This window comes from Phascolarctos cinereus, unplaced genomic scaffold (genome assembly GCF_003287225.1).
Source record: "Phascolarctos cinereus isolate Bilbo 61053 unplaced genomic scaffold, phaCin_HiC Scaffold_726;HRSCAF=1367, whole genome shotgun sequence".
Lineage (NCBI taxonomy): Eukaryota > Metazoa > Chordata > Mammalia > Diprotodontia > Phascolarctidae > Phascolarctos > Phascolarctos cinereus.
Genome location: NW_027556098.1, coordinates 381589868 through 381878225, shown reverse-complemented (window position 1 = coordinate 381878225; position 288358 = coordinate 381589868). Strand labels below are relative to the sequence as shown.

The 288358-nt window shown below is 45.0% G+C and overlaps 4 protein-coding genes and 1 long non-coding RNA gene across 6 annotated transcripts in view; 2 read left to right on the top strand and 3 right to left on the bottom strand.

The window, feature by feature from the left end:
• Window positions 1–65484: 65484 nt before the first annotated feature.
• On the bottom strand, window positions 65485–214028 carry UBR4 (ubiquitin protein ligase E3 component n-recognin 4). Its single transcript, XM_078145648.1, is given in 107 exon segments — window positions 65485–65880; window positions 73036–73198; window positions 74273–74363; window positions 79985–80209; window positions 82422–82616; window positions 83922–84047; window positions 86515–86657; window positions 87519–87632; window positions 89215–89433; window positions 92208–92307; window positions 92852–93025; window positions 93305–93495; window positions 94558–94677; window positions 95645–95752; window positions 97850–97977; window positions 99413–99500; window positions 101982–102062; window positions 102638–102835; window positions 105319–105440; window positions 106101–106274; window positions 106514–106595; window positions 107376–107517; window positions 107823–107932; window positions 108995–109152; window positions 109935–110064; window positions 112679–112806; window positions 112955–113039; window positions 113640–113730; window positions 115215–115558; window positions 117334–117462; window positions 117596–117721; window positions 121040–121178; window positions 121692–121931; window positions 123594–123787; window positions 124240–124327; window positions 125112–125197; window positions 125873–126017; window positions 128226–128394; window positions 129499–129762; window positions 130058–130136; window positions 131511–131738; window positions 133595–133744; window positions 135204–135413; window positions 136373–136489; window positions 136874–136981; window positions 138503–138599; window positions 139133–139307; window positions 140622–140759; window positions 142410–142514; window positions 142968–143145; window positions 143248–143378; window positions 143817–143928; window positions 144876–144997; window positions 145503–145643; window positions 148018–148192; window positions 148591–148725; window positions 149123–149186; window positions 151119–151335; window positions 152758–152974; window positions 154117–154280; window positions 155204–155405; window positions 155617–155788; window positions 156573–156730; window positions 157313–157540; window positions 158201–158353; window positions 159200–159358; window positions 161749–161931; window positions 162415–162585; window positions 163055–163285; window positions 164651–164798; window positions 164888–164958; window positions 165502–165693; window positions 167104–167167; window positions 168327–168515; window positions 168956–169154; window positions 169416–169516; window positions 169774–169875; window positions 170621–170830; window positions 171754–171911; window positions 173012–173109; window positions 175378–175502; window positions 177220–177449; window positions 177540–177662; window positions 177818–178000; window positions 178970–179098; window positions 179514–179593; window positions 180616–180748; window positions 184186–184468; window positions 186261–186430; window positions 190747–190832; window positions 190944–191103; window positions 192368–192466; window positions 192468–192556; window positions 193494–193611; window positions 194172–194309; window positions 194428–194527; window positions 199854–200044; window positions 200139–200198; window positions 200544–200668; window positions 202768–202892; window positions 203033–203174; window positions 203313–203415; window positions 203775–203914; window positions 204026–204155; window positions 204391–204494; window positions 205497–205594; window positions 213664–214028. Coding segments are annotated over 107 exon segments (15741 nt in total). The 5' UTR covers window positions 214014–214028; the 3' UTR covers window positions 65485–65815.
• Window positions 214029–214229: 201 nt separating this feature from the next.
• Window positions 214230–218782, top strand: LOC144454214 (uncharacterized). The gene is made up of 2 exons (XR_013482535.1): window positions 214230–214405; window positions 216869–218782. It is a non-coding gene; the product is annotated as an uncharacterized LOC144454214 (long non-coding RNA).
• An 11964-nt stretch (window positions 218783–230746) lies between these two features.
• EMC1 (ER membrane protein complex subunit 1) lies at window positions 230747–266057 on the bottom strand. 2 transcript variants are annotated; one of them, XM_020973109.2, is made up of 23 exons: window positions 265874–266056; window positions 256016–256140; window positions 255359–255424; window positions 255044–255137; window positions 253895–254023; window positions 253179–253305; window positions 251732–251881; window positions 251265–251432; window positions 250645–250716; window positions 249757–249816; window positions 249008–249130; window positions 248254–248350; window positions 247530–247652; window positions 246137–246336; window positions 245582–245731; window positions 244003–244164; window positions 243186–243305; window positions 239346–239483; window positions 238095–238268; window positions 237390–237600; window positions 235155–235239; window positions 232747–232876; window positions 230747–232599 (listed from the first exon to the last, which is right to left on the bottom strand). In XM_020973109.2, the coding sequence occupies exons 1-23, from the start codon at window positions 266011–266013 to the stop codon at window positions 232420–232422; spliced, it is 3024 nt and encodes a 1007-aa protein (XP_020828768.1). In that variant the 5' UTR covers window positions 266014–266056; the 3' UTR covers window positions 230747–232419. The 2 variants fall into 2 exon arrangements, with proteins under 2 accessions (XP_020828768.1, XP_078001773.1); XM_078145647.1 differs by lacking the exons at window positions 230747–232599; window positions 232747–232876 and adding an exon at window positions 234514–234715 and having other exon boundaries at window positions 265874–266057.
• Window positions 266058–266146: 89 nt separating this feature from the next.
• Window positions 266147–274528, top strand: MRTO4 (MRT4 homolog, ribosome maturation factor). Its single transcript, XM_020973110.2, has 8 exons — window positions 266147–266274; window positions 267492–267550; window positions 268645–268748; window positions 270881–270962; window positions 272184–272251; window positions 273500–273651; window positions 273994–274070; window positions 274181–274528. The coding sequence occupies exons 1-8, from the start codon at window positions 266247–266249 to the stop codon at window positions 274340–274342; spliced, it is 732 nt and encodes a 243-aa protein (XP_020828769.1). The 5' UTR covers window positions 266147–266246; the 3' UTR covers window positions 274343–274528.
• Window positions 274529–278162: 3634 nt separating this feature from the next.
• The window catches only part of LOC110198710 (aflatoxin B1 aldehyde reductase member 4-like), a 10702-nt gene continuing 506 nt past the window's right edge, over window positions 278163–288358 (bottom strand). The window contains exons 2-7 of the mRNA XM_020973132.2: window positions 283845–284032; window positions 283039–283143; window positions 282533–282629; window positions 281996–282095; window positions 280786–280915; window positions 278163–278591 (exon numbers count right to left, since the gene is read on the bottom strand). Of these exons, the coding sequence (XP_020828791.1) occupies window positions 278430–278591; window positions 280786–280915; window positions 281996–282095; window positions 282533–282629; window positions 283039–283143; window positions 283845–284032 (782 nt within the window). The 3' untranslated portion in view covers window positions 278163–278429. The remainder of the gene's footprint in view (window positions 278592–280785; window positions 280916–281995; window positions 282096–282532; window positions 282630–283038; window positions 283144–283844; window positions 284033–288358) is intronic.

Sequence of the window (288358 nt, the reverse complement as noted above, 5' to 3'; positions counted from 1 at the left end):
GGTTGGAGTTGGGAGGGATTTCGGAAAATAGAATGTTAGAACTAGAAGAAAACTGAGAACATAAAATGTGTTCTAAACCAGGAAGGCCTTTAGAACATTGAATGTTAGTGCTGGAAGGGACCTTGGAAAGGGACTTTAGAGTATAGAATGTCAGAGCTGAAAGCGTTTTTAGAACAGAATACTTGAGCTGAAAGGGACCTTAGGACATAGAATGTCTGAACCAGCAGACATTTAAGAATACAGAATATCAAAATTGGAAGGCACATTAGAACATAGATATTCAAGCTGGAAAGGACTCTAGAACACAGAATGTCAAAGCTGCAAAGGACCTTAAGGCATAGAGTGTTAGAGCATAGTATATTTAAGCTGAGGATTTTAGAACATACAATGTCAGAACTAGGCAGGCCCTAAAACATAGAATTTACTAACTGAGAGAGATCTTAGAATTATCTGGTCCAGAGAAAGAACCAAGGAGTCTGCATGCAGATCAAAGCATATTATTTTCGCTTTTTTGTTGTTGTTTTTTGTTTTTGGTGGCTTTTCCCTTTTGTTCTGTTTCTTCTTTCACAACATGACTAATATGGAAATATGTTTACATGATTGCATATATATTACCTGTATTAGGTTGCTTGCCTTCTTGGGAAGAGCAGATGGAAGGGAGGGAGGGAGAAAAAAATTTGAAACTAAAAATCTTATAAAAAATGAATGTTGAAAACTATCTTTACATGTAATTAAAAAAATAATACTTATCAAAAAAAAGAAAGAAAGAAATCATCTGGTACAAGTCTGTCACTTTACACAATAGAAAACTGAGGTCTAGGGAGGGAAAGGGATTTTGCCAAGAACTAACACTGAATTAGTGTATCGGCAAAGGCAGAATTTGAATCTGTCTCAACTTCAGTCATTACTGTTGATCATCATGGAATTTCTCCCCCTAGGAAGGCATTTCTAAAAGTCAAGGCTGACCCATACTCCTTTTCTCTACACTCTCTAATTCGCTCAGTTCATTCGAAACCCTACATGGTATCAGATGGACTAAAGCCCACAGGAAGTAATAAATGACATATCAGCAGTCATAAAAAACCATTATTAGATTATTAGGAATTTTGGGGAGATGATTTATTGTATTTAATACTAAACATAAAACCAAGTAATCTCACTTTATGAGTGTTTACATTTGAGTTAATGATTGTTAGAGCATAAAGTATCTACCAGGCTCAGGTAGAGACGATGATAGAGGCAGTCTGGCCCCATGCGTGCAATGACTGGGGCTGCCTCTGTGCGAGCATGAGCAAGTCACTCAAACCTCTAGACCTCAGTTTTCACACCTGTCAAATGGGGATAATGATCAATTAATCAACCAACAAGCCAGGTACTGTACTAGGTGCGAGGGATAACAACTTCAAAGACTGAAGCCAATCTTCATCTTCAGGAGCAATGGTCTGTGTAGTAGGATTTCCCCTCCTGGCTCTCCTTCTGATTCTGACTGGACTCCACCATCATGTCTCAGCACTCTCTCACTCCAGAACTTCCTTCAGGACAGGGGAACTCCTCAACCTAGAATATGCACCTTTGCCAGAAGTCTTCTCACCCTGAAACATCCCTCCGCCATGTCAGCCCCCTTCTCCCATTGGTGAGTTCCTGGGTGGTAGCTTTGGGCCTCCATTTTGGGGAGCAGCCCAAGACAATATTCATTCCCTTCTGGCTTTGCTTCTCACTTTGCGGGCTTCAACACCAAGCCCCTAAGCATCCCCCCTTCTCCACATGCACACTCATCAGCTCCCTTTTCATGGTGTCTTCCCACATTAGAATGTAAGCTCCTTGAGGGCAGGACCCAATATTTAGCATCAGACCTAGCATACAGTAAGAGCTTAATAAACTCTTGTGTGAGTGTCTAGCTACTTCCCAGGACTGTTATAAGGCTCAAATGAGATAACATATGAGAAGTATTTCGCAAACTTTAACATACACGTAAATATCAACTATTATTACCTAAGCATCATATGGCAGTGGATAGGACACCAGGCCTGAAGTCAGGAAGACCTGAGTTCAAATCTAGCTAGCTGTGTGACTCTGGGCAAGTCATTTAACCTTGTTTGCTTCAGTTTCCTCATCTATAAAATGTGCTGGAGAAGGAAATGGTAAACCACTCCAGTATCTTTGCCAAGAAAACCCCAAATAAGACCATGAAGCGTCAGACATGACTGAAATAAGTAACAACAAGAATGAGAACAAAAAACTATACTAGCTAAGCCGGAGAATCATAGAATCACCAAATTTCAGATCAGAAAGGACCTCAGAGGTCATCAGGCCAACTCAAGCCCCAAAGGAATCGCCAGTATAATATGCCCAACAGTCTTGCAAGCTCTTCTTTGTGATGAATGATTAATACTGATTGGAACAAAGTAGGAGTCTAGTTAATCATCCATCATAGCTTGAAGACCTCTAAGAAAGGGAGCCTGTCATCCCTTAAGACAGGCCATTCTTTGTTTGGGCAGTATTTCCTGATATCAAGCCTAAATCTGCCTCACAGAATGCTGGCCCAACAGATGGAATTCTCAGCCATGGCCTTACTTGTAGCAGGGGAAAAAAAGACCAGATTTTAAATCAGGAGAATTGGGGTGGGGGGAGGGGAGAGATGGGGAGAAAATTTGGAACTCAAAATCTTGTGGAAGTGAACATTGAAAACTAAAAATAAATTAATTAATAAAAAAAAATAAAACAAAATCAGGAGAAACCTTTAGTTCAAATCCTTCTTTGGTATTTCCCAGTTCTAGGAGCCCAAAGCATCTTGGTGCAGAGGAAGGAGCTGCTGAGCCCTAAGTGCCTCTTATTACCAATAGAATCTTGGGCAAATCACCTCAGCTGTGTGGGCCTCAGTTTCCTTATCTGTAAAAGGAGGAGGGTTGAACCAGATGGCCTCTTGAGAACCCTTCCAGCTCCTAATCCCATGGCCAATCCTAGCTCTGATATTTATTAACTGTGTGTTATCTTGGACAAGTCACTTCATCTACATGGGCCTCAGTTTCCTTACATGTAAAATAAGCTGGTTAGACTGGATGACCTCTAAGGCCCCTTCCATTTCTAAATCTGGGGTCCTTTAAGTCACCTGATCCCATTTAAGTCTCAGTTTACCTGTCTGTAAAATGTGGTACTTACTTCACATAGCTGTCGAGAGGTTCCAGTGAAATGGCATACGGGAAATTCTCTGCAGACCTCAAGGGGCTATAGAAACGCCAGTTGTTATTCTGTGACTCTTCAAGAGAGGGGTCTTACCTTTTGGGTTGGAGGACATGTACACACAAGGGATCTCCACAGAGTCAAAGCTCTGGAGTTGGAAGGAGATTCAAGGGCCATTTAGAACTTAATATTCTGCAAGGTCTTTCCACATTTCTTGGAAGTCAGTATGACTTAGTGGCTGGAGTGAGCCAGTCGCAGAGAAAGGAAAACCTGGGTTCCAAGTCTCACCTCTGACACATGCTGACTGTGTGACCCTACACAACCTACTGGCCCTCTCTGTGCCTGAGGCAGCTCTCTCAGATTAGAAGTTCCAAGACTAGGTGCAGAGGCTTGGCAGAGGGAGTCCCCATACTGGGAGTTCCCTCCAATGATAAAAATTGCAGATCCAGCCCCAAACCAAAAACATAATGCCCTTGTAGAATTCCATGTCACTGAGGCTCGACTATTTAAACTACCACCCCATGACAGGATGCTTAGGTTGTTTCCAGGGTTTTTTGCAGTTACAAATTATGCCACTTTAAGTATCTTTGATCAGAAAGCTCTTTTCTTTATTTATTTTAACACTTTCAGATCATTAGAGCCTCAAAACAGTGCCCCTCCTCTCCTGATGGCTGAGACAGTCTTGAGGCAGCGTCTTATTAATAATAACTGTCACTTATAGAGGGCTTGAAAATGTGTAAAGTGCTTTATGTCTCACTTGAGACTCCCAGCCTGTGGGATAGGTGCTGGAGGGATTATTGTCCCCGTTTTACAAATGAGGAACCTCAGGCTCAAAGGGATTAAATGATTTGTCCTGCCTGTGTTCACACAGCTAGCAAGTCTTAGGGGCAAGATTGAAATACTTATCTTCCTAATTCCAAGTCTAGCAAGCTAGTCGTTCAGTCATGTTCCCCAGCACTGTTTGACTGTTCCCAGTCACTGAGTCCCAAAGAACAGCCAAAAGCCAGAAGTGTGGGAGGGAAGGGGCCATTGAATTACCATCGACTAGGACAGCTACATAAAACAGTGACAATAGCAACTCACATGTATCTGGTGTTTTGTAGTCTTTAAAGTTCTTCCCTCCCAACAGCCCTGTTCCATTGGTTGTGGGAGAGTTAATGTCCCCATTTTACAGATGGGGAAAATGAGACAGAGAGATAAAGGAAAATGGGCCTTCCCAAACTGGCTGGAGCCTACCTTTCCATACTCAGGACATATTACTTTTCTTATTGGTCTCCCACACGTGAAATTTCATCTCTGTCTCCGTTCCTTTGCCCAGGCTGTGCCCCTCCTTGGAATGCACTCTTTCTCTACTTCGGAAAATTCCTAGCATCTTGCAAAGCCCAGCTCAAACAGACACATCAGGCCTCTCCTATTCCATGCCCCTCCCTCCCACCTACTAATGCCTTCCCATTCTCCACCCGAAGCTGTCCTGTGTTAATTTTGTGTATATTTTGTACTTACTGTTTCTTCAAAAGGATGGAAGTATCTTGAGGGCAGGGAGTGTTGTCTTTGCATACCTTGCTCCTAGCAGAGTGCTTGGCACAGCTTAGGCACTTAATAAATGCTGATTTGTTTGTCATTTTTTAAACAAAAGTTTGTTGATAGATTGTCCAAAGGTTCCCCAAATGGACCTTAAACTGAAGCCTGGTGACCCCAGTTACAGTGTTCTTCCTACTACCCCGTCACTAATACATATTTTTACCTTAATACATCCTCTTCTGTGTCTCTGCAACTCAGGTCTTGGAGAAGGTCAGTCACAAGACTGCTTCATTGTAATCTGTGAAAAATAAAGACATGTCCCTTGGGAAGGTTTATATCTACACAGCATCTAATCTAACCCATGGGGGCCATTTCCAGTCGTCTTGATTTGTATCTTGCCACGGGACCCAGACGGCTCTGGAAGAGAACTGAGGCTGGTGACCTTGCCCAGCCCTCCCTCACTGTAATCCGATTCACTTGCAAGTCAGGACGTCACCTTCCTGATGCCATGACCCACAACGAACAACAGCAAGTTGTGTCCACTGCCATTGTCATGACCAAAGGCTCAGGAAAGTGGCAGGATGGGCCAGAAGGGACAGTGGGACCCAGGTAAAAACAGCTCACATTGCTGTTTTACTATTTAATTTTTATTTTATTTTCTTCTCAGTTACATGTAAACAAAAAAATTTAACATTCATTTTTTAAAATTCTGAGTTCCAAATTCTCTCTTCCTCCATCCCCTCCCCCCTCCTCGAGAAGGCAAGCAATTTGATATAGATTATACATGTGCAGTCATGCAAAACATTTCCATATTACCCAAGTTGCAAAAGAAAACACAGACCAAAAAAAAAAAACCCAAGAATAACAAAGTATAAAAAGTATGCTTCAATCTTCATTAAGGTTCCATCAGCTCTTTCTCTGGAGGTGGATAGCATTTTTCATCATGAGTCCTTTGGAATTGTCTTGAATCAATTTATTTCTGAGAATAGCTAAATCATACACAGTTGATCATCTTACAATATAGCTGTTACCGTGTCCAGTGCTCTCCTGGTTCTGCTCATTTCACTTTGCTTCAGTTCATGGAAGTCTTTCCAGGTTTTTCTAAAAGCATTCTGCTCCTCATTTCTTATAGCACAATAGTGTGCCACAAATAGTTCAGCCATTCCTCACTTGATGGGCATCACCTCTGTTTCCAATTCTTTGCCACCACAGAAAGAACTGCTATAAATATTTTTGTACATACAGGTCCTTTTTTTTGTTTCTTTGGGATACAGACCTAGCAGTGCTATTGCTGGGTCAAAGGATATGCAGTTTTATAGCCATAGTTCCAGATTGCCCTCCAGAATGGTCGGGCTAGTTCACAATTCTACCGACAATGCATTAGTGTCCCAATTTTCCCATATGCCCTCCAACATTTGTCATTTTCCTTTTCCATCATTTTAGCCAATCTGATAGGTGTGAGGTGGTACCTCAGAGTTATTTTCATTTGCATTCCTCTAATCAATAGTGACTTAGAGCATTTTTTCGCGTGACTATTGACAGCTTTGATTTCTTTGAAAACTGCCTGTTCATATCCTTTGACCATTTATCAATTGGGGAATGACATATTCTTATCAATTTGACTCAGTTCTCTATATATTTGAGAAACAAGGCTGTCAGCAGCAGCTCACCTTTCTTACAGTCATTACAATTTACAAAATACTCTCTTCCAACAACCCCATGAAGTAAGCTGATATAAGATCAAGTGAAATAATTCATGTCTAATGCTTTGCAAGCCTTAAATCTCTGTAGAAATACCAGCAATCATTTCAGAGGCAGGACACCTTGTAGATAAAGAGCTGGCCTTGAAGTTGGAAAGACCTGAATTCAAATTCTGATTCTGTTATTTACTGGCTGTGTGTCAAGGGTATCTTGGTGTCCCTGGCTAAGACTAGACAGGTATGGACCAGTTGTCAATGACATCAGTTTGTAGAAGGGATTTCCACACCAGTCTCTATACTTAGGAAATCATGGGTCTAAACAACAATAGAAAATTATTTCGAGAATTATTCATCTCATTTTACAGATGAAGAAAGAAGCCAACTAATTAACTTGTCCATGGTCACCTAGAGAGTAATCATCAGAGCTGGGATTTGATCCTGAATCCAGCTGTCTCTGTTCTCTGTCTCCATGACCAGGTTAATGAAAATGCTGGATTTTTTTTCTTGCCCCTCCTGACATTTTGTCTTCAAGCAAGAAGACTGAAGGGATCTTCTGCTCATTCATTTATTCCATAAATATTTATTAAGCGTCTGTACAACCCATCACTGTGCTAAGCAGCGGGGATACAAAAAGAGGGAAAAACAGTGCCTGTCCTCAAGGAGCTTACAATCTAAAGTAAGCTTATCATTGCTACCTACCATGTGTCTTCTTCCCCTCTGCTTTGTTGGCAAAGCAAGGAAAGCCGAGACCGGTGTGATCTCTGACAAAGACCTCTCTGAGAGAACTGGGAAGAAATCAGAAGGTATTGTCAAAGATACAGCTGCTGACCTTGTGACATGAATTCATCTGCACAAATTCCTTTGGGTTGTCTGCCCTATACCTCAGGCACCTCGTCAGCACAGCCCAATCCATAAGAATTTCCAAGAGGACACAGACAGTACCAGAGGAACCTAACATAGACACAGGGGTACAAATAGCCCCGAGGCAGAGGGGGTGATCAATGCCCTCCTCAGAGCTATTACAGCCTTCCTGCCCCCCACCCCAGATCAGCTGCCCCTGCTTTCTTATCTCTGCTAATGAGACACAGGGGTACAACATGGAGACCTATTTCCTAAAGCTGGGATTGTGGTCACAAAAGACAAGGCAACTAGGACCTCCCAGTTATAAAAAAAATGGCACATGGAGTCACATTGGAATTAGAAGGCAAGGTGATTTGATGCTAGACCACCAAAGCACTCTGTGGATTCAAGGGTCTTCTAATCCCCCCTTCCCCTTCCCCTTCCCCCACCCATCTAAGGACAAAATTAGTTTTAGGACATAACTAAGCTTGCCCTTCTATAAAGGAGATTGGGACCCAGCCATCTCATACACCAACATGGTAGAATGACGGAGAACTGCCAAGTTAGGCCAAATCCCAGGATGGCTTCCCCACAGGACCATCACTAAGAGTGCTTTAGACTGAAGATCCGCTGCCAGGGAGGTCCAGCAACACCTCCTTGGTGATTGTCATTGGCCTCCCTCCTCCAACACAGAGCAGGCTTTGAGCCTTCCTTCCCTAGAATGACCGCATAAAGAACCATTGTTTTATGTGTCAGAGACCTCTCTCATTCTTTTGTGGCATCACTCTACATCGAAAACTACTGGGGAAGACTAGGACAGGTATGTTTTGATATCTTTTAGTGTTCATTTTAGCATTTAGCCAAAAGATAAAGCCTGCACCTGTGATTTGTTGGTATAGAGAATTCCTGGGCTAGGAAATTCCCTACCATTGCATTCCCTCTCTTCGCTGCCCGGGTTGCTTAAGGCCCAAGGGTAACACAGCCATTCACCAGTGATTATATCACACTGTCTCAAGGTACCAAACTATGGTCAAAACCAACTCCTGGGAGATCATTATGGAGCTAACAAGCAAAACTCTGAGGGAGCTAAATCTGGGACCTTATTCTATCTGGTTTAGTCAAGTAGGCCAGACGTGTCAAGGTAATGCTGGTTGATCTACAGAAGTCACAACATCAAAAGAAGGTGAGCTTGGATCTGTGGTTTCAAAGCTGGATGGGTTACGGATTAGTGGACAGAAGAAAGGAGAAAATGTGGGAACTTTTGTCATGTATGTGAAACCATGGAGCCCAGAAATATGTAGGGTATATGTTACTGGCCTGTCAGGATGACAAAATGGAGACAGCTCCAGGCTTGGATATGAGGGAGACTTAGGTTCTAGGTCTGATATTCTCTGTTCTGAGATCCTCACAGATCTGGCATTATATGTTCCAAGGTCCCTTCCAGATCTGGCATTCTGTGTTCTAAAGCCCCTCCCAACTCTGGCATTCTGGGTTCTAAGTGCCATCCTAGCTCTGATATTTTCTGTTCTAACATCTCTTTCAGATCTGACATTCTCTGTTCTAAGGACCCTCCCAAGTCTAACATTCTCTGTTCTAAGGGCCCTCCCAGCTCTGACCTTCTGTGTTCTAAGGGCCCTCCCAGCCCTGACACCCCTGTGTTCCAAGGTCTCTTCCAGATCTGATATTCTGAGTTCCAAGCACTCTTCCAACTCTTCTATTCGATGTTTCTATGATGAGATGAACTTGTCTGGTCTCAAACGGGAATGTCATCCCCTTCTGCCCCCGCACCTTAGCTCAACCATCAGGTCCAGGCCTTCACCAACTTCTTGGCTGCAGTTTCCTCAGCTATAACATGAAAACTGATCATCAGAATGATGACTAAGAGTTGAAAAATTGCGTTGAAAGTTAGATGTAGTGACTAAGAGGAAGGAAAGGGGTGTCCCTCTGTCCCTCCCCAGCCTGGCATGCTTACAGTTGTTTTTCAATTGTCCCTGCAAATGTTTGATAAAGCTGGAAGAACATAGGTGTGGATGAACAGAAGATGTTTCCAGAAAGCTGGGTGAGCACAGCATTGCAGCAATTTCCTCCCTGCTCCCAGGGACTCCTTCGCATAATCACTTCCACACTAACCGAGTGTCTGGCGCCAGATTAGTTTTATCTATGTATGCATCTGGCCATGTTCTCCTGCTCAAAGATCTTCTCCTGCTCCCTATTGCCTACCAAGTAATGTAGAAATTCCCTTGCTTGGCATTCAAGGCCCTTCAGAACCTGGAGCCATCCTACTATTTAACAGCCTTATCTTATTGATGTAAGATGAGATCCTCTGTACATGCTTAAGGCTCCATCCAAGATGGAGGGCTTTGCCACCAGGATATGCATGCACCCATGGCTGCCTAGAAATTGTTGTCTGGAAGACACTTCCTCCCTCTTCCCCTGTTGAATTTTCATTGGCTCTTTAAAGCCCAGCTGTAATACCTTCTGCTCCAGGAAGCTCCCTCCTCCCCAGATCTCCTGGCTAGATCATGACCTTTGCCTTCAGACAACGTCCTACACTTTCTTTTGTGCCTCTATAAAGACCAGATCATGTCATATGAATCCTCAATCTCTATGTTTGTATTTGATGCCTTCACCAGATTGGGAACTCCACAAGGGTAGGGATCATGTCTTAATTTAATTTTGTATTTCTCCCAATGCCTAGCACAGGTCTAATTGAATGAATAAATTTTACAGATAAGGAAACTGATGTAACCTGCCCAGGGTCCCACAGGGAGTCACTGAGTTTCCCAAAGCACAGTATTATACTGTCTCCATAACACCCAACACCACTGGCCCAGCCCTGAGAGTGCTCAAAAGGAAATCGAATTGGGACTCAACCCTGGCACTCTGCCTGGGACCACCTGTCCCTGGGGGCCCAGCCTAGCCACTAGAGAGGAGCCAGCATGCTGGTGAGAACATGGCAGGCTGAGCAAGCACTCGCTTGCCTGAGAACAGAGCCAAGAGGGTGAGCTCACCCCTGATTCAGCCTCCCAAGCACGCTAGGTGGAGCACAAGGGGGTGGGGTCTCTGCCCAGGGAGAGGTGGTGCCTAAGACAGTTTTAACAGGCAAGGTGCGTGCTGCAGGCTCAAAAGCCAGGTGTGTGAGTCAGTTAAAGAGGTGACGCCTTTCCCTTAAAAGGGGAACAGCTTAGCTCTTTCCATGGTCCCCTGCCCATCACATCATCCATAATAATAATAATAATAATAATAATAAAAAAAGCAAATCTAAGAGTTGGCACTATATTTTAACTGAGGTAATTCTCCATGATCTTTTAGAAATAGAGGATGATAATAACCACAAACAATCCAAATGAACGGGAGGTCCAGGTGCGTGAGGGCAGGACAGCAATGGGACCTACAGAACATGAGGCCTGGCCTCTGAGGTAGGACCACACCAGGGTGGCTTTCCCACTCTGCGAGCTCAACTCCGTGTCTGCCCTCTCCCCCCCAAACAATCTGTCCTTGAGCAGGAATTTGGGGGCCTCATGGGCCTCTACGAGATCCCAGCTTCCCTCACCAGGATGATAGGAGAAAACTCTTTCTTGAAGAAAGGAGCTCCGGGGGCCACTAGGCGGCAAAGCGGATAGAGCACCAGCCTTGGAGTCAGGAGGACCGGAGTTCAAATCTGGCCTCAGACACATAAAACTTACTAGCTGTGTGACCCTGGGCAAGTCACTGAACCCCAACTGCCTCACCAAAAGAAAAAAACAAAAAGAAAAGAAAGGAGCTCTACCAGGTGCTGGTACCTGTCCAGAGAGGGCCTTGGAACATAGATAGTCAGAGCTGGACAGGGTGCATAGAACACAGAACATCAAAGCTGGGAGGACCCTTAGAACATAGAATGTCAGAACTGGGAGGGCCCTTAGAACCCAGAATGTCAGAGCTGGGAGGACCCTTAGAACATAGAACATCAAAGCTGGGAGGGCCCTTAGAACATAGAACATCAAAGCTGGGAGGGCCCTTAGAACATAGAACATCAAAGCTGGGAGGGCCCTTAGAACACAGAACATCAAAGCTGGGAGGGCCCTTAGAACCCAGAATGTCAGAGCTGGGAGGACCCTTAGAACATAGAACATCAAAGCTGGGAGGGCCCTTAGAACCCAGAATGTCAGAGCTGGGAGGACCCTTAGAACATAGAACATCAAAGCTGGGAGGGCCCTTAGAACATAGAACATCAAAGCTGGGAGGATCCTTAGAACACAGAATGTCAAACCAGGAAGGGATCTTAGGACAGAAATTATTAGAGTTGGAAAGGACCTTTTAACACAGAATCTCAGAACTGGGAGGACCCTTAGAATGTGGACTGTCAGAGCTGAAAGCATTTATTCCTCTTTGTTGGTGTTGTTTCATTGTACTCAGCACTGCATCTGGCACATAATTGGTACTTAATTCAACTGAAGTTGAATGGCTGTACTATTCCTGGCACCTAACCCAGGGCCTGAGACATTGTAGACACAATCTATTGTTGTTGGGTTGAATTGAACTGAACGGAGGCTGGTTCCTTCCTTTAAAAGGCATTTTTCCTCAGTGTGCTGTTGCTGCCCTTCCCCTCACCCTGTTCCCAAACCCTTCGCTTGTCCTAGAAGGCAGAACAAAGAGTCTCTATTCCCGTCGCAGAGCAGAGAGCACAGAGTTTGGAGTTAGAAGACCTGAGTTGGAATCCTGGCTCCTTAACAAATTCCTTGTACCCTACAGCCATGCATTCCCTTCTTTGTTTTTTCCCTCTTTTTAAAAGTTGGATTGGAAATAGGCTTGGGCCTCCCCTTCTTTCTGGATCTCTTTGGCTCTAGGTCTCTGTAACCTACTGAGCATGTTAACATGGCACCAGATGGAGAGGATGGCCTCTAAGGTCCTTTCTAGCTCTAATATGTACGATCATCCCAACAATGGTCAGATCTCCACCCTACCCCCAGAGCTGCTGCCCTAGCAGACAGCCCTCCTTGAGGTCAAAGAGGCCTTCTGGGACCCAATGGACTCCAAGAATCTGAATGAGCCAGTCTGCTCCAGATCTGGGGTATGGGGGCAGGTCTGGGGCCCAAACACCTGGCACTGGGCAATGGGCCAGGCATGGCTCTATTAGTAACCTAGTGATGTGATTAAGGTCCCTAATGACTCCCAGCTGCCACACGCGGCCAAGCAGCAGCAACTTACAGGGGTGGGAACCTGCGGCCTCGAGGCCACGTGTGGCCCTCTAGGTCCTCAAGTGCAGCCCTTTGACTGAATCCAAACTTTGCTGCCTCGATTACTAGGATCAAAACTTCAAAAGCCTTCAGCTTTCAGCTGGAAAGCTGATCCTCTAAGGAGCAGCTTGACATCGGTCCAACAGAGAAACCATGCAGGAGATGAGAGAAACATGGGTCCAATGGGAATGAGCAATGGTTCTGGGGTCAGAGGTCGTGGGCAAATCACTCCACTTCCCTAGGTCTCAGTTTCCTTATCTGTAAAATGGGGCTGGATTAGATCCAGTTCTAGAGTTTATTCTAGAGCTATGACCTAGAGCTATAAGTAGATACAGAGCAAAGAAAGCAGGAAAGAGCAGACTCGGTGACCATGAAAATGTAAAGGAATACTGGAGCAGCTAGGTTGCACAGTAGATAGAGCTCTGGCCTTGGAGTCAGGAGAACCTGAGTCAACTTGATACTTAGCTAGCTGTGTGACCCGGGGCAAGTCACTTAATCCTGATTGTCTCACCAAAAAGAAAAAAAACCATAAAGGAAAAAATTAAAAAAAAAAACCTTAATCAGAATTCTGAGTCAGAGGTTCTTAACCTTTTTGGTGACCTGAACCCCTTTGGCAGAAGCCTAGTGAAACCGATGGACCCTTTTTTTCAGAAAAAAAATGTTTTTAAATGCATAACCTAAAATACATAGAATTGCCAACAACAGGGCATCCCAAAAGTCCTAGTACAGTTTTAAGGTCCCAGTTTAAAAGCTACTTGAACTTAAAACTGCACTAAGACCTTTGGGATAGTCTGTCACTGGCTTCCTTGGCAATCCTATGCATTTTAGCTTATGCATTCAGCTGCTAGGACTTAAAATAGCTCAAGGACTTTTGTGATGCCGTCCACATCAAAATCAAAATATTGAAATATTTTTATTAAAATATTAAAATAAAAGGTTATGTTCTCCAGGTTAAGCACTCCTGCTTCAGATTTCATTAACAGGCAATCTTGATCTCTGAGGACTGATGATAAATCCTATTTCCCTCATCTTAGTAAAGAGGTAAAAGGTTATAGGGGCAGAATGCTCAATGGACGACCACACCCAGTGGATGTGACCATTCGTTCTGCTCGACTGTTTCTGTTCCACTCGTGGATTCTATGGAGATGGACATTGAGAAGTCTTTAGAATTATATTAAAAATGCAAAAGGCAGCAATAATTTTTCTAAAAGACAAATAACCCAGGATATAGAGCATATCTAAAAAGATGGCCAAGCTTGGATTTCCCTGATCTCTTGTTCCGTTCCCCTCCAACTTCCCATTCTGTTCTGCATTTAATACACTGGCCTTGTAATTTTTTTGTATTATAGGTCTTTGGGTTCTTACCTACTCCTCCACTAAATTATAAGCTTCATGAGGGTAGGGACAGTCTTAGTGAAACTATGTATTGCCTAGAGACAGCTGGGATTGATAGAACACTACATCTGGAGTTAGGAAGACCAGTGTTCAACTCTGGTCTCAGTTGCTTATTAGCTATGTTACCCTGAGCAGGTCACTTCATGTCTCCCTCAGTTTCCCCATATGTAAAATGTGGATAATAACAGCACCTACCTCCCAGGGTTGTTGTAAGGATCAAATGAGATAATATCTGTAAGGTGCTTATATAGTGCCTGGCATATAGTAGGTGCCTAATAAATGCTCGGGGCAGCTAGATGGTGCAATGGATAGAGTGCCCAGCCTGAAGTCAGGAAGACTCATCTTCTTCAGTTCGAGTCTGGCTTCAGACACTTACTAGCTGAGTGACCCTGGGCAAGTCACTTAACCCTGTTTGCCTCTGTTTCTTAATCTGTAAAATGAGCTGGAGAAGGAAACGGCAAACCACTCCAGGAACTCTGCCAAGAAAACCTAAATGGGGCCATAAAAAGTTGGACATGACTGAAACAACAACAATAATAAATGCTTTTTTCCTTTCCTCAGCACCTTAGCTTATGTTTTCTACTGTTGACTTCGTTTCTAAAATCCCTGGGTGACCCTAGGCAAATCACTTCACCTTTGAGCCCAAGCTTTCTCTTCTGTGGAACAGGGATAATAATATGCTAGCTACCTCCCAGTGGGGTTTTGAGGTTGAAATGAGATAATGTACATTTATATGGGCTTTGTAAATTATAAAGCTAGCATAAGTGGGAGGTCATTTAAAAAGAAAACTCTCATGAAAGAGATGAATAAGATTCCATCAGTATCAATCACAGTGGAAGGAGTCCTCCCTGAGGTGCGGAGGTAACCCGGAACTCTTGAAGGCAATGCCTGGGGAGTACCAGCTCCAGCATGACCTACCCAGCCTGCAAAGAGGCCCAGTTAGGGTCTGGATGCCCATCACAGACGGCTGAGCCACTCTCTGGTGAATACTTTGGCTGTGGCACAGCCCCCAAGATAAAGAAAAGACAAGAGGGGAGCCTGTGTTTAGGGGGGGCGGATGAGATTGGGGAGAGTGGAAGGGATTTCTAAAGGGGAGATCTAGGAAGCCCTGCTGACCAATTTCTCTTTCTTCACGGTTTAGTACAGGACCAGCCTTGGATATTAAGACTATATTAAGAATAGCAGACATTTGATAGGATTGTAAAGCAAATTGCTTCACATATATCATCTCATTTGAACAACCCTGTGAGGCCACTATTACAGGTGTCATTAGCTCATTTTACTGATGAGGAAACTGAGGCACAGAGTAGTTGACTTGCCAATGGTCACACAGCAAGGAAATGCCAGAGGCCGGATTTGAACCCAGGGCTTCCTAATTCCAAAACAGGAGTCTCTCTTCTATATGACTCCAAACCAATACCGAGGAAAACTGAAATCTACAGAAAATCCCTGAGTCTTATGTTAGCTAGGTGGCAGGCAGGTGTCCTGGATGGAGTTCTAGAGGCAGGAGGCCTAGGTTCAAATCTGGACTCAGATACTGCCTGAGTGATCACGGGCAGGCCAGGCCTTGGTGGAAAATAGATCAGATTTGGAGTCAGAGGAGCTAAGAGTAAATTGCAGTTCTGACATTCATTTTCTGAGCCTGGGAGAATCACTTCAACTACCTGAGCCTCAGTTTCCCCATCAGTAAAATGAGGGAGGGGATCAGACCAGATGACCTCCAAGCTCCCTTTCATCTTTAAATCTATGATTTTAAGTGATTTAATTCTCAAGACTCAGTCTCTTCATCTGTAAAATGGGAACAACGATACTTCCATTTGTCTTCTGGACTTGTTTGGTAACAACTAGTTACCGGCAGCCACCATCATTTGACAGCAGGTATAAAGCACCCACTAAGTGCCAGAACTGGGCCCTTTTCACACCTGGTAGTGAGATGTCATCATTTCACACCACCCAGACTTTCAGCAGAGATGTCACCAAGCACTTACATTGGCCTGTTTGCGTTTTCCTCCTTCTCTCTAACCTGTCTAAGGGCCGAAGCCTCACTAGACATATTTTCGCCCTGGACAAAAACATCTGGGAGTAGGGATGGGGTGGGGCTGGCAGAGGAGGGCAGCAGCTGCAGAGGACAGGTTGAGCTTGGGGCAGTCACCCTGGGAGAGGGTGTGGTCTGACCCTCGCCCCTGTGCAGAGGTGGTAGATGTGCCGCAGAAACAGGACTTTTAGGGGAGTGGGGATGGCAGTTGACCCAGGGTTGGGGTGTCTCGTTGGTAAAAGACCACCGAGCAACATATGGAGACAGTCTCAGGGAGAAAGCTGAACTCCCTCCCCAAAATGTCAGCAGACCTAAATCCCTGCTCCCCCTTCTGCTCCAGCTGCAGCCAAGGGCTGACGAAATTAATAACAAGAAGTGACCAGGAGTCAGGCATCTTAATGAAGAAACCTGGGGAAAGAAAACAGCCTGGATAATCCACTAACAGGAACAACCACCATCTCTCAGGCTTGGCTGTATCTGTGACACTGCTAATGAAATCAACCAATATAGTGGAGACAGCACTGGACTGGGAGTCAGAATGACCTCAGTTCCAATCCTGCCTCAGGAACTCACAAGCTTCGTGATGCTGGGCAAGTCACTTACCCTCTACGCCTCAGTTTCCTCATCTGCAAAATGGGGGTGATAATAGCACCTACCTCTCAACTGCTGGCAGCATGGCCACACATACCACATATATCAAAGAGGCCAGAATTGTTGATAAATATGGAACTCATTATCATGCATTCTTTAGAAAAACAGTGAAGAAAATTGAAATTAGCTACTACTCCCAGTATGCTTTCACTTTCTGCGGCCAGACCAAAATGAACAGACCAACCCAGGGGTCCAGTACTATGGATCCTGTATGACAGCAGCAGCTGGTGGTCCGTGAACCTTCATCACCATCTCTGCAGGACAAGTCAAACCTGCTTGCCACCGGAAGGCTGAAGTCTAAGACCAAGAGGACCGTCCCTTATCCAACAGCTGGAGCCCACAACCCAATGATAAATGGGCTGATTCGTGGAATAAAGTAACACCTGTGTTACAGAGTGTTTGAGAGGACCCAGGGAGATCATAGAGGTAAGGGACTTTGGGGTGGGAGACTTTTTACTGATATCTTTTGTTTTTATGTAACCTAAATTTCTCTCAGCTTTACTCCCCAACCCAACATCCCGTATAACAAAAAAAAAAAATTTTAAAGTTAAAAAAAAAAAAGAAGGAAGTAAAGAAGCGAAGCTGATCAACACAAGGGAAAAGTCTGAAAATGTGTAAAGTTCTTTGTAAACCTTAAAGTGCTCTGGAAACCGTGAGCTCCTTGGAGCAGGGACTGGCTTTTGCCTTTCTGGGTACACTCAGCTCTTCGATCATATCTAGAACACTGTTGTTGTTCAATTGGTTCAGTTATGTCCAAGTGCTCTTGACCCAATCTGAGGTTTTCATGGCAAAGATCCTGCAGTGGTTTGCCATTTCCTTCTCCAGCCCATTTTACAGAAGAGGAAACTGAGGCAAACAGGGTAAAGTGACTCACCCAGGGTCACACAGATAGCCTCTGAAGCTGGATTTGGACTTGGGTTTTCTGACATCGGGCCTGGTGTTCTATCCACTGTACCACCCAGATGCCCCACCTAGGACGCAGAATGGCTTAATAAATGTTCATTAACTAACTTTCTGACTGAGAGATGTTCCTTTTCTCTCTGTGTGCCTCAGTTTTCTCAGCCGCAAAACAGGGAGACTGATCTCAGTCCCTGCTCCTACCTCTTCTACCCTATGGGGATATTGAAAGAAGGAGTAAGATAGAGTAGAATATTTTACCTTTCTTTAGCACTTTAAAGTTTCCAAAGCACTTTCCTCAAAACACCCCTGTGAGATTGGTAGGACAAGGATTATTATACCCATTTTACAGATGAGTGAAACTGAGTTTCAGAGACAGGAAGCGATTGCCCATAGAGATCATTCTGAGAGTTTCTGAGGAGCAAACAGATCCATGTTCTCAATGGGGATATTTTTCATGGATTTGTCCACCCAGCAACTTCCTTTTACTCCTTCGCCTCCATTAGAGTGGGAGCCAGGATCTCTAAGAAATGGCTCCCTGGGACCATTAGAAACGTTCACTGAATGCCCCAGTGCTTAGCATAGTACCTGGCACATAGCAGGTGCTCAATCTATGTTAGTTAATTGACTGACTGACTGACTGACTGACCAGGCTGGGCAAAACGTTGAGAAGTTAGAGAAAAGGAGAGAGCTACCTATTTCATGAAGGAGGAAAAGACATGGAAAAACATTCTAGAGAATTAGGGAATTTAAATGCAAATGAATATAATACAAAATGAATATGTAAGTTTAATGTATACTCTTTTTCTGTTTTATTATATATGTGTGTGTAGAAATATTAATTTTATTTGGTGGGGGTTTTTTGGGTGGGTTTTTTTTTTTGTTTTTTGCCTTTTGGAGAGGCAATCAGGGTTAAGTGACTTGCCCAGGGTCACACAGCTAGTAAACGTCATGTGTCTGAGGCCAAATTTGAATTTAGGTCCTCCTGACTCCAAGGCCAGAGCTCTATCCACTGCACCACCTAGCTGCCACGTATTTAGTGTTTGTTAAGTTCAGAATTTTTTTAAAAATTGCAAACCCATCAAAACAAATGTCAGTCCTGAGCTGATGTGGAGTAAAAGGAGGCATCCATGGTGTAGTAGAAAGCACCCCAGGTTTACTCTAGAGCCCCATTTCTACTTCTGTAATCAACTTGCTGAGTGATCCTGGAAAAGTCTCTTTGTCTCTATTGGCCTCAGTTTCCCCATCTGCAAAAGCAGAGCATAGCATGAGATGGCTTCCAATGTCCCTCCCATTTTTGGTATTCTATATTCCAAGGTCCCTCCCTGCTCTGAAGTCTGTGTTCTATGTTCTAGATCCAGTACTTTACCTTCTAAGGCCCCGGTAGCTCTGTCACTATGTGAAGTTACTATCAGACCCAGGATGAGTCTATTGAAAGGCTCTAATTAGGATGGCTACCCCAATGCTCCAAAGGCTCTCCCCCCATGATTCTGCTGTGCCACGGCCATGGTGCTCCCAAGCCTGTGCTTCCTGATCTGTGTGCTGTGATGAGGTACTTGGTATCTGGCCTCACTTTTACAAGGCAGACAGAAGAGCCAGGATCTGCGGAGATGTGTGGAGCCCTCTCTGCATCATTAGGAGACTCTCTGAGGGGGTGTAGGGATGGCTTTGGGAGAAAGACTTTTGCCAGATGGGGATGGGCAGGGAGGGATGAGTCTGGCAGAATCCACATGTTGATATCTGCTCCTTTCACTGTAAGTGCCTGACTCCCCCATCAGACTAGGAACTCCCTAAGGACAGGAGCTGTATCTTCCCCATCAAAGCGGAAGCTGCCCAAAGCCCAAGACTACGTCTCCTTCATCAGAATGGGAGCTCCCTAAGGACAGGGTCTGAGCATCTTCTTGTCGTCCCACCTGTCTTACTGTTGGACCCCGAAGACTTTGGAGGAGAGAGGGAGGCTGATGACTGTGCAGCTCTGCCTCCCTCATATTCAACTCAAGAGCAAGTAAAGACATCCTGCTTATGATGTCACTGATCCTCTTTGGAAGGACGAATAGCGACAAATTCCTGCCAAGCTGAGTCCAGGCTCCCTCTGCCAGCTCCATCAACGACATTCCGTCCGTGGTCTTGACAGATAGACTCGAGGCAAGCCAGGTGTAACACCTCCCAACAGGGGCAGCCATGTTCATGGCTCACATCACTGACAGAGGAAGATAGAGTGGAGGCAGGAAGGGGGCACCTCCTAGAATACCTTCCTACCTGTTTACTTGATGCCTGAAACCCCCCTAACAGAGGATGTCCCCAAAGAGAATGGACTGCCCCAGGATGGAGGAGTTTCCCTTTCACCAGAAGTCTTTAAGCAATATCTGGACAATCCCTTCAGACTCCTAGCACCTCGGAGCTAGCAGGGACCTGAGAAACCTTCTATTTGAATAAGGATCTTCTCTACCCTTCAACAAGTAGCATCATTTAGAGAGCAGGGAACCCTTAACTTTTTTTTTGAGGCAATCAGGGTTAAGTGACTTGCGTAGGGTCACACAGCTAGTAAGTATCTGAGGTCAGATTTGAACTCATGTCCTCCTGACTCCAGGGTCAGTGCTCTATCCACATTGCCACCTAGCTGCCCTGCAGGGAACCCATCACATCAGGAGACACCCATTTTAGTTTTGGACAGCTATAATGTTTGGGAAATCCTTCCTTACATCAAGCCTCAGTGGTCTTCCCTGCAACTTGTCATCACCCCAACCTCACCATTGCCCCTAGCTCTGCCCTCTTGGGCCAAGCTGAACAGGTCTGATTGCTCTTCTCCCCGGCAAGCCCTCCAGCATTTGAACACATCTATCCTGTCCCCCCTGAGTCTTCTCTTCTCCAGACTAATAATAATAATAATAATAATAATAATAATGATGATGATGATGATGATGATGATGATAGCTAACATGACCTACTATGTGCTAGGCACTGCGCTAAACACTTTGCAAGTTTTATTGCATTTGATCTTCACAACAACCCTAGTAGGCAGGTGCTATTATTATCCCCATTTTACAGATGAAAAAAAAACTGAGGCAAGCAGAGGTTAAGTGACTAGCCCAGAGTCACGCAGCTAGCAATTGTCTTCTACCCTTCTCATATGGCACAGCTTTGAGGCTTTTCACTGTTCTTGTCATCTTCCTCTGGCTAATCTCCAGGTTTTCAGTGCCCCTCCTAAACTACGACACCCAGATCTGAAGATAATACTTTAGCTGTGTCCTCAATGGGGCAAAAGACAGCAAAACGATTACCTCCTTATTCTAGGATTCTTGGCTTCTACTAATGCAGATTGAACCAGCTTTCTAGCCTGCCAGATAGCGTTAATTGGCTTATAGTTGAGCTGGCCATCCGTTCAAGCCCCCGGGTAGAGATGGCTGATAACAGAGCCCGTCTGGAGAGCAGATATTTCAGGGAGGAGGGGGAGAGAACACGAGCCCACTGGGAGCCTGCCCAGGAAAGGGCATCCAGAAGCAGAGAAGACAAAGTTCACCTGCTTTGCAACCATGCCCAAGCCTAGCCTCTGAGTGGGCATCTGTGCCCGAGGGTAGCCTGGGAACAGCTGGGAAAGGGAGAGCTTATCTGACCCCCACACAGACTTCTCTTCCAAGTTCACCCACTTTCCTTTATGTCTGCCAGGATTTTGTTTTTTTGTTTAGCATGGTTGTGAGTCAGAGCACCAGAATCTTTCCTCACGGCTCATCATTCAGCACCTGAGGGATTGAGACAGTTGATAGAAAATTTGTTAGAAGAGTGGGGGAAGAAGGAAAAGGAGTGCTTGGGGCCAATCTGCCAGGCTCAGTCATGCACGGGGTTGGGGTAGGCTCGGCTCTGCAAATGGTATTTAGCTATGGAACATCTGCTGAGTGGCTGGGCTCACCTCTGCACCGGTGTTCCTGAGTTTTTGGAAGCACCTAATCCAACTCAACTCAACACATGTTAAAAATAAATAGGTTTTTAGGGCCTTAGGTAACACCTCAAACATCTGGAAATCTCAAGGAATATATCATTCTGGACAGGTGAGTTTCTTAAACAGCTGAAGGTTTATCCTATCACACAATAAAGTTTTATAAATCATATTATCTACTTCCGTGCTTTAAATATATAAAACGTTTTGCAAACCCTAAAAAGCACTACGTAAATGTTAGCTGTGTTCATAAATAAAATGTCTCTTGTATGTATATATATATATATATATGGTTTTTATCAATAGATTTTAGTTTTATATACCCTAGATTTACCCTGGTCCCTCCCAAAGAGCAACCCTGTATAACAAAGAATCTTCGAAGAAAATGTTTTAAAAAGGAAGAAAAAAAATCAGAAAACTGATCTAAAAAAAAAAATCTGAGTTCTCATTATCTGTGTTAGTGTTTTCCTTATATATAAAACTTTGAGGGAAGATAATTAGAGCCAGCATTTACATAGTGCTTTAAAGTTTGTAAAGTGCTTTACAAATATCTCACTTTATCCTCATGACAACCCTAGGAGGTAAGTGCTATTATTACCCCCCATTTTATAGATGAGTAAACTGAGGCAGATAGTAGCTAAGCGATTTGCCTAGGGTCAAGTTGTCAGTGTCTGAGGCAGGATTTACTACCAGTTAGGTAAAGATTGTCTAGTTTAAACTTTGAATTTTGTTCAACTCCCAGCAGCGTGTTACTGTATATGTTTTAGCTGTTTTCTGACCTTGACCTCCATCTCCCATGACTGAACATTGATACATCATCCTGGAACATACTCCTGTCTCATCTTCACCTCTCAGAATCCTTATCTTCCTCAAAGGCTCAGCAAGGCTGCCACCTCCCTCATGAAGTCTTCCTTGATCTCTACCCCTCCCCACACATGCTCTCTCTTTCCATTTTTCTTATTTATATATTTGGGTACATGTCATATCCCTTCAGCAGAATGTAAGCTCCTTGAGGACAGGCATTGCTTCAACGGTTTTTTTTATATATGTGTATCCCCTAGTACCTAGCACAGTGCCCTGATTTCAATTCATAGTTGAACCACCAAGACCAACACCAATTAAATTGAAGGTGTTGGTGACTCAATGAATTCTCCATCTCAAGGTATTTCCATCTTTTAAAAGTTGAAATAGCAAGATAAGTCAAAGCAGGAGTTCATCCAGAAGAGGGTAACCTAGAGAATGGGGGCACTGTAAACTATCATATAAGGGTCAGTTGGAAGAACTAGGGATGTTTAACCTGGAGCAGAGAAGGCTTGGGACAGGTCAGCTAATCAATAAATGAAGCATTTATGAAGCATCTATTACTAAGCCATGCTTCACTTCATTCCCAATCTACCATCCGCCATAGCCTCCCACTGGCCTCCATGGACCCAATATGGGTATGTTTCCAACCACCTCCCCTCCAGATGCTTAACTATGAACCATGACCAAATCAGTTCCAACATTGTCCTTGGATGGGGTGCATCAATCTACTCCTCTGTGATCCCATTACCATCTGCAGCTTTCTAGATCAGTGTCCTTCTCTGGCCACCATTGCCCTTGTTTCCCCATTAGAACGGTAAACTCCTTGTTAGCAGAATCTTGCTTTTAGTATTTATATCCCTGACCCTTAGCACAGTACTAGGCGTACAGTAAGCACCTAATAAACGCTTTTTCAATTACTCATTTATCAACAATGTGCCAAGACCTGTGCTAGATTCGAAAGCTACTAAGACAAAGTTAAAACAGTCCCTGCCCTCCAGGAGAGGCATGGATTTTCTCGTACTGACAAATAACGTGCAAATAGGCTATTCAGTTCCCTGGCCGGCCCTCTATCATTCAATCGATAACGGGCTAGGCACTGTGCTCGGCCACTAAGGAAACGAATACCTAAGTGAAATAGTACCTGCCCTCAATGAGGACACGGCGGTGAAAGGGCACTTGTGCGAGACGGAGAGCAGCCTGGTTCTGCTCGGCCCCAGAGCGCAGAAGGACTAGCCGCGGGGAGACGGCAGAAAGGCGGCTGTCTGGCGCTGCGGACAGAACGTTTCCTAACTCAGCCATCCCAAAGCGAAAGGGGCTTCCTTCACGTGTCAGTGCCGGAGAGTTTTAATTGGAGGCTGGGTGATTGGAAGTCGGACTTGTCACGGACATTATAGAGGGCATTTATTCAGGGACTTAATTAACCGAGATGGCCTCAGAGGTCTCCATACCCCCTCTCTCTGTCTCTCTCTGTCTCTGTCTCTGTCTTTGTGTCTTTCTCTGTCTCTTTGTGTCTCTCTCTGCCTTTCTCTTTCTCTTTTTCTGTCTGTCTCTGTCTCTTTCTCTCCCTTTCTCTATGTCTTTCTGCCTGTCTCTCTTTCTCTCTCTTTCTGTCTCTCTTTTTCTCATTCTCTTTCTCTATCTCTCTCTTTCTGTCTTTCTCTGTGTCTGTCTGTCTCTCTCTGTGTCTCTCTGTTGCTCTCTTTACTCTGTGTTACTCTCTCTTTTTCTATCTCTGTCACACTCTCTCTCCCTTTCTCTATCTCTTTCTCTGCCACTCTCTTTTTCTGTCTCTTTCTGTCTCTCTGTCTCTATTTCTGTCTCTTTTTTGTCTCTCTTTCTCTTTCTCTCTCTGTCACCCTCTCTTTCTCTATTTCTGTCTGTCCCTCTTTTTCTGTCTCTCTTTTTCTCGGTCTCTCTTTTTGTCTCTCTGTTGCTCTCTTTCTCTGTGTCACTCTTTTTCTGTCTCTCTCTGTGTGTAATTCTGTAAAAGATCTAATAGTAGAATTGGGGGAGAGATTGGAAATCAGGGGAGACATTTTAAAGATGGTGAGTTACTTAGATGGACCTCAGAACCCCACACAGAGGTTACTGACCCATTTTCCAACCCACAAGGTCAGCCCTCAGTACAAAGGCAAGGAAAAAGTAATAGAAAGAACAATAGATTTGGGATAGAAGAATCTGGGTTTTTTTGCTTTTTCTTTTCCCAGCATCTGTATAGAGTGAGTTAATGTTCGCAAAGCACATTTGATCCTCACAATAACCCTATGAGGGGGGGTGCTATTATCTCCATTTTGCAGACGAGGAGACTTAACGGAGGTTAAATGACTTGCCTAGGGTCACATACCTAGGAAGAATCTGAGGCTGGAAGTGAATTCAAGACTTCCTGACTCCAGATCCAGCATGCTATCCATTTGCTAACTTACTCCCTATAAGACCTTGGTCAAGTCACTTCCTTTCTCTGGGCTTAGTTTCATCATGTGTGAAATGAAATGCTTGGACTACATGGTGTCTAAGGTCCCTTCCAGCTGTAACTCCTCTGAGGCTAGGATTCTAAGCCTGGAACAGCTTCCCTGCTGTTGAGAGAGGACTTGGTAGAAGTGACATTTGGCCAGTTTAGCCTGACTCTTAAAACTCAGAGCAGGGATGCCTGGCTTAGTCCCAGCTCAGGAGACATGTGCCGTCCCAGCTGTATCCATGACGCTTGGGTCTCAAAGTTGCTTCTCACTAGTAGCTTGAAGGGTGATGCTGGTGCAGAAAGTTTTACTTGTGGCCTGGGACGAGATCACCCAGCTGTGGAAGCCTCTGAGCGTGGATGGGTCGGTGTCTGTGGATAGTGGGATGCTGAGTAATCTGGACTGGGTACAGAATCACATACCTAGAGCTGGAAGGGACCTTAGAGGTCACTTTACTCAGCCTCTTCATTTTACAGAGGGGTAAACTGAGGCCCAAGGAAATGAAATAACTTGTCCATAGTCATACAGTCAATAAGTAATAGGAATGCAGGCAAGCAGCGAGCATTTATGGAGCACTTACTATGTGCCAGGCAAGGTGCTAAGCACTGGAGATACAACCACAGAGAAAAAGACTAGTCCCTCCTCGTAGGGAGCTTACAATCAAATAGAGGGGGAAGGTGTCTTGTCTAAGGGCATGGTGGCAAAGTCCATAGAGTCAGAAGCATAGCCAGGAAGGGAATGAAGCATGGTCATTCTGGGCCAGTGCCCAAAATGGAAGCCCCAGAAGTGAATTCACCAATGGGAGAAGAGAACTGGCATGAGAATTGGCATGACAGGGGTCAGAGGGCATCTGTCATGGTGTCATGTTGAAATCTCTAGTGTCAGAAGCACAGCGGGAGGAGAAAAGAGTCAGGATTTGAACCCAGGCCATATGATTTCACAGAAATCTAGATGCAACATGCCTACCAGCTGTGACGCTCTTCCCCCTGCTTCTCAGCTGTGATAAGCAGCAGAGTGTAGCAGAGAGACCACTGAGTTGGTTCAAAGGCCAACTAAATCACTTACTAACTACATGGCCTTAGGTAAGTCATTTCCCCAAATTTGGGTCTCAGTTACTTCACCATAAAATTAGGGGATTCTCCAGATGATCTGTCAGGCTCCTTCCAGCTTTAAATCCAATAAGAATCCGTTTCTATGAGATCACAGAATTTTGGAGTTGGAAGAGAGCTCAGCTTTCATCTAGTCCAGCCCATAAACCAAAGAGAATCTCCACTATAACATACCCAATAGGGGCCATCCAGGCTCTGCCTGAAGACTACCAAGGAAGGGGAGGAGATCACCTCCCAAGGCAGCCTGTCCCGCTCAGGGACAGCCCTCCACGTGAGGAAGGCTCTCTTGATGTCAAGCCTAAAGGAGCCCCTCTACACCTCCCCCCTTCTCCCACTGCTCCGGGTTCTGCCTCTGGGGCCAGGGAGAACAAAACTAATTCCTCTTCCATGTGTCAGCCCTTCAAGTAGTTGAAGACAGTTTTCAAATTCCTCCTACATTTCCTCTTCTCCAGGCTCAACCAATCCTCATGTGGCATGGCCCTTGGCCCGTCTAGTTGCCCATCTCTGGATATACTCCAGCTTATCAATATCCTTCCTAACATGTGGTGCCCAGAACTAAACACAGTACTCTAGATGTGTCCTGACCAGGGTAGAACCCAGAGTACAGTCAGGTGACACAGTGGAGAGAGCGTTGGACTTGGAGTCAGGAAGGCCTGAGTTCAAATCCTGCCTTGGTCACTTACTAGCTGTGTGATCCTGGGCAAGTCACTGAACCTGTTTGCCTCAGTTTCCTCATCTGCAAAATGAGCTGGAGAAGGAAATGGCAGACCACTCCAGCGTGTCTGCCAAGAAAACCCCAAATGGGCTCATGAAGAATCAGACACAACTAGAACAACAACCTAGCCTACCCAGATCTTTTTGGATGCTGGCTCTGACAACCAGGATGTTAGCTGTACCTGCTAGTGGTGTGGTGTTGCCCGCAACCAGATTGTACACCGAACGGAGAGGCATGAAATAACTTATGACATGGGCCAGGCGGAGTAGAATTACTGACTCCGTTTATTCATCTGAGGGCACAGAATATATAGGGAAGATCTAGCCTAATTTCAAAGAGTCCTCCCCGTGAGATACTGCCCAGAACATCTGCTGAGGATGTAACAATCATGAATTTCCTCCTTATCAGGGTTCCTAGATTGGGCGGTAGATTCCAAGGTTTTCCCAGGCGCCTTGGCGCCGCCTGCATAGAGGAGTAAATACGTAAATCTAAGGTTCAAAGAGAGAGAAGGGATATCTCAGAAACCTCTTTATCAGGAAGGAATTTGGGGAGCCGTACCACTTAATCCTTGAGCCCTTTGGGGTGAAAGCCTGAGCAGAGGTCAAACTCTGCCTTGGATCTTAAACCCTTATCAGACTCTTAAGATCGGCCCTCAACAGTGTGGTAGTACAGATTTGATAAAGTGTGTCATTGATGCCCTTATCCAAGGCACTGATAAAAGCATTAAACAGTACAGGGCCACACTCAGATCCCAGAGGCACTCCAATGGGTACCTCGTGCCAAGTGAACATCAAACCTGAAGTCTGGTCATTCAACCAGTTCCAAATCCATCTTACCTTACTGTTGTCTAGCCCACATCTCGCCGCCTTTTCTCTGAGAAAAGCTAAAATCTAGGTAAGCTATATCTACAGCTGACCCGCCAGTTTCATAAACCCAGAAACAAGGTTAGTCTGGCATAATCCCTTCTTGTTGAGCCATGTCAGCTCTTGGCGATCACTGCTTCCTTTTCTAAATATTCACTAGCCATCCCTTTAATAGTATATCTAGAATCTTTCCAGGAATTAAAGTCAAGCTCACTCATTTGAGGACTCTTATTATCTTTCTCTCTGGGTCACTCCCCCAGCTTGCATTTGAACTCACAGGTTCAGTTCCCAAAGAGCAGTTGTCACTCTCATGTTCTAGGATACCTGTGGGTCTGCATTCTTAGAGCTAGAGCTAATGAGATTCCTCAAGTTTACTTCTGGTTAATAGTCATCCAGTAGACATCATTGGGCTATAGAAAAGACATTTACAGTGATGCAATGGATAGAGCACCAGCTCTGGGATCAGGAGGACTTGAGTTCAAATCCAGCCTCAGACACATAACACTCACTAGCAGTGTGAATCTGGGCAAGTCATTTCACCCCAAATGCCTCACCAAAAAAAAAAAAAGGCATTCACTAAGATGGTGTAGTAAAAACAGTACTTACAAAACATTTCCCCTGTGAATCTGTGGCACACTCTCCCACAAGTTGGATCGGGCATGAAGAGAGTACATTGCTAATGAGGTCCACATATAAGAAATACATGTGACCAAGACAACTCATGCTTCTGGTTCTATCGTGTTTCAATATTCTTTCCTCATAAGAGTTCTCCTCATAGCTCAATTCTCAGTTGCCAGGGCTAGTTCTCTCTTGAAGTCACAACTGACTCACTTCTCTGCTGCCAGGAGTGACACTCCTTGAAGCTGCTATCTTTCTTCAAGAGATTGCCTCATCATGGTAGAAGGACAGGGTGTGAGTCTGCTCCTTCCTGGATACATCTACACTGCTTCTCAAATATCCTCAAATTAACTCTTGAATGTCTGAATGAGGGGTGAAATATTGGGACATTCACCCTTCCCTTGCCATGTAGAATCTCTCCTGCTCTCCACCATTTCAAATATCACTGCGAGCGAATCTTCAACCACATCTTCCACTTCTTTCCATACATGAGGCTTATCTGGGCCAGGGGACACAAAGCCGTCAAGGGCGCTGGGTGGTCTCTCTTTTTTTTTCTTTCTTTCTTTCTTTCTTTTTTTTTTTACAAGGCAATGGGGTTAAGTGACTTGCCCAGGGTCATATAGCTAGTAAGTGCCAAGTGTCTGCGGCTGGATTTGAACTCAGATCCTCCTGACTCCAGGGCTGGTGCTCTATCCACGGTGCCACCTAGCTGCCCCAGTGGTCTCTTACTAGATCATTATCTTTGACCTAAAAAAATATATATAATAATTGAGTAGATGATGGGACATCCTTATCCCATCCACACCTACGCCATGGTCCCAGCCTTTCTTTGCTCCTGCACTTGTCCCCACTATAACTTTAAAAGCCCTCCTGGTGGTTCTTGCTTTCCTCACCAGCCTCAGTTCAGTCTGAGCACCCCTGCCACTATTCTTACAGGACTGTGCCGCACTTTTGTGGTCATCCTCTGCTACCCACCCTTTTTTCCATCTTCTGTCCATATCTTTTTTCTTTTTTTTTTTTTTAGGCAATTGGGGTTAAGTGACTTGCCCAGGGTCACACAGCTAGGAAATGTCAAGTGTTTGGTCTGAGGCAGGATTTGAACTCAGGTCCTCCTGACTTCAGGGCCAGTGCTCTATCCACTGCGCCACCTAGCTGCCCCTCATATCTTTTTTTATAACCCAAATTGGCTGATGGACTGTGTACATCCCAGGAGGCCTCTTCACACAACTGCTATTTTTTCCTTCTCATTAGAATTTTTTCTCCTTCAGCAGGTCAGCAGGCCTAGTGTATGGGAAAGAAAAGAGGGGTTTGAACTGGTTTACAGAAGAAGTTCCCCACCTGTGAGAGCTGGAATTATTGTAAACTGTGTGTGGGGGGGGGTGTCTTCAAATCCCTATGTACATCAGGCTTTATTATTTTTATCTTTCTTTAATGCCAACAAAAAATACAGCATAAGTCAGTATCACAATCAAATGTTACTTCTGTAGACTGAATAAATTACATGCCTTATAGATAATACGCTTTTCCCAATGTTTATAGATGTCATTGTATGAAGTAAAACATAAGCTCATTTAAAAGCGAAAAAAATAAAAAAGAATTTTTTCTCTTTGCATCTTCAGATCTGGATTCAAGCCCCAGCTCTGCCACTGACTTGTTTATGACCTCGGGAAAGTGAGTTTCCTTCCTTTGACTCAGAGTCCTACTCTATAAAATTAATGCAATGGAAAAGATGATTTTTAAGGTCCCCTAAAGATGGAACATTCTGTCTTCAAAGGTCCTTCTCAGCTCTGACATTCTATGTTCTAAGGGACCTTCCCATATCTGATGTTTTGTGTTCTAAGGGCCCTCCCAGTTCTGACATTCTGTGTTCTAAAGGCCCTCCCAGCTCTGCCATCCTGTGTTCTAAGGCCCCTCCCAGCTCTGCCATCCTGTGTTCTAAGGGCCCTCCCAGCTCTGACATCCTGTGTTCTAAGGCCCCTCTCAGCTCTGACATCCTGTGTTCTAAAGGCCCTCCCAGCTCTGCCATCCTGTGTTCTAAGGGCCCTCCCAGCTCTGCCATCCTGTGTTCTAAAGGCCCTCCCAGCTCTGCCATCCTGTGTTCTAAAGGCCCTCCCAGCTCTGCCATCCTGTGTTCTAAGGGCCCTCCCAGCTCTGACATCCTGTGTTCTAAGGCCCCTCCCAGCTCTGACATCCTGTGTTCTAAGGCCCCTCTCAGCTCTGACATCCTGCGTTCTAAAGGCCCTCCCAGCTCTGACATCCTGCGTTCTAAGGGCCCTCCCAGCTCTGACATCCTGCGTTCTAAGGGCCCTCCCAGCTCTGACATCCTGCGTTCTAAGGGCCCTCCCAGCTCTGACATCCTGCGTTCTAAGGCCCTCCCAGCTCTGACATCCTGCGTTCTAAAGGCCCTCCCAGCTCTGACATCCTGTGTTCTAAGGGCCCTCCCAGCTCTGACATCCTGTGTTCTAAGGGCCCTCCCAGCTCTGACATCCTGTGTTCTAAGGGCCCTCCCAGCTCTGACATCCTGTGTTCTAAGGGCCCTCCCAGCTCTGACATCCTGTGTTCTAAGGGCCCTCCCAGCTCTGACATCCTGTGTTCTAAGGGCCCCAATGGCTCTGAGATTCCATGGTTCTAGTTTTCCCAGTATTCCTCCGTTGACTGAATTTCTGACTCCATGACAATGGATAAGACACACCATGACTGTATTTAATGCAGTGAAGTCCCATCAACCCTCCCCACTCTGACTACTACAAAAACAACCCAAAGCCTCTTACGAGGGACTTTAACACACGGAGACAGAGTATATTATTATTATGATGTCCCAGAGACCTTGGATGTAGAGCTGGCCTACATTCCAGGGAAGGCAGGTGGCATAGGAAAGGATCTGCACCCAGGCATTTGAATGTCCTCCTCTACATTTTCCTCAGTACTAAACCATAAGCCAGGGATGAGGAAGCTGCAGCGGAGGCCACATGTGGCCTTCTAGGTCCTCAAGCGCAGCCCTTTAACTGAAGCCAAGCCACACTCGAGGACCTAGAGGGCTACATGTGCCCTTGAGGCTTCAGGTTCCCCACACCTGCCATAAGCTCTGTGAGTCTGTGTCTCATCTAGACTCTATATCCTCTGACCTTGAGCACAGTGTTTTGCACACAGTAGGAACTCGATGAATCAAACTGAACCGAGCAAATGAAATATTTTAAATGACAGGCTTCTAAATTAATTTCGCTCCCCTAGCCGACAACCACACACTTACCAAAGGAGGCAGATGCACCATGTCCGGGAAGTGCTTTCTAAACTACGTAGCTTTAGACCTGCGAAGGGCTGTGATTATGTGACAACCATCACAGCTCTGAAATGTTATTATTATGAACCGATGACCTCTGCCCAAACCTAAGCCCGGTCCAAGCCCCGCAGGTCAGCAGCTGAGCACATTAGTGATGAGCACATTCCCTAAGCAAACCACAAGGCCAGAGTGCGTTAAAGGGAAGGCAGAAGCCTTCATTACCCGAGAGCCAGGATGCTGTAATGATTAACTCAGACATTGTTCTCAGAGAAGTTGCTAATTGTCCTGGTAGAACCCCAGGCCACATACCTATGGAATGAGCCTTGCCCTGCTCCCAAAACATTCCTGCCCCCACAGCTCAGCAGCCCCTGGCTCTTCCCACCTCCAAGATAAAGCCCCAGCCCTGGATGTTCCTTGGGAGTAGGGATTGGTTCATTCTTTCAGCCCTTAGCAGATGTCTGGCATGCGGGAGGAGTTTCATAAATACTCGTTGATTGATGGGAATCAGTACAAAGTCCAAACAAGGCCAGCCCACCATGGGCAGAGTGCTCTGGGCTGGAGCAGCTGTCATGGAAAAAAGGCCTGGGCAGGTAATGACCTTCCCTTAACTGACATCATCTGTTACTGACATTAACCATTCTCCATAAGGCCCCGTTCCAAGCTGGGGGTTCTTAGCTTTTTGTGTGTCATGGACCCCTGTGGGGGAAGTCTGGTGAAACCTAGGAACCTGTTCTCAGAATACTATTTTTAAATGAATGAAATAAATAGGATTACCAAGGAAATCTACCACATTGAAATAAAGATGTATATTTTTTTCCCATCCAAGTTCACAGACCCCCTGATATCTATCCAAAGACCTCCTTATAGACCAATTAGAGCATCTAGTCCATTTTATAGATGAGAGGACTGAGGTTTAAAAAGGAAAATGAATTATCCTTGGAATACCTGCTTCATGAGTTTGTTGTGATAAGTATTGTGTAAACCTTAGTGGGTCATAGGTATGCCATGGAAAATTAGATTCAGAGAAAGGGATTTGAAAACACCAGGATGAGTGGAACTGAGGAAAGGAAGAATTGGGGGGAGGAAGCCAGCATATTTACTCCCATCTGCGATGATGCAGAGGAGAAGGGAGGGAGAATTCCAGAAAACCACTGAATTTCATTCAGTCAGAAGAGCCGTCCGCTGGTCCAAATGGCAGCTGGACAAGACTCTTCTCTACAATCCACTTACAAGGACTCAGCTAGTTCCCACATGAAAGTCTGCAGTGAGGAGCATCTCCTCTGACTCCTCATTCCAATTTGCCACAATTCTTGAGTTATTGAAGTTAGGAAGCTTTGAGAAAGGTTGTAGAGTGCTGGCCTTTGGATAAGGAAGAGCTGGGTTTGAATCTTGACTTTGACATTTACTACCCAAATGACCTTGGCCAAGTCACTTTCCTAGACCTCAGTTTCCTCATCTGTAAAGTGAGGGGGGTCAGATTAGTCTCCTTAAGGTCTTTCACAGTTCTAGAGCTGGATTCTAGGGCCCAAATTGAATCATACTAACTAAGGGGCTCAAGAAAAGCTTCCTATTCCACTGAATAAATCAGCCCTCAAGGGCGGTGTTAGTGAAATCCTTGTGCCCTCCTAGGGGAGACAGGAGGCCCTATCCCTGCCCCAAGTGGTAAATCATCTAGCTCAGAAGTACTACATCACAGCAGCAACACACCTCTCCTACCCTGCTCTTCCTAAAAGCTTGGGCCACCCTTCTTCTTCTAACCTATGGCCAGTGAAAAGTGAGGACCAATGCTTCTGTCCCCCACTCTTATTTTTATGTATTTATTTCTTATTTATTTATTTATTTTTGGTGAGGCCACTGGGGTTAAGTGACTTGCCCAGAGTCACACAGCTAAGTGAGTATAATGTGTCTCAGGCTGGATCTGAATTCAGGTCCTCCTGACTTCAGGGCCAGTGCTCTATCCACTGTGCCACCTAGCTGCCCTGTCTCCCACTCTTATCCCCAGGTAACTTCTCTTCCTCTCCCCTCCCCAAAGAAATGCATATTTTAAAAACAAAAATCCAAATGAGAGTCATGGCAGTTTAGAGCTGAAAGGACTCTTTGAATGGCAGAATTGGAAAGGGTCTTGGAACATGGGCTGTCAGAGCCGGGGGGGGGGGGCTTTGGAGAACAATCAGTCCGTCTTCTCATTTTGTAGATGGAGAAAATGAGCTCTTTAGGGGCAGCTAGGTGATGCAGTAGATACAGCATCAGCCCTGGAGTCAGGAGGACCTGAGTTCAAATTTGACCTCAAACACTTGACACTAGCTGTGTGACCCTGGGCAAGTCACTTAACCCCGTTGCCTAGCCAAAAAGCAGAAAAAACAAAAAGAAAAAAATGAGCTCTTTAAAGGGGAGGCGATTTGCCCAAGGTCACAATATAGCCAGGACTTGAACCCAGAGCCCTTTCTAGGACTCCAGGCTGCTTTCAGCTGAGTAGGTCATCTCTAATTCTCTGCTGGGGAACTCCAAGGACTCCATCCCCATCAAATCCCCCAAGTCAGCAGAAGCCTTCACCACCCAAGCTCTGCCTGTCAGGGCGGCTCTTTCTCAACCTTAACACTCGTTTCGGGGCAGAGGCATCTCTAGGTGGAGAAGCTGACCCGCCCTGGCTCCGCAGCCGACAGCCCTGGGCCAGTCGGGCACCCTCATTACCATCACCACGTGGGAGGCCACAGCCACCAGATCCTTTGTGAGAACTTTCTGGAGCTGGGGTTACTTTAGGGCAATGGAGAGGACAGTCACCGAAGTGTTGGTAATGTAGAGGCCGGGATGAAGAGGAGCTGAGTCAGGGCAGAGTGGAGCTGGACACAAACGGTTTTTATCTTCCTCTTCCTATCCTCCCTTCTCTGCTTGGAGGCAGGGGAGACCAGAGGGGTCCCCTTCAGGAGAAATCATAAGCTCAGAGAGTAGCACGGGGAAACGATTCACTCTAAGCAAACTGGAAAGATTCATGATCGAGTGGAAAGAGTACTGGGTATGGAATCTGGGAATCTGGGTTCAAATCCTGCTTGTGGTGAGACCCTGGGAGAAATAATTTAACTCCTCAAAACCTCAGGTTTTTTATCTGTAAAATGGGGATAATGAGATCTTGGATTCAGAGCTGAAAGGGACTTCAGAGGTGATCTCCTCACAGTATTACAGGATCATACTTCTAGAGCTAGAAGGAACCTCAAAGGTTATTTAGCCCATTTTACAGATGAGGAAGCTGAGGCCCAGAGAGAGAAGTGATATCTTTGAATTACCTGACTTAAAGGGTTGTTGTAATTAGCGTTTTGTAAACTTTAACAGGTCACTGAAATTTGCCATTTCCTGGGATATCTGTTAATCTGTCCACCCCCCTATCTCCCACTCCCACCCCCCAAAAAAGTGTAGGTTCCCTCTCTATACTTTCAGGGAGTACCCACCTGGTACAGAAAAAAATAATTAAAATTAATTCGTATCATATTTAATTATTTATCTGTGTACATGCTAAATCCATCCAGTAGAATGTAACCTCCCTGAGGGCAGGGATTGTTTCTGTCTTTCTATCCCCAGAGCCTGGCACATAGTAGGTGCCTAACAAATGCTTGATGACTTGAATGAAAGACCACAGAGATTGAACAGAGCCAGCTCAGCAACGAAGACCCCGCAGATCCCTTCCAGCTCTGTGAGATCTTTCCTACAGAGACCATCAAACAGGACCCACCAGCAAGGCCACTGCCAGTCTTGGTAAGGGGCTCCCTGTACACAAAATGCCTTCTGTTGGTTGCTGGAGGGGCTCAAATGGGAGAGGGGATTCGATGGAAACAACACTGGATGGCAAGACAGTGGACAAATTGAATAACTCTGCCCCTATAACTTTCCTACCTAGGTGGTCTTGGGCAAGGTCCCCTCTTTGGGACTCAGTTTCCTCATTTGTAAAAGCAAAGAGTTGGATTAGATGAGTTACTTTCTTCTTTTTTTTTTAAGGCAATTGGGGTTAAGTGACTTGCCCAGGGTCACACAGCTAGTAAGTGTCAAGTGTTTGGTCTGAGGCTGGATTTGAACTCAGGTTCTCCTGACTTCAGGGCCAGTGCTCTATCCACTGCGCCACCTAGCTGCCCCTAGATGAGTTACTTTCCAGTCTTCTTATTCTATATTCTACCATTCTGCATTCTCAGGTCCCTTCCATCTCTGACATTCTGTGTTCCAAGGTCCCTTCTAGCTAGTATTCTAAGCTCTAAGACCTCTTCCAACTCTGACATTCTATGTTCTAAGATCCCTTCCAGCTCTGACATTCTATGTTCTAAGCTCCCTTCCAACTAGTATTCTAAGTTCTAAGACCTCTTCCAACTCTGACATTCTATGTTCTGAACCCTATTCCAGCTCTGATATTTTCTGTTCCAATTCCCCTCCCATTTCTGACATTTCAGCATTCCATGCTCTACATTCCTTTCTAGCTGTGACATTCTATGTTCTAAGCTCACTTCTAGTTTTTACATTCTCTGTTCTCATCTCTACTCTCACCTCTCATCTCTGACATTATAGGTTCTAAGAGTCTTCCTGGCTATGACTCCATAATTCTATGACATCTCATGCAGACTCAGTGCTGATTTAATCTCCTTTCCTCCTTCACCCCAGTACCCAGGATCCCTCTACAAAACCAGATGAAGGCAATCATACCTTGTCAATTCTCTGAAAGCAGATACATCATGGGCTGCTCTCATGCCAGAGCCTCTCCTAGAATTGGGGACCAGACTGGGACCCTCTATTTCAGAGGAAAAAGATGGAGGCACCCAGCAGCAGGAAACTTTCACTCCTGTTCCAAGTCCCTCCCAGATCTAAAGGTCTACAACTTTAGGATTTGCCTTGGGGAAACCAAGCCAGGGATCTCAGCCTTTACCATCAGGGAAACCCTTGGAATGGGGACCTCCTGTCTGGGGCTCTTGGGGTCTTCTGCCAGGAGGCCAGGTCCTGGGCCAGAGTGTCCTGGGCCTCAGGCCATTGGCATACTCCTATTCTGACACAGTGTCCTTCAGCTGCATGTCCCTCCTGGAAAGCTCACCCTGGGAAGGGATGAAGTCAGTGGGGTAGGGAGAGGGGGTCTCAGGGATGCCCCCTTCTGACCCTGGGGAAAAAAAAGCTTAGAGAAAATATGTGTCAGAGGCTTATGTAACCCTCCTCACCTGAGCCTCTACCTTTCCAGTCTCTAGAGCAAGTGAGGACGCTGCTATGCTCTAAGTCAGCAGTTTGGTATGGCAGAAGTTAGGGGACTTGAGTCCAAATTTCTGGCTTGGCAGCTTACTGCCTGGGAGACACTGAGCAACTCATTTCCCCATCTCTGGGCCTTAATTTCCCCATCTGAAAAATGAGATTATTGAACTAGATGAGGCCTCTTCTGTCTCTAAGGCCCTTGACAAGCCCATGACAAATCAGTCTGAAGCGTTGCCCCCCCTCCCCCCCACCACACACACACTCCTCCAGACTTCCCAGGTAGAAGGCCAAACAGGCTACGCAGGCCGGTTCTGCCCCATGGAGACGGACCTGGGATGCACTGGGAACGTGTGTGTTGTTCCCAGCTGCCCCTGCATTCTTCAGGTGCTCATATCACCCTGTCTTTGTTGGGAGTTCTCAGAACCCCACCAAGGCAGAAGGAGCAGGAGGACGAGGAGGAAGAGGAAGAGAAGGAGAAGGGGAGGAAGGGGAAAGGAGGAGGTGAGGAACAAAAGGGGGAGAAGAGGAGGGGGAGAAGGAAGAGGAAGAGAGGAGAAGGAAGAGAGGGAGAAGGGGAGGAAGGGGGAGGAAGAGAGGAGCAGGAAGAGAGGGAGAAGGGGAGGAAGGGGAGAGGAGGAGGGAGAGAGGAGGGGGAGGTGAGCAGGAGGGGAGAGGAGAAGGTGGAGAAGGAAGAGGAAGGGGAGAATCAGCGACAATCAGCATCAGCAAGTCAGGGCTCGAGGACGTGGTATGAGACAGGAGATCATCCGCTGAGCCTCTGCCATGGAGGAGGAGGAGGCTGAGGAGGAGGAGAAGCAAAAACAGTTTTACAAGGCTGAGTAATAGGGAAACGGAGCACATTGAGATGTCACCCACAGGAGACAGCTATATCTGACACTGAGCTAGTCTGTTCCCAACCCTGGGAAATCATAGCTGGAGGCCAGAGGAGGAGGCGGGACCCAAGGTGAGGGGCGTCGCTCAGCTAACAGATTCACCTAGGGGGCGAGAGGGCTGGCTAGGGTACTCGTCATCCGACAGCTTCCACCAGCAAAGCTATAAGGAGGCATGTGGTAAAAGAGGGTCCGGGTTTGGAGTCTGTGTTCAAATCCTGACTCTGCTACTTACTGCCTGGGTGACCTTGGGCAAGTCACCTAATTCTTCTAGTCCTTATTTTCCTCATCTGCAAAAATGAAGAGGTGAGGCCAGGCGGCCTCTGAAGCCTACTGGACATCAAGGCCTATGAGCCTGTGATATTAGATCCTCCCTGGAGTACCTCCCAGGCCAAAGTCCCAGAGTCTTGGGAATCCCTCTGACCACACAAACCAGGGTCCACAGCAGCGAGCTCGGGGCCGCCATTCATATTCCTCAGCTTTGTCCATTTCACTTGAACCGCTTTGTTTATAATAGTAACAATAACTCTGCATAGGGACTACACGGTCAAATCCCAGCTCTGCCCTTGATATCTTTGTGACCTTGGGCAAGTCACTTCCCCTTGGTTTCCTAATCTATGAACAAAGGGTGCTGGTGGGGTGAGGTATCATGCTGTGGAATCATAATGACAAAACTTGTCCTCAAAGAAGATGACTTCCTGCCTTCTTTGCAGAGGTGGGGGGACTGCGGGTGTGGAAAACTGGTGTAGTGGGGTTTCTTCTGGTTCAAAATCAATGTTTCTATGAAGGATTCAAAATCTTAACACTTGAAACAAATTCTTCAGGAGTGGGGTGGGAAGGAGGAGAGGTGGTAGTGTTGGTACAGAGGACAGAACAAGGGCTAAGAGAGGAGAGAGAGAGGGGAGAGAGAAAGAGACAGAGGAGAGAGGAGAGAAAGAGAAAGAGAGAGAGAGGAGAGAGGAGAGAGAGAGAGAGAGAGAGAGAGAAGAGAGAGAGAGAGGAGAGAGAGAGAGGAGAGGAGAGAGAGAGAGAGAGAGAGAGAGAGAGAGAAAGGGAGAAAGAGGAGAGAGGAGGGGGGAAGAGAAAGAGAGACAGAGGAGAGAGGGGAGAAAGAAAGAGAGACAGAGGAGAGAGGAGAGAGAGAGAGGTGAGAGAGAAAGAGAGACAGAGGAGAGAGGAGAGAGAGGGGAGAGAGAAAGAGACAGAGGAGAGAGATAGGGGAAAGAGAAAGAGACAGAGGAGAAAGAGAGGGGAGAGAGACAGAAGAGAGAGAGGAGAGAAAGAGAAAGAGACAGAGGAGAGAGGGGAGAGAGAAAGAGAGAGAGAGGAGAGAGGAGAGAGAGGGGGAGAGAAAGAGAGAGAGAGAGAGAGAGAGAGAGAGAGAGAGAGAGAGGAGAGAGAGAGAGAGAGAGAGAGAGAAAGGGAGAAAGACAGAGGAGAGAGGAGGGGGGAGAGAAAGAGAGACAGAGGAGAGAGGGGAGAAAGAAAGAGAGACAGAGGAGAGAGGAGAGAGAGAGAGGTGAGAGAGAAAGAGAGACAGAGGAGAGAGGGGAGAGAGAAAGAGAGACAGGAGAGAGAGGGGAGAGGAGAGAGAGAAAGAGAGAGAGGAGAGAGGAGAGGGGGTGAGAGAAAGAGAGACAGAGGAGAGAGGGGAGAGAGAAAGAGAGACAGAGGAGAGGGAGGGGAAAGAGAAAGAGAGAGAGGAGAGAGGAGAGAGAGGGGAGAGGAGAGAGAGAAAGAGAGAGAGGAGAGAGGAGAGAGAGGGGGAGAGAGAAATAGAGGAGACAGAGAGGGGAGAAAGAAAGAGAGACAGAGGAGAGAGGAGAGAAAGAGAGACAGAGGAGAGAGAGGGGGGAGAGAGAGAGAGACAGGAGAGAGAGGGGAGAGAGAAAGAGAGGGGAAAGAGGGGGGAGAGAAAGAGAGACAGAGGAGAGAGGAGAGAGATATATAGAGAAAAAGGGAGAGAGAGGACTGACAGAGAAGAGAGAGACAGGAGAGAGAGAAAGGAAGAAGAGAGAGACAGAGACAGAGAGTCAGAGAGACACAGAGAGAGGAGAAGAGGAAGAGAAGAGAAGAGAAAAGGACAGAAACTGAGACAGAAGAGAAGAGGAGAGAGGGAGAGAGAAAAGAGAGAAAGAGAGGAGAAAGGGGGGAGAGAAAAGAGAGAAAGAGAGAAGAAAGGGTGGAGAGAAAACAGAGAGATAGAGAGAGGAAGAGGGGGGAAAGAGAGAGAGAAGGGAAGGGAAGGGAAGGGGAGGGGAGGGGAGGGTAAGGGAGGGGAGGGGAGGGAAGGGAGGGGAGGGGGAAAGAGAGGAGACAGAGAGACAGAAGGGGGTACAGAAAAGAGAGAGACAGAGAGAGATCCATCTGTGAGTGACCCACATGGGATCTGGTGGGAAAGGTGCTGCCTCAGTGTTGGGACCCTGGGGGTGGCAGCAGCTGGGGGTAGTTGGCAGGTGGGTGAAGTAATTTCAAGACAAGATGAAATAACAATGGTCACCAGAGGGAGGAAGCAAACATAGCACCCTTGTCCCTTTGGAGGGGGTGAGACCACCCACCCCCTGCCTCTCACTACCCTTGGAGCAAACTCCTGGTAACCCTAGATTAGTCACCACTCAATCTGCCAGGGAGAAACATTATCAGGGTCCATATGGCGCAAAGATGAGCAAAGACAGCCCAGGCCAACAGAAAGATGCTCGAATTAGGGAAATAAAGGATTCAGATTCGGACTCAGTCAGTTACTGTCTGTGCGATGGGACGGATCCAGTGTCCTTTGCAAAATGAAGCAGATCAAATGCGTCAAACTCAAATCGAGATGGAGACCACTAAGCTGTGCATAAGGGCCCCTGCAGGTGCATAATGACATAGAAACGTTATCTGTGTCTTACTGTATTTTTATTTATTTTGTTAAGTTTTTCCCCAATTACATGTAAGTATTGTTCTGGAGCACTGTGGGTGGTGTTTGACACCTCTGAAGCAGACAAATTGGAGGATCTATAGGTTTCTCCCCATTCTAACATTCTGTGTTCTAAGGGCCCTCCCAGCTCTGACATCCTCTGTTCTAAGGCCGTCCCTGCTCTGACATCCTGTGTTCCAAGGGCCCTCCCAGCTCTTACATCCTCTGTTCTAAGGCCATCCCTGCTCTGACATCCTGTGTTCCAAGGGCCCTCCCAGCTCTGACATCCTCTGTTCTAAGGCCGTCCCTGCTCTGACATCCTCTGTTCTAAGGCCGTCCCTGCTCTGACATCCTCTGTTCTAAGGCCGTCCCTGCTCTGACATCCTGTGTTCTAAGGGCCCTCCCAGCTCTGACATCCTCTGTTCTAAGGCCGTCCCTGCTCTGACATCCTGTGTTCTAAGGGCCCTCCCAGCTCTGACATCCTCTGTTCTAAGGCCGTCCCTGCTCTGACATCCTGTGTTCTAAGGGCCCTCCCAGCTCTGACATCCTGTGTTCTAAGGGCCCTCCCAGCTCTGACATCCTCTGTTCTAAGGCCATCCCTGCTCTGACATCCTGTGTTCTAAGGGCCCTCCCAGCTCTGACATCCTCTGTTCTAAGGCCATCCCTGCTCTGACATCCTCTGTTCTAAGGCCCTCCCAGCTCTGACATCCTGTGTTCTAAGGGCCCTCCCAGCTCTGACATCCTCTGTTCTAAGGCCGTCCCTGCTCTGACATCCTCTGTTCTAAGGCCGTCCCTGCTCTGACATCCTGTGTTCTAAGGGCCCTCCCAGCTCTGACATCCTCTGTTCTAAGGCCGTCCCTGCTCTGACATCCTCTGTTCTAAGGCCGTCCCTGCTCTGACAGCCTGTGTTCTAAGGGCCCTCCCAGCTCTGACAATCTGTTCTAGGATTCTGTGTTCTAAGACCCGCTCCAGGAGGTAGTGTAGCTGCTTTTGGAGCTTGAGCTGCATGCGATCCCTCCTCTTTAACATTCTCTGATCTCTAAGGCTGCTTCTAGCTCTAACGCTATGATGTTATGCATCTGGAAAGGGAGACAGTGCCTTCCCTTAATCTGCTAGTCAGTTAATATGGAACATCCACTGTGTAAATGCCACTTAGCTCTCTAGTAAGCCCTGGGGCAGGGGGAGGCTCCCACCGGGCCGGGAGGGGCAGACTGGCCAGAGAGCAAGTGGGAGGGAGCAGTAGTGGCCTGGGCCCCTGGCCATCCCGTCCCATGGCCTGGGAACACGCCCAGCCTGCCGTGTGGAGCTGGGAAAGGACATCAGGAAAGAGGACCCAGGGCAGACACAGGCACAGCCTCCTGGGCCCGAGGAGGAAGAGCTGAAAATGATCGTGGAGATGGGCTCATCTGGCCTGCTCATATTGCAGAGCAGGGGACTGAGATCAAGACGTGGGAAATACCTTGTCCACGGCCACACGGCCAATAAGTGACAGAAACAGAAGTGAAACCTGGGGCTTTTGAATGGAGAGTCAGATTTTAGTATTCTCTTTAAAAACCAAAGATGATAGGGGCAGCTAGGTGGTACAGTGGATAGAGCAGTGGCCCTGGAGTCAGAAGGACCTGAGTTCACATCCAGCCTCAGACACTTGACATTTAACTAGCTGTGTGACCCTGGGCTAGTCACAGCCCCATTGTCTAGCCAAAAACAAAAAAAAAAACCCAAAAAACAAACAAAAAAAATAAGGCCATTCCATGCTTCCATCTCTGAAAACCCAAAGGGCCCTCACTGGGATTAAGGACTCCTGGGTTTCCAGTTCACCCCTCCCCAGCTGCAACCTTTTGCAATCCTGCTCCATTCCAGAAAACTCTCCCTGGAGGTGCTCAAGACTGGACCTAGCGTCCCTCTGAGGAGCTGTGGATGGGTCCCCTCTCACTCACAAAGAGTTCACAGACAGGCAAGGAAAAGATCTTGCACACTTTTCATAGTGGCAAAGAACTTGAAATAAAACAGATGGCCATGATAAGGGAATGGCTAACCAAGTTTTAGGGTATTATAAATGAATGGAATAGCACTGCAGCATAAGAAACAATGGATGCGAAGAAGCCAGAGGAGCCTGGGTCACACGCAGGCCTACGGGATGAGCCGTCGAGGTCAACGCCTTCATTTTCACAGATGAGGAAACTGAGGCAGCTAAGGAGTGCCTGAGGTGGGATTTGAACACAGGTGTTCCTAGCCCCAGGTCTAGTCCTCTTGTCTGCTCTATCCTGGCTCTCGTGGGAAGACACAGGAATTGATGCCAAATAAATAGAGTCAGGAAAACAATCTGTACCCAACAACTGCCAGGATATAAATAGAAAGAGTAACAACAACCAATCAATCCAAATGGAAACTTAACAAACTTAGAATGACCAAGCCTGGCCCCAAAGAGGAGAGAAGAGAAAACATTCCCTCCACCCTGGGTTCTCGGAAGAGGTGGGGGACTATGGGTGTGGAACAGGGCATGTTACAACAGGCTTTTTCATACATTCAGTTAGCTCTGCTGAAGAGCAAAACTCTTTTTTGCGCTTTGTGATAGGGGACGGCTCTCTAGGAAGGGACTGGGAAATAAGTGCGTTGTTCTTCAGTCATTTTCCAGTTGTGTCTGACTCTCAGTGACCCCATGTGGGGTTTTACTGGCAGAGATACTGGAGCACTTTGCCATTTTCTTCTCCGGCTCATTTGACAGATGAGGAAACTGAGGCAAACAGGGTGAAGTGACTTGCCCAGGGTCACACAACTAGTAAGTGTCTGAGGAAAGATTTGATCACAGGTCTTCCTGACTCCAGATCCGGCCTCTACTGCACCACCTAGCTGTTCCCATAGAATTAAATCCTGTTCATCCTTTCCCAGTCTCTCTTCTACCCCACCAACTCAGAAGTTACCTTAGATCTCTAAGAAGTATGTTGACTACCCCGTGTTGTGCCCTATGCCTCCATGTAGTTGTTTATCGATCTAAGGCGTGCCTGACAAAGAGAACTTGCTTTCTGCGTCATTACCTAGTGGAGGCCCATCTCCAGTTGTCCTGATCTGCGACTTGCCACTGGACCCAGATGGCTCAGGAGGAGAAAGTGAGGCTGGTGACCTGGCACAGCCCTGCCTCGCTTAAATCCGATTCATGAGCAAGTCATGGCATCACCTGCCTGATGTCACGGTCCTCTTCAACAACAGCTTAGTTGTAGGTGATGTAAAAGCAAAATGCGTCAATTACATCAATCAAATGAAAACACCGTTTGTAAAGCACTTAGCACGGTGCCTGCCTGCCACATAGGGAGAGGTACAGAAATATCAGCTATGACAATGCTAGCTATTCACCACATTTTTTTTTTTAAAGAAAGGTCCTGCCTTGGCCACCAGAACAATCAGTAGCAGCAGCCCGGGTAAGGCATTGCAACATTAGTCAAAATGTTAGAGCAAGCGAAGGGCTCCAGGGGAAATAACCACGATGCAATCCAAGCAGAAGGACTGCCAGACTGCAGTGGGCAGGGAGGGGACACGCCCGCCTCTCTGGGCTTTCTGCCTTCCTCCTTCCACCTTCTCCTCCTCCATCACTGCAGGGCGACCCGGTGGGGGGGCTCAGTCAGTCAGTCAGTCAGTCAGTCGGGGGGAGTCATTCTTGGAGAGCCTCATTACTACAGGTGAGGTGCAGAGCTAAGAGGAATGGAACCATAGAGGAGCTTAAAGTCTAACAAGCTGTTAGGTTCCTTGTAAACTCCTTGAGGGCAGGGGAAGTGTGTTATCTAAACTTGGTGGTCTATGCCCAGGAGATGCCTAATTAATCTCTGTTGTACAGATCTGATGACAAGAACTCCTGCTTACATCAGTAAGACTAGGTTTGCATCCAAAGTAAGTCAGATGAGCAGAATTATGCCCATTTTACAGATGAAGAAACTGAGTCTCAGAGAAGGTCTCATCTTACACAGTCAGTGAGCATCTTGGCTCTCCAGATCAGGAGTCCATCACTCTTTCCACTTTTGGCTCCTTCCCCCTTCTTGTGCAGTCATTCAAGCTTTACAAAGTCTCACTTGGGGCCGTAAGTGACATTAGAGACTGCTGTTGAGTCCAACAGGGTGCTGGAGCTCAGAGGGGTGAAGGGATTTGTTCAAAGTCACACAGGTAGTAGGTGACAATGGTGGAATTTGAACCCAGGTCCTCCGACTTGGAATCCGGTGTTCTTTCCACTGCACCAGGAAACTGAAGCAAAAAGACAAGAAGTGCTTTTCCCATGGTCACACAGATAATGTTAGGGACCGACCTTTTTCTGACTCAGAAGGCAGTGCTCTCTCATTATAGAAGGCTGACTGTTAGGAGACAGCATTCCAATCAGACTGAGAAGAGTCTGGAGTGGTCCAGAGAGCCCTGTGCTGGAAGTCAGGTGACCTAGCTTTAGGGCATTGACAAGGCACTTTTTAAAGGAAGATGGGATGGGGACAGCTAGATGGTGAAGTGGATAGAGCTTCGGCCTTGGAGGCAGGAGGACCTGAGTTCAAATCCAGCTTCAGACACTTGACACTAGCTGTGTGACCTTGGGCAAGCCACTTAATCCCCGATTGCCTCACCAAAAGGAAAAATAAACAAATAAATAAAAGGAAGATGGGATCAGAGGAAATAAGGACTAAAGTGGGGAGGAAGGGGGGGAATGTAGCAAATCACGTGACCAAGAGAGCCAAGAGAGACAGTAACAAGAATGAATGAATGAATGAATGAATGAATGACAAAGCATTTATTATTGCTTGCTATGTGCCAGGCCAGTACTGAGAGTACAAAAACAAAGATGGTCCCTGACCTCAAGGAGCTTACATTCTAATGGGAAGACAATACATCAAAGGGAATGTTGGCCTGGGAAGGGCATTTCTAGGGATGGTGAAGGGAACCATCCATCAGTGTGTGTGACAATATTATTGGGATTCTAGTTCCCAAGCTGGAAGGGCTGGTGGGGGAGGGGAGGGGAGGGGCAGCCGATGAGGTGTTCCAGGAGCCAGCAGAGCTGATATAATGGGACACTCACCAGTTGAGACTTCAGGCCCTTGGAGTGACATCAAGTCACTTTAGAACCATTGAGGAAGCAGGTGACCTGCCCAAGGAGCATTTCATTTTCCACCACTCCTCTTTGTGGTTATGTGAATGGGAAGCAGCATCTCTGAGCCTTGACTCACCCAGAAATAACATCAGGTCGCCTTCCACCTACCCTTCTAGGGGAGGATGGAGAGATGGCAGAGGATAGTGGAAACAGCGTTTAACTCGGAAGCCAGAGGACTTAGGTTCAAATTTCAGCCTCACAACTTATAGTATGACCGTGGGCAAGTCATTTTCCCTCTCTAGATCTCAGTTTTCCCCATCTGTAAAATGAGAGGGTTGGATTCCATGGTTTAGCTGTAGATCCTCTGACATTTCCAGCTGAACTATTTGGGGAGCCTCTGATGTTAGTTAAGGGACAAAAGGATGAAGAGAGATGCATCACACCTGAAATCTTAACCCAGGGACTAAGCTGAGAATGAGGATGGACTCTATGCCTAACCTAGGTGGGACCCACCAAGATGGCTCCCACTGAAGCCACCTCCTGTGCCACCCTCCTAGACACAGCCATCCGGGGGGCCGTCTCCCCTGGTTCTTGCCACCCCACCCTCCTGGCAGAGCTCACAGCCCTCTTTGTCCGTCTTGGGCCCTTCCAGGAATTTATTACCCTCTTTGTTGTGGCTTGAGGGAATCTCTTCCTTTGCACTTTCCACGGCTGGTGATGCTATTCCAGCAGCCCTCCTGTTAGATCTGCCTCTCCTTTGTTTATTCCAAAAGGCTTGTGTAGTCCATTGTGCCAGGGCCATTTTATTGTGTTTCTTAGTCTGTTTTGTTTCATCTTCCTTGTAGCATTCCTCACAAATCTGCTTTGGAGGTGGGGAGAGTGGCATCTCTAAGTGCTGGGAAACAAGAGGGCAGTGTGAAAAAAGCAGGGGATTTAGAGTCAGAGGAAAGGAATTGACTCCCAGCCCTATGTGGCCTTGGGTAGATCCCTTTCCATCTCTGGAACTCAGTTTCATTTGCAAAATACTTGCCTTGAAAGTTTCTCCCAGGCCTGACATCCGGTGTTCTAAGGGCCCTCCCAGCTCTGACATCCTGTGTTCTAAGGGCCCTCCCAGCTCTGCCATCCTGTGTTCTAAGGGCCCTCCCAGCTCTGACATCCTGTGTTCTAAGGCACCTCCCAGTTTGGACATTCCATGTTCATGGTTCCTTCTGACATTCTGTGATTCTATCATCCTAACTAGTATCCTTTGTGAACTCCCACTCTGACTTTCTTTCCGAAAGTTCCTTCAGTACATCTTACTCATCTTATTATTTATAACCATATCTTGTCTCCCCATTAGATGATGTGCTCCCAAATAGCAGGTACTATATTGTAGTTGTCTGTCTCCGCCATAGTAGATAGAGACAGAGACAGAGGGAAGAAGGGGGGAGGGGGAGAAACAGAGACATAGAGAGAGGAGGGGGAAAGGGTGTGAGAGAGAGGAAGGGAGAGAGAGAGAGAAAGAGAGAGAGAGGGAAGAAGAAGAAGAAGAAGAAGAAGAAGAAGAAGAAGAAGAAGAAGAAGAAGAAGAAGAGGAAGAGGAGGAGGAGGAGGAGGAGGAGGAGGAGGAGGAGAGAGAGAGAGAGAGAGCACAAAAAGAAAGACATGTCTGCCCTCAAGGAGCTTATTTTCTAGTCAGAGGAGACAACCCATAAAAGGAAGCTAAGGGCAGGGGAAGGGGGCAGGGAACCTGATAAGGCACCGGCTCGGGATAAGTGGCGAAGGCAGTTTGGGGAGTCACAGCTGCTTTGGATTTGCAGAGAGCATGATGGCTGTCATAGGTGCTTCCTCAAATGGACCAGCTACCAGTCTGCCATGAGGGTGGATGTAGACACAGCTGGCCTCAGACCTTCGCCTTCTTGCCCTAGTTCTCAGGTTCCCTGTGGCTCCCCTCTGAAACACTTTCTGCTTTTCAACTCAGACTGATTTCTCATGATTTCACTCTCAAGCTGCCAACGTTCAGGTATAAGGCTTACAAAAGACCATTGGCTCAGCACTGATTTGGAAATGACGAAGTCGCCCACAGCCTTTGGCCAAGACCACAGCTTGGGGTCACTTTCCTAGAGGGTGGAGTCCCAGACTCTGTCAGGGCTCCAGGGTTCTGTTCTCAGCTCTAGAGTCAATAATTTCAGGTTGAGCAACTTTAATTAATTTCTTCTCTGTCAGAAAAATTGGGAGACTGTTCTGGGTCAGATGTCCAAGGGGTTTTGTGTTAATCATGTCTGTTGGTCCCAGCTGAACTAGGAATCTGGTCACTAGAGTCCCATTCTTTTTGCCTTGTCCCAGGGTTCTGTTGCTGCCCAGCCTCCTTCATTTCCCTAGACTCCCACTCCTGGCTCCTCTACCCTAACTAAGCTGCCTTTCCCTCACAGGTCCCTATGGCCTCCACCTGTCTCTGGGTCTTCTCCCACACTGCACCCGGTGCTTGCATTGCCATAGCCTCCCTGCCTTCACTGAATTGCCTCTCACCCACCAACTCTGCTCACACCCTTCCAAAGGAATTGGAAGCCAGGGGGAAGGAAGTTTCCTCCTGGCTACTCCAACCTGCACCCCATGCTCTGGTTTCTCACCCAGTCAATTCATCTTCATTTTCCATTCTTCCTTCTCCATTTCCAAGAAATATCTACATCTAGAGTTTGCCTTTCCCTTCAAGGTTGTGGCAGGTTGGGGTGGCAGGGCTCTCTTCTGAGAGGGTGGGAAGCAAGAGGGACCCAACCCCTGGGAGCTGTATAGACTTAGCCGACTGGAAGAGCTTGCCTGGTTTTGTGCCAGGAAATTTTGGCCATTCATGGAGTCACAGGATTATATATTGTCAGAGCTGGAAGGAACCTTAGAATAGAGAATGTCAGAGCTGGGAAGAACTTAGAACAGAAGATGTCAGAACTGGGAAGAACTTAGAACAGAGAATGTCAGAACTGGAAAGAACCTTAGAACAGAGAATGTCAGAGCTGGAGACCTTAGGACAGAGAATGTCAGAGCTGGAAAGAACCTTACAACAGAGAATGTCAGAGCTGGGAGGAAACATTAAAACAGAGAATGTCAGAACTGGAAAGAACCTTAGAACAGAGAATGTCAGAGCTGGAAAGAACCTTAGAACAGAGAATGTCAGAACTGGAAAGAACCTTAGAACAGAGAATGTCAGAGCCGGAAAGAACCTTAGAACAGAGAATGTCAGAGCTGGAAGAGACCTTAGAACAGAGAATGTCAGAGCTGGAAGGAAACATTAGAACATAAAATGTCAGAACTGGAAAGAACAGAGGATGTCAGAGCTGGAAAAGGCCTTAGAATGGAGAATGTCAGAGCTGGGAGGGACCAGAGCATAGAATGGCTAGATCTAGAAAGTAACCTAGAACACAAAACATCAGAGGCAAAGGGGACCTTAGAACAAAGAATGTTAGAGCTTGACGGATCAATAGAAAGAATGCTGGATTTTGAGGCAGAAGATCCGGGCTCCCTAACTCTGTCATTTACTGTGTTTGTGACTCAGGGCAGATTCCTTCCCCTCTCTGAGCCTCGACTGTAAAATCCAAGGGTTGGACCAGATGACCCCTAACCTCCTCTTGCTCTGAATCTTTGATCTAATGATGATTTTGTAGTCTCAACTCTTCATTTTACAGGTGAAGGACGTGGAGCCCAGAGAGAGGCAATGACCTGCCCAAAGCCACTAATTAATATTGGAAATGGGCTTCTAACACTAGAACCACTCCTTGGCCCCACCTGCCTCTTCTTGTCCATTGAGGCACCTCAATGTTTCCTGAGAGGATGTACCAGAGTGTCTAGCCACATGCCCACCCGCTTACCTCACCTTCCCCATCAGAGAGGCTGGGGTTGGTGGCTCTAACCTCAGACAGTAGATGTTCTGCACAGCCCGGGGTCTCCGGTTCCACAAATATAATCCACCTATCCTTCCTTGTTGGCTGTTCTTGTACCACAGCCTCTCAGGGCAAGAGAAGGCCTGTGACCAGTGGGGAAGATGAGGGCCACTGTCCCCAGATTTCCTGCCTGCCGGAGAGAAAGAGCAGAGGCTGTGTTGTGTCCTGGGGGAATCTGCCCTGGTGAGACTCATCTAACTTGTTTGTAAAAACCGCTCTAACTGGGGAGAGGGGCAGCATGACTTGGAGCTAGGCCACCCCAGATACCGCCTGGAGTACCAGGGAGAATCCATCCACTGAGGCCTGCTATGGACCCCATCTGTGGCCACCTGTCACTGCCACTTGTATTCTCTTCCTGGTGCCCTGCTCCTAAGAGGCTTTCAGTCGGTTATTCAACAAGCATTTATTAGCTTTGAAAGACTTTAGAACTTCGATCGATGTAATGACCAGCTTCAGCTCCAGAGGAGCTATAATGAAGTCTGTTCCCCACCTCTTAACAGAGACAGTGGCCCCCGTGTGCAAAATGAGACATGCATTTTTGGAAACGGTCAGCCCTTGGATTGATTGTGCATATTTGTTACAAGGGTTTTCAGTGTCCTTTTTTCTTTTTTTAATGGGGTGGGGAGAGTTGGGAAGAGGAGAAAACAGATTTTGTTATTTGAAGAAAATTACATTTAAAAAAACAACAACAACCAGTATGAATTAGGTTTATGAATTACTATGTGCCAGGTACTAGGGAATCCAAAGAAAGGCAAAACTCAACTCATGGAAGGCTCATTCTAATGAGAGAAACAAACATGAAAATAACTAGGTTCAGAAAAGATATTCACAGAGGGAAGGGGAAGGGATTAACAGTTGGGGTGGGAGGGTAATGGAAAAGGCCTCCTACAGAAGGTGGGATTTGAGTTTAGTCTTGAAGGGAGCCATCAAATTAAGAGGCAGAGATGAGGAGAAAAGGCGTTCTGAGCTGGGAGACAGTTGCCGAAAAAGCAGACAGACAAGAGGTAGAGTGTCGTGTGTAAGCAGCCACAAATAGGCCAGTGGGACTGGTTCAAAGATTGTGTGAGAAGGGCAATGGGGCAGGAAGAAGCCAGGTTGTGAAGTCAAGGACTTTATATTTGATCTGGAGGTGAGAAACCCTCATTGGAGCTTACGGAATGGGAGGCAGAGAGGGGAGGGTACAAACTTTAGGGAAAACACTTTGGCAGCTTCATGGAGAATGGATTTGAGTGGCAAGAGATGGAAGGTAGGGAGGCCAGCCAGAAGGCTATTGCAATAATCCAAGTAAAGGGTGACAAGAGCCTAGATTAGGGTGGTAGTTGTGTGTGTGTGAATGGAGAGAATCAGGTGTAGACACGAGATGTTAAGTGGATGCAAATGATAAAATTTGGCCACAAATAAGACATGTGGCATAAGTGAAGATAAGAAATCAAGGATGACACTAAGATGGTGAGCCCGGGTGATTGGGACAATGGCGATGCCCTCAGTAGCGACGGGGGAGTTTAGAGGAAAAGCGTATTTAGGGAGAAAGAGAATGAGTTCTGATTTGGGCATGATGAGTTTGAAATGTCTACAGAACATCTGGTTGGAGATATTTAAAAGGCAGGTAGTGATACGGGACTGTCGGAGAGAGATTAGGGCTAGTCATTCAGACCTGAGGAGCATCTGCTTAGAGATAAGAGGTGAACTCAGGGGAGTTGATGAGATGACCATGGAGAAGAGTATAGAGCGAAAAGAGAAGAGCGCCCAGAACAGAGCCTTGGGGGACACCCGTTGGCAGTGGGCATGACACGAATGAAAGGATTCTAACAAGGAGTGAAACCAAGAAAGAGCAGAGTCAGGAAAACCCAGAGAAGAAGCTACAAGAGACGATGCTCAGGAGAGGCAAGGGCGGCAGAGGGGTCCAGAAGGGTGAGGACTGAGATTACGCCGTGCCGTTCGGCCATTAAGAGATCTTTGGTGACCTTGGGGAGAGTGGTCTCCAATGAAGGATGAGTTCGCTATCCAGGCTGTTATTGGGGTTAGAAGTGAGTGGGAGGAGAGGAGGGGGAGGCATCTAATATAGACAGCTTCCTCAAGAAGACAAGAATTATCAGACAATAGCTAGTAGGGTTGGTAAAATTCAAGCCAGGATTTTTTTTGTTCTGTTTTGTTTTAAGGATGGAGGAGACAAGGGCTTGTTTGTAGGCAGTATGGAAAAAACCAAAAGATGGAAAGATTAAAGATTAGAAAAAGAGTGGGAATGATAGTGGGAGCAATCTGCTGGTGAAATCAGGAGGGGATTGTACCAAGGGCGTGTATAGATTCTGCTGCTCATTGCTTCAGTGTGCTAGGACCATCATAACCAATCATTGAGGAAGAAGGCATTGCGGGGCAGGAGGAGAAGCACTGGACTTGGAGTCAGAAGAACAGAGTTCAAATCTTGGCTCAAATACTGAACTAGTTGTGGACAATTTACTTCTGCTTGGTGAGCCTCAGCAGGATTAGAACCCGGGGCCTTTGACTCCAGGTCCCAGTTTTCTTTCCACTACCCCAAGATACCTCACAGGGTTATTAGGAGAGATGCACTCTAAAAAAAACCTTAGAGTGCGATAGACATGGGAACTATTCTGTAAGAGCCACACAACTCCCAACTGAGTAGGGTTAACTTCAGACAGGCTGAACGCCTTCACCAGTGGGCCCGGCAGAGATGGAAGGCAGGAGCCCCAATCCACTGGCTGCTTCCTGGGCAGGGGGGCCCTCAATATAGAGTGCCATTGTCTCGCTGCAGACCATTTCTCCCGGCCAGCCGAGGATGTGACCCTCTCCTCATCAATGCTCACAGATTCCTGCCAGAGCAGTGGGGCCCCAGCCCTGGGGCCTCAGCACCGGGAGAGGTCCCTTGAGACTGGCCCATGGCCCGGGGCCTGGGCCCCAGCACGTGTTCCCCGAGAACAAAAGCCAGCTCCTAATTGTGCTGTTTGTGTTGGCACTCGCACTGTGTGGTTTTTGTAATTTTTCATTAGTGCCTGGAGCTTTTTCCCAGGTCCTTTCATCTCATCAGGTTTTATTTTGGGCTGTAACTGCTTGCAAAGAACCCTAAGCAGAGTGTCCTCTGGGATGGCACACCCAGGGTGACGCTAGGCTGGGGCTGGCATGCCTTGGTGGGGTCTGGCCAGACTTCAGCCAGGGAAGAAAGGCTCCTGTAGCTGAGAGCCAGGGGCACAGTCCAACAGAGCTAGAGCTGAGAGTGGGCAAGGGGAGAGATCTAGGAACAGAAAGTGTTAGAGCTGGGAGGCCCTTAGAACCCAGGATGTCAGAGCTGGGAGGGCCCTTAGGACCCAGAATATCAGAGCTGGCAGGGCCTTAGAGAATGTCAGAGCTGGGAGGGCCCTTAGAACACAGGATGTCAGAGCTGGCAGGGCCCTTAGCACCCAGGATGTCAGAGCTGGGAGGGGCCTTAAAATAGAAAATGTCAGGACTAAAGCGAACCATCTAGTCTGATATCCCCTTTCACAAAGAAGGAAACTGAGGCTCAGAAAAGTTAAATTATTTCCTCTGGATCTTAAAGAGAAAAAAATAGCTAGCATTTAACTTTAAGGTTTGCAGTGTTTTACATATATTCTCTCATTTTATCCTCACGTCAACCTTGGGGGGTAGATACTATCATTATCCCAAATTACAGATGAAGAAACTGAGCTTGTGTCTTGTCCAGGGCCAAATAGCTTGCAAGTGTCTGGGGAAGGATTTGAACAAAAGCTTTCCAACTTGAGGTCTAGCACTCTACCCATTATGAGATGTTTCTTCCCACCCCAGGCATAGGTCTTACATTGGATAGGACTTAGAAAAGAAGAAAGGGCAGCTAGGTGGCACAGCGAATAGAGCTCTGGCCTTGGAGTCAGGAGGCCCTAAGTTCAAATCCAGCCTCAGACATCTAACACTTACTAGCTGTGTGACCCTGGGCAAGTCACTTAACCCCAATTGCCTAAGCAAAAAAAAAAAAAAAAGAAAGAAAGAAAAGCAGAAAGATTGTTAAAGAGAGGAAGGAAGGGAATAAGCATTTATGTAGCACCTACTGTGTGCCAGGCACTGTGCTAATTGTTTTACAAACATTACATCATTTGATAAAGAGCATTAAACTCAAAATTCCAGAAGTCTCAGGAAATCATGCAGTAGTAGAATATTCTGGGGAGCTCAGGTTCTCCCCCAAATCCCATCATCTCTCAATACCCCAGAAGGCTGCAGCAAACAGGCTGACACCCTTTACTTCCTCAGACCAGAGAGATATTCATGGAGAAAATCTTCATCTGACAACCCACAACTTCACAGCAGATGGGAGTCAAAAAGCCGTCAATGACACAAAGAAGAAGATGGGGAGAAGTATAGTTCATTTTCTGTGACTTTTTCCATTCTAAGGCCTCTCCCAGCTCTGCATCCTGTGTTCTAAGACCCTCCCAGCTGTGACATTCTGTGTTCTTTAAGGGCCCTCCCAGCTCTGACATCCTATATTCAAAAGACCCTACATTTTCTATTGTAAGGCCCCTCCCAGCTCTGACATCCTGTGTTCTAAGGCCTTCCCAGCTCTGACATCCTGTGTTATATGGCACCTCCCAGCTCTTACATCCTATGTTCTAGGGCACCTCCCAGATCTAACACCTTGTGTTCTAAGGCCCCTCCCAGCTCTGACATCCTGTGTTCTAAGGCCTTCCCAGCTCTGACACCCTGTGTTCTAAGGCCCTCCCAGCTCTGACTTTCTGTGTTCTAAGGCACCTCCCAGCTCTGACATCCTACATTCTAGGGCACCTCCCAGATCTAACACCCTGTGTTCTAAGGGTCCTCCCAGCTCTGACATTCTGGGTTCTAAGTGAGGAAAAAGCTAGTGCCACTGAACTGAGTTGACTCCTTTGAGATGCTAGATTTGCAGCTCAACTAGGCCAGTGACAGTAATTTGGGGACAATCTGAATGGCTTCAGGTGGGATCACAACAACAACACTTCCAAAGGTCTGGGAATTCAACAGCGGGTCTGATTTCTGTCTACCCATACACATATTGCAAACCATCCATGCTTTTAGTGGACCATTTCACAAGTGGCTTTGATGATAAATCTTTTAGCTAGACTGGAATATAGTAGGCACTTAACAAATGCTTATTGGATGAAGGGAAGAAACATTTATGTAGCACCTACTATGTATCAGGCATTATGCTAAGAGGTTTACAAATATTATCTCATTTAATCCTCACAGCAACCCTTCAAAATAGGTGTTATTACCATCTTCGTTTTACAGGTGAGTAAAACAAAGCAAACAGAGGTGAAGTGACTTGCCCAGAGTTTTAGGGCTGGATTTTAACTCAGATCTTGTCTTCAGGCCTAGTGCTCTATCCACTGGGCCACTGGCTGCCTCAGCCTATTGATTAATTGTTGAGTGATTGATTGACAGCAAAGACTAAATGACTGCTTGTCAGGTTTCTTTCAGAGGGAATTTCTGTTCAGATAGAGGTTTGTACTAAATGGCTCCTCAAATCCCTTCCAACTCTGCAATTCTAGGTTCCATAACATCTCACGTTTCCCATTTCTTAAGGGTTTATAAAGCACTTTCCTCCCCAAAGTCCCATGAGGTCAGTCCTGCAAGTACCATGTCATTATCTCCATCTAAGAGCTGACACTGAGAGACTGGAGGGGATTCTCGAAGTGAGTGTTGGTTTCGGAATTCAAAGCTAGATGGGAGCTCAAATACACGTTCTCCAGCCACGTGGCTGGGGGCTCACATAAAAATCAACAATCCCCACCTTGAGGGCTGCTTCCGAGAGGATGCAGGCATGTCTTCCTCTGCCAAGTTTGCTCTGAGCTCTCCAAGAGGCAGGCACCCAAATGAGATCAAGCCAAAAGACGTGTTGGTGCATTGGCCCCCATTTCTGCAACACCTGCTCCCGTGAGCTCATCTCCGCCCTGGGCAGTCGCATGGCCTGCAATGAGATCTGGCAGAGTGGGTGCTGGCAGTCTGAGGGATGGACCAGAGGGCTCCAAAAGCTATAACAAGCACAACTGAGTCCTCAGCCTGGAGGAAGAAGGGGAGAGAGGAGAGCTAGTCTGTGGACAGGGTACCTTCATTAGTACTGGAATCCTCAAATAGGAAGAATTTTAGTTACATTAGCTCATTTCACATATGGAACATAGAATGTCCCAGCTGGGAGGGCCCTTAGAACACAGGATGTCAGAGCTGGAAAGGACTTTAGAACCCAGAATGTCAGAGCTGGGAAGGACTGTAGAACCCAGAATTTCAGAGCTGAGTGGGGGGAGATGTCCAACACAAAATGGCAGAGCTGCGGAGTGGAGGGACGTCAGGTATCCCGTGGCCCAACCCTTCCACAAACGAACACAGCGATAGCACACATTTTGTCCCTTACCTCTCCCCATCAGACACAAGGTCTCTGGAAGAAAAGTTCCTTTCCTGATTTTTCTCCTTGCTCCTCCAAACCCTTGCTTAGATGATCTGACTGCCCTTTCTGTCCCATCCCAGGTGGCTTCCTACACCCCTTTTCCCAGCCTTATCAGCTGCTCCATCTCCCTTTGCCCAGCCAAGCCTGGATCTGCCAGCTGCCTCTCTCAACATCTTGCCTGGTTTCCTTCCTCCCCTCAGGGCTCTGGGCTGCCAGACTGGGCCAGGGCTCTGGCAATCCACTTTTCCACCTGTCTCGGCCCTGAGTAGCTGTCAGGCACTCCCAGCCTTCCATCTTCCGCTTCACTGCTTGGTGCTATCACCTCCCAGGTCGGAAGAGCCTGGCCTGGGAATCAGCAAACTTCAGTTTCAGTTTCATGTCACTAGCTCACTCTGGGAGCCTAGGAAAGTCACCTCATCTTCTTACGCCCCAAACCCTGGTTCTTTCCTTTGTGAATTATGGTGGGCTAAACTCAATGATCCCTATGGCCTCTTTGAGCTCTGAAATTTCATTTTCAAAGGCGCCTCCTAGTTCTGACATTCTATGTTCTAAGGTCCCTCCCAGCCCTGACATCCTGTATTCTAAGGGCCCTCCCAGCTCTGACATTCTGTGTTCTTTTTTTGGGTTTTTTTTTTTTTTAGGCAATTGGGGTTAAGTGACTTGCCCAAAGTCACACAGCTACTAAGTGTCAAGTGTTTGGTCTGAGGCCGGATTTGAACTCAGGTCCTCCTGACTTCAGGCCAGTGCTCTATCCACTGGGCCACCTAGCTGCCCCTGACATTCTGTGTTCTAAGGGCCTTCCCAGCTCTGACATTCTGGGTTCTAAAGGCCCTCCCACCTCTGACATTCTGGGTTCTAAGGGCCCTCCCACCTCTGACACTGTATGTTCTAAGATCCTTCCAGTTCTGACATCCCATGTTCTAAGGCTTTTTACAGCTCTGACCTTCCATGTGCTAAGGGACCTTCCGGCTATGACACTCTTTGTGCTAAGAGTACTTCCAGTTTTAAAATTATGTGACAATTTCTTATATTTCCTCCAGCTTTGTAACACTTAAAGCCCTATATATTAGACTTGATATTACTTTACTGCTCATCACGGCTTTTCTGTCCACATCGCCATCTGATCCCCCATTTTATGGGGATCTAGGCACTGGGTGACAAGCCAGGATATAGAATCTAAATCACAGCCTTGGTCTCTTCCCCTGATTCCACCAGGATAACACATTGAACCTGGGATGGCCCAAGTGGCACTGCCTGCCCCTCCTCACAGCCAGCCCTATCACTCTCAGACCTAAGCTGCTGAACAGACCCAGCACACGAGGGCTGCTGCACAGCTAGGCAGCGTTCCTGGACGCAACCAGACGTGAAGATAAAACCCAACAGCTTACACTGGGCCCGAGTAAGCCTGACGAACCCCAGAGGCTGCCCAACATCCTCCACCTCTCACTTCCAAAGCATAGTGGGCTATACTACCTTCCTAAGCAACCAGGAAACAGTAGAGACGCAAGGAGGCTTGGTCCCTCGAGGAGGAGGGAAAGACCTCTGCTAGAGGGAGGGTGAAAATCATCTCCTCCTCCTGGAAGGAGAGTGTTAGCTCCTACTCTCTGGTTTTACTGCTCAGCTCGGACATTATGGGCTTAAAAACTGCAATTGCAGTTGCCACCAAATCTGGAACTAGAGCTAATTCTCTTTCACTGGGGCTGTCTGTTGGGGAAGAAGGAACCCAGGCTGGTACGGGACTTGGAGTTACAAGAGATGGCTTAGTTCTAACAGTGACCTTGGATTAGCGTCTGAAAATCAATCCCAGTTCCAACATTCTATGGTCCGCAAAGTCCAACATTAGCTGTGGGACCAAGGTCAATTCACACAGCCCTGTCTGAGCCTCAGTTTCTCCACTTGTACAAAGAAGACAATCCCCACCCTCCTCTGAGGGTGGTTATGAGAAAGCAGTCTGGTAAATTTAGGTAAGTGGAATTGTAGCTGCTACAATATTTAAGGAGGCAGCCTAGGGCAATGGAAAGAACCTCAGGGCTAGGCTCTTCTCCAGCTGTTTTTGGATTCCCTACCCCACCTCCCATCCTTCTAGAAAACACCATTTTAATAACAAACAGCTCTGAGAATCTGGGCTCTATCACTGCCCACCTGTGTGACCTTAGACAAGTTGTCTCATCTTTCCAAATCTCAGTTTCCCCATCTGTAAAGTGGAAATAAAAAGGCCTACTTCTTAAGTTTCTTGTGAGGGAAATGTTTTGTAAAGTATAAGGTACAAGTTCCTAGGACTTCGATCCAGGAGGGACCTCAGAGATGCTTGATTCCAACCCTCCTCATTTAAAAAAATATATTTTCCTCTTTCCTCCTAGAACATATCATTTAAAAAATAAATTTGTATTGCTATCTTTTGTTCTTACATCTCAATTATTTCCTCTCCCCGCTCCCTCCAGGGAGCCAACCCTTTGTTAAACAAAAAGAGGAAAAACACAGCTCAGTAAAACTAACCTACACACAGGGAAAAAAAAAAACTAACAGTAACAATAGCTAAGATTTATACATAGCACTTCCTGTGTGCCAGGCACTGTGCTAAGGGCAGTACCATTAGTATTTCATTTAATCCTTCCAATCATCCTGGGAGGTAGGTGCTATTATTACCTCCATTTTACAGATGGAGAAACGGAGGCTGAGGAAGGTTATGGGCATTTGCCCAGAGTTATACAGTTAGGAAGTGTTTTGAGGAATGACTTGAATTCAGGCCTCCCCAACTTCAGGTCCAACATTTTATCCACCAGGACAGTTTTCCACACCCACAGTCCCTCACTTATACAAAGAAGGCTAGAAATTGCCTTCTCAAATCTCCTCTTTGGGGTCAAATGTGGTCATCATAATTTCATAAGACTCAGTCTCAATTATTTTCTAATGCTACCCTAACCCCTTCATTTTCCAGATGAGGAAACTGAGGCATAAAGAAGTTAGGGGACATGCCCAAAGACACACAGTAGTAAAGAGCAGAAAAAGAATTTGAACCTAGGTCCTTTGATTCTGCCCCCCACCCCTGTCGGCTTTAGAAAAAGTGCTGCTCACACCAGTTCCTCCTGCTCCAGCCTGTGGGGAAGGCCCATAACACCCATCTCGCTCACAACCTGTCTCAAACTTGCTGGGCCACCACGTCAGCAGTTTGGCTGGTGTCTTGGGAAGCACCCCTGCTCATTGGCCATGAGCAGGACCTGACGATGAGAACATCAGGCTCTGCAGGCTTGGTTTTGGGCCAGAATGTCTCCAAGCCCTCTCTTGGTCCCCACCTTGAGCACATGACAAGCTTTAGGGCCTCCAGGTCTGCTGGCCAAAAGAGCTTCTCCTAAACCACAGAAGGTGCCTGCATTGGAGGAGGGCCGAGGAGCAAGCCTGAGACAGGGCTACTGTGGGGTGTTGACCCTGGCAGATCTACCCAGTTTCATGGAACCCAAACACATGAAACACTTCCAGAGCATGACTTAGTCTCCCAAGACCTTGTGTAACAGCAATAACCACTACTGAACCCAAACAAGCTCTGGGTCTGGCATCTAAAGACCTGGGCTGGAATCCTAGGCCCTATCGCTAACGTGCTCCGTGATTTCTGGTAAATCAGTGAATCTAGCTGTTTGCATGTTGTCTCCCCCACTAGACTGTGAGCTCCCTGAGTGCAGGGCTCTTCTGATTAGCCAGTCAACTAACATTTATTAAGCACCTACTATACACATGCCAGGCACTGGGCTAAGCTCTGGAGAAACAAACAAAAAAAAGGCAAAACTAGTCCATGACTTCAGCTAGATATGGACTGGGAACCATGATCACAAGGAAGGGACTCATGTGAAGAGGAATAAAGAAGTCTCATGGAGAAAGTGGGATTTTAGCTGGGACAGCTAGCTCAAAATCCAATGATGGTATGACCTTGGAACAGATACCATTGTCAGAATCCAAAAGACAAAGGGGTGACCACCGAGGGCCTCTGCCAAGTGCACTTCACTACCTGAAGTGTAGTGAAAAGCCAGGACATCTGGGTTCCAATTCTGCCTCTCGTGTTGACCCGTTTGACCTTGAGTTTACTACCCCTTTCTGGCCTTCCGTTAAAATGAGGGGACTGGACTAGAATTACTCCATTCTTGGAATTCAATGGAGTGGAAGGGCCCTCCTTCCATATGGTTGTGGGACTTAGAGCATCCCAGAATTTAGAGCTGATGAAGGGACCTTAAAAAACAGATGGTTTTCTAAATCTGACCCCCTATTTTTCAAGAGAAGAGCCCAAAAGGAGGAAGGCCAAAAAGGACAGACCCTAGGTAGAATGGTAATGAGAGAAAGAAATCCAGTCAATCTTGGGAAATGCTTGGACCAGGATTTCAGTGGGCATGCTCCTCTTTCCATCCCCACCCTACCCAAACCACACACACACCTAGCATGTGGTCATACCCACACCTGGGATCTCCAAACAAACTACCTTTGTTTTCTTCTCCTCTGTTCTCATGAGAACTGCATGCACCCACGTGGCTGCTCCTTCAGGGCAGCAATGTTTTCTCCCATGAAGTAACATGAAGAGCTGGCTGAAAGCCCCTAGAGGTACCCAGAGGTTTTGGGGAGACAGGTCTAAAACACTTGTCCCTGCCCGGGGACAATTCCTTCAACCGTAAAATGGGGATGATAATAATAGCACCTACCTCTCCCAGGATTGTTGGGAGAATCAAATGAAAGGACATTTGTAAAGCACTGTAGCATATTGCCTGACACACAGTAGGTGCTTAATAAATGCTTCTTTCTGAGTGTTTTGGGTGAAAGGATTCTACTTCTGATGTTCTATATTCTATAGTTCTTTGTAGTTTTAACCTTTATTCTAAGGTTCCTCTTGGCTATAACATACTTCCTCCCTGCCCCCCAAGTCCCATCTGGTTCTGACATTCTATGTTCTAAGAGCCCTCCCAGGAGGTCTGACATTCTGTGTTCTAAGAGCCCTCCCAGGAAGTCTGACATTCTATGTTCTAAGGGCCCTCCCAGCTCTGACGTTCCAGGTTCTAAGGGCCTTCCCAGGTCTGACATTCCAGGTTCTAAGGGCCCCTCCCAGGTCTGACATTCCAGGTTCTAAGGGCTCTTCATCTCTGACATTCTAAATTCAGGAGCCTTTCAAAACCTAACATTCTATGACCAGTCAGTCAGTTAATAAGCATGCATTTATTAAGAGACCACTGTGTGCCATGCACTGTGCTAAGTTCTGATGATACAAAGAAAAACAAAAAACAATGTTCTTGTCCACAAGGAGCTCACATTGTAATGAGGGCGGAAAACATGGAAAAAACAATGCACATACAAGACATCCAGCATAAAGGGAGGTAATCTCAGAAGGCACTGGCTAGGACTCTGAGGAAGCCAGAGGTAAGAGGTAGAGAGAGGTGAGGAGGGCGTGCATTCCAAAGTCGGGGATGGCTGGGGAAAATGCCCAGTCAGGACATGCATCGCGATGCGCGAGGAACGTCACACAAGGCTAGATCACAGATTGTGCGGAGGCCAACTTGTGAAGGGCTTTAAATGCCAAGTGGAGGAGTTTATATTTGACCTTGGGACACCAACCAACATACCCCTGTCAGCTTACATTTGTCCAGAGAAAATAACCCAGGCTGCCAGCGAAGGAATGAGCAGGGAGAGGCTGTCTGGTTTCCCTCTTGTCAGCCTTCTCCTTTTATGAGCCTACTTTGGGGTTCCACCTGTTTCTGAGTTCACGGGGAATTTTGACATGGCAAGGGGCTGTTTTCTGGGCAGGAAGAGTTGGAGTGAGGAAGGCAGGATTTTATCAGCTCTTGAGTCTACCTTAAGCCTTCTCAGGCTGGGGAGCCTTGAAGATGGGGCCTCAATGGGTGAACACGGAGGCGTTTGAAAAATCTTCAGTGTCTTCTCCCCATCTTTGCTGAGCCTCTCTTTAGAATATTTGCCAAAATCGTGACTCAAGCCCCAGAGCAGCAGCTCTCATATCTGAATCTGCCTTTTATTCCACTGCAACTTTTTTTTTTTGAGAGGCAACTGGGATTAAGTGACAGCTAGTGAGTGTCATGTGTCTGAGGCTGGATTTGAACTCAGGTCCTCCTGACTCCAGGGTCGGTGCTCCAACCACTGCACCACCTAGTTGCCCCCCTCACCGCCTTTTTTTCTTTACTTTTTTTGGTAAGGCGATCACAGTTAAGTGACTTACCCAGTGTCACACAGCTAGTTAAGTGTCAAGTGGCTGAGGCTGGATTTGAACTAGGGTCCAACTTTCTTACTATAGGATCTCACTGCTGCCAACCTGGACTACTGCAATAGCTTAGGGAGGAGTGTTCCTTGCCTCCATCCTTTGTAAAACTGTTCCCTTATGTGATTTTGGCTGTCTGCCAATTACTACCTGTGTGACTTTGGACAAGTTAAGTGACTCCCCCCCCCGCCGGATCCTATGTCATACCAAAAAACCTTCAGCGGCACTTTTTTCTCCTCAGTCCATCTCCAAACTCTTTTCCTGGCATTTCAGGTTCTGAGGTCCTATGCTATCCCTTTTCTTTTTTTAAGCTTTACTGATGCTTTTTGTTTCCCTTGAAAACCACTGTCAATTGCTATCAACTCCCTCCTTGCTTCCTGCAACAGTACCCTCCCTCATCTAACAAATAAATATAGAGTCAAGCAAAATACATCAGCGAGGATCCACTGACCGGCTCTGAGAAGGAACGCTTCCTTCCTCGGCCTCAGTTCACCACCTCCCTTCCGAGGCAAGCTTCACTGGACTGTGTGCTTGGTCACTGACTACACTGGCCGAAGTTCTCAAGCCTTTCAATGCTGCTTTCCTTCGCATCACTGCAGTAGTCACACAAATAGTTTCCTGGTTCTGCACACCTCACTCTGTGCATCAGGTCATACACATCTAAGTTTCTCTGAATTTTTCCTATCCATTCATGGTACAATAAATATGCCATTATATTCATGTGCCACAGTGCAGAGCTGTTCCTCCATAGAGGCACCTGCTTCTGTCTTGAGTTCTTTGCTACTATGAAAAGTGCTGTTCTAAAATATTTTTGTAGCTCTCAACACAATGTGCAGTATTTATTATATAGGCTTTCTCGAAATGGACATTTATGGTATATTTTGAATCTTCTCACATTCTGCTGAGCACATGGCAAATGTTTTTTTTTCCTTTTCTTATTTTGTATTATTTTAGTTTTAGTATTTAAGTCTTTTTCCCTATTTTGTATTGAAGTTTAAAATAAAAAAATTATTTTTTGCATTCATGAGACAGTTTTCCACCTGCAACCTCCTTGGAGTACTTGACTCGTAGTGGAATTGCTGGTTCAGAGTTTAGTACTTTAGGACAAAGGTACAGTGAGAGTGACTTTTGAGATAGAATTCCAAATTGTTTTCCAGAACTGTTGGACCAACTCACGGTTCCACCAAGTATATATTAGCATCTTTTGCTTATCTCTCCTGTCTGATGCGTGTGAGGTGAAACCAGTTAATTTCATTTGCATTTCTCTTATCAGTGACGTAGAAAATTGCTGATAAGATTGTCCATTCATTTCCTCTGACCACTTACCTGCCCATGAATGGTGTATTAACTGCCTATATATCTTGGATGTCAGACCTTTAAAAGAATTTGTTACAACATTTTCCCCAAATACCATCTTCTCTTCTAATAACAGCTCCCCTAATTTTGTGCATGCAAAAGCTTTCCCATTTTGTGCAATCAAAATTGTCCATTTCCTTTTCTATGATCACTTCTGTCCCTGAAAGAATTCTGTTTCACCAGAGTAAGGTACTCGCCTCCCTTTCTAACTTTATCTCTTCTTACTCCCCTCTTTCAACCTGATTTTCTATCGAAATCAACTTAGTTTCCAACATGCCTGACGCTTTCTGACCTCTGCCTTCTTTTACTGCTCCCTATGGCCAGGAGATCATTCCTCCCTCTGTTCATCCACAGATCTATCCCCTAATGCCCAACTGAAATGCCATCTCCTCTGAGAAGTCTTCTTTATGGCCTTTCTGCTTTGATATCATATCCATACCACTCTAATGTACTTATTACATTATACCATGTATTACCATGCTCTTCTTAAGACCTTTTAAGATAAGAGATTTAGAGGTAAGACCTGAGAGCTCATCTGAGTACGTTTCCTATTTCCTCATTAGACTGTAAGCTTTATAGGGGACAGGGAACACATCACATAAACACTGAATCTCCCCCCCAAAGTAGGCACTGAGACTCCCAGCTCCTAGGTCCTCTGTCCCTCCATGACTCCCCTACATTTAATGGCTTAGGAGAGGGGAAAAGGAGGGTATGGGTGCTGCTATCAGCATTCTAACCACCACTCTCCTGGACTTTGGACCTTCCCATGATGTCACTATTACGGGAAGGAACAGAAGGGCCTTGGGTACATGGTTTTAGATTTTCAAAAGTTGGGAGGGAGAGCTTGACGATTTCCCCAAAAGAATGTGTCAGAGAAAACACGAGTATTTACTGTTTTTCCTGTGGGGTTTCTTTCCCCTTGGGACAAGAGTAACTTTCTTTCCCTCAAAAATCGGTAGTGTTGTTTCCCTCTTTCCTCAGCCTACTTTATATCCCTCAAAAGGATGAAGGCTCCCTAAGGCAAGGACTAGCTCTGTCTTTGTGTCTTCAGTGGGCAGCACAATATTCTTGCACATAACATGCGCTTAATAAATGTGCGCTGTTTGCAGAACCGAACCGAAAAAGCTGAATGAGTCACATGTGGGCCTTCTGTTCGGCCACTGAGAAATACTCAATGATTCCATGGTAGAAGGAGGGTCAAAGACAAACTCCCTACGAACACTCCTGCTCCTAGTTTGCGACTATAAGAAATGCTGAACTAGTCACCCTATCCAAGGAGGTATCCAGGTGAAGTCACATAACTGGGCCTTTGGAAATTCAAGTTAAGAATTTTTAATGACTACTTGCAAAGGCCATCTTTTTTTTCCACAAATATATTGCCTTGGTAAAGGAAAAATCAGCTATGGAAGACAAAAACAGGAGATAAATCAATAAAAGAAATTACACTGGGGGAAGAGGCGGGAAGGGAAGAAATATTAATTCAGAGAACCAAGGAGATCACTGGGGCCTAGGGAGATGCCAGGGTGAGAAGGGAAACAACACTCTGATCTTTATTCCCTCAGTGGAAGCCCACGTAGGCTCTAGTTAAGTCCAGGCAGCTTGGAATGAACCACTGGACCTTCTCTCTCTATGGAAGCACAGCTACCCCTTCCCCCTCCCTTAGAGGAACAAGGCTTTTGTTCATATTCCCAGTACCAAGCATATAGCCTCCCTTAATAAATGCTAATGAGCTGAATATCTCTCCTCGGAGAACAGCTACAGAAAAAATCCAGGATGCCAGTAAACCTGCAAACAGCAAACTGGCTAAGCAGCACTGAGGCAGTGGCCAGAGGGTTCAGATGCATGCGGTTCACTGAGGTCAGCACAAAACCTTGGACTGTGGGATCACACCAAAGTCCCAGACACTTCCCACTGACTGTCAGTGGTTTCTCAGCCACCAAACCAGCTAGCCTAGTCATCTTCCAGATAAGAACTCAGAAGCCAGACACTCTATTTTTATAGCCCTTTTTTTCCTCCCTATCAGAGAATATTAAGCATTATGTGTTCTTGTGATCCAGACTGTAAAAGCTGAGTTACTAAGAGAAAAGGTGTGGGCTTTGGCTTCAGGAGGATAGTAATGCTGCTCCAGCCAAGACACGTTGACATCCTCCCATCCTGTTCCACCAAGGGGCTCCAAAACAAGCGATCCTGATTCCTCCACTGGTCTCTGCTGAACTTCTGAAACCGCTGGGTTTGCTCAAGGAAAAGAAGTTTGTCACCAGCGAAACTGACAGGCGTAAGCACCAACCAAAATGTCCTTTTCAATGGGTATTTATTCATTCACTTATTTCTCAAGATGTGCACACTCAAGTATCGTTTGGCCAGGACAACTCATGGCCCCTTGGTATGTACAGGGTCCTCCAATCGCTTGGGGTATGTACATATAACTTCATAGCTAATGCACCACACACAAGATAAAACAGGAAAGTCTAAACCCCCCAAGCTGCTCCCACACAAACCGAGGGGGAGGGGAACGCTAACGGCAGCGCCCCTCGGAAAGAAACCAAAGCACGAGGAGAGGAGAAACACAGGGGCGGAAGGCAGGCTGGGGTCCATCACGGCCGGTCACTCTCTCGGGCTGGGTGGTCAGGGGATTGAGTTCAAAAGGTCCTTCAGGAAGTTGTCAGCGAAGTTGATTTCTGAGAGAAGTCCTGGAAAACAGCACAGGAGAGTTTGTCAGGATCAGAGGAGCCCAGGAGGCCCTGCTGAGCCACAGCCCGGAGCAGGTGGGGGCTGTCCCTGGTTTCGGCCTGCCTACCCTCCCCTACCCCAGGGCCCTGTCTGTGAGGGAAGCCCTGAGGCTTACCGCCAAAAGCAGCCTGGAAACAGGGCTCAGATGGGAGGGGGCCGAGGCAGTGCCAGCCCATGCTTTTGGTTGTTGTTGTTGCTGTTTTTGCTTTTCAGTGAGGCAATCAAGGTTAAGTGACTTACCCAGGGTCACACAGCTAGTAAGTGTCATGTGTCTGAGGCCGGATCTGAACTCAGGTCCTCCTGACTCCAAGGCCAGAGCTCTATCTACTGCGCCAACTAGCTGCCCCCCATGCTGCTTTTAAGCCCAGGGAGAGGAAGTGACTTACCCACAGTCACACAGCTAAGAAGTCACCAAGCCAGGATTCAAACCGAGGCTGCCTGACTCCAGCACTTTGTGACAACGCCGACATCGGAGCTGATGGTCAGCTACAAGCCCCTCTCAAAGCACTTCTGTGAGGACAATCCTAAGCCTGCAGGAGGCCACTCTTACCGTCTGGCTCTGGCTCTCCTGGTTAGGGAGCCAGAGGCAGGAGGCCATGACTAACCAAATAGAGATGCTCATTCTGAGGCCTCCCCACTGCCAACCAAAGCCCTCGTGCTCTTGCTCCTTCACCTCTCCAGCTTTCTTTCACGCCCCCTCCCCTACTCCGGACAAAGGGGCCTGCTCCCCATTCCTGGAATAAGCCTGTGGGCTGCCCCCTCCTTCCCAGCTCCAATGTTTGCAAACATCCTCATCACCCATGTCCACCTGACAAAATCCTATGCGTGCTTCAAAACCCAACTGAAGAAGCCTTCCCTAATGTCCCCTGGGAGAGGTGACCTCGCCCTTCCTCTGAGGCCCCAAAGTAATCTGAATTGTACCTCTTTGGTGACAGTGACACTATTCTGTCTTGTTTTGTAATTATCTGCCTTGCTATCCTCCCAGTCTCTGGGCTGTGACAGGCTCCGTAAGGGCAGTGCCCCTGCTGTCATCATCTTTGCACACCGTCTGCGTTAAGCACAGGACCCCTGCACACAGCAGATGTTCAATAAATATTTATTAGAGGACAGGTCAACATGGTCTCATTTATGCATAAGGATATCAGGGAGAAGTGATAGAAATAATTTCTATTTGAATTTGAAAAAAAATTTTTAAACTTACATTTGAAAATAGGTGTGTCTGTGTGTTCTGGGAATTCATAACAGCTCAGGAAAAATAATGAAGTTATAGCATAAAGTCCTGGCTTAGAAGGCGCCTGAAAGTCAATCAGCCGCCCCAACTTGCCCCTGGGTTCGTTCAGCTCCTTTCTCCTCCCTGTACCATGCTGAGATAAACAACTCTGCCTCTCAAACCGATGCCAAGTGCCAGCCTGAGCGCAGTCCTCTTAGCCTTTCCCTCCGTAAGCCCTAACCTGAAGCCAGCTCTGCCTCAGTTTCATTTTCTGTGAAGGGCAGGAAAGGAGGTTAAGGGTCTGAAGACTTTGTAAAGGCCCTCCCTCCTCTGCTAGGAGCTCATGCTGGCTTGCAAACTTCCTTGCCACAGACGGTGAGATGGTGATGTTGTTAACAGAAGAGAAGTCATGCCCCAGGAAGGGATGAAGAAATAAGAAGTCCAAATGGCAATGACTAGATGCCCCATGTAGATGGAAGGGGGATGACTGAGCTCAAGCAGAAACAAAAGGTATAAAATGATACATAGCTCCCCATCAGATCAGACCCAAGCATAGTCAAATAGGAAGCTAAAGGACATCTTCTATAATCCCTTTGGTGAAAGAAAGGGGGCCCATAATTAATGATGATGATGATGATGATGATAACTTATTTTTTCAGTGACCAAGTGATCTAAATTGTCCTACCTCTATGTCCTCTGGAACCAGAGGGCAAGTTTCTGGATTGAATAATTTTGAAAATTATTATTATTTCTACAGCACAAGCTTTACAATGCATTCCTCACACTAACCCTCCCTGCACTTCGACAGTACAAGTACTGTCAAACAACCACTGTTTTTCATTTAGGGTTAGGAGACTTGTAGGGTAGGTCACCTTGTGCTCTACTGCTCTTTGGAACACGTCATTCCATTCTTCGCTGCATTTTCTGGTGGGTTAGAATAGTTTTGTGTTATTAGGATTTACTTTCCCTTACATCTGAAGGTCTTTCTCCTGGCCACTTGCAAAATCTGTTGTTTTTCAATGGAATTATTAAATTTAAGCACTATGTATCTGGGAGTTTACAGCCTTGGGGTTTTTTTTCCTCCTTCTAGAGGTAATCTATGGATTCTTTCAATTGGTGCTAAGTTTTCTATGTTCAGAAGTTCCAGGCAGTTTTATTGTATTATTTCTCTTGCAATGGGGTGTTCAGGTTTTCTGATTTGTTGTATTCTGCTGGGAGACCTATAATTCTTGTCTCTATGCATCCTGTCTTACATGGAAAGTATACTTTCTTTAATGTTATTGCTTTATGCTTCTCTTCTTCCAGACTGTCCTTTACTTCCTTTACTGCCTCTGGCAGAGAGAGTGAGGCCGGTGACTTTGCACAGCTCTGCCTCACTTAAATCTAGTTCACTTGCAAATCCAGACATCACCCTCCTGATGTCACAGAACAAAGGATGAATAGCAACAATACTTTTATGCAGTTGCATTCCCAATCAGTTATCTTCTCTTCTGTTTCTTTGGGGAGACTTGCCACTGAAGGACTCAAGTTTTTAATCTTGCCAATTATTCCTGCTGTGCAGGCCCCAAATTATTCTCTCTCAGTTCTTATTCTCTTTTAAAACCATTCAGAAACAGCATGCTGTGGTACCATTTCTCCTCAAAGTCTGCAGGGTCCTCTCCCTCGTCACACATTGAGTCATTTTCCTTTGTTTTGCAGTGTTCATCCACAGATGCCTGAACTCCTCTTGTGCTAAATATGGAGACCCTTATTTCCTTAGGCTGTTCATGTCTTCCCTGTCGGTTTATCTGCTTGTGCTCAAGGTCCTTGAATGTTCTTCCTCCTGTCTTTAGTAATGTCCATCTTTTCCTTATTTTCCCCCTGTTGCTCACTTTCTGACTTCGTCCTCGCTGATGACAGTTTCCCTGGGAGCTGGACCTCAAAGCTCTCAGCCTCCTTCCATGCTGGACAACTCACAGTTCACCAGCCCAGGTTCTATCTCAAGTAACTTCTGGGGGGGAGGGGTGGAACCGGTCCCACCTGGAAGCCGGATTCTTTCCTTCGGGGTTAGTGGACTGCTGTAAGTTTCTCCTTTCCCCTGCCACTGCTCCCCCTGTTCCTCAGTTCTCTGGACCACTGGTCACCAAGTGCCGCCTGGCCCCTGTCACACGTCAGCAGATTCCTGCAGGACAGGGTCTGGACCTCTGAGCTGAGCTCTACTGCAAGGCCATGGAGTGGCTCTGGGCAGTTCTGTTGCTGGAGTATGGTGAATGGTGGGAGAGCAGGGAAGGAGCGAGTACTTGTTAGGGGTTAGTTCATGGAGTTTTAACCTTGTATGGAATCCTGGCTTCCTATACTAGAGAGACAGCTGAAACTACTGTATCTCTGGCACATAGTTTCTGTTTTGAAGAGGTCTGAGAGACTGTGAAGACCCAAGAATACGTCGCCTGGAAGTCTGTACGAGTACTGTCATTCATATCTTATTTTTAAGGCAACTGAGGCTCAGCAAAGTGATGGACTGGCTCTGAAGTGCTGGAGTTGGGACCTAGCACAGGCTTCTACACTCTGAGGCCAGAGCTTTTTTTTTTGCTGCCTAGAAAACAACAGGAAGGGTGTTCATGAGGCTCACCTAGCTCTACAAAGAAATCCTCGATGGATCACAACAGATGCTTAGTCCCAGGCTGGCCTCTAAGAAGTCCTGGGCCACTTCTGCGTTCTCCTGGTCACTTGGTATATTCTAGCGTGCTCAAGTTTGCTGCCAACAGTATCTGTACAGTGGGTGAAGGCAGCCCAGGAGTCAGGAGGTCTATGGGCTAGTCCAGGCTCACGGGGACAGCCTCCTGGGAAGTCAGCCACCCAATATGGTCTTCGCTCCTCTGCAGAAATGTGCTCTGCTTTTTCTTGTGCTTTGATCTTTATAGTGTATTTTAAAAAGCAACTTCTTGCCCACAGCACTGGGGTGGAAGTCAGAAGATTTGGGACTTGGGCTGAAGTCTTGCTTCTGTGCTAACTGGAGAAGTCCCTTAATCTCTGTGGGCTTATGCTTCCTCATCTATAAAATGGGAATAATACTTAGAATATTTGACTTGCAAGATTGTAAGAATCAAATGAACTAATCTATGTGAACTGACTTTGTAAACCACAAAGTACCATAAAAACCTCTATTACAAACATGTGTAACTTGTGTGACTACAAACTTGTGTGATGCTGAGCAAATCCGTCAACCTCTCAGGGACTCGGTTTCCTCAACTGCATGAGGGAGTTAGACACGGTGATCTTTATAGTCCCAGCCCCAACTTAATGGGTCATGCTGCACAGCAGCAAAACCACTGGATTTCAAGCTAGAGGCCTTGTGTTCAAACCCTGTGTCTGCTAAATCCTGCCTGGGTGATTTCCGGCAAGCTGCTGAAGGTTTCTGGACCTCTGGCTCAGACTAGAAGACCTCTTTCCATTTCTTTCTGGCTCTAACTCTGTGATCCCAATTACAAGAGCAACTCACATTTCTAGAGTGCTTTAAAACTGAAAAAGAGTTCTGTTTTGTTTTTTAAATCCCATAAGGAAACCCAAGAATTATTATTCCCATTTTGTAGAGAAAGACTACAAAATCCACACAGGGGAAATGACTTGCCCAGGGCCACACGGATCCATGCCTTTGGACTGCAGGCCCCCAGCTCTGTGCACTACACAATACTTCTACTCACTTCCTTAGCATCACTTTCTCTGTGCTCTATGAATCTTACAAAAGCCTTTGCACAAAAACGATGACATTTTGACCTGAATTAATAGAGTGACTTCAGGCAAATGTCCTCTCTGGGCCCCAATTTCTCCATCTATAAAAAATGAAAGAGATTGAACCCGACGATGCCCAGGGTCTCTTTTGGCTTCACCAGTCTCTCTGTCTGGAATTCACCACAGACCCAAGAGCCCGGACTCGGGTGATACATTTATCAGCCACGAGGCACGGAGAACAGAAGCAGCAGCACTTCAATTCTGACGTATGGTAACGTCCACTCTCCGTTCTGCATTCTCTTGCCCAGCAGAATGTAAAAAGCTTTCTGCCTTAGTAGCTCCTGCCCTGCCAAGTGAGAAGCCTGTGGGGAATGCAGCAGCATCTGGTTTCCAGAATGAGTCTTATCACTTACCAGAAACTATGGACAAGTTCTACATCTTTCTAAGCCCCAGTTTCCTCAGCTGTATAATGGGAATAATCCTGCTCTTTCTCTACTTGCACCAGAAGGGAGCTGTCAAGACGGAAGATCATCTGTAGGAGAGTGCTTTGTGGGGGCAGCTAGGTGGTGCAGTGGATAGAGTACCAGCCCTGAAGTCAGGAGGACCTGAGTTCAAATTCGACCTCAGACCAAACACTTGACACTAGCTGTCTGACCCTGAGCAAGTCACTTAACCTCAATTGCCTTTAAAAAAAATTAAGAAAAAAAAAGAGAGAGAGTGCTTTGTAACCTTGAAAGGCCCCTACAAAGAGGAATTTTCCTAGGGCTCAGATGCTAAGCAAAGAGATAGAGTTCATCACCTGTACCTTCCCCACTAAGTGGAGCTCCTGCCACAAGACAGGAGAGACACAGGGGCTCTTAGCTCCTGGGAGAGTAAATGAAGCAGGAGGAGGGGACTGCTTAGCGCCAGAGAGCAGCTTCCATTCATATGCTAATTTTCAGGCCCTCACAAAAGCAGGATTGGGCCCAGAAGGGGGATGGCATCTCCACAAATCTTCCAGAGTCTGCCAGGGAGAGCTGGTGACAGCAGGAACCCAGAGAACTCCTCCCTATGCCTCCTTAAACAAGTGTCTTTGAATGTCTGACTCCCAGTTCTGGCCTGGTGATTTGAAGGCTTAGGTGATGACCTTTAAAGCAGAATTTGCATTAAGCATTCTGCAACAGAGGTTATAATTGCTCCCCCTAAACCTGATCTTCCTTCTAATCTCACTACTTCTGCCTGTGACACCCTGCATCTTTGACTCTTCCCTCTTCCTCACCTTTCGTTCATCTATAAAGAGCGCACGCACACACACATGCTCCTAGTAATTCCACTGTGATAACATCACTGATGGCCATTCTGTTCCCATGGTCACCACTCCAGTACAGGGTCTCATTACTACCCACCTGAATTCATGTAGTGGCTTCCTAACAGATCTTCCCACCTCCTCCAATTCTATTCTCCACTGCCTGTCAGATTCATATTATGTAGGAAGACCTGGGTTCAAATCCCACCTCTAACAATTACTTCCTATGTGACCCTGGGCAGTTCAATTAACCTGTGAGCCTCAGACAACTTCCTATGCTACATCTACTATGTGACTGAACAAATCACAGACCCAACGTATTTATAGATTCCTCAGCACAGAACTGATCAGGTTATTCCTTTCTCTGCTCCAAAATATTTAATGGTCCCTTAATATCTTCTGAGTACAATTCAAACTTCTTGGCCTGACACTCTGGGGTCCCTTTATCTCTCCAGCCTCAACACATACTAATCTTCTGCTGGAGCCTAACAGGATTATTCTTCATCCCCTTAACATGACTGGGCTCCTGCCCCTTTGTTCTCCACCTGGAGTACCCTCCCTTTCCCTCTCTACCTACTGAATTTCTACCCATCCTTTAAGGCCTAATGTGTACGCCACCTCCTCCAGGAAGCTTCCCCAATCTCCTGTAGGTAAGACCTTTCCCTTTGCATCTCACAAGCACTTTGTTCTGGACCTCTTGAATGTACATACAATATAATGCTGTGTACTAGAGTTTGTATCTTATATCAGTTCCACGAGGGCAGGCAACCATGGCTTACCTCAACTTTACACTGCCCTGATCCTAAGTACACAGAAGGGGCCAAAAGCAACAGCAGCACTACTAGTAGCAATACCTTAGTTTGCTGAGGGATTTATAAATGAATGAATAAAAGGGAAAAGAGTGACACTGACCAGCCACATCCACAAACTCTGAGAATGTTTCCACAGGCATGAACTCCTCCTGGAACGTCTTCAGGGCCTTATCTGCAGCTTCGTAGATGGGCATGTCATTGTGGCGGATAAACTCAGCTAGAGAGCAGGACCAGCCTCCCTCTGTGTTACTGGTAGGCACCTTCTGCAAGAACCAGCAAGAGACAGGGTCAGGACAAATATTACTCAAGGTCAATTTGGTTTTTCCTTGAGACAATCCAGTTATTTCAGTCTCTTGGAAAAATACACCACCTGCTATAAACATCAAAGTTCTAGCTGGAGGACCTTTCATGGCTTCCAAGAACAACAAAACCCCAATTCATTCTGCTCCTAATAACCCGTTATTAGACACTGTCTCACCTTAGCCAGTATTCCTCACCTAGCTGAGGGGAGGGGGAGAGAAGGGAGGTGGGACTGGCAGGCAAGCCATTACAAGTGCCTAAACCTCTCTCCTCTAGCTTATTTCATTCCTGCACTTCCAAAAGAAGGCCCCAAATGAACTGCTTCAGTCAGCCTGGGAAAACAAAGTACTCAGAAATTCGGCAGAGAGGTGGGCCATGGTCTGAACTGACCTGATCTTATAGAGCTCACAGCTGGAAGGGCAGCAGGAGCTAAAAGATCTGGGTTCCAGTTTTCCCTCTCTCTAACTGTGTGATATAGAAAAATCACTCAGACTTTCTAGGCCACTGTAAAATTATGACAGCCTTGCCTACACTGACCATCTACCTCCCTGGGCTATTTATCGTAAGGAAGCACTAAGTGTGAATTATTACTCATCATATAATTTTAACACTAAAAGAGACTTTTGAAGTCATTTTGCAGATAGTAAACCGAGGAAATCAGTTGCCTAAAGTTACATAGCTATGACATGGTGTCCTCATCCTATGTGTTTTGAGGGAGCTTATGCTCTGACTAGAAATACAAAACCTCCAAGTGTGAAAATGGCTTAAGAATCCTCATCAGCATCACGTAGAACAAGTGATGTTAAAGGAGTGAAGGCTTCTTCAAGAAGCTGAGTTGGGAGCAAGGAGAGGGGACATTCTTCAAAAAGAAATGAAGGGGGGGATTCTTCCCCTGCTTAAGTCACCTTGGGTTCTTGGAAACAGCAGGGGAGGAGGAGCAAGAGGGAGGGAAGCCAGCAATGCTCAGGGAAGTCGCCTGGCTCACCAAAGGCTGCCACGTGCTTGTACCCAAGTGGAGCCGCAGGCAGCTTTCTTACCTTAAACATGTTGTAAATGAGATCGACTAGGGCCCAAAAGAGAAGTGCAGAACGATAGACTGAGTAGTCTTTCACCGACTTATCTGTCAGTCTGTGAGGAGACAGGAAAGTCAGCTGTCAGCAACATTAGAAATGCCTGAGAACGGACCATCCCACATGGCTCATAGACCCAATGTGGCTCACGTCAGACTTTAAGAGGGAAAATGTTTAGCTGAATGAGCTAACATTCCCAAAGTTGGAGTGAGTGGGCTGTGTGTGATCTGAATACGAGTGGCCTGCCAGATATCACTGAAAAAAGACAGTATCAGAAAAGGAGGCGAGCCAGTCTTAGCCTGGTATTGTGCTGGGACCCACAAAATGGAAAAACTCCTATAACAAGGTTTTGATCACAACAGGTAGACCGTTGTGGACAATCCATGGGAGATCATGGTCAAGAACCTCCCAGGAAAGGAACCAGGGGAAGAGCTAAGACTTGCACCAACGGAAGGAACCACCGTATTAATGAAATGACACATCCGCTGTACTGAAGCAGAACTCCACAGCTAGTATGTCTTACTTAACAAACTGAAATTTCTGATTGTGGTCAAATACTGGGCAATATTTTGGTTCGTATGTCTCTAAGAGTATGTTTCCTTACATGAAACAACTTACAATGAAAGAGGTAAACCTGGAGTTCAGCCTGTTAAATAGTAATATTCTCAATGACTTTATCAAAAACTAGCACTTTTTTTTTTTTGGTTTTGGCAATGGGGTTAAGTGACTTGCCTAGGGTCACACAGCTAGTAAGTGTCAAGTGTCTGAAGACAGATTTGAACTCAGATCCTCCTGACATCAGGGCCAGTGCTCCATCTACTGTGCCACCTAGCTGCCCCAAAAACTAGCACTTTTACATGAAAAGAAGCAATTAAACTGGGTTTGGTAAACGGACTGCATCTATATTATTATTATTAGGGGGTGATCGGTGATTTTATCAGCATCTTCGAACTCCTTCAGTGAAAACTACCTCCACTGATGAACATTAGCATCTGGGTTTCTGTAATTTAGAGTCTAAGAGATCTGCCTGAGGGCAACAAGATGTTAAAGGATTCACCCAAAGTCACAAAGCTAGTATTAGTAGAAGCAGAGCTTCAAGTCAGGTCTTCCTTGATTCCAAGGCCAGCCCTCTCTCCAGATTATGCCCCAGTGGCTCTCCTTGTATCACTATATTGTGCTAAAAATGTGGGGGTTTTTTTCAGCTTTAAATTTTTTCTGATATACTCTAACACATCAGTAACTTCACAACGATTTCCCTACCAAAAAAAAAAATACTACCTGATACAGCAAAAATCTATATTTTTGAGTGACTATGTCACTGCTGTCATCAATTAAAAATTAATGCAACCCATACACATTTGGATTTCTCATACGAACAACAATTAAACATAATAATATAAATGAAATACCTCTTCTCTAGAAGCACATACTGGGGTTTTTTTGGGTTTGATTTTAATGAAGAATTGGTTGGGTTTCTGAGCCCTCTTTATTTTTTTTTAATAATGAATTAATTTACTTTTATTTTTTCAACATTCACTTCCACAAGATTCTGAGTTTCAAATTTCTCCCTCTCAGAAACACGTTTTTATGAACTATCACTTGGCATAATGGAAATAGCAAGAAGCGCCTGCATTGCCTGGCCCCACAGATCTGCTTGAAGCTAAGGCTCTGCTTGGCCATCATTCTCAAACAATGGAGAAAACAGCAAAGAACCTCAAAAAACCTGGTTTTAGATGCCAGTCCGTCCCTCACTCACCAATGTGACCCTGGGCAAGTGTGTTCCCCTCTCTAGGCCCTGATTTCCTTGTTGGCAAAATGAGGTGGTCTGATTAGATGATAATAAACTCAGAGCTACAAGGCAGCCAGGGGCACCCTAGTGCACCCATCCTGTTTTATAGATGAAGAAACTGTGATGCCAAGAGGCCAAGGTGATTCACATCACTTCATCCCTTCCCAGTTTGAACCCATTCCCCTTCCCCTACTTTTCTGGAGGGCAAAGAGAGTGGGGATGACAGGGTTAGGGTGAAGGCAGTTTTAACAGTGAGCCAGGAGAGCCAAACAAATAGAATTCACCAAATACATACCGTGTCAAAAACAGAACGGACAAACTGCACTGACAGATGGCAAGACAGGGCGCACTGGCACCACCCTAACACCTTTGAAATCCTGGGATAATCCCAGGGCTCTTTACCACACCCCTTGGTCTCCAAGTAGCTTCATCCTCAGCTAATCCAGTGATTCAGTTCAGTCTCCTCCTTGGGAAACAAGGACTCGGCTTCTGAGAATCCCTGTGACCTTCTCTGAAAAGATGCTAGTTCTAGGAAAGATCACAGTGGGATAGCTAAGAAGGGAAATCTCACCAGGCCAGAACCCAAAGTCCTGGCTCTACAGCCACAAAAGCATCTGTGCTGGGCTCCAGTGGAGCATGTCAGGCTCCTAGTTTGGAGGCAATCTTAACAGCTGAAACAATACAAAAGCACTTCTTCGGGCATCAAGGCCATGCCCTCAGGGTATGGGAGGGGGCACTAAATGCCATCTAATGTTCTTCCAACCTTAAGAGGCTTCTTGGATCCTTTAGGCATCCTACAATTCTGAAATTCTATGATTACTAAAGATGACATTCTAGTTCCAAAGAAATCCAAGTTTATGGTTAAGTTTTCCTCAATTAATTTCTAAATAAGGTAGGAATGAGTCAACAGAAAAACTGAAGCACATTTAGCTGCAGCAGGATCGTAAACTCCTTGCTTCTTCTAATGCCACCAATTACCTACTGAGCACTCGTTCCCTTTTCTTTCTCACAGTGGGAAGCCTTTCCTGCTGCTTTCTAAGGCTAAACTCATTGAGAAGCAGGTGCCTTGTATGATAATGATTATCTATTTTGGCAACTCTCTGTATGTTTCACTTGCTATGATGTGTGGCTAGCCACAGACATCTGCAAAGTCTCTGAAATTTTATAGATGAGAATGTATACATTTAGACAATAAGGCGAAGAGAAAGGAATGAGAATTTCTATAGCATCTGGTATGTGCCAGGCACTGTACTAAGCAGCTAAGGGGAAAGAGAGAGGCAGAAATATAAGAACGTGCCAGGTCCCATCACTAATAAGTTTTTGGGAAGGAGTTTATTTCCAAATAACCCTTGCACAAATGTTAGTAGTCAATAACAGACTTCTATTTCTACTTCTGTGCATCCAAAGCTCTCTCTCTCTCTCCATTTATGGTGGAGGGACCTAGGACAAAGGCACCAACCACAAGGATGAGTCTCCCCACCCCACCTCTAGCAGGGGTCTCTGTTACCCATACAGACCCAGTCTCTGCCAGTGAGAATTCTGCCCATTTCTCCCAGACCACCTACAGCCTTGTGTTGTTCCCTTTGGCTGCCTTGCTTTAGTAAGCAGAAAGCTTGGGTGGCTCTATCCGACTTAATTATTTAAAGCCAATTAGTAAAGGTGACTAAATTGCTACAGAGAGATGGCAACTCAGAGTGTGGCGAATGCAGGATTTCCTAATTGGGCTGCAACCAAATCATCTCTTCTCTAACTGGTTTGGATGGTAATGGACTCCGGCTCCTTAATTGAATTCAAACAGGCCCTTGTGGGCTAAGATCACATGCTTGCTCTCCAGAGCCAGAACCAAATAAACAATCACCACATTTTCCGTTAATGTAAGTGGAGTTTTATCAGTAGCCCAGTATCCTTAACTTAACCTTATTCCGGGTTTCAGGAAGCAAATTAACTATTAATAATTTGGGTCTTAGCCTCTTGGGAAACACTGGGAAAGTGGGAGAGGCCCAGTATCCTAAGATCACAGAGTGCTCTATCTGGAAGAGAGCATAGAGTGTTACAGCTTCTTTACTTGGAGTTCATTCTTCCCAAAGAGTATTTCTGGGAGAACTTTTCATTAGGTCCAAATCATGGAAACTTGACAGCAACTGGTCTGTTTCTGCCTGCAATATTCCTTGAGGGGATAGAATGCTTACCAGAAAGAGCCCTGAAATGGGGGCTCAGAGCCCTGAAATTGAGCCCTGGCTCTGTCACCCTGTGTGACCTGCGCTAAGGTACTTTAACTCTCTGACCTCAGTTTCTTAATCTGTAAACTGAGAAGATTGGTCCAAATGGTCTCTAAGGTCAAGTTATTTTGAGGGTGAGGGTGAGGGTGAGGAGACGGCAGAGTACGTGGAGTGAACGATGGCTTTTTGACAAGGACAGGACAGAGTCAGGAGAAAAAAAGATGGTGACAGAATTTAGGGATCTCACTAGCTCTCACTGGTTCAATTATCACCCTCATTCAGATGATTCCCAGACCTATCAATCTAGCCCTAGTCTCTCTCCTGAGCTACAAATTCATGTCACCAACTCCCTTCACATCTGGTAAGCCCCTCAAACTCAGCTTCTTCATGCTAGACCTCATTACTGTCCTGCTAAAAAGAACCATTCTTCCCAGGCACCCGGGTTTGGAGCCATGGTGTCATCCTGGACTCCTCTCTCCCGATCACCAGATTCAGTTATGTTACTAAATCTTGTTTCTACTTTCACGACTCAGCCTCACTCCCACAGCTGCCATACTAGTTCAGGCCTTTATCACCTCTCAGTAGCCTCCTGATTGGTCTCCCTGCCTCAAGTCTCTCTCCACTGCAATCCTTCCTGTACTCAATGCCAAAGTGATTTTCTTTAACAGTAGGTCTGACCATATTACTTCCCCCCCCCCCAGTTAACTCTGGTGGTTCCTTCACATTACCTCCAAGATCACAGGTAAAGTCCTCGTTTGGCATTTGAAGCTTTTTACAACCTGGCCCCTTCCCACCTAATCCTACATTGGCCTCTGCTCCACATACTCTAGATTCTGCCATATTGGGCTCCATGTCTTGTTCCAATCTCTATGCCTCTGCATGAATTCCTTACGCCTGGAATGCTCTTCCCTCCCAACATCCAACTCTTAGGACTCCCTGGTTTCTCCTCCTCCAGCAGGCCTTTCTGGTTCCCTCTAGCTACTAGGGCTTTTCCATCTACTCTGTATCTATATCCTAAGTTCTGATTTATACAAGTTGCCTCCTCTCCCCTACATTAGTACATAAGATCACTGAAAAACTATTTTCACTTTTTGTGTTGTTTTTTTAAAAATCCCCAGAACTTAGCACAATGCCTAGTATGTAATAAGCACTTAACAAATGCATGCTAATTGAATGGCCTAACAGAGCAAAGTAATTCTACCCCAGGATGCTGAATTTACTGCTCGTTTTTAAATCAGAAAAGGACATCCTAAGTTCCTTCCATTCTGAACTCTTCCTGTTTTATGCATCAAGGTGAATTGAGTTCCCTGCCCTTCCCCCCTTGTACCTCTCTTGTGACACCTACCTACTCTGCTGGCTGGAATATTAGGACCTTCAAATAACAAGTGACTTTTTAGTCACTTAAAAACAACAACATGGGAAGAAATGAACTGGGACCGTCAGGGGTAAAAGCTAACTGTCAGGCACGGACATTAGCTTCAATGTGAATGAATTTGGCTGACGGGACAAGAAAGGGTTAACATCAGTTACTGAGTCAAATAAACATTCCTTCACTTAAGACATACATGTTGCTAAGCAACTCTTAAATACAGGGAGAATACACTAGTCAAGACCACAGGGCAGCCACTTCATAAAGGAACAAAGAAGAAAAGCAAGGTTGGGACTACTGACCTGCTGGCTCCCCCTGGCGCCACTGCTCGGGCCTGGGAGATCACCAAGAGCCTCCGCAGGATCTCCACTCGGATGGCTCTCCATCTCTCGGGGGGGAAAATGTGAAGGGCCAGAACAGTGTAGTAGTGGGGCCCATCCACCTCGAAGGCACTCTCTACCCACTTTTCCTTGGGCTGCTCTAAAAAGCTCTGCAAGTTCTTCTCTTCTCGGGAAGTTGCCCTGGTTCTGTAATACAAAGAATGCCCCCCAACATACGTGAAACCAGGGCTCGACCAAAGCTTCCTTCTTTTCCCGCTGAGCCCCTCTTTGAGGTTTTCCCAGATTAGCAGACACTGTGTCCCCAACCCTGCCCGCCAGTCCTCCATGTCTTTACATGACTTACACCCAAAGCTTAGGCTCCATTTGTATCTTTACAGTGAAGTGTTTTCTTTTCTCTTTATGTCAACACAAGGCCTTCTCTATCCTCTGCATCCAACACTGCTCCCCCCTCCCTACTCTGCCCTCCTACAACAGCATCTTGGAATCAGGTGTGCAGATGGCAGGCAGCCTTAAACGGAGCCTGACAAAGTGGTCGGGGGAGAACTGGAGGAGGAAGTGCAAGAAAAACATTGTTTCCTTCCCCTAGTTTCCAGACAATAGCCAAGGTTATAGAATGTGCGAGTTGGAAGGGCCCTGAGAACAGTATGTCAGAATGTCAGAGCTGAACAAAACTCTTAACACAGATGTGTCAGTGCTGAAGGAGGGCTTGGAACCAAGAATTCTAGAAGTAAAAAGGGGAATTTTTAGAGATCCTTTAGTCCATACTCCTCATTTTCCACAAGGAGAAATGCCTGTGGGGCCCCAGGCTGTGCTTCTGTAGGCTGGTTTCACTGTACAGCTCAGTATGGAATCAAGAGCTCTGTTTCCCTGGAATGAAGGATGCTCCCTAGCCCTCATACTTTGAGGACCTTGCTGATAACCCACCATCCAGGCATGGCTTTACATCGAGTTATCCAGACCCTCAGGTGTGCCCCGCTGCCATCAAGGGCACAAGTTTAAGAAATATCTGGATGGGGCTGTGATCTAGTGCCATGGAAGAGTTTTTCCTCAGTATAAATCTAACTGGCCAAAGGTAGTAAGTGTGGCAGATGAGAGAGCAGGCCACAGAGACAGGCAGAACCTTAGCAGGTTCAGAAGGGCTCCTGCTGACACATACTGACTGATCGTGTCACCCTGGGCCAGAGGTGGCAAACACAAGTGCAGCAGGAGCCAGGACCAGATTAAGATGTAATTGGGAAACATTTAACAAAATAAATAAAAACACAACAGAGTACAAACAGCTGTTAATTTGTGGTTCTCTATGTCAATATGCTACCAGCAGGATCCATCTCTACTTGACTGACCACCTGCTCTAGGCGCTAGCCTCCCCTCTAAGCCTCAGGGCACAGAAGGTGGCAGATGGACGGTCCTCACCAGGAGTTTAATCACATCTCTGGCCTCCAATGGGATTAAATCCAAAGTCACCTAGACCCTGACTGAGCCCCGGTCCTTAAATCCACCTGGGTGAGTGCCATGAACATTGAATCCTTTCACAATTACGTTCCCTTTCTGAGCCTCAGTGTTTCTCCTTAGGTAATGCATGGGTCCCAAGTGGGTCCCCAAGTACAGAATGAAGACATGGAAGTGCACTGATGCCTGTGCTGACACTGCTTTGTAGCAGACTAAATAATTTAGCAAGTGACGATACATTCAAAGAATGGGTGACAACACCAGACTTTTCTCTTACAAAGAAATGGGAGGGAGAACTCCAGTGTGAGACAGAACTGAAAAAAGCAAGAGAAGACTGTCTTCACATTAACTGACCTTGGGGGCCTGGCCAAGTCTTCAGACACACTGTCACTCCTGGCAGATGTGGGGTGGGACAGGCAGGGAGGTGGTCACTGTCCCTGTGATTTGTCTTTTCTGCTCTCCTAAGTGCTTCCTGCAGCACTTTGAGATGTCAACCTATCTGCTCTATAATCCAGGTCTGCATGAACAAAGCTGTCTCTTCTCCTGGCTGCCTTCCCATTCAGATGACATTTCCAGGTGATCTCTAGCTGTGTCCCCCACTCCCCCAGCATCGACAGACACACATACAGCCCAAACACATCTGGGAGGGAGATGAAGGCAACAGCCTCAGGTATTTCTCTTGAACGGGCCCTCACTCTGGCCACTGGTAGCCATTTTCTACTATGCCCTGGGCTGACGACCCAGCTCAAGAATGCTGCACCTGGAAGCCCACAGAGAAAGCAAGGACAGCATCTGGAGCGCCAATCCCCCCCTTTCCCTAGCAGAGGCAGTCACATCTCAGAGGTGGTTGGCCTCCCCGTAGCATCAACTCTGGAAACAAGCATGTGGAACAAAGAAAACTGGGGGGAGAGAAGGATTGCGGCTGGGCGGACTAGAAGGGAATACTGACGTGTTCAGGACATAAAGCACGGTGTGAATGATGTACGGGATCAGGTGTATGTTGCTCTCTCTGCCGCCACCTCCTGTATCTACGCTGAATGACTGCTCCATGGCAAAACGGAGGAAGAGTAACTTGATGTCATGAACATTAAGTTGATAAGTGGGCTCTCGCTGTCCTGTGCACTCCTGGAGGTATGTGTTATGTCTGGAGAAAGCAAAAAGAAAGATCAGGAGAAGAAACGGAAACGTTAACTCCTTATTTAAAATGTTACCTTCCCCTTCTCTGCAAATCCATTTCCAATAGAACACTCCTTTCCTACCACCTCCTACTGGGCTTACAGGCCACAAAAGTGATTCCAATGGATCAGATCAGTAACAGATTTGCAGGTGAAAGGGGGGCTAGAAAGCACACAAAGGCATATGAAATTTTCACCTTTCTGCTATGGATCTTAATGTAACAAAAATCAGTATATAGATATATAGATATAGATATAGATATATAGATAGATAAGATAGAAAAAATAGCTATGTCAGAGGAAATGAGCTATTTGGGGCCAATTTCTTGAAGGATAAATTTCTACAGGACACATCTGTTCTCTCATCTGGAAATAAAGCCTGTAAAATGAGGATTTTGGATTTGACCACAACCTAGGTCCCTTCCAGATACCATCCTATCACCACATAAAAGGAAATAGGTCACACTCCTCTTTCTGTTGTTCTACCCAAGGAGTCTTCCAGAGTCCTCATCATCTCCCAAATTCCTATCCCAACACTGTTTACTAGTGTCTTCATAATAGGAATTCCCACTTCCTCCCTCTGTCTTGTGAAATAAAGCTGGAGATCCACTTCAGAGGCTCTCACCCCAAGAGGCTAAAGCCTTAAAAGAGGCCAAATCATAAAAATAACAGCAATAGCTGGTTTATATAATCATGCTCTAAGGCAGCACAACCCACAGTTTAAGAAGCACTGAAAGGGTTGGGTCTCAAGTGGAAAACATTGAAGAAGCCCTGCCTAAGGCCTGTTAAAGTGCTTTACAAACATTATTCCACAACACCATGTCATCCACATCATCCACCTGCACTTTACTGAACTGTGATGCTGGTAACGCTGCACAACTGGGCTCTGGGAACCTCTCTGGGAACCAGTATCTAGATGTCCCTCCAGGGCAGAGGTGGGCAAGGGGATGTTAAATACCACACAACAAGAACTAAGCCCGCTTAAAACTACACAGGCTCAGTTCTCTGTGTGGGGCCACATCAAGTCGTGACGTTGGTGACACCAAGCTCATGACCACATGTGGCCTTCAGCAAAGCAGACAGCTTCTGACCAAGCAGCCAAAGGGATCTAGTCTGCTCCTGACACAAGCGATAAGTAATGGCGCTTGGGGCTTGGCATAACTAAACTATGAACTTTTATAACACAAGTTTGGACTAAAAAAAGACAACTGCTCCTAGCTGATACCATCCTTGACACCAGGAATTCCATATCAGATGATGACCTCAAGACTCACCTTGCCAAGCAAGTGGCGAAAGCTGACTCTGGGACATGGGGTCCCCAGACCGGGAGGAGTCCATTGCACTTAGTGTTGGCGTTCTGAAGGGCCGCACTCTCCCATTCTTCTCGTCCTCGGGCCAATCTATGGAAATAAGAGAGGACAAGAGAATGCTGGGACTCACCCCACCAGATCCTTGTGAAAGACAGGGCTCCAGCTGAGGCAGGTTTCACGCTGCATCTCAAATTGGTCAGCCCCCTAGGGAGTGGGAAATATCCTCCCTAGCGGCTGTGATGGCCCTCCATACAGATCCATTTTTCAGCCATACTACTACAGCATACAAGTGTCAAGGCCTGGCTCCCCTGCAACAGCTCATGGGTCAGTGTCACTGCTACAGACTGACAGCAGAGGAATGACCAACGGAGCAGAACAAACTGCCACCCTAGATCAACTGATCCTAAGTCACAGCACGTGGGGCAGGGGGAGGCAGAGGCAGGAGACCCCAGTTTTTGGAGTTCTGGCTCTTCCCCTTGTTAGCAAGCTTGCCTGCTGGACAGACAGTTTACTTCTCTGAACCTTATTTTCCTCCTCTGTAAAATGAATACGGTGATCCTTGCACCATCTACTTCTCGCTACGGTTGTGAAGACAGTGTTTTGTAGAGCACAAATCACTACATGAACAGTTATGCAGACTTCGAAAGGATGTCTTGCTCTGCATTAGCTAGCAGCCTCCCCACAAAAGGAGCAAGCGACCCTGGCTCCCTCCCAGCTAGGCAACATGGGGTAGGTCTGCAGCCAGCGGATCTCTAACACCTTCTCACTTCCTCTCCTAGAACCACCTAGAACCTCCTAGAACCCTTGCTTTCCTTCAAAGCTCAGCTCAAGGGACAGCTAGGCGGTGGGTGCAGTGAATAGAGCACCGGCCCTGATGTCAGGAGGACCTGTGTTGAAATCCAGCCTCAGACACATTACACTTACTAGCTGTGTGACCCTGGGCAAGTCACTTAACCCCACTGCCTAGCCAAAAAACAAAAACAAACAAAAAAACCCCAAAGCTCAGCTCAAGTATTACCTTTTCCAAGAAGCCTTTCCCTACTGTTCCCTACCCCCAGCTACTAGTACTGCCCTATCCCTCCAAATTATCTTGTATTTGTTTTGAATATATTTATACATGTACATGTTATTTCCTCTAATAAAGTGTGAACTCCTCGAGGGCAGGAACTAGTTAATGTTTCTATCCCACCAAGGCTGAGTACAGTGCCCAGCACAAGATCCTCTATAAATGCTTGTTAACCAACTGGTATTTCCAGGACCCTAAGCAAGTTACTTGACCATTCTTGGCTTCAAATTCCTCCACCTGAAAAAGAAAGGCCTGGACCAGAGGATGCTGGTAGGCTCTTTCAGCTCCAAGTCCTAAGATTCAGCATGTCCTAAGTGCCTGAGGCGGGTTACCTCCTCTTCATTCTCTCAGCTAGATTAAGGCATCTCCTTTTTTCAAATATCTGTGGTAATGCTCAGAGCTGACTGCCAAGAGTTGCTTCTTTGACCAGGATTATGCATAGAGCTGAAGATAATTTGCAAATGTAGCAAAACATGAAGAGAACAGTTTTATTGGATATGCATTTACTAAATCGGTTCCTTTGAGGAGGGAGTAGGGTTTGTCTGCCTTCTCCCACCTGGAGAATGGAACACCCCTACCTTTGTGCTTGAGTTCCTGATCTTGGTGACCCTGGGTAACAACATGGAGAGAGGTGGTGCTCAGCAAAATACCTGGCTCAAAGATCAGGAAAAGAAAGCTTAGGGAAGCAAACTTGTATGCGATGGACTTATGGAACTTGGGCCTTTTTGAATCCAAGACCAATGAGTGCCCCTTTTAATGAGTAACAGACATATTTTGGTTCACTATAAGGAAAAAATGTCCTAATAACTGCAGTTCTTTAAAACTTGGCGCCTTGGGAAGCTGCAGATTCCCTCCACTAAAGGTCTTTAAGCAGAGAGAGGATGGCTACTTGTTAGGAGCGTTGTGGAGGGATTTCCTACTCAGGTGTGGGTTAGATTACATGTAGATTACATGGGAAAGATTACTCCCAGTCAGCAAAGCTGGTTTCAAATCCCAGCTGCGATATTTACCAGATGTTTTTGACCCTGTTTTCTCCTCTGTAAAATTAAGACAATACTAATCATACCACCATTCTCACAGGTTTGTTGTGAAGGAAGTGCTTTTTAGACCTTCAAAGAGCTAAAGTAACGTCAATGATGATGATGAGAGCCGTTGCAGTGCAGTGCCGGAATAGAAAGCGCACTCGCTGCTCTAAGAGGTCAAAAGTCCATCACATCCAAGTTTACTTCCCTGGACTTCCTTTCCCTCATCCATAAAAAGAGGATAAAAATATTCAATACCCTTTACTTCACAGGCTTAATGTGATGAGAGCCCTTGGTAAACTTCATAGCGCTGCAGAAATGCGAGTTGTGATTGTATGTCCAGAGCCTCCCAAACCCTGCCCTGCTGCTTCTGGAGGTATTCCATGGGTCCAACCTCTTGCCCTGGCCCCCCCCCTTTTCCAGAAGAGACAGGTGAGGTGGAAGGCTAAGGAAGCCCAACCCAGCCTACCTGACAGCAGCCAAGTGGCAGTCGTAGTGGACGATGTTGAAGTGGGACACGGTGCTATAGCCCTGCTGCTTCCGGGGCTTATTCTCCAGCTCTTCCAGTGCCACCCGCTTAGTGAAGGTGTAAATGCCCAACACCTTTGCAGGCTGTAAAGGCAAAAGCACCTTAGCAGGGAGAAAGAAGTGCTAAAATAATCTATCCCAAGTCAGGGTTGCAAAGGGCAGTGAGGAACAGGAGCCAGCATTTGAGGTTCCTCTGATAGGAGAAGGGGCCTTGTTTAGACAGAGAACTGGACACTGGTCTCTCCTGAGCACAAAGCATACAATGGGGGAGGCAGCACAGAACTGAATGGACACCCACAGGATGTCTATACTCAGGGAGAGGTCCTCCATAAACCAGAGCTGTCAAGGGAAATTTTCACTCTATCTGTTGGAAAACCAACTGAAAATGCCCTCTCAGAATGATTTGCCCTCGAAAGCCATACGGACAATTCTGAAAGAGACTGCAATACGGAGGGCGAAGAGGCACAACAGCTTTCATCCCAGGGTGCTTGCCCTTAAGTGGGCTATGTTCCTCATAGAAAACCAAAGGCAGACAGGCACAGGCCCCTTTTTAAGCCTCTCAGTCAGGCGAGTCCCCACTCTACTAGAGACAAAGAAAGGTAAAGGCCAGTGTTAAGTGAATTAAAAAAACGTGGAAAGGAGAGATTCTGATCATCCTCCTAGGTCACCCTTAGATAGTAACATCAGTTTCCTTCAGGTCATTAACTAGAGGGACCAAATATAGAGTCAACCTACACGTCCTGAAACTGTGTAAGCATGAGGCAAAGTAACTCTTCAGAAGGGATAGCTTTCAGCAACTGGCAGCTCCAAGCTGACGCCAAGGCCATTTCCCCAGATAAGCTGAAACCAGTACGTCTTGTTGAATATACCCAAGCTGCCTTTTGGAGCCACTGTCCAACCAGCCCCTCCTATGCCCGGTGGTCTCCATGACCTTCGGGGCCATACCTGGAACTTGTAGCCCTCCCTGCAGATGCAGCAGGTGAGGCCTGGCTCTTCAATCAGCTCCTCCATCTGCTTCAGCAGGGCCGTCTTAGTCACAACTTGACCCTTCTCATTTGTCTGCAGAAAGAATTTCAATCAGGACTGAGAAAGTCAAAGGGAGTTTCCACCCAGCCTGACAAAACAAAAGAATGGGGATGACCTCTGGCTGTTCCAGATTGCTGGTGGCATTACCTGCAATCTCCAACAGGGTAAAACGGACATGGTGCAAAGAGCCCCTGAGTGTGAAGCCTCGCTCTGCCACTTACAATTTGTGTGATCCAAGGCAAGTGACCTCACACTTTTCTAGGCCTCAGTTTCCTCCTTTGTGACAAGAAGAGAGTATTTGCACTAACTCCCACATAAGTGTGTTATAGAGCTCAAACGAGCTAATGTTTGTAAAGTGCTTTGTCAACCCTAAAGAGTTAGACAGAGATGAGCAGGGAATAGAAATCTGACCTGTGATTTCACCGGACTGGGGAAATACACAGTGAAAAAACATTCCTCCAGTGCAGGCTGGCACCTTCTCCACATCTTACCCTCCTGTCCTATAGAATTGCCTGGGTTACTCTCTGAAAGAGCAGGTAAGTGACTTCCCCCAGCGTCACTCAGGACACACGCTGGATAAATGTATGAGCAATGAGAGTGATGGAACCACAGTTTAAAGCATAGGCCTCCCCTGGTATTCTACCTCTTCAGACAGAAGTCCCACAGGCAAGTAGAACACAAACCGTAGCCAACAAAACACTCCCTTCCCCATACCAGGAGCTGCTATTTGCCTCCCTACCTAAGCATGGAGAATGGAGGAAGTATCTACCAGGATCCCTGGCCTCAGGCCCACCCCTGCCCTGCACCTGGAATGAGCTCAGGCTCCGGCTAACTCAGGGGAGACAGCCTGCCTGGCCCATTAGCAACATGACGAACAAGGAAAGAAGGGGCCAGTGGAAAGAGACCTGGATTTGGAGTCAAGAGACCTGGGCTGTTTTGAAGAAAATCCCATAAAGTCTCATAGCAATGCTCTAAGAGGCAGTGGAGTATACTGCAAAGAGCACTGGTCTCAAGTCCTAAGACTCTGACACTTATTAGCTCCATGACTTTGGGCAAGTCCCTCACTTTCCTCATCTACAAGAGAGAGAGCAACACACCACCCACTTTTCAGGGCTGCTATCGGGAGAAAGCTTTGATGCCCTGAGACTCTTTCCAAATCTGAGTGTCTGTAATTCTCTGTTGCTCAATGAAGTATTGGGAGGGAGTATCCAGCAAGGCAGTAGCACCAGGCATAGGAGACAGAACACTGGCTTTAGATCCAGAGCCCCAAGTTTGCCTTCCAGCTCGCACACAAGTTTGGCCATGGCATACCCGACCCTTAGATTCCTCATCTGTAAAATGGGAATCACACTTGCCCTATCTCAGAGTTGATGTATAAGCAAGGGGATGGTGATAATAGATACTTGGATTTGTTTTAAGGTTTTCGATACACTCTACACACTCCTCCCAATACCCCTGGGGTAGAGGTATGATTATCATCTGTTTTTCAGATGTGGACACCAAGATCATCTAGCTCGAGGTCACACGGCAGGCCTTGAGGCCAGAGTTCCTTGCCCAACTACACACTGCATCAACACAGAGTGGATTGTGGTGAGGGCCAGCGTGGCAGCATTACCGTCATGCCCAGGGTCCCCAAGGCCTTCTGTCTCATGGCCATGGCCATGCGCTTCTTCTCGGCCCGCGTCTCCTTTCGGGCTGCATCGATCTTCTTGTTCACCTCGGGGTGCTCTCGAAGCGCCTCCAACAAGTTCTCGGCCAGGGTCCCGATTCCCTCATCACTAGACACCTGCTCCAATTTGTGCAGGTTTGTAATGGAGTCTGTACCAATTAGCACCTGCCACAAGGTCAGAGTGAGACGTACCTCTGGTTACAATGAGAAGACTTTTTATACAAACTACAAAGACTTTGAGCACCAAAGGAATGGCTCTGATTTACAGTTAACACACCCAGGACTGCCACTCTGAATTCTTTCTGGAAGTAGGTAAAAACAATGGAACCAAATTCCTATCCTGGTTCTGCTCCCTACTACCTCTGGGGCCTTGGAAAGGTCACCTTCCACAATGGGTCTCAGTTGCCTCAACCAGAAAATAGGGGAACTGGACTAGATCATCTCTAAGGTCCCAGTGTGGCCCTAAATCCTACGCTCGGGATCAGACCCTTTGGCTCTCTCGTTAGAAGGACACAAAAATATCAGGAGACAGGAGTATCCACAAAAGATCAGCAAACCAGAAAACAGGACCAACTGAGGAAAAATTTTTGCATTAGGATGACATAAGCTGAAGAAGAAAAGACTGATCTCACTAGTCATGTGAAAAAAATTTCCCAATCACTAATAATTAGAAAAATACAAATTAAAACAACTCTGAGGTTCCGCTACACATCCATCAGATTGGTGAAGCTGACAAAAAAGGAAAATGACAAACGCTGTAGACGGTGTGGGAAAACTAGCAGATTACTGCACTCTTGGTAGAGATGTGAATTGGTAGAACCATTTTGGAAAATAATTTGTAACGATGCCCTGAAGTCACTACACTGTGCATCTCTCTGACCTAATGATACCACTACCAGGCTTATCCCCAAAGAGACCAAAGAAAGAGGAAGAGGACCTATATGTACAAAAATATTTATAACAGCCCTTTTTGTGGTGGCAAAAACCTGGAAACCAAGGGGGTACCCATCAACCGGGGAATGGCTGAACAAACTACTACGGCATATCGATGGAATGGAATCCTCTTGTGTTGTAAGAAATGACACCCCAGTGAATGCAGAGTGAAGAAAGCAAAACCAGGAGAGCAACATTCTGAAGACAACAACAACAACGACATTCGAAGAGATTTGGGAATTCTGAGCAACGCAATGACCAGCCACAACGCCAAAGAAATGATGATGAACAACGCTGCCTCTTAACAGAAAGACGATGGACTAAATACGCAGAATAAAACCCATCTTTTTGAATACGGTCAACGTGGGAATTTGTTCTGTATAACTGTACATGTTTGTTATACGCGTTCTGTTATTTTCCTTTTTTTCCCCCACTCTTTTTTTTCTCAATATATGTGGAGAGGGAGGAAGATGGGAGGAAAATGTTTTTTAAAAGAGGAAAAAGCTGAATGATCAGATTAAAAAACTGAATATATAAAACAGCATTTCCCATGGACAATAAAGTACTTTTTGGTTTCAAATATATCGATTGAATATATCATTGCTGGTCCTGGGAGTCTAGGAAGATGTAACTCTTAGGTTAAAAAAAAAGTATGTGTGAGGAAAGAGCAGGAAGAAATTTTTGAAACAAACACATTTTGTTATGAAAGTAGACTATGCCACATCTACTTTCATAACAAAATGTGTGCCCATATTAGGGATTTTTAATACATGACTAGGAAAACTACTATTAGCAATGACATGTTATCATGAAAGCCCTTTTCAAAGCATTAAATAATCAAAAAGCATTTATTAAGTGCTTATTACGTGCCAGGCATTTTATTAGGTGCTGAGATCAGGCTGGTAAACGTGGATGTAAAGGCTTAGATAAAACAGCACATTCCAGTAGCTTGTGCTTTAGACTAGGAATCACATTTCACTTCTAACCTCTGCTAAGACACCACGTTTTTCTTGAGTAAGATGCTTAAGTTTATTATGTCTCGATTTCACCATTTACAAAACAAGGATTTTAAGCAGCACAAAAACGCATAAGGATAAATAAAATGGTCCTTGTGAAAAATACTTGGAACTCTTTGGAGGTGAGATGCTAGATAAACCAAAGTTAATACTATAATTCTCTTCACTGAAGGTGAACAAAAGGAAACGGGCTTAAACCATACTAACGGTGATCTGGGTTATACATAATGAAGAATTCTGCCGCTGTAAGCAATCGACTACAGCTGCTTACCAGGATGGGTCTCCAAAATGGACTGTGGGGCTGTTCTCACCAAAGAACCCTGTTCTACAGATCCAGACCTGGACTGGTTTAAGTACAGACCCATCTGGAGGCAGAGGGATGGACCAAGTGGTTCTGAAATCAGCCACCTGCCTGAGGCCAGTCATAATTGGCGCTGAGCTGTGGACAGCTGGAAAATACTAGCAGCAAAAGGATCTGGGTGTCAGGTAGCAAACGGGAAGGCAAGGGGCTCATTCTAAACAAAGCCTTCAGGCTGACCAAGAGGACAAAAAGGTGAACAGGCTCGAGAACACTGGCCATCAGGCGGTCTCCACGCTCAGGGCTGCAGAAAGAAGTGATGGTCACTCATTGCTCTTGTCGGTTCCACCCAGAGAGACCAATCAGAAGCTACTTATCTCACTTTTAAGATTATCAAGATCTCCAGGGACATGGGCTGCCCGAAGAGCTCAAGGCACTTTGTAAACTGTATCTCAGGGCTCCTTTGAAACAGAGGAAAATCTGGCTGACCTCTGCAGCCCCCTTTCTGACCTGGAAATCTTACATTCCTCCTCACAGTGGTGATGTACAAATCACAGCAAGCTATATCTTGAAACCTGAGGAAAGTAAAAGACTTGCTCCGTGTTCCTCAGGGGTTCAGCCGCAGGGCTGAGAAGGCCAGCTCCGGGGCTCCTTCTCTTTCTGGTACAAAAGGCAGAGCGCTGGCTCCTCACCTGGGTGGAAGGGTGCTGAATGGCTAGTCCACGAAGAAGTCTTAAGATGAAGGGGAGGGCTGGGCGAGACAAAAACTTCTTCCAGATGTCAGCGTCCAAACTGCAAGACAAAAGGAGGTCCTCAGCAGCAGTTCAGAAAACCTAACGAATCCCCCAGATTCAGGAGTGTGCCCTCCCTCAATGGGCTCTGGGCTGCCCTGAGGAGCTACACAGTCACTGTCCTGTCAGGCTGAGGAGGCCATGGCTACAGAAAAACTCCCATGAGGCAACACAGGTAAAGTGCTCTGCCAAGCCTACAGTGCGGCATCAGTGTCACCTCTCATTCCTGCCGCTCTTATTCTTCCCTCTCCCCATAAGAACGCTGGCAGCTTTACTTCAACTGGGATCATTTCCGGAGGACAGAGGTCAGAGGTCCTAAGCCTGAGCAGGCAGACCTCCACTTTCAGATAAGTGGGGGATTCTCTACAGAGGTAGGGGACTATGGGCTGGCCGCGCTGAGCTCCTTTTTTATTTCTTATTCCCTGTTACAGGGAATGGCTCACTGGGTGAAGGAAGGGGATGGCACGTCAGAAAGGAAAGTGATGTACAAACAAAAGACACCAAGGGATGAAGGGGAGAAGGCCGCTGGGCGGGGCGGCCCTTACTTCTTGGCACTCGGGATGTGCTTCTTCATGTAGTCCAGGGCATTCTGCGTGATTCCCTTCTGCAGGATCAGGTCTTTCAGCTGGTGCCCGTTGCTGTTATTTTTGATGCCAGCTGCTATTTTGCAGAAACAGTCCAGGAAGACTTTGTCATCACCAGTGTGATCCTCGTCATACCTAAGAAGGCAGAGAAAAGTAACAAACCTTTAAAGATCTGCCAAGAGTCTGAAGCCTCAGAATCATCCATGTTGGAGCTGGAAGAACCCTTGGGGATCAGCCAACCCAACCCTGCCATTGTACCGAGAGGGTATGGAAGAGAAGAAGCTTGCCGACAGTCCCCAGGGGTCAGCTGCAGGGCCAAGCCCCCAGCTAGACAGTGTGCACCACCCCTGGACGGCCAGCTCAGGGATCCCAGGCACGATCTCCCCTCCACTACACAAGGTCAGAGCAGCGTACTTGTCAAAATTGCAGTATGGCTTGAATCGGTCCACCAGGATCTGCATTTTCTCCATCTCTCCAAAGGACAAATATGGGATAATTCTCAACAAGCCCTGAAGGACACTGGGATTAGAGCGCACAAAAGTGCTATTGATCTGGTCCAGCAACATCACCAGCTGGTCCTTGTCACCTGTCAGGAGAAGGTTGCCCTGAAACGATAATCAAGAGGGGGTAGAAAAAAAGATACAACAGTCAATGGTGCAGGACATATATTTTTAACCCATTCTTCCCAGGAAGCCAGACCTTGCCCAGTCCCACCAGAGCTTGACTGGCCCCTAGAAGTAGTAACCCTTAACACCCCATTTCAGTGAAAATATCCTGCAGGAGGCCCACCAATTAAAGGAATCCTAAACTCTCAGAGCTGGAAGGGTCTTTAGAAGTCCTCAAGTCTCATCTATACCTGAATAGAAATCCCCCTAGGACACCCTCAGCCTTTACTTAAAAACTTCTTGTGGGGGCAGCTAGGTGGCGCAGTGGATAGAGTACCAGCCCTGAAGTCAGGAGGACCTGAGTTCAAATCCGGCCTCAGACCAAACACTTGACACTTACTACCTGTGTGACCCTGGGCAAGTCACTTAACTTCAATTGCCTAAAATTTAAAAACAAAAAACTTCTTGTGACAAGGAGCTCAGAACTTGAGTACGTTCCACACCTGGACGGCAGGACCGAGCAAAGTCTGGCTTCCTGGGAAGAATGGGTTAACGTTTATAAAAGAACACTGGGATCGACCTGAGGTGACACTTCTAAATTCTCCAATATTTTCAAGGGTCTGGATGCATCGCTCTAACCTGAGTCAAGGGAAATGGGGAATCCCTGAGGATTAACTCTGGGGACAGAGCCGCAGACCAAGCTGACAAAACTTCATGGAGACAAAGGAGAAAGCTAGTCACTGTTGAGCAAAGTGACAATATTGGCGGTATGGGTGCCCCTAAAACCAAGGGATTCAGGGCTGACCTGAACCAGTTCAACAATACGCAGTAAGGCAGCGGTGACAAGGTCAGATACATCCCTGGGGGCAGCACGATGACTTAGAAGATCATAATCTACGTTGTAATATATTTTTATTTATTTTGTTAAACATTTCTCAATGACTTTTTGATCTGGTTCAGACTGCACTTTCTGTAAAAGCCCTGCCAAGTCACTACAAAGTGAAACACCACAAGTGTTCAAACAACACTTGTGCGCTGAGCAGGGCTTCCCCCAGCTCTCACCTTGTCCTCACTCAGGGGCTCAGCATTAGACTCGTCCAGAATGATCTCCATGATACTGAGCACCTGCTCCGCCACAGCTGCCCCTCCACTCTCCTTGCTTTCCTGCTCAGCCACCAAGGCCTGGGGAAGGAAGATTCCATTGTTTGAGGGATAAAACCAGAGGCTCTTTAGCCCACCATGCTAACAGACCCAACCTCTCCTTGCTGCCCTTCAATAGGCCCATTCACAGAATCTCAAAGTTGGAAGGGATCACAAAAGTCATCTAATACAAATGGTACCAAAATAAAATTTCCCTTCATAACATCCTTGACAAATAGCTAGTCTGCCCCTCAAGCCCTCTAATGAGAGGGACCCCACTGCTTCCCTGAGGCAGTCCATTCCATGTTTGGACAGCTCTAATTGTTAGCACAGCTCTAATCTTACACTGAGACTAAATATGCTTCTCTGCAACTTTCAATCTAGTTCTGCCCTTTGGGGCCAAGTGGAACAAATCTAATCCCTCTTCCATACAACACTCCTTCAAATATTTGAAAACAGCAACTGCCGCTCTCTCCTGCTAAAAGTTCTCCTCCTCGGGTCCATTCACAGGGCTCTTAAGGCACAGGATGGGGTGAGGAGGGGGAAGAAATAAAGCAGGATTGGGGGAGGTGAGTTGGCTTCGCAGACCCTTTCTTAAGCATTAGGAAAGAATGCAAAACCACATTGCTGGTGATTATGTTTCCAGAAGTTAAAGCCAGCTTAAGGTTTAGGCTACATAGCTGGCCACCGTCTCATCTTGTCTCTGTGTAAATTCAGGAAGAGGATACTGTGGCACTTGGTGCCACAGGCAGGAGAAAGTCCTCTTTCTTCAATCTGAAGAGATAACACAAAATAGCTAGCAGACGGACTGCATTCTTCTAAGGGGCTGCTTCAGAGACGGGGCAAATGACCTGAGTCACAAAGTCAACCTAACAAATCAATTTAGGCTCTATCTTGCCAGTCTCCCCAGAGAACTGAGGAGCTAGCAGAGAGGGAATTCCAAGGTCTCTCTCCCCCACCCGAGGCTTCAAAGGCTTTTTGTACATAATTCCCAGTCCAGTCACTTTACCAAGTTAAGAGTGCCCAGCATGACATTCAAAGTGTTCATCTCAAGCTTGACTAGCTGCTGCCGATTCACTTTCACCTTCACACAGTAACTGAACAGTTTAAGCAGTACCTGCCAAGAAAAATCAGGTATAAAAATCATCTGAAAACAGAGAGAGCCTAGGAAATGGTGAGTTGGTAAGCTGTAGGAGGCTGAACTGGTCTTAGAAAGAAGTAGTGCCAAGTCATGCTCAAAATAACTATAAAATCCATCAAATATGTGAAGTCAATTTACCAAAGCATACTCAATGCCTGTAAAGATACGATTACAAAATGTTTCTTAAATATAAAAAAAAGCAATAAAAGGAGTTAATCCGATGCTCATGGATGGGCCTTGCCAACAAAACAAAAATGACAATTCTAACAAAATTAATCTATAGATTTAGTGATGTACTAATCACACTACCAAGTAGATACTTTACAAAGCTAGAAAAAATAATCACAAAATTCATTTGGAGGAACAAAAGATCTAAAATAATAAGGAAATGCTGAAAAAAAGTATGAACAAAATGGGGAAATTTCAAACTGTATTATAAGGTAGAAATCATCAGCTTTATTTTTGCTAAAAAATAGAAAAGTAGGTCAATGATAAAGGTCGGACAAAGAAAAACAGAAATAACAGAACTCAATAATTCAGGGTTCAATAAATTAAAAAACAAAATTAGCTAGGAAAAAACTCCCTATTTGATAAAAAATGACAGGAAAACTAGAAAGCAGTCCAATCAAAATTAGGTTTAAACTAACAAATTACACCACATACTACAATAAATTAAAATACACAATCTGAATATTAAAGACCACAACATTTAAAAAAAATTAGGAAAAAAAGAGATCATGTATCTTTCATAGCTTTGGCTAAGGGATGAATTCTTAACCAAATAAAGGACAGAGGTGATTACGAAAAATAAAATGGATATGACATGAAATACATGAACAAAATTAATGCAACTAAGATAAGAACAAAAAGCAATGAACCGGGGGGGAAAAAATCTCCAATATGACCTGATATCCAAGATATATAGGCAATTAAAAGAAATATATATGACCAAAAACCATTCCCTAATAGATATAGTAAAAATATAGCAAAAAATAATTTTCAAAAGAATTGCAAACTATTAATAACCATATGAAAGAACATGTCAAATCACTTAATAAGAAAAACGCAAATCAAACAAATCCGAGGTTTCACTTCACATCTAGCAAATTGAGAAATGTGGATGGAAAAACAAAATTTATTTTAATAAATAATAAAATTTTACTCAAGTTAAAAAAGCACACAGAAAAAAAGTAGATGCTTAATCGCAGCCCCAAAGCTGGATCAAAGTGGCCACACACCATCAGTTAGTTCTCTCCCTCTTATCGAGATACTCTCTAAGGTGTGGGAGTGGGGAGGCAGAAGGAGGAGGAGATATAGTAGGATGACTGGAAAACCAAGCCAGGTTATAGTTCTGCTAAAGGGTTGGCTTCTCCATGGATCAGGGGCATCTCCTCTATGCCAGCAGCCAACTGCAAGGGAACCTAACCAGGTTGTGGCTGCTTTGAAAAATGCCTTTCTCCATGTCAACAGGCAAGTGGAAATGCTGATAAAACTCATGTTGTGTGCTGTTCCCTAAATTACAGGAGGAGAAGCAAAGGGATCCAAAGGGGCCTTGGTAATCATCATGTGACCTGGGGCAAACCTCTCTGTATATGTTACTTGTTCTCATATCTCCACAGGGTGCAAAAGAGGGAGAAAGTGTGTGCGAGGCTCTTGTAAATCCTCAAAATCCAGTAAAACAAATGCTAATGGAATGGCTGGATAAATGGTTTAACTATAATCCTAGAGGAGAACAATGAAAAGGCTATATTCTAACAGTCCTAGAAACCAGCTTAAGTACAATTACCAGTTGGAGTAAAAACAAGTTAATAGTTACTCCACTGCAGTGACCAAGAGAAGAGTCATCATGCTGGTGCCTTAGCACTATATAATTTTCCTTATGCTTAAAGGTATGAGTGAAACAAGGTGGAAAATGTTTTGGGAAACTGTATGGGTCCAAAGTCTTCTTCCTTAGCTCTCCTTCGCAGAGAGGGATTAATGACATTATGCCGCCCTCTGGAGCTAAGCTGAATTACTGTCACACGCCACTTTTTTGAGTCAAAAGGATACCTCAGCTCTTATTCACTCACTCACCGTCAGAAGATGTCGGCCCTGTTTGAAGTCCTTGATCCCAGCTAGCCTGTTGAGCATGCAATCCAAGCCCCCACATTGGGCCATCACACCAGCCATCTTATATACCTCTTCCTCATCTTCTTCTTCATCTAAAAAGAAGGGACCCATGTCGTGGTGAAGAGGAGACACATCTTAACAAGGCTTAAAGATATTTTCATTATCTACAACCCTTCCTCCTAAGAAACAGCAAATTACTCAAAGGGGGCCTAGAAGGGATATTATAGTCAGCTGTTATGTTTCACACCATCTCCCCCCAAGGAGAAATTAAGGCCAGAGCTAATCAGAGTGAAGCTTTTTGACTCTAATCTGTCTATGTTAGTCCTCTGCTCAAAAACCTTTTGTGGCTCCCCACTACAAATAAAAGAAAAATTCAGCTTGGCATAGGAGGCTTCCCACAATCTAGCTGTAACCTGATTTTCAAGGCTTCTATTTCAAACTACTCTCCTTCATGCTCCGAAATCAAACTGGACTACTAGCTGTTTCATTATTTCATCCTATCTTCTCCCACCACTCTGCATCTGTGTAGACTGCCCTGATGTACTCTCTCCTTGTTATCGAAGGCTGAAATTCTTCTCCTTCCAGGGTTATTTCAAGGTCTTCTTCCACAAAGCCTCCCTCTACTTCCTCCAGTTGAAAGTGAGCCCTCTCTAACCCTCAAATTTCCTAGCAGTTTGGTGGAATAGAGGAGAGGATATTGGGCCTGGAGTCAAGAAGACTTGTTCAAATCCTACCTCAGGCCCTTACTAGCTATGTGACCCTGGGAAAGTCATTTAACCTGTTTGCCTCAGTTTCCTCATCTGTACCTTGAAGGGTTGTTGTAAGAATCCAATGAGATGATGTTCGCTCCTTCCCTGCACATTTTACCTGGCTCTTCTTATCTGGCTCTATCATATTCTATGATGAATCAAACTAATTTCTATTCCTGGTGCATTCCTCTCCCCTCTCCTCAATTAGACTGAAAGCTCCTTGAGGGCAAGGACAGTGTCATTCTTCACCTTTGTATTACCATTGCCTAGCACAGGGCCTTACACACAGTAAACTGTACTAAATGCACCTTGAATTGATGAGAACACAGGCATCATTAATCAGCCAACAAGCAACAACTTCTTAAGTACCTACTAGTGATAGGCACTGTGCTCAACAAAGAGGATACACAGAAAGACAAAAGACAGCCTCTACCCTTAAGGAGCTCCCACCTACTGGGTGAGACCACAAGCAAACAGCTGCGTACAAACACTGCTTCTTTCCATTAGCAAACAAAAATGGATGACAGCTCGGTCCCTGGCTACGCTAGTAAAAGCATTCCACAGAGAGCTATATCTCATCACCTCTCTAATAATTATGAGAAGGAGACTGACTAAAATTACAATGCAAGCTTCTCCTGAGTTACAGAGAAAGTGACCCCTGAAGATTTTTGGAAAAATTCACTAGCGCAGAAGGAATGCACTGTGAACAAGTGGAGACCCTGTTCTTTGGCTGCAAACTCCAGATCACTTGGAATGGCATTTCCTGAGACAATGATACCTGTGGTGGAATCCAGGGACTCAATGAATTCCTCAGTGGCATCACCCAACAAGCCCCGCATTCGGTAGATGATCCTCATGGGTTCTCCCTGAGTAGAGAAAGCGGAAAAACTTCATTCATTTCCATGACAGGTTCACTTAGACACCCTGATCTCATTCTCAACGGTGAGTCCTATTGGGTTTTAAGATCTAGACTTTAGGGGCAGGATGGAGGATCATGCCTGCCTTGAGGAAAGCCCTTCCATTTTGTTGTGACACTGAGTTAAGAGTCAAATAAAGGATACCACAATCCTCAGTAAGCAGACTCGAGAGTCTGAATCGCCACAAAATGTAAGCTCCTCTGACACAATCATGTCGTCTGGTCAGTATATAGGCAGAGATATAAGTATACCCCACATAATATTACCCTGTCATTAATATAGTATGGCACAAACTCAAGACCAGTGGAGAGACCACAATACCCTATGAGAGAGAGAGAGAGAGAGAGAGAGAGAGAGAGAGAGAGAAAGAGAGAGGTTGGATGGTTAGTGATAAACCAAGCTACTGCTTAAGCCCAAATGATATTATTTTGTGTACACATAAAACATTAATTTTATAGAACAGTACATTTAAATAAGTGAAAATCCATTGTATAGCTTCTTCAAGGAACCAATGAATGTTAGGTGGAAAGTAGCATGTTCGACATAGTGGATAAAATGTTGGATTTGAAGCCAAGAAGATCTAGGATCAAATCCTCATCTTTGACACATATTATAATGTGGTCATAGGCAACTCTCTTAACCTCTCTAAGCCTCAGTTTTCTCATCTATAAAATGGAGAAAATAATACCTGTAGTACCTAACAGAATTGTTGGGAAGCTGAAACAAGAATACACAGACACACACAGACACGCAAACATACGTGTGTGTGTGTATGCACATATATGTATGAATAGGTATATATATGTGTATTATATCTTTGTGTATGGGTGTGTATGTATACACCTCTGTAAACTTTAAGGTTCTATGTAAATGGCAGTTACTATTAGTATCTCATGTACACACAAACATATGTATATATAGGTATATGTGTGTGCATATGCCTACAGCAAAATTGAGTTTTTCAGTTTCCCCTCTTACAACGAAATACCACGTCAATGATCAGTCTTAAGAGAGCAGCTGTTTCATGTAAGAAGTGATCTAGAAGTTCCCTGAAAATTCAACTCACTCACCCATTCATTTCTTCCAGAGAGAGGGCAGACCCCTGAAGCTAAAGTAAGAACTACCCAAGGAAGCAAATAAGAGGAGAGGCTAATTAGAAGAAAGAGCTTTTTAATTAAAGACAAGCCTTTGTAAGTAATCACAGACAAGAAAAGAAAACGACAAATCCATCTGTTGCCTAAGGAAGGAACGGGAGGCTCTAACCACAGTCTCGAGAGGGAAGGGTTTAACTCTTTAGCCCCTCTCCTGCCTGGGATTTGCAATGAAGTATCAGCCTCAAACTTTCAAAAAGTCACAGGACTTTTTGAGGCAGCTTTAGGAATGAGGAGCTGAGAAAGAGAGAACCTGTTAGAAAGCCCCATGAAGCCTAATGTGGACCAAGCATTGCTTCATTCACATCAAGCCCAAAGGAACCCTCAGAAAAGCTGCTCAAAGGCCTGCTATAGCTCAGCAACAAACACTATAGGAAACCAAGAAAAATAACCCATCAGCACCAAAAGCCGAAGGAAACAAGGGGAACATGAGCAGGCCTGAGGCACTGGTTGTGAATCTGCAGAACGGCAAGAGGACTCGAAACCACGGTCCAGAAACACGGCTAACAAAGGCAAGGCAGAGGAAAGCTGCTCCTTGATGGCGAGGTTCTACAATTCTGGTCCTTCCCATCTCAGCCAGGCATGCAAAACTGAGGGCAAGGCCCACGGCTGTGCCTGGGGGAAGGGGAAGGGGGTGGGGGTGGGGGGGGCGGTGAAGATGCTGCCAAAGAAGGAACAGAGTGGAGAGAGAGAAAAGTGGGAAGGAAGATGAGATCAAAGAAAGGGATGGAGAGAAGGGGACAGACTAAGGACAGAAAGGAGATATTCCCATGTTGCTGCCAGCAAAAGACCAGAATTAAAGGGACCCCAAAGAAGACGCAGGACACTGCTCCCCTTCCCTCACACCAATGCAGCAAGTGCCTGCTTGGGATCTTGTAAAACGGGGGTGCCACTGCCTGACACAGCACAGTGTTCCAGGGATTATAGATCAGTTGCTGTCCCAGAAAGTGCTAAGGATTAATTTCTGCAAAAAGGATTCAATCTGAAGAGGAGGGAGGCAGAAAAGTGTGCACAGTCACAGGGCTCACTCTTGCAGACAGCACAGGCCAGTCTTCCAAATCCTCACGGCTGCTACGCTAGAGAAGGCTTGTGCCTCACGTCCCCAGTAAAGTCCTCTAATCTCCTGAGGCTCTTATACCTCTTACTAGTCTGCAGCTAATTTCCTCAAAAGTAGGACAAGACGACTGGTTTCCATCCCACCAATCCCAAACTGGAGAACTGCAACTCTGTAAGTGCTGATGCAAGCCCCACAGCACTGAGTAAGAAAGCAAGAACATACCTCATTTGTGGGGCACCAGACCTTTTTGTAAACCTCTGCCACAGGAAGATCCAAGCTGATAATTTTATTGTTCACCAGGAGCTGAAAGGAAAAGTAAATGGCCTGTTACTCCTAATGATTTCCAAGTAAGTCACAAACAGATAAGACATCACACCATGGAGATGAGACCCTGAACAGGAAAGCACACAGGCTGTCTCTGCTAAGGGCACAAGGTTTCACACTTCTGACCCTAAATGAACTTAGAGATCAACAAGTGGGATAAGCTAGTCTACTTCCTCTCCAGTCCTTCCACCATCTTTATCCTTTAAGCAACGTGATTACATTCAGGCCAGAGAGGTCTTCTTCACATCAGAGGCATCCAATCCATGGAGACTGGAGAGAACGCTCAGAGTAGTGTTTCTCAAACACTAGTCTGAAACAAATTTCTACTTGCATGTAAACCTTTTTCTTACTTTTTACAAGCTGCAAAACTTTATAACTGCATCCTCTCTCTCCTGGCCCAATCGGCTGCATGAAATGGTCCACAGACGAGGTCTGAGACATTTTACCACTTGACAGTAGAGTTCAGGTTGGGAAACACCAATATAAAGCAGTTAAACGGTTAAAATTTCCAGAAGCGGGGAGCCCTGCCCGGATTCCCCCTCCCACGCATTTACCTCCATTCCACTATCATCTTCCAGCAGGGCCACCAGATCACAGTCCTGGCAGATCTTGTTCTTGATGTCCCTCATGAGAGGCCCAATGCCCGGCTCATTGCTGCTGTAAGGGTTGCCAGGCATGCGACCCTGTAAGAAATCTTCCTGCTGGGGATCCTTCTCCAGAGTAACAAAGAACTCGGTTACTTCGTTCTCTTCCTAAAGAACAAAGATGATGATGGAGTCAGGGAAGACTAGAAGTCATCACACCTAAGTGTGCTAGCAAGCTGCCTCGGTGTCTGGACTGCTGGGGGTTGGGGTGGGGGGGCGGGGAGGCCTGACACAAGGAACACCCTTACTGAACTGAAGACCCAGGGCTACAGCAAAACTCTTGGAGGTGGATAAAGAGACCTGCCACGTCCATCTGAAAGTAACCAACTAACAAGGTTTTAGCAGCTGCAGATCTATGCCTCAGGTGAAAAGGGCCAACCAGGGTTAGGAGCAGAGGAGCCACAAGAAGGTAACAGCAACCCCACCTACGTGATGGGAATGGGGCTACGGCAGAAAGCTAGAGCAGATCATCCTGAGAATCCCCCACATTCTTTCTTCATGCACCGTCCAACAACCTTCTAGGCTAGAAAATCCCTAAATTCCAGAAGGACTTGTCTATGTTAAATATTAAAATTCCCCCTGTGCCTAGTAAAACACACCTAACACCCAATGCCCCTTCCTTCAGAGAAGTACTGTTGATGCTAAAATAAGGTTCTTCATTATTCTTGACCGATAGGAGGAGACCCTTGGCTCACATAGAGACCTCGGCTCCTTTGCTCTTCCCCTGATGTCTATGAAGATTCCGCTATCTTCCCCATTCCCACGCCTCCATCCTTCATGCTAGCACCCTCTCAAGCCAACACCCTCTGTCTCTTCTCCCTGTCACAGCTGAACTGTTCTAACAAGCCGTCTAGACACATCGCCTCTACTTCACTTCCCAATCATTTTTGTCTCTGCTGGCTAGCTTCCAAGCCCACCACTCAACGAAAACAGCTCTCTCCAAGGTCACCAATGGTGTCTTCACTGCTAAGTCCAATGGCCTTTTCTCAGTCCTCACCCTTCTCAACTCTCTGCAGCATCTGACATCAGTGACACTTCCTTCTGGATGCTCTCTGCACTGTTCTGCTATGGTTCACCTCTTGTCTCATCCACTAAGAGCGGGTGTGCTCCAGGGCTCTGTTTTGGGCTGGGCTCTCTTCTCTTAACTCTCTACACTCTCTCTTCCTGATCTCATTAGATCCCACCGGTCCAACTACCATGTCTCTGGAGATGACTCCTAAATTTACACAGCCAGCCCCTCATCTCACTCAAGAGTCCCATATCTCCAGATGTCTGCTAAATCCCCCACCCCCATGCTCCATATGCTTCTATCTCAAACACAAATTCTAAACAAAGCTCATTAGCTCTTCCCTAAGCCTAAATCTTTTCAGCTAGTTGTCCTCTTTCAGTTATGGTTTTCACCATTCTTCCAGAACCTCAGCCCACAACCCTGATGTCACTCTCCCCTTCTCACTCTCACTAATCCCCAATAACCTGTCAGCTGCCAAGTTCTCCAATCCTACCTCCGTAACATCTGTATCTGTGCCCTCCTCTCCACTCACACCACAAGCACCCTAATTCAGGTATTCATCACCTATCACCTAAAATACTACAACAGCTTCCAAATTATTCCAGCTGTATCCAGTTGAGATCTCCCCTTCTTAGCCCTCCCCACCGCTTCCAAACAGATGTTCCTAAAGTAGAGGTCTGACCATGCCACTGCCCTGCTCAGGAAGCTTCAGAGGCTCCCCATCGCCTGTAGGATCTAACACAAACTCCTCTGTTTGGCATTTACAACTTATCACAACCTGGCTCTGGCTGACCTGTTGAGGGCAGAAGTATGTAGGACCCCCTCATGCTCTGTACTTTAGCCACATTCAGTTGCCCACCATTTCCCACACATGCAGCTTCATTTCCCCACCCCCCAGTTCCACCTCCAGTGGAGACCCTGGTTTCCTTCAGACTCCGTTCACATGCCACCTGCCCCAAGAGACCCTTCTGGAGTCCTTTAGTTGCTGGTAACCCCTAGATGATTTTGCACTTGGTGCATATTCTGCATTTACTCCCCTAGGTCTATGCTCTTTTTCCCAAAATAATGCTTTCTGAGAAGAACAGGCACTGTTTTGTTTCAGTTTTTGTACCCCTAGAGCCTAGCACAGGGCCTGGAGCCCAGGAAGTGCATATTGAACTGATGTACCCCAGTTTGGGGGAAAATGTAACACAAAAGTGAAGAAGAAAAAGGAGAAATATGGAGACTCCTTCATACAGACCACTCCAGATCAGTACTGCTTTCAGAACCTATTGGGTGGAGGGATACTAGGATTGACTAATATATCTGTAATTAATACCAGGCATTTTCTTTGGGGGGTGGGGGAGGGAAGTAATGCATGGAGCTTCACATTATAGCAAATTTGTTCACATTAAAACTAACAGAAGAATGGATTTATTACCATTTTATGTCACGGGATGCTAAATGATAACTAAATGAAGATTCTTGGGCAGTCACAAGGTCATCTCTCAGCCCCCTATCTCCCCCACACCAACTCCAACCTCTCCTCCCTTGCTGCTAAAGTGCCCTGCATGAGGCCTCCAATGAGCAGTCGCTCACTTACAGGATAGATGATACTGCAGAGCCTCTCAAAGATGAAGACAGGAGTCCGATAGTCATCCAGATTGTACCGCTTGGCTGTTTCGATGCACACTGCCATGAAGGCCTTTGTTTCTGATTCTGTGCCTGCCAGAATCAAAAGGACCAGTCAGTTTGGAAGGAGCTTCCCTTAGAGTCTTCCTGTAACACCCCAAGCCACCAAATCAAAAGAAATTAATCTGAGAAGCGGCCTAACTTGACACTAACAGCACAGGCTGCAAGGTTACTAGACCACATGAGGATAAGATTTTGGGTACCAGCAAAATGAGAAGCTTCAAATGGAAGGATTCAGCTGATGAGGTCTCAAACACAAGACCCCAACGCTGACCGATGGAATGCGAGAAAAATCTAATCTGGGCTTGAAAATTTACAACTTCAAGAGTTGGTACTGTGCCCAAAAAGGAATTTCTCTCTTTGAACTTTGGGAAACTGAGGACACATTCTCCTTGATCCCACCAGGTTGATGATGGCCTAACCTCTCAGACCAATATTTGGTTTTCTGCCTCTTAATGACCACCTAACGTGTATGATGGCTACCTATGGCAATGCCCTATGCCCCAATCAGGCTGCAAACTCCTTCATGTCTAATATATACCTGGCTTCCCTTTCAGTGCTCCCTTCACACAGTGCCCTAGATGTGCAAACGCTGGCTATTCATAGTCGCCTCCATCTCTGTGGAACTCGGGGATATCCTGAGCCAACAAAGTGGGAAAGTGGCTGAGGCTCCAGGCCTCAGGGTAGCTCTACCTGTGGTCATGTCCTCCAGCATCTCCAGCAGCATGTCCTGGGTCTCATCAATTAGCTTGGTCCTCTGCACTACCAGCTTACGCAGACACAGGTAGCCATTTAACACAGTGCCCACCAGGCGGCTTTTGAAGTGCCGCTTAATGGACTCCACTTCAACAAAAGAGGAGAGGAGACCTGGAGGGACACAGGAGACAGCTTGTAGGAACCCTGGCAGACAAACAAACTCAACATTTCAAAGGCAGTATCAAAGAGCAACTTAAGACCTTAAACCTGTTCTTGTTACAGAGGATAAGGTAAGAAACAGGGAGCCAGCACCCGAATTCACAGAGATTGAGGTACTTTGGCTCCAAATACATGTTTCTATTTCAATAGCAAAGGACGCCCCATTAGAAGAGCTGTGCAGTTAATTATACCTGTGAGGCTTTTGAGAGCATATCCCTGCTGTAAGTCAGTGCTCAACGTAGCCTCCTCCAGGGCCAGCAAACGGGCTATTTCCTAGAAAGGACAATAGGCATGGTCCGTGTAACATCGTAACAAATGTCACCACCATCCCCCTTCCCTGAGATCTATAGTGTCAACTCAGGACACTTACATCAACACCTATGCCTCAGCTTTTACTGATCCAAGATGGTTAACCTCTTCATTTCACTACCCCTGAAAGGTCCCTTCCAGAACCTAGGGACAGTTAATAGACCTTGGAAGCCAATGTTCTGAGAGGCTAGTACAACTGTGATGTAGGGTCCTGAGATTCTCCTAGCTTTCTGAGAGAAAAGGAAAACCCCAGGACAAATTACAAATCCAAGCTTGAGACAGTGGAACCACATCTGAAGCCATCGGTAAAGGAGGCCTGGGTGACAAGCACTTTAGTGAGGGAGGGCCCTCTCTTGCACAGAGCATGAAGCTTCTGTCATTCACATCACAGCCATTTGTGAGCCTCAGAAGAGTTGCCTCAGGGATAGTAAGACCAGAACCTCCCCACCCCCACCACCAGAAGACCAACAAAGCCAGGAACAGGAGAGTATCTAAATGGTCAGGGGAAGTCTCAGGTGTCTTAATGCACAAGGCTACGTACTACCTTTTTCCTCTAGAAGAAACGTCATCTCCTGAACCTTGTGTGATACCTAAGGAATGTCAGTGTCAAAGCTCAATAGATCTGGAAGAAATCTTAATATCATTTTGTCTAACCCCTTGAATTTTACCGATGAAGAAACTGAGTCCCAGAGAGGCAAATTAATTAGTCTGAAAATGAGAAGAATTAAAGGAGATGTGAAATACCTTGGTGATGAGGTTGCCAACATAGGGCAGGACTCCCCGAGCTGCCAGGTAGACCTTCCAGTGTGCAGGTTTGATGAGCTTCTGGTAGAGTGCCAAGTACTCAGCTGCACACTCCCCAGCAATACTCAGCTCGTCCAGGTAACTGGTACAGGGACACAAAGAAATTGTAACTGGGCAATTGAAATAGGCCCAAACGTGTAGGCAGAAATGAGAATAAGCAGCCAATACCCAAGCGCAACAAACCATTTGCACTAATATTCTAAAGCACAAAAGAACCCAGCAGGGCCAGAATTTAGGTAGCACAAAAACAAGGTGCACTTCATCCCACCTTGGCCTATACAGGACTCTCAGGAATTCCTTGGGAGCCCCGATGCCCTCCAAGGCAAAGAAGATGGAAAGCCAGAGAAGCATGGGCTCTCAGAGCCCCTCCCCAGCCCTCCACGGTACCTGGTGAGGAGGTCAAGGACCTGCTGTTTACGGCTGGGAATGGTTGCCAGAGCCTCCACGATGGTGCAGGCTGCCTGACGGGCTGCTTGGGTCGCTGGAGTGAACAGCACCTGAAAGAGCATAAGGGAGGCAGGAAGTCACTAGCTGTATCTGGCTGTAGTTCCCCCCCTCCTGAGCTCCAGGCTGTTCCACTTCCCCACGATGAACTCTGCCAACTACTCCAACTACTCCACCCCACGGAGATATCCTTGGGGAAGGGTAAGTCTGAAATTCACACAGGAGCCTCGAAATCCAAAAGAAAAGGAAAGGAAGCATAAGGGAGTGACTGAACCCAGAAGCAGCAGGCTACATGTGCTTCTTGCCTGGTAGAGTCAAGTGGCCTTTTTACTAGGATCTTTGTTAATTAGTTTGCAAGACAATAAGTAAGATGCCTGAATCTTAATACAGATTATTTTAAAGGTAGCTTCCTTAGAATGCTCTTAAGAGAACCTTTGTTTTAGAAGGAACAATTAGCTTTCTGCTGAAGTCTTCATTTAACAGAACTCTCCTCACAGTATGGGGTATTTGGCTCTAATGTGTTATTTGTACGCTTCTTTGAAATACTGTGGAGGGAAGGAACTGAGGAAGAAAGAGGAGAAAGAAGAGAGGGATGCAGAAGGGAAGAGATTAGAGAGAAAGGAGCAAGACGGGGAGGAGCGTAAGAGTAGAGGGAGGACAAAGGGACAGAGAAGGGAGGCAGGAGAGTAGAGAGAGGCTGAGAGGTAGAAGAGAGGCACAAGGGGTGGAGAAGGACAGAAGGATGGAAGAATGGTAAAGGAGAACAGGAGAAGGAGGGAGTATGCTTTGGGTTCTGAAGTTCAGCCATATGAGTAGGGGAGGTGAAGTCAGCAGAGAACAGAGACTACCAAGGTTGGTAAGTGGGCAAGAGAGAGGAAGGAAAGAGAGATCCTGCTCTGACCAGGCTGACCACCATCTAGTTAACTGCAACATTCAACCCTACTGGATCCTGATCAGAAAGGCATGGGCAGGCAAAGACACAGGAAAAAGAGTAAAAGTGGCAGGAGTGGGAAGGGGCAGAGGACATCTCTAAGAAGTCTAATGCTGGCTCGGCCCCTCTCTGCATCCCAGGGCTCTGGCTAAGTGGTATCATCACAGGAAAGATGCTCCTTCACCTGCCGAAGCCAGTTGTTGTGACCCAATTTGAGATCCAATGGGGAGGTCCTCTTCCCCCGACGGCTCATGTACTGCTTCCACCTCCACACATACTTCTCCATCAAGTAGAGCTGCCGAAGCTCCAACCTAGTGGAGGATTTCCCATTGGAATCCATACCTGGAATGTGGAAGGAAGAATGAGGAAAACAAGGCAGTTGGAACAAAAGGGGTGGAGGTAAGTATAACCACAAGTCGATCAGTTTTGTGGGTTAGGTCTTCCTCAATTAGACTGGGAGCTCCTTAAAGGCAGGCACTGTTTTCATCTTTCTTTGTACCCCTAGCATTTAACTTACATAGTAAGCATTTAATAAATGTTTGCTAACTCAATGGTTAAATGCCTTCTAGATCTTAAAGCATCATACAAACACGAAATGCCACTGGATTCAGGCTCTGCCATGGTTGCCAACGTCTTTTTTCTTTTAAAATTTTTTTTAAAAATGTATTGTTATTTTGACTTTATCAATAAATACCAATGTTCTGATAGAGCACTGGCCCTGGAGTCAGGAGGACCTGAGTTCAAATCCAGTCTCAGACCAGACACTTAACATTGACACTTACTAGCTGTGTGACCCTAGGCAAGTCATTTAACCCCAAATGCTTCGCCAAAAAAGAAAAAGAAAAAATTTAAAAAAAAAAAAGAAAACCAATATTCCAACATACAAGGAAGAACAAAAAAGAGACTGAATTAAACACTGTGACCTTCTGTTACATATAGTTTGCTTTTCAAAATCACATGTTAACATGGGAGGAATAAAATCACTATTTGCATCCCCTTCCTTCTGTGTCTTTATGTTTTATAAATAGTCTTTTCTATTTTTTTCCAATTTAAATTTTTTTTTAATTTCCAAGCATTTTTTCCCCTTCTTCCCACCCCTAAGCTTTGTAAAGAGAAAGGCGCACCTCTAGTGGGAAGGCATTTCTTCCAGGCCTCATAGGATGCTTTCGGGTCTCGCTTGAGCCACAGCTGAGCCTGAGCATGGATCTCATTGCAGTATGGCTTAACTGTGGTGAGAGCTTCAACAGGAACGTCCTAGGGGAGAGGGAGACAAGATGAGAGCTTTCCAACAAACCCGCGACTCTCAAGGGAAGAAGGGACACAGCAGTCATACTTGTGTTGATGAGTTCCCCTGATAATCCTCCTTAGCATCAACAGTTCTAAAATTAATTTAGGGTTCCTGCTCATCACGGCATAGTGTAAGATGCTGTTTACTTACTAGAACAGCTACAACTGGTTCTTGAAAGGAAACCATGGAAATACTCAAGCATAGCCATAGCACCTTCTGGTCTTGATCATAAATTTTCCCTTTGATTTTATGTGTAAGGAGATTCCGCTTCTTGGAGCTCATTCTCCCCTACTTGCCTAACTCTGAATATAAACTTCTTCACTGAACAAGTCTTCAACTAGATACTGGGTCCAGTTCAGGGAGTGAATTTTTCCCCTTGCATTGTCTCAAGTCCTGAAGCTTAGAAATGTCACATACAGAGGCCTAAGATGGCCACTCTTAATCCTGACCCACCTACTCCTTCTGTTTATTTCCAAACCCTGACTTCATCTGGAAGAGAGTGGCGGGGCTTTCATGTAATTTAAGCAAGCTATCCTAGAGAATTAGATCCCTCCCAGGAGGTTTTCAAGCAAAGTCAGTCCGTGAGTTGTCAACAAGCATTTGGTAAGCATCTACTATGTGCCAAGCACTGTGCTAAAGATACAAAAAAAAGGCAAAAATAATCCCTGCCCTCAAGGAGCTCCCAGTCTAATGGGGAGACAACACACAAACAACTACGTATTATACAAAATAGAAACAGAATAATAACCAGCATTTCAATAGTGCTTTAAGATTCCATTAATCCACAACAATCCTGGGAGATAGGTGCTATCGTGACCCCCATTTTACAAAAGAAGAAACCGAGGCAGGCAGGAGTCTTCCTGAGTCCAGGCCCAGCACTCTATCTACTGCACCACCTTGCTGCCTTCATTGTGAGTATTCTCAGAGGGAAGGTACTAGCATTAAGAGAGACTGAGAAGGATTTCTTGCACAAGATGGGATTTTGGCAGAGGTAGAGATGAGGAGGAAGAGCATTCAAAATGACGGACAATGAAAACGTCTCTGGAGTGGCAAAGAAGGTGTCAGTTAGGTGATATAGAGGATTAAGCACTCTGCCTGGACTCAGGAAGACCTGAGTTCAAATTATGAGTTGTGTGACCTTGGGCAAGTTACTTAACCTCCTGCCTCAGTTTCCTCATCTGTAAAATGGGGGTGGTAACAGCACCTACCTCCCAAGGTTGTTGTGAGGATCAAACGAGACAGTATTTGTAAAGGCCTTAGCACAGTGCCTGGCACATAGCAGACATTATGGAAATGCTTACTTACTGGAAAGGCTGGAAGACGCCCCTCTCTGAAGGGTTTTAAGAGCCACAGAGGAGTCTGTATTTGTTGCTAAAAACAACAGGGAACCACTGGAGTTTATTGAGTAGTGGGAGTGACACGGTCAGACCTGTACGTCAGGAAAATCCCTTAGGTGTCTGATGGACTGGAGTGGGGAGAGACGGGAGCCCAGAAGGCTACTACAACAGTCTAGACATGAGGTGAGGGAGGTCTGCACCAGGCTGGCGGCAGTGTCAGAGGAGACAAGAGCAGTGCAAAGGGGAAATCAACAGGCCTCGGCAAAAACTGGATGTGGGGGGTGAGAGCGAAGAGTCCAGGATGACTCCTAGGATGTGAACCTGAGGGAGCAGGAGAATGGTGTAGTCCTCTACAGTAACAGGGAAGGTAGGAGGGGTGGGGTATTCAGGGGGAAAGATGATGACTTCTGTTCTGGACATGCTGAGTGTAAGATGTCTACTGGACATTCAGCTCCAGACGTCTCAAAGACAGCTGGAGATGTGGGACTGGAGGTCAGCACAGTGTCAGGGGCAGGACAGGTGGAGCTGAGCACTGTTAAGGGAAGTCTTCAGGGCAGCTTTCAGCCTTGGAGGTACCTTCTAACCCTGAGAATCTTATGATAAAAATATTCAACCTGCCAGTCCTGTGATGGTTCTAAGCTCCTCCCTTTCCCTCTGAATCCTCTCCTCAGTTGTCCTTCCACATTAATTTGCTTAAGCCTATCTCATCTGCACTTGCCCTCAAAACCCCCAGAATCATCCTACTACCTTCCTAAATGGCCCCAGCCCCCAGAGGTCTGTGTCACTTCAGCTTTAATGACATGTCCAACCAAGAAAGAATGAAAGACCAAGTCAGGTCTGTGAGGCACTTCCTACAGATGGCTCCACTGATCTGTTCCATGCCTAATCTGAGGTGTTTCGGTTTCAGAAAACAGAGAGCTTTTGAACTTTAATGAACTTCAAGAACTGATACCCACCAGACAAGCTCTGGTTAGTCAAAAGTCTGTGCCACAAAAAGCCCCAGTGGGCAAAGTGGGGGAAAGAAACCCACCTAAGGGGAACTCTTGGGCAAAAGGCACATGAAAACCCCTGAGTTGCTGGTCCTACAGCTAGATTGTAAACACTCCCTTTCTCCATGGGAGACACAGCAAGACAGTGAGAGGCGGCAGGCCTGTTTTGGCTCTTGGGAAACCCCAAGGAGCGGCAGCTACTGGCACCTGGCACCTCGGGATAGCTCTGGATCCACCGAGAACTCATGAAATACCTTGTTTTTCTTGCTGGTTGGAGCAGGGGGTTTGATCAGCTTCTGTAGGATCCGGAGGCACATGAGGGTAATGTTCTCCACGACAACAGGCGTTTTGATGTTTACGGCCATGAGGAAAAGACTGAGAGCTGGCATGGAGGAGGCAGAGACCCTGAGTCACTACCACTGCCCAGGGAGTGCTCCACGTCCTAGCAGATCTGGCTTCTCTGGAGCCTCTGCCCTGCAAACCCCTGTCCCTGAAGTACCCATTCCCAATCCCCAACTTCCTGGACTCACCACAGCGCAAGCGAAGTTCCCAGCAGCTATCCTCCTTCGAGATGGAGTCCGTCAGTAAGAGCATTTCATATTGAAGGCTGCTTGCCTGCCAGATCAAGGGGAAGAGAAAGGTCCAGATGGGTCAGGAGTCTGCCTGTGACCTTTCATCTCTGACACAGAAATCACTGAAAGAGATGTGGCCACAGGCACCTCCAGGCTTTAATGCTCACAACTCACAACTTCTGTGGCTAAGCTGGGGTGGGTCAGCCTAAAGGAATATCTCTGAGTTATAACAATGATGACCACTCACACTTACAAAAGCGCTTTCCTCATCACAACCCTAGCAAAGAAAGGTAAATGGCTCACCCATGGTCACACAGCTGGTGAAATGTCACTGTCAGGATTTGAAAGTGTCCTGACTCCAAGACCTGTGTTCTTTCATTACCCTATGCTTCATTTCACAGCAGAGATACCAAGAGCAACATAAAAGAGGACGATGGCTACACAGCCACTGGCCGAGGCGCTGATGTGCCACTGATCAGTACCAAGATTGGCCTTGCCATGGCAATGGCAAGGTTGGGAATTAACTGGAGCAAGAGGGCTCCTTTGCTCCTCAAAAACCACAATGAAACTGGTGGAGTGGGATGGAAAAATGGGTGACACCTGGGGGGACAGAGGAGCGATGAGGAGAGGTAGGTTCTCTCACCAGATCAGGGTTGGCCCAATGGCCTTTCAGAGCCGCTGAGACCTTGCCAATGATCAGGTCGTTCATTTGCTGAGTTGCTTCTGGATTATCCCTAAGAACAGCAAGAAGCAGACAGTTATTAGACTGCTGGCTGTGATTCTTCCTGTTTAGGGGCAGCCCAGGTACAATGGGCTTAACTTCCCTAACTAGAGAGGCTTCTATCTCTACCTGGAGGCTTCCCAGAACTTTGGTGACTGACGTAACAAGATACTACGAGAAAGAAGCTAGGATGGCATTCTCCTGGACACGGCTCCCCCTCCTTCGAGAGAACAGCAGCACCAGCACCAACATGGCTGCACGCTCACAGTGCACACCCATACTTAACACCTCAGCTTCCCACGAACACTGCACCCTCCCTTCGCCTGGCCTCTCTCTGCCTTTCTGGGGCAAAGCAGAAAGAAGTCTCTCAGTTCAACCACTATTTCCTCTTCAAATCTCTTCTCAGGACTCACCTTGACAACAACTCCATCTGACAAGCATGCTTAACAACCTACTAGGTATTGTTGGTGTTTCATTTTCAAGAGGACCAATGACATCACAGATGATGTCTTGACTTGCAGGTGAATCGGATTTAAGTCATCAGCCTTGCTCTCTCTTCCCGAGTCACTGATGTTCAGTGACAAGACAAAAGTCAGGACAACTAGCCATGGCCTGGGTAGCAGTGAACGACCTTGCCATCTTTGAGGTCTGACTGAGCTCTGATCGCTCCACAGCACCTGCTTCTGCCACCTTCGTAGCCACTGGAACAAACTGTTCTCATCCACCAATTATATTGGGAGAAGTCTTCACATGCTTGTTGGGGCAGACACCCCCCTGACTCACTAACAGGTCTGAGGTCTGCTGGTTACCCTCAACCTCGTTTAGCCCATCTGCTGAGATGGTTCTAGTGGAGTATGGCCACTGCACATGCTATAACTTCCTGGAGCCACAGGTGAGAGTTGGGTGGATCGTGTGGACACCCAAGGCGGATGAGCAGCCTTGAAAAGGGCTCAGTAGCCCTCCCACCAGAGGTGCCAGTCCCCCTGAACGCCCACACACTCCACCTAGTAGGCACAAGACACTGGGGATACCTAGTTCCTAGTTCTACCAAACTACTGCTCAAAGTTGGCAAATCGAGAAGAATGAGAAGCTCCCAAAGGTCACTTAACCATTCTTTCCTAAGTACTTCATCCACTTGTCAATCTCTATGATAAATCTATTTGCCAGTCAAGTTCAACTCAAACTTCATTTTCTCTTCAAAGTCTTTCCTGATTCCCAGTGTCTCCCCTGCTTGCCCCAAACTTAACAAGTGCTTTGCTTTATACCTTTCTGTGTTTTATGCCTTTGTCCCATAGTAGTATACATAATAGTTCTCTGTTTTCTCTTACTAATCTGTGAGCTCCATAACAGCAGAGACTACATGCAATCCAAACCTGAACTCCGGATCATAGCCCCCTGGTAATGTTCTGCATTAAACAGCCATTTTGTGTTTCCTGCACAGCAAGCATGACTGTCTCTAAAGCAGACCCAGCAGAAAAAGGATAAGCTAGGTTATACCTGGTGAGGAGACACATGAGTTGGCGGACTTCCTCCCGCATGGAGGCAGCTCCCCGGCGCAGATTGTAATCAAAGAGCTCCCGGATGAGGCCCTGTGAGACGAGGATATGGCGCAAGGCCGGGTTCGTGGCCAGGGCCCGGAGCAGCGTGATGCAGTGTTCAGTGACTGCAGAGGCGCATCCATAACACTTGGTGGAGGAGGTGTGGCCACAGCCTAGGACCGATAAGGCTCGGTACTGGCTGGCAGTGAACGTCGGCTGCACTGTCGTCCTCGATGACTTGGTAGCTGCCTCCCTCTGTTGCAAATCATACTCTAGGAGCTCCTTCCGTGAAGCAAAGACTTTCTGGGGTCAGGAGGAGAGTGAAGAAAGGAAGAGTCAATTACTGTAACGCCAGAGAGGAACTGACCTCAAAATCTAAACTGAGAAAGCTTTTTCTAGCCAGGCCTCCTATTTCCGGGACTTCAGTCCTTGGATCTAATAACTCAGAGCACCTTTAAGGTGCTGGAAAAACCTTACTGTTAATATATTTGTGACAGTCCAGAAAACCTTCTAGTTTCCACGGGAGGAGGGGCGGAAAATCACCCTGAGTGTGACAGGCTACTTCTGCTCTAGGCATAACTCCTCCCCTGCCTGGCAGGTGCGTCCTAAGAAGGGGAGCAAACAAACTTTTTCCTTGAAAGGATTAGCTAACTTTTGAAAAATGTTTCCATCCCTTCCCAGTGTCTCCCTAATATTATTGTGCTGTTTATTATAACTCTGCATTGGTGCTGGGAATGGCCTCTTAATTCTGCCTCCCTAGTGAAGAGCCTTCCCATGCAGCTAGATAGAGTTGTCCTAAGCTGTCTCAAGACACGGAGTGTTCGGGGTAAATAACAGCAGTTTGAAAAAATGTGATTGGGGGCAGAGGGAGAGGAGGAAGGGTGTATGTGCAGGAGTCTAGCATTTCTAGCAACAAGCTGTCTGCTCCAGGCACACCCCGTCCTGTGTGGCACTGCTTCCCTTTTCTGGAATTTCTTATTCCTGCAGCTTTTCATGCTAGATGCTTCCTAGCTGGCCTCACTAACTGGTGCCTTGCTGCCTGGGGCATCAGAGGTGGAAAACCAATCAGACATGCTTGGTTGGAGGGTCCTCCCCTCCCCATAACACATCTGGCCCTTGGCCACATTGGGAAGCAGCCAAGTTCTGAGGGACAAGTTCCCAGGGATACTCACACTAAACTGGGGGAAGAAGGAGAGCCTGCATGATGCAAGACACAAACAGGATGGATCAAAAACTGGACTTGAATCCAGGTGGTCCTGGATCTCAGGCCATCTCTTTATCCACTGGTCTATGCTACTTCTCTGTCAATTTGGATAACTTAAAATTCATCCATGTCTTCTAAATTACCAGTTCTGTTGGCACAGATCGATTTTATAAACAGAAAAGCTAAGGTGCTGGGACAAAAGCAGAGATGACAAAGGTGGCACGAGCTGAACTCTTGGTGGCCTCACTCAGGGCCCACCCTTATGAATGTCTACACAGTGAGATTTACAAGACTCTAGGCAAATACTGTTCCGATGCGTGAACGATGAGTGGCTCCATCCAGCTGAGGGAGTGGGCACTGACAAGTCAAGAGCTCTGAAAGGATGCCAATCTCTGTGCTCAAACATCTGATCTCTGTGACCCTCCCCCATTACACTTATTTCTAAGGATTATCAATTAGAGCTGGAAGGGACCTCAGCTGTATTTGGTTTCATTCTCTCATTTTCTCTTTTAATTTTTTTTCATTTTTAAGTATAAAGAAACTGAGGCCCAGGGAGGAGAGACCTGCTCATGGTGTCGTCTGGGGACAGACCAGGACTGGCCTTGGGAGCCACTAAAGCCCCTTGACACTCTCCAGTCAGGATTTGAACCTCAGTCCTCCAACTCCACAGGAAGCATCCTGCCCCATGGGGGCTACCGACCTTCCTCAATGTGCTCACTCCACTCCCTGGCAGAGACTCCCCCGACCAAAGCTAGAGGGTAAAGGTCATCTCACAGGAGAGCAAGTACTCAGGACCTAAGGCAATACCAGGGTTTGGGCTCACGAACAAGGGCTGCTGGGATGCTTAACTACCATCACTGTTAGGTTTTCATACCTGGATGATCTTGGAGAGTTCGTCAAAAGAGTTCTTACAGTCCCCACAATACTCTTGAGCCAATTGCAGGATGTAGCGATTTACACTGGCTGACGTGGAGCTGATCCCCCCAGCACTACCTGAATCATCCTAGAACCCAGAAAGGGAAGTTAGTCAGCAGCATTCTCCCCCAAGCCAATGTACAATCTGGGAGCTCTTAGCATATGAGTCAACCCTCTCCACTTCCCTCCCTATAACGCCCCTGAACTTAGCGGGGCATTACCTGGGGCTTTTCAGGTGCTGCCTCATTCACTTTGCAAAGCAGATTTTCCAGCTGCGGCCTGTGTCCCATTAGCTGGTGATACACTCGGTCAGCTTTATCCAGGAGGGTGTTGATGTTGGTCACAGCCTAGGGATGAGAGGAGACAAGAGACTGGCTTAGAACTAGTCTAACTTTTCCACACAAACTCACAGGATGGCATCAAACCTATCAATGGTCATCCAGCCTTTACTTAAAGCTCTCTAGTGATGACAGGAACCCTATCACCTCCTAAATCAGCCCACTCTTGGAAAGCTCTAATTGGGAGGAAGCTTTTCCTTACATCAAGTTTAATTCTGCCTTTTAGGCAACTTCCACCTAATGCTCCTAAGCTTTGTCCCCTAGGCCCAGGCAGAACAAATCTAATCCCTCTTCCATAGCACAGCTTTTCCAACACACTTGCAGACAACTATCATTTCCCCTCTAAGGCTTATCTTCTACAGACTAAATATCCCTCATTTCTTCAACTAAGCCTCATGTGGCCATAACTAGAGGCACTATGCCATCCTGGGTGCCAGCCTCTGGACACTCTCCAACTAATTAGCATTCTTCCTAAAATGGTGCCCAGAAATGAGCACCCTACGACATATCTTATCTGACCAGATAGAGCATACATAATGGGACCACCCTCTCTCTTGGCCTTTGAATGAAACCTGAAATGGTACTTGCTTTCTTGGCTTCCACAGCCATGGCAGCTAGAAAAGGTTTTTAGGCCATTAACCCACTTACCCATCCTGTGTAACACTTTACATTTATCTCTATTAAACTCCAACTTATTAAAGTTGACTCAATGTCCTTGGTATGTCAAGACCCAAAACCCTGAATTCTTGCTTTGTCCTAGAGTATTTTAGCTCTCCTTCTCAGTTCTGTGTCATCTGTCAATCTGATAAGTGTGCCACGAAAGTCTTCTTCCAGAGACACGAATAAACACTCAACAGTCCAGGGTCAAGCACAAACTAGGGGCCTCCAGGGGAATCCTCCACACAAGACTGCTTCAAACTATGAATAAATTAAGGGTTGGTCATCCAAGCAGTTCTAAATCCACCAACGGTACTGTCCCTCCATCTTTTCCATTAAAATAACATGAGAAACTTTATCAGATGTTTCACTAAAATCCAGATAAGCTACGTGTAAAGCATTTTCCAGGTTTATCAGTCTGATCAGTCCTGTCAATCAACCAATAAACATTAAGCGCCTATAATGTGCCAGATACTGTGCTATGTGCAGGGGCTACAGACAGGCAAAAGAAAAGTCCCTGACCTTAAGGAGCTCACAATCCAACGGGTGATACAAGAAGCAAATAAATATGTACAAGCAATGGATAACTAGGATGTAATTAACAGAAGACACTAGAATTAAGAGGGATCGGGAAATCCCTATAAAAGACAGCGTTTTAGCTGGCACTTAGAAGGAAGCCAGGAGACAGGGATGAGGAAGAAGAGCATTCCTAGCATGAAGGGCAGCCAGAGGAAATGTCCAAATGTCCAGAGTCAAAAGAGATGGTCTTGTTCATGGAACAGCAAGGCGGACAGTCAAAAAATGAAACAAAATTCCTCTGGATGACCCATTCTTAACAATGTCCTCAAAAAGTTTCTTTTTTCCTCCTCAATGTAACTGGGAGTTGTTTTGTGTCTTCCGAATTGTATTCTTAAGTGCTCATCCATCTTGGGCTGACTAACCCTATAAACTGTAGGCCACAACAACAGGTCTACCCATCTTTACTCTCAACCCTCTGAAATTTGCTTCTCTACCATTTAAGGTACATGACAGATCATAGCCAGATTCTCTTTTCTTCTGTAATCCAAGTTCTAAGACAGAGCGGTAATTTTCTCCCAGGGTCCCCATCTTTACCACACCAATACGCAGTTCTTTGGTGAGAATCAGATCCAAGACAGAATTTTTTCATCTATTGGTTCCTCCATTTTTAAGGTCTTTAGGGCCTTGCCTTCTGACTCACTTTTCTTTTCAATTACCACGAACTAAATCCTTTATGTGTTTTCTCCTCCAATTAGAGTGTAATTTTCTTGAGAGCAAGAGGCTGTATCTCCAGCACTTAGCAAAATGTTGGCACATGGCAAACGCTTAATAAATGTTTTTCTATTCCAATCATTAAAGCAACTCAAGAAATTATTAGCCACTCTATTTTTGAAAGAGAGTTCCAACAGATGTCTAGATGATTGAAATTACTAATATATCCTGCCTCTAAGTCAGGCTTATTTATAATCTATTTTCAGTTTGTTTGCTAGTTTTTGTTTTTCTTTCAACTCATCTATTTCCCTTCTGTCCATGTGGTCTATAGCATCCTCCAATGACGATACTGCTTCTGCTGATCTACTCAAATGTTCTCTACCAGGTTTCCTCGCTCTGGGTCTTGCATCTACCTCTTCATGTGAATATCCTTTCATTACATACACCGTTACTCTCACCCCTCTTTCACTGTACCTTGGTGCTTTCAAATAAGGAATAGACCTTTTTCCAGTGCCTCACTTTAGTCATAGGTCTCATCTCACTGTGCATTGGTGATATTTCTGAGGTCAAATTTGCCTCTTTGCAATAGTATGTCTAGTTCATCTTTGTTGCTACCTACATTTTTTGCATTTCTATATAGACCTGAGGTCATGGATTTAATTACTGGTTCCTTTCATGCATTTTTTCCCCCCGATGAACTTCTATCTATCTCCACTGTTAACCTTCCCACATCACAGTTATTCTCTGTGGTACCTAAGTTGGTGGATATATCTAGACATTATTCTCCTGCCCCTTTCTTTTCAGTTAAGAGTCCTTTTGATTAGATTTACAAGACTCCTGGCAAATGTAGTCTTACCTACCCTAATCAAGTGCACTTTATGCATGGCCAAGAGCCTGTCATTCCTATATTATAATCTGTGATCCAGAAATCACAGATCAGGAAACCCCATTTTCCACTGTCATATTCTTAGTTCACTTCCTTGAAATGTCATCTCCAAACTACTCTAGTATGTTTCTCTATTCTCTGCTGCCTTAACTTCATTTCCTTCCGGCCTTGGGTTCACATAACTTGCAAAATCCAATCACACGTTCTTTATGATTGCAACCAAAGTTGGGAAGGCCAAGAATTTTGTACTTCCCACATAGCAGAAGGGTACCCCTACTGAAAATGCATGGCCAAATATCGTTTTTGAATTTTCAAACCTCAGGTTATCTTCTATATGAGATGTACCTCTTGTGTTACTGAAAGCCACCCTTAACAATTCCTAATCAAACTAGATGGATCATTATTCTGACTTGTTTCAATCCATAAAATTTAAAACCTTGATAGTCTTTCCCCCCCTCTCCCCTTCTCACAAAGCTAATTATCCTTTACCCCAACAGCTGCCCCTAAAGTAAGGTGACACGGCACTACTGCTCTCGGTCTGGGACTATCCTCACCTTCTTTCGATCTTCTTCATTCTCAATGGGATCCACAGCACAGCAGGGCTTGGCATAAAGCATGAAGTCAAAGCGAGCATATTTACAGAAGCCACAGGCATTGCATAAGAAGGGATCCTTTTCATCATAGTTGATGGACCTAGAAAGCCAAGGCACGTATTAGATAAAAGGGGCAGCAGATGTTTGAAGGATAATCTCCAGGTCAGGGATCACGTCAGATCTCCTTACATATCCTTAAATTTGACTAAGATGGAGCATACCAGAGGTGTCAATCACACAGCCCACATCTGCTGCCCAAACCAGATTAAAATGTAATTGGGAAACATTTAACAAAATAAATGTGCAATAAACCTTAGCTAATGTTAACATGAGGTTTTCTAAATCAATAAGCAGCCTGCAGGGATACTTATTCGTGGTTTGGTGGTCCTCACTTCTGAGTTTGATACCACCGAGGCACACCACTCTGGTCTTCTGCTGGACCCACTCTGAGTTCCCATAATCCCACTAACTGACAACAACTTGAAATCTGAAGGCAGGCGTTAAGGAAAAAGTTCAAATCACTGGATATACCCAGACTCCACACTGTCCCATGGACCCTTCCTACACACACACACTTACTCTGTTTCTCTCTCTCTCTCTCTCTCTCACTCACCTGCATTTATGACACTGGTAGACATTCTCTCCACAGTTGCCACAGACCCCAGGGTTAGCAGGAACAGAGGCACTGCATCGTGGGCATTGCAAGGTCTCTGTGGAAGCCTGGTAGTTTTCATAGAAGTCTGCAAACTCAATCATCAGATTAGAGGCCACGATGGGCAATGGCAGGTCAATCTTCACCTCTGTCTGCCCTGGGGTCAACTGTACCTTCTTGGCTTTGTGCCAACGAGCTGGCCTAGGGAACAGGAGCTCTGGTTAAAGGTCTGCAGCAGAGAAAACGAGGCCTCTCACCTCTACTGCTATCAAGAGACAAGGGGAAAACACTCACAAGCACTGAGGTAATTATTCCAAGATAAGTAATTAAAGGGGGAGGGTTAGTAGACAGTTGATTCATTCATTTTACTAACAGCTTTACCCTAGAGAAAAAGGTGAGACAGGAAAGGGGTATGCGTGTATAACAGACTTTGTACTTATTTACAAGGCTACTTTCCAAGAAACTCAACAGGAATGTGACACTTGATCACTCACAGATACTAAAGAAATACAACACCTCAAAGTAAGTGATGCTGAAACTGAAAACCTCAAGAGGTGTATCTAATACAACGGATGGGACCAGATGACCCCATGAGGTTCCATGATACCAAGAAGATAATTGCTCCCCCAACTGACTATTTCTCTCAGCCCCCATTAGGACACTCACTTTGGAGGGCCATAGCTAAACTGCTTTAGGGAAGCTAAGAAATATGGCCTGGAATCTAGGCCAAGTGCCAAGAATAGCATCAAAAATAAACACAATTAAACAAAAAAAAACCCTCCACCACCCCCACATGCCCACCCCATTCCCCAACAGAGCAGAAAATTACACCAGCTATCTTAAGCAATAGCTTCAAAAAACTGTGAATTTCTGCCCTTGGGCCACCAGTGTTGCCTTTTGGTATTGGAGTCCAAGGAAAATTCTCCGAGCCTAGCTCCCAAGAACATCCTTCTGAGACACTGTGACTCACCCTCTCTTCCCCTCCTGCCCATCATTGTCAGCAGCTCCACATGCAGGGTGGCAGCACATCCCTTTATAAAGTCAACGCTTTCCACATGAGCAGGCTCAGGTAGGAATGAGGAACTCTGTCACTAGATACCAAAATTCTCTCAAACCAATCTGCGCTCTTTGTGAGGCTTTTCAAGTTAGCTCACGCCCCAGGCCATGCTCACTGTTAACAATGTGGGACCTTCTTGGGCTCTGGGCCTAAGCCACAGCTTGATACCTCACCCAAAAAAGATCCAATTCCATAAAATCCACAACTCCTGCCTCTCTTCACAATTCTTTCATTTGTGCTCCTCCTGACTCAACTCATACTGCCCTGAATCTAACCTCAAATAAATGCAGGAATGCCCAAAGCTGTGTTACATGACATGAGATAGAGCAGGAAAAGTTTAGGCAGAAATTGAAGAGATCTATAGTGGCCAAAATTTGGGAGAAGACCTCCTGTTGGTGTACAAAAGAACTACAATGTTAAAATGACAGCAGAATGCTCCATGAAGTCTACAAAGTGGTCATTCCTCTTGCCAACCTGTTCTACAAACCATATTTTCATATTTACCATTAAAAGACAAAAAGTCAAGAGAAAACGAGAGGAATCTACTGATACGTCTTCCAAGGGACAGGAATTTGTAAAAGGCTGGCACTTGACAAACCACAATGGGAGGACTGCTTCTTTCAAGAACTGAGCATGCCATCCATGTCCCTCTAGCTCTCATTCCCTGGCCAAAACAGCTGGAAATCTCAAAAAAAGTATGTGTGTTGGGGCGGGGGAAGACCCCTGGAATCAAAGCCAGAACCTTTAAGTGGGCGTCCTAGACCTACCACATCCCCCAGCCTCTTCCCAAACCTGAAAATTCATACTTATTTTTCAGCTCCACGATGGCCTGCACTGTTCGGTTGTTGTAATACAGATTAATGGTTCGCACCATCTTGGTGCGCTTCAGGTCACCAATCTTCACTGTCACTTTGCTGATGGTATGGCTGCCAATGAGCTTCACTACCTGCTGAGTGGTGGTGTAACGGGTATCCACTTTGATGGAGGAGAGCTTGATATACTAAAAACAGAGAATGTGAGGCAATTAGGACAATAACGAGTGACCCAGTTTTCTTCTAAAGCTATTCCCAAACAGTCCATGAATATGTCAGATTACAAATTCATTAAAGGTATTGTAGAGTAGTGAAACAAACACTAGACTTGAAGATAGGAGACTTGAGCTCTAATCTAGGCTTTTACTGGCTGTGTAAATTTGGGTAAATCATTTCACATCTACACCTCAGTTTCCTTATTTGCAAATGGGGATATTTGCATCACCCACCCCATAAAGCTGTTTTATCTATCATGAACCATTAGCATTGCAGAAACAGAAGTTATGAACTGTGTTCTGCAGTCTGGGTATCTATTCCTTCCATTTTCTTATCAGAATTGGAATAATAACCTATTCCACAGTTACCACTTTCTAAGAGCACAACAAACATAGGGTCCTCCATGGTGGAGCCCATCACTTACACAGAATGGCACTTCCGGGTTGTTACACACCAAGCAGGGATCACTCTCTAGGTAATAACCATCGAACTCCACCAAACCGGAGAGAGTGCTAGGAAAGAAACCAGGCCAGACGTGAGGAAATCTTCATCTCTAGGATCACTGAGCTTCTCATAGGAATTATTAAAAATGTCTTGAATCAATAGCCCTGCTCACAGCCCTGTGTTATTGAGGGCACAAAGGAAAATGAGAAGTTCCTTCTCATAGGAAGAAACTTCCAATCTAATTCAGAAGATAGTGCCTCTCCATAGAAAAGAAGCACTATTACAGGATACATCTTCTGGAATGCAAACCCAACTGCTTTCACTTTTCTAGGCACAAGGCACTAATGCTATTTTATACAAAATCTGACTCTACAGTGATGATGCAATAACTGTCATTAACTTCTAAATTACTTTCTTCACAGTGATCCAAAACTATTCTAAGTTCTGAGGTTCTTCTAGCTACATTAGATTTCACATGAGATTTGGTGATAAATCAAACCCACCCTTCCTTAAAGACATGGCTAGTTCCAAAATTTCAAGAGATAACTCTCGATCTCTCTTTCCTTGGGAATCTTCCAGGTTTAATAAAGAAAATGACAGAGGCCTATTCAAAGCCCAAATGATGATCATGACACACCTTTCCTCACTGTTATTAACATAAATATATACTCATCTCATTTATTACTGTGTTGTCTGAAATCTCCCTAAGATTAAGGGCCTCTAACCCTTTGTCTAAGCTCTGCCCACCAACTATTTCACCCCCTACTATCTGGTGGAAACTTCAAGTACACTTTCAGATAAACTGGTGCCTTACTTGGCTCTCCCAAGTGGTAGGAAGCAAGACAAACTTACTTGTAGATGTTGGAGTTTGGATGATTGGTAAGAATATGGTTTTGGGTTCGGAGAATTTCTACAGCCTTCTGTGAATATTCTTTCAACTGAAACACAAGAAATGATCCTAGTATACAAACTACAGTCTAAATGGAAGAAAACTCTTCTGTTTTTCCCACTCAGAGCTGGCCTGCTAGTAATTCTAAGGTATTTCAGGCCTGAAGCTAGGGGAACTAAGGGAAGTAGGGCTAATCCCTAGTTATTTCACTTGTTACAATTCCTCCTGGTCTTAATGACAAGTTCAGCTTGACAGCTTCCTAAGCATTCTAGTCTCTGCTCTGGGAATTATCCCTGGTTCCTGCAGAAAAGCTGGGCAACAATGAGTCAACTATCTAACCAGTGGGGAAACATTTATAAGTGTCCAAGCGTACATTTTTGAAAACAAGTTACAAACTAGCTCCACTTACTCTATGTCAAGTAACCTTAATGTAACTTATCTGCCACTCCTATTTCATATACCTACGCTTAAAAGTCTAAGATTGGGTCTGTCTGTCATGTACAGCCTCTACACAAAAAATGCTGGGAGTATTTAATACTATATTAATATATACTATAATAATATAAAAATGATCAAATGTATTACAGTGATCTTCAATATGGGCTTCCTTCCTAGGACTTGGGATATAATGCCCTTAGCAAAAGAGTAAAACAACGCCCCACCCTGGGTAGAAGAGAAATGAAGCAGAGTTTTGTCTTCTTGAGGTATAAAGTCATGATGTTACCTTTTTCTCAGTCTGTGGAGTTTTCAATGAGAAGTATCCCAGCAGGTCTACAAACTGGGCAGCCTTGCGGCCATAGGCTGGGAGCTCTGGCCAGATGGACCACATCAAGTCCAGTAGGAGTTCCTGTTGTGATTTGTTGGAGTTTCTGTGGACAAATGACAACTCAGGTTACTGAGCTAAAGGAAGCTCCAGGTTTTACCTACCCAGGTGTTTCAAAAACAACCAATTCCACTAACTTTTACTAAGTGCCTACTTTGTACAAGACACAATGCTAAGTATAGGGGACACACACATAAAACTCTATACAGTCCCTGCACGTAAGGAACGTATATTCTACAAGAGGGGATACAACACACACAAGAAGCAGACAAATTATTTACAATTTCAGGAGGAAAAAGAGACACAGCAAACACCCCACGAGAATGTGACTACTTTAAGCTCAGCTGATTATGGACGGCTTCAAGAAAGACAAGACATATGAGCTGAACCTTGAAACAGCATGACAAAGCAGAATGTGCTAGACTTAGAGTCGGATAGAACTGGGTTCAAATCACATCTTGTACCTTACTAGGCTGTGTGTCACTAGGCAAGTCATTTAACCTCTCATAGCCTCAGTTTCCTTAACTTTAAAATCAGGAAAATAACAGCACATACCTCAGAGTTGTTAAGATGCTGAAACGAGATAATGAATCTAACATATTTTGCAATGGTAACAAGAAATTGAAACCCAAGGAATATCACTTGGATTCCTGGTAAGATCTTTAAACATTCTATATCTAAGGGATAGTTTATCAGCACTTAGAGAGTGATCACTAAGACAGTGTGGAGTCAGTAAGAACAGATCAGGGGGCAGCTAGGTGGTGCAGTAGATAGAGTACCAGCCCTGCAGTCAGGAGGACCTGAGTTCAAATCCAGCCTCAGACACATAATACTCACTAGCTGTGTGACCCTGGGCAAGTCATTTAACTCCAAAAGCCTCCAAAAAAAAAAAAAACAGATCAGAACCTCACTTCTTTATTGCATGGGCTTACTAGTCTAGTAAATCAGGGGAATACTGGAGTGTACCTGGATTTCAGCAAAACATTTTATTAAATTTCTCATGATAGGCTAGGAGAAAAAAATGGAGAAATATGGACTTTATGATAGCAATCACACGTTACTCAATTAATGACAAATGATTAATGGAACATATTCAATCTTTGAAAGGACGTCTCTAGCAGAGTGCTGCTGGGCTAGGTCCTTATCCCTACTTTGTTCAGCACTTTTTATCAATGATGACAGATGACATACTTAACAAATGTTTGCACATCCAAAAATGGGAGGGATTAGCCAATACGTTGTGATCTCAAAAGGCTGGTAGAAGCCCCATTTAATAATATGCAACAGAGGGACAGCTAGGTGGCGCAGTGGACAGATTCAGGAAGACCTGAGTTCAAATCTGACCACAGACACATAACACTTACTAGCTGTGTGACCCTGGGCAAGTCACTTAACCCCACTGCCTAGCCCAAAAAAAAAATGCAACAGAATAGCGATAAATGCAAAAGCCCATGCTTGAGTTCAGAAAACTAACTAAGAAGTAATAGATGGGAGAGATGTGGCCAGACATGGCAAAACACCCACAGGACAGTTTAGTCTGATTCAGCAGATGATGGGGCAACCCAAAAAGCCAATGTGATCTTAAGCTGAAGATCAGAGATAGAGAATCCAGAATGAGGGGAGATATAAATGTTCCTTTATTCTGGCCTGGTCAGAATGCATTTGGAATACTGTGTTTTATTCCGAATACATTTTAGGAAGGACGTTAACAAGCTGACATCCAGAAGAGGACCACCAAGATGGTGCGTGACAGCCATTCATAAATATCTTAAGGACTGGTTTTTGAGCTAGAAAAGAGATTACTACACTCTTGCCCAATCCCTTCATTTGACTGATAAGGAAACCAAGACTAGACAGGAGAAGGGATTACCCAAGTTCCCACAATGGCGGGCCAGGCAGGCGAACTCAAGTCTTCTGACTCCTTCTACTACACCCAATTAGAATTTTTTTGCTCGGCTTCAGAGAAGAGAACTACAACCAGGATACACAAGTAAGAGAGAGGCAGATTTGGGCCCATAAAGGAACAACCTTCCTAATGATCAATGCTGCCCAAGCCTGTTCTACCAGGCTAGAAGCTTTCAAGCAAAGCCTCAATGACCAATAGCTGGGTATACTGTAGAAAAGACTCTCGATCAGGTAAAGTGATGGATGACCACTGAGGATCTGTCCAGCTCTGAGATATTATGATCTTCCTCAAACAGTCCAGGTAAATAGGACCGAGCTAGAAACAGCAGAGCCCTGTCATGGCCCCCACCTGTATATGTGCAGTGCCAGGCAATGGGCTTGCCAGCGCACAGAAGAGGAGTTCGATTCTAGTAGGAAGCAGCGAAGAAATTGTATCAAGGTCTCCTTGTCAGCAAATTTGTTCAGTTGGTTCACCAAGGCTGTGCACAGCTGGTCTTCTTGACTGCCCGAGCACTCACCTGCAAAGTGAGGTAAAACATGAAGGGTTAGGAACCTTCTTGAGACCTGAGGTTTCTATTTTGTTCCTGCCTTGATATGGCTAAACAAGCATCTATAATTCAAAAACTTGCCTGAAAAAAAAGAGCTTAAGATGTTTGCTAGAGAATGGTGCTAGGATGAAGTCATAGAACAATATGCTGAAAAGAGCAGGCATCACCTCCCTGTTCCATGATTACACTGTACATACCAAATGAAATGGTTCATCCTCCTCTCAGAGTTCAGGCTCCAACAACACCAGGACAGATGGATGTGAAAACACAAACATCTGAACAAGTACATAAACAGTAGCACAGGCTTTACAGCTGAAAGGGACCTCAGAGAATATTGAGTTCAAACCCTTTATTTTATGAATAGGAAATGGAGGTCCAGGGATGCAAAGGGATTTGCTCAAGGTTACCCCAACAGTAAGTAGCAGAGCTAAGATGTGAACTCCAACCTCTCCTGACACCAGATCCGAAACTCTCTCCACTACAGCATGTTAAACATGCTAACCCTGTAGCCTGCAGTGGCCAGGTGCACAGTACAGGGCCTGAATGACGTGGGAGTCCTCAGGGCATGTGTTTGCAAAGACTGGATCCACACATCTCTAGTGCTCCCAAGGCGGCACAAAGCCATGTAACCGTGAAGGAGGAAAGGACAGCAGAAATCAGGGAGGACAAACCACTCACTTGACACAAGGCACACAAGTCAAGTAGGCTATCCAAAGTCACACACTGAGTTAGTGAAGGCTAAGTCTCCTGGCCTCTGAGCAAGGGCAACATCTCCAACACCCTCACCCTTATCATTGGTCTTGAGCCTCCATGAGTCACTGGAAAGCAGCTCAAAACCAGGCTTTGAGTCTTGCTGATGGGGAGAAGTAGGGCATAGCAAGTGATGCAATTTAACATGTGGCCCTTAAACATGAGAAATAATGCCATATTAAGGACCTCAACCCGATGCCAAAAAGCACTGAAGTATTTAGGGTGCTACAAACCAGAATTCAAAGTCCAAAGAGTAGGCAGTGGCCAAGACCCTGAAGACAAACAAATGAACGAGGCTTCTGACCTATGGAAGGTGGCTCTTACCCTCCTTCTCTTTCTCCTTTTCTTCCTTTTTGCTCTTTTTGGTGGATGACTTGCTCTGGGTTGTCATTTGCCCAGAACCAGAAGGCACAGGTGCTGAGGAGGAGGAGGAGGAGGAAGAGCCAGAGGCAGCACTTGAGGATCCGGATGAAGAAGCCACAGTGAGTACTTTGCTGCCACACAAAGCACAGGAAAGCAGCTGCAACAGCACCGGAGACACTCCCTCATCCACTAGGAAACTAACTTGGAGGAGGAAATACAGGACCGCTGCAAAAAGAGATGAGAGGAAAGAAAATCAACAAAATTAAACCTCCATCAGATCTACCCGGCCTGAGACTGCAAAGTAGTAAGAACTATAATGACTTCATCATTAGCCAAGATTGACCTCAATGTCTAATTTAACCATAATTCATTTCCAAGTTTCCTCTACTATACACTGCTACCAGGAAATCGTTTTCACTGAAAAAACTGTTGAGAAATACTATATGAAGTGATATGGACCAAAATTCTCTCTAGTTTGTGGAGATGATGATGGCAGGCCAGGAGAAGTGGGGCAACTTACAGTCATCTTTAATACAGAATTTCTGCCAGTTGATGGTGCGCTGGGTGGCAATCTCTGCACAAGCTTTGAGGTGCTCCATCTGAAAGAAGAACCAATCCCCAGAGATGAGTGACCTAAGGGAGCAGCTCAGAACACAAGCAGGCAAGGTCACTGCCCTGAGTGCAAAGATCCCAATCCTGTGCTCTAGCACCAACAGGCATGATGCCTTACACAGGCAATAATGCCTAAAGTGCCTGTCTGCTGGAGCTGACTTCTGTAGGATGTGATGCTTCTCATTCTCCAGGCTACACAAGCACCCTCAAGTTTCAGGGAACTGTCCCTTTCTCAACAAGGAAGCAGTCAGGCCAAGTCACCTCTCGAGGTAAAGGAAGAGGGAGGAAAAAAACTCCAAAATAAGATATCAGTCTATGCTTGTCTTGGGGCCAAGGATAGCAGCCAAGGAGCTCAGAGAATCCTCTGGAAATCATTAGCGACAGAGGCTTTCTATCCAGCTGTTCACATGGGATATACTCAAGTCCATTTTCCTAAGTCCAAAGAGTTTCTTTGGTCATTAAGTTACGTGTATCCCACTCCCATCTTAACTGTTCTTAAATAAAGGACTGGGGACACCCAGTTCCCATAGATATGGGACTAAGGTTTGTATTACAGATTATATAATAGAAATGCTCAAGCTGGGGCAGCTAGGTGGTGCAGTGGATACAGCACTAACCCTGGAATAAGGAGGACCTGAGTTCAAATCCGGACTCAGACACATAATACTTTCTAGCTGGGTGACCCTGGGCAAGTCACTTGACCCCACTGCCTAGCCCAAAAAAAGAAATGCTCAAGTTACCAAAACTCCAAACATAATTGTCCAACATATGGGAAAAGCTCCTTCCAGACTGTGAAGCCATCAGTTTAGACTGCAGCCTACTAAGGTGCTGGCCTTGCAATCAAGAGAACACAGCTCTTTGGAGAGCCAGGTGGTGCAGTGCATAGAGCACTGGCCCTGGAGTCCAGAGGACCTGAGTTCAAATCCGGCCTCAGACACATAACACTCACTCTGTGTCACTCTGGGCAAGTCACTTAACCCCAACTGCCTCACCAAAGTTAAAAAAAAAAAAAGAGAAAGAGAGAGAGACGGAGAGAACACAGTTCCAATCCTGGCTCTGACCCTTTCTGAGTATGTGACCATGGGCAGGTTTCCTTTATCCCTTGGATTTCCTAAGCTCTAAGATGAAGAAATTACTAGAGTTCTTTCCCTTCAAGTGCTATGAAGACACACCTTGTGCTGGTCGTTTGGGTGGGTGTTATTCATGTAGTAGAATCTGAGGATCGACTCCTACCTTAGCCAGCCCTAGTCACATGATGCTCCCAATGCTTAACCACTTGTCTCCAGTCCAGGCCTGACGACCGTGAGGCTGTGTCCCATTGCACCCCTACCTCCCACCCCTACGGGAGCTGCCCTTTGTACCAGGCTGATGAGTGTGTCATATTGCAGGGCTGAGCCCGAGCTGGCTGTGACCACACTCGCTCGAAGGAAGATTCCCTGCTCCTCCAGCAGCTTTTTGATGCCGCGCACGTGGGAATCCAGGGTATGCAAGTCCCGAAGCTGGCGGTACTTCTCCTTTGAGCCACAGATGAACAGCAAAAGTTTGCGGACTTGGCGACGTACAAATGGTGTCTGCTGGATCATCAGGTACTTGGGAAAGCAATAAATGAACATAAACATTCTGGGGCTGAGTCCACAGTCCCTGGGGCACTTACAAGCAGAAACTGTATTCTCCTCTCCACTAGCTTTTTGTTGGCACTCATTCACACAGGCCTGGCCTATGTGAATAATATGTGAATAATAGGTCTTTCTGGCTTCCTCTCCAATCCACTGTGTTTACTACCCTCTTCTACTCAAAATTCTTCCCCTAATGCCTATTACTACTTGAGCACCACTCAAACTTCTTTACTTGGCATATAAGGTACTCCAAAACCTTGCCCTACATTTCTGGTCTCTTCTCACATTATTTCTCTTTATGTGCTCTCACAACTTCAGCCAAACTGTCTATCCCTCTGCCTTAAATCATGTACTGCCTGCATACGTCCACGCCTTTTTGGACATTATTCTCCATGTCTGTATTGGATTGACCAAAATCTTGCCAAATATTTTACCTATTAAGCTCCTCAGACAGGCTGGAGAGCTAGTTCACAAGACCTGCGTTCAAGTACTGACATTTCTAGTTATGGCAAGTCACTTGGCCTCTCATTATTCTAGGCAACTCTTCTTCTCCAGAGAGAAGGTGCCAACCTGCACAGTAGAGGGAGTTTTCTCACATGAGAGTTCCCTCTATCAATAAAATCAAAGATCCCATCCCTATTCCACTCAGCTCCTACAGACACATTTAAACCAACTTCGAGCACCACCTCTCCCAGGGATCCTTCTCCAGCCATCCCTTAAGGTCATCAGCTTCTTCCTCCTATCTCCCTCAGCACATATCTTACTTACCTTTCAATGAAACTGTCAATGACACTGTGTATTACAGCTGTCAATGTTCCTATCATTCATGAAAAATGCTACCTCCCCCAGGGTTGAGCCAACAACAGGTAAATGTTGCCTGATTTTTTTTACCAGCTCACAAAAAGTAAGGAGGTCCTAGAAACTCGTGGGATCACTGCTCTGCTCTTTATCAAGCTCACCTCAGTGGCAGAGGACTGAAACACAGCATGGAAAGAAGGAAACCAGGTGAATGAAAAAGCAATCACAGTATCGCTCCTCTTCCATGATGAGCTTAGGACTTAGAAGCTAGGGTCAGCCTCTACAAACTCAAAAGGAAGTCAGAAGGAAAATGCCAGGATCTCTTCTCTAGCAAAAAAAAGCCAACCAGGTTGTGAAGGCATGGCTATTAAATGGGACACAATCACTAGAAGCTAGGTAGCAACTCTCCTTTCCTCCCATTAATTTGCGCCTATCACAGCTAAATATGGGGGAAGTTGATATACAAGGACTAGGAATTAAAGAAGATGGCTTCTGCTGAACAGTAATCTTGAACACAGCTCTTACCACCTACAAGGTCAGAGACTTGGAGGACGCTTTATCCTCAATAGGGAGCGGCAGGCTCCACCACATCCCTGAATGAAACAATCAGATGCCGCCTCCTATAACGACCACTTCATGATGCCCCTAATAAGGGACCTATTTGTCCTCAGATTTCTCCTGGAGATCTCTCTGGCTTTCCTTTGCCCCTATTACACTGCATCACACTTCTTTGTGTTTATGTCTGTCCTATGCCTCTGCACATTAAGTATAAGCTCCCTGTGTACTAGAACGTTGTAAATGTTCCCCACAGCACCTACCATATCATAGAGGGGCTTAGGGCTTGTTGAATTAACAAATTTTTATTGTATGGGGCCAATCCTTCCAAACACCTGAGTTCAAATCCAGCCTCAGGCCAAACACTTGACACTTAACTAGCTGTGTGACCCTGGGCAAGTCACTTAACCCCAACTGCCTAAAAGCAAAAAAAACCAAAAATAAAAATAAAAAGCAAAAACCAAACTATTACTTACCTCTGACAGGAAGTAAAACCATGAATGGTCAAATACAGGAGGTGGAATACGAGAATTGGTGTCTGCAATCTTTTTGATTTGGTATGGCAGCCGTAGCACCATCTCTGTCAGAAGCTGTGTGTAGGCTTCAAACACGTCCGCTGCATGGCCCTGGGCACATAGCATTTGTGGGGGAATGAATGAAAAAGCATTTATGAAGTGCATGAGCAGTGCACTGTGCAAAATGCCGGGGATATAAAGAGAAAGGCTCTGCCTGGTCACAGTACTGATCTATCCCATGGTGGAACATTCTATAGTCAGTTTCAAGGGAGAGAGACTTCCAAAGGTGGGAACGAGCCAACTAACTCAGCTCCCACACCCAGCAGAAGGAAGCAGGTGCTTCTGGCTCGAAGAACTATGACATTTCATACTGCTGCTTATGACATGAGGTACGATGTATGTGTATAGAGACCAAAATTCAAAACCACTAATGAGAAGGTGGTTGCCAAGAATTTAAAACTAGAGAACATCTCCCTGGAATAGCCTCCCTGGTTCTCAAGCACCCTGCCCCACCTGCTGCCTTTCCCATGGCAGGAAAAGCAACCTTTGCCTTAGTATAGCTCAGGGAATCACAATCAAACTAAGTGCACGTGATCACTGCCCTCACATGCAAGACTCCTGAGCACACATCACATGAGATATGACAAAATCAGACAACTGTCCCAGAGACAGGAGAGTAGTGAGAGGAACATGGAAGCTGGGCAGCACAGCGGACAGGGTGCTGGACCTGGAGTCAAAAGACCCAAGTTCAAATCCAGCCTCAGCATGACCCTGGGCAAATCACTTCACTTCTGTTTGCCTCAGCTTCCTCATCTGTAAAATGGGGGCAATAAAAGCACCTACCTCCCAAAGTTGTTGGGAGGGTCAAATGAGCTAATATTTGTAAAGCTTTGTAAATCTTAAAGTGCTCCTTAAATACTAGCTAATTGCTGTTGTCATTCTCTGTTCAAGTGCACAGTTAGGCCACTCTGGGAAAAGAGAGTTTGGGCCACACAGGCTGTCAAGGCCTGCCTAGAAGGAATCTAGGGATATTACATTTCATCACTGGTATTCCACTTAAAGATCATTAACAGGACCAGAGCAAGCAGCAAAGGTCAATGCTCGTCTAAACAATTCTACATTGTGTGCACCTTCCACACAGCTGGAAGCATGAGAATCACAACTGAAACACTGACTCTGTGGCTATAAAGGGCTCTTCTCCCTAAAGAGTTTTAAGTGACCTTACAAAGAGCATTGGATTTGGAGTCAGAAGACTTGTGTTTAAATCCCAGCTCTGCTGTGACTACCTGTGTGATCTTTCTTTCTCTGGGCCTCATTCCTCATCTGTAAAATGAGAGAAGTGTACGAAATAATCTTCTGGAGGTACTTTTCACTCCAAAATCCTAAGAACATTCTTTCTCTGACCACCAATATGTCTACAAGCGAGATGAAATGCTCTTCTTTTCACAGGTGAGGACACACAGGCCTGCAGTAGAGGAAGGAGCTGCTCTAGGTCGATGTGCTCAGGAATGAAGGCTGGGCAGATGAACAGAGATGAGAGGAGATGGGGTGGGGGGGAAGTGTCCTTTACCTTCACATACTGACGGAGGAAGAATGGGCTCATGTCAGGTGGGGAGGAGGTGGTGTGGGGTTTCAGCAGCTGGCTGGCAGCCACAGGTTCCTCATCATTCTGCTGGCTCTTCCAGTAGTCCAGCAGAGACTTGAGCACGTGCAGGCAGTAATCCACAGCCCCAGAGCTCAGCAGCGCTGCTGCCGTGGCACTGGAGATGAGGGATGACGACTGAAGGGAAAGCAGAGAAGGGTTACACATACCCTGGGAGGCTACCTGTGAAGCAAGGAGGGGACCAGCATCTGCTGAGCTACGGGGCAAAAGGGGTCAAGGGCAATGGCAAAAAGGGGCAGGGGTTTCCCCAATAGCACAGACGTTTTTCAGAACTCTTCTGATTAACCGTGTGATGAAGAAATATCTTTTCTTTAAGTTTGAACTTTCCTACACACATATGCCACAAGCCAGGGGGTTGTGGACTACACAGTTCAGGACTCTTTCTCCACTGAGGTAGGTGGGCTCTTCTTCTTCCCACGGAACTAGGGAGAGGTATCCCTTTCAAGAGAGGAGTGAGCAGGCCCCAGTGCCCCACTGCTCAATAGCCCCACCTTTCCCAGGGGGTCCTGCAACTGGAACAGCTTCTGGAGAAGGCTAAGATGAGAAGCTCAAATGAATGACAAGAGGGAAAGAAAAAGCTACTGTAAATAAAACCATTAGGAGAGTCTTGCAAATCCTAACAAACCCCACAGCTCATAAGCTCATTAAAATTGGACGCAGTTCAGCCTCAATTTCTAACCTCTCAGCTTTGTGTTAATCTCCTTTCCACTATACACACACACACACACACACACACACACACACACACACACACACAGAGCCTACACACGTGACTTTGTCTCTGCTCTACTGCTGAACTTATAACAACAAACAGCAAGAGAATCTGCTTAGCCGTTACAGACTGGGCAAAATAGTCCTTTGCTTCCTCAAAATGGACCTGCCAATACCCTTTAACCTTTCTGGAAGGGTTCCTTAAGAAAGATGAAGCCCTCACCTCTCTTCATACAGAGGTAAGGGCTGAAAGGACCAAGAGCCAGAAGCTGGTGCTTCTGAAATATTTTCCTGATGACTACTCCAGGCAATGACACGTGTCAGCCCATCCAGCCTATGCTCAAGCAGCCCAAGGCCAAGCTTACCTCACAGATGGAGGACTTCGACCCTGACTTGGTCCTGGACATGAAGACACTCAACAACCTCATCACCACCAGGTGGACCTCATTCAGGGCACAGCGTTCATTCTTCCTAGAAACATCCTGCAAGGAGAATACCACCAGTTGCATGGGAAAACCCTGAAATCTAGCATTAAACTCCTAAGGTGAGACTACGCTAAGCACATCCCAACTAAAGGGTCTCGGGTGTCGATGACTCAGGGTAGAACATGCCCCATGTGTTAATGGGAAACACAGCATCTAGATACAGCAGTAGAGCTCAAGATAGCTAAGACGCCACATGAAATGAGTAATGCACTGAGGAATTCAATGAGCAGGCCCTACAGGAACTGCTCTGACATAAGAAATGACAGGATGAAGTAGGATGAAGTAGAATCTCTGTCAATCCTTCAGTCCCAAGACAGAGGCCCGAGGAACAGAGAGATTCCAGTTGCCCTCCAGACTGTCTGGCTGACTCTCAGGATTCACCTTCTTGTCCATGCCCAATTCTGCAATAAGCTGAGACAGCAAGTTGTCCAGAGCACCCTTATCCTTCTCGTCTTCTCCATCTAGGTCGGTTGTGAGCATCAGAATGACCTAGAAAGCAGCAAAGTGCCAAAGGATAAAACCTGGGTTCTCACAGAATAAAGGCTCTGAATACAGGGTATGTCAAAGGGCAAGGTTAGTCCTAATTTTCCTAATTTTCTCTACTGATAAGAACTACATTTCATTGATCCACACAGCTCCCCTACAAAATGGGCTGGGACGGGGGAGTAGGGATTATTACCCCCATTTGATACAGATGAGTAAGTCGAGGGGCTGAGGCTTCAGCTCTGAGAGAGGAGACCAAGGGAATTAATCTCCCAGCAGGAACAGAGCACAATTAGAACTATCAGGCCATAATGGAATAAGAGGCTACGTGGCATAATGGAAAGAATGCTGGACTTGGAATCAGGAAAGATCTGGGTTGGAATCCCACCCCTGACACTTACTAGCTATGTAACCATGGGCAAGTCACTTAACACCTCTGAGCCTCAGTTTCCTCATCTGTAAAAAGGGGGATAATAATACCCATAGTACCTACTTCACAGGATCAAATGAGGATCAAATGAGATAATAGTTATAAAGTACTTCGTAAACCTTAAAGCACTATAAACTGTCACCTCTTAAGATCATCACCATCATCATTATTATTATGTTATGGAGAGAAGATCACCATACAAAGGGTCAATCAATCAATCAATCAATTAATCAAGAAACATTTATTAAGTGTCTAATATGCCAAGGACTGTGCTAGGTGCTAGGGATACAAAGACAAAAACCAAACAGTCCTTGTCCTCCAGCAGCTTACAATCCACTGGGGGAGATGGGTGCATAAGGCTGTAAAGTACATACATATAAACACTAAGTAATTTTGGGAAGTAAGGCACCAAGAGCAGGGGTAGGGTAGAAGTAAGTGACCAGGGAAGGCATGTGTCAAACAGTGGTATCACACTCAAATAGAAACATATGCCTGAGGCTGCACATTGAGTCTGACACCCAACTGGAAGGTGATGCTTGAGCTGAGCCCTGAAAAAAAGCACCGGGTTCTAAAAGGCGGCAGTGAGGAGGGACAGCATTCCAGCGACTGCCAGTATGGAGAGGAAACAAATAGGGCCAAGTGTGAGGAGCAGGAGATTGCAGAATGTGTAGAGGGGAGTAATGCGCAAGAAGGATGGGGGAATTCTAGAGAGCCACTGGAGTTTATTAAGTACAGGGATGGCGTGCTCAGACCTGTTCTTCAGACAGGACACCTCTACTACAGATGAGAAGAAAGGGGCTGGGGTACGAACTAGGGCTCTGGCCATAAGATAAGAGCCTGATCTTCTTCAACCCTCTTTTGCTAACCACTCATATGACCCTAGGTAATTTATTTCACTTTTCTGGGTGGTAGTTTCCTCACGTATTATAAATGAGGGAGTTAATCTAGACAATCTCTATAATCCTCTCCAGTTCCAATATTCTATAATCCTGACGCCAAGCTAGATCCAGGGATCATGTAGCAAGAGAAAGGAAAGGTGCGTGATTGTGGCCTACCCACACACAGTGTAATCAGCTCCAGGATGACCTGACAGGTACCTGCATATATGGGATGGCCCGGACACCACCTACATTGCGCAGCTGGGGCAAGGTCTGCAGTAGCCTCTCCAACAGCATCAGGCGGACCATGTGCAGTCTTTAAAAAAAAAATCAGACATGGGATATTCATCACAACCTAGAAAACAGAGGTCTCTCCTTCTGAATTAAGGGCAAACAAAAGACCACTGATCAAGAAAGATCCTGGTGGATTCCATTCAGGATGGCCAAATGAAGACCCAAAAAGCCCAGAGGCTTTCTCAGGTCAAAAGAATCATTACTGTCATGGCTGACCACAGTAAGGACGAGGCAAAGCAGGCCAGCCTAAGTATTCAGTACTTAATACCAATTTATGGATAGTGACAAGGCAAGAAAAACTTGAGTGAAGAAACACAGACTTTTTGACAACTACAGTGGGATTATTAAGACAAATGTGAAACTAAAGACACACCCATGCTTTCCATTAGGTGCAAACTTAGCTGGAGGTAGGGAAATAAAATACCTTTTGAAATCAGTTTTCTAAGCTTGTTATGTTAAGAGTGCCAAAGTAAAATCCAGCCCTCCTCTTTTAGCCCCAGTCCTCACCTGCCCAGGTAAGAAGCATTTTTCCAATTGTACCTTCTAGGTCCTGACCTGTTACTGGTGTTGATGTCTCCTTCAGCTTCCCCTTCTCCCTCTCCCTCCGAGCCATCTCCTTCCTGCTGGCCTGTGGTGGTGCTGATGGCTCCAGTACTGGAGCTGACACTGCCCGGCCCGGCTGGGTGCCCCTCTGCTGTGGTGTCACCATAGGCACTGCTCCGTCCTGACACTGAAGAAAAGAATCAGAAAACACCATCAGCCCCAAAGATAAGCAACACTTTCTCCCTTCTCCACCCTCTTCCCCAAGGGGCCAGCCAGGATTATGGGTAGAGTCTGTGGCCTTCCAATGATTTTTCTTCATGTGAAACTGAATAGCCTCCTGAGAGCTGGAGCTTGTGAGCCTGGCTTCATCTGGGCTCTATTGAGAAGGCACAGAGGAATTACAATGTGCATCCCTGGACAGACCTCCACTGGAGTACTGGACAATCCTAGCCAAAGTCTCTGACCTAAGGTCTGCCAGCACACCCCAGAGGAAATTTATACTGGTGAGAGATCCTGGAAATAAACTAGAGCTGACCTGAAGTTTTTCACACAGAATTTTTTTATCACAGGCTCTCACCCCTATTCAACCTAATACAATCAACCTAACTGCCTATCAAGCTTAGTGCTAGACACCAAATGAAGAATGACACAGTCTCTGCCCTCAAGGAGTTTACAATCTAACAGAGGGGTTGGGATGGGCAGAGAATAAAACCTACACACAAATAGTATGTGCTACAAGATAACCTGAGATTAAAGGAGAGCTCCAGAGAAAATGCTTTAAGAGAATTTTTTGAAGGCAGGCTCACTTTCAGCTGCTTTGAGATCAGACACCCCCTCTCCCACCCCTCACAGTCCTTTAACAAACTGCTATACATTTTGGGAATGCAACCTGATTTTAATAAGCTAGGGAAGGAACTCAAACACAGAAAAAGGCTCCAAAGCCAAATGTAAAAAAAATTTTTTTTAGATTAACCACTACTTGGGATTATTTGAACCCCAATGGTTCCCCTCCACTAGCCCTGATAATCAAACAAGAGTTATGTATCTTTCTCAGTATTTATCCGTTTAGGCTCAAGACACCAATCCAAGCTTAAACCTCTAGATTCAAACTTGGTCCCAAAGAAGAGATCTGGGAAGCTACCTCCCCTGGCTTCTGCAAAGAGGTAGGGACCATGAAACATCAACCTTTTTTTAATACATCAGTTAGATTTGTTGGACTTCTTTTTTCTTCCTCTTTTAAAATTCTTTATTATAAGGAATGGCTCTGGGTTAGGGGGTGAAGACAGGGATACAGTGGGAAATGTAGGGGATGTAAAAAGATATAAGTAAAAATTTATTAAGAAAAAAAGCCTATGGCTTCAAATGCATCTCAACAAAGAGCATAAACCACTTGAGTTAAGCTCCGTCTACTTGCTGCAATCTAGGCCTAGCATCCAGGTGGTAATTTCTGCCTTTGTCTCTACCCTCTCCACAGGGAGGTCAGGCTCTCATGAGACATTACCACTGTGCTCTCCAGCCACTGAGTCCACGGCGCTCCCTCCACTCTCAGAGCCCACACTACCGCCATGATCGGCAGGAGAAGTCCGAAGGGTGGAGCCATCAGTTGCGGCTGTGCTGCCTTCGTCATCTGATGCTGGAGCTAAGAGAGTAACAAGAGCTGTTACAGGTAAAAACACTGCTTTGGTGCGACAGCATCAAACCACACAGTGCAAGGAACACAATGCAGTTCACATCCTGTTGTCCAAGAGATGGCTTTGCTGGTTAATCTCCAAGAGGAACGAACATCATACACAGCTCACTGCTACTTAGACAGAAGTAAAAACCCAGCCCAGGTATTTCCTTAGCCACTACATTATGCTACAAGTTGAGTATGACCGACATTCAACAAATTTTTCCCAAATAAAATACACCATGGTCATTAGTGTCTGGGTGTTCCTGACACCCAGCGACTGGTCATGATCATCCAAAGCAAGGGACTCTAAATTATAAAGGGCATTTATCTCTATTTTAATCTCTCAAAGATGCCTCCCTTATGAAAAGCCCATAATGTTTACTCATCAACCATACATCACAAGCTTTCACAAACCAGCCCATTTCTCTCTCTCTTTTTTAAAAAATCATATGGCATGGGGAGAGTTCAGTGAGAAGTTTCAGAATTTCTAATTAGCCTTATCAGATGATAATAATGAAGCAAGGAAATTCCCCAAAGACAGCCACAGCATCCAGGATCAGGGCTCAACTGAGACAGGAGGAAAATGCTGGATGCAACACACCAAGAAGGACCAGCCAGGAAAGCCACACAGAGCACGGTTCAGTAAGCCACAGTGCACCAAAGACAACATCCATCTCAAACTCTACCCCCCTGGGGGCAGTCATCCAACAAGCCTAAGAGAAGCTACGTGATGGTAGTTGTGGGGGAAAGAGGAAAGAGCAGGTTGGATTGGCTTCTTCTTTGCTCATCTTCTCAAGGTAAGATTTCCGAAAGAAAAGAGACAGAAAACAGGGAGCCACGGTGTAAAAATATATTGGAGTTAACTCCCAGCCTATGAAAGGACTGGGTTTTCACTAAGCCCACTATTCAGGGTCTCTAGTGCAAACCCTTTTTCCTCTCACTGGCCTCAATTTGGGTCTAATTCTTCACCCATTTATACCCTCACAAGGACACAAGTGAGGGAAGTGGAAAACTGATGAAATTCACGCTGGTCAAACATTTCTTTTTACCAGGCCTGGTAAAAGTTTTGTTGCAAAGAAGTTGAACTTAAGACTACAATGAGGTTTAGGGATTATCTGTGAATTTTCAAGTCCATGCTATCCCTCAGTCTGAGCCCAAAGGTAACTGAGAGTTGGTCAAACTGATCCAAAAGTCACACGGATTTCACCTGAAGCACACTCTCGCTTCTTGCCACTTCAGTTTTACCTAAAATTGGTGAGGAAAAAATGAAAGATGGGGTCTGTATCTCTGGCTCCAAATGCTACAAAGCCCTCCAATGGAGACCATATGGCTCCACAGAGGCCAGACTTCGCCAGCCACCGGGCCTTCTCTAGGCCGTCCCTTGTGGCACCAGGTGGAGTCAGACTGCAGCAGGGAAGGGACAGAGAAGACAGACATGCGCTGCTGCCAAGCAGTATTTATCAAGACGCCTCTGACACACATGGCCTCCAGCCAAAGCCGAAGCCGTGAGCCCGAGACGGCCTGTCAAAGCAGCTGCCCATCACACTTGCGCAGCGCAGGCAGGGAGGCCTCAGGGTCCTGGGGCCCTGAGCCTCGCTCCTTGCCGCGGACAGTTACCTGATGCTGTGGTGTCAGAAAGGGTTCCTGCGTCCAGGGAGGAAGAGCTGGGTGCCTGGCCGGACAGTCCCAGGCTCTGCAGGCCCAGGGCACTGCTGCTGCTGCCTGGGAAACAAGTGGAGAGTGAGCATCACACCCCCTCCAACCCCTTAACCACAACACTGCTCAGGCCACCTGCTGTTCCTGAGAGCCTCTAACACCAGTGCGTGGCTCCTTCCTGGCCAGCAGGAGGTCTTTAAACAGCCACTGCCGGCTCCCCACCAGGCTTGGGTGATGGGTGATGGTGGGAAGCATCCATCTGTTCAAACAAGGACACAGGCCAGAGAAGCCAAACTGATTCGGAAAGAAATAACCAAAGAGATAAGCCTGAGAAAAACTTAAGATGAAATCCACTGAAGGCGACCCCTCTGTCACTCTCCACCTGTGTCTCCGAGCAGCGGTTACCCAGATCAACCTCATCTCCCAAATCTGGGCATAGGCTAATAAGTCAAATGAAAATCATTCACTACCAAAGGCCATTCCTGCAGGGCCACAGCAATTGCCAGGAAAGCCTTCTACCTTGCTGGTCCTGTTGCAGGCTCAAGGCAATGGCCAGCTCCACCATAGTCTCATCATCTGCATCAGGTGGGATGTCCAGCATGGGAGGGAAACCCTCTGCACCAGCCAGGAGAGCCTCCAGGGGGGAAGGGTTGCCATTGTTGACATTCTCAGCTGTCTCCAGCACCATGGACTCAGACTGTAGGGAGAAAGCCTGCTAAGTGCCCGTGCTGAACACCTCAGGGAAGTGAAAGCGCTGCTTCCCAGACCCGTGCTCTCTTCCCCAAAGGCTAAGACTCACCACCATCTCAAAGTCTCCATGGTCCACCTCGTTCTGCTCTTGGCTCTCCTGGCGGATGTGTCCACTCTCTGGAATCCCTGAGGACTGCATCTTCTCATCAGCATCATCATCATCATCATCATCCTTGTCTCCTGGGGTAGACAAATCTAGGTCACCGCAAGGCTCCTGGCTTCTCCCTTCCTCCAGCTATAGCAGGTTACATCATGGACTATTAACACCCTCTGGACAGCAGCAATCCAGCACTAGGAGCCTCAAAGCATTGGACCTTATTTGGAACTCTGAGTTCTACACCTAACCAGTGTAGCCTGAGATGAAGATGGTAGGCATTTCCCATCTAATCCGAGGTAACTTTGGGCAAAACAGCAAACAGAACATCACTAAGCTCTAGTTTGTCTTTCAGGGAAATGAATCTCAGTCTATGGTCAGAAGACCAGAAGTAGAGTAATAACAGTACACCTGAAGACAGAAGCTTAACTTTAAACCCCAGAGAGGAGACTGATCATCCACTTGGACAGCCCTTGAGCACATAAGAGCACCACATGCCAAATGGACAGCCAGCCCTGCATTACCCATGGGCGTGTTGCTCCGAGGGGAGGAGGGCAGCGTCACATGTCTCCGCTTGTTCCTGGGCCTTAACACTCGGATCAGAGCCTGTTTACAGGAGAAGCTCACAGCAGGATCCTGAAATATAAATAATCACATCTGGGTTTCAAGGTACTCATCAAAACTCTTTCTGCCTAACCTTGAGACCAGCCTTTCAAGCCTGACCCCTAACATAATATATGTCCACTACAGTAACAGATGGATTAGTCATCCATATAAAACACCAGCCTGTTAGCCGATATGTAGAAAGGCAAGGTATTTCCTGTGATTTTTTGAATCAAACATAAAAAAATGAATTGCTTCTCAGCGATGACTTTAATTCTATGCTATAATAACTGGTGCTTCTAACTCTTATATTTTCTTAAAGTGACGGCATTTGGAAATAAAACACAAGCCTTACAGAAGTACATTCAGTTGCTATTCAAAATGTTGACTCGGGGCAGCTAGGTGGCACAATGGTTAGAGCACCAACCCTGAAATCAGGAGGACCTGAGTTCAAATCTGGCCTCAGACACAACACTCACTATCTGTGTGACTCTGGGCAAGTCACTTAACCCCAAATGCCACACACACACACACACACACACACACACGGTTGACTCCCATTCTCTCCATTTCAAAGATCATACACTTAACAGCTAGAAAAGGCTACAGGGACCAAGTTCAATTCACTCATTTTACAGATGAAGAAGCTGAGGCTCAGAGAAGTTAAATGGCTTGACTAATGTAAAAAAGAGTTAATAAAAGAGCCAAAAGAAATAAGCTAATAAGAGCTAGAATTCAAACCAAGGTCCTGACTCCAAATCCAGTGCTCAGCCCTCCACACCATACTACCTCATTAGTCACTTTCCCAAGAATCCAGTGGGTACAAAAATATGACAGGAAACAAGTTCTGGCAGCAAGAGGCCTCCCCAAATGTTCCCAATCTGACAGACATTTTTTTTTTAAAGATTCTCTATTCAGATACTCAGCATCATCCCCTGTGAGATTGGTACAGGACAGTCAGAAAGTATATTGCTACATACGGGGCATAGAAGCATCTGCATATAGATCTTGGAGGCTGTGTTGATACAGTCTAGTTCACAAGCACAGTAGCCATGGATGATGTCCACCAATGCATTGACAGTGGCTTCAACATGAGTCAAACCTAAAAACAGGAAAAATAATTAGAAAATGCAAGACTGTGTAAGATTGAAAGAAAACTCTCGCCATTTAGAATGGCTAAATTCCTGTTTCTTGGCTAGAAGGTTATTCTCAGAGAAAAGGCAGATGAAGCAAGCACTGAAGACAATGAGATTGTGGGTCATTATCACAGCAAGCACCTAAAATATCATCTCTCTTCTCCCCCGCCCTTCTCTCTTTAATGATCCTCAAAGGACAAAGCACTAAACATTTCACGGACTCACAATGCTACACTCACCAAAACAAAGTCAGTGGGTAGTGGCTGCTTTGCCTGGGTATCTCGGCACCTATCCCTGACCATTCCTACCCCCTAGGAGCTCTTTTCCTGCCTCTCAGCCCAATTCCTGTTACACAGTAAATGCTTAATAAACTCGTTCTGATTGTTGACTGACCATTCTCTGAAAACAAAAACCAAAACAAATAAAAAAAAAAACCAGACAAAACAGCATGCCGCTATTTCAATGACATACCTGGTAAGCAGGCAGGTGCCAAAAAGGCATTCTTTGGTTTAGATGCATGCAGTTTCCAGAAATGGTTGATGAGCTGGGTGATGAAAGTACAGCCATCCCCTTCTGTATGTTTCTGGGGCTCTTTCCCCTCATCCACTCCTTCTAAGCAGCAAAAAGAAAATTATTAATGGTGCTAAGTTGGGGGGAAATTTAATTTTCATTAAGGTTAACTCAAGCCATGGATGTCTGCCTGTGTAGAGAGTTTCAAGGAAGGCCCCAGTCAAAAGGAGAGCTGTCTCAAGACACTAATAGGAATATACAAGGAAACAAACAAGACTAGGGAAGGCACATTCGAGAACAATTTTATCACTGGCATTAAAGAAATGGGAGAGGTCTGGGGCCTTTCCACTTTGCCATCTGTGTCTGAGTTTTTCTAGAACAAATCCCAGGGCTACAAATAGTGAGGAAAAGGGATGAAAAGATGATGGATAAAGGAATAATTTGAACAAGGGATGACTTTAAAGAAATCAACAAATAACCTTTTGAGGGTAACTTAAGAGCACTGGCATGGGGGATCTACAGGACTAAGAGTTAGCGAGTCAGAACCAAAACTGGACACTAAATTTATGAAATGACAGCTGAAGAGCACAAAGACAAACATTACTTTAAGGGCCCTAACACAATCAGAACCTAAGGGTGGCTTGGAGTTATACCCCAAAGGTTAAGAGACTTGAACTCTAGAGGGTAAGGGAAGTGATATCTCACAAACCATAGGTTCTGTCCAGAAATCACATTATTTCTGATACTACTGATGCCAAACACAAGAGACAATCAGAAGGGATTCTGTGGAATACATATGTTATAGAAGTGGCCCCTACAGCAGTATCCACAAGATAAAAATACTGGAAAGTGGACAGCTCCACAGAACAGACTTCAATTCTTCTCAAAGTGCCTGATAATGGCCTAGTCAACCAAAAACCAGTGGGAATACTGAAAGGATGAATAGGCAAAGAGGAAGTCATTGAATCAAGGACCTGCAAGTGGTATTCAACGAAGGATTATCACCTTCTCTGGAACTTCTGAGTGCTTCTTAAAGGAAGATTCTAGTCATTTCAAATGGACAGACAGAAAGATAAATAAGTTCCTCTTACGTAGTCTACAATAGAGGATATGGAGCATGCTTGCAAAAGGCAATAATACAAAATACAAAATAGCAAAGGAATGAATAAGTATAAAGTGCTCCGAGAGTCAAATGGAAGGAGAAATCCATTCTAGCTGAGTAAGATAACAACAACAACAACAACTAACATTGAAATAACACTTATTATGTTGCTAGGTACTGGCTAAGAGCTCTTTACAAATATTATCACATTTGATCCTCACAACAGCCTGGGAGGTGGGTGCTATTATTATCTTCATTTTACAGATAACTAAGGGCAAAGAGAGGTTAAGTGACTTGCCCAGGGTCACACACAACTAGTGTCTGAAGCCTGAACTGAACTTAGGTCTCCTTGGCCTCCAGGCCGTGTCACTGGGCTGCCCCAAGATCAGACTGCCTCCAGAGTACTGTGCTCAGTTCTGCAAACTCTATTTTAAGGAAGATACTAGTCATCTGGAAAGCAGTGATAGACAGACAGCAGACCACTGAGATGGTGAAGGGATTCCAGATGATGCCAAACGGGGATCAAGTGAAGGCACTGGAGGTGCCTAGCTTAGATATGAAAAGACTTAAAGGTGACAGCAAGCTTCAAGTACTCCGAAAAACTGTTCTATGGAGTAAGGACTCAACCCGTCCTGCTTAGTTCCAGATAGCAGAACGAGGAGCAATAGGTGAACATTTTCAAAGAGGTAAACTGAGGTTTGATATAAGACAAAACTTCCCAACCATTAACCCTATCTGAAAGAAGAAAAGTCTACCTTGGGAACCAGTGAGCTCCCCCTCACTAGAGGCCTTCAAGGTCAGCCTCAGGTCTTCTACGATGGCATCATAATTAGGCATTCCTGGATGACTAAGGTGCTAAAAAGTGGAGACCAAGGGAAGACGGTGGTGATGGGAAAAGGAGGATTTCATCCCAGGCAGGAGCAGAAGAGAGAAAAGGCAGGATGAGGCTGGGGAATGCCAAGCAGCACTGCTTATGAGGGCTGTAGAACAAAGGAAGAGGAGTATGAAACAAGGCGCAAAGGCAGGCATAAAGGCTCGCATGCCAAACTAAGGAGTCTGTACCACCTGGTCCACCAGGAGTAGACCCTGAAGGTCTTGAAGCAGGAGTGATATTATCAGTAGAGCACAATAAGATGATCACTTTCCAGCAGAACGTATGATAGATTAGAGAGGGCTGACACTGCAATCAAGGAGAACAGGTAGACAGCTCCTGCAAGATACTCAGCCATCATCCTTTCTTCCAGGAATAAGGAGACACCAAGATATTCTGAATCACTCCCTCATTTCTCCTGTCCTGCTTGTTTCAGTGTTTTCACAGGACAGTCAGGAGGACGAGTGGTTTAGGAAGGCGCAGCCACCCAAGGTTCCATTCACCTGCTTCCACTGGGGACACCTTGGACTCGGTGAAATGGACCAGGTTGTTGGGGCGCATGATGGCAATAGAGCGAGCGGTGATCACGAGCCGCTGGAACACCTCCGGGTCCAGCTCCTTCCCGTCTCTGCTGGAGGAGTTGAGGCACTGCACGGCTTTACTCAACAAGGCCTGGTCCTGTTAAAACAGCAGGCTCACACGGGACTGGCCAAAAAAGCAAGGGACTGGGGCTGGAGCCTATGAGAGGACTGGGGAGGTCGCAGCAACGAGGCCACCCTCCATCCTTAAAGGGGCAGGTAGCAGGCAAACTGCTGCAGGGAGCAAAATGGGAGCAGGTGTCACAAGTGAAAAGCCATTGAGGATTACAGCTTCTCCAGCAGAGTATGATCTCTGCTCCCCAGGTTTACACCTGCAGCAGAGAACTCATCTTCCCCTCTGTCTTGTTAACTATGGTTTCTGCTCACCAAATTCTACTCTATCAGAGGCTCAGTCATCTCTCAAGAGAAAGAGTTAGCAAAGATGAATGTCAGGGGCATTTGGGCTCTTAGGCCCTGAGCGGCCTCTTGGGTGATTACCTTGTGGTTGTGATAGGCTGAGCGGCTGGTGTGAAGGCTGGCAAGGAGGCTCTTTGTCTGCTGCTGGACACTGGATGGTGCTGGCATAGACAGCAGCATGGTAGCCAGCTCCTGAGCTGCAGCCTTGCTCTTTTCCTGGTCCCAGAGAGGAGGACACAGAAAGGGAGGGCAGAGGAATTAGTATCAATGCATATCCAAAGAGCCTGCTCCTGTTCTCCCTCCCTCCCTTCCTTCTCTCACCACCTCAGGAGGCCCATCACTCACAGGACTCAGCCACAGCAGGGCCTCAAGCCCTAGACTAGTCCATGCCCCCCTGGAGGCCTCAAGCGGCTGGGCCTGGCTGTCGCAAGGCCACAGCACAGCCAGGGCTATCATGCAAGGGTGCAGAGGCATCCCCAGGGATGCTCCCCCATGACCAACTCCAAGGGCCTGTGCCAAACAGAGGCCAAGCTCTTCAAACAGGAGACCAGAAAGGCCCGAAGATCCACACGCCTTGTCAGAAAGCTCCCATGGCTTTGAAGAAGTCACTTGCCTTCTCACTGACAGGGCCCACAGCAAAGCAGCTTTCAAGGGCTTCTAAAGAACTCCCCACTAGCCTGGAGGGAAGAGAGAAAAGCAGCTTGAGTCAAGCAGCCCGCCTCCCCCTTGTGCTTTGGCCTGGGCAGACTACAGTTGTGGGTAGCTCGGGGACAGCTGGTGAATGCCAAGGACAGAATCAGAGCGTGATTAAGACCGGCTACAGGTACCATGCATATCGTTTCTTTGTGTCACAGGCCAGAGTGAAACCTGGCTCCCCCTCACACATCAACCTAGGGCCCTGCTCATAATCTGCAGCTCAAAGACAGGGCTTTTCTCTCTCAAAGAGGATAAAACTGTTTCTTCTGCTGCCTGTGGCAAGGATCACTGAATTGGCTTAACAACATGGATACACCAGAGCCCAGGGCACAGGGGTACAGAGATGAAGGAATGATGGGGTGCCCCCAAGGAAAGACTATTCTTGAATACTTCTTGAAGTGAGCAAAAGTTACACAGTGACCATAGTCCTTTTAGGTGTCCCCAACACCTTCAGCAAAGGCCACACAAGCATTTCCTGGGAACCCTGAGTGTAGAAGCTATTCACAGAAAAGGAGAGAAGAAACTGGGTTATCATGGGCATGGCACTGCCAACACCCCAGTGATGGCATACCTAAGGTGCCAATCAGATGCTGTGCAGCTGCCCATCAGACACTCAAGGAAAGAGGTAGATAAGCAATACTGTTACCAAAGCTTAAGATTCCCCCAAAGAAACATACTGCCAACACTCTCGAGCCTTCTGCCCCAACTCTCACAAGTGTTTTATAATGAAAAAAACCAGTATCTTGACATATGAAGCTCTGGCACAGAAAGAGAGAGAGAGAGAGAAGTGTGGAAGGGGGTAGTATGAGAGAAAAGGGCAAAAAGAGCTAGAGAAATGGAGCAAAGAACAAGGAAAGGAAGGAGAAAGGAGTCAAGAAACAACTGTGATCAAGTAAGCTCTCTGACTGCTTATCTGTGATCAAGCAGATAAAACATTCTTCTTCCCTTGGCCATAACACGTGGTAAAGAAAGGTCAGAAAGGAAAAGGTAGGAAAGAGCAAGCTACGAGTCAGTCTGCAAAGCAGGCAACAATGACACCAAATGAACGCCTGAACTGCTCAGGCCAACCCGTCGCAACAGGGGGAGAGGCCTGCAGCCATGCAAGAAGCAGAAAGCAAAGAAGCAGAACAGCCCCTGTCAACAGAAGCGGGGCCAATGCCAAGCCACATCACTGCTCATGGTGCTCTCAGACACACATTCACTCGTGCAGAGGAAAGGAGGGCATACTAACCGATCCAGCTTGGTTAGGGACTCAGTTTCAGAACTTGGGGGGAAGCAAAGAAAAAAAGGAAAGAAAATATGTGAAGCTCAGAGAAAAGTGGAAACCATAAATCAACATGGGGAAGGGGAGGGCAGGGAGAAGATGCTGTCAAGCCAAGCTCTTCTCGGCTCTTATGAGATAAGAAAATCACTATTTCGCATTGTAAGATACCCGGCCAAGCCTCCTTGCACAAAGCCAAGCACAAGGCATGTTTTGGGAGACCAGTAAGGCTGCTCCCACAAAAGTGGCTATTGCAGAAAGAGACCAGAGGATGGTAAGACCAGAAAGTCCAGGAGGACCTGCCAGCAGCATCTGCAAGACTGGCTCCCCAAATGGCAAGCTGGCCTGAGACTTAACTTTCTGTTCTATGCCGCTGATCCAAATGGGTTAAGAAAGGAAGGAGTCAGGAAAGCTCAGAGGGAACTGAGCTCAAGGGTATCATCACGAGAAGGGAAAGGAGCCTTAGGGGTAGACTGGGCTCCAGGGGTATCTTCAATTCCACCAGGGAGACACTGGACATTGAAAATGAAGGGCAGACACTGAGTTCTGGATAGACGTTTTAAAGCACACTCTGAAGATATACAGGAGCATGGAGTGGGGAGGAGAAAGGGAGGAGACCCAGTTATGTCAAAATTAAACCTAAGGTTGGTACCTCTCCAGGACAGTCCCGCTGGAGGCAGCAGGGGCCGCTGTGTCACTCTCTCCAGTGCCGTTGCCCTGGTTCACGTTGGGGGGGCAGATATTACTGACAGAGGCAGAAGGGAAATCCTCTGGGGGTTCATCAGGCCAGCCAAACTGCTCCTTAGTCTTGCCATAAATCTTCACAGCGTCTATCATAGTGACTCCTGCTGGATCCACTGAGGCCCCAACTGCAAACCAAAGAGAGAATTTAGAAGGCAGACTCCCCATGGGATTGACCCTTTACCCTTCAAAAGCAAACACTGGACCAGTCTACAAAGAAGCAAATCAAAGCGCCCTTAGGTTTATTCTTATGCTTCTTTTGCTCACCATGCCAGCTTCTGCTCCTAAAACCTCCAGGACTTTCCAGTCGGCCACAAACATTCTTGGCTTCAGTAACAAAACAAGAAGCCAAATCCCCTCCTTGGTCCTGGGATCTCAAACAGACATGCCCAGACTTGGTCACACTGCGAGGTCACCACCCCATACAACAGGACCACGTGCAGCCAGTCCTACGCACACCAACCATCTCCAAGAGTGCTTCCCTAGCTCAATCACAATACCGACCATTTGCTATTAGGCACGGCTGAATCTCCTGAAAGCGACATAACAGCCAGACAAGTAAAAGAGGAAGGCACAGCTGAGCCCGTCTCTACTACATGATCAAGTGACCTAGCACTGAAAGGCAAAAGCTCTCACCAGTGAGTGAACACAGGACCCACTAAGTCTCAACTAGAAAAAGGAAGAACCCAGGTCTCCAGCCTCGGAACTCTATCTGTTTAGATTGCTGGGCTCCGCCTGAGAGACATAAGCAAAGACATAAGCATACAAGTGACTACGTACAAAAGAGATCTCGCTGCACTATCCACCTTCTCTTCTCTCATCTACACTTTTCAAGTGTATCCTTTTCTCTCTGTTATAATAAGATGGCGAGTTCCCAGGGAAGGGTTATCACCATTTGCTTTTATATAGTGCCTACTATGCGCCTGGTACTGTGCTGAGCCCTTTTTACAAACATTATCTCGTATGATCCCCCAAGTCTTCTAAGGAAGGTGCTATTATTATCCCCATTTTACAAGTGAGGAAACTAAGGCAAAGACAGATTAAGTAACTTGCCTAGGGTCACACAACTAGTAATAGAGCTTGGATTCAAATCCAGATCTTCCTGATTGCAGGCCCAGCACTCTGTTCACTGCCCCACCAGTACAATGCTGCCACATAGAGCCAACAACACAGATTATGACCTCCTAAGAGTGCTGACCCATTCCTAAGATACACCAAGCTATTGCTCAAACCATGGTACACTTCGTTTTCCAAAAGAGACCGCCACAATGTTTCGCGTATACAAGACAGTCAATAAATAGCTCATTTGACCCCTTTCTCCTCCTTTCCCAGGTACCATCTGCCAAGGGGGAGAATGGCCCTAAATGCTGCTGTTCCACTGCCTAACAAAGCATTCCAAGTCTATCAGGGGTCAAATGCGTCTCTTGCAGTTCACGCCAAGGTACCGTGCTCTCTTTATGCTCATCCCAAAACTGATCATGCTCAAGACAAGAGCCTAGAGAGGCACATGGCCGCTCTTGAGAGGCCAGCGGAAAGGGCCCGTGACTCACTGAAGATGCTCAGCTTCTTGTCGGCCTGCAGAGCTTCTTCTCTGGTGAACGGGAAGTCAAACCAGCGCGAGCGGGTCAGGCTGAGCTGCGTGGTCCGGCCAAAGATCTCGATGTACGACGGGGCCCGTTCCACGGCCTGGGTCCCCATCTGTAGGCGCATGCCTGTCATCACCATTGTGCTGTTGTTGTTATTCACTTCGATGGTGAAGCCTCCAGGCTGTGAGAAAGGAGGCAAGCAGACACGCAGCGCTTTACCGCAGCCAGCTGGGAGGGGAGGGCGAGGCACAGAGACAACATGGAGCGACAGAAGGACCTGCTCTGGTGGCTTCATGAAAGACATGGACACGAGAAGGTACAGGCGGGCTACCAGACGGGGAGCCACCAACTATCTAACAGCTGAATCAGCAACTGAATGGGCCATCTCACATGCTACTCTCTAGCATCCTCATCTGTAAAATGGGAATAATAATTTCCTCCTTGCTTCTGAGGCTCAAGAGACCAAGACATAGGATGAGTGGTCAGCTGACACACCATATACTCCTCAATTTCAGACTTCCCAACCTTCAGTCCAAGCCCAACCAAAATTAGCTAGTGTTTCCTAATCTCCCCTACCTGCTCCCCCACCACTAGACACAACTCTCTTGACGATGTTAGAAACAGGCCTGTGGAAAGGGCATTCTCCTGCCTATGTGACACATGGACACTAGAGTAGAAGAGGTTAACACATCTGCTTCATGTGCTTATCCAAAAGTTTAAAAAGTCCACTTTTTTAAAGCCATTTATTTATAGTAAAGGATAATCACAGCTGCTAACTACATTTTTGCTCTCTGAAAAGAAATCAATTTTCTAAACAAATGAATGCCATGGTACCTCTCAGAAAGAGCCTAGCTCAGGAAGCACTTATATGAACTGATGCCGAGTGAAGTAAGCAGAACCAGAAAAACATCATACACAGTAACAGCCACATAGTACTAGGACTAACTTTGATAGACTCAAAACTCCTCAGCAATGCAAGGATCTAAGACAATTCTAAAAGTCTCATGAAGAAAAATGCTATCCACATCCAGAGAAAGAACTACGGAGTCTAAATGCAGATGGAACCACACTATTTGATATCTCTTTTTTTGTTTATTTCTTCTTTCTCATGGTTCCTCCCATTTGTTCTAATTCTTCTTTATAACATGACTAATGTGAAAATATGTTTAATAAGAATGTATATGTAGAGCCTATACCAGATTGCACTCCATCTTGGGGGGGGGAATTTAAAACACAAAAGCATATGGAAGTGAATGTTGAAAACTAAAAATTAATTAATTAATTTTTAAAAAGAGGAGCAGCCTGGCTCAGTCCAGTGCTCACCTTGGTGTTGGCCACATACATGCCTGTGGAGTTAAGTCGGTGTTTTATCTGCTGTGCATTGTAAACCTGTAAGAGGTCATTGCCCCCAAACTCCACGTCTGTCAGCTGCTGGTTGTGCTCGAAGAAGTCAATGGGGAAGGTGACCTGGCTAGAAGTTCGAGTAGCTGCGTGTAGGGAGCAAATAGAGATGTCAGAAAGCCCCAATCCCCGTCACCTACACTAAGTCTGTTAATGTCTACAAGACTCCTGTCTAAAACCATATTCAGAAACCTCTGCTTTCTCTGTACCCAAGTAGCCCCTTAAAGGCTGAGCTCAGCAGCTCACAGAGGAGCTCAGGCAGAACAGAAACAGCAGATCCCATTTCTGCAGCACGTTTCTCACCACGGTTCTGAGAGTCAGGGGGCATAAGGGTTATTATCCTCCTTTGACACAGGACTCAAAGAAGTGAAGGGACTTGGTTCAGGTCCCAGGTGAGTGTCAGGGCAAGGACACAAAGCCAAGTGGGACTCCCAAGTCCCATGTTCTTGCTACTACCCCAAGATGTATCAGTGAAGATACGTCACTGTCCTTCTTTTCCCTGTCAACAATCAATTCTAGGATTAGCCCTCTCATTGGTAAGAGAAGCTCTCTGTCAGCCCATTTATCATTAATACTGTCTCCTCGAAGTATGAGTTACATCAAACCATCCAATAAATATGAATTGCCAGAACGAGCCCAGCACCAGTCTTTGAGGAACTCTCTGCTCCGATTCAAACACTCTAGCCTTAAAGTACCATCGTCCCTAAGGAATGGAGCATCGTTTCAGAGACATGGGCTGATAAGGCCTCGGCTGTTTGCTGGAAAATCAACCCACCTTGCCGCCTCCTTTCTGTTCATTTAAGCCAGTTCTCCTCTGAATACAAGGAAATCCATGTTTCCCAAGGATAAAAACCTGAAGAGCCTCCCCCAAACCCAATTCAGAGCTAAAGCAAACATGTATTTGGCTACAGATTAAGCTGCTGTCCTGTTGCTAACAGGTGGCTGTTATATCCAAATACATCTCGAATAGTTTAAAAAGGGACTGGGCGGGTGGGGTTTGGGGCCTTACTAATGGCCGCTGCCTTGCGCTTTCGGACGGGTTTCATGATGCTGATGACACTGCTGGGCTGCAGAGAAGGCTGGAGCCAGTAGGATGTATTTTCCACATTGGCCATGTAAATGCGTAGGCTGCCATCCTCACACAACAGAATCATGGTTGTCCTCTGCTGCTCATTGCAGGCTGTGTGCCGGATAGCAACCATGTCCTGGATCTGGGAAGGAATAAAGAAGGACAATTATCAGCCACCACAGCAATTAAAAAGGGCTTCAAAACTAAGAAATCATGGCATAGTGCAGTTCCCTCTTCCTCAAAGAAAGAGGTCTAGAAGAAAAATGACCAAAATTCTTTTTCAGGCCTTCTACATAAGGCTAGAGAATTGATCTGCAGATACAGCAGAAAAGACAGAAGGAACTAATACTAACCTTCGCCTTAGCTGGCAAAGTCTTGATCTCCTGGATGAGAAAAGTATCTGGTTTCACCATAATCACCAGTGGCACACCTGTAGTTTGCTGGACACAACACACCAGACCAGGGTGGTTCATCACCTCAGACCACTGGCAAAGGGCGGGGGAAGTTTTACTGCCACCATTAGTACTGCAACAAATAAAGACAGGCCCACAATAATTTAGGTGGCAATCATTAAACACTAATTCTATACTTAAGCCAAAGAATGAAGAAGTCACTCTCTCTTCAACAGACTACATGGACTAATACTGAATAAAGATGGTGTATGAAAGGAAGAAAGGGACACATGCCTGACCAACCAGATCAGCTAACTCAACTCTGGTCATTCATCACTGGAGGGATTGATACTGTACACATCTAGGCCATCTTTATGACCCAATTCTATTCTGGACTAAATACCTATTTTCCTTTAGCCCCAAAAATACCCCCTGGAGACTAGGGCATGTATTCATATCAAAATTAAGGCCAATTGATACCACTGCTTAGCAATCAAATTCAAAGGGTCTGAATGACAATACGTAGCTCTCCGTGTTCAGAACTCTGACGGACAGATAAGAGTGTGAAACTGCCTCCGTGTTCCATGTTCACCACCTTGTCTAATGCTCCAACTTTATATATAGCAAAGTGTATTTCCTGGCATGGACAGCTGAGTGTTTGCTCTCTTGATTTTATTTGAAAGTGGGTGATCAACAGAAACACAAATGAGAGGGAACTATAAAGCAACTTTTCCAAAGGCTCCAAACCTTTACTTCAGCCTTTGAAAAAAAATCCGATGACTACTTTCTCACAAAATCCTATTATCCAGAGACTCAGCTTTAGTTTCCAGATGAAACAGGACAAACAACTTCTTTTGCTTATAGCCAATAACAGAAAGGGAATGTTCATGCCCATGAGCTATAAAGCTGGCTCCTACCTCTTAATGTTGATGGGGAAGAGCCGCAGTACCTCCAAAGTGCACCTGCTGATGGTGGCTGCAAAGGATTTTCCTTGACAGTAGCTGAAGAAGAGCATCTGCAGTACGTGGGAGTAGTACACAGACACGCCTCCTCCTGCGACCTGGCTATTGCTGTCCTGCCGGGACACAGACCCAACATTTGTATTGAGCAAAGCACCAGCAGAGCTGTAACAGTCAGGCAAGGCTTTGATGCTCCTGCTTGTCAGCAGCTCTATCAGACTCTTGTGCCAGGGCCAGGCTATGTCATACCAGCCTCCTTGACAGCTCCATGGACTACTGCAGAGGGAATATCTCCAGGGGAAAATTTATAACCCAAACCTTGGGAACTGAGGACAATGGATCATTAGGGTCAATCAGTTTCATCCTTCAGGACATGAATATGTATTTAAGATCATGGGGAATAATACTTCAGGTGAGAAAAAGAAAAAACATTCTTTCCCCATCTCATGGATAAACTGCTGGAGAGGCTGCATGGCAGAGGTGAAAGCATTTTTAAGAGTCAGAGGCCCTGGGGCCAAATACTGGCTCTGTTCCTTGCTCCCTGGGTAACAGAATACATCAATTTACCACTTTTGACCTCAGTTTCCTCAGCTATAAAATGGGATTTTAGACTAAAGGATCTCTAAGGGTCTCTTCCAATCCTAAATCCTACAATCCTAAATAATTGAGGTCAGAGAAAAGAGAAAAGTCACTCTAACCTTCAGATCTTCATGATTGACTTCCAACACATTTGTGACATAGAAAGGCCCATGCTGGGCACTGCTGGCCTCCTCCATGAGCTGAGTGTAGATGTAGCCAGCTGAGGACATTATAACAATAATGTTCTTGCCCTCTTCATTGAAGAGAAAAGCAACGTCTCTGATCTTTGAGCTTGGCAAGAGAAAGTAGAAGGTTGGGCTCAAGGCATCAACAGAGAGGTCGTATATCTGTACGGTAGAAAAAGAAAAGACTAAACAAGAAGCCAACTCTTGGGACTCTCTGGCAGAACCTCACCTGATTAATTAGTGGCTAAACCAACCAAGACTGCCAGGCTGAGTTGGGGACTGGTAGACAAAGGATTAGAATGAGTTTTAACTTGGACTTCTTATGCTTGGCAAAAGCAAAATGAGCCACTGAAATCTGTTAGTCCCTAATGGATCTGAGGCAACGCTCTTTCAAAAACTAAAAACTGAGACAAAAGATGGCCTAATTCACCATCACAAAAATATCAATCTGGGAAGAGAAGACCCTCAAAGCTTCTGACCAGAACAGAAAACAATTACTATTTACACTCATTCTAGGCCATCAAAACCTAATCAATGAGTCACAGAGGCTGGTCATCTTGACCTATGTCTTGCCACTGGACTTCGATGACTCTGGAGAAGAGAGTGAGGCTGACAACTTTGAGCAGCTCTGCCTCACTCAAAAACAATTCACATGCCAAGTCAAACCATAACCTGCATGATGTCACTGGTCCTCTTGCAGAATAAAGAATAACAACAACAACAGGTCACCCCCGCTGAGCTTTCTGAAGCACACTGTTGGCTAGCAGAGGCTCCCAATCACCACAGGGTCACTGTACCAACAATAAGAGAAAGAGAGAGTACCTTGACAAAGTCTGCGGTAACGATGGCCAGCTCTGTCTGTGAGCCAGGTAACCACACAGCTTTGATGATAAAGTTTCCTGTTGCCAACTGAGGATGCAGCACCAAGTGGTCAGAAACGGAGCCTGAGCTACTGAAAGTCAGCACGTGGCAGTCCTGGCACCCAGCATGGGGACAAAGAAGACAAAGCATGGTCTGACTTATTCCTGCTCATGTCTCAGAAATCCCCCTTTCTTCTTGGCCTCTCAATCGACTGCCATGCCTGGAAACAGACTTCCTCTCGGCTGTGAAATGTCTTTACCTAGTCATGTAATCTTCTCCCCCATCCTCAATACTTCCCACCAGGACTTTCTAGGCCCATTCTTAGCATACCAACATCCTCATCCCTTCTGCCCTTTCAAGATATAGTGCAATGTCCACCCTCCCCACTGACCTCTGTCCCCCCGGCCCCAGGGTCAAAAATGGCCATTCTCTCCTTGGACCTTGCATATCACTTCACTTGATCATTTATGTGCTTCTCATGATCTCTTCTGTATGATAACCATTTGTTTATCAATTGTCTCCCCTGACCAGGTTTAAGTTGTAAAAAGACAAAAATGATTATTTATCTGTCTCTGTCCCTAGGGCACTGTACACAGTAGTCACTCAAAAAAGGTTCACTGAATTTGTTGAAAGGAATCCTTTAAAGACAACTACTTAAAGTGTCATCAAGAAGTTTTCAAACTCCTTGCAAGAAGTAGCCAGGTAAAGGACTTTAGAAAAATACAATCTGCTGACTAATTTTACCTAAAATCAAAATATATCAACAGCCATAAAATAAAAGGAAAAAAGAGGCCATAGAGGCATTTATTTCTCTTCAACTCAGTACAATTATTAAGCACCATTATGACCATCACTGAGAAGAATAGAAAAGAGCGGGTCCCTGCCCTCATCTAATACGGGAAAAACATCAAACTCTCTACAAAATTCCAATGGCCTCCCAAATTGACTCTATACTCTTACCTTCAGTCCACACACAGCAAGGTAGTCTTCCTTACAAGGATTTCCAGTGAGACTTAACACAGTGAAGGGGACTGGTGCCGATGCCAGGCGGGTGAGCGTCAGCTTCCTTTTACTAGAATCTGCTTGTTTGAGGAGCGCAGAGAGTTGCAGAACAGTAATCTGTAAAGGAACATGGCCAACATATATTCCGAGCTCTGATACCATCAGAAGACACAGAACCTTCAGAAAGGTCATGATTTCCTCCTTGTCTCTTGTGACGAGGACCCTCTGCTACAGTTTTATTTGGCAGCTAAGCAAGAAATACCTTCCTAATATTATAAGGAGTCAAGATGGCAAAGTAGCAGGAAGAAGTAGAGAGCAGCTTACCTATCCCCTCAAAAAATTCCTTCAAACAGAGCTAGAAAATGCACCAGACTGAATCCTGATGGGGAAATCTAAGAAAAGGTCACAGTAACTTATTTTTCTGGCCCAGGGAAAGGAGAATTAGATTTCCTGAAATTAGAATTCCTGAAAGAAATGAAATAAGAATTTTTAACAGTTTAAAAATGTCTGTCACTGAAATGAGATTTCTAGAGGTGAAAAAATTGGAAAAGAAATGAGAATTGTGGAAGAAAGAATTGGGAAGGGAATTAACAGCTTGACACAAGAGATATAACACTTTGCCCAAGCAAGAAACTTTCTGAAAATTAAAATAGACCAAATAGAAGCCAATGACTCCATAGGACAAGAAATATTAAAACATAGTCAAAAGAATGAAAAAACAGAAGAAAATCTAATATATCTCATCACAAAAACAAATAACCTGGAAAAAGGATCAAGAGGAAAAAAAATGAAGAATCATCATGCCCAAAAAAAGAGCCTAGACAGCATATTTCAAGAAATCTTAAAAGAAAACTTCAATCTCTTAGAGCCAGAGGGCAAAGTAAAAATACAATCCACCAATTACCTCCTGAAAAAACCTCAAAATAAAAATTCTCAGGAACATTACAGCCAAAATCCAGAACTTACAGGTTAAAGAAAAAATACTGCAAACAGCCAGAAAGAAAGAATTCAAGGACTGAGGAGCCACAGTTAGGATCACCTATGATTTAGCAGTCTTCACTATAAAAGAGCTGAGAGCTAGGAAAACTATATTCCAGAAGAAAAAGGAAAAAGGCTTACAACAAAAGAAAAACTTACTGAGTAAAACTGGAGTGGGGGAGGGAATGGGCTGTTGATGAAATAGTGGACTTTTAAGTATTCCTGATGAAAAGACCAGAGCTGTGTAGAAACTATGAAATTCAAACATAAGAGTGAAGAGAAACATAAAGGTACACAGGAATAATGATAAAAGAGCTAAACAAGGATGAACTACTTACATTCAAATATGGGGAGATGGTATTGTTTATCAGCAACTAGGTCAAGGAGGGAGTCTAATTAGACAAAAGGCCTGCTAGTGGTTCTATTATGTCTTAATGATCTTAAAAGAAGAATGTAAAGAAAGGGGAAAATGACTACATAGAGGGGTAAAGGGAAGAGGAATACACTGGAGATAAAAGGGAAGCAGAAGAAGGAAAGGAAGGTGAGGAAAATTCTCTCACCTAATCAAGGTGCACAATTAGACAGCTAAATAAACAGGGTGGGGTGAGGAAGCAGAGTTGGATACAAAAATACATTTCACTCAACAAGGAAAGAGTAAGGAAAGGGGAGGAAGAGAGGGAATTAGAAGAAGGGCAGATCAAGGGGGCATTAGTCCGAAGCAAAACAAACTAATGAAGGATGTATGAAAATATTTATAGCAGCTTTTCTTGTGGTGGCAAAAAATGAGAATCTGAGGGGATGCCCATAAACTGTGGAATGGCTAAACAAGTTATGGCATGTGAATGTGATAGAAATGATAGAGATGGTTTCAGAAAAACCTGAGGAGACCTGGATAAATGGATGTAGAGTGAATCACACAGAAAGAGCCAGGTGAACAATTTTTACAATGAAAACAATACAGTAAAGACAAACGACTCTGAAAGACTTTAACAACTTTGATCAGTGTGTTATCATCAAACACGATTCCACACGGCTAATGATGAATCATGCTACCCATGCCCTAAGAGAAAAGCGAAGGACTGAGTATATAGAATGAGAGAGTGAGAGTGAGAGAGAGAGAGAGAGAGAGAGAGAGAGAGAGAGATCTATCTCATTCACTTGGTGTACCGTGTGTGTGTGTGTGTGTGTGTGTGTGTGTGTGTGTGTGTGTGAGAGAGAGAGAGAGAGAGACAGAGAGAGAGAGAGAGAGAGAGAGAGAGAGAGAGAGAGAGACAGAGAGAGAGAGAAAAGGGAGAGAGGGAGGGAGACAGGGAGACAGACAGACAACAATTTGTTTTGCTTGATTATATATATTTGTTGGTACAAATATGTTAAATGTTTTGGTTTTTGCTTTTCTTTTGCTTTCAAAGGAGGGGAGGGGAGTAGAAGCATTGGGACAAGAGGGAGAGAAGGTGAATTTTTGTTCGTTGAAAAAAATAAAATATAAATAAAAAATACTAGGGAGTGAATAAGGGAGCTGGAGGATCTACCTTGCCCTTTTCATGGCTGACAGCTAAATGTTGGCGTCGTCCATGGGGTGAAGACAGCACACACATTGCCACACGTCTCAGCACGTGGGCACTAATGAGCTGGCGAATGGTCTGGCCCTGGTCTCCACTGTAGTTCATCCGCACGTTTTCAAAGGCACCTTCCTGGGAGCCTAAGGTAGGGACCTATACAAAGGGAAGAAACACAAATACCCAGTGATAATGTAACCAAGTGATAATGTCCCAGTACTACACCTATCTTTTTAAAAATAAGAGTAATGTATAACCTACAACAAGTTGCTTACTGTCTCAGGGAGGAGGTAGGTGAGGGAGGGAGACAGAAAATTCAGAACTCAAAAATTTTTTTTAAATCAATGCTAAAAATTGTCTTTACACGTAATTGGGGGAAAAATAAAATATTTTAAAAAAAAAACAAACAAGTGTACTCAGGCACAATTTATGTGATTTATGTACCATAGGAGGTAAAAAGTATTCAAGGACTAGAAGAGGTATACAGTAAGATGGCAGACTGTTTATGGCTATATACTTATCCTAAGAAGGTGGAGACTACATCCTAAGTGCATTGTGTGTAGCACTGGGCATAACCTGGTTGACAGTAAGTTCACTGGTCCCCGCACTGCCTGGTTCCATGAGCTCACTGGCACTCACCATCAGCTGGTCTGTCATCTCTACCATCTTGTCCAAGGTATGTAACTCATTGAGTGCCTGCTGGGCCCGGCTGCTGCTGCCCATAGCTGAAGCCTGCTGGAAGTTGATCTGAATGGCCTCCATGAGGAAGCTGAGCATGTCTAACACCAAGGGAGCGAAGGAGAAGTTCGCCTGAGGGAAAAAACAAATGAAGAAATGAAAGTGCACAAAGATAATGTATTATATCTGTGGTATCTTTAAGAGGAGATGCCACTACAATACACTTCTCCTCATTCCTGGCCCAACATACTAGCCACTGGAACAACCTCCCGAGGCTTCATTTGATTGTATAAAAACTCAAGACTTCCAATCTCACCTCTCTTTTCATGGAAACAGCTGCCAAACTTAGCGTGCTGCTGACTCAGTTAACTGTTCCAGTGTCCCTCCCCCCTGTTTATGCTATCAGGCAGCACAAGTGCTGAGGTGATAACTTCTAATGGTTAATTACAGCTGCTTCCATCACACATAAGCAGAAACTGAGGTGAAAATTCTGTGACTGCAGGTGATTGAAAGCACCTATGGATGACCAAAGTCCAGAGACCCTCTTCCCCTTGCCTCATCTCATCCCTGATCCTGGGTGCGAGCCATCTGAGAAACCCACCTGGGTCTGAAGCTCCTCTCGGCAACCTTCCACACTCCGGCATAAACTGCTCTTCTTGGGCTTCTCTTCATCAGCAACTTTGCCATCATTGATAGTGACCTTGGCTTTGTCTGCTGGGGATGTGCTGCTGGCATGGCGCACCACACTCTCAGAAACCCGGGGCTCACTCTGAAATGCTGACTCCTTCATTGTGGAGCTCATGCCACTGCTAGGCGTCCTCTTCACCAGAGCCTGAGAAAAACCAATCCAAATTCAGAGAGCCCTAACCCTAACCACAGGACCTCGAGTCTATACCACCTGAGACCCTGGGGCGGCTAATCATGGGAATGAGTTACAGAATCTCACACCTCAAATTCATCCCTGAACGGGAATCCTCCTCTACAATATACCCCCAAAGTGGCCCAAAGACCACCAGAAGACAAAAATGAACAGCCTCTTAAGTCAGCCCGGTCCACTTTTAGAGACCTCTAACTGTGAAGTTCTTCCTTACATTAAATCACAATTTGTCTCTCTGAATTTCCCTCTGAAGTCAAGCAGAACAAGCTAATCCCCTCTTTCATGTGCTAGTACTTCAGATACAGGAAAACTAACATCCCTGCTAAGTCTTCTCTGCTCCTGCCTACTTCCTTCAAACAATCCTCACAAGACACAACTGAGGAGCTTCCCCATTCTGACTCCATTCTCCAGCCATTAAATGGCCTCCCAAAATGAGGTGCCCAGAAATGAACACAACATTCCAGGTGTGATCTGAGCACAGCCTAGTGGAAGCTCCTGCATCCTAGACATGACGTCATCTCTCATAGCAGGTGAAAGTCGTATTAGCTTTTCTTGGCTGTCATGCACTATGGATTCATACTGACCTTGCCATTCACTAAAAACCCCATATCTTTTTCGGAACAACTGCTATTAGCCATGCCTCCACTGTCATGTGACTTGGGAGGTTAACTGTACAATATATTCTATTAGGTCCAATGTTTTATCTAGCCTGTTGAGATCTGTAAGCCTGATTCTCTTGTACAGTGTGTATCCTAGCTTTACATCATCTACTAATTTTGGTCATGATGGCCTAAACGCTGTCCTCCCAATTATTCACTTATCATGTCCTAAGTTTTAGGATAATGCCTCACGAACCCCATTCCTCAATATCTCCCTATCATCACTGTCAGAGAGTGGGCCTGAAAAACTAGATCTGGAGGTAGCCTAGGAGAAAGGACAAGAGATGATGTACCCTGCCCATGGCCTATGGCAGCAGCACAAGATAGACTCTAAGAGTCATCATATGTCAGTGCCAAAGAAGATCTTGGGTTCAGATGTCATCTCAGAGGTCATCGTGCCTAACGTCCTCATTTTGCATAAGATACTAAGAATCTAAGAGGGAGAAGTGACTTTCAAAGGGTCACACAACAAGGTAGGAGACAAAGCTAACTTAAGAATACAAAATGCTCGCAAGCCAATCCAATTCTGCCTATGACCACTGCACTGGATGTCACCAGGAAAGCAAATGGACTAGAACCTTATGTGTCCTGGTACTTTTCTCCCAGTCTATCCTAATTGTCAAGTCACTTAAGAGCACGACAAGTATTCTGGACCTCTTACCAAACAGCTACCATCTTCCTTGGCTCCACAGTCACAGAAGAAGGACCCATACTTGGCATAGGAAATCTCATGATCCTTGTGGCAGACCTTAGCACACACTGTGCACACGCCAACCCCATCCACCATCTTGCAGGTGTGACAGTGGTACCTATGGAGATCAAAAATCCCCAAATGAGTAAAAAAGCCCAGCAGGCAAGAAAGAGAAACTCCTAATCTCATGGGAAAGTGCACACTTACCAATGCTGGTTCATGAATTCTTTCTGTGTGATAGTAAATGTACATAACTTGTTGCAAAGAGAATCTTCATCCTCCAAAGTAAAGAAAATTCATTTAGCCACACACACACACACACCCCTCCCTACTTCCCCACTCCTCCATCCATCTGGAAATCTTCTGGTCAGATGGTAAATGATCAGAGGAAACCCAAAGCAGCAAGAGTTGACAGACTGAAAACAAAACTTACTGCAAGTATCAGTAAAGGCCTTATCTGTTTTGTGGTCAAGATAACAATTAAACTTGTATTTCCTATACAAAGGTTTCACACAACCTCTGACCCAAATTCTATTAAAGTTCATTTGATACATAAAAAGGTCTCTCCCAATTGAACAATACGTCCTTCCAGAAGGATAGGTTTTCATAACTCCCTCTTCAAGCTGCTGAAAATCAAGAGCCTTTGAGTGTGAGCAGTTATGGGAAACAGTTTTGCCTGATGCCTCAGCAGCTGCTGAGCTTGGAGAAGACAATATTTTTAAGGCTGGGTTCTATCAGCATAGATGAAAAACCTAAATGGAAGCTGTCCTTTCAACAAGTGGCCCTCAAACTTAAGGTGGGCTGCGTTAGAGGAGACTTACTGAGTCCTCGGCCTGAGAGTCTTCTTCTTCTACCGCCAGTTCCTCTACCCAGTCTGAGTCGACCTCAATGGCCCGCTCCTCTCCATCCACTGAGAGATGACTCGGGCCCTGACCGCTGCCCTGGCTCAAGGCATTGGTGACATCAGCCAGGTAAGATACAATATGGCAGGTACATTCCAAAATAGTCACATGCTATAAAAGAAGACCACGATTCCTCAGAAATTACACTTCCCAACCATTTCGTGTTATGTAAAATCAAGTACTGCGCATTTTTCCCAATGAAAAAAGTTCTTTTTCATTCACATCATCTACATTTATATGGCTCTCGGTATGTTTTTCCCTCATTAGTCTGCACACCTTTGTACGATGAGTGTGGGACCTTTTTTACACCTTCTGAGTTGTTCTCTCTTGATTAGTTTGGTCTCTTTTTCCTTCATTCTGTCTCATTTTTGTTCCCAACCCTCCTCTTGGCAGTTTGGGAACTTTCACTTAGTCCTTTATCCTCCAATGCCAGCAGTCCTCACTTAACAATAACTAACAATAATAACTGCAGCTAGCATTTAGGTAGTACTCTAAGGTTTGCAAAGCTCTTTACAGGATATATCTGAATTTGATCCTCACAACAACCCTGTCAAGTAGGTGCTAGTATTATCCTCATTTTGCAGATGAGGAAACTGAGGATGAGAGAGATGAAGTGACTTGCTCAGGGTCACACAGCAAACAAACAAGTGACTATATTAGGCAGGATCTGAATTGAGACTTCTTGACTCCAAGTGCCGCCCTCTGGCCGCCGCACCACCTAGTGGCTGCAATTAAACATGATAAAGGCTCAGACCACTACGTCAGGAGAAAACAGGGAGCAGTTGGAGAGATCATGAGTTAGCTTAGTGGCAAATTCCTCATACCTCTTTTTCAAATACAACAGCCTGACCTCTAGCCCTCAGAAACCCAAGTCACTTTATTCTATCCTCTATGACCTTTCCATGCTAAGAGGACAAAGACTGCCAAGAAGAAAACTGGCACCTAAGAAGGGTCCCATGGCAAGCAGAAGGGGTCACCATGTGCTCTCAGCCAACCACCCAGGGCTCTTCCATTCCACAGGGGATGAAATGTCACCTGGATGCAGGAATTACAGATCCTAGCAGAGTGACTTGTGTGCCTAAAGCCCCCTGGGAGGCTTGGCAGAGAAACATTTGGAAGTCCAGAAGTCCAGAAGTCCACCGTGCACTCAGAGTGTGCATTGATTAGGGGGTGTCTGATGGAAGCAGGAAGGACAGTTTTCTGTACCATGATAATACATTTTTTTAACCAGCAGCCACATGATATTTTAGGGAGGGCTCTACTGAAAGCCTGTTTTTCAGAGTATTTGCAGCCTCCTATCACTTCCTGACACCTTGAAAAGGCCTAAAGGCATGCAGTTAACAATTACACACTTCTTCCCATAGGATAACCAGGGACAGAGAGCAGGGCTGAGAAGCAATGACTGACTTCCTGGAGAACTGAAGACAAGAATCAATCAACACCTCCCAGGGTGAACAGATCCTCCCCAACTGTTTTACTTGTCACCCTCCCAATCTAATAATTGCTCCCCAATTTTCTTACCTTCCCATGCATTACATTAGCATTCATTTTTTCAACTACATTCTTCTGAGACAAGTATTTCTTACTGTTGAGGAAAGGAAATACAGAAACACTGAGGTGTCCAGGGAGAGGAAACATCTTCCTGACTCCACCAGGTCTTCAATTCCCAGCCCAGTTGGTAAATACAGAAATCCAAATTAATTCTTAATAGAAAAAGACTGAACGGAATGGACTAACAGAGTGAACGACAGGTTGAGAGTTAAATCACATAGGCCTTTATCACTAACCCTTCCCATCAATTTGTCCCATACCTCAGTCTTCTCATCAGCAAAATAACGATAATATATAGTCTAAGAAAGCTGTGAGGATTGTGTACCAAGCTCAAGACTACTTTAATGTCATGAATCAATGACACTGAATCATCACACGGAAAATGCCACAGCACGTTACATTTTCTTCTTTACTCAAACCCATTCTCTCACATCTATCCCCCTTTTCTCTTTAACCCCTCTGCAACAAACCTAGCATAAGCTCACTTTACTACTAACCTGGACAACATCCTCCCCTCAGGAATTCCCCCAGCACTCTATATAATACATTCAATACTTCCCTCAGCCACTGTCAGACTAACCTTCCTAACAGACTGGATCATGTCGCTCAATAGATCAAATACCTTCAGTGTTTTACCTACTTTTGCCTACAGAACAAAATAAAACTCCTTTACCCAACATTCCAAACCCTATACAATCTGGTGCTGCCCTACTTGTCCCCCCAACACACATGCACACACACAACATACATCACACACACACACATTTTCTGTTCTAGTGAAACTGAACTCTCCTCAGTCCTGGCTCCCCTCCCAAAACATATCTTTGTTCTTTTGTCTTCATGATTTACTTGTACACTTCCTTACACCTGGAAGATACACTTTGTATGTTTAACCCCTATGTGTCTTTTAAAGCCCAACTCAAACTTTCTCAGCTAAATGTTCCCTGATACGCCAACAGGCAATGACCCACCAATCCCTAAGCCATCCCTCTCTGAGAACTTTGTTCTGGCTTCATGAAGAGAAGGAGCCCAGCCCACCCAGACTCTTCTCTCCCCCAGCACAACAGGTGCCTGGTAGAGTCTGCTCAAGCTGAATGAGCTCCGAATGAAGGGCAGCGGCAGCATGGTTTCACCTTCACCAAGGCCCAGCTCCAGACCTCATTGCTCACTTGCTTCATTTCCTTTTCACTTACCATCTGCTCAACCAGTCCACAGCAGCACCATGAAGCTGGAGGTGGCCGGCACCTTGGCCCGCACTGGCCAGTGTCGCCATCACGACCATGAGCTCAGGAAAGCCAGCGCCATCCCCATTGGCCAGCATTTCTGTCGCCATAGGGATCAGGGTGCTCAGCAGCACAGTGCAAACGCCTTCCCCAACTTGGCTACAGGGGAGAGAAAACAGTGAAGCAATGAGATGCCAATGGGAATCAGGACCCCAGCTGGCTGAGGTGCAGGACACACTGGAGGCAAACAGAGCCCAGGCCGTGGGCATTATTTGAGCATGTAGCAGGAGCTCAGTCTGCCCATCAGTCACCCTCAGTTTTAAAAAACTCATGCTCTATAACCCTGACTCGACAAAATCACAGCACAGCCATGCACACAGTCCTCATTAGATCAGGCTCCTCTGGGAGCTGTACCCTGGATGAAGTTCAGGAGCTGTGCTGGGGCTCATGGTTGGGGAGAGAGGACAAGAGGAGGGAATGGGAGGATATCTCAAAGGATGGAACTGATAGCAGAGGGGGCAACAGATAGGCTTAGTGCCATGCACATCCTCCTGGAGTTTTCTAAGGTCACTGAAGCACATCGGTTCAAGACGTTCTACCTGTTCTCCCGAACAATGTATGTGGTCAGTAGCTGCAGCAGCTGCCGGTTCTCTTGCACCACCTCCAGCTGGTCGGACTCTTTAGGGGGTGATGTGGTCATGCGGGTAAGCCAGGCCTGCAGCCGCACAGGCTCCACACAAGCCAGCTGGGCGAGGGAGCCACACAGATGTAGCAGGCTGGGATTAGGGCTCTTCTCAGCTGAGGAAAGAGCAAAGGGCTGCAGTCAACACAACAGGGGCCAGAAAAGAGTGAGAAGAAAGGTGGGAGGGAAGAAATGTGGGGGAGGGAAAGGGGAGGCCATTTTAATTGAGTGTTCTGTCTCCCTCCAAAAATTCTCCCGGAAAGATTCTCCCCACTTGTTCACATTTTCATGCTGCTGTGACACTCTGGCAGAAGGTGGCCCAGTATTAGCCAGACATCAAAGTTCCCATAAGGAGATTATTAAAAGCTGTCACTCACTCAGCTGGAAGAGTTTGGTGAAGAATTTCAGAACTCGGTTACAGAATTTAGCAGAGAGGTTCTCATTGGCTGTGGCCATCATGATCTGGACAAGTTCTCCACTGGGAGACGGAAGGGAGAGAAAAACGGAAGAATCGCATTAAGCCCCACAAAAGGCATCCATTTCCATTTCCTCACCATCACTTGTTTTTCCAGTGGAACCATTCATCTTCAGAGCATGACTGGTTCAGGACATGAAGCCCTCCCTCCCTCTCTCCCTTAGAGAGGAGATAAAAGTAGTCTTGTTCCTCAAGCACACAGGCCCCTGATCAGATCTCCCAGAAGGCAACACCCCATGAAGGATGCCAAAAGATCTCACCTCTCTGAGAAAAACTCCTCCATAGCCTTGCGAGCCTGGCTACTTTCCAACTGCTTCTCCAGATGCTGGAGACACTCTTCCAAGATGGACTCATCTAGTCCGCTGAGGATCAAAAAGGAGAAAATGATTGTGTGAACAGTCAGGTGCATTCTAATGGCTTTCTGAGCATTCATAATGCTCACACAGGAATGAAACATGAAAATGTCAAAAACAGTGAGAGCAGTGGCCAAGAGTCAACAGAGACAGTAAAGTTATCAACCATTTCTAAATAAAGGTTCTTTGATCTGACTTTCCTATCCTCTATGCCCCCTGAGTTAATGAATAGAATCACTAAATTTCAATTGTTTGCCAAGATGTGATTCAGTGATATAAGTAATACAAGCTATGAGTTCTAACCTTGTCTCTGGCTTGGATACACTTGAGTGACAGGAGACAAATCCCATTTGCTTAGCTAATAATTCTGAGCTCCTCAAAAGGAAAAAGGCAGAATGCCCAAGAAAAAATATAGATTTTGGTGAACAAACCTGGTCCCTTCACTATTGAGATGATGGGTACAAGGCCTAGATACTCATTTCCCTAATAGAACATTGTCATAAGTAGACAAAAACACACTACACAGTTCTTTGGGAAGACGTAATATGACACAGGAACCTATCACAAATCCTGGCAGGATTCAAATGTTGACCCTACCCTTTTCTGTCATCCAGCATTTTGGATGAAGACAGAGCAAGGGTCCAAGAATCAGGAAAAAAAAAGTTGCTATGTCTATCTGCAAGAATCCCATTACCTTACCTAACATCAATTACAAAGGAGCTGGCAGAAGCTAACAGCACTAAATCAGACTCACCTATTAGGGTCTGCATGATTGGCCAAAATGTTGTAACACCCCGTGATAAGCTTCTCATAGACTCGAGCCAAAAACTCATCTGACTCCGCCGGGCCCAGAATCCTTTCCAGGGAGTTGCTGCTCATCTCAGCCACACTCTCAGTGCTCGTCTCCAAGAGGAGGGGCAGCAGTGTACCGATCACCTGGGGAGGGTTTAACTCATCGGACCAACTTCAGGGAAGAAAAAGGAACCAGGTCAGTTACTGGATACTTCTGAGACCCTGCTAGGAAAAGCACAACTCGAGCATTTCTAAAGGGAAACACTTACTGATCTTTACCGAAAAGACGAATATTCTGTACAACAGATGTAAACCAAGGGAAAAGATATCTCAAAACCAACAAAGTAATTGCTCTGCCTCCAAAAAGGCAGGCTTTGGACAAAAATATAACCTCAGCATTTTGGCTGACATTTCTTCTCCAGGGAACATGGCCCTAATTTTATGTGGACTGTTCACAAAAGCACCAAACAATCCCTATATCAGTCTGCTCCACTACAGTGGAAAACTGGAGCCCCTCCTGGTATTTATGAACAACCTTTCAAACTATAGCTGCCCATATCTATCTGATGTTGCTATTTAAATACTGTACCTCCTTCCAGAGGTCACATGTAGGAAGAGAGGTGGGAGCTGCCTCTACCTTAGCATCCTCAGAGCTCACACTGATGGAGCCCTCACAGCTTACAAATCACCTTCCTCAAATTCTTCCTTGAGGTCGGCAGTGCAAGTATTATTGCCCCATTCTAACAGAGGAGAAAACCAAGGCACAGAAATGTCAAGTTATTTGTCCAAAGGGTCTTAACTAGTTCAGTGATAGATCTGAATCTTAAAACCTCGTCCTTGGGACTTTAAGCCTTCCCTCTATACTCTCACTTCTGTATAATTTAAAACCAGAAATATGACTCAAAGTGAAAAGATTCATTCCAAGGGCCAAATGTACAGGGTTCTTCTACTAGACAAGAATACAAGCAAGGTCTATTAATACCAACACCCAATTGCTTCCCTCACATATTTTCTCTAGATATAGATAGTTTTCTCAGCTAAAGAGCTAAAGAAAAAGCACAGAAGACTTTGAATTTAATTATACAAAGTACTCACACAATAAGATCACCAGTCAGCCTGACCAGAGAAAGAAGCGTGTGCTTCAAGGAAGCAGCCAAGGGCAGACTCTGGCTGCAGAGGGTCCCTAGGTGGGCAGCCTGCACAGCACTGATGTAACTCTCTGCTGGGATTGTGTCATTGGCAAAAGCATTACGCTATGAGGAAGCAGAACACAAATATCATATAAGGCATAAGGACCACACAGTCTACATATGATCAAATTTTCTCACTGAAGAAAGATGACAATAGAAGAAGCCATCAGGGCTTACAGACTAATGATTATATTTTAGCAATGTGGGAATGAAGGAATAGCCATACACTAAAAACATGATAAGCAACCAACCAATGTCTAGGTGACTAACTCCTGCCCTGCCCACCTCAGTGGTCAAAACCAGAAGTGAACACATTCATGTGTTCTGAAAAGCATTCAGCCAAGGGAGCTGTGTCACAGCAAGACCAGATGATGGAGCCATCTCACTAGGCAGTGGGCTGCCTTGGATGAAGGTCTGGGGTCCCCGGGTGGACTGGATGACCACTTGTGGGGGAAACATTAACAAAGGCACTCTTATTCAGGATTCAATCCTGCTATCCACTACAGTCAGGGAATGGAGGTTATTGCCTCAGGATGAAAAACCACATATAATGTGTATGAGTGATCAACCTTTCTCAAAGAACTTAATCCTTACACGATTCAGAAGGAGCTCTAGGATCTGGAAATCTGTCAAGATTATCATAATGAACATAATTAACCTTAGAATCACACAACCATGGGATATGAAAGCTAAAATGGGCCTAAGAAATCATCTAGTCCAATTTAAAAATGAGGAAACTAAAGCACAGCTGGTGGCAAAGCCAGGTCTAGAACTCTTGGTCAGTGAAAGACCAGGTTGTGTTCCAGATGTGGACATAACTTACAAACTGCTAGTCAACAGGATAGTAGGTAACAGACTTTACCATCCTTTTTTTTTCTGATGGAGTTAAGAAAACTTAGGGTCAGAAACTGCCCCATAGTGTAACAAAGAGAGAGCCTGATCCTGACTTCTCTTCTATCTGCTCCAGGGCACATGTGAGCTTTCAGAACAGAGGCATCACCTCTTGGGCACTATAATGCATGGATCCTGGCATCTCATATGACTACTGCGTGTAAGGATCTTCTTGGAATCTGTCTGGTGGCCAAAGAAAGGGAAAAGAACATAGACACTGCATGGAGTATTCATATAATTGTTGTTCCAAGAAGCACTATAAACCTGCTTACCCAGGATCCAATATTGGGAAACTCATTTGTGTGAATATTGTTCCATGACTCACACAGGGCCTGCACAGATGATGGTAAGTTCTGAACAAGTGTAGAACCTGCAGGCAAGAGAAAAGAACAGAAACCATCACAAGAGAGAAGGGAAAATTCAAAGGCCCTATTGTTTTCAAATTTCAGCCCAAATGCAGAGGGAAAAGCTTTTCATTAGTATTACCATAATATCTGAAAGAAAATAAGAGGTACAAGACAAAAAGTGAAAATCTCTCTTTCTATCTGACTGAAATTATAACAAATACCTCTACCACCAAGCTCTACTGCCAAATAAACAGGCATTTTGGAATAATGGCTAGCAAATGAATTTTAGAATCAGGAAGACCTGGGTTTGACTTCCCTCCCTGAAATCTACTGGCTACGGGACCCTTGAAAAGTCACAGACTCTCGCAGTACTCCAGACACATTTAGACTATCTACCTAAGTTGTTTTAAAAAAAAGGGGGGGGGTGGACGGGAGGGGAGGCACCTGTTTCCCTTTGGCAGAGGGAATTCCTTTACTGAGAATCCTTCACATCAATGAAATCATAGGTACAGACCAAAGAGTAATGATGATGATGATGATGGTAACAACAATAACACAGCTGGCATTTATACAGCACCTGCTATGTGACAGACACCTTTACAAATATTCTCTCATTTTGTCCTCACAACAAACCTGGCAGGTGGGTGCTGTTACTACCCTCGTTTTACAGATGAGGAAACTGAGGTAACCACTACAGTTTATTGAGTAGAGTAGGATGTGTGACGTGGTTATACCTGCAATTTAGTTCTTTTTGTTTTGTTTTGTTTTTGTTTTTTTAGGCAATTGGGGTTAAGTGACTTGCCCAGGGTCACACAGCTAGTAAGTGTCAAGTGTTTGGTCTGAGGCTGGATTTGAACTCAGGTACTCCTGACTTCAGGGCTGGTGCTCTATCCACTGCGCCACCTAGCTGCCCCTATACCTGCAATTTAGGAAGATGACTTTAACAGCTGAATGGAAGAAAGACTGTAGTGGGGAGAGACTTGAGACAAGCAGAACCCCCAGCAGACACGAGGTGATGAGGGCTTGCACCATTTAATAAACTCTAGGAGCTCCCTGTCACCTCCAAGTTCAAACATAAAATCTTCTGCCTGGTGTTCAAAGTATTTCATAACTTTCCCTTTCCACACACCTTTACAGACTTCTTACACCCTCGATCCCGTAACACCTTGCTACTCCACAAACTAGACACTCCACTTCCAAACTTTGGACATTGTCCCTGGCTGTCCCCATGCCTGTAATGCATCTCTCTCATCTCTGTCACCTGGCTTCCTTTAAGCCAACAAGAATCCCACCTTGTACAGGAAGCCTTTCCCAACCCATCTGAATTCTAGTGCCTTCCCGCATCCTGTACACAAATTGTCTATACATAGTTGTTTGCATGGGCCCCCCCCCCACTAGACAATGAGCTCCTCAAGAGCAGGGATTGTCTTTTGTCTTCCTCTGTACCCCAATAGCACAGTGCCTGGCATATAGTAGGCACTTAATATGTTTATTATTGACTGACCTTAACAACTATAATTTAAGGAATAAAATAAATAACCACATAACCCACCCTAAGAATTTGGAGAAAAATTATTTGAGGGAATCAAAGAAGGCTCTATAGAGAAAGAATCATTTAATTTGGATTAAAAGGACCAGGCACACCAAACGACACAAAAATGTGCTTGGTTCTTCTAGGTATTCTTAAATTCTGGTCCTTCTAGTTTAAAGGAGGAGAAAAATATCAATGAGTAGAAACGGAGAAGATCATATTTGTCATGGAGAAAGAAGGACGGACCAGAGAAGGTGGTATCTCACCTGGACTTTGAAAGAGAAGTAGAGTATGCCAACAGACAGAGACTTGGACAGGGGAAAAGAGAGAGGGAAGGACTGGGGTGGGCCACAGGACATAAGACCAAGGAGGATTTGGGTTGGAATACAAAGTATATTAAGGGGTGTAGCATGAAATAAATAAAAATGAAAGGGTAGGCAAAAGAGAGACTGCAGAGCTCTCAATGTCTCCTGAGTTCATTACAGTTTAGCAGTTTCTATTTTATTAGGTGGCCGCTGGAGTGCCACTGACAATGTCTGGGCAGGTGGTTCACTTAACCAAAGTTGTATACTGGCAGCAGTATGAAGGATGGATCAGATGAGGAGAAATGAGAAGCAAAGAGCATAATCAGGAGGCTGCCGCCCAAGGCCACACAGAAGATAATGGCCTACAGAGGTGTGGGCACCAACAATGGAAAGGCTCCTCTGCCTTGAGTCTCCTCTTCAGAAACCCAACCCTTCAGTTGGCTGCCGCCCCTTACCCAAGGTATTGGACTTGCACCGGCTCGAGCCTATCGCCAGGACAGCAGAATAACCTCCCAGTTTCTCTTCAGAAGGCTTATTCTCAGTGGAACCCTCTTCAGAGAGGCTTTGCAGCAAATAAGACCTGTGGAAAGAACGTGGGGAAATGGAATCAAGACAAAAAATATACTGACTGGGAGTCCATTCTCAACTTAGCCAAGGAAATCTTTAAGATACTGGGAAGAAGCTAAGTCTCTAGGTATCTCAGGCACAAGGATAAGGAATAAGACTGCAGCAGAGCAGACCAACAAGACTTTCACTTCAAAATTCTGATGGCAACCTGATGCTACTGAAATGAAATATAACTATTATGCTGGTCTGTTCTTCTGTAGTCATTACTAACACAGGGCAAAACACTGCTGACTCTCCCAATGGAGAAAGATCCAACAGTCTGGAAGACTTGAAACAACTCAAGGGCCATATTTTGTCCACGGCCCTACTAGCTAGCAATGCTGAGATAAGCAGCCTAAAGCCCCATAAACCCCTTAATCATAAGATCTTTTAAAATTTTTAAGTATTATTTTCATTTGTTTCAATAACTAAATATTTTGACCATAGGATACCCACATGTAGTCATTTTTACTACTGTTAATGGTTCTTTTAGCATAGAAAATCTGCAAAGGGAACTGAATTCTAGATCTTTCAAAATACTCTCAGATCTTTGAAAGCCTCCTTTTCAGGCTGCTTGGTAATCTTTCCTCTCAAGGCTCAGCTCATGTGATACCTCCTCCATCAAGATTTCCCTATTTTCCTGAAGAAAGTGATATCTCACCTCCCCCAATTTTTAATGGCACTTGTTCTAGACCAGGGTTCCTGACCTGTGCCTCTCAGACCCAGGGAGGGCCACAGAGTCATGATCAAGGGGAATATAATACGTGTGCTCCAAGCACTGGCATTTAGTCATTATGTGTTTTCTCAATCAACAGATACTAACAGTACAACTACTATCATGTGGGGCATCTGTGAAATATTTGGCCGGTAAAAAAGGATCTTCATAAATCTTTTGGACACAGACATTGTAAAAATTTGTTATGAGATTCTGTTGTTTTTCAATGAGAGAGAGATAGGAGGGAGAGATGGATTTTGTCCATTGAAAAAAAAATATTTTTTTTTAAAAAGGGGTCTTCATATTACAACAAACTAAGAACTACGGGTCTAGCTGTCTCCACTACCCGTATCCTTCCCATTCTGCCTTGCATCATTCCTGCAGTGTGTAAGCCTGCCTTTCCTCATCATTTGATTCTAAGTTCCTGAAGGCTGGGACTGAAGCCAATCTTTTACCTTTGTATGCCCAGCTGCTAGCACTTGCTTTGCATGTAATAATGTTCAATAAATGGCTGCTGAAAGTGGTCAATATTTGGACAGTGAGGAGGACTCTCCCAATTACTGAATAAACTTAATGCATTTGGAAAAACTGCTCCAGTTGTCTCTGTACCCCACCCCCACCCTACCACTAACTAAGCCAAAAGAAATATCTAGATTCTACCTAGAACAGAACCTTCTCACCTTCAAAGAGTATTCCTCACCTATTAGCAAAAAACAAAGCATGTGTAGCCTCCCCATGTAGAACAAGAAGGAAATGCTGCACCAAAGGAAAAAAATTCCCCAAAAGTGATGAAAAAGGAGCCCCTCCCCAATGAACTTTGAGTCATCAGGGCTGCAAAGAGTGAACAGGTGTACTGTACACAGCATTAGAACTATAAAGTTCAAGAAAAGAACCTGTACCTTCTAGGAAAACCTGGAATTCCCTGGGAAAAATGTCCTTACCCCACCCCCCCATTTCTCTAAGCAATATACTACACCTAGTGAATGATGCGTAGGTATCAATCAGCTGTAATGTAGCAGGCAGCAGGTTCTTAGTTATTTCTGAGGACTTATGAGGGTCAGTCTCAGCCGCCAACTTGGAAAAATGCTCATCCAGAGAGACCTGGACCTTGGAAATGGCTGCATCAAGGGTATAGATGGATTGCAGGCTGGGAATCTCATGTAACTGCAAGATGGTGGTACAGTCGATGCCACAGAATGACGAGATCTTAAAAATACCAGATATCATTAGTCACAGGCCCTAAGAAGAAGGCCCCACTGGCTATAACAGCACCACTTTAGACAAAGACTAGCCTACCTGTCGAGCAAAGTACTCCTCTGCTATTTCCACATCATATTTCACAGAGCTGCACTTGCTGGAGGCCAGCTCTATGAGAGAACTAGCATGGTCAGCTTTCATGCCCTGCTGGACAAGGTGGTCCTGTTTGTGGAACAGGGAAAGAATCTGATTTCAGAACACTCTTGAGCTCATGATCTAGGCTGGGCCTGTAGCCATCTTCCTCCTCAATCACCTACAGAGCCGCTCAGCTCAAAGCAACATCCCTCAATGCTACACTGTATGTGACACTACCATACCTTTATCCAACTGACATAAGAGCCAATCCGGAGGCGCGAAGACCAGCGCAAAGTATGCAGGATGTCACACTCACTCATCTCAGGCGTGTTCATAGCCAACTGGTTCATATATTTCTTTGACGGTGGCAAAATCCCCAGGATCCTCCAGAGTATCAAGAAATAATATTGGAGGGCACATGCCTCCTGAAGGAGGCAAGAGTAATGAGTCAGAGAGGTGGCATTTGGCCTAATTCACTTCCAGTATCTACGTAAAAGTAGTATCCTAATACGAAAATCAAAACTGTCACTTCATCAAGTCCCTGTATTCAACTGATTTTTACTTCCCCTCAGCTGTAAGACTTCCAACCTGGAAGCTTTAGGCCAGTGGTGTCAAGCTCAAATACAACCAGGGGCCACTAAGCTTACCTAAGGACCCCTGTGGCTACATACTGACTTAGAAAACCACATATTAACGTCGTAAATGTTCTACTGTATTTTCATTTATTTGGTTAAATACTTCCCACCTATATTTTTATCTTGTTCAGGTCACACCTGAGGTGTGCTGAGGGCTGTGTATGACCCCTCTGCTGAAAGGGAAAACCCCTGGCACAATACACCCAATAAAAGAGCAGGAACTACATTTTACACATGCAAATCCTGCCCATAAGATAATGAAGTCAATACTTCCATGTGAAGATAGACCCAAACCATTTACATCTATACAAAGCTGGAAAAGCAGGAGTCAGGCTGGACAGTCCAGCTAACAGTGCCTGGCAGCCTCCCAGGCAGGACTACCCTCTTTCATCAGCATGACACTGATGGGGAGGCTAGGCAACCCTCTACAAGGTCAATGAGCATAAGACCACCGAGGCGCCTCTACTACCAGGTGTCAGCCCACAGTGCCTAGGCTGCTGTTTACTCCCAAATGCTCATTTCACAAAAACACTAATAAAAGCACATCAATGTAATCTATCCAAACATAAAAAATAATTCTGACACTTGTTTATGACATGAAATTAAGAATTAGACTTACTCACCAACCGATATTAAACTAACTAGTGAAACCCCAGACCTTAGTAGGAAGGATTCTGTTTGGAACACTGACCTCCAGTAATGCAGTCTTGTCCCAGCCCTCCCTCAGAACAGAGCAGCCTGATGTTCTCGAGCTCTTACCAGTGCTGTCACATTCTTGTTCTCCTTCCTCCTGGTGGTGTCAAACTGAGAGCCAGCAGCTAGCAAAGAAGTCAGTGCGCTATACAGCTCATCGTATTTCACTGCTCTGGAGAAGAGGACCTCACAGATCTAACGCCAGAACACAAGGACAAGATGATTTCCACATGCCTCTGCCAACATCCTTTCCTAAATCTTGCCACATCTCCCCTCAGCGCTGACAAAATGTCCCACCAATAAAGCCATCAGATTCACCGGCTGTCGCTCCCAAGTACCACTCAGAAGCAACTGTAGTTCACCATGCCTGTTAACATGAACAATCTCAACAGTACCCAAAAGCCTCCTTTCACAGTCGCCAGGCAGAACCTGTCTCCAAGCTAAAAGTGGTCTCATAAGACTAGAAGTGGTCACTCTGGTACAAAGCCCACATCCCCAGTTCAAAACCTTCAGTCAGTCATTCTCTTTCCATCTGATACCTCTGTCAGGGGGAAGAATGCAAAGGCCCCCTCTCACATGATATAAAATAAAGGCTTAGGATTCCTGATACCATATTGTCAAGACGATTTAAGTCATCTTCTGAGGCTTCTGGTGACAGGACACAATAAAATCTGGGCTGTGGGGCAGCATCTGGAAGATAACATGTGTTCAACATATGATTAGAGGAGAGGTGTATTCTCTTCTGACTCAAAGGTGCCATATAAAAATCAGCAACTTGGAAGTAACCCACAGTGATGTGCCCTCATTGATATTAAATAGAACCACAACCTCACAGGCCTAAAAGAGTCCAACAAAAGTCTCAAAAAGATCAATGTAAGAGGATGTAATCTGAGTAAACAAACTAAAGACTCTGGGAATGTGGACTTGGAGCTCATGTTTCTATGAACTCTCTCACCTCTCTGGAAGCCCACGACAACACCCGCAGACAGCAAGGACACACCGGATGCCTGACACAGCATTTTGTTTTGCACTGCTCTAATGCATATATCATCTAATGGCTTATATTTCCATGTTTATGTGTCTAGCCCCATAAAACATAGAAAGCTCCGAAACGATAGGAACTACGTCTTATCTCAACCGTATATCTTGCCCAGTGCCTCACACAGCTTTCTCTCTCCCTACAGAGGTGTTTAATAAATGTCTGCTAAATCCTCACTCAGGAACATCAAAGGCCTTGCGGACAAGTGGGAACTTCACAGTTCCGATCCAAGACTCAGAAAGAAATTCTGAGCCATATCCAAACTTAGAACAAAGAAGTTAAATTCTAGCAGTCAGGCAACCCCACATCTCTATACATCTGCACTGGGGCCAAGTGAGAGCCTGCACAAGCACTACCCTGGCCCTGGAGTCTCTCCAGGAAATGGAAGCTATGGGGGGCAGCCGCAACTCTGCACACACCACTGGATTCCCCAGTAGGGAGCCGTGGGTTTGACAAATCTGAAAATCTTGTCAAATAGAATCAACCCACTCTTTCTTAGAAAGATGCTGGTCATTACCCAAATCACCAACATTTCTTTTAGTTATTTTGATTCCACCCTTCTCACTCAATAAATGCTTATTTGTTTGTTTCTTTCCTTCCTTCCTTCTCTACTTCTGCCAGTGAGGTGTGCTGAAGAAGCCAGAGGGGCTTTATAAAGTTCTTCTCTTCTGACCTGATGAACAATGCTTGGTCCAGTTTTCTTCCACTTCTCTGAAGCCATGATACAAGGGCGCAGTGGCCCTGCGGCCGCTTTCCTGAGATCCAGTTACCCAGCCAAAAGGAGGACTAAGAAGGTTATATTGCACCTGTACAAGACATATGAGGATTCAGTTTAAAGGGGAAATACATTATCACCAATTCTGCTGCAATCCTTCAAAGATGCTGGTAGCTTGAAAAAAGTCAAAAATAAAATAATAATCACCTGAACCCCAATGAAAAAGATGAGAATGAGAGAGTAACAGTTACAGTCAGGCTTTCCATAATGCTTTAAAATTAACAAAGCACTTTAATACAGGATCATATCTGAGCAGCAAAACAGACCTGTCAATATGTCAGCTAGGTATCACTATCCCTACACAGGAAGAACAAGGGGCAGAGAGATACTAAAAGACTCACCTAGGTTACACAACTAGGGTGCCAAACACCAGGACATCTCACCTACAAACACAGCAATCTCACCACTATGACTCCCTGTTTCTCTTTACAATGACAGCAGATGCCCCCAAAGGGTGATCAGGTCCACATGTGGGGAATAAAGAGCCAAGTACTACAAGGAATTGTGCAGCTGCAGGAGTTCACTAACTCTCAGCAGGGCCCTCACATGGTTGTATGATAAGAACTGCTAACTTAAATCATTCTGCAGAGGCTTACTTAACTTGCAGTATGAGTGAGTAGGCAGGAAGCAAAAAGAATCCTCCTTAAACTCAAGAGTCACTATAATGTAGTGCTGGACCTAGAATCTGAAAAAACTGGGCTCAAAATCTGCCCTCTGGGAGTTACTAGCTATGTGACCCCTGCCAAGTTACTTAACTTCCCCATCCCAGCCTCCACAGTTATAAAACAAGGATAGTAACTAACAGCTGTAGTATCTGTCTGAAAAGGTTAAGAGGCCCAGAGGAAATAATGAACAAAAAGGGCCTTGCAAACTTGAAGGCACTATATTAATGTAAGTTTTCATTTTTGTTACTATTTGACTCTATAATGGTTACAGAATTTCTTTTTCTGGACATTATTATTGTTATTTTATTATTATCAGCATTAATATAATGCTTTTAACGATTCAATTTAACAAGCATTTATTAAACACCTACTATATTCAAAGTACTGTGACAGGTGCAAGAGCTATAAAGACAAAAATAAAAAACTTCTGCCTTTAAGGACCTTCAATTATTTATTCAAATGGATCTGTGATCTCTTGATATGGAAGTTCCCTCCAAAGACATACACAGTAATCATCCATGTCTGCTCATTCAAAGCAGCTCTTATCCATGTCCTCCCATGAGTCAGTGGGGACAGGGGACAGTGAGGCCCACCATCCACCATGATCCCGTGATGGTGGCCTTCCTCATCTTCTCAAGACATCAAGAGGCTACAATGTGGACCTCTCAGATAAGCCCCTTGTTATCCTTCACCCCCATGGCGTGGGCGAAATGGTAAACACTATTTACTTTACAAATAAAAGTCAACATAAGATGATTTTGAGGAGGGACAGAGCCCTAACTATCAGGACATCGGCCAAGTTTCCTCTCTCCAAGAGATGGCACCTGGGCTGAGCCTGGAAAGAAGTTAAGAATTCTAAAAGACAAAAACATGCAGAGGGCACATACTCCAGGAAAGGAGGGGAGCCTGTGAAAATGTTCAGAAAGGAAATGGAATGCAGAGTTTAGAAAGCAGCAGGTAGGCCAGTTTGGCTGGCCTACAATACGTGTAGAAGGGAGAATGTGAAATAAGTCTGGCAAGACTTGTTGGGGCCAGACACCCCCCAAGATTACCGAGCACAGGAGTGAAAAAGTCAGACTCATGCTTTAGATTGACCAATCTGGCAGTTATGTGGAGGACAGATCAAAAGCAGGGAGGCCAATTAGAAGGCTATTAAAATAGTACAGGCAAGCAGTGATAAGAACCCAGACAATAGTGAAAGCTATGTGAATGGAGAAAAGAGGACAGATGGGAGATACATCGTAGAGAAAGGACTGACAACACTTGGCCACTTATTTGTTGCATATAGGGAGTGAAGGGAAAGGGAACAGTTGAGGGTAATTCCAAAACTGCCAAGCTGGGAGACTGGGAGAATCGTGTTACCCTCAACAGAAACTAGAAAGTTTGTAGACTGAGGGAAAAAGAAGACAATTTTCACTTTAGACATACTAATTTTGAGATGGCGATGAGACATAAATTAAAATGCCCAGCTGGTGGTATGGGACTTGAGTTCTAAAAACAAAAGAGTTGGATAATTTTATGTGGGAATCCTCTATGTGTGAGAGCTAAGCAAATGCAGAGCAAGAGGAAAGCGACCCAGGACAGAAGCTGGAAGGATGCGTGGATTTGGGGAAGCAAGCTTCACAAACAATGAGCCAGCAATGGAAACTGAACAGGAACAGTCAGGCAGGAATGAAGAAAGCCAAGAGAAAAGAGGGTCATAAAATGTGAACAAGGACAGAGTGTCCATGGTGTCAAAGGCTGCAGAGAGGTCAAGAAAGATGACAAGCAAGAAAAGACTATCAGGTTTGGCAACTGAGAGATCCCAGGTAACTTCAGAAACAGCAGTCTCACTTAGTGATGAGCGTGGGAGACACTGCTGAGGATTCAAAAGGGAGTGAAAGGGAAAGAACTGGAGGCAATGACTACAGGTAACTTTTTCCAGGTTTGTGAAAGAAAAAAAAAAGGGAACACAAGCTCACAGTTTGAGTGGCTGGGACACCAAATGAAGTTTAAGGATAGGGAAGAGCTACAGATATGTCTGTAGATGCCAGGAAAGATAAGGAGAGGCTGAAGATGAGAGAAAAGGGATGACGGAAGATGTAAGCTCCCAAAGGAGAACAGGGATGGAATCCAGAGCCCAAGGGGCTGTCCTGGACAAAGTGAAAGGCCACATCTTCATCAGAGACTAAAACAAAAAGAGACTAGGTGATGATGTGGAGAAGTTCTGTTACAAAGAAGAGGGGATGAGGCAGGTAGGTGGCACAGTGGATAGAGCACTGGCCTTGGAGTCAGGAGGACCTGAGTTCAAATCTGGCTTCAGATACATAACACTCACTAGCTCTGTGACTCTGGACAAGTCACTTAACCCCAACTGCCTCATCAAAAAAAAAAAAAGAAGAAGAAGAAGAAGAGAAGAGACTTCATTATGGATGGCCTCAGTCTTCTCTGTAAAGTATGAAGCAAGGTCCCTGGCTAAGAAGGCACAGGCAGGGCAGTGGAATATGAGGTGAAGCAGAGGGAAGAGAAATACTGCTTTAAAATTAGCAAAGTGAGATATGAGTGTGTGTATAAAATATTTATAAAATCTAATCTGATCCTCACAACTTTCTTATCTTCTTTTTATAGATGAGGAAAGTGAGATTCACTAACATTAGGTAGCTTGCTAGTAAGAATCAGAGGCAGGATTTGAGCCCAGGTCTCTCCTGACAATGTTCCCATGATACCATCCTGCCTTTCACTATAAATAGGGTAGATTTTATTTAGGTCAATCACAACTTATTGGAAGACAAGAAATGTAAGGAATGAGCATTTGGGGCCATACCTGTTCAAAAAGGTACATAGGTACTTTAGAATACTGATGAAGCAGATAATCAAAGACCAGGAGAAGGCGTGCCAGGAGCAGCGGCACTGAATGCAGCTGAGAATCCAAGCTAGCTGTCAGCTCCAGGATGGTCTGGATGCAAAGGGCCAATATGGAGCGACGACCTTTCTCTGAGAAGTTGTGGAAAAGGAGGAGGAGAAGTTGCAGATGCTCCACATTCAGGTCTTCCGTATCATTGGGAAGCACCCCTTGCAGGGCATTCTGTTTCAGTGTGGCCACAAACCTGCCAGAAAAAAAGAAAGGGGCTCTCATTCTGGTAAGATCAACAAACATCCCTGGGGTTAAAGTGTTAATAAACCCAGAAGCAATTAAATTTCTTAAATCCAGTAATCAAGTTAGAGAGCCCAGAGGGGGGAGGCGGGAAGGCATGAATGGATAGGAAACAGAAACTAAATCTTTCCCTGAAAATACAAATGTCAGAGTTAGCAGCCAAAGCCAGTTCCCAGAGTCCTATGATGAGGCAGCCAGTCCAGCCTCCTTATCAGTAGAAATGAGAGAGGAGGCAGACAAAGAAGGACTGTACTATAAAAAAACAGCAGCCCAAAAGCATAATGATAACTGGGCTACGCAAACAGGATGGAAGCCACTGCTTCTTCCCGTGGTGAGTCTGTCATCTGGTCCTAGTCTCACCAGCAGAGATTATGCTGCAGATTAAAATCATAACATAATATGAAAAGTTCTGAATAACTCAGCATCCTGTGTGTGCACCAAGTAAAGGAGGAAATTTCACCCTTGAGCAAACTTGGGAAAAGAGCTTTAATGCAAAAAGCAATGAATGTAGCCAGCATTCTGTTCACTCCCTTTGGCTATTAGGAAAGAGATTTGTGTTTTAATAAGGGCTTTTCTCCCCTCATTTTTGCCTGATCCTGCTGGGATCAGTCACATGAGTTTATGATTTCACAAATCCAGCATTACAGCTATTTGATCCTAGAGAGGAGAATAAAAAGGCAAAGCCTTTTAGGAACACAAACAGCTTTGAAGATTCATAAACATGTAAACAAAAAATGGCAAAAACCAGATCCATCTAAAGAGGATTTAATAGGTGACCAATTAATCTGAGTTTTCCCCCCAAGCGCAAAGAAAACCTTTAAAATTTGGCCAAAAGACTGCAAGTTCTTTAAATGGTTTCAAGTAGAATGCCTAGGAACATAACTTGAAAACAGGGTTGCTTTTCTGCTTCCATCTTTTTTTATTTTTTCTTAATGGGCTGGGTTAAAAAAATCACTTCTAGTAGAGTTATATTTAGTTTAGAATTTATATCCTAAATGCCTAATGTTCTAAAGAAAGATTCCTTTGGGGATCTTACCAGTCTATTTTGTAAGCACCCCATCTTCCCGAATCACACACACTGCATCTTCACCCATCGTCTGAGGTTATATAATCAATAACTCCAAAGCTCAAACCTCGAGAGCCATGGAAATCATGGTCATATATACACAAAAACATATGGTCACAAAGAACTGAAAACAAAGTGGGTGCCCATCTACTGTGGAATAGCTAAACAATTAGTGGTACAGGAATGTAATGGAATAATACTCCATGGTAAGAAACAAAGCATATGAAGAATTCCAGGGAATTCGAGAGATCCTGTACAAACTGCTGCAGAGTAAAGTGAAAAGAATAAAAAGAACATTCTACACAATACCCACAAAGACGTAAAGGAAAACAACAATGAAAGACTTCAGAAGCCTAATCAGCCCAGTAATTAAGTATAACTTTAATTACTAGTGATGCATGCTTCTCCTCTTAGTGTACCTGTGGCAAACTAAAGATATGAAACAAAATATCCACTGTCAGAAATGGCTAATGGATCATTTGTTTTCTTTAGTTGTATCTCTTTGTGATTAGGAAAGGTTCTCTTGGGTGGAGTCGGAGGGGATCACTAAGAAGTGACAGTAATGCTTAAAAAAAAAAAGATCAAGAAAACATTTACTTCACTTTTTTAAAAAGCCATTGTCAAGTGAGTCACAAGTTGGAAATTTTTCAATGAGAGATTTCTCTGCGACTTCTCTTACCTCTCCCAAACTTGAAGACATTCGGGAACATCAGGGTCTCCTTGAGCACTGGCTCTGTGCTGCCAGAGGAGCAGGAGGCGTGAAAGCACCGATAAGCTCTGAGGATGGATGTACAAAGGCCACGGGCCATCAGAAAAGGGAGCAATTCCCAGCTGTTGCAACAGAGTATTCTGTTATGAAAGAGACAAGAAATTATCAGGAAGGAGATAAAACTGCGTCCCACTTACACTTCACTGATGCTAGGGGTCAAATCAATGAACTGGGATTATTATAATACATAAACAGAAGAATGGGAAATATAAAATCATACTTAGAATACTAAAGACCGAAAGGAGCTTAGAGAACATCCCCTCATTTTTCAGATTACAAAACAATTCCAAAAAGAGGAAATGATTTGTCCAAGGTTAAAGAGGTGATTAGCAAGTAGCAAAGAAAAAAACAGAAGTCAAGTCTCCTGACTCACAACTTTGTGCACTTTGCTCTACACCCAGCTGCCCCTGTGACACACCGCTTCAACGGAGGTACAGTGTGCCATTTAGGGGAGCTCAAGGACTAGCATAAGAAAAATCAGAAGAGGACTTGTAGAAAGAGAGTTTCTAAAGAGGTAGCACAGGAAGAGTTGATGCTTCCAGGAAGAAAGATACTAATTGCTTGTCAGAAAACTGAGCAGTCTTTAACTTCATAATTAACATCAAAAGAAATGACAGAAAGAAACAAGCACACTAAGAATTCTGGCACAGAAATACAAGATGTAGAAGATTAGGAATCAATGTCAGTGAAACCTCAGCTAAAGGTTCTAAGCAATGGTTTTATCTTTAATTCCAGCAAGATTTGCTCCAGCTCAGTTACATAAACTATAATGTATCACCTCTACCATTGATGGTGACTGGGATGCCTGTAGAGTGGCAGGCACAAACCATGGTTACTAGCTCAGGGTATAGAATGACAATCTAGGGTAGGAGTGTGCCAAGTGTGTTTCTATGAAATAAACCTTCAAAGGCATCCCAAAGAACTGTTTTGGAAATAAATACTATTGTAAACTATTTATGAGAAACAAAGAAGGGCCTTTACATCTACAGAAAATTATTTTAGGGCCCTCTGGAACCTGATTCTTTGACATTATGGAAATTAACAATTAATTCAATATTCAGTATTTATTCTGCACCTATGTGTGAGAACTATACTATGCCCTAAGGGAAATGCAAGAATGAGACGAGATCCCTTGCCCAATGAGTTTAAGATTGAGTCTAGGGGAAGATGAGGAGAGGGAAGTTTAATTCAACAGGGAATATTCCCCTGTCCTTATCTAGCCATTTTTCATCTTAAGCACTTCAGTTACCACTGAAAATTCTCATTAACTCCTCTGAATGCTACGACCATTTTTCAGTGGGATGCTAACCTCCAGAGGTATCCTGGCTACAGCTCTGGTGCTGCTGCTAGTTTTCTGGTGGCTGAGGGAAAGGCCTTTTCAGTCCTGAGTCATGTTCTAACAAATCAGTGGTCTGAGGAGGCAGCAGCTACAACAAGGGCCCTGGTGGCTGAAATGAAAAATGCCACATGGCACAAAAAAAGACACTAGTTTTGGTTCTTCTTTGTGCTCAGGCTACTCGAAGTCATCTCATAAGGCAAGCCAAGGCTCTCCAAAACAAGCCCAGTGTGTAAGGTGGTGATGATCAATTACCAAAGTGAGCTAGGCTCGATTTCTTATGTTATCACCACCTCACCTCAAGGTAGCACTGGGAGGATGATGAAGCCCAGAACTCAACACAACCCTGAGAGCTTGCACGTAATGATGTTTAGCAATCCCACCTTACAGAGGATGAAAGTAACACTCAGAGAAGTCGTGATTTGTCCATGGCCCTACAGTGACTTGAAGGACTATCACTCGAGGTCAGGCCCTCACTGATTCCTGTCGAGAACTTTGCCAGAGCCTCTCCACCGATTTCCCTCTCCTCAAGTATCACCAATCCACCTTTGACACAGAAGACGAAAGACTTTTTCCAAAGCACAGTTCTGACTGCCAATGTGAAAGAGGGAAGGAGGAAGGGAGGAAAGAAAAGATGAAGGAAGAAAGGAAATTGTCTCTATTGTGTCTAGGAGCCCTGTGTCAGTGACTTCAGTCTTTTGCGGCCCGGACCAACTTCCCTTTCCAGCCTCATTACATTACTCCCTTTCCTATATCCTTTGGTCTAACCAAAGTGGCCTGCTAGCTGTTCCTCACACACAAAACTCTTATCTCCTGCTGCCTTGCCTTTGGACTGGCTATGCCATATCCCATGCCTAGCATACCCTCTCTTCCTCACCTCTGACTCTAGGAAAAACTAGTCTCACAAAGCACAACTCAAGTGCCACTAAAGCCTTTCCCGGGACCCCCAGCCAATTTTCCCTTACACCCAATTTATCTTTTATTTTACATCTAAATTGCAAGTGTACATCCTATCTTACACAACAGAATACAAGACCTTGAGGACTAGGACTATCTCACTTTTGTCCGTGCGTCCTCCCTCCCCACAACTCACAAAGTGCACAGCATGTAGCAGACATTTAATAGAGGCATCTTTGACTATTAAGTGTAAGAACTAGGATTGAATTCTGGTTTCCTGACTCCAAGTCTAATACTCTTCACATTAGATATGGCCCAGTCTCTAATTTCTTCTCAATATAGAGGGTACTGCCTAATGATCTTAATTAATCAACCTTCCATAGCCAAACAACAGGACTTGAGACACATAGGGATACTTAATTCATTTCCATGCCTTGCAAACTTTCATCAGACCCCTTTTTCCTCATTAATAACACAAGTCAGCGCCTTTGACAAAGACTTTAATCCATTATTCTACTAAAAAAAAAAAAACACAGCCCAGGGCAGATGCCCATAGTGAAATGTCTATCCTCATTCATTTACCAGAAAGTCATCAGTCATAAAAACCCAAGTTCTTTAAATACACAAAGTATCCACCTACTTTGACTTAATAACCTTACGTCTTATGGCCTCTGGTTCTATTGAGGGATAACACATTTTCATTATTTTTTGTACAAGCATAAACTTGAAAATATCTAGCCTATGAAATGAAGAGCTTCACTGAGTGAGCACAGATTTGAAAAAAAGGTGATAACTCTGGGAAGGACTCCCTGTCTTTACCAAGTCTGAAGAAGTCTTGGCAAATACTAAATTAGCTTTTCCCTTCTTTTCATGTAAGGTGGCCTAAAAAATGCCCTATCATTCTAACCCAGATTATATTCTTTTTTGGGTTAAAATAAATTTTGAAATAATAAGAAGGAGAGGGTAGGGGCTGCTAAATATAATTTTTAAATAGTTTTATGATTATAAGGTTTGGGATAGGGACTAGATCTGTGATTTCGGGTTTTGGGGGAGGTTTTTTGTTTGTTGTTTGTTTGTTTGTGTTTAAGCAATTGGGGTTAAGTGACCAGCCCAGGGTCACACAGCTACTAAGTGTCAAGTGTTTGGTCTGAGGCCGAATTTGAACTCAGGTTCTCCTAACTTCAGGGCTGGTGTTCTATCCACTGCACCACCTAGCTGCCCCTAGATCTCTGATTTCACTGGTCTGAGGAACATTCTGACGGAAGAAAGTCCCTCCAGCAATGCAGGTGGGAAACTTATACTCTTTTCTACAATTTATAGTCTTAGGGTATTATTGGGGTGCTGAAAAATTAAGTGGTATGCCCAGGATCTTAGAGCCAGTACATATCAGAGGCAGGCCTTGACCCCAGATCTTCTGGACTTCCAAGGCAGTTCTCTCTCACTCTACCCCACTGCCCATCACTATCCTTTGCTGAAAAATATCCAGATGTATAGAGCTGACAAATATAAGACTGCTTCTTAGTACAGACAACATCAACCATCAAAAGGTCATGGTGGAAACACAACATACAAACTTCCTGTAAAAATACAAAGAATTTACTTTTTATGTTTCTCCTCACTCACGTGTGCATGTGTCAAAGTCAACAAAAGAATGAATCATATGTCCAAAGGATTTATTTTACTGCATCACCAACGACCCCGGAGCTCCACCAGGGGCCAGGTCTTCTCTGTTGCCCTCAAGGTAGAGAGGAAAGGCCACTGAAGTCCCTGTCAAGGGACAGCAGGGCTGAGCCTCTCGGCAGCAGAGGCTACTAGTTGGCTCCCTTGAATGCTAGGAGCCAAATTTTCTTCCACTCTAAAATGGAATAATAAGTGAGTGGTAATAAGTGAGCTCCCTCCCAGAGCTGTTGTGAGGAAAAGGCTCGCAAAGTAGAAATATGGAATAGAAATGGGAGGTATTATTACTAATATTTGCCTCCAAGTTCATTGAGCGACTTGAGAACAGAACCAAGCTTTCCTCTTCCCCTTTCTCAACAGTCTAGCACCAGGACTACATAAGAAGCTTTATCCCTTAACCAGAGGAACTAGCGCTGGCTCAAAGGCCAGCCGCTGTCTTTGATTCCTGCTCCCTCCCAGCCTGCACCAGGCCCAAGGCACACTCACCTGCAACGTAGGGGACTGAAGGTCTGACGTGACTAGGGAGTGGTTAAAGTGATAAAGTGCAGCAGCAAATTCTTCATCTGATGAACCTTAAAAGCAAGGAAAATACCCAGTATTCTCTACCAACTGCCCCGACAACCTCCCCGGCCACCAGCAACATCAGGCTTCTAAACTCTTGGGAAAGAGTCTTTTCTACTCACCCTTGAGCCCATCTTTGTCCACCTCCTTGATGATGCTGGCTAAGGTAGCCATGTGCTGCTCAGACAGAGACACACTCAGGTAATTGCGGATAAAGTTGTTTCGAGAGTTTAACATGGAGGAGGTGAGGAAGTTCAAAATGTTGGAAGCCAAACCTAAAAACTGAAAGGACAGAAAACGAGTTCCTCTTGGGCTCTTTGGTACTGAAGCACACAGGAAGCCTCACACAGGGGAAACCACATACAACAACACAAGTGATTGCATCCTACAGTTAAACACACCAGGGAAGGGTCTGATTATACTTGCAAACATTAGGGTGTGGTTTGTGGCTGTGAAAATCTCTTACAATTAACTCTACCAGGGATGACCATGGTGGGATCATGGGACCATAGGTTCAGAGCTAGAAGGAACCTTAGAGATCACCTACACAAGCCCCTCATTTATAAATGAGAAGCCTGATGCCCAGCAAAGGTAAAGTGACTTGCCCAAGTTACCCAACTAGTCAATTACAATCTCAGTTTTGTTCCAAAGTCTTTAAAGATAGAGCTACAAAGATGCCAGATGACCATCTACACCAACACAGCTTTTCACTCCTGTCCATCCTCCGTTCAGCTGCCAATGGGATTTTCCCCAAAGTACAAGTCCTAACGTGTCACTTCCCTCTTAATAAACTCCAGTAGCTCCCTATCACCTCTAGTATTAAATCCCAACTCCTCTGTTTGGCACCGAAAGCCCTTCATAATCTGGTCCCTCCCACCATTCCAGTCCTCTTAGATCTTGTACCCTCCCCCCCCAACTCTTACCAATCCCAATCGACATTGGCTTCCTGGCTATTCCTGGGACAAAACTCTCCTCCTCACTCCTGACTGTCGCCCAAACCTGAAATGCTTCCCCTCCTCATCTCTGCCTTCTGGCTTCCCTGGCTTCTTTCAAGTCCCAACTAAAGTCCCACCTTCTACAGAAAGCCTTTCCCAATTCCTCTTAATTCCAGCACCTTCTCTCTGGTTATTATTTCCTGTTTATCCTATTTGTACACAGGTGTTTGCATGTTGTCTCTCTCCCATTACACCACGAGCTCCTCAAGGGCAGGAGCTGTCTTTTGCCTTGCTTTGTCTGCTCAACACTTAGCAAAGGGCCTGGCACACGGCAGGCTCTTAATAAATACTTACTGACTATTCCTTCCTTCCTATGACAGGGTATTTTATCTTCTCCAGAAGAAAGCTGTAATTTAATTATGAAGCCACCATGCCTATTTTGTCCCAGATACTTACTTGACTTCTCTACTATCGACACAAACTAATCGATCTACAGTAATCTATTCACAATCCTCTCCTAAAATCAGTCCCTATCGCCTTTTCAAGCGTCTGACCCAAAAGCGATCTGAGGCCATGTGAACTTTCCAAGCCCTCTTGAAGCCCATTCATACCAGCTCAGGGTCCTTGCGACTGGCCAGGATGTTGCCTTTCTCACCAGTGGCTGGTTTGTTTGGGCTCTTGACTCGAGGTGAGCTCTCCAGTGGCGGGGGGAGGGGGAGGGGGAGGAGGTGCCACTTTCTCCTTGCTTGGAGAGATGGTTTCCTCAAACCACTGCCCGAGGATGGGCTCGCTGTCATCATCTGCACAAGAACAGGGAGACGTTCAATTTGATTCAACAAGAACTTATGAAGCGCTGACTCTATCCAAGGATCCCTGCTAGTTGTTAGGGTGCTTTATACAAGCAGCTAAATCAAGAGGGCCCCCAGAGAGAATCACTGACTCTTCAAATTCAAAGGGACATCAGGTCATGGCTGAAGCTCGACTCCCCTCTATAAGAATACAATATCCCAAAAAGTTGGCTTTCAGCCTCTGCTTGGGAAGCTCTAGTGATTGGGGTGGGGTGGGGTGGAGGTGGCGGCTCACTACCTCCAAGACAAGGAAGGAAACAATGCTTGCCTTTCAGATTTATACACCAGGCCAAACACCTGTGTTTACGCCTCATATGAGTGATCATAAACCCCAAGATGGTAAGAATTACAACCCTCTCTGTACTGGGAATAGTACCCAGCACACCTGATAAATTATAATTAAGAAGAAGAATCCAATAGACCTCTTCCTCACCTCCCTCCAGACTCAGGAAGACTTTTACTCACTATGAGAGAGAGACTCCAGCTTGGGCCTCTGCGAGGTAGGTTCTGCCACTCTGGTAACCCTGGCTAGAAAAGCCAAACCAGGGAGTATACACACTGCCTTTGGGCTCTTTAAAGAAGCCTGAGATTAGAGGTCGTGACATGGGTCAGCATAAAGAAATGGGGGGGAAATGGCACTTCATTTTTAATTCTGAGGCAGACAGAGAGGAATGAGTTCACCCTAGGTTTGGGTGAAAGTGGCTCTAATCATTCACTCTTCAAATTCCTCTTCAATTAAAATGTTCCATTAGGGAATACATCTATATATCTATGCTGGATAAGAGAGAACAAAATGACACAAATAGGAAACAAATGGAACCTGCTGGGGAAAGTCTTATTGGAGTCAGCTCCTCTTCTCTGTAAGAGACAGGAAGGCTAGGGCCTCTACCTTGGCTACTGTCCTCCTCTGTGCTGCTAAAATCATCCTCGTAGTAGGTGTTGGAGTCGGTAGAGGCACTGGCATCACTGCTCATAGAACCCTTCCTCTGACGCTGCAAAACACATGCCTAGAGGAACAGAAAGAAAAATGAAGCTACAAGCAACAGGACAGTGCAACAGCTAAGAAATCCCTGCTTACCTGGCCAGTTGCTCCAAAAGAATTTTTAGTTTTCCTTTTAAGCCTCTTGTATTTTACTTGCAAATGCTTACATTAAATCCTTCTCACAGCTCTCTTAAAGGGAGAGACGTCATTCGTGTCTATGTAAGGATTCCCAACCCACACTCCAGCAAACAAAGAGAAGGTCTCTCCAGTGAATGATCCCTATATTCTGTTCAATGTGCCACCATTCTCACACATGGTTTAGTAACCACGGACACCATGAAGGGACATTTATCAGTGGTGAATAAAAATGGATTTTAACAAGTTAAACCTATTAGATCCTGTTTGCTGACCAGAAAGGCCTAAAGCTATTAGTCTTTCTTAAGAGTCACTACATTTGATCAGTCTTCTTACTTCATTATCACAAGTTACCATCTTGGTCAAAAGCAGCTTTGAAAGCCAAAGAGCTATTACATTTTAAAATATGTAAAAGTTCCCAATAATGATCTGTGAGGATTGCTTGCCCACCTTTCTGTACGAGGTAGAGAGCAAGGTCAGCAGCAGATTTGTGAGCGGGACAGAGTCAATCAATCGCTGAATTCTCTGTATTGACGTACTCTGGGCCATGATGCTCAGGGTTGCAGGGGGACCATCTGCCTCCCAACCCTAGAGGTGACAACATCAAATGAGAATCAGCAACATAGATCATTGCACGAAACAAGATAGATAAAAAAGCATACCTAGTAAATCATTAGCCTTTCCCTTAGATCCACCACCTCCTCACCTTATAGAGAGCCTCTACTTGCAGGTCTTGAAAAAGAGATGTTAATAGCTGTATTGAATGGTTTGCCAACACTACAGAGAGGACCCCAAATCCTTGATGCCTGTGGAGGAGAAAACCATCATAAGAGCTTAAGAATGATGAACAGGAACAGCTAAGCAGTGCAGTGGATGCAGCACCAGCCCCAGAGTCAGGAGGACTTGAGTTCAAATCCGGTCTCAGACCAGAGACTTGACACTAGCTGTGCGACCCTGGACAAGAGACTTAACCCCAATTGCCTCACAAAAAAAAAAAATGATGAACAGTTAGCAGCTGCCAGAAAAAGGAAACTTCTCCGAGATCTAAAAATCCTTCACTTCTTAAATACTTAAATGCTTTTAAGCCAACAATAATTACAAACTATTGAGTAGCAAAATTATGACATTTTAAAATCAGCAAATTTCAGAGATGCTACCTTCTGAGGTCTGGTGTAATGTATGAAGCTGCATTTTATTATAACTACTAATCAACATTATAGTATTTGTATAGTGGTTGATAAGTCAACAAGCATTTGCGCCTACTATGTGAAAGGCACTGCGCTAAGCACTGGGCTTACAACTGAGCTCACCATTTAATGGGGGAGACAACATGCAAATAATTACATACAAACAAGCTATAATGGGGATCAGGAAAGGCTTCTTGTAGAAGGTGGAATTTTAGGTGAGCCCTGAAGGAAACCAGGAGGAGATGGAAAGAAGATTCCAGCCATGGGGGACAGCAAATGAAAACGCACAGAATAAGGAGATGGAGTGTCTTGTAGGAAGAACAGCAAGGAGGACACTGTCACTGGATCAGGGCAGGCATGGGGGAGAGAAGGGATTAAGGAGTAAGAAAACAGGAAAGGTTACCAAGGGTTTTAGATATCAGAGGACTTTATTTCTGATCCTGAAGGTTAATGAGATGCTAAACTCAATGAGAATTTAAATGTCACACAATTAAAACCTATTTAGAGATTCATTTAATATTGGAAGAAATAAGGATAAAACTTTACTATAACATCCTTCAAGTCTAGCAGGAAGGCTAGCAGGAAGAAAAATTAATTTAGATTCATACATCACATTATATACTACAATAAATTTCTACTGGATCAAGGATATAAATATCTTTTTTAAATCATAAAAATATTTGGAAGAAAATGGAATTAAATATTTATCTTATCTGTGGAGATGAAATATTTATCTATCAAACAAATTAGAAAAATTATTAGAGGACTTAATTATTAAGTTTTTAATTACATAAGCAAAAAACCATTAACCAGAATTAAAAAGTAACAAATCGGCAGAAAATAGTTTTTAGTAAATATATCTGGTATGAATCTAACATACAGAATCTAAAAGGAATTGGTACAAATTTTTAAGAGTAATAGTACTCAATTTTAAACAGTCAAAGGATATAAGCAATTTATAAAAAGACACTGAAGCTATATGTGACCACATGAAATATATTCATATAAAGAGATTTTTTTAAAAAGAAGAAAAGGACTTATATTTACAAAAATACTTACAGCACCTCTTTTTGTGGTGGCAAAGAAATGGAAAGTGAGGGGATGCCTATCAATTGGGGAAATGGCTGAACAAATTATGGAATATGAAGGAGATAGAACGCTATTTTGTGCTATAAGAAATGATGAAGAGGATGGTTTCAGAGAAACCTGGGAAGACTTGGATGAACTGATGCAGACTGCAGTAAATGGAAACAAGAAAATAATCTAGACAGTAACAGCAATATTGTAAACATAATCAACTTTGAAAGACTGTGTAACTCTGATCAGTGCAATGACCAACCAGAATTCAAAAGGACTCATGACAGAATATAGCATCCAGCTCCAACTGGAGAACTGATAGATAGAGAGTACAGACTGAAGCAGATTTTCTTATCTTCCTTTTTTTGGACACAGCTAATGTGGGGAACGTTTTGCATAACTATACATAACTGTAACAAGTTTTGTATTTCTTGCCTTCTCAATGAGTGGAGAAGGGAGAGAAAAGTGAGAAAATTTGACACAAAAGATAAAAAAGAACTGAATTTTAAAAGTTCACAAATACAGAAATACAAATGACAACTTTGAGGTACCACTTTGCAACTATACAATTGGCAAAAGTAATTAAAGGCGACAAAATTCAATGTTTATAATACTGGAAACTGGAGAACCATCTGTTAATACAAGTAAAAGCAAAATAAAGGTCACATTTGCTTTGACTTAGGAACACAACTCCCCTCCCCAAGACTTGTTTGTTAAGTTAAAAAGAAAAAAAATCTATAAAAAACATCTGCATAATGAAAAACTAGTAGCAATTTTTATATGTCGAAAGTTTGGGAGAGAGTTTAGCAAATTGCTAAATCTTTAAGAGGATGTTATTAAAGATAAAGACTGAGGGGGACTGTTACTAGACCATTAAAAATGTCAAATATTAGGAATATAAGAAAATGTGGGAAAACATAAAATAACACAAAGAAAGCAGAAAAAGGACATACTTTTACAACTGTATAAAAAATGAAAAAGAGATCAGAAAATAATATAATAGTAAGCTTTTACTGCTAGTGATTTGCTGAAGTATATATTCTTTTTTCAAATATATTTACAAGAACCATTCCCAACGGACAGCTAAAAACAGCTTTTTAAAGAATACAAACTGTTCATAACTACTTGAAAAATGTTCAAAATTACTAATAATCAGAGAAATGAAAATTAAAATCCTGATGACATCTTATACTCATCAAGATAGGAAAAACACAAAAGATGTGAAAATTCATTATTGCCTGGGCTATAAGAAGATGGGGACAATTAATTCATTACCAGTAAAAGGGAAAATTGGTTCCATTGCTCTAGAAAAAAATTTGGAGTATGTTTCTACGTTTTGATCCAGAGATCTCCTCTACTGGGACCACAAAATCGTCTCTGTGAAGATGACGATCTACATATCTAGCCTATACATCTCTCCTACTGGGCATCTCAAACTTTTCTTCCTCTGTATCCCCAGCACTTTGACAGTGCCAGGCACATAACCAGCACTTAATAAATGCTTGTTGACACAAGTGGCTGAGGATTCATTTTGTGTATGGGTTGGACTACACAGTCCCTGAGGTCTCTTCAGAACTCTCAAATTTTGTAATTCTGTAATCCTAAAGAGGTTACTGTCAGCAAGAAAGACTCCATGTGTATAAAAGAATCATTTATACCAAAAAGCTCAAAATACAATAGGCACCCAATAATTGGAAATTAGTTGGAAAAAATTCTGGTTAACTACTATACTAAAGCATTACTTCACCGTGAGGAATGACAAATATGAGCAACTGGGGGAAATACTGCAGAAATCTGAAGAATCCTATGAAATGATGTGAAGAAAGAAGTATCCAAACACAACATATACAATGTCTACAGCAATGTAAATAGAGTCATTATGGAGAGAAGAAACACAATTCTGATTACACACAAGGGTTAATTTTAATATCAAACTACCAAAGTACACAATCCTTTCTATTAATAACTGATAAGCTGTTTTGCTGTTTTGTTGGGAAATGTACTTGGTGAGGGTGTTTGCTTTGGTGTTGGTTGGAAAATATTCATTATGTTAAAACTGGATGGTATCAGTAAGTTTATTTTTTAAATGTAGCATATAGCTATTTACATACAAATTGTATTTATTTAAATATTAATTTTACATACATTATCAAATTAGTTTAAAAGTGAATAAACTGATTTATTACTACTTAATTAACTAAAAATTATATTTAAATATTTGAGCCCTTTTCTTTGTTGTATAGTTATTGAAATTAAATTCACAATAAATCATTTTTTAACACAAAAACTCACTTCTATAAAGTTACTAATCTCAAAATCAAGAGGGAAAACTAGTAAATTCTACTGTTCAAATGAGAAACTACCCACTTTGTGTTGAAACTGTTCCTCCCTTTTAAGACAAATCCCTAACCACTCTGCCCTTACTCTTCTCAATGCCTAGAAATGATCAGCCCTTTAATTCCACATTCTACTTAGTTTTGGAAAGGTGTAGGCAAGGGTAAAAGGCCTAAGACAGGGGGAGAGAACTTCAGCCTCAAGGCCACAGGTTCCCCACCCCTGGCCTAGGATACACATCAAGGAGGTCAAAGACAGAAAGTTCTCATATTCACCAAAACATTATTAGTATTTTATGTGATAGCAAAGAATTTGAAACAAAGCATATGCCCACTGATTGGAGAAAGGTAAACATATTATGGCACATAAATAATGCAATATTACTATACCACAAGAAACGACAAATAGGAAGAATTCAGAAAAGTGCAGGCAGATTTATTTACATGAACTTATGTAGAACAAAGTGAGCAGAACCAGAAAAACGACACACACAATGACCACAATAATGTAAGTGCAAAGAACAAGAAACTAAACTGAATGTCACACAAATATTATGGCCAAACTTGGTTCAGGAAAAGAGATGAGAAAATGCACCTCCCCTCCCTTTTATGCAGAGGTAGAGGATTATGGGTATAGAATACTGAATTACTGTCAGGTGTGATTGGTGTGTTGGTCAGCTCTGCAAAACTGAGTTCAGTTTTTAAAAAATTCTTTACAAACATTGTTTATTGGGTACAGATTCATTCAGGAAAGGTATTGTAAAAATAAACGCTACTAATGCAATTTCTGAAAGAGAGAAAAAGACAGGGGAGAAAGAGAGAGAAAATGGGGGACAGGGGAGAAGGCCTTTTACAACCTGGAAGCCGAATCTCAAAATTTAACTTCTTCCCTTGCCATCAGTGCTGCTTTCTGTCCAGATTTCACTAAAATGTTGAAAGATGTTGTCATAATCAATTTTACTATAGGAAGTGGCGTCATTTTACTGGATTAGGCTTATAAAGGAAAAAACTTCACTCAAGCAAGGAATACTTGGTCATCACTCTATGCAATAACTTCAAACTAAAGAGGGAGGGAGAAAATGAAAAAGAAAAGTCATAGACTCTCCAAGGCAGAAAAGACCTAGGAATTCACATGGTTCAACCTGTTCTCTCTACATCTCTGAGAAGTAGCCCATAATTTGCTTAAAAGCCTCCAGGGATGAAGAAATCATTCTCTCTCCCCAACAACAGCATATTCCACTTTTGGAGGGATCTTGTTAGTAGGGAATCTTTCCTTACATTGGGCCAAAATTTCCCTCTTAGCAACATCCCCCACCCCAGCTCCTGGTTCTCTCACCTGTGACCAAGTCTCATCACTCCTTTCATACGACAGCCCTCAAAACAGCTGAAGAGAATAACAATTATACCCTGCTCCCCCTACCCAAATATTATCTTCTCCAGACAAAGTTTTGCAAATGTACTAAGGTTCTCATTGATGTCCTTTATCGATATAAAAGGAAAGGGGGAAAACAAACCAAAAGCCAGTAGTTACATACCCTTTCCCAGGTCCCAGTTTGGGAGAACCCACACCCTCCTTTGCACGAGCAATGATGTCTCGCACTCTGAGAGCAGCCAGTGGATCTTTCTCTTTTCCCTTATCAGCTAAGGCAGTCGGGCTGAGATTCAAGATGAGGAAGAGACTGTTCAGCAAACACCAGGCACCCAGCAGCTGGAAGTTCTGGTAGTGCTGGAGTGAAAGGCAAAGTACAAATGAGAATCTGAGGAAGAACAGACCTGAAGAGTAGCAAGGGATAAGCTGAGCTCAGAGATGGGCTTCCTACCTCACCGCCAGCTCGCCGGGAGCTACTGATGGCCTGCCCAATCATCTCATAGATTTCAAGCTGTTGGAAAACACACACATGAAATGTAAGTCAGCATAAACCATTTTGTAATAAAATGACTAATCCTGCCCACACCCCATCTATAAAGACTACTTGTCTCTTCTAAGGTGATATCTCAATTACAGAAAGACAATTTTTACCAGAGTCTACTGCCATGGCTAAGCCGTGTTTATAACTGCATAATTAAAGAAAGAAGGTAAAGCTCATTAGAAACAGTCTAGCCAGGTAAGGGCACTGTCCACTAAAGAGGTCCACTTTCCTCAGTACAACTCCTAAGGCCAACTTCACCAACCAAACCTCTGTCTCCTCCCGACCCTCTCCAGGGTCTAAGCACCCTTGGCTTACACATTTCTGGACAATGGTAGCAGCATCGTTTTCATAATCTTCTTCTTTGGAGCTTGTGGAGCCTGTCCGCACCTGCTGGGTGCTGCCCACATGAAGAATGGCCATACAGGTGGCCACACTCACACCTACAACAAGAGAAGCAGATTCCATGACTCCCTGTTAAGGGCCCACAGGCATCTACCTGTACTATATCATTGGGGTTCAAGAAACAGAACGGAAAACACAAGGACAGACCCAAACCCCACAACAAATGCTGAAGGTTTTAAAAAGCTCTCAAGCTGTGAGCAAGATAACAACAATACTGAAACCCACTCATCAAAACCAAATCTAAATTGTTCAAATTTCAGGGACAAACCACAATCCCAATTTCAAAACCTTCAACAAGGTAACCACAAAAGTCTCTGACCAACTTGATGTACCTCAAGAAAATTCAACAACAGTTAAAAATCAAGTCTGAGAGAGATCACTTTGACTCCTCCTTCTTGTCCTTTCTACCCTTGCAATATTCAAGCTCTGACTCTCATTCTCTCTCATGTAGACAACTACAACGATCTCTCTAACTCTGATACATCCCAGACCACGGGCGGAGATCCTGTGGTCTCAAGGGCACACGTGGCCCTCTAGGGCCTCAAGTGTGGCCCTTTGGCTGAATCCAAACTTCACAGAACAAATCCCCTTAATAAAAGGATGTGTTCTGTAAAACTTGGACTCAGTCAAAAGGCTACACCCACATGTGGCCACATGTAGCCTCAAAGACCCAGGTTCCCCACCCCTGTCTGAGACGTAACACTGATAGACTAATAATCCTAAAATACAATTCAGATCATGTCATTCCATTCCTTCAAAATCATTCAATGGCTTCCCTAGGAAACGGCCTAGAGAATAAAGTCCAAGTCCAAAATCCTCAGTGATCTGACCCCTACTTACTCTAGGCTTATGTCCCACTCCTCTCAGACACTGAAGCCAAATGGATATGTGGATTTCATAACACAACTAGGATTTTTCCACTGCCTTCACACTGAGTCAAGATCAAATGTCACCTCTTCCCTGAAGCCTTTTCCTTTGATTTCCCCTTCCCCTCTTCAATCCCTTCGGTCCATTTTAAAATTCTCACCTTCTGCCCTACTCTTACCTGTACACTTACCTAACATTCCCCTATTAAAGTATAAGCACCTTTGAGGGTAGGGACAGTTACTGATTCATCTTTGTATTTCTTCTCACAGCACCTAGCACTCAGCAAACAAGAACATAGTAGCTGGCTCAATAGATATCCGTTCAATGGTTGAACGAATAGGAATGAGCCAATTTTAACAATTCCTGGATAATCCAAAGCCAAGTTTCCAGACGTCTCTCCAATCAACTACTTTCAGAACCTAATCCCCAAGACACACCAAACCCACTTTAATGACCTTAAAACCAAAAACTGAATAATTCTATTAAACAAATAAACTGCAAGGCTCAGTATTAGGCAGGGAGAATATGAAGATGAGATAAGCTTATAATCTAATGAGGGAAACAAGAAAAGAGACCAAATATACGGCAAAATGTAACAAGTGTAAGAGAACAGATCAAACAAAGTGCTAGGACAAGTCAAAAAAAGGAAAGACTGCTTCCTGCTTCGGGGACAAGAGATGCAGGGAGGCAACGTGAAAAGGCAGAATCTGAATTGGAAGTTGTAGAGGAAAATACTTCAACAGGTGGAAATTTTGTTTTATGTTTGTTTTTTATATGATTATATGTTTCTTCGGGTTTGGGGAGGGGGACACACACACAAAAGCAGCTAGGGTTAGTGAAGATAGAGCTACGAAAAAATTCCGGATGAGAACAGGATGGTGAGCAGTCCAATTTTCCCAATACATAAATTATGTGATGGGATCGTATGAAACAAGGTTAGAAAGACTATACAGTATTTTTCCTAAATGAAAGGTAACCATAAGGTTACACTCAGGCCCCATATACTTTGAGGCATCAGGGCGAGGGCAAGGGAACAAAGATGTCATAGATGTAACAGAGAACATTTACAATAATAAGCACTGCTGTACATACGGCACTTCGTCAAGCACCACTGGTTTCCCTGTGGCAAAACAGAGATTGAGTTGTGGGAAACTGCCTGGACAGAAAATATCAGATAGTCTTTGTGGGAAAAGAAATCAGGCAACAATCAAAAATCAAGAAGACCTCAGGACTAAGAAGAAACTTAGAGCCAAGCCCAACAACTACTCACCTGCATACAGACAGCTGAGGCTGAGCACTGTCACATCTTGTAATCGAGCAGGGTTCAGGGGTTCCAAAACAGGGAGAGAAAGGGTATCCAATGCCATGGTTACATCAATGACTAACGAATGAAAACTATAAGACGAGAGAGAAGACAGGATAAGTCTAGCTAGCCCTTGCAATAGCTTCCCTTCTACAACCCCGAGGTCACAGTAACTAACAATGAAGGGTTAATTATAGCTCTCTTCTTGGACAAAACCTTTGAAACCTCTTACCCATTACGGACAGCGGTGGCATCGGCCACTGTCGCGGGCATAATGAAGAAGGAATTAGCCAACACAGCATCTTGGAACCGATTGATGTAGCGTAGGAAATATGGCAGGTTCAGACACACACGGAGCAGCTTCTCTGAGCCACCTGCAGCAATGATAAGACAGAGCTACCAACAAGACTCTCTGATTTCATCGCTTTTTATAGAGAGACACAGAGATACGGTTTGGCTTCTAGACAATTACTGGACCACAGCCTAGAGTGGCCTTTTGTGTTTCATCTTACCGAGCTCCTGTAGACTAGCCACATTCTGGGCTATAAACACATTCTTGGTTTTGATGGCAGAGGCTTGATCTGTTGAGGACTGGTCTTCATTTTCTCCTTCCACCTAAATGAAAGTGCAAAGTGACTGAGACTTCTTACAGTAGTAGCTGCCACAGCTTCTTCACTGCTTACTACCCTAGAAGGTGGAAATCAAACCACAGCCCAAAGGCCAGGAAAAAATAATAGGATAATAGATTTAGAGATGAAAGAAACCTTGGGAGTCATCTAGTCCAGCAGTTCCCCCACTTCCAACACTTCACTACTCCTAGGCTAACTCCAAAAATGCTATTCCAACTCTGTGGGCTGGAACATATAGAGGTTATTTATCCAGTGCAAGCAGCAATAAATACAGAATATATCAAAAGTTATTACCTTTTACTTACTAGATTAACATGTGATAGGGACAGGGCTAAAGAATCTCACCTGAATCACTGGCGTGAGGGGCGGTGTTGCTACGGCTCTAGGATTGAAGACTGAGGTCAACTGGTTCAGAAAGTTCATTTGTACTTCCTTTTGCCGAAGCTCGGGGCTGACCGGTGAAGCCAGCTCCTTCTGATCTTCCACTGCATTAGTTCAAAGGGAGGAAATGGGACAAAAATGATAGAGGCAAAGCAGCAAAAAATCTAGAAATGCCAGAAACCAAATGGGTAAATCCCCATAGGGCAAACACTTACCATCTGAGAGAGTCTTCACTGTCTGTGGGAGCTTGGCAGATTTCATCATTGCAGTGAAAGTAATGATTTCAGTTCGGTCCAGCCGGCTACAGCCAGTGCACAGGCCTTTGATAAGGAGAATCAAGTGTTTCTGGAGAGCAATCAAATTAAAAATGTGACTTTAGGTAGGTACAGCACAAAGCATTCTCACTGGCAAAGGCCTACAGGACCAAAATCAGGCTCATATTAATTAGTACAGACTGAACAATAATGCAAAGCCTCTCCACTAGCCTTTCCTTTTCCCATTTCTCTGACTACTCAGCAATCTCTTGCCAAATAAAAACAAGAAAACCTTCAGAAAGATGGCACACCATGCCACAGCTCACCTGGGATACAGCACACGCCTCGTCTGGATTCTCTAGGCGCAGGAGAGAGAATTCAATCAGAACTTTGCAGGCAGCTGCCACTGACTGAAGCTGATTTCGGGGAACTGAAAAAGCAACCAACTACTTATGTACAGGGAATTATGGCCCTCCTTTACCAACAAATTAAGCAATTAATAACAAGTTTTTGTTGAACCTCTACCTCACATCAACCACCTATAACCAAAGCTGACTTTGACCCACCGTCATTTAACACAGATAACATGTGTTGATACAGAGGTTCTCTCCTATTTGTTCAGTATGAAAGAAGGTACTCCTTTCCCTACATATCTATTTTTCCCAGGGGCTCTTGCTGTTTTCAATTTTCATCCATAAAGACAAAGGAACAGATGCCATCAGGACATGATGCTTACTACCAACAATTCCAGCCTCTTACCTGGAAGGATGCTGAGGGTTTATGAAGTTTCTCACTGTCTACCTGAATAACCTGCTAACTAAACAAGTCAATAAAGAATTCAGGTACTCATTTAATTAATACTGGTGCTTTTTTAGGGAGCAACATAAGAGATCAGAAGGATAAATTATTGAAATAGAACAAACATAAAATACAAATTTTATAATCAATTGGGTAAAAAGATAAGAAAATGGAGGCTGGAAGAAGTCATTTCATGTTGCAGGGCACATAAAGAAGTCAATTTCACTTTCAAATCACAACCACAGGATGGGATACTGCTTTGGTATTCTGGCTGTTAGCTCCAAAGCTATGGGTTATTGAGAAATGTACTCTTTCACAGACAGATGTATGAAACCTAATACAAAGGGCTTTGGCTACAGAGAGAAACTTAATGAACTGAGGACCTGGTGCTCAAGCCTCAGGGCATTTTCTGCTTCGGCTTGGGCGGCCTGGGTTAAAATGAATTTGTTCATTTCATTGTAGAGAGTGGTGAACATCATAGTTTGCTGTTGTCTCAACTCCTGGGAAGATGGCTTGGGAGTGTTGAAGCAAAGACACTTCATTAACCAACTCATGCCGTCAAACCTAATGGGAGAAACAACAATCCCTCTATTCACAAGCCAAGAACTGGGAGGGACAGCAGCTGGATACTTACTGAGGCTGCAGACCGTTGTGATGTAGTGCGTGGAAAGTGCGACAAAGGAGGAGTAGAAGGGCTCATACTGCTTGTCGTGGTGCAGGATTTCTAATTCACTGCAAAGACAACATGGCTAGTTGGCAATCTAGAATCTTGACTGCATCAATAGTATACGGTGAGCATTCATTCAATTAACAGCTTCAGCTGAAATATCTACTGTGTGCCACATCTTTCTCCACTACTCCAAGAGGAGGATCATCGTGGCAATTCTGGCCATCCCACCCACTCATCCCCTTAACCCCTTAGCTGGGGAACTCCTGCTTCTTTAAAGGACCTTTAAAGGATTACAAGCCCCCTGGCTAAGCTGTGAGGACCAACATAATCTAATATCCATGAAACAGAGCAGAATTTAAGCAATTAAAGAAGGTATTGAATACTCAGCAACTCAATGGAGCCACTAAACTTTGCTGCGAGTTTTGATTCTCTCAAGACAGAAGCATCCGTAAACAGAGAGAACTGGACCTGCACTGTCTACAGGCAACACCACAGCTGGCACCTCAATGTAGAGGATGCCAAGAGTAAAGTATCATACTTAGAGAGTCCCAATTCAGGGGATCCATCCTTTCAGAAGACCTTTAGCTGTTTGTCATTTTGGAATACTACAAGAAAGACTAATCAAGGACTGATTCCTTCTCTGACAGTCAAGCACCAAAACTGAACGCGTGGCCCCTACGTGTGAGGCTCTATGGTAGGCAGCGTTAGGGTATTTCCTCCTTTCTGGCTTCATCTCAAACAATGAAAACAAAAGAACAGAAACATCAAAAATTCTGAGCTGGGAGAGCCTTAGAAAGAACATTCAAAGATTCAAGATATCAATGCTGAACCTCACTTTATAAACCAAGTATGGTGGAGCACAAATGGCACTAATTTAAGAAGTCAGAAAATTTGGATTCAAGTCCTAGCTCAGACACAACCTTGGGTGAGTCACTTTACTTATCTGAGCCTCAGTTTCCTCATCTTTAAAATGAAAGGGTTAAATTAATTGATCTCTAAGGTCACTTCAAGCTCTGATATTCTGTTTCAGAAAACTAGTTCACAGAATTTTAGATCTTAGAATGTTTAGAGTTCTTCTCAAAGGGTTCTTAACCTGGGGTATAGAAACTTGAGGGTTTTTTAAATATATATTTAATAAATGTATTTCAATACAGTTAGTTTCCTTTGTTAATTCCAAGTACTTTATTTTGAGTAACTAACACCACGATTCTGAGAAGAGGTCCATAGGCTTTACCAATTGCCAAAAGGATCCACAAGACCCAAAAAGAAAAAAATTTTTTTTAAACTACTGTGTTCATTCCTTTTGTTTTCTCCAAGCTGAACACACAGCTACTCTCTTCCTTCTCTTCTAATTTGGGGCTTTCTTATTCAATATTCTAAGGTTGTCACAGCCCAGAATAACTTAATGTTCTAGTTCCAGCCCTGTCCCTTACTAGTTATCTTTCAATTGTGACACTATAGTACCAAGATATTAAAGACAAGAGAAAAGTGAGGAGAGGGGAGGTGAGAGAAACAAGGAACAAAGGCACGTTCTTCATTGTTTATGAACCACTGAACCTCACTTTCATCATTAGATGGGGAGAGTTAATTCCTGCCCTGTTATGAAGGCCAAATGAGACAGCATATGTAAAAGCACTACAAACACATCAAGCGTTATTATTACTTCATCAAGTATTTACATTTGTCCTTTGTGATCTGAAGGAACAGAGCAGGCAACACTAATAAAACTAATAGAAATTGTATGGAGCAAAGTGCTCACAGTCAGAGACATCTTCTTTTGGCTGTTAATCCTAACCTGAGGGCAAGGTTACTCCAACAGGCTGAAAAAAAGGTTTGGACTCATTTAGCCCAGATCAATTTTGCCACATTGTCATTTAGTGCTTACTTTACGTGGAGCATGTGTCAGGTGTGGACTGAGGCATGGATCCAGATGCTGACTCTAGCCCTATAGCTCAGTAACTAAAATGTGACAGCAAAAAACACAAGTACAGAGAAAAGATAAGAACGTAGTTGGACAAAACATGGGTACCAGCAGCACTTCTGAGTCACTCACTGTTCTGAGAGGAATCTGAGGTCTATGAGAAATAAGTCTTTGAAAGGGTTCTACAGGAGGAAGTATGTTAGTTAAGTCCACAGAAGATCACTCCAAGTACATGAGAGGTACTAAAGAGTGAAGAGAAACAGAGCAGGAGAACAAAGCAAGTAGCAAAAAAAACGGGGGGAAGGAAAAGGCAGAAAACATGAAATGAAAAAGTGAACAGAAGCAGATAAAGGCTGGGTCCCAATGGCGCGAGAATGTCTTCTCTCATTTTCCAAGTAATATTCCTGTTTGTTCAATCCTCTGAACACTCATTTCTCCTAACTTGCCGTAACAGCATCATCCAAGTCTGAAACCCAAATAAACCTGCTAAACGCAAGGCCAAGAATCATCTTCATGAAAAGATCCAATGCCTTATGTTTGAAAGTACTACACAGAGTAACAAGAGGAACAGCAGCTATTCAAATGATGGAGTATGATCGTAAAGATTAGGTCTAGGAAAGAGAACTGTTTTCCCTTTTTTTGGCAGGGAGGTACAAGGTAGAGAGGAATTTACTTTCATTCTCATCTCTCAAGCAACTTAATGCCTTCTATTTCTGATCTTTACTACTACTGATATTTTCTTTTTACATGGTTTCTCTTTTTAAAGTATAGCTATCCAACCCCTCTTCCCATTAGCCAATACATGTCAAAGGATAACAAAAGTCCTTTCCCATTTCTTTCTCGGCTATCAAAGACATGGTATCCCATATTTTTCCATGTGCAGAGTGGCATTTTTAAAAATGGTGACCTAGGAAATGAAAGCCTTTTCCAGATATCTTGTTTACCTTGGAATGAAAGGGGGAAGTCAATACTCAGTGAAGCTAAAGGACTTACCTAAAGTCATAAAGACTGGAATAAGATTTTGGTCATTTATCCGCACAATTAAATATCTCCCAGTGGTGGGAATCTGTTTCTATTTGTTAACCACCATGTTATGACACAAAGCAATTAACCTAGTAGAATGGCAGCCTTCCTTACTGCTTCTCTTTTTTCCAGAGAGATAAAGGCTGAATGAATAGTAATAGCAGATGTTTATATGAAGAGCTTTAAGGTTTACAAAGCACTCGATAGACATGATCTTATTTTAACCTCACAAGAAATGTGAAAAAAGTATTACAGGTATTATCATCTCCACTTTTCAGATGAAGAAAATGGTGACAGCTAGCCAACTGTCAAAGGCAATTTCAAACCCAGGCCTGACTGATTCCAAACTCAGCACTGTATCCACAACTCTCTATAGCCTCTAATTTGTCTGTTTTTGAGAAATGGATGCCTAAGGACTTTCTGGCAGGGGCATAATTTGACAAATACCTTTATATTACATAAAGGGGAAGTCTATAACCAAGAAGTTCAGAGACAACACAGGAAACACTGATTCAGGGAAAAGTTGGTAAATCCAGTATATGAGGATAAGAGTTCTTCTCCAAAGACAACTATGCTTAGAGTAATTTGCAGCATACTAAAAAAAAAAAAATCCACTATGTGACAGTTTCTTTAAAAAGCCAGTCCTCATCATTTAAGCTAATCAATCACACATAGCATTAGTGCTAGATTGAACCAATTCTGGCTATGATACATTTGTTCCTTAGCTTGGAAAGGTGATAGTGTTTAAATAGCTTGCAGTTTTAAGGCCATGTATGATACATGCAAGTCTCAGAAAGTTAGAAAGAATAAGCCCATCAAAAAACAGAACCAGATTTCTAATTATTTTTATATTCTGACACTTTTGAGCATGGAGCACCAATTTATATATGCTAATCTATTCTTCCTTCGTTTCAGCAAGTGTCTAATTACAAATTCTCAATGGATTCTCAATAAGCAGAGTCTGGACCTTGTAACTGTCCATCCACTTCATCAGAATGGAAGGTAACTATCATCTAAAAGAGAACAAAGGGTGGATCACAATGCCTGGAAATCTCCTCTTTCATATGTCATCACCCCTGAGAGTCATGAGGAACTGACTTAATGAAGCTTCAGAATGCCAGAGTAGGAGGTGAAAGCCAGTAGAAGAGAGCCAGGACAGCCAAAAAAAAAAAAGTAGTAGAAAGTATAGCAGCAGGAAAAGAGGACATTAGGGAAAGGGAAGAAAAACACGGCTAGAGTAAAGTGGACTGGAGCTTAGGGACCCACAGAAGAAGGAATGGCAAAATAAAAGAAGGAAAGCAAAAAAGATCTGGCCATAAATATAGGAAACTGAATAATCCACCCATCAAATACAACATTTAGCCCATTTTACATACAGTAATAAGAAGAACATTGCTCTTTAAGTCAGGAGGCCTGGGTTCAAGTTCTGGCTATGACTTACTATCAAATCACAGTGATCACAGATTAAAGTGGAACAGCCTTTGGGGATCATCTAGTCCAACTGTCTCATTTTTCAGATGAAAGTACTGAGGCTTTGAGAAGGAACTTCCCAGGGTCTCACTGTTAATACATGGAAAAACAAGGATTTGAACCAGCTTCTTTGACTCCAGAAACTGATTCTATTAAACTACCACTTAGCAATTTATATTCCCATAGAGCACTAGATCAATGAGCTAAGCAGTCTATGTACCATGTCCTAAGTATTTGTCCTTGTAGTATAACAGCATTAGAATGAAGAATTCATAGAAAAGTTATACTCTCAACATCTTCATCCTTTAAAAGTCCACCTGGAATTCTAAGGAAGACACAATAGTGCACACATATTCAAATCTAAGCTGCACAATCTTGCCCAGTGATTCAATGGGATTCAGCTTTTTCAATAAGGGCGTGTAGTCAAATGCCTATCAGTTGAGAACTGCTTTTAAAACAGTGAAGTCTTATAAGAAATTCTTCTGTGCGAGCACATTCAAATCTCAATTACATAAGCTATCAGGTGGAGCAGGAAGAAACCCTTATCATTTTGCCTACTATCTGCTCTGCTATACTTGACTTCAGCATATGCTCCAGATTTTTTTGTTGTTGTTGTCGAGTTGTTTCATTTGTGTCTGACTCTTTGTGACCCCATTTGGGGTTTTCTTGCAAAGATACTGGAGTATTTTGCTACTTCCTTGTCCAATTCATTTTACAGATGAGAAAACCGAGGCAAACAGGATTAAGTGACTTGCCCAAGGTCACACAGCTATCTGAGGCCAGATATGAAGTTATGAACATAAAACTTCCTAACTCTAGGCCCAGTATTCTATCTACTGCACCACCGAATTGCCCATATTCACTGAATTAGATCATCTAATTTTTTCATTTAATAGTCCTATCGCTGGTTTTTGGGCAACGTATAAACAAATAACTGTTATTCTGCTTTCACAGAATGATAACACTGTCCATGCTCATATAGAGAGCCTTGAGACCCTTGAGACAACTGGCCCAACTTCCTCATTTTCCAGAAAAGGAAACCAAGACCCAGAAAGTTGAACTGATCTGCATATGTCAGTTAAGTACCTGAAAGCAAATCTACAGAGGAAGAGGAAAGAGCCCTGGACTAGGACTGTGGAGGTCAGATTTCAAGTCCTAACTCTGCTTGACAACTTTGTGCCCTTGCGGAAATCACCGAACTACTGTAAACCTCAGTTTTCTCATCAGTTAAGGGGGTTGGACAGGAGGAAGGCACTTTAAGGCCCCTTCTAGCTGTAAAATTCAATGATTCTAATGCCAAATGTTATTGACTGCAACTCAATTCAAGTAACACAATGGGAAAAACTCAGGGAAAATAAAAATATCACTTATCTAAAAGTTTTTTAAAAGGAGAGTATATAATTTGAGGATAAGAACTTTGATATGTCTCCATCTTTAGAATATTTTTGGTTTGATAACAAAATAGGAAAAATAATCTGAAGGATTTATTTGTGAAGCAGGATTTGATATATGCCAACCAGGCATAAAAACAAACACTGTCAGGCTGTGAGCCTTGCTGAAGTAACAACTACTTATTTCTAACTTTTTGCAAGACTTTCTCATTTTTTTTACTTTGCTCTAAGATACAGTGACCCAGTTAGCAGCAAAGTAGAAAGTAGTATAAAGTTTTGGTTGGGAAAAACAGAATTAAGGTCATCTCTTATAGAGACTAACATAAAGGATGATTTTTCATTACATTTATGCAAGTCTGATCTGCTGGCAAGATGAGAAGGCAGGAACTCTAGTATAACATCTCTTTGTAAATGAACAGCTCCTACAACCTGAGGATGGTAGTGTCTCCATGATAAGAAAAACTGATGTTAAAACAAGATTTAGAGAAAGTCAGAGTTAGAAAGAAACTAATATCCTTGTTTTACAGATAAGAGTAGTGCCCACTAGGGTAGGCCTGGAGACAGGAGGCCTAGCTTAATATTTTGGCTCTGACAGTATCACCCTATGGAAAGTAACCTAAATGCCCTAGATTTTAAAATAAGGTACTGATTGAATAGGTCTAAAACCTAGGTCTCCTGAAATGCCTTACTATTCTTAACTCCCTGCACCCTACAGTATAGAGAAACTCTCACATCTCTGATATTCCTCCATCACCTGCTCTCCCCTCTTCAAGATCTTCTGGCACATGCTAACCAAGCTGCTTGTAAAATGATTTGAAGACATATATTTTACATACAAAAAAGAACTCTTCACCATGGAAAAAATGCCAACTTCTTGGTCAAAGAGTAGAAGCTTTCTGACCCCTGGCTTTAGGTGACTTTAGACAGGGAAATCTTAAGTTTATGGAAAGGAAGAGAGAATGATCAGTGTTGTGTTGTAGCTTAAACCCCACAAAGGCACAAGTTACTATGATTATATTTCCACTGGGGGGCTGTTAGTTGTTAAATTATTTGGTCGGCTCTTGATGTGAACCTCAGACTTCCTCAGGCCCCTATTCTTGGGAGAGGGGAAGGGATGCCCCAGGAATGAAATCTCATTATAACAGCAAAGGTTTTAGAACTAGAAGGGCCCTGTTACAGATGAGGAAAATGAGGCCCGAAGGCAAAACAACTTGCCCAGTATCACAAAAATCATAAAATAACAGAGCTTGGATTCCAACCCAGGTCCTCCAACTCCAAATTTATTCTTCTTTGCACTACCCATCCTATTCACATAGAAATCAAACTCTAAATGTCGTCATGCTGCTACATCTTACAACCTCCTCATTTCACAGAGGTGTTAATCAAGGTCCAGAATGATGTAGTCACTTAATTCTGACTCGAATCCTTACCAGCTAGAGTGATCCTGAGCAAGTCACTGAAGACCATGAGCTTCAGCTTCCCTCATCTATTAAATGAAGTAATATTTGTTCTACTTATCTCAAAGGGCAGCTATGAGGAAACCAACCACTCTGTAATCCTTAAGGTAAAGTATAAATGTGAGCTGTCATTACTGCCCAAGGTCACGCCACAGAGGAGGGAATTTTGACTTGCCATCATACCCAGTCCTACGGCATCCTCCCAAAGGGCAGCCTGAGATCTAAGGACCACAGATTTAGGAGTTGGAAAGGGCCTTTGGGCTATCTAGTCCTACCTCCTCGTTTTAGGGATAAGGAAGCTTAGGTTTAAAGAGGTCAAAAGCTGGCCCAAGGTCACACGAATAGTTAAGTGGCAGAGGCAGGATTTGATTCCAGATCCCCTGATTCCAAAGCTGATGTCCTGTCCACTGCAGCCCGATGATCCTCCTCAAGTTTCACTGTCACACCTTCAAGATACCATAAGTATATGTATAAGGGAGGGGGTGGGGGAAGCATCTTTCACACACTGTCAAAGCTAGAAGGAACCTCGGGCATCCTTTAGCCCAACTTCCTCCTTTTATAAAGGAGGAAACTCAGGCTCGGGAGGGGAAGTGACTTGCCCAAGGTCACACTGTGAGTCAGTGGCAGAGGCTGGATTCAAATCCGAGCCTCCGGACGCCGAACCCAGCGTTGTTACCACTCCTCCGACTCCAAGACGTGCCTCTCGAGGGGAAACTGAGGCACGAGCTCCTCGGCCAAGGTCCCCGGGCCGGGGAGGGCGGATCCGGTCCAGGAGGGAGGAGGAGGGGGTCGGAGGGGCGGCGGCCGGAATGATGCAGCAGAATCTCCCCCCTCCCCCCCCCCGGCTCCCGGTCCCCGCCCGGTACTACCTCTCGATGACTGAGGCCACCAGCTGCGGCAGCTCCTTCATCTCGAAGGCGGAGTAGGAGGCGGAGAGCAGAGGCCGGACCGCCACCTCCCAGCCCGGGGCCGCGGCTGAGGCCGGAGCCGGGGCCGGGGCCGAGGTCGGCGGGGCTGGGGCTGGAGCAGGGGTAGGGGCAGGGGCTGGGGCCGGGGTCGGGGTCGTGGCCGGGGCCGGGGCCGGGGCCGGGGCCGGAGTCGGGGCCGGGGCGGGCGCCGGAGCAGCAGGAGCCGCCCCCGCCGCCGCCATGGCCGCCGTGCCCGCCGCCGCCACCACGGCCGCCGCCACCACAGCGTCTTCCCCGCCGCTCGTCGCCATCTTCCCTCTCACGACTGCGCCTCCTCCGGGGGCTTGCCACCGGCCCAGCACCGCCTCCCGGGAGGGGGCGGAAGTGACGTACGTCTCCGCGTCAGCCGGCGCGACGCGACCCGACGTGAGCAGTGAGCCGAAGACGCCCAAGGGACGAAAAGACAGGCCTCTTTCCGGACCTCAACGATTGGCGAACGGCTCCGGAGGTGCCTGCGCCTGCGCAGAACGCTTCGAACGGCGCCCTCGGGCGGAGGTTTTTTATTTGGGAATCTCGCACTGCCTACTGCGCCTGCGCAGTTCCCGGAGCCTCCGGCGACCCCTGAGTATGGGGAGGTCCCTTGGTATAAGTAGTCCGACGGTCGCGTCCTGGCTGTCGCGACTTGAGGAATGTCGGCGACAGGGTGAGTATGGGACGGAGGAAACCCGGAGGCTGTGAGGCCCCTGGAGCCGAGACAACAGGCCCAGAGAGAGTAAGGGACTTGCCGAGGTCCCGCAGCGAGCGTGCGGCCCCAGGGCCGAGGCCAGGCCGCGACCTCCCTTCTCCTTGCGTCCCCCCTCCTGGCCCGGCACCCGAGCCAAGGGACCCCCCCGGGACACTCGGCAGCTGAGGCAGGGCCTGGACAGCGGCCGTCCACCCCTTGGCCCCAGCGTTCCCCCCCCCCAGGCAACGAATGTTTCTTTCCCTGTAGTTAGTGGGTCCTTCGGTCAGTAAGCACCTACTACGTGCGGGGCACTGAGCTAAGCGAGGGAGATACAAAGGAAGATAAGACAGTGGCCGCACCGGAGGAGCTCTCACGTAGGTATATATATATGCACACGCATATATATATATATACACACACACCCAGAGATACATCTTTATACACAGTATGTAGACAGATAGCCAGCGGTGGTGAACTGGAGGTAATTAGCACCAGCATTAGGGGAATCGGGAAAAGCTTAGTGAACGTGTATCATCTTTACAGGGATTCCCCAGGACAAAATTGTGGGAAGCCAAGAGAGCTCTGCATTCCCTCTTTCCTTTTCCTCCTTGAAATCTGCTTCAGCCTGCTTGGTAGACTTGGGAGCAAGACTCCTGTGTTGCCATGAAGAGGTAAAGAGTAGGGAGCTGCCAAGTTTAGGGTAATAATTTATGATCCTGAACTGCCAAGTGGTGCAGACTGCTGTGGCCAATATTAGAGGCTTCCTGTGGAGGTGAAGACTAGGGGAAGAAGAACCTGAGGAAAAAGCTGGCCCAGTTCAGGTCAATAAAGCAAACATTTATTAAATGCTAAATGTTGGGCTACAAGAGTTTAAAAAAAACAAGCAAACAAAAACCAGCCCCTGCCCCCAGTAAAGAGGAATTAGGGTGAACACAGATAAAGTACACGTGAAGTGTTTTCTTGGGAGAAGATACTAGCAAATAAGGTGATCAGGAGAAAAGCCTTATGGACGAGGTAGTACTAGAGCTGAGCTTTTAGTCATTGTATCAATAAGCATTTATTAAAAGCCTGTTGCGTGCCAGGCACTATGCTAAGTAAGCTCTGGGGATACAAAAGGCAAGCAGTGGGATGCTAGGGATTCTAAAAGGTAAAAATGTGGAGTGAATGAACTCCCTAGTGGAGAGCTTGTCCAAAAATCTGGAGGGAAATGGAATGTCACATAAAGGAAACCTCACCCACACCAGTTTATGGAGGCTAAACAGTTTGGAGCCTCATTGTGAAGAGCTTTAAAAGCCAAGCAAGAACTTACTTTAATCTGAGGGGCAGGAGGCTGCCACTAGAGCTTCTACAGCAAGGGGATGACATAATCAGACTTGTGTTTTAGTAATATCAATTTGGCAACTGTATAATAGATGATTTAGAACGGAGAGAGGCTGGAGGCAGGCATTCAGGAAGCTGTTGCAGTAGTCCAAGCCGGGAAAAAATGAAAATCTGAAGCCATATGAAAAAATGTTTGAAATTACTAATAATTAAAGAAATGCAAATTAAAACAACTCTGGAGTACCACTTCACACCCATCAGAATGGCAAGACTGACCAAAAAAAGAGAAAGTGACAAATGATGGAGAGGCTGTGGGAAAACAGGCATATTGATGCCGTGTTAATGACACTATGAACTGGTCTGACATTTCTGGAAAGCAATGGAAACCCTTTGACTTAACAATACTGCTACTAGGTCTGTACCCCCAAAGAAATCAAATAAAGAGGAAAAGGGCCATATGTACAAAAATATTTATTGCAGCTTTTTGTGATAGAAAAAAATTAGAAACTGATGGGGGAGGGGGAGTGAGTACCTATCAATTGAGGAATGGTTAAACAAGTTTTGGTAAGTTTTTGTGATGGAATACTGTTGTGCTTTAAGAAATGATGAAGGGCTGGACAGGTAAGTGATGCAGTGGATAGAGCTCACATTCCCAAAGAATTCATAATGAAGCATGCTAAATCTTCCGGAGAGAGAGGGTTGAGGGAGTACAAATTGTGGTAATTTCTTTTTTTTTTGGGGGGGGGGACAGGGACATAGTTAATGTGGGAATTTGTTTTGCTTAGCGATACACATTTGTAAGGAGTTTTGTTTTTGTTTTTGCTTTTTGCTTTCTCAGTGGGTAGGAAAAGGAAAGTCAGGGGAGGGAGAGAATTTGGAACTGAAAATAAAAGAAATTTGAATTTTAAAAAAAACCATATAGGAACTTTAGGAAGAAAGGCATGCTTAAGAAGAAACCCAGTTCCAGAAAATGGAACCAAAGCCATAGAAGTCATAAATGCTAGAGACTATCAGCAATTGTGAATCAGTGGATTATGACCAGTTGTTAGGAGTAAATAAGTATGAAAATTGCCCTTCATTTGAAAGGGCGGAACCAACACAACAGAATCTGATTTCTACTAGCTGCAGGACCTCTTGATTATGGGCCACAGAACCCAAACAAGAGACCACTTCACCTGTACTCGAAGCCAGAAAACGACATAGAACCTGCTGAGAAAGAGAACCGCTTGGAAAAGTAAAGACTCGGAATGAGATCCTAGCAGCCTATGGGGGAATGCTGTTAGCAAGGCACAGCCAACAAGGCAGATCTTTCCTGTGCTAAAGGCTTAGTCTGGATGGACCACCATGCTGGATTCCAGGAAACCGGCCAGACACAAGTCACCGGAGATCCCTAAAACAGGGAGCCTCAAGTCGTCATCATTTCCTTATGGGCCCCTTCCACCTGGACAAGAACCATCTATCCACGCTTGGGATATGCCAGAGTGAGCCTGAAGTTTCCTATGGAAATTCTTGGCTTCAAGAAGGTTACCAAGGCCTTGGTATATTCAAACCCAACATCCATCTCTAGAGTGTCAGCATTGATTGGACCCAATTCCATTTTATTCAGGGCATCAGTGGGAGACTTCAAGCACCAAGCTGGGACTTCGTACCTGAATATCTTAACCATCTATACAGCTTGTGCATTAAAAAATTAAAGAATCAGTTGAAGGAATTCAGCTGGAGAAGAGGCATGTTCTTATGACTAGTATCTATCTCATAGAATGTATTTTACTCTTAAACTTTCAGTGAGTGAATTATATGTAATTGGTCTCCTGTGCACAAACTGGAGTTTTTTATTTTGAAGTGAGCTGTCACTTCTGGGAAATTTCTAACAGAACAAACTTAAATATCCATCATAGGATCATATCATGATAGATATAGAGCTGAAGGAACCCTGAAAGTCTTTTAGTATAACACTCCCCCATTTTATAGATGAAGAAACTGAGGCTTAGAGGTATTAAGTGATTTACCCAAGGTCATACAGGTAGTAAATATCAGCATTGGAATTCGGACCCAGGTCCTCTGACTCCAGAGTTCTAAAAATGGAGGATGTGCTTTTTTAAAAATTATTTTATTTTTAGTTTTCAGCATTCACCTCCATAAGCTTTTGAGTTTTAAATTTTCTCCCCCTCCCTCCCTACTTCCCTCTCCCAAGACAATCTGATATAGGCTCCACATATACATTCCTATTAAACATATTTTCACATTAGTCATGTAAAGAAAAATTAGAATCAATAGGAGGAACCATAAGAAAGAAGAAACAAAACGGGGGGGGGGAAGCAAATAGTATGCTTTGATCTGCATTCCAACTCCATAGTTCTTTCTCTGGATGTAGAGAGCGTTTTCCATCATGAGACTTTTGGAGATGTCTTAGATCCTTGCATTGCTGAGAAGAGCTAAGTCTATCAAAGTCAGTCATCTCACAATGTTGCTGTTACTGTGTACGGTGTTCTCCTGGTTCTGCTCACTTCACTCAGTATCAGTCAATATGAGTCTTTCTAGGTTTTTCTGAAGTCAGCCTGTTCATCATTTCTTACAGCACAGCAGTATTTCATTACATTTATATACCACAACTTGTACAGCCATTCCTAATTGATGGGCATCCCCTCAATTTCCAATTCTTTGCTACCACAGAAAGAGCTGCTATAAATATTTTTGTACATTTGGGTCCTTTCCCAAGGATGTGCTTCTTAATGACCTTAAAGAGACATATAACTTCCAAGTAAGTTAGTAATACAAATATTTTTTAAATGTTTTTGGTCATTTAATAATTTTTATTACAAATGATACCATCATGTATAAGTAAACAGAACACGGGAATAAATTCTGAATAAAACAATAGAATCTGTTTTTTATATTTTGTATTAAAATTTACATTTTATATTTGTGTTAAAATAATCTCCATTTGAAATAGCAGTTTAATTGCCTTTTCTGACCTATGTACTTATTTTTCATGATTATCATCAACAATATTAAATATCAATACAATAAATTAAACTTGCTTTGCAGATCTTTTTTTAAACATTATATTCAATTTCCAGTGTGGAACAACAACAGTCTACTGGCCTGTGTTTTGACCATTGCTAAATTTGACACTGCCTGCAGTCACATGGAAGTAGAGCAGAGCTTGAGACTCCAGCCAGATAGGATGTCAACAACTTATGTAAACCTTGTTTCGTTGAACCCTCTGGTTTTTCTCTGATCGCTGCCAACCAGGCTAGATAACTGATGAAAGTCTGGGAGAAGCGAAAAAAGCCAAAATACAAGAGAGTAAACCTGCAGGACTCAAATTTATTGCCCACAAGGCAGCTAGTGTTGAGGCGACATAAGTTGGAGCATTGTAACTGATTCCACACATAAACAAATGAATAAGTAAAAAAGTGTTTATTAAGTGCTTATATTCTAAGCACGATGCTAAGCACTGAAATAGAACAAGAGATTGAGTCCCTGCTCACACTGCTACTGGAAGAGAAAACACCGTAGAAAGTTCAGCCTCGTTGACTTCAACTAGTCCTGGCTGGAACAAACAATGGAAGGGGGTGTTTGCCTGCTCTCACTACTTGGCAGTCACAAGTCACTGCTGATTCATACCATTTGTTATATCACGAGCTCCTCAAGGGCAGGGGCTATCTTACCTTTCTTGTCTTAGCACAGTGCCTGGGAGAGGAATAAGCAGTTATATGTGCCAGGCTCTCTTTACAAATATTTGATCCTCACAGTCCTGCAAGGTAGGTGCTGTTTTACAGTTGAGGGAGCTGAAACAAGCAAGTGAAATGACTTGCCCAGGTTCATACAACTAGTAAGCATCTGAGGCTGGATAAGGGCCCTGACTCCAGGCCCAGTTCTCTATCCACTGTGCCACCAGCTGCCTCACAGTGACTGGCATGTGCCTGGCACGTAGTAGACATTTAATGTGTATTTACTGCCTGACACAAAGCCTGATTCTAATGTAATCAAATGAATGATTAAAAATAAAAAAGCTTCACTCCCAAAGGATTTGAAGTATCTCCATATTACATAGGACTTCCCACATCACTTACCATTATTCCTACTTAAGGCATCTGAGCTTTAGGAAGCAGGAAAATTAGAATTCTAAACTGGTTTTTGGCAAGGCCCAAGTTCAGAAGTCAAAGGATATTATTCAGCTAGAAGGTCACAGAGTCAGAACCTCAGGCTAGCACAACCTTAATCCAGCCTTAAAATTAGTCACTTATCTGCTACAATTATATTCACAAATTAGGCTAGCTTTGAAGCACCAGAAGATAGATAGTCGCTTTGGGAAGGGGGGGAGGGGGGAGTAAGGAACAAAATAGAGACTTGGCAATAAGCTAAGTAACATTTTAGTGCTTTTAGAGCCTACTAGGAAATAAGGATTTCTTCTTGTCCTGCATTTCCCCTCGTTGTTGTCTGTGCTTGTGTCTGGACTCCCATGAAGTTCACTCAGAAGACTGGAGGTAATTCTGGAAATGGAAAGTTAGGCAACTCAAAGCATATTGTTCTGTGGCTATGAAGTTATTCCATTGTGTTGGACAACATGGGGGTCAACAGAACGTTAGAGCTAACAAGAGATTTAAGAGATTGGCTTTAAAAAAAAAAAGGGGGCAGCTAGGTGGCGCAGTTGGTAGAGCACTGGCCCTGAAGTCAGGAGGACCTGAGTTCAAATGAGTTCAAATGCGGCCTCAGACCAAGCACTTGACACTTAATAGCTGTGTGACCCTGGGCAAGTCACTTAACTACCCAATTGCCTAAAAACTAAAAAAAATTTTAAAAAAATTTTTTAAAAAGCCAAGAATTCTCTTAGAAGAGTTCTGACAAGCAATATGGGTCTCAGGTTTGTGGTCAACTTTAACAAGGTAGGAAGGTTTTCTGAGACTCGATGTGTCCCCTTCCATGAATCCTTAATGTTCACAAAACAGACTGGATAGCCAGGAATGGAAAGCCCCATCATGGTAAGTAGATGAGAGTTTGGGCAACTTGTCTAGTAAGAGAATAACCCCAGAAAACGTGGGGAGGCCTATGATGACACTTCACTGCAATCACCTGTTTGCCAGAGGAGAGCTATGCAGATTCCTTTGTGATCAGAAGGGATGGACAGCCAGCAAAGTTACAAAAAGAATTTACCAATTGTAGAGACTCGAGCCAGATAATAATTCAGAAGGCAATGTTTTAAACAAAAACTACTATAACCCACCAGCTATGCCTTTGACGGAGACCAATCGTTATATGTTTACTATTTTCTATTTCTAATTTTTCTCTGTCATGTTAATATATGTTGCTATAGCCTTCTACCTGTCCATTGTGGTTTGTTTTTTCTTTTGCTGTTTCACACTCATTTGCTTATGTACTAAGGGTATCTATGTACAATCACTATGTTCATGTGATAATGCTTCTCATGTAATTTAGATATCTAATCATGAAAGCAGTCTGTCAAGTGATGCTTTCTGTGCTTATTTCAAGTAACTTTAATGTGGATAGATGTTGTAAAAATGTAGGATGTAGCTGAATGTTCTATAAATGTAGAATAGTTACCAATGATGACATAATCATTCCGGATGAATTGGCTGTTAATAACATGAGACTTGGCTTTAAGTTCTAACTGAAATTAACTGTGACCTTAGGTAAATCATTTTATTTATTTCTGTCAAGGGTACCACCCACCCTCCAGTCACCCAGGCTCACAACCTGTCATCCTCAAATCCTCACACTCTCACCCCTCATATCCAGTCCATTGCTAAGTCCTATCAATTTTGCCTTCTCAACATGTGTCACATACAACCCTTTCTCTCCTCTCAAGAGGAGGTCTCACTGGCACCACCCGGTTTAGACCCCTCATCATTGCATACCTGGACTTTTGCAATAGCTTTCTGGTTGGTCTCCCTGACATCCGGCCTCTACTCAGCTATCAAAGTGATCTTCCTAAAGTACAAGCCTGAAGGTGTGTCACACTCACACACACACACACACACACACACACACACACACACATACACACAGAGTCAATAAACTCCATAGACTCCCTGTTATCTCCAGGATCAACCCTGTTTAGCTTTTAAAGCCCTTCCTAACCTCATGCCTTCCCACCTTTCCAGTCTTGTCATACCTTCCTTGCCTCCACAAGTGCCACAATCCAGTGACATAAGCCTTGCTGTTCCTAACATAAAACACTCCATCTCCAGACCATGCATTTTCATTGGCTGTCCGACTTGCCTGAAATGTTCTCCCTATTCATCTCTAATTCCTGGCTTCAAGTTTCAGCTATAATCTCTCTACAACAGTCTTTTCCCAATCCTCTTTCATGCTAGTGCCTTCTCTGAGATTATTTCCAGTTTACCCTGTACATACCTTTCGTATGTGTAGTTTGTATGTTTTCTCCATTAAATTGTGAGCACCTTGAGGTCAGGGACTGGTTTTGACCTTATATCCCCAGTCTTTAGCACTGTGCCTGGCACACAGGCACTTAATAAATACTTGTTCATTGGACCTAACTTTTAAGAACTAAACAGGAGTTTACATTGGGTTCCAAGGCCACCAGTGTTTATTGAATGGAAAAGTGACACTGTCAGAAATGTGCTTGAGGAAAATTACTTTGACAGCTGTGTGGAGAATGGACCAACCCTGAGGAAGGAAGACCACTTAGGAGGCTATCGGAGCAGTCCAGCCAAGAGGGCTTGAACTAAAGCAGCAGACATATGAGTTGAGAGAAGGTGTTAGATGCATGAGATGATATGAAGGTAGAAATAGCTAGCTTTGACAAATGATTGTCTGTCTCACTTAAATCTAATTCACACATGAATCAAGACATTACCCTTTGGTCTCCTTTGAAAATGAAGGACAAAGAATAACAACAATTGGCCTGAAATTACCAGGCTACCAGTCTGATGATAATTTTACTCCCTGCCGCACTCTTAATGAACTCAAGCAGTGTTTATAGACCAATACTGGGATGTGCTGGTAAATGATTTATAACCAGACTTTTCAGAAAGAAAGAAAAAAATTATGAACGTCTGCATTATTGATACTTAAGTCTAGTCAACAAAGCAAATGAAGCCCTGATATGTAATGATTACTGATTTCTCAGGTGTAAATGCTCACAATGAAAATTTTTTAGCTCTCAGGAGCCAGTTCAAGCTGACTTCTGCAAACCCTCGGATGTAGAAGGATAATTTAAGGAGATGACAAAATCTTAATGAATTTTTTTTAAAGGATGAGGAAGATTTAGATATGTTTGAAAGCAGTAGGAAAGGAACCAATAAATAGAATGTGATGATTGGGGGGGGATATTTGAGGGTCAACCTGTTGGAAAAGATGGGAGGGGATCAAGGGCATTATGTGGAGAGGTTGGCCTTTTAGAGGAGTAAGGTCACTTCATTAAAGACTGAGGGAAATTAAGAGAGAGTGAGGATGTCAAGGGATTTTGAGATCAGGAGAAGAAGGAGCTCTAGGTGAACAGCCTCATGTTTTCTCAATAAAGTAAGAAGCAAGGTCCTCAGTTGAAAGAGTAAGGGCCAGGAGAGGTGTAAGAGGCTTAAGGAGAAAAAAAAAAGTTGGAAATAGCTTTTGTGGTCCATTGATATGGAATCAATCAATAATAAAAAGATTGCCTTGCAGCAAAGAGAGCCCAGTTGAAACTGGATGACATGAATTTATAGTTTGTTTGGTCATTATGGTTTTATCACTTTCTCCATCTCAGTTCAGCAGTATATGAGTAGGAGTGGAGGAGGTAGATGATGGGAGTACATCAGTGCTAGAATTGGCAAGGTCTAAATGATAGGACAAGGAGCTGAGAGATTCTTGAGGAGATGACAGTATAGAGTTGAACAGGTTAACCAAAATCATGATTACGAAAGTAGAAAAATAAAGTCACAACCGGCATAACGTGAGAAAGTACTGAGCAATAGAGGGATTGACATTTGTGATAAGGAAGAATAGATTTAGGACAGATGAAATGGAATGATATGAGGTTTATAGTCAGAGGAATGTCAGCATTTTCTGTTATGGATGAAGAACATGTGCTTATTGGTAAGTTCTAGTTGTATCTGACTGAGGTGGAGTGAAGGAATAGGTCATGGAATGCATTTAAGGAAATTGAAACCTGAGTTCAAATCCGGCCTCAGACACATAAATATTCACTGGCTGTGTGACTCTGGGCAAGTCACGTAACCCCAATTGCCTCTCCAAAAAAAAAAAAAGAAAAAAAGGAAATTGAAGAATTCAAGTTTAACCTGATATGAAGTAAAATACTTCTTTCCAGTCACTGGATGAATGAAAAGATGCTACACAGGAAATGTTTTGGGATTGGCTAAAGAGATTCAGTCACATCATATGGATTTGGGATAAAAGAGTAAGCAAGTTCAGAATTCAGGATTCAAATGCCTGGTCAGCTCATTGGGGAGAGCCATTCCAGCTAAGCCCCTGACAGTTAAATGTTTAGAGGAAGGAGAAGAGCTCTTATTTCATCCCCCTATCCCTTGACCAGAAGAAATCCTTGCAAACTTCAAACGGTGTGGAAGATTTGGTCTCCCCATGGGAGTTCTAGCAGTGTCTTTAAAACAGCAGATGGCAATTTCCACGTCAGGAGCTAAGAACAATTAGACACACTTAAGACAGGCAATTTCAGAATGGTACAAGGAGCAAACTACACCATGCCTGAGAGAAGAAAAGGACATTGGGAACTGTGCTCAAAGCTGGAGCCCACTTTACCCTGGGCTCTGTGTGTATTTTCAGGGAACTGTGCCCCTGGTTTAGAAGGACATTTTGTACCAACTATTGTTACTACACCACCTTAGTAAATACCTATTTCCAAAAGCTAATTAAATCTGAATGGCTAATTTGTGTCAACTGGTAATAATTGCTGGAAGCATACCAGTGGGGGCTCAAGTCATATAGTATTAGAGAAAACCTTACAATCCCCTAGGGTTACCCTAAAGTGCTGGGGATAATGAGTGGGGAGTAGTAAACACTGCGTTGGGACCTTAGCTTGCCCATGCTAGTAGGAGTTGGGGATGGTAGCCCCAGAGTATGTGCTAGGCTGGCAGAGCAGTAAATAAGCCTCCCAAATCAGCCACTTCCAGAAATTTCAAAATGCCATTGTTCCTTCCATCATTTTCTCCCCCAGGTGAGTTAAAATTCTGAAGATCAAGCTTGCAATTCTGAACTGTTGTAAAAAGAGAACTGTTTTTCTTTAGAAAAGAAATTCAATCAAGCTAGTCCTTGAATTTTTTGTTTGTTTGTTTTAGGCAATGGAGTTAAGTGACTTGCCCAGGGTCACACAGCTAGTAAGCATTATGTGTCTGAGGTCAGATTTGAACTCAGGTCCTCCCAAACCCCGGGCCGGTACTCTATCCATTGCACCACCTAGCTGCCCCAAGTCCTTGGATTTTTTCACTGATTTTCAGAGATTATCTCAAAGCTCTCTGCCTTTCCTGCCCCAGGGAAGAAAGCCCTTGATTTAAGATTTTCTTTAAAGTGTAAATTGACTGGCTTAAAAAGCAAATGAGATCTAACTTCAGAGCTATGAAATCTTGACAATAAATGAGGAAATTGGTTTGGGTTGGTGGTGTTATACCGAGAAATTAGCGAGTTGACCACCCAAGCTAATTTTAAATTGTGGACTTTATTAGCGCGCGGCTGCCAGGGATATTCACATCCAAATCAAGCAGCACCCATCAGGGGTTGAGCTAGGGTTTATATAGGGAGTCTACAGGACAGGGAGGGGGATGGATCTTTGAAGTCTGGCAAGAGGAAGAGGTTTTTTGGGGGCTGGTCAAGGACACCCTTCTCCCTCTGTGTAGATATGATAATGCTGTGCAAACTTTCTCACAATGGAGGCTTCCAGAGATATGATCTGAGGGCTGTGGCCTGAGCAGCCAGATAAGGGTCTTGCTAAGGAATTTGGAGTTTTCCATGGCCTAAAGGGTTCTACTACCTAAATGGTAAAATAATGTTCTGCATTACAGTGGGAGGAAGGAATAGGGCTACTTCTCATGTTAAACTGGCACCAGTGAGTCCTGCAATTCTAGCTGGAAGAAGCAGACCCACTGGTACAGAGTGCCCTATAAGGCTAGGGTGTCACCTTCAAAGCCTAACCCACCATCATAAGATAGGATAGCAAGGTTCCTGGGCTCCCTCTATCACTTTGTTTGCATCTCTCCCTTGTGTTTACATTTGTATTGTAGTTATTTGGACAAATGTCATAAATACTTTGAAGGTAAAATACTTATTAATTTTTATACCTCTTCCAAATAAGAACTCACTGTTTCATGACAGGAAATGTTTACTGATGTGGTAATCATTCCTGACTTGTCTGAATTGTTAAAACATGAACTTTGTTAGAACAAAGTTCAAAATTAACACAAAACAAGAATCATAAAACTCTGATAAAGATATTGCATGCAATTAAAACAGTTCCAATCTGGTCTATTTAAACTAGTTGACACCCAAAAAATAGTCAAGGAAGCCAATATCACTTACAGTTTAATAGGGAAAGACACTGGGTTTATGACTTCATTGACACAGGAAGTGCCCTCTACTAGTGCAAATCTGCAACTTGGTATTACAGAGTTGCCCTGAGAGGTTGCCTATGATCCCACAATCAATATGTGTCAGGGGCAGGATTTGAAACTAGGGCTTCCTGGCTTCAAGATCAATTATGTATTATTCATGCTGCCCCTCAGCAATTTTATAATTGAGTTTAATCAGCACAAAGCTCCATAATGTAGAGACCAAAAGAGACTGAAATTTATATTAGTCTTATGTAGAGGAAAGAGCATGAAGCCTACAAGTCATAGGATCTGAGTTAAAATCCCATCTGTGTCACTCCTTGCCTGTGTAACCTTGGACAAGTCATTTAATCTCTATCTGCTTCATTTTCCCCGTCTATAAATGAGGGCATTGTAAAATGCGGTGATATAAAGTTTCCTCCCAGCTCTATATCTGTGATTCTTTCCCAACATAAAGATATGGCATCCAAGAATAACCCTCATTGAAAATGCAAAACTCATAAAAGCATAGAGGATGGTAAAAGATTAGGAGCAGCATTGCCTCATAAAAGCAAGGAAAAGTGAGGAGAAACGAATTTTAAAAGTTTAGTTGAGATAGCCACCCTAAGTCATCCCAAGCAGTCACCCAAGATAAAGTAGGTGTGGAAGGGTTGCAGTTAGACTGTAGGCAGGGCTAGCCACATCTCTAAGATGACATCCATTAGAGTACCTAGGCCAGCCAAACACAAGGTCTTATAGTAGAACATTTCATAAGTGTGTGCTTTCAGTAAGTATATCATAGTATTTTAAGGTACAGCATCCATGACCCTAATTATTACTTTATTGATCCACCTTATCAATACGAGCTACTATCGGTAAGCTGCTCAAGTAAAGAAACTGAGTTTTCCTTTTGTTTTTTCTCAGCTCAAAGGAGAAATCTCAATTACCAAATATCTTACTGAAAGCTTGTACCCTGAAAGGACTCTACTAGGGCTGGAAGAGGAAAAAGATAGGAAGGTCATCATTCTTCTTGACCTCCCTGCTGACTTTGACACTGTTGATCCCACTCTTTTCCTTAATACTCTCTTTTCTCTAGGTTTTTGGGATGGCTACTCTCTCCTGGTGACTGACTGGGTTCACCACAAATTTTATGTTGCATAACCTTGCCTGAACCCTCCCTGTCATGAGGCAATCTTTTTATACCTCCCTAATTAACTTTCTGTCCTACTAACCACTGCAGCTCTTCCAAACCTTTGTCCCTCCTCAAACCCCCCATGGTTTCCCTTCCCCCACCCCAGTTGAGAAACTTGCCTTATATTTTACTGAAAAAAATTGAAGCCATTCCCTGAGAACTTCCTTTTCTCCCCTCCTTCTAATCTCTCATAACCCAGATGCCTTCTGCTACCACTCTCTTTTTTACCTCTGTCTCACATGAAGTGGTCCCTCTCCCTGCCAAGGCTAACTTCTCCCACACATTGCCTCTCCTATCATCCTCACTTCCACTTATCTTCAATCTCTCCCTATCTTCCCTACTGCCTTCCAATATGTCCATGCCTCCTTCATCCTCAAAAAATGCTTACTTGATCCATCCATCCCTGCTAGGTGCTTCCACTTCATCCCCCCCCCCCACTGTTATTCAAGTGAAAGTGCTCTCTCCAAAGTTACCAATGATCTCTTAATTGCCAAATCTAATGACTTTTTCTCATTCCCTTCCTTGATTTCTCTACAGTCTTGGACACTGCTAATCTCATCTCCTTACAACTCTCTTCTAAGTTTTCAGGACATTGTTCTCTTCCAGTCCTCCTCTCTTACCATTCCTCAGTCTCCTTTGCTGGATCTGTCTGTGGGTGTCCTGAAGGGCTTTGTCCTGAGCTCTCTTCCTTTCTCCCTCTATACTGTTTCACTTCTTGATCTCATCAGCTCTTCTGTTGTTGTTCAGTTCTTTTCAGTCCTATCCAACTCCATGCCTACATAGTAGGAGCTTAATGTTTATTGACAGACTGAGCTTAGTGGCAGTGAGAACTCAAACCCTGCTCTTCTGGTTCCAAGGGTGGGTCTCCAACTGCACTGTAATGCACTACTCCAAGTTCATCTACACATTTCTGGAGAGATTCTGAAGACATCCCAGTCTTCCTACCACATCTTATTTATAGTTGACCTGGAGCACTAGATTCTAATAGTTTGTAAATATCCTGCAGGAGCACATCCAAGGACTGGGCAATGACTTCACTAGACTGATGGCCAGAGGGCTAAAAATACTCACTTTAAGTTTAGAAAAGCCCTGCTTTGGCCATCCTGCTACAGGAAACATAGAAAAAGGTCTCATTAGCCACTGCAAGACTTGAAAAGATTCAGTGCTATCTTTATTAGTTTCTTAAAAACATTTCCACTTAATTTTAAAGTACTTTCAAGGCAATTGTAAGAATAAATTATTAACAGGCTCAATTTGTGCCTCCAGCACCCAACAAAAGGTAGTTATGACCCAAATCTAAGCTAATAGATCTTAAGCTTGGTCAGGTTCTATCAAATTAGAAAGGTGCAGCAGCCATCTTGTAGAGGATGAATTATCTGAGGACTAAGCTAGCTCAGTTCCAGGGGGCTCGCTACCAGAAAGTTGATAAGCAGATGAAATTGTTTGGCCATAGAAATTCAAAAAATAATATCTGCTAAGGGACTAGTATCAGTGAAAACACAAAAGCCTTGCAGCAAATGAAGGGCCAAAGGAGGGGCAATTTGAGAGGCAGAGAAGTTCTTCAGATCATCACAACTTTACCTTGCTTTAATTACAGAAAGCAGGGCACAACATTTGACATCTTAGTCATAAGGTAGGTTTACTACAGCTTTAAAAAAAAACTATAAGTGCCATAAGATCATTTATGGGCATTATTCTATATTATTTTAGCAAATGAGATGAAGTCCTAACTTGTAAGTGGTGGCATGCATCATATTCTTATCAATCTTGACAGAAGCAACAAAAATGAAGGCTTGCCAGCATCTACCACATGTTATCTAAGACAGGACATTTACTTTCATATTAGCAAAGAAACACTTGGAAAAGATAGTCATCACCTTCCAAAACATGGCTATGAATAGATACTTAACAGTCTTTCACATGTATAGAGGGTCTTTTCCTCACAACAACCCTGTGGGGTGGGTGATACAAGTATCATTTCTCATTTTATAGGCGAGGTAATTGAGGCTCAGATAACTAACTTCTCTAGGGCCATACAGCTGAATAATGTGTCAGAATAGGTCTAACAACTCCATTGAGGTCATGCTGGCAGATGTCAGAAAACCTTTAAATGTGATATTATCATAAACAGAACAGATTGTCTACTAGCACTCTCAGACACCAAAAGGGCTCTAAGTAACCTAGAAGAGGACTTTCTAATTATGAAAAAATGCAAATCAAGGAAAATGTCCCAGAGGTAAATAATGATTTTTATAAGGAACCTAAGAAACACATAAATGTTAAATTTGTAAGGCCCAGATAATTTGAATTAATTCAAATGTATATATGAAAGAATTGCTAGAAAAATGGGGAATATTCAACTTCATACTGCAGGTGACATTTCCAAATTTGCTACTGTGGTGCGAATATTTTTCTCATTTTGTCATTTTAACATCAGAATTTGGCAATAAATGAATCTGAAGAAAAAAATTTGAGTTAAGTCTTCAGGTAAGGATAGAAACGAGCCACATAAATACATTATAAAGTGAGGGGAGAGCTCTTAGACTTGAAAGTGTGTCCCAAGCAGCCACTAGTCCATATTAGAGCATCAGAGAACTAGTCTTTAAATTGATGGCCTTGTGGTCAAATATAGTGGAGCTACCATTTTGGTAGATTGATGGAGAAATTGTAGATTTTTTAAAAGGCTCGTTATATCACATGGTCCAGCTCCAAGATAATTGTTTTTGGATACGAGTGCTTCAAGATGTTAAATCTATCATTGGAATTAGAGGATCTTATGTACCAATTTAAATATTACTAAATTCATTAGAAAAAGAACCTAAAGTCTGAATTCCTTGAGATGTCACCCAGGCCTAGTTTCCTCTCTTACTACTCCTCTAAAAAACACAAGGCAGCAGAAGAGTGAATTCTGCACATTTCTCACCCAGCTCACTTTGAACATAATGCACCTTAGATCAAGGAGGATAGACATTTATCTTGTTTTCCTTCCAAGTGTTAATCCTTGAAAATTAATTTTTGAAAATATTTTTTATTAAGAAAACAAAATGATCTGGTTAGATCTGCTTCTCTGACCACAAGATAAACATTCTATGCACAGAATCTGCCCCAGTGCTTCAAAACTTTTAAATTGACATCTTTTCTTACAAACATTACAGTTCAGTTAACAATGGTCTTCACTTCCTCAGAGGAAACCTGTTTTCTTCTGTTCTTTGCATTCTTGCGTTGATGAGGAAGACGTACTCATTTTATTAAAGGCACCTTCACTAACCAAAGAAAGACACATACCAGGGCTAGGCAAGAAATCACTTTTATTCAGACTTGTTCAGGGTACCATCACTTTCACCAAAGGGCTATATTAGCAAATTTGGCCTAAAGGTAAATTTACCCAAACTCACAGTAGTAGGAGGGCACAATTACTGGGACTCTTAGGCAGCAATGTCAACTGCCTGAGGACACAGGAGTCCAGGAAATTGGTCTGTTTCCCTAATGTGATAGTGCTTCCTTTTTTCCGAAGCCAGACAGATGGGAACAGCAAACAATGTTAAGATCTCTGGAAAAGGGGAATGACAAACTCAATCAATTATCTACTATCCCAAGTGCTGATTCAACTTATATCCAGGACTGAAAATAAATAATGGAATCTCTCCACATGCATCATTCCTCACCTAGGATAACAGGATTTAGGGTTGGAAGGGCCTTTAGAGATAATCTATCATCATCACCACCACCACCACCACCCCATTCCCCCAATTTGGTAGGTAAGGATACTGAGGCCCAGAGAGGGGAAAATAACTTGCCAAAGTTTAGGGGGCTAATAAGTAGCAGAGCCAAAATTCAAACCCAAGTCCTGAAATGTCAAATCCAAGTCGTTGTAATCCAGCTGACTAAAGCATCCTCCGGGTGAGATGAAGAAATGTGGGATAGCTTTAAAGGGGCAAGAATCCTTTCTTCTCTGAAGTGACAGGTACCAGACAATTCAGGGGGCTTCAAGAAGTGTCTCTTAGGATACAGTTCCAAAGAGCTGCTACATGCCTGGTATCTACTTGTATCTGATATTTCAAAAGAAATACCACAATAAATAAATTGGAAATTTGGTTAAGTAATAATTCATACTATGGATGTTTTCCCAATTTGGACTGCTAGGAAGGAAGACAAGAGACTAGGATGGTCCCATAAAGACAACATCTACAAGCTTCCACCCCTATGCACTTACAGTGCTAATGTTTTGTATTACAACTGAAGTTAAAATAGGTGAGTTCAACTTTTAGGGTGGGAAAAGTCAGGAGAGCTGGGGGTAGGGGAAGTGTCAAGCTGGTAACAATTTTTAAATGAATTTTATATAGTACTCTAAAGTTTACAAAGCACTTTCCATATATTATCTCATTTGAGCCTCACAACAACCCTGTGAGGTAGGTACTAGAGGTATTATTAGCAGCCTCATTTTACAGATAGGAAATTGAGGCTCAGAACATGTTAAGTGACTTGACCACAGTCACAAAGCTGGTAGAGGGTGGGTGTGAAATGACAAGTCCAGTGTTCTATCCATTATGCTGGCCAGGCTGACCCTCAAAAACTAGAAATTAATCCTTAGAGCATTCCTCCCCCAACCCCACTCACCACCCACCTACCCCAATCCCATGAGTAAAATCTGGAAGAAGGAAAAAAAAGTCCAAAGGGTTTTAAAGAGTTTGGAAACAATGGGGGTGAGGGAAATCCACAAAGGTTTTTCCAGACTTTCAGTACAGGTAGTAAGTCTCAAGTCCACTGTGAGATGCCAAGTCATGTTTCCTAGAGTTCATCACAGAAATCCACCTCCTCCTTGGATAGAACCCTGGCTAAGCTGAGCTTCCTAGGCATTTCCCAATATGCTTCCTTGCCAGTCTGTCAAATCACATTGGTGGATTCTGGCCTGGCCCATGACATCCCTTCTCAATGTTCTTTCTGAGGACACGATGTGCCTTTCTTTACCGCCAAGCACGATTCAGAAGCTTCACTTGGGCCAGTCTCTTTGTGATCATGGTGGCAAAGACCAAGCCAAAGAGGACACTGCTGATCAATACATAGTCATAGTCGTCTTTCAAGACATCAAACTGTTTAGATGGGTAGACGCGGGTCTGGTAAATGTCTAGCCCGTATGCCACAACCTGGAGAACCAAAGAGAACCCACACCAGTTAAGAACAGAAAAATCACTCCATGTTTACAGTCTTAGTAGGTCCCTGGCCCATGGGTCAGAATCAAAGCAATGAACAAACTGCCCCCAAAGCAGCCCTAAAAAAGGGGCTGTACTCACCAAACAGGTAGACTCCAGGCCAGAAGGAGCAGTATAGATGCCTCTCATTCTGGAGATGGTCTGATTGTAATTGATGAACCTCTCTGCATGGATCTGTACATCTGGAGAATATGGGATCAAATTCTCCTCTCTGCAAAGCATCAAAGTAAATTAGGATAACACTGAGAACCTCCACCCAATTCAAATAACTCTCCCAAGGCCATGGGATGGCCAAATCCTCCAGTCTTGGTCTAGTTTGCATTAAGCATTCAAGAGTAACCCCCAGCCTTGGTTTCTCCCCTGAAGTGCTAGTTCCACAAGTCTGAATACCTTCCAGATAGCTCTCCTTGGCCCCCACTGTTCTCCAAGCTCACTTAATCATTTTTCATCATAAAGTCTACACCCCCACCCCCACTTCTGTCAATGGCACCAAGATTCTACCAGTGAGTGTGTCAGCCAGGTTCAGAACTTCAGGCTCTTGTTTTTCATTAACCCTGATCTCCCCCATCCATTCAGTGACCAAATTCCTGTCAATACCACCCCTTTTTCTAAAAGCTCTTCCAACCACTTCCCCTCCTCTTCTACAGTGACTACACTAGCGGGCACACTCATTTCCACTTTTCTGAAGTACCAGAATAGCTTTCTCACTGGTCTCTTTACTCCAGATCTCTTTCCTTTCCACTCTAACCTCACAGCCACCAAAATAATCTCATTTATGTAAAAGTCTGACCAAGTGCCATCCTTTACTCAGAAACCTTCTTTGGCTGCCCTATTGCCCACAGGATAAAATTCCACCACCTTACCTGTTCTGGCACTTACAGCCTTCAGCAATTTGTGTGAATTGTACCTGTTCAGCCTTATTTCATGCTTCTCACTCAAAGTCCCCCTCCCCCCTTTTTAAAGCCCAACCAGCCAACCCTTTTGCCCTTCCTTCTCCCACCTCTGTACTTTTTTGCACAGACCATCCCCAAAACATGGCACATACTCCTTCTTCCTGTCTGTAAAATGAAAGCTTTTCTCTTTCTTCAGGAGCAGCTCAGGGGCCACCTCTTCCATGAAGCGTTATGCTCACCCCACTCCATTCCCAACTACAAAGAGTCATGGATTCAGAGCTGGAAGGGACCGCCAAGGCCAACTGGCCAACCCCCTGATTTTGTAGACGGGAAAAGAACCCGGGAAGTTAAGGGAGTTGCCCAAGGTCACACAAGCAGTAGTGGCAGAGGTAGGGCCCAAAACCAGAGCTCTGGCTCCAAATCCAGCAGTCTTTCCATGGCACTATGTTGACTCTCACTCCTCAGAATTTTCCCAGAGAACTTTATCTGAATCTCTCTTCTGCCATCATCACATTCTGCCTCCCCTATTAGGCCTGGTCCTCATCTTCAAGTCTACATTATCATGTCCCACCACTGCATCCACAGGACCTAGCACATACGGTTCATATTTCTATGGCACATACCTAAGATTTATTCCAAACTTTCCTCAAATAACCCTTTCAACTAGGCGGTACTTTCTTATTCCCACTTTACAGATAAAGAGACTGAGACTTGGAGAGTATTAGTGTGCCCAAGGTCACACAGCTAAACAGGTGAGCCAGAATGTCTCCCAATGCTAAATCTAACGTTCTTTCTATTGTACTGAGATGCCTCAGATAATAAGCAAGCTTTTAAAACATGTTTACTGATTGAGATGCATTAATTTCAAATGACAGGGACCTGAGGGAAATGAGCAGCCTGGGAAATAATATTCAGTTCTGCATGGGCAGAAAAATAAATAAAAATCAACAACAGCTGGCTGGAGGAATAATGTTTATATCATCTGAAGTGAAGAAAATATTACACAAGTCCCCCTGGGGTAGCCAGCATGATGAAACAAAAAGAATGCGCGATTTACAGAAGGAGAACCTACGCTTAAATCATGACTCCAATGCTTATGAGCTGTGTGTGAGATCTAGGACGAGTTAATTCATCTCTCAGGGTCATGGTTTGCTCATCTGTAACAGAGGAATAATAACACTTTCATTCCCTACCTCATAGGGCTTTCATTGAAAAATCAAGAGTTATAGAAACTACTACACCTAAAAGCCAACACCTGCCTCCTTCCCTTTTTTCTCTCTGAAATATTCCCCAGACTAATATTTTCCTCTGAAAATCACATCATAACCATTTTTTCTATATCTTGAATCCATTCTCCCTCCTTTTTTTAATCCTATAAACACCCTAGTTTTAGAATTTGCTGCTTCCCTTCAACCTGGACAAGCAGAATTTGGGATGAATGTGAAAAGATACCCCAGAAATGGCATGTAAGTGCAATTTTACAGCTGACCAATTCCATGACCATAGGTGACCTACCTATGTGTAAGGGACTTCTACTAAAGTCAGTGTTTGCAAGTCAGGGCTCACTAAGGGTCCCATGGGTTTTCCAGGTCTCACCTGCTTTGCTCTGTTGGGATCTCAGGACGTCGAGGATCTAGCAGGGCCTTCGGCAGAGACAGAATTGCTCCTGAGGGTAGCCCAACTGCAGAGAAAATATACAAATGAAATGAGTATTTTGATAGTTCTAGTATGGGTCCAGTTACAGAGTCTCCTAATGGGAATCTCTCATAGTTTGATGAAAATAGTTCAAGGAAGAAGAAATCCTAATAAACAGGGAGTAATGTTAACTGAAGAAAAAAAGTCCTGCTGAACAGAAAAGTCCAGAAAACATCTGAATCCCTTGTTGCCTTCTGCCCTTCCCCTCCCTGATCGCTGACCAGTTGGGAAAGATTTGTCCATTAACCACTAAGAGATAGAGACCCACCCCCACCAGCCAGATGACTCCACGTGTCCCTGCCTAGGTACAAATGAGTATGTACAAGTCAGTATAGGTACCAATGGCCATGGACAGTCCAAAACCTTTCATCTGCATCCATCTCATTAACAAGCCTTAGAAAGGGTGAGGATTTCAGCTGAAGAATTGTGATTAACATCACTCTCTTCTCATACATCCAGAATAAAGCATGTAATTCCTTTCCCTGGCCTTTCCCAAGGTCCCAAATTTAGTAAGCCAACCCAACTTAAACTATTTGGGCCCTAACCCTAGAATTACATAATCAGGGCTGGAAAAACCTCAGAAGGCACTGGGTGCAAATTAAACTGGGAAACAATAAGTCATTAGACTTCCACTTGAAGGTTAAGTGATGGGAAACTCACAACCTCCAAAGTGAACCCATCGTCCTTTCTGACAGCTCTGATTGTTAAAAAATTGTGATAAAGTAAAAATCTACCTTTCTGCAACTTCTCCCCCTTGAGGCCACTTCTGCCCCTGAGGCTAGGCAATACAAGTTGAATCTTTTGTCCCTGGGACAGCCCTTCAAAAACTTGAAGAAGTTATATCAAGTCTCTGGACTTTGGTTTGTGGTCACCCTATTTGCTGAGGTCAAAGGCCCTACTCATTTCTGTAGCCCACAAGGATGGGCTGAGCCAAGGTTGATTTCAGAGTCAATTCTGTGAACTGAGTGAAAACTTAGATTCGAGAGGCAAACTATTTCATTTTAAAGGAAAAGGAAAAGAGCTGACCAGTTTCTGTAGGTTACAAAGCTAGCCTAAGGTTCTTTCTCTGATGCAAGACAGCCTTCCCTAATAATTGCAATTAACATATATATGATGCTTTATAATTTACAAAGTAGTCCATCAGTTATGAACTGCTCTAACTACTTTGGAGAATAATTTGGAACTATGCCCATAGGGCTATAAAACTGGGTATGTCCTTTGACCCGGCAATACCACCACCAGGTCTGTAGCCAAAAGAGATAAAAGAAAAAGGGAAAAGATATGTGTACATAAATATTTATAGCAGCTCTTTTTGTGGTGGCAAAGAATTAGAAACTGAAAGGATGACCATCAATTGGGGAATGGCTGAACAAGTTATGGTATATGATTCTGATAGAATGCTAATGTGCTGTAAGAAATGATAAAAGGGACAATCTCAGAAAAACCTGGGAAGACTCATATGAGCTGATACAAAATGAAGTGACACTGTACAAAAGAACAGCAATACTGTGTGATGATCAACTGCGAATGACGTAACTAATCTGATCAAGACAACGATCTAAGACCATTCCAAAGGACTCATGATGAAAAATGCTATCTACCTCCAGAGAAAACACTGATGGAGTCTGAATGCAAGTTGAAGCATACTTTTTTCACTTACTTATTTTTCTTGGGTTGTTTTTGGCAACATAGCTAATATGGAAATATGTTTTACATGACTTCACATGTACAACTGATACATTGCTTGCCTTTTCAATGGGAGGGAGAGGGACTAGAGAGAAAGTGAGAATTCGAAATTCAAAATTTTTAAAAATGAATGTCAAAAGTAAAATTTTAAAAATAGTTTAAAAAACAAACAAACAAACAAACTCTACCTTCTCACTCGAGCCCAACCTATAAGGAGAATATGCAGGTGGTATTATCTCTTCTTTACAGATGTGAAAATTAAGAAAAGAATAAAACTGAAATTCCAATCCAGGCCCCCTGATTCCCAGCCTAGGAATCTATCCTTCATACCGCAGTGCCTTTCACTGCCTCCTCACTTGTGTGGTCTATACTGAACTCTGCAGGCAATGGATGTTCTGCTCTGACCTTTTGTTCATTCCCTTCCACTGGGGCCTCTCCCAAGACACTCACTGAGTAAGTGGCGACTGGTGATACCGCGTTCTGTGATGGTGGCCTCCATGGCACTGATGGATGAGGGGAAGATATACGATTGCTGGAGAACCTGGGGGAGCTGAGGGCGATCCAGGGAGCTGAAAGCCGTGGCATTGTACTGCTCTGTCCCTTCATACAGCTCCAGCACAGTGAACTCATTACGGCGAGCCTTGGTGTTCCAATACTGGTACTACAGGAGAAGGAGAAATGGTTTGTGATCTGAGGGGATGCCAGCCTGTTCCAAGGCTGCTGATTAACCCAACTGGTCAAGGAAGGTTGAAAAATATGGTGCCTTGCTAAAAACAGAGGTCAAGGAAGATAGGAAAAAAGTACAGCGCCCCCACTGCCCTGCCCTTTACACTATCTTTCCAAGTTTAAAGATGTAGAATGCTAGAAATCTAAGGGCTCCCAGCTAACCCAAGTCCCCTACTACGGCTAGGAAAAGGCTCTTCCCCCAGGTCTCTGGGGCACATGCTAAGAAAGAGTGTGATTTATAGGTAACCACGGAACAATGAGATAAGTGAATCACTGGGCTTTCAGAGGGAAAGAGAGACAGTGACTCATCTCTGAAGCCAAGGAGACCTGCCTCCCATTTCCACAACATCTGGTATCCAAGAGTCCCACCTCCAACCCCTAGACTAGCCACAGCGTGGAGAAATGCTCAGTGTGCCAGTCATTCCTTACCACCACCCAGTTCTCTGAATGTACAAGATGGACAGGTCCTCTGGCTTTCTTCTGTACTGAGGAATGGATGATGCGCCCCGTGACACCATCAATGAGGTAGATGCCAATAAAAGTGCGTTCATGGTGCAAGTCAGTGCTCTCTGTCACCACAGCCAGCAGATTGGGGTTCAAACTCTAGAGGAGAGAGTAGAATAGAAAAGGCTCATGTCAGATCATTATGGGAACAACTATCTTTATGACGAGGTAAGCTGAAGACCCTTCCCCATTCCTTTGCTATAAAAGGCAGATGGGGATGAGATGTCCTGGTTCAGAAACAGGTGCCACATCAATACCATACTAAGATAACGCTAACATTAAAACTATTGAAGATATTCATCACTTTTGATGATCAAAGACAGTACTTGAGTAGGACTCTGCAGTGCCACAATAAACATCAATGATCATAGACAGCAGATGGAAGCAAGATGACCACAGAAAATGGCTTTTGCTACAGTCCCTTGTTTTTTTTTTTTCTAGTGAGGCAGTTGGGGTTAAGTGACTTGCCCAGAGTCACACAGCTAGTGAGTGTTATGTATCTGAGGCCGGATTTGAACTCAGGTCCTCCTGACTTCAGGGCCAGTGCTCTATCCACTGCACCACCTAGCTGCCCCCCTTTTTTTTTTGAGAGGCAACTGGGGTTAAGTGACTTGCCCAGGGTCACACAGCTAGTAAGTGTCAAGTGTCTTGTCTGAGACTGGATTTGAACTCAGGTTCTGCTGACTCCAGAGCCAGTGCTCTATCCACTGTGCCACCTAGCTGCCCCAGTCCCTTGGTCTTAATCCTAGCACCTGGTGCTGGGCATCCTTGCTCCTCTCCAGTCTCGGGTTGTCTAGAAGCTGCCATCCAACTCAACGCTACCTTCAGTGCTCTCATCGGCTCCACTGAGGCAGATCACAATCCCTCTGCACTTAATAAAGAGTTGTGTAGACAAAAACATTAAGTCCCTTGGGGGCCCATTCTCTGATTCTAAGTGTCTCTGAACTTAGCTGGACAGCACAAGACCTTGCACAGACAGTAGTTACTTGTCATGGCTTATGCCCTGCCAGCACAGCCTTTGAGGGCTGACAGCCATCCCCCTATCCCCTAAGGAGGAATCAGAAGAGGACACAGCATGAGGGCCTTTGTCCTTCTCCCCTCACCACTAGTCAAAGCACCGGAGCACAAGCATGGAGATGAGCACAGGTCAAAGACCATCTGCCTCAAAAAGAGCACCTTATAGAGCACACTGCGATCGCCCATCACTCGGCCCTGCGAGTGCACATGCTCACTGGTCCGCTTGCCCTTCACCATCACTATTCTCTGTACCTCTGGAGGGATGGTCAGCTCCCAGTTCAGCTCTGTTGTCAAATCCTGAGGCAGAGAAAAGGGAAGGTTAGTTTTTCACTCGTAGAAGGTCCACAAGTAGAAATGGCGCCTCTCAGACACACAGTGCTGCCATTATGGGAGTCACCATGGCTTATGATGGTGAATCTTTGTGCTAGGAAAAGCACGAATCAATTCAAAGAATTCCCCAAATGAGAGAAAAGCCTCACTGAATCATCATTATTAGTAATAATAGCAAAATAATAATAATAATAATGATAGCACATTTATATAATGCTTTAAAGTTTGCTTCTGACATAAGTCTTATCACCCCCATTTTATAGATGGGGCAACTGAGGCTCTGAGAGACTGGCTGCCTTACTAAAAATCCCCCAGCTTGTAAGAGCTTGATACAAGATTCAAACCCAGGTGTCTGACTTGAAGTCTAGCACTCTGTCTGCTACCCCACACAAATGAAGACCGTCATTTACTAACAGAACCTAAGTTCTTTTAGACCAGGTGTTCTTAGCCTGAGGTCTGTGAACTTGAATGGGAAAAAAATTACACACATATTTCAATATAACTGGTGTCCTATCTAATCCTATGTATTTTATTTTATGCATTCAAAACCATTCTTCTGAGAAGGGGTCCGTAGGCTTTGCCCAACAGCCAAAGGGAGCCAGGACACAAAAACGGTTTGGAATTCTTGCTTTAACCAGAGGCCACGTCTTAGTATCAGAGCTAGAAGTCTCCAAGGCAGGCGAGTCCAAGCTCCATGAACTCTATATGCTCTCTGTCACAGAGTCTAAGTATATAATGATGACAACTTAGACTGAACAGCCCTGCCAAACAGAGGGAAGAGACAGTGAGAGATGGCAAGAAGGGAAGGGAACAAGCATTTACAGAACACCTGCAATGTGCTGGGCCCTGTTCTACGTGCTTCATGAACACCAGATCATTTGGGCCTTACTACAGCCCTGGGGGGTAGGTGTTATTATTACCCCCATTTTACAGTTGAGGAAACTAAGGCAAACAAAGGTTAAGTGACGTGCCCAGGGTTACACAGCTAGGGAGTGTACGAGGCAGGATTTGAACTCAGGTTTTCCTGACTCCAGGCCCAGCCCTCTGTCCACCGGTAGCTACCTCTTTGTGGGATATGGTATGCTACTGAGAAGGAATTAGAGACAGATAACTGATTGTTCTCTACTCTGTGTTCTGTCTCAATCCAATATTTGCATGGTTTGGGTCACTGAGCCTGACACGCTGCTACTGCTGCTGCTGAGGAGAATGTGAACTCCTAGGGCCAGACCACGAACTGACCATGCTGGTTTGGCCTTGTGTCCCCAGCAAATGGTGCAGCCTAGCCTGACGCCTAGTAAGTGCTTGTGGAACCGAATCAGGATAAGCAGGATCAGAGGACTGAAAGCTGGCATTCCACCAGGCCAACCTCTCTACGAGGAAGAGTGTGAGGCCCAGAGACGATCAGTAACTTGCCCAAGGTCACAAAGGTCAAAAAGAACAGAGCTGGGACTTGAACCCAGGTCTTCTGACTTTTACTCGAGTGCTTATTCTCCTAGATCATGCCATCTTTTACAGTCCCATATAACAATAGCTCAAAATTCCATACTATGTTAGTAACAACTACATAATTATATCACACTCTAAATTTGATAAAGCATCTCATACACATTATTAGCTTATTTAATCCACACAGTGACCCTGAGCGACACAGAGGGGCGACTGTGACCCCCATTTATGATTAAGGGATCTGATGTTCAAAGAGGTCAAGTCATCTGCCCAGGGTCACACACCACCCCAGGTCTCCCCACCGGCTCCGTCTGTCTTACTGTGCCACATCTGAGCTCACCTATGTGCAATCTGCCAGCCCTCTGTTACATTTCAATAACACCTGAGTGTCCTACTCGCTACCAACATTTTAACGGGTAAGACATTAGGCTTACTTTGAAGGAAGAATACTCGGCTTTTCACCTTAGGATTCTCAGTGGGCCTTAAAGACAATGATCAGAGACACCTCTGGTTTATACAGTTCTACTCCAGCAATCACTCCTCTGCAGTAGCTGGTTACTGGAACCAGGGGCTCCGTTCATTCCAGCCCTGTGCTAATGAGGCCAAGACCTTGGGGTTTACTTCCCATGTACACCTGTAAGCTTTGCTGTTTCACAGACAAACCTCACCCCTCACCTGGCCCTACAGTCTCACAAATCTTTGCTATAGCTATTCACAAAGGGGCCTAGGAAGGACAAGGCAGCTGGTGGTGACTGATTAAAACACAGTAAAGGAAACATGTGAAGAATACAAATAAACATGCAAAAACTTGTTATGAAATGATAAAGAGTTCAGCAAAATAAGGAAAAGACACACTGAATACAGGTACAGGGAGCTTTTAGTAACTGTAATTCTTTTGTCAGAATTAGTATCATACTAGTTTTCCAATCAAATCTGTTTGGATTTTAAAGTTTTGAGATTTACTCCCTATTTCATTTGTATTTGCTGAGAATGTTGATAAATTTATAAAAAATTTAAAAAGAAAGAGAACAGTAGAAAGAACACAGCTTGACCATGCTAAGTCTAAGCCAACTCCTAAAAATAACCCACCCACCCCAGCTTCCCTCCAGCGTGACAAAAGTTCTCATAGCTACTTTACTGGTAAGAGTAACACACTATAACAAGTTATTCAGCAAGAACAGGCAAATAGTAGAATACATTGTGGGAAAAAATAATGTAGGAAAATACAATGTTTAAAAAGACAAACAATATAAAGAAACATGGAAAAACATATTAAGTAACAGAGAGAAGGCAACATTAAAAAACAGCATAATAATACTATGGCTACATTTTTTAAAAAAAACCTTTCTAAGCACAGACAAGAATAAGAGGGAGGAACACCAAGGATGATAAAAATATCACAATCGTGTCACACTTTCAAGTTTTCACAGCACTTTCCAACAACAACCACTTAGGGAGGTATTCCAAGTATTAGCTGTTTTATAAAAAAGGAAACCAAAGCCTGGAAGTCAAATGACTTATCTACACAGTTAGTATCAGGGCAAGTATTAGAAATCAGTTCTCTTAATTTTAAGTTCAACAAAAAAAAATTATTGTCATTAATTTTTTAAAGTTCATATTTTTATAAAAATAAATCATGATTATACAATTTGTTGGAGTTATGATCTTTATTTTGATTATTTTTTAGTTAGGTTTATCATCGTTTTTTAAAATGGTTAAGTAGGTTAAAACTACACCTCAAAGCCTACACCCCCCTCATGTAGTGGAAAGTGTTATCTTTCAGGGCAGCTAGGTGGCGCAGTGGATACAGCACCAACCCTATATTCAGGAGGACCTGAATTCAAATTCGACCTCAGACACATAACACTTACTAGCTGTGTGACCCTGGGCACCTCACTTAACCTCACTGCCCAGCCAAAAAAAAAAAGAAAGTGTTATAGTGAAAGGTGGCTCATTACTCCACCTCTAAGCAGAATGCAATAGACCATTACTTCCTTGAACAGCAGGGAAGGCTTTCTTAAGACTCTAAATTCTGGCCCAGGCTGATGTTACTCTGAGTTTAAAAACCCCTGGTTAATCTGGCTCCCATCTCAGCCCATCAACACTGTAGACAGACAAACAAATAAACATACACACACACACACACACACACACACACACACACACACACACACACACACAAACCACACAGGGCTCTCCTCAACAGAGAGGGCTTCTTTCTACCTTGCGCAGCCTGAATCCAGACAGTCGGCCTCGTTCCGAATCTACAAGATAGAAGAAGATGGAAGGCGCCATCTCTTGTAACTGACGCAGGACGTTACGGCTGGCCGGGAAAGCTGTAACCTGGGTGAAACAGAGCAGGGGAAAGCCAGAGCAATAAGGGAGGGGGAAAGATCAGCATTCCCTATGTCCATTTCCTAGGGCTCATTATCATCTTCCCTTTAGGGATGCCCTTATTCATTAAGAATGAAATATAGAAAGATTTAGGTGAAGTAATGCAATACGAACAACAGCCACAGACACAGCTATTATAGTTAATTAAATAACATTAACAATAAGAATGATTAAAAACAGCAACAAAATGAGGGTAAGAGGGTTAATAAATATATCAAAGAGAGGGATGCAAAAACAAGAAAGTGGTTCTGTAGTAATTTTGTCATAAAGTTAATAGTAACATTATTAAAAAAAACAAATTGTAAATTATTCTGAGTTTTCAGTATTTCACCTTTTGTCTGACTATTTTGCTGATGGTTAATAAGCTTATAACAAAAAAAAGGAATAACACATAAGGTCTGAGAGGGGTAACAACAGCAACTCCACTCAATTTAGGGCCAATATTTGGTCATGTTAACAGCTACTATAACAACAACAAAACTCTACTTAAGAAAAGGGTAACAGCCCTCAGTTTCATTTTATAATTAGAGAAAGAGCAGTCCTATAACTTGGGACGAGCCAGGAGTGTGAACCAACAGAGGCTAGCGCTCGCGGGCCGGCAGTCCTGGGGATGAGCCCTTGGCTCGCCCTGGATGCCACAAGGTACCTTGTATTCATCATCAATCAGCAGCAGGGCTTTGGCGTAGTCCTGGTCCATGATGGGCAGAAGCAAGGCTTGCAAGATGGGTCGCTTCAGCACAGGAGGAGCCACCTGGCTCCACTTCCCAAAAATAGGGTTGAAGACGTACAGAGAAGTCCTTCCTGTTTTCTAAAACAGGCCACCAAAATCGATCAAAAACGGGATACTTGAGAAGAATCCCATCAAAGTGGGGAAGTGCGGCAACTAGCGTTGGCTCCCCCTCCCCGGGAACCATTTCTGGGCCTCCCCCCCACCTAAGGGCAGCTTATCCAGAAGCTGCAGCTTACATGGCCCACTCCTGGTCCCCAGGAGGTCCCGGGGCACACCCACAGGAAGCTACTGAGTGTCAGAAAAACAGCCCCCCAAGAGCTTCAGGTCCTGTTCCCCAACAAGGAAAGAAAACAGCTGATCTGCCCCCAAAGGGAAACCATACTTGAGCACAGGAAGCACATTCATACATGCCTGGGAAAGAGGCAAGTCTATCCCCCATGATAAAAGCTCATAATTCCATTGGGTTTTAAGAGTTACAAAGTACTTTCTTTCCAACTCTATGAGGTACACTATCCCCATTTTTCTTTTTTTTTTCTTTTTTTTGGTGAGGCAATGGGGTTAAAGTGACTTGCCCAGGGTCACACAGCTAGTAAATGTCAAGTGTCTGAGGCCATATTTGAACTCAGGTCCTCCTGACTCCAAGGCCAGAGTTCTATCCACTGAGCCACCTAGCTGCCCCATTCCCATTTTTCTAATAAAGAAATAGGTTAAGAGAGGTCAACTAACTTGTCTAAGGTCACACAGCTAGCGTTGAAGCCTAGACTTGACCCCAGGGCTTCTAACCTCGAATTCAGCATTCTTTTTGCTATGCTCTACTCTTCCTCCTAACAGAAGTAGCACTATGTGACAATGTGGAATGGTCAACAGAGGTCAGCCTTGGGATCGGGAAGACCTTGTTTCTGACCACGTCCTCATTTAACCTCAGTGACCCAAGCAACTTGAAGACTAAATTACAAAAAGCTGCTGATTTGCATCTGTGGAGGGAGTTTCCATACCAGGAATTCCCAACACGGATGAAATAAAGTCTCAGGACGCTACAGCATTACTTCAGCCAGAGGCTCAGAGTGCACACTACCTAAGTGTGAAGTTATTAGTATTTTATAATGTGACCTGCCAAGAGTCACAGAGCTGGTACATGGTAGAAAGAAACAGGGGCAGCGGAAACAGTTTTGGTCCTGGAGCCGGAGACCCTGGGTTCAAATCCTGGGTCTGCCACTGACTAGCTGTGGAACTTTAGCCAAGTCCTTTCACCTCCATGGGCCTCTGAGACCCCTCCCAGCTCCTCCCACTTGTGATCCCAGACACAGGACTCCATTAAACCCCACAGCACTGCCCCTATACAGTATTAAATAGTCATGGTGCCATAATATGTAGGAGGAAACAGAGATTTTGCCCCTGCATCACTTATTCCACAACTTCCCCCACCAGACAAAGGCCTAAAGCACAGGGGACAGCTCCCGCAGCCCACCCTGGAGCCCAGAGAGGCAGGTCTCACCTTGTCCTTCACGAGCAGAATGCACTGTGGGGGGTGGGGAAAGTGAGCTGTGGTTCTCTGTACCATCAGCTTGAAGGAGGAGTCCGGACTGATGTTGGACAAATACTGCCTCCACAGGATAGTGCCCGAGCTGCTCTCGATGCCAAAGAGCTGAAGGAGAAGCACAGTCACCTGGGGAACCCGGCCGACGGCTCCCTCCTTCCCTCTCTGCCCACTGAATTTCTGTCCCTCCTTCAAACGCTTCCTCTGCCAGGCACCCTTCCCCAATCTCCCAGGGTAGGCACAGCCTTCCCCTTCCAGCCTCCCAGAGCACTTCCCCTGACATCTCTCTAGAGCACGTAACACTGGGTGTCATCGCCATCTGTGCTGGTCTCTTAGGCCCTTGGGCCCAACCTCATGCTCCAGGATGGTAGCAGGACCCATATTTTATCCCAGTTGTTTTTAATCTTCCCCAGCTCCTACCACAGTACTCTGAACACAGGAGGCACTTCAGACTTGTTGAGTGGATCTCTGCCCTCTGGGAGGTTCGGCCTCCAGACCCTCTCCTCTTCTCACCTTGCCTGAGGCAGTCACCATCACCACCATCTTCTGGAGGTTGAACTCATCCCTTGCTAGGTTGTCAATATTGATCTCGTTCTTAATCTGACTTCGAGGCTTCCGAGCATCATAAAACATTTTCCAGAGGTGGGCGGTCCAGGCCTGCAGCAGGATGAGCTGGGAGGACAGGCGCTTCAAGAACATCCCCAGAAGGCCGTCTGGAGACAAGGAAAGTGTAATGAATCTGGGGGCCAGCCCACACAAAAACATGGAGTCCTTTGAGGGATGCTTAAATCATTCACACACCAGGCTACCAGCTCACGATTCATTTCCCAACCTGAAGCTCTAGTGTCTGATGCAAACAGCCTGGCAGGAATTTGGAGAGGAGCAGGTTGAGGGATGGAGGATCAGCCAAGCAGGGTCATTGCCATGTTGTTAACATTTCCACCATTTTATTCTCAATTCACTACAGCCATCAAGAGGCTTTTGCTGTCCCAGAATTCTGTCCCTCACCATGAAACCTTAACCCTTTCCTGCCCCCATCCCCCCTTCACTTGTTGCTCCCACTTTTTCCCAGAGGGCATCACTACCCTTTTATCGCCAAAGCTGGCCCTCAGCACAGCCTCAGACTCTAGAATGGAGCCCCCCCCCCGCCCTGACAGGCCCTGTCTATATGGCTGGCACTGGTGCTTCTCTTGCAGCTCAGGGGAAACAGGAGTGATTGGCAAAGGGATGAGTCCCAAGCACAGCAAGCAGCGTGGGCTATTCTGGCCCCTCTGTAATGGCAGAGTGTGGGGCCCCTCAACAATAACCCCAGATGAAGAAAAGCTGCCAAAGAAAGCTAGCCACGTGAGCAGGCAAAAGAGGGCAGCAGAGATCAGGCTTTACCTTGAATGGCTGGATCCAGGCGGCGGAAACAAAGAGGGAAGGTCAATTAACCCTTAAGGTACAACAACGGCGGGGAGGGGACAGGGAAGGGAGCAGGGTCAGTGTCAGTTAGGACCCCAAGCACTGCAAGGTGGGAGCGGGAATGGCTCTGGAGGCCACACCACTGAGGTCCTCTTTGCCTTGGTCATCTTAGACTCCTGGCCTTGTGTTCTGCGAGAATCGGGGCTGGAGTCCAGCTGAACTATACTCACTACCACCTCCCCCTCCAGGGAACGAGGCAGAAGGCAGAAAAATAAAGGACTGGCCACAGCCAAGTCACCTCGGCCAGGAACAATGAGGCACCTAGTTCTGGATCTAGGAAAATCATGATGCAGGAGTGGGAAGCTGGCTTTCTTGGCCTAAATGACAAGCTCCCTTAGGTCCAACAGAGAAAAGCAGAAGCCTGCTCATCCAGCTCTGGTGGCTCCCAGCACTGCCCTCTCCTCCAGGTCCTCCCAGGCCAGGAGGATAACATACTCCTCACCTGCCTTCTTGCCAAACTCTCCTTCCAGCTCAGCCTGGGCCCCTGTCAGGGGCAGGTCTACCATCTCCAAGCTCACCACTTCTGCCAGCGACTCCTCTCGGCTCCAGAGCAGCATTTTTCCAGCTAGAGAAAAGCTCCAAGTCAATAAAACCCTCCTCCAGGGCCCACAATCATTGTAACCTGTGCTCCAGAAAGAATGGTCTAGGTTTTGTGTCAACTACCAGATTCTTCAGGCTTGCCCAAGTCCTCCTGAGAGGACTGGAGCCCAAGGACCAGGCCAAGAAATGGGATGTTTAGCCTGGAGAAGAGAAGGGTTAGAGGAGAATAACCACTGTCTTCAGGCACGTAAAAGGCTGATCAGCTTTGTTCTGTGCCTAGTCTGAGGGCAGAATTAGAGGGTTTCTAGATTCGGGCAGTTTTCAAGAGGCAGATGTTGGCTGGCATAAGGAAAAGCCGCCTCACAATCGAAGCTATGTAGAAAGAGAATGGTTTCCTCCAGGGCCCGTGGGGTCCCTGTCACAGGAGGTCTTGGAGCAAACGTTAGAGGAGACTGCTACCCCAATATGTGTCAGACTCCATGATCACTGCCCCCTTCACTCCAGAGAAGCTAAGATTCTGTTAATGTTGAGATAAAAGCAAAGGCAGATGGGCCCAGAGGCTGCTGGGTCCCACCCTGCCATGATATCATGTCCTAGAGGGAATGGACGGAGAGGGCCCTACTCACCCAGCTGCTGAAGAAAGAGGAGTAAGTGGTCATCTGTCTGCACCAGAGCCCGGTAGCCCACTGAATCATCCTTCTTCAGGAAGACCTGGATATACAGCTGAGCACAGGGGCAAGGAAAGAGCAGTGGTCAGAGCAACTCCAGAATTCAAAACCCAGGGAAATGTCAAGAGATGGGGGCTTGGCTAATACGAACAACCCAAGGGGGCAGCTAGGTGGCGCAGCGGATAGAGCACCGGCCCTGGATTCAGGAGAACCTGAGCTCAAATCCGGCCTCAGGCTAGCTGTGGGACCCTGGGCAAGTCACTTAACCCCCATTGCCCCCCACCCAAAAAAAATGAACAACCCAAAACAATAAGTATTGCTTAGGCTCCAAAGAGGATGCTACTTCCTATAAGAAGCATTATCCTACTGTCAGTAATCCCAATGTGTCCCTACATTGTTCAGGAACTTTCCTTCAAGATCAATGTATTTTTACAGGCATTATTTCATTCATCCTGTCAATATATTTCATTAAATAAAAGACAGATTAGTTCCTCCATTTCACAGGTGGGGAAACTGAGGCACAGAGTAGTTGACTTAAATTCATATAACAAGTCAAAAGCAAAGCCAATGCTAAAGACCCTGACCACAGATTCCTAACTCAACAGGGAAAGTTTGCTATAGCCTTTCTGTTTTCTGGCACTCAGGGTATTCTATAAGAAGTGAAAGACACACTGCAATACGGGTCTAAGTGAAGGGTCCTAGTTCCACTTACCTGCTCGGGCCGGGTGCCATTTTGTTCCAGGCTAAAGGTGATCGAGGTGTCAAGCAGCCGCCGTCCTGTCTCTGCCAAGTACAGGTTGATGGTGTAAGTTTGGTTAGTGCAGATGAGGGCTTCCTGAGGAGACAAAGGTCACAGGATGCTGACAGGGCTCCAAAGAAGTCAGAAGACTAGAGGCTTATGAGAATGGGGACCCAACGTGTGTATGTAAGGAAGTGCAACCCCCAGCAAAAAGGCCAAGTTAGGGGTTTAGTCATCGATCAGGACTGTGTAGGACAGAAGTTAAGTCACGGTGCCAGAGGAAGCAGGGCCGGTGGAAGGGATCCATCGCTGAGACGGAGGGTTGAAGGACTAAAGGACAACCAATCACTCAAGGCCCTAAGCACTAGGCGCTGCTAGCCGGGGCCACACATCTCCCTTGGCGAAAGTCCAGGGACAAACGACTGCTCAACTTTATCAGTTTGCCAAAATCCCATAACAGACTTGGGTTTAAGGGAGGGTAAAGGAAATGAAATCTAAGAGTTCTCATTTCCCAAGTCATCACCTCCTTCTAAAGCACATGTGGAGACATGGCTTTCCTTATGGTCTCCTGGAAGCCCCTTAAGATGGCAGACACAGACCCGAGCACCGGCGGGTGCCTCATGAGCCAGGAACCCCCTCGCCCTTCCCTCACAACCCAAACTGCTTCACAAACTGACAGCAGGTTCTGACGGTTCAGAGCCAGCTGCCTGATCCTGCCTTACCTGTGTGCTGGACTCGTCGGAAGCGCTCTTTGTCAGCGTCTCTTCAACACTCCCGCCTTTCTGCCAGAGAAGGAGGAAAGAAGAAAAATAACCATCTATCATCCATGAAAACAAACATTCCTCTCCTGAGTCTTCATTACTAAGTTGAGGGCCAGGCCCATTTCTCATCAAACCTGGGATTTTTATAACATCCTCACCTATAAAGCCCAACCAAACCCTAATGCTCCCAATAGACGAGTCACTTAGCCTGTCTGCCTCAGTTTCTTCAACAGTAAAAAAAAAAAATGGAGATAATAACAGCACCTAGTCCCAAGGCTGTCGTGAGGATCAAATGAGATAATATTGGTAAGGCACTCAGCAGACTGCCAGCACAGAGTAAGTACTTAACAAACGTTAGCTCCCCCTTCCATTCGCAATGAAGGAAGCTCAGCCTATCTTTCATCTAGCTGACAAGTACCATGTTCTCTTCCACTGCAGAAGTAAGAGCCCTCCAGGCCTAAGACGGAATGAACACTTATCCTCTGCGGAGGCCTTTCCTTGCCCCTCAGGTGAAGTTTTGGAGCAATCTCCATGGTAGAGAAAACCACCCACATGGGTTCAGGAGGAGGCGTGGGCTGCAGCCCCACTTCTGGCTCTCTGCCTGGATGACACAGGCAGTTATTTGCCCACTCCATGACGGCAGGATGAGAAGACTTGTGTTAGCTCTCTCACAAGGCTGTTCTGAGGGCAGTGCATGGTAAACCTTCAAGCGCCCCCGAAATGTGAGAATTCTTATTCTCAGTGAGCTAATTACTTGTCACACCCCATCATCAGAAGCATTCTAGTGATTATTCACGTTGTGCCCTCACAGGAGGAAAATCACTCATGTTCCCCAATGCACATACTCACAGTTTCGGTACGGCAGGTCATCACAGCAGCCACCGTCTTCTCCCCACTGGTACCAAAGCTTACCAGAGCAGTCTGGGAAACAGGAAAGGGTCAATTCCTAAATGACGATTATTTGTACATGAGCCAGTAACTACAGTGCGAATGGTGCCTCTTCAAGAAGGCCCACTTGGCCTGGCATTCTCCACAACGGACATTTAGGCCTAGCGTAGGAAGAGCCTCCAGACCTTTTTGGAACTCAAGCTAAAGCTAGAAGCCCAAATCCCAGCCCCAGCACCTAGGAAAGGTCAAAGCAAAGCTCTCAGTGTCGGAGAGGGTAGCTCTCAAAAGTATTCTCCCATTTCTGTGGCCTCCTGGATCAGTAAGAACTATGCAATTCATTTCTTTGAAATCAAAAAGGTTCTAAAGTATTTCCCTTTTCCAAGAGGAATGCTGATGGAGAATCAACTTCTCCTCCCAAGGCTAACTCCTCCCAAACCAGTTCACACTGACCTCAGGGACATGCCATTGACTTTGGACCTCAGGAAAAATGACCTTCTGATAGCAGAGCCCCCAAAGCATAACTTAGTCCCTTGAGCTGGCCCCCCCCAGCAGTCCCAGGAGGCGCTGATGATGCCTCTTACCTGTGGGAAGCTTCGGAGCAGACTCAGGCCTTCCGGGCGGTACTGCAGCAGAGCAAAATGGCTGGGGGCCAGCTGCAAGAAGAACTGCGGCCGGGAGGCACTTGTGGGACTGGGCTGGGTGGGCAGGACCCAGGGCTGGAAACCTTGGCCAAATTCAAGCTCAAGGGCCTGGGAGACAGGAAGGAGAGGTAGAGCAGCAGCAGACACAAGTGCGAGCAGCTCAGGAGAGCTAGAGCCTGATGCAAATCAGGCTGCACAAGTGGAGGCGGGTGGCACAGTCACCCATAATCCACAGACAGTGAAATCTGGCAGAAGCCCAACCTTCTTGGATGCCCCCAAGCTTAGCCCTGGTGAGACTGGCAAGCCAACTCTCCGTGAGCCCCAGGGAAGACTTCTGTCCCTCCCCATCCCAAAGGCTAGGCACCCACTGGGTGCAAGAAGGCAGTGAGTGTTTTGGCCTCTCTCACCTGCAGTGGGGTTCTTTTCATCTCCTCTTCTGTCTCCAGGGCCAAAGTGAAAAGGGAACGTGTGCCTGAGTCAGGGCATACCAGCACAGCCTTGCCCACCACACCACAAACCCCACTTAAGCTCTTCAGCCATGGTGCAGAAACCCTGACCTGGGGGACAGGACAGAATAAGGGTCCATTAGGCCACAATTCAACGTCGTAGCCATGTCCTGAATGAAGATACAAATGTGTGGTTAGTTTTTTGGCTAGTCTTGGGATTTCACTAGTGCAGGGAATTCCTGGTGAACAAACTCCTGCCAATGCAACTCAGCACCTGTTCTGCATGTTATTGTCTTAGAGGCTGTGTCTTGTCTCTGGGCCCAGAAGTAGCACATGTCAGAGACGGGAGGTGAATCCAGGTATCTCTAAGTCCTGAAATCAGATTTCCCTCAATCAACTGCTCCACATGGTTCACTTGGATTAACCCTACACTAATGCACCCCACTCTTTTGGAGGAAAAAGATCCCACCTCCACTGGGAACGTAGGACCTCACCTCAAAGAAAGGCATATCTATACCATAATCCCAAGCCTTCTTAAGTCCCTCTCTGGCTGGATGTAAAATTATTTACATTGTAGTTATCAGAAAGAACAGATTTAATGTAAATACTCTACGTCTGAGCTATGTACTACTGAATTCCTCCAATGCCTCACTGTGGGACAGAGGTGACCACCATGTCCCCTACCACTGTGCAGACAGAGGAGGGGCACAGCCAGGTCTCAGCACAGCCTAAGGACGGTCTCTGAGACCCAGCCCGGTTAAAGTGTGGCAGGATCCCCAGGCTGACTGCAGGATAATGAATCTCAAGGCCACAGCAGCTCTCCAAAGGCTTGCGATCTGCATTGGCAGAGGCGCTACCTATATTAGTGAGATGCCAGCCCCATGAACCACTAAGGTATCATTCTATTATTCTCTATAGCACTCTGTAGTACAGGGAAAAGACCACTGGTCTAAGAGTTAGAGGATTCGGTTCAAGTCCTGGTTCTGAACACTCCCTAGCTATGTGACCTCTCTGAACCACAGTTTCTTCTTCTTCAGTAAAATGAAGATTTGGAGGCAGTGTAGCCTAGTGGACAGAAAGCCACCCTCAGAATCAGGAAGCCCTAGACTGGATGCCATCTCTGACGTGTACTGTGGGCTCTGGGCAACTCCCTGAGACTCTAAGCTGCAGAGAAGCGGCCAGTCTGCACTGATGACAGGAGATTACTATGAATTATTACTCCCCTGCCCACATCTTTCTCTGTTTGCCTGGATGTGCCTAAAGGGCAAAGACAAAGACAACTTCCTCTGCCTGGCACAGCCCCCTTCACCCGCCCAGCTAGATAACTTCCCTCGTTCCCATCCTGCAGGATGCAAATAGTTTTGCCATTCCCTCCCAACCGCCCCTGACACCCAGTACCAAGACATACCTGCTGAACCATCTCACCATCTTCCACATGAAAGGTCATGACATTCACATGACTGTTGGGAACAACCCCCAGGACCCACAACACTCCAGTGCCATATGAATACACCATCTGATATTGAACGCTCTCACTAAGAGAGGAGAGAAAACGCAGGAGACAACAGGCTCAGCCTCAAAACCAGACAATCCTGTGTTGGTCGCCCCAAGCCCGCAGCCATGCTCCCCAGCATGAAGGGTCACCAAGATGAGCTCCAGAGACACCACTCTCCTTATGGCCATCTCCCCTGTGCTATTCCTTTCAAGTTTCTCTTTTTCAATGCCAATTGCCCTCACCCCTCCTCCATACCCACACTGGACTACCCAATGAGTGAGCTGTTCCAATCTTATGATAAAACAGCCCCCTGGGTTCAGTAGACTGAGCATGCTGGGAACCAGATCTATCAATGGACAAGGATAAGTGAGTTATCTCTTGCTCTCTGAACTTTCATTGCCCATGAAGAAATGTGATGTGAGCTTCTCTCTCTGTGAAGTGACCTCCAGGTTCAACCAAGTCCTGGGGCATAGACCTAAACAAGGGTCAGGCATTAAACCCTGAGCAAAAAAGGCCCAATAATAAATGTTCTTGGAGCCTTGGTGAGGAAACAGGAAACAAAAAGGTCTTTGAGAATTATGAAGAAGAGGATATGACAGTCATCAGCAAGTCAGAGTTCAAGTCCCCACCTTTTTGGAAGCTGTTCCCCCCATTTCTGGTGTCCATTGGAAAGGTAATAAAGAGTGAGCGTGGTTTTCTTCAGCACTGCCACGTATTTTACCACATCTTGCAAACCCACCAGGCTGGCCATCTGAAAACTGAACACAGGACAGAATAGGGGAGATCTGTCTGGAGGCCCAACTGCAAGGGAGGCCAACTCTGAAACCTCCAAATCCAAGGCAACTACTCCCCTAACCCCCCAGAGCCATACTATAGCAAGAGGCTCAAGTGGAAGGAAGAGAAGCAACTTCAGGTCCACTGGAGACGGTCACTACAAGGCAAGCCAGCACTGCTGCCCCCAGCACTGGTGCTGTCTTTCTAACAACCTCTGCTTCTAGCTTCTTTCTATCCATTAAAATGTTTCACTGGACTAGTAAAGCAGAAGCCAAAAGCTACGTGCCATCCCAGATCAACAATTCAGGGGTAACCCTGGGAAATGATTCAACTCCTGTACTATCAATTTTCCCCTTGTAACAAAACAAAATCAACCTGCCTTCCAAGATAAGGAGAAATGAATGCAAATGCCTCAAAAACCTAATCAAATACTTAGTAACACTTATAAGCAAATACTTACAAAAACTCAGGTGGTTTCTTAGCCTGACATCCTAAAAATGTAGGTCACTTCACCTCTTTTATTTCTGAAGCTTGGCCTTCTAATGAGACAAGCCCGATGTAAGGACCAGCCCTGACATGTCCTGGCTGTGGGATCATGGACAGGTCCCCTATTTTCTGAGCCTCCTTGCTCATTTACAAGGCAGGGAGGACAGTGATTATACGACTTACCTCACTGGGTTGTAGAAAGTAAGAGTTTGTAAAGCTTAAAGTGCTAATTACGGTTCAGTTATTATTATTAAAGATCCAACTGAATATTATACAAGAACAAAATAGTATCAAGTACAGAGCTCTGCACAGCAGGTACTCAATAAATTCTTAATCAATAAATGAAAAGTACAGTTCTATAATCCCAAACACTAGACACCAAGAGCTGAGCATATAGTGTGCTAATTTCTATAATTCCTGGGGAAATATCCAAGAGGTTGATGGGAATGTCCAATCACACCTGTAATTTGGTGAATTGCAACCTTGTCTCAACCAAGATGAAACAGCCCTTCCCCTACCTGCCAGAATCCAAGGACATCTCCCAGTTCAAGCCCCCAATGTTGGTCTCCCAGGAGCGCAGGATCCGGCCCCCATTGGACACAGTGAGCGCATCTAGAGAAGAAAAGACCAAAATTATCCCTTTGCTCCATGCTGCAGTTCAATAGCCTCCCAAAAACTTGAGGGTGCCCCCTCTGATTGATGAAATCTAACAGCTATTATGGGGGTACTTTGTCTTTTCTCTTATACAAAATGGAACTGATCCCAAAGAGGAAACAAATGTATGGGGGCAAAGAGATACTAACCTGTAGAAAACAAAGAACACCTCTGCTTACCTTGCCCATGAAGAAGCATGGCATCAACTGCTCCCTCCTGAGTACCTTTGTCTACATGGCGCCACACTAAAAAGCAAGAAAGAAAAACCCTCTCAGCAGTGGAACAGAGGGCACACAGAGACTGAGGATGATAAGCACCAAGACAGAGAACTTATCTATGGCATAGCCCCTACCGAAGTTGAGGCCACGGGTGGGATGAGAGCAGGGGGTAGGAAGGTCATAAGTACTGTTTCCACATTTGCCAAATGAGAATGTCGAGATAAACTGAACTTACTGGAATATGGGGAAAGCCATAGCTGTCGATCACTTTCCAGAAGTTTAACATGAAAAACCAGTACAAAACAAATCAAGGCAGTCTATGAAACTTAGGGGAGAAAGCAGTCCCTTAACGCAGATGTGTGCAACACAAGGACGGCACGTCGGTTTAAAGGCATTCGGGACCTAGAAAAAGGTCTGATGCACACACGAACAAACCCCAAAGGCTGGCTACATGGCCATATTAAATATTTATTCAAACACATGAAGACTAGGAAAAAAATTCAAAGCAGACGTATCTTCTGGAAAGTCTCTCCCTGACGCTGGGTACCCAGTGGCCAGAGGGCACAAGGCGTAAAGAGTTCGACCCCAGGGGGGTGAAAGCCTGCTGAGGTCACTCACAGATAGCACCCGTTCGGGAGTTTAGTGCTGCAATCACATTCTCCTCTGTAGCCACAACCATCTTCTTCAATCCAGGGGCACATTCCAAGGAGGCAAACTTGAGCTTCCCAACATACTGCTGCCTCCTAAGGATGAGAGGATGTAGGAAAGCAAGAGCTCAGTTAACATTACAGATACTGTTTTCAGAAAAGTTTAACAGAAAAATACACATGCAAGGTGTTATCAGCAACATTACTGAATCTAGGGATATAATCACTGGTTATTGGAGAGGCTCCTTTCGAGATAAGGCAGAAAGAACTAGAATATGTTCAAGAACAAAGAAAATTAAAAGAATCTCTCTAGGCCTTCATTTTCTCATTTTGGGGAGAAGAGAGGTAGGCTCTAAGATTCCTTTCAGATGTATGAGTGATGAAGGAAGCACAGTGTAGTAGAAAGAATATTGGAATGAGGAGTGCTGATGCTAATCACTCATTAGCTATGTGAACACTTGTAAGTTACCTTATATCTCTGAATCTGTTTCCCTATATATAAAATGGGCATGATAGTTACGCTATGATTTTTGTAAAGAAAGTGCCTTATAAACCATAAAGCATTATTAACTTACACAATTATTATTATGCCTTTAGCAAAGAGAAAATTTTAATAGTTTTTCCTTTGATTTAAGAGAATAACTCACACAGGTAAGATCACAAAAGTACTGCATAGGAACCAACAGTACAATACAGCATTAGGAAAAAACTACCACCATCTCAGCAACTGACAGGCACCTATTCCACGCACAAAACTGGGTATGCTAACTAATATTAGAGAAAAAATGTAAATGTTGCCCTCAATGAGCCTATAATCTAATATATCTTCTTTCGTTGTTACTGGATTCTGGGGGAAAAAAATCCCTAAAGGCCTAAAGACAGTCACTCAAAAGGGCTTTGATTATAACACTAAAAAAAATTTTTTTTACAAGATTAACAACTACCAACACAAACATTTCAATATACAAAAAACAAAAAAGAAGAACTGTGAACTTGTTAGGTAGGTTTTTATGAGAGCATATTAAACTTAACATGGGAGCAATATTTTATGTCTCTTCCTAAATTTCTTACTGTTTTCTTCTGTGGATTTTACTGTTTTCATGACGTTCTTTTCTTTTAAAAAAAAAAAAGTTTATCTCTCTATTACTACCTTACCCTCTCCTATAAGCAGAAGCCCTCCTTTGGAACATTATAAGAACAGTCAAGCAAAATAAAGGAAGCCCCTTTATGAAGTCATCAATAATGGATTGTAGCTATCACTGCCCTCCCTTCTAGCCCACAGAAGATCAGCTGGCTTTCAAAGGCAAAATTCAAACAATCATCTCTGTTTCCTATCGGATGCCCTCATTAGTGCCCATGGAGCCAATTACCATCTCCAATCAGATGACTACTTGAACTACATATTCAGCCCAAGTCTCTCATGAGATAAAAGAGTCCCACCAGGTACCTGTTGGTTATTTCCTTTGAGGACCAGAGCGAAGTAAAGGAATGTCAGATAGAGTGGGGGTTTCCATGTGCCCTGAGACCACAAACATAGCTGTGAAGGCTAGACAAGAACCCTGAAATGTTAGCCAATTGGACTCTGATGATAATGCTGATTAGGTCAGCACACTGGTCAGTTAAATGTAATGGATCCTATGAATCTAAGCAATAGAAGGGCAACACAGGGTTATAGGGTGGCCCTACTTAAAACTCTCATGATAATCAGCTTAATGTAATAGAATGAGTGGCCTGCCTTCAAAAAATTAATCCAATACACCAGTAGATAAACATTTCCATGCATATGGTGCTGACCACCAAAGCAAACTAAAAGTGTGCACAAAATGGATTCAAGATATGAATGCTCTTATTACTTGCCAATACTATATCATAACAAAAGCATAAGAAATAGCTTTATCTCTAAACCTAGAATGCTTGACTGTCTTTCATTCTTGAAGAAATCTAAAATGACTATGTTGGAGGCAAGGTACAATGTGTCTGACTATGGCTGATCAGATCAATACAGGCTTGGAAGGCTCTATCACAGTTCGGGCACAAATGGTCCACATGAATATCTGGAATAGAGATGTCTCTAAGTTTGCACATCTCACATTTCTTTTCTGCTACTGCAATTCTGCTTTGCTTACAGAGCACAGCACCTTCTTTGAAGTGGGCACTACATGCTGGGTGGTCCTGTGCCAGTGCCTCCCATGTCATGCAACTGATTCCAAAGTTCTTCAGAGAAACCTTGTCAATGTCCTTGTATCACTTCTTCTAACCTCCACGTAAGCACTTGCCCTGTGTGAGCTCTCTGTAAAATTGTCTTTCTGGCAGCATACATTCAGCATTCAAACAACGTGACTAGCTCATCAGAGCTGCACTCTCTGCAGTACAGTCTGAATGCTTGGCAGTTTAGCTTGAGAAAGGACCTCAGTACCTAAGGTACCTTATCCTGCCAGGTGATCTTCAGAATCCTCTTGGAACAATTCAAATGGAAGTGGTTCAGTTTCCTGGCATGGTTTTGGTAGACTGTCCAGGTTTCACAGTGCAACAATGACGTCAGCACAACAGCTCTATTTCAATCTAACTATCCCTTCTCTCCCACACTTTCTTTCAGAGCCTCCCAAACTGAGCTGGCTCTGGCAATGCGTGCATCAACCTCACTATCAATATGTACATCTCTGGAAAGTATACTGCCAAGGTAAGGGAACCTATCCACAGCATTCAATATTCCTCCATTTGCTGTAACCAATAGTTCGATATATGGATGGTGTGGTGCTGGCTGGTGGAGAACCTCTGTTTTCCTGGTGTTCATTGTCAGGCCAAAATTAGCACAAGCAGCAGAGAATCAATCCATACTTTGTTGTACCTCAGCCTCAGAGGCTGCATGGAATGTACAGTCAAAAACCTAGATTAGTTAAGAGTAGATATTGGAGGGTACTTAAATCTGAAGGGGGAAAAAATAAAGGTACTGAAGTTCTACACTTAACACAAACTCCAGAACTGCTGCCTAATAATGAAAAGATGGCAAAAAGTATCGTTAATTCCTCAAACGATTTTGAAAAGGAGACAAACTCAGAATGGAGTTTTTAGGCCCCTTTGTCATGGCACCAATACAAATAGCAGACTAACGATGTCAAAATGCAGTCATTCCAAAAAGCCCATCTCTGTTATTACCATCATAAGTAAATGCACTCTTCCACAATATTTGACCAAGAATGTAAAAACAATTTTTTTTCTACCTGTAAGCATAGGAGCAAAGGAAGAAAGATGGAACTCACCAGAAAACCCTCTTAAGGTCAGCTATCAAATACCACTGTGGTGAATGTAACTTAAAAAAACTAGTGAAGACTTCAGGTAAGATACTGGAAGATTACATCAATTTCTAGGCAGTACAGACAATAAACTCTAAAGACCATATTATCTGATTAAAGAAGACAAAAAAAATATCCAAAATAGAACCCAGAAAACAAAAGCAGAGCAGAAATTCTTGCTTGTAGTATGAGGCATTGTGCTAAGTGCTGGGGATGCAAAAAAGGCAAAAACAATTCTATCTGTTCATTGAAATGCAGGGTTGTTTTTTTTTTAGAGATTATGATCAGGTAACTGCCACACCAGAGGTATATCTAGGAAGACTTTTCTACTGTTGTAGATTGTACAATGAAGTGGTGGAAACTGCAACATGTCACTACAGGTTGCAAAAATGTAGCAGCTATTAGATACCTAGAGAGAAACAATCAGCTGGCCAGACTTATCCATCTGGAAGTTCACTAACCTTTGTAAGCTAAGAAACAACAAATTGTTCATACTACAAACATTATCCCCAAAATATCATTAAGAGTTAGACAAATAAATTATACTGGAAGTAAAGTATCTCTACAGACAGAAGTGTGGCCAACAAACACTCAGACAGAACAGTGATCCTCAAAAATATAACAACAGTTTTAATAACTGTTATCATATTGAACACTCATATCTCCAAATTACATGGAATGAAAAAAATTTTTAAATATCAACTCCAACTGTGTGGGAAGAGGATAAGGTACAAATTATCCTGTCATCCTATCTGCTACCAAAGATGCCCCAAAGATGCTTTCAATAAGTGGACATCACAATTCTCTTCAATTATAAAAAAAAAAGTCATTTTATCCCTCTGGATCACAGTCTAAAAACATTAAAAGTAAAATAACAATAATAGATTAGCAATTTGTTCTTGGAACTATCCTATCTGAACCCAATCAGAAAAGAAGAATGAAATGACTGGTAACAATAGCTATTTACATGTAACTTGAAGGTCTGCAAAGCACTGCACCTCATTTCACTTCATGATCTCATCTGAGCCTCACACTTATCCTATGAGCTTGTACTATAGACACCACCAGTCCCATTTTACAGATAAGGAAACTGAAGCTAAGAAAGTTCATTTGATAGTATCAAAGACAGGACCAAGGTCTCTTCTGTCTCCATGTCCAGCATACTTCTCACTATACCATATTTTTCTACAGGTCTCGGTCTTTCTCCTTTTAAAAAGAGGAGAACAATCTCTTCTTGCTACAGCATAAAAATATTATATAGTTCTTATACTTCGGTGATCTGTGATTTTGTTGATCTCTTCAATAATACTCCCTCCATAACTTGGTGGATGGTATTTGGAAGTTGCAGTGGCTAAAAAATCCATCCTCTTACGGCCAATGAGCTCCTCTGAACAAAGCCACCATGGTCTATTAAAGAGCAAATACGTGAAGGATTTCTAGTTTGAAAGGACCTCGAGAACCCAAGGTCACCTTGATGCCACGATGAAGCAGTTGAGCAAGGACTTTTATGGAGACACAGGAAAACATAAGAATCCCCATGTAAAAGAACTCAGAATTTTTTTTAAGACTCCAAATACATATGAATATAATGGGATATTTTTAAAACAAACTTTTATTTATATGTAGTTTTATGTCACTTCCCCTTATCCACCACACCCTACTTACAAAAAAATCCTTTATAATAAAGAATAATTTTTTTTTTAAAACGGATAAAGAAAGTTTAGCAAAATCAACTAACCCAGGAAAAAAGTCTGACAGGAGCTGCTAAGTTCGACACTGAGGTCCACCTACCTCTGCAAAGAGTGAAGGGGAGAGACATGCCTTCTCGTCTTTTCCCTTTGCAGCTAATTTGGTCATTACTATTTCTTACCATTTAGCTTCAATCACCATGTCATTGTTCCCTCCATTTACATGGTTGCAGTTGTTACTCACATAATTTTCCTGGTTCTGCTGACTTCACTTTGCATGAGTTTATAAATCTTCCCATGCTCATTTGCTGTACTCATAATTTCTTACAACACAATGATATCCCATCACTGTACATCTGTGCACCACAACTCATTTAGCCATTCTCCAATCAATGGGCATCGACTTTGTTTCCAATTCTTCCCTAATATAACGGGCTGTTACTGTCAATAATATCCTCTAAAAGAAATTCTGAGAAGCACAGAAAGCTGTGCACCAAGTGCCAATAAAGCAAGACTGAGAAGAACAACACACAATGACTACAATATATGAGAACGCAAATGAAAAGAACACTAAAAGAAAGTTGAACTCTGAAAAGCTGGAATGAGTAATTTTAGTCATTGAGAAACATAAAGTGGAACCTATTTCCTGCTCTCAGAGGAAGGGTGGGAATCTATTTAGAGAGAACATCACTCCTCATTCCTGCACTGGCTGCATGACTTTGGGACTTCTCTTCCATGCGCCCTCTCCACCACCATTCCAATCCCATTTCTAGCTTCCTGCGGTGCAAGTTCTTCCTCTGTTATATTTTTTTTTCTTATATTTATATCCCTACCACTTAGCACAGTGCCTGGCACATAATAGGCGTTTAACAAATGTTTACTGACCATATACATACTGAGATGCAGTCATAGTATCAATTGTGTTTTCGGTTGTTTTTTTTTTTTTGGTGAGGCAATCGGGGGTTAAGTGAATTGCCCAGGGTCACACAGCTAGTAAGTATCAAGTGTCTGGTCTGAGGCCGTATTTGAACTCAGGTCCTCCTGACTCCAGAGCTGGTGCTCTACCCACTGCACCACCTAGCCGTTCCTAATATCAATTGTTTTTGCTTAACTTTCTTTGTAATAAGAGTTCAATTCTGCAATGAGGGTAGACAGGAAGATGTTATCCAGAAATGACACCCGTGTCAAAATGAAGAAATTACATGAACCCAGAAAAATTAGTGCATAATGATGACTGTGATACTATTTTGTTACCAAAAATATATACCCAGGTCATACCCCTGAAAAGTTTACACATTAAGTAAATATGAAGCAATGTGGCAATTTCTGAACCTGCTATGTGTAGTAACACCACTGATTCATTAGCACAAAGCTGTAAGTCAGAGGGGCCACATGTGGCCTCAAGACCACAGGTTTTCCACCCCTGCACTTAAACCAATATTAAATTAGAAGAGATGAAAACATAACAGACTTTATCTAACAAGCTACTGATGCCAAAAAACAGGAAATAAAGAAAACCACAATGACGTAAACCAACATGATTTCTTAGAGAAGTTTAACTAATTTCTCTGACTAATTAAAGAAATCACAACAAGGAGGCCAAAAGGCTCAGAAACCGCCTTGGCCAACATTTGTAGGTTTGGGATATTTCCTGTCATCTTTACTCTGTAGGAATGATTCTTAATCTGGAACCCATGAATTTGTTTTTTAAAATATTTTTATAAATCTATTCTAACATCATTTTATAAATCTATTCTAATATTTTAAAAAATATTTTTATAAATCTATTCTAATATTCCTTTGTAATCTAACATACTTTATTTTATATATTTAAAATTTATTCTGAGAAGTCCCTAGGTTTCACTAGACTGCCAAATGGATCTGTGACACACGAAAAAAGTTAAGACTCTTGCTCTAAAGGATTGTTGTGAGGATTAATTGACATGAATGTCTGTAAATTGCCTCACAAAACTTAAAGTATTACACAAGTATCAGTTTTTATTGTTATTATTCTTTGCTCAGTGCAAACACATGGCATCCTAGGGCAACAGTAGTGCAGGACAGAAACTTATCTGCAAAACATTATGAAAGAGTATTGCAGGTGAAAGATTTTTAAGTAGAACTACCTTACAAAATATTGGAAAAATAGTAGAGGGGAAAGAATACAGAAAACTTGGAATGAGACCCAACCAAGTCAGAACATCCCAAGGTTCTTTAAAAATGAAAGAAAAAGTTCACAACACAGCTTACACGGAAATGTGCTTTGCATGACTACACATGTATAACTTGTATCAAATTGCTTGCCTTCTCAATGTGGGGGAGCGGAGATGGAGAATTTGGAACTCAAAATTTGAAAACAAAGAATATTAAAATTGTTTTTACATGTAATTGAGGAAAAAAAATAAAATGTTAAATGTTAACAAGTGAAAGAAAAAGGACAACTGACAAAAGTGTCAGCATTTCATAACAAACCATTTAACACCAATTTTCAACATCACTCTGGTCTCCAGGGTGCCATATGAGAAAGCAGAAATGGTATCACAGAAAATAAATGTAGAAAGGCTGGCTAAACCAAGGCCAAGCAGAGCCAGAAGAAATATATGCTGGGGCGGGGGGGAGTGGCAGGACTTTGAAAGTGGGAATAAATTTCAGAACCTGAAAGAGAAGATACCAAATAATGAAAAAAAAATCATGGACAGACAGCTTAACTCTCCAGACAAGGCAGCTGAGAAGGCAGCAATCAGTACCAACCTTTACGCGTTTCTCGTTGTAACACAATATGGTTTTCTGTTCAGCTTACCCTAACCCTTTTCCAAAAACTAAATTTATTTATTTTTAGTTTCCAACGTTCACTTTGATAAGATTTTGAGTTCCAAATTTTCTCTTCATCTTTCCCTTTCCCCCACACCAAGACAGCATGTAATTTTGATATAGGCTCAACATATACGTTCACATTAAACCCATTTTCACGTTAGTCATATTGTAAAGAAGAATTAGAACCAATGGGAAAAACCACAAGAAAGAAGAAACAACAAAAAAAAGAGAGAGCAAATAGTATGTTTTTATCTGCATTCAGACTCTACATCATGAGTCTTTTTTTTTTTTGGAGTTGTCTTAGATCCTTGCATTGCTAAGAAGAGATAAGTCTATCAAAGTAAGTCATTGCCCAATGTGGCTGTTACTGCGTATGACGTTCTCCTGGTTCTGTTCACTTCACTCTGCATCAATTCATACAAGTCTTTCCAGGTTTTTCTGAAATCTGCCTGCTCATCATTTCTTATAGAACAACAGTATTCCATTACATTCATAAACCACAACTTGTTCAGTCATTCCTCAACTGATGGGCATCCTCTCAATTTCCAGTTCTTTGCCACCACAGAAAGAGCTGCTATAAATATTTCTGTACATGTAGGTTCTTTTCCCATTTGTAACACAATATTTTTGAGAATTATCCAATGCCATCTTGAGGAAATTCTTGATGAAAATAGGAAAAAGAATAGGGTTTTCACAAGCCATTTTTTATAGCAGACATCTTCATTCACATAAATGACTGAGAGGTACAGGGAACACAAGATCCTATTGTGTTTACTATTTGTTGATATAAAAAAAGCACTGGACTCGGTAGGGACAAAATATAGCCTTGAAGATTCTCCTCCAACAAGGTGTCTCCCATGCATGTTAAGATTCCTTGACAGATGAAATCACAGAGACAACTTATTTTCAACAACATTCTGATTATCTGTATCAAATATGACATACACCAGGAAGGGTTTGCAATTGTCATCAAAGACATCCTACATAAAGTCCAAATGCAAGTGGGATTTATTGAGGTCCTCCAGACGATCATTTGTGGATGGCACTGTGCTGGGGCAGTTAAACTTTCCCAGATTCACAACATATTCCTACCCTTTATGCACTCTATGGTCCAACCAAACTGGTCTATCAGCCAATGCTCCCACACAACGCTCTTATTTCCAGTCTTTGTACCTCTGCCCAGACTAGTCCCATTTGTGGAATGCATTGCTCCTCATTTCTTTCTCTTATAACTCCTAGCTTCCTTAGGATGTCAGAGATGGGAGGGCCCTTAGAACACAGGATGTCAGAGCTGGGAGGGCCCTTAGAACACACAGAATGTCAATGTTGGGAGGGCACTTAGAATTTCATTTAGAACATAATGTCAGATGGAACCCTGAATGTCAGAACCACGATGGAATCTAGAACCTAAAAATATCAAGGCTAAGTATCTATGTCAGAACTGAAAGAGAACTTAGAACTGGTCAGAGGTAGGGATGGGTGGCGTCCTGGGAACTTCAGAACTGCAAATCTATCTGTTACAACAGAAAGAGAATTGGTTTTGGAGTCACGGGACCCGGGTTCAAATCCCACCCCTGCCATTCCTCTGTGACCTCGGGTAAGTCACTTCCCTTCTCTGGGCCTCAGTTTCCTGAACTGTAAAATGAGGGGCTTGGCTTCCAAGGCCGCTGAGCTTCCTTCCCATTCCAGCTCTACGTTCATCTCGTCCCTCACTTAGCAGAGGACCCTGCCCTTCCCAGCCCCACGCGTGAACCCACGCTAACCACCCGCTGCGGTCCCCAGGGGGGCTGAGAGTCCAGATGAATGGGGTGGAAAAGAGATCACTACAGGTCAGTGACCTCTGACCCCGGGTGACGTGACTCAGGTCGGGAGAGGGTGGGGAGGAGTGTCCCCGCGGTAACCTCTGACCCACGCTCCTCTGGGTGCCCGGATGGTGACCCCTGACCCCGAGGCTACGAGACTTGGAAGCCAAGCCGTGAACCCCCTGAAAGACCCCTCCAAGCTCAGGGTGGTGCTTTCACTCGACGTACGCACCAGTCAAACTTGCCCACTTGGTCCTCGTAAACGGCCGTCGCCGGGGCCAGGAGCGTGACCAAGAGCCACAGCCGAGCGGCAAGCGCCGCCGCCATGATGAAGAAACCGGCCGTGGGTCCGGACCGCCGCCGGCCCGGCATGCACAGCGCTTCCGGCCTCACGGGCTCACCGCGGGGGAAGGCGCAGGCGCGTGCGCCGGAGCTGGGCGTGGAGGCGGGGCAGCCGAGCACGCTGCTGTGCGAGGGCGCGGAAGCCACGGAAGCCGGGATCAGGCGCTCGATATAGGCACCTTGGGCAGTCGGGATCCCAAGAGCCCTCGCGGCGCCGGGGTCCTCGCAGGCGCAGCCGGGAGGCCGCACGTGCTGGGAGCAACATGCCTAAGTCCAAGCGGGACAAGAAGGGTGAGGCCTGAGGGCGTCTGGTCGGGGCCGGGCTGCGGGGGCTGCCGAGGCAGCCTCGGGGCGGGTTCTAGGGAGCCCAGGACCCTCATCCTATCCCCGAACAGCTCGGGCCCTTTGCAGGTTCCCTAGGAGCGAGGGCCATTGGGGAAACTGAGGCAGGGAGAGGGACAAGGACTTCTCCCTCCCAACCGCAATTTTCCTTCCGCCTTTACAAATGAAAACGGCTGGGGGTGAGGAGGTAGGGTCAGCTGGTCAGCACCTTGGCCAGAATCACTCACTCCACGTTCAGGGTGTTGTCTAAGCTCTGGAGCGCCTTGATGTGGCGCCTGCTGTGTGCCGAGCACTGTGCTAAGCGCTTTACAATTGTCTCATCTTTGATCTTCACCACCACCTTGGGAAGAGGGTGCGACGTAATTCTAATTTTACAGATGGGGAAACCGAGGCAGACCTAAATGAAGCAGTTTGCCTGGGGTCACACAATTAGGAAGTGTCTGAGGCTGGATTTGAACTCAGGCCCATCATGGAGCTGTGCTTTGCACCACCTGGATGCCTCAGGTCTGTTGACACAGACCTTCCTCCTGGGCTCCTCCCAAATCAAGTGAAATGAGGATTGTAAAGTGCTTTGCAAACCTTCCAGTGCTAGCAAGTCTCGCTCTTTATGCTGTCCTCCCAGCACCCCTGGGAAGGGGGGAGGCCCACAAGCACTTATTCATCACTTACTGTGTACTGGGCTGTAGTAAGCAAGCACCCTGGATTTGGAATCAGGATCTGGGTTCCGATTCCAGCTGGTCCTGGGACCTTTTCCTTCCTGGGGCTCAGTCTCATCTTCTGTAACGTGAAGGAATTGGCTAGATGATTTTTAAGGCCCATTTTAGAATTATTTATGGTAATCCCTCCCCCTAATGCCCAGGGTTACTTATGCAGCAGGTCTGTGGTAGAGCTGGAGCTTGCCCCCAAGCCTCGGGATTTCCAGGCCCGGTTTTTTGGTACTTCTTTTTGTACTTCTGTCCCAAGGCAGTGTATCTTAAGATACAAATTTCCTCTGAGCAGATCTAGGGTTCAAGTACAGGGAAGGTGGGCTAGTAAAGGGTCTATAGTCATTGGTCCTTTGGAGATTGAAATCTCCATCTTGAAATCGCCTGCTTTGGTCACTCCTATCTATATTCCACTGTCTTAAGCCCACCAAAATTAAGCACTCATTCTCTCCTCTGTCCCAGTTTCCTTAACGAAGACCACCAAGAAGGGCTTAGAACTCAAACAAAACCTGATAGAAGAGGTAAGAGGAACGTGGTGTTGATGTGGTTTTGGGAGGTTCAGGGACCCCCCCAAGGACCAAAGTCCAGGACAGGGCCATTTGGAATGAGCTCAAGCAGTCTTCCAGTCAGGTGGCAAAAAGTTTATTGTAATGCTAATGTGGTGGGCTGAACTCCTTAAGGAATTCTGCAGCTTAACAGGAAACATGCTAAAGCTTATATAGGAAAAGTAGTGGATTGTGTGCCAAGTGTGCTAATTAGGTGATAACATACAGCCTTGGTCACAGGCCTCATTTAACTACTGGAAAGGGGGGGAGGGTTCCTAAGGGGTGTAGGGGTGTATTTTTGTCTGTTATGTCAGAGACAGGATAGCCTCGGGAGTTGATGTCTATAACTTGACCTCTGGATCTTATATAAGTTATCTTGACTGTGGGAATCTGAACATGATAATTTTGTTGTTACAAGATAATGAGATAGTTTACCTCACTGGGCCCACTCCTGAATTATTGCCAGAGAAAGGGTCTTTGAGCTGGGGAGAAAACTGTCAGGGATAGTGTTTTGAGGCTAGGGAGAAATATCATCTTGGAATTGAGGTTCAGACACCCCATCGGTGTCATCATTTTCCATCCCTCTTCTGACCAAAAGCCGAGTGTTTGAGAGAGTCAGGGAAATTAGCCACTTAAACAATGATAGAATTACAGAATTGATGATACTAAGCTCTTCTGACAGCCTGGCAAGAAGTGGCAGAGAGGAAGGTTAAGGCCTAAAGAAGCAAGAATTTCATTAGGGTTAGAGAGAAGTAGTGACCACTGTTGACGGAAAGACTCTGGCAGAGGTTGGAAGGGAGATTTCTGAGGGTTAGGGTCCAGTAAAAAGTCCCAGCCTTATTTTTTTCCTAAAACATTGACCAATTAAATTCAACAAATATTTGTTATGTGCCTGTGGTGTGCACAGCACTGCGTCACAAGCTGTGGATGGACCCAGCCCCTCCCATCATGGAATAAGACACAAGCATGTAGTTATGATACATATTATTACAGGCTCAGGGCCTTAGATATTGTAGGAAAAAGTAATAAGAGAGGGACTGAGTGGTCTAACCTCTCGAATTTTCCCACAGCTTCGAAAATGTGTGGACATGTACAAATACCTTTTCATCTTCTCGGTGGCAAACATGAGAAACAGCAAATTGAAGGACATCAGGAGCGCCTGGAAGCACAGCCGGTGAGGAGGGAGCTGGGGCCTGGGGTAGCGTAATGTGTTACTCCTGCCTTCTGTTCTAAGGATGAGTCCAGTCCCAGACAGGCTCTCTTCTCATTCGGTATACACTGCAGTTCTTGCTGACCCTGGACATTGCCGCTGCATCTTGTCTTAAACCTCCAAAGAACAAAAATCTCTATTAATCAAAAATATTCTATCTCATTTTATACTTTTCCTTCCATTAAACTGACTTTGATTAAATGCTTATTACATGCTGAATACTAGCAATACAGAAGTAGAAAATGGCACATTCCAAGCATCCAAAGAGTTCATGTGCTAAGTATGATAGAAGGCAGAACATGGTGGGGCATAGGAAAGCTATAGTTGACATTTACTAAACTTTCTTCATAAAAACCCAATGAATTTAAAAAAAAATTTTTTTAATCCTGGTGAATTAAGGATTGCAAGAATCATTTCCCCTACTTTACAGGCATGGGAATGATGCCTAGAAATAAGGAACTTGGCCATGGTCTGCTACATAGCAGGTGGAACAGCTTACACTTGAATCCTGGTCTCCTGAAATCCATTCTCTTTAGAACAAATTTATTTGTTTTTATGAGTATTTATAATCTGTCTCTCCCACTGCCCGCCTCCCTTTGAACAAATTTTAAACAAATGAGTAATGAAATGAAAAATAACACTCACCACAAATGTGCATAGTCAGCAAAACATTCCTACATTGACCACACCCAGAAATGTCTGTCTGTCTTTTTTACATTCATCTCCTCCCTGGCAGGAGTGACATGTGTCATCCTCAGTCTTCTGAGCTTGTGATTTATCATTGCTTTGATCAAAGTTCTAAAAGAGTTGCTATAAATATTTTTGTACATATGGGTCCTGGATCTCTTTTTTTTTTTCCTTTGGGGAATAGACTGAGTCAGTCAATGCATGCCCACCATATGCCAGGCGCCGAGCTTAACACTAGGGCTGCAAAGAAGGGCAAAAGACAGTCCCTGCTGTCAAGAAGCTTCTGGCCTAATGGCCCAGTAATGATGTAATTGAGTCAGAGCGTGTGCTCAGCTCAGGAGCTCTTGGGCATTGTTCCCAGTCTTGCCAGAATCGCTGGACCAGTTCACAGCTCCGCTCACAGCAAGTCAGCATGCCTGCTTCTCTGCAGCCACTCCAGCATGTGTCATCAGCTTCCTTTGTCATCTTTGCCAACCTAATGGATGGGAGCTGGAACCTCAGGGTGCCTTTAATATCAGCAACAATGTCGTCATTGATAGCTTGGATTTTTAGCCACAAAAACTGCCTGTTCATGTCCTAGTGTTATACTTGAATTCTACACAGGTCTTTTCTATCTTGATTTGAACAGCAGCAGGATGGAGTAGAGAAAGTGCTGGACCTGAATTCCAGTCTTGCATCTCGCCCTACTAGCTGTGTGACCCTGGGCCAGCAACTCTTACCCTCTAAGCCTCGATTTCCTCATTTGTAAAATGGGAATAGTACTGCCTGTAGTATTTCCTTCCCCAGGTTGTCATGAAGCTCAAATGAGGCAGTATGTATAAAAATTTGACAGATCTTAAATGCTTTGTAAATACTAAGTGTTTTTTTTTTTAAATTTCTACATAATTGTGAGCTCCTGCAAGCAGATTCTGTTTGGGAATGTACCCTTGTATCCTCAGCCCTGAACATGAGCAGCTGCTATACAGAGAAGTCGCTTAAGAAATGTCTCTGAATTGAATTGAAAGCTCAATGCAATTGTAGGCCGATTCCGTAGGACTCGGAAGGTCTGTGGAGTCCAGTCTAGGAGCATCAGGCAGGCACCCCAGTAATGGTGATGGTGATTTCCATTCTGTAGCTGCCCAGGGCTTATGGCCCACTTTCCTCACAGCATGCCCACCTCCCCCAAGAATGAGCAGATCAAGGCCTGGTCTCATTTTAAAACTGGAAGTGGAGGTGGAGGGACACGTCCACAGGCATACAATGAAGAAGCAGCAGAACCTGTGTCTTCTGGTCCTAGTTTCCTGGTGGTTGAATCTCTGATCTTCAGGTCACAGGGCACCTACCACCTTGCATAATTTCCCTAGAAAGTAAAAAGAAGGCCCAGAAGAAGAGAGATGCCTCCCTGATGATCCCATTGTCTTTTTCTTCAGGATTTTCTTCGGCAAGAACAAAGTTATGATGGTGGCTTTGGGCCGAGGTCCTGCTGACGAGTATAAAGACAACTTGCACCAGGTGAGCCCTCGTTCCCTGTTCTTCAAGGAGGGGAGATCCCATTCTCCTGGTCTCAGCAGGGCCCCCTTTAGCCAGTTCCATGCCCCTCTGCTGCGAAAGTCTGTTTGACTAGGACATCGAGAGCCCTGGGGGCTTTTGAAGCCTGGGGCCACGCATCTGGAAGGCCCAGTCTCTGCCCCCTCCCTGCAGTGGTCACCTCACTCCTCCCCCTCCCCACTTACTCATCCACCAAAGCCTTTCATTTCTCTTTCCTCCAAAGGGACACAGAGTAAAAGCAGGACCAGTTGGGAATGTAGGGTGCCCGCCCTAGTCCTGTCTTGTTTTGATGCGTTTTGGTCCCTCCTTTGGCAGTGTCTCTGGCGAGGCCCACAGACCCCATCCATCTAAGAAGGAGGTTTTTAAATCTACAGAATAAGAACATGGGATTACACAGGAAACTAATGCTGTTGAAATACAGTGATCAAAATCGAGTTGGTTTGGTTTTTTTTAAAGCAAGTTCACAGATGCCAAATTAGAGCACCTGATTCCATAGGGAGTGACATCACTGCAGTTTTTGCAGGTAGATTAGGTATTGCTAGCTTGGAGACTATGGAGAAACATGTCTCCCACAGTAAAGAAGGCCACACCTGGGCAGGACCACGGAAAGCACTTTCTTGTCCTTGATCCTCCCAGTCTGGCCTGCATCCATCAGACGTGGCATTTTCCTTGCTTGCATCTTTCAGTCCCGGACCACCCCCAATTTAATCTTTTGTCTCTTCTGCCCAGTCTTTAGACTAAATTGGTCAGCTGTGTTCTCGCTAGCTTTGGTGGGAGAGTGTGGCCATGGGACCTCTTACATATCTGCCCAAGAGCTAATGATCCTTTTGTGTATGAAAGTAACCAAAATGCCCTGGCTAATATACACACACACACACACACACACACACAAAAGGAATAACTTGTCAGGAGGGAAATAATGGGATGCGATTCTAGGGGCTCAGTGTGCAGAACGCCCCAAAGCTACTCAGCAGTGACATGGATTGCCTTGCTAATGATAATAATACCCCCTGCCTACAGGGCTAGGTAGTGATTTCCTTGTCCTCAGTAAAGTTCAAGCCATGGCTGGAAAGATTTCAGGAATGGTATGGAGGGGATTTCTGAACCAAGGTGGAGGGAATGGGTCTGCTTCTGCCAGCTCCAGTGGGAACTTTCTTTGTGACTCAAGATTTTTGCTCCCCAAAGGTCAGCAAGAAGCTGAGGGGTGAAGTCGGTCTCTTGTTCACCAACAGAACAAAGAAGGAAGTGAATGAGTAAGTGTTTTAAGACTAGGGGAGGATTTGTGATTGAGGAGAGAGGCAGACACGGCACCCGAAGGACTGCGTCTTGGGGGGATCGGTTCACCTCTCTGGCCAGAAGGCAGCTGACTCACAGCTGGGTTCCAGAGACTTGGTGGTGCTGGGGGCTTTCCAGGCCCACCAGCCTTCTTCCTGTTTAGTAAATGCTGCTGGGTCCAGGGCCAGGTGTACGAGAGGCAGGGGACTCCCACCTTCCAGTGGAACCCCCCAGGGCAGAGTTTTGTTCTAATAGAACTGGGGTCAGAAAGACTGAACTGAAACATCGTGATGTCACAGGGTGGTGCCAGCCCAGGCTTCTTCACCCAGACACCCAAACTAAGCAGGAAGAATGGCATGGCGGGCAGTGTCTATCACCTGGTCGCAGGCCTCAGAAAGGGGACATAGGCCCATTTGGACTAGCAGCCAGGAATAGCAATTATAATGGCAGCTAACATTTGTATAACACTGTCTGCTAGGCAGTTTGTAATTATTATGTCATTTAATTCTGCAACAACCCTAGGAGGTGGATGCTATTATTCCCATTTTATAGATGAGGAGACTGAGGCAAACAGGTGAAGTGACTTGCCTGGGGTCACACAGCTAGTAGGTGTTTGAGATTAGATTTGAACTCAGGGCTTCCTGACTCCTAAGTCCCTCACTGTATGTACTGAGCCACCCAGCTGCCTCAGACAGAGAAACAACAGCAAACCAGAGATCACGGGCTACTCTGCAGCCTAATTTACTCATTTTGGAAGCAGCCAGCGTGTGTGAGAAGGTTGTGAGATCATAGATCTAGACTGAGAAGGGACCTCAAAGTCTTCCTGCTCCAACCCTGTCATTTTACAGATGGGGAAACTGAGGCCCAGGAGGTTAATGACTTGCCCAAGGTCACACATAACCTATTCGTCAGAAGTGGAGTTTGAACCTAGATCCAGTACTCTGTACTGTCTCAGATCCCACCTCTGACTTTGGACAAGTCATACAATCCCTCCCTTAGGGCCTCAGTTTCCCCATCTGTAAGATGAGTGGGTTAGACAAGTGACTGCCACAGTCTCTTTGAGCTCCAGGTCCATGAACATATGATACAAAGACAAACAGATGACCCGGCCCCTGCCCTCCATAACCTTAGGTCAGGGGGCTGTGGAGCAGGCATACAGGGTAGGGCCTGGCTCAGATGAGCCCCCACTGGGGCCACTGACTCCTCTCCCACTTCCTTCTGCCCAGGTGGTTCAGTAGGTATACAGAAATGGATTACGCCCGGGCTGGTAACAAAGCGACCTTCACCGTCAGCCTGGATGCAGGGCCCCTGGAGCAGTTCCCCCACTCCATGGAGCCTCAGCTGAGACAGCTCGGTCTGCCCACTGCCCTCAAGAAAGGTAAAGGACACGTGGGCTGTGTGGGTGTTGGAAACTTGGCCTGAACCTCCCTCTCGACTTCTCAGATGTGGTGGACTGTGGAAGCTCACATACGCTGTCAGACATGCTGATGGGTGGTTTTGTCAAATGCCTTTTCCCCCCTCTGTCATAAGGGGTGGCCTGGCAGGGAAGCAAGAGGAAAGGATATATTAGGAAATGATAATAAGTTGAAAACAAATGATACCAGAAAAAAGGAAGAGATTAGCTCCATCACCCCTGAAGGAAGCTGGCATTTGCCCCCACTGGCAGGCATCCCGCTTTTTCTGGGACAGAGAGCCCATTTTACCAGGACCTTCTCTGCAGGTGTGGTGACCCTCATCTCTGACTACCAAGTGTGTAAAGAGGGCGATGTGCTGACTCCCGAGCAGGCTCGAGTCCTGGTGAGTAATGGGGAGGGCCAGTGAGCAGAAGGGAAGACTGAGCCCAAGCCTCTCCCCCACCCCCCTTCCCCCTTTTCACTGCCCCTGACCCCTCTGCTTTGTCTCTTCAGAAGCTGTTTGGGTTCGAGATGGCAGAATTCAAAGTTAACATGAAATACCTGTGGCAGGCTGAATCAGGGAAGTTTGAGCATCTGGGGGAGGACGCCGAGGAGGACAATGATGATGACAACAGCTCCTCAAAGGAATCAGAAGATGTGGAGGATGATGACTGAGCAGGGACAGCACGGCTCAGGGGAACCCTCACAAGGGTGCAGGACTTTACCCTGTCCAGCCTCTCTGAGTGGCTGCCTCCCTTCTCTAAGGGAAGAGAGACTGACTTTGCAGGACTCTCAGGAGGGAGAGAGGTGCAGGGGCACACGTGACTGTATTTTCATATAGAATAAAGCCTTGTCCATGGAGTGGGTGCACCTCGGCTCTCCCTAGGGGCAAAGGGAAGAATGTGGCTCCTTGCTGTGAGGGCTGGCAGGGCCTGGCCTTCTGCCCAAATGCTTCGAGCCCCAGAGGCTCAACAGGAATGGAGGTGACTGTCCTGGTGCTTCTCTCAGCCCCGCTCGCTTCCCCCTGCTCCAGACGTCTGTGATAGAAATTGGGATTTTGGAAGTTGCGGCCCCTGGTACCACTGCATGAAGTGGTCAGCTGTAGGAAGGACAAAGGGGCTGGGGCAGCTAGGACCCTGAGAGGAGGGGCCCAGTGCTCTCAGTTGGGTTCCTTCACATGCAAGTACGGTCCAGTGTCCACAGTGCCAGATATCCTGGATTGGTCTGTGAGGTGGAGACAATAAGAGCCGTGCTTGAAACATCAGTGCTTGCCTTAGCTCTAGGCCCTAGGGGAGCAAGCACGCCATCTCAACTTTACCACCCCCCGCAATGCTAACTCACATTTATATAGCACTTTTTGAAGTTTTGCAAAATATCCTCAAGACATCCCTCTGAGATGGGTGTGTTGAGTGTTATCTCTGTTTTAGAGATGAGGAAACTGACTCAAGCCCAAGTTTTGATTGCAGAATCCAGTGCTCATCCCACTGTGCCATGCTCTTTCTCACAGTTCCAGAGGCATAGAAGGTGGTACCTGCTTGGGGCCAGTGATGACAGGAGCACCAGACGACCCGCTGGGGGTGCCATTCTCAACAGCCCCTGGGCTCAGAATGTTGCGGTCTCGAGGCCACATGTGGCCCTCAAGGTTCTCAAGGAAAGGACTGCACTTGAGGACCACAAATGGCCTCGAGGCCACAGGTTAGCCACCCCTGATCCTAGGGGGTCTTGCCCATTTCTGCTGTGGCCCCTGTGGACCCTTTCTCAGAATGTTTTTGAGTGTTCAAAATTCCAGCCTCACAAAGGAAACCAGTCATATTGAAATACAATTATCTAAATATTTTCAAACAGATTAGGAACCCCCAGGCTAGGTTTCCTTTCTTTTTCCCAGCTAAAACCCCTCCATCCTTAATGCCTTCCCTGGATTCCCTCCCCATTTCCCCTGGCCGTGTCTTATTTCTACACTGTTGTTTACACGTTGTCTCTCTGTGGGCAGGGACTGTCTTTTGCCTCTCTAGCCCCACAGTACTCAGCACATAATGAATGCTTGTTGGCTGCCTGACTTGGGCAAACCAGGGCCTGAATTGGAAAAGCACTTAGCCAGACCTCCAGCTGGGAGAACTTGAGGACCCATGCCCAGAAGGAAGCCTGGGAAGCCTAAACAAGTGTTCATACCCCCCACGTTCAGGTGATGGGAGTGTTATCTATTCAGTGAGCCCCTGAGTTAGGAGAGCTGGCTTCCTAATCCTGGGTCAGAGACCTGGCTGAGCCTCATTTTCCTATGCGGTAGAACAGAAATGCGTGATCTTCCCACAAGGACACTGGTAACAAGGGACGTCCTCACCAAGCCAGTGTTTGCAGTCGTGGCTACAAGTAACTGATTGGAAACAGCACTAATCCTGGGCAGATGGAGAGGATTTCAGTCAACATTTGTGAAGCACTTACTATGTTCCAGGCATTGTGCTGAGTACTGGGGATACAACAAGAGGCAAAAGACAGGTGAGAGAGCTCAGGGGGAAATCCCGTGAGATAAGCCCCGTTTTTATCCACGGGTGCCAGGATGGGGCTGTCCTAGGCCAGTTAGAGGAAAGCTGGTGCTATTTGTGTGTTTTCTACCAGAGACTAGCTGGGCTAACTTCTGGGGCTTGACTGAGGACCCAAAACCATTGCTCTGGGCAGGTGGAGAGTTCTGGCACTTAAAAGAATGTGCGTGTAAAACCATTAAAAAGCTTTTCGTGGTGCAAACAGCCTCAGAGGTGTTCTGTTCAAGGAGTGATTACTGCATTCTCATGGCACTGAGGTTTGCAATGTGCTTTATCTCAGTCACAACTAAAAAGTTGGAGTTGTTTGTCCTTTGTTGTCCAAGAGGACCTTGACATCAGGGAGGTGATGCCGTAACGTGGATTGAAGTGAAGGAGGGCTGTGCGGTCACCAGCCTCACTTTCTCCTCTGGAGCCATCTGGGTCCAGTGGCCAGATATGGATCAGGATGACTGGAGATGGCCCAGGAGGCAGTTGGAGACCTTGGCCTTTTTAAGGTAAGAGGTTTCCCAGGTCTCAGTTTGTCTAGGCAACACCCATTCAGTGATTAAGGCTAAGTAACAGTACAGAATACTGGATCTAGGTTCAAACTCCACCTCAGAGGCATAGGGTATGTGTGACCTTGGGCAAGTCATTAACCTGGGCCTCGGTTTCCTCATCTGTAAAATGATAGGGTTGGACTAGAAAGAATCATATACTTTCCAGGTCCAGATCTATGATGTCATGACCTCACACATACTAGCTGCTTCATAAATGAGTAAATCAGGCTGCTGAGTTGCTGTTTCTGTTATCTGAGGCAGCTGGGTGGCTCAGTGCATACAGTGAGGGACTTAGGAGTCAAAGCCCAGAGTTCAGATCTGATCTCAGGCACTTCACCTGTTTGCCTCAGTCTCCTCATCTATAAAATGGAAATCGAATTAAATGACATCATAATTACAAAGTGCTCAGCACAGTGCCTGGCACATAGTAAGTATTACATAAATGTTAGCTGCTATTGTCATTCCTGGCTGCTGGTCTAAGTGGGCCTGTGTCCCTTTCCTGAGGCCTGTGATCAGAGTGACAGACACTGCCTCCCATGCTAGTTGGGACCATTCTTCCTGCTTAGTTTGGGTGTCTGTCAAACTCCCTCTTCCACATAAGGCAAGAGTGACTTACCCAGGACTGAACTGATGGTGCTAGAGCTTATTTTGAACTTTGGTCTTTCCAATTGGGTCAGAGCTCACGCTTCCCTCAAGTACCCCTTACTAGCTCGCAGGGTTCTACAAGTATCCTTCATGTTTTTCAGATGAGCAAGGGGAAGCTTCATCGCATTTCTGTGGGCATGTGGTAGATTTAAGAGTCAGGATTTGAACCCAGATCTCAGACACTTCCCACTCCATTTGAAAGACCCATGTTTGCTTCAATATGATTTTATCACAAGTTGACACTGCCCCCACCCCCGTGAAACTCCCTTTCTCCTCATTTGGGGATAACTTTCCTAAGCCCCCAGTTTTGAAAAGGGAAGTAGCACCAGCTCTCCCTGGCAAAGAGGAGGTGGTGGTAACATATGCTGGACAGCTGTGAGAGTGGTTGGCCCCGTGGGACGGAGACGTGGGACACAGTAGGCCTGGCCAGAGGACAGAAGACTTCAGGGACGCCAGGAAGGCTGACTTGGCGTGGGACCGCACGGCCAGTGCTGGAGGGATTAGCCTGGTTCTGCCTGGTCTCAGACATCAGGCCAGGGGACAGATTTAGTTAGGATCAGGGGCTGGTAAGGTAGCCAAAGCAGACCATGTCTGGTGTACTGCCCAGAGGAGCCTTGTTCAGACGTGGAGGCCTCCATTCCTTGTCCAACACCCGCCAGTGGCCTGCTGTTCAGATAGGAGCCAGGATCTGCTGCTGAGCTGCCTCTTCCCACCAAGGACCCAAGCAACCCCAGGCCCCAGAAGAGCCCTGCTCATAATTCACTCCAGGACACTCTCTTGTGCAACAATTGCTCTTATTCCAACAGGACAGGACAGAGCTGGTCGTGGCCCTCACCCTTCTCAACAGAAAGAGCAACAGGGCAGGGGGCCAGAGATCTCACCTCCAGGAAGGAGGCTAGAAAACCATGGATTCAGAGAACAGGGACAATTTGAAAGACAGAGCTCAGGCTGAAGCAGGTTAAGGCAAAGGCTGGCTGATGGGGCTGAGAGCATGGGGACAGCCAGCATCAGTGAGGGGGCCTCTCTCCACCACCAGGGCTGGAGCTAGCGGAAGTAGCTCGGACATTCGTGGGCGACGAGGTTCCAGGCATCGTCAAAGGCCTTCACCACCCCAGGCTCCAGAGGGCCCTCTTCTGCTGCTGCCAGGTTCTGCTGCAGCTGCTCCAGGCTGGACATGCCCAGGATGACGGCGTCTCCACGGGCACCCTGGCAGGAGAGGAGGCAGAGAACCAGGTATGTGTGCAGGTCATATGAGAGAGGTATGGGGTTGAGGTAGAGGGGTAAATGTTTAACATCCAGCTCTCAGGAAAGGGGGATGCAGTGGTAAATGTTTGACAACTAGCTCTCTGGGGGAGGACATGTGCCTAACAACATACTTTTAAATTTAATCTACTTCATTAACATTTTCTCCATTGATTCCTTAAGTCCACAGACTAAAATAATAAATCAAGCCTGCTCAGGGCAGTGATAGGCAGAAGACAAACCGTAGCGTTTGAGCTCACGCTCAAAAAATTTGTTTCTGATAATTTTAATTTGCATTTCTTTAATCAATAACGACTTAGGGCATTTTTTCATATGACTACAGACAGCTTTGATTACTTTATCTGAAAACTGCCTGTTCATATCTCTTGACCATTTGTCAACTGAGGAATGGCTCTTATTTGTATAAACTTGACTCAGTTCTCTATTTGCAAAATGAGGTCTTTGTATCAGAATTGCTGTAAAAATTTCTTCGCAGTTATGATTGCCAGCTGTCATGCTCAAAATTCAGCGACGGTGACATGAGCTAGCTCCACGGGGATCCCTTGGATCTCCCACTATGACTCCATGAGGGTGGGAAAGGTCTCTTACTTTTTTTTGTAGGTGCCCAAGAATATGAGGCTTGGAGTCAGGGTTCCGATCTTGTCTCAGACACTTACTAGCTACGGGACCCTGGACAAATCACTTAACCTCTGCCTCAGTTTCCTCACCTATAAAATGGGGACAGTAATAGAGCCTACCTCACAGAGTTACTGAGGACCAAATGAGGTAACACGTGTAAAGCACTTTGCAAATTATGTTTTTGTCAGACTCTTTGTGACTCCATTTGGGGTTTTCTTGGCAAAGATAGTGGAGAGGTTTGCCTTTTCCTTCTCTAGCTCATTTTACAGATGAGGAAACTGAAGCAAACAGGGTTGCATGATTGCCCAGGGTCACAAAGCTATAAGTGAATAAGGTCAAGTTTGAACTCAGGAAGAGGAGTCCCTGACTCCTGCCCCAGTAATCTACCCGCTGCGCCCCTTAGCTCTCCCAAAAAAAGGTACTATAGTGGTTTGCCATTTTCCTTCTCCAAAGTATTATAGCAAACAGAGGTCAAGTGACTTGCCCAGGGTCAGACAGCTAGTAACTGTCTGAGGCTGGATTTGAACTCAGGTCTCGGCCCAGCGCTCTATCCACTTTACCACCCAGCTGCCTAAACTCCAGTTATTTGGATCTCCCTCACCACAAAAGTCCATCATCTCTCTGGCATCGTTAGGCTCCCACTGGTGCTCCAGGGCTGCTACCACAGGCCACCACTCGGGGAGTCCGAGCAGGCTGGGGCCGTGACCAAGCACGGCTCCTGCATAAGCTCTCCTGACTCTCGGTCATCCTTCCTGTAACACGCCGAGAGGCACTCTACATCCAATCAAACTGAAGGAAGGATTATGCCCCAACCCAGCTTTGCCCATGCAGGCAGGCCCTCCATGTATCGCAAGAGCCCTAGGGAGGACCATTACTCCCAAATTTCAGAGGAGGGACCTAAGGCCCATTGAGGTTATGCAAATTGTCCATGGCCATACAGTAAATGACTGCACAAGGCTGGATTCTAACTCGGGTCTTCCTGACACAGAAGCCAGGAAGTTGTCCATCCCATCTGACAAGACAGGAGGATGGAATGGGCTGCTAGGGTAAGGACCTCTGAAGGTGGATGGCATGATGCCCACGGAGGGATCCAGAGCCCCGATAATACAAGAAACACCCTGATCACAGCAGCCACTCAGCTGAGGTCACACAGGGAGGACAGCGGTGGTACCCAGACTGGGAGCTCCTCCAGGCAGAGGCCATCTTTTGCCTTTCTCTGTTATCCTTAATGCTCAGCACAGTGCTGGATTAACTCCTTAATGACTGATGCACAGTACCAGCTTTTGGCACCTGGCCTTAACGTGATACAAGTAAACACTCTTGTCAGTCAATATACATTTAATGTTGTTAATCTCTTGACTTGGTCTGCCTAAACGTTTTCAGGAAACATCCTTTTCCTATAATTCATTTATGATTTCTTTGTTAGCTATGTTAAAATTAGTGTTGATCAGGGAGATAAAAGCCAAAGGGCTCAAGACTTATGGGGACGGGTGGGCTCCTGGGGCCCCTGGGGCATCACCTGGAGTTTGGAGTGATGGTACATCCACCTGAGGGCTGCTGAGGTCATGCTGGGAGGGCTGGCCCCATAAGATGCCGCCAGGGCTTTCTTCACAAGACTGATGGCTTGAAAGTGATGTTCCTTCCAGAAGCTGTGTTGAATGGACAGAGAGGGAAGTTCAGTGGTCAGTGCCCCCAGGCTGGCCTCAGCAGGGCCTCTGTGGGAGCTCACTTGGCAGAGAACCCAGGCTCCCAATCACAGGAGCCCTGATGGAGTCAGGCAGCCTAGGCCAAGTTACAGTCCTGGCTCTACCAGCTGCTACTTGCTGGGCAACCACAGGTACTGTCCACTGCAAACCTCCAAGTGGGGCTGCACTTCCCCAGTGAGTCCTGAAACACCCAAAGTGACCTCCAGTTATGCTCAGTCTACCACCCAATGAGTAATTCATGAACGCAGCACACAGGCCTTGGGCACGCCCCATAATCACCCATCTCATCCCATGTGACACCCCAAGAGGGCCCATTTTGGACTGGCTGCCACATTCTGGGAAGGACACGGAGAGAGTCCAGAGGAAGGTGTGGCCCTTCCAGGACACGGCAGACATTCAAAGATGGGTTAAGGGAACTGGGGCTGTTTGGTCTAAACTTGGGCGCAGTTGGGAGGGCAGAGGAGCACGTGTCATACATGTGAGGGGCTGTCCTGTGGACAGCTCCAAGTAGGTCAGTTTTGTCTCAGTGTCAGGAAACCTTCCTCACAGTGAGAGGGGCCCAAAAGGGGAAGGGGCTGCCTGGGCTTCTGTGAGTGCAGGCCAGAGATCCACTTGTCAGGGATGGTTTCAAGGGGGCTCTTGTTCAGGTCTGGGTTGGACCAGACCCCCCTCAAAGGAGCTTTACCTCTTTTAATTACATCCTGTTTATCCTACACATAGCTTACTTTGCATGCTTTTGTTTGCCTGTTGTCTCCCCGTTAGACTGTAAGCTCCTTGAGGACAGGGACTGTCTTTTGCCTTTCTTTGTGCCCCCAGCACTTAGCACAGTGCCAAGCACTTAATAAATGTTTACTGAACTGAAGGTCCCTTGAAACTTAGGACGTGTGATGGACTCCCCAAGAGGCAGGCCAGCGGCTTGTACTCATTTTGACAGATGGGAAAGTCTGGAGTTTCAGAGATGCCAGGTCTCTTGAAAACATTCTCCCATCTGACCTGCTTCACCCACTGGGGAGCAGAGCTCACCGATTCCTGTAGGTCTCAGCCCAGCTATTCCCAAAGAACCGGCCCTCAGGCTGTTTCTTGTCCTTGTCTTCATATCTGTACTTGCCAGTCAGGAGGCCACCTGAGAGAGATAGGAGAGTTTGATCTAGGATTCTGCCTAGGGCTAAGGCCTGAGAGCTCAGCCAGAAGTCAGGGCTGTGAAGGGTGGGGGGATATACATGTCAACTTGGCCCCAAGCAAAGAGGGACCAAGCCAGGCCTCTTGTCCACTCCCCCTGGCACCCCTGGATCCCACCTGCATCCCACTCCCAAGCTGGACCCACAAGATAACCAAACTCAGATTCCTGGAACGCTCTTACGTGGCTTCCACAAAATAACTCCTAGAGGTTGTCAGTGCAAAGTACTTTCTCTGTTTGGACAGAGAGGTTGCAATTTGCCCACGGACACACAGCTAGCAAGCATCGAGGCCAGATTTGAACCCAGATCTCTTGACTACATGTCTTCATTCTACTATCCTATCCCACAGACTCTGGGGTCCCCTCCCCTTCTTTCCTCATACCAGCCAAAGGGTTGTATGCATAGAACCGCAGTCCATAGTGATGCAGGCAGGGGAACAGTTCCGTCTCCACCTGCCTGGTGGTGGCATTGTACATGCCCTGTGAGGAGGAAGGACAGCACAGATGAAGAGACTCAGGGAAGGGACAGCCCCCCAAACCAGCCCGGGTCAGGAAAGGTCACCAGCTTGGCACACTGGCTGGAGGTCTAGTCCAACTCATTCACTTTACAGATGAGGAAACTGAGGCCCAGAAATGGCATTAAGCAGGAAGTAGCAGAGTCAGGATTTGAACCCAGGTCTTCCGTCTCCAAAGCCCCAAAGCACAGAGAGTCAGAGCCCTAGAACCGAGCCCCAGCTGGGCCATTTACTAGCAGTATCACATGGGGCCAGTCCCTCCCTCCTTTAACCTCAAGGGTAGAAGGGTTTCCTGCCCATGGGGCCAGGTAAATCCATGGCCAAGAAGGCCCCCAGGAGACCCAGCAGCATCCTGGGCTCAGACAGGTGCTCACCTGGTACACAGTGGGAAGGACCCAGCCACTGTTCGTGCAGAGAGTGCAGATTTCAGCTACTTCCCAGGAGGCGTAGTTGGAGAGGCCCAGCTCTACAAACTTACCCTGCAGGGGAGAAAGGGAAGCAGGGAGGGAAGAAGAGGTGGGGAGAGGGGGAGAGAGGGAGAGAACACTGAGTTAGGGCAGGGCCCCTGCTCTAAGGAGTCGTCCTATTTTGTTTGTTGGATTTGTTTGTTTTTTGCTTTTTTTTTTTGGTGAGGCAATCAGGGTTAAGTGACTTGCCCAGGGTCACACAGCTAGTAAGTGTTAAATGTCTGAGACTGCATTTGAACTCAGATCCTCCTGACTCCAAGGCCAGAGTTCTATTCACTGCGCCACCTAGCTGCCCCCGTCCTTCTATTTTTACCTGAACTTGCCTCCCCTATTAGAAGTTAATTAGAATATTTTTGTGAGTAGGAACTGTTTCATTCATCTCCAGCTCTAGCACAGTGCCTGGCATATAGTAGGTGGTTAATAAATAATCTTGAATGATTGATTTATGTTCTAAGGACTCTCCAGCTCTGACATCCTGTGTTCTAAGGCCCCTCCCAGCTCTGACATCTGTTCTAAGGGCCCTCCTAGCTCTGACATTCTGTGTCCTAAGGCCCTCCCAGCTCTGACATTCTGTGCCATAAGGGCCCTCCCAGCTCTGACATCTGGGTTCTAAGACCACTCCCAGCTCTGACATCCTGTATTCTAAGGCCCCTCCCAGCTCTGACACCCCCTGTCCTAAGGGCCCTCTCAGCTCTGACATCTTGCGCTCTCACCTCCTGGTGCAGCTCATTGCAGGCCCGCAGGGTCTCCTCCACGGGCGTGTTGTGGTCTGGGGCGTGCAGGTAGAAGAGATCCACTTGGGTGCACTGCAGCCGCTGTAGGGAGGTCTCCAGCTGGGACCGGACACTCTCAGCCCTCAGAGACTTTCCTTCCCAGGGATTGGCCTTGGTGGCAATTTTCACTGAAGGAAAAAGAAGGTGGTAGGAGGTGGCTGAGATTCAATTCAATGTACTCCCCCTGCTCGGCGCTGCATCCAAACAGGCCACGTCGCTACCTTCCCAGCTGACCACATGCGATTCCCAGGACAGAGGCTGTTCTTTTCACAAACCGAATAAGTCCTGTTCCTGAGCTGGAACAGGACTCAGAGAGCATCTAGTCTGACCCTCTCATTACAAAGAGAAAGGAAGGGGTTTGTACAGGTCACACAGGGACAGTCAGGACTCGAACTCAAGTTCATGACAAGCATGGTGGGGCAGGCCAAGGACATTGGACTTGGAGTCAGAAGCCCTGGTTTCCAATCCTGGCCCGGCCACTTACTACCTAGGTCACCTTGGGCAAGTCACTCATCTCTTATGGGCCTCAGTTTCCTCATCTGTAAAATGAAGAGGTTCAATTCAATGTCCTGTTAATTCCAACTGTAAATGCTGGTCCTAGGATCCTGTAACTTTAAATTCTGGATTCTTTCCACGATGCCATACCACCTCCAGGTAATCCTCACATTCAATTATTATACCCATTTTTCAGATGAAGAAACTGAGCCCTTCAAGAGATGACATGGCATCACAAAGCAGGGAACTCAGCCTATGTCTTCTGACTCCATATCCAAGGCCCTTAACACTGCATTGTGAGGTTGTAACCTGATATATCCTTCCCATCCCCCTCCTCCTACAAGAGAAAGGGACAGGCAAGTGTAAGACTGTGTTCCTTTCATAAATGGCCAGTTTGGGGCACCTTGGTGGTGCAGTGGATAGAGCACTGGCCCTGAAGTCAGGAGGACCTGAGTTCAAATCCAGCCTCAGAGCAAACACTTAACACTTATTAGCTGTGTGACCCTGAGCAAGTCACTTAACCCCAACTGCCTAAGAAAAAAAAGAGAAAGACAGAGATCAAGGGCATTAAGGCCTGCTGTCGTGTCTTGAGCTACTTCCAATTTGAAGTGCCTCCCTACCAGGTTCTACCCTCCCTGTCACATAGTGTGTGCTGTGAGGGGAAAGTGTGACACAGATCTGTACATAGATGGTTATATTTTGATTATCTGTGCTTCTGTGTTCTACTGAGTAAATGTTATAATTATTTAATAACTAAATGTTTTGAGTAATTATTGTAATTTTTAAGAACTGAATGTTATAATTATTCCCACTTCTGCCTTCTACTGAGTAAATATTTATTTCTGCCCTTGCCTTCTAATGAGTAAATGTTATTATTCTGGCTTTTGCCTTATCATTTAGCTGTTTCATGTTTAATGCCAGGGCTCCCCTCTGGAGACCATCTTCTATTTAGCCTGCGTTTCTCTTGTACGTACATAGTTTTTGCATGTTGTCTCCCCCTTAGACTGTATGCTCCTTGAGGGCAGGAGCTGTCTTTTGTCTTTTTTTGGCGGCCCCAGTGCTTAGCATAGTGCCTGGCACACAGCAGGCATTTAATAAATGCTGGCTAACAAGATTCAATGGTGTGATTCGGACTGATTTTTGTATAAATGGGAAGCCCAGCAGTAGGTCATGAACTAGATTGGCAAGTAGTAGGTGTATTCCCAGCACGCACCCCTAGGTTCATAATAGAATGAATGGAAGCCAGGGGTCCACCCCTCTGGGAGCACCACTCCAACCTGCCAAAGTGGGTGTAGGTTGGAGGAAAGGAAGCAAACCCTACTTGAAGAAAAGAGTCTAGGGAGAATTGGGATGGATGCCAGGTCCCAGAGAATGCAAGCCTCACATGAGTCAGTTTTCAGAGCGATACAAAGTAGAATTTAAGCCAGCAAAATTGAGGCCCAATATCACCTCAATATGGCCAGTTGCTTCTCTGGTTCTAATTCCAACTATATTAATTACCAGCTGTATGAACTCTGGCAAGTCACTTCCCTGGTCCTATTTCTTTATACATAAAAGGAAGGAGCTGGAGGATCAGATGACCGATAGGGTCCTTCCAGCTCTAGATTACGTGTTCCAATTAAATGGGAAGTTGGAGGGGAAGACAGAAAGAGAGGACAAATATCAAGATCAGCTCTGATCTAAGAATTGTAAATTGGAAGGAGGTTTAATTTTTATTATGTACTTTTCACAGCTGACCCCACTCAACTGCTTAGGATGGAAGAATTTAGTGATTACCTTTACTGAATATCACTCTCTTCCCCCTCCCTCCTCCACTCCAAGCCAGGAATTCCATTGCCTCTACTAGTGAACTTTGCTTCTGGGTACAATTTGGGGAATCTGACCAGTGGAGGTGGAGGGAGGGAGGGAGGGGTTTAAAGGTCAAGGAAAGAAGATAGAAAGAAACTCTGATCACGGGTTGAGATATCAGAGGCCATTAAGTCCAAAACTACTACTTTCAAAACCCCGGACTTGGAGTCAGAAGGTCTAGGTTCAAACCCTACCTAGGACTAGCTGTGTCACCTGAAAAGGTCATTTAATGCCCCTGGGCTTCAGTTTCTTCTCTGTAAAATGAGGGGATTGGACCAGATGACCACTAAGGTTCATTCAGTCTCTAAATCAATGATCTCATCTATGCCCAGACAGGTGAACTGAGATAGAAAGTGGCAGAGATGGTATTTAAGCCTACGCTTCCCGAATCCCAATCCAGAACTCATTCTATAATTCCAGGAAGCTACATGGCAAAGTGGAAAGCTAGAATGCTGGACCTGGATTTGAGAAAACCAGAGTTCAAATTCTGACACTTTACTGTGATACCCTGGGCAAAAGTCACTTTACTCGGCTGGTTTCTTCCTCTGAAAATAAGGATAATTATGGCTCCTACCTCCCAGGGCTGTTGGGAGGCTCACATAAGATAACATATGGATAGCACTGCAAAGCTTAAAGCACTGTACAGATGTTAGTTATTATTAATCCAAGAGGAAAAAATCAAATTTAAAATAGTGACCGAAGGAGCTACATGATAGAACAAACTCTGCGCTGCAAGTGAAGAGACCTGGGTTCCAGCTCCATCGACAGTACATTCACTGTGTGACCTCAGACAAGGCTGTTCCATTCTCTGGGCCTCAGTTTTCTTCTCTTTATAATACAGGGCTGGGTGAAATCAACTCTAAGGTCCCTCACAGCCCATAATATTCTCTGACAGTTTATTTCATGAGGTCCCTCCCAGCCCAGGAGCAGTCTGGGTTCTCAGGTTCCTTTCAGCTCTCACACTTTAAAAAATCTGAGGAGGCAGCAGCTCAGGGGATCTACTTACTGAAGGGACAGTCTGGGATGAGAGTGGAAGGGTCAGTGTGAAGGGGATACATGAATCCTCTGCTGAAAGGTCTGGCCCTCCACGACAGGCACTCCAAACCCTATCCAGGGCAGGGAAGACCCATCCTGAGTCTCTCTCCCTCCCCCAAAGGAGGCCCTAAGCAATCACAAGCATGGGACAGAAGACTAGGAACAGTTACCCACCTTAGTGGACAAGGAGAGCCTGAGCCAAGGCCTTAGCCTCCATCTAGCTTCTGCTCCCCTACCCACCTCCCCCCCAGGAACCTCAACTTATGTAATGAGCACAAGCTTTGGAGCAGGGGGTGCTTATTAAACTAGCTGATGGCATAATTGTTATTTGGATCAGATCAGTGCTTGGGCCAGTCTATCAAGGTTCCTAGAGTTAGAGACAGGACACTTCTTGGAGAACAAGGGTCTGACAAACCATTAGAAGATCTGCTGCCTGTCATGGGGGCAGAGGTTTCACTAGGAGAGCAGAGGAGTGGGGGCAGGGCTGACTGGGGCTGCACAGTTCAAGGACAGGGCTACAAGGGGTGGGAATAGAATTTGCCAGATCAATGGTCCAAGGATGCACACCGGGGATTGCAACATTTGGAGGTCCCAGTTCATTGCCTCTGGGTAGGGCTGCACGTGGATGGATGGATAGGACTGTGGAGATGAGGGACCCACACCCTAGGTCAAGGATTCCATGCCCTAAATTACAAGATTTGGAGGTCTGGGTCATTGCCTCTGGGTAGGGCTGCATGGGGATGGATGGGATTGCAGAGATTAGTGACCCACACCTCAGATTAGGGGTTTCATGCCCTAAATTACAACATTTGGAGGTTGGGGTTCATTGCCTCTGGGTAGGGCTGCATGGTGATGTATGAGACTGCAGAGATTAGCGACCCACACCTCAGATTAGGGGTTTCATGCCCTAAATTACAACATTTGGAGGTTGGGGTTCATTGCCTCTGGGTAGGGCTGCATGGGGATGTATGAGACTGCAGAGATTAGCGACCCACACCTCAGGTTAGGGGTTCCATGCCTTAAATTACAACATTTGGAGGTCGGGGCTCATTTGCTTCTGGGTTGGGCTGCACGTG

What these genes read in the sequence shown, in the direction of transcription:
- MRTO4 (XM_020973110.2), top strand. Translation starts at nt 266,247, where the DNA reads ATGCCTAAGTCCAAGCGGGACAAGAAGG. An exon ending in ACAAAGAAGGAAGTGAATGA is followed by an intron (nt 272,252 to 273,499) that starts GTAAGTGTTTTA and finishes CCTTCTGCCCAG; the next exon opens with GTGGTTCAGTAGGTATACAG. An exon ending in CCGAGCAGGCTCGAGTCCTG is followed by an intron (nt 274,071 to 274,180) that starts GTGAGTAATGGG and finishes TTGTCTCTTCAG; the next exon opens with AAGCTGTTTGGGTTCGAGAT.
- EMC1 (XM_020973109.2), bottom strand. Translation starts at nt 266,013, where the DNA reads ATGCCGGGCCGGCGGCGGTCCGGACCCACGGCCGGTTTCTTCATCATG. An exon ending in TGATTGATGATGAATACAAG is followed by an intron (nt 243,306 to 244,002) that starts GTACCTTGTGGC and finishes TGTTTCACCCAG; the next exon opens with GTTACAGCTTTCCCGGCCAG. An exon ending in CACCAGTCGCCACTTACTCA is followed by an intron (nt 235,240 to 237,389) that starts GTGAGTGTCTTG and finishes TTTTCTCTGCAG; the next exon opens with TTGGGCTACCCTCAGGAGCA.